Raw genomic sequence first — 223,689 nt, 5'->3', positions numbered from 1 at the left:
GTAAACCTTGGACCAACTTGAAAAGGTCAGACAAGGGAAGTGAAAGTAACCTAGTGAGGCAGGACATCAGAGTCACTGCATGTCGGGCTTAATGTGATACAGTATCCAGCCAGCTGTTCGAGACTAACAAGGGACACAGACAGTCCTCATTGTAAAAGTGCCTTTATGTGTCGGCTTATCATGCTCACGCTGGAGGAGAAAGAAGAAGCATTGATCACAGCAGCACAGAAATGTGTTTAAAGCCTTGCTGAAAGGAAGCGGAGCAACAGCTGACAGTTTACAAGTTTTTAACCTTTTAATCAGCTCAGAAGTTCTGAGGTGCTAAAATAAATTTTTGATTCATGATTTTAAGGGTCAGTAAAAAAACAGCCAGAATCAACAGATTGTGGAATATTTTATGTCTTTTTATATCAAACAATCAGAGGAAGTAATCCTAAATATACCTTCGTAGATATAGCCATGGTACACCACCACTCCCTACATAGCACCTTGCCTGTGTAGACAGCCAAAAATGACTGTAATGCTATTTTTCCAAAAAAAAAAAATTTGATGGATTTTTCTTTATAGTTCCTTTGTTCTTTCAGTTCTGAAATAATGTAACTATTATTGTAACTGTTATGAGGTATAAGGTAGTGGAACAACAGTCTATGTGTCAAGAAATGCTTTTATGCATCTCCTTACAGTACTGTTACAAATATGGACACTTATGTTAAATAATGAGATCAATGTTTTAACAGCTGATCATGTGGGCCAAAGCTCAAGCTTCAGGGGTTTTTTTATTACTCTTGTTTCTGCATGATGTCAGTGACAGCAGATACACCTATGGATGTGGCTCTGGCTGCGGCCACAGCAGCCCCGCCCACCTGCTGTTCAAACCTTCTGTTTACAAGGGGTAGCCAATCAGAAGAAAAGCTAGCTTGAAGGGCGAGGGAAAGGAGCTAAAACAGCTCATTTCAGACAGGGATTAATTTTGAATAATGGGAATATTTGTCATATAAATATTGACTAATTACATGAGTTCCAAGTAGTTGTGTATTATAACAATACCTACTGTGTCTTCATTAGTAACAACTTAGTCATAATTGTGCCTTTTACTGGATTATTTGTATGTAATAGTCACAAAACAGGTGATTACACATAGCATTACTAATAATTCATAACTATTTCCTACAAATTTACATATTACAGCCTACTCAAGTTTTATTTCTAAGTATTAAATCAGGTAGATAAATACATTTTTGTTAAAAAATAATAATAAAACATTATGTATAGCTACAAGGAAATCATTATATGCACAACTACTGCCAAGTACTGCAAAAATATGTTTACATTTGACAACATTTGATTCAATGATTAATTTGTAAGCTAATCCATAAGGTAAGGAAAGGCCGTTGCATGGAAACCATCCAAAGTGTAAATTCCTTCGCTGTTCCAAATGCAAACATCTGATTGTTTTTGCAAGCCACAGCATCTGTCCGGTCCTGTGTGCATGTGAACAATTTTATATCCAATGGCTACAACGAAGAAACTCATTAAAATATTCACACAAAAGGTTTTTTCCTCAAGTGTCTTTAGGAATTCAACTCCTGCAAGCTTCAAGCCTTTATCCGGAAAGCACTGTGACCATGAAGGTGCAGACAGACACTGCTTAGAATACAGACTCGTATTTCTTCTGCGCGTTATAATGAGCCACTTTTTCTGTATTCAGAATGCAACATGCATGTTGCACTTGAGTGGAAGGAACATGATGAATTTTATGAAGTTGTAAAAATGAAATTTACAACTAATTTTTCTACTTGTGGGCCAATATCTGCAGAATGACAGAGAAGCTGTCACACACTGAGATCAGGAAGTGTTTCCATCAGACTCTGACTTACACATTCATCTGGATGTATTAGCAGGTAACTTGTCCTGGTGCTGTATTATTATTACTTTTTTAAAAAAACTTGTTTACATCTAATAAAGAGGTTTTTTGTCACTTCTTGTATCATGCTTCAGTTATTTTTTGAAAATTACATATAGAATCATTTAGGAATGAATATGTTGTTTTGCATATAATACATCTGTATTATTTAATTTAGAGGGCTACTGCTTCTTAGGTCACTTTTTTGTTTTGTGGTCAGTGCAGCAGATTGTAAAGGCAAAGGCTGATAACAGGGGAGGGTGGGCAGTGGATGGCAATGACTCAGCAACAACCTTCTAGTCTGGACAGAATTCATGCATTCAAGCAGCAATGGGCTGTTTTTGGCGAAAATGTGGTGCTTTTGGGATTGTGTGGTCTGGTTGTGCCCTAAAGTGGCCCATGTGGTAAATGGTTAATATGGACCTGGTGCAACAAATAAAAAGACAAATATACGCCTATATTTAATTTATCAAAGGTAGACAGTTTATCATAAAACATATGTGGCCACTTATAGAAAAGCGGTGGCTCATCAAAGGTAGACAGTTTATCATAAAACATATGTGGCCACTTATAGAAAAGCGGTGGCTCAGTAAGCTTTGAGTAATCTGGATGGGACCCTGAAGTGGCCGTAGTCTAACACAGCAAATGTAGCCCACTACTGTGCACTGATTAATTAGGTTGTGAGTCTAATGTGGCCCACATTTGAAATAGTAAGTATGGCCCAAATATTGTTGTAAAGGATTGTGGCACTTTCCAGATGAAAACTGTCTGAAATGTGGCCTGAAAACATAATACTTGGTAATTTGTGTGAACATTAATGTTTATAGTGAGGGCCAGGTCTGCGCCATGTTCCTTCGTTATTAACATTTAATCTTTGTAAGTCATTTTAGAAAACGTTAAGCTAAGTTTATGCCAAATTCTTTGTCTTAATCTGTTACCTGGTGTCCTGTTTACGTATAGGGGTATGGTAAGGATCACATCCACCTCTTTTTTTTTTTTTTTTTAATCCAATTTTTTGCCTTTTTCTTTTTTTTTTAATCCTCTCAAGGCAGGCGTTGCCGATTTGCAACAGTTAAAAACTAACAACCTGATTACCCCACATACATATTTTATGAGTTTTTTTTACTCAGAAGTACCACTGCAGGACTCGGTTGTGCATTAGCAACAAAAAGTTTAATTTGAGCCTGAGAGGGTTAAGGGTATTTCCTTCTTTGGAATAAAATAAAGCTACAGATTATAATTCCAAAGGTACTGGAGGTTGATTAGCTTATGATCCTCTGAGGTTGGTTGTTTCCCCTTGGTCTCAAACTCGAGCTGTTCTCATACAAGGTGAATGTGTTAACCACTACACTGTGGAATATGATTTATTCCTATAAGAATAGAAATAAAGACTTAGTTTGCACAAAGCCTCTTAGAAACTTTAACTTTGCCCTCTCTGACTTTGTAAATACTTCATAGAAATACCTCTTTCCACCACTAGGTTGCAGCAGAGAGTTATGGTTTTTTGCTCTGGTCTTCCAGAACTAATTCTCCTGATCCTCTGCGTCTGACATCAAGTTTTCCACACTTTATTCCTATAAATCATTCATAATCAGCATTTTCACGAGCCGTCTTTACCGCAGAGCTGATGAATACTGCATTATCGTTGGAAAATGTCTAAAGCGCTTTTAGACTGACTCTCTTTCTATGAAAGTTTGATGAATGGGGATCTGTTCCACTAAAAGCCACTTCACAGGAAGTTACATCAGCGATGTCAGCAGTGACACTGCTTAATTAAACACAGTGATCAGTCGGTTAACAGCAACTTGGAAACAAACGATCCCCTGATGTTCATCCTAACGCTCAGGAAGAGAAGTCATGGCTGGAAATGTTAGGACACTGCAGGTAAGGACACATGCACACATTAGATGAGGGCAGCTTTAGGTTAAGAATGATTAAGTGCTTCAAACCTGTCGTCATTATTGATTCCTCTCCTTCTCAGCCTCTGTACTTTCAGTGGACCCAATCTAAAAGAACTTGAGCGTACTCACACCAAATTAGAACAATGACAGTAAAAGGCAGGATACTCACCAGTCCTCTGAAGCACATTGAGAAGGACTTGTGCCAGACCTCATAAACCTCCTTCACCCATCATTGAGCTCTCAAGTAATGTACCTTGTAATTGAGAGACTCAGTGACCACGGTACAATATTGTCTCACAGCTGAGAGACATCTTTTCTCATATTTAATCTCTTACCTTTTGTGCCTTTTATGTTCTCACGCTTTGCCAGTTACTCTAACCCTGAGAGACAGAGAGATTCAAAGTTCAGCTCTAAATTCAGAGCCTGAATCAGGTTTTCAGCATCCAAGTGATTGAGAAGGAGGGATTGCAATTTTAAAAAACAGAATAAGTTAACATATCATGTGTTTTACATAACATCAGGTGTCAATATGTAGGATTTTTGTGGCCATATGCTACATATCTGTGGTGGGGCGTGGTCTGCGGTGCCGTGCAGGTGTGTCCGCCTTCCCTGCACGGCACCGCAGACCACGCCCCACCACAGATACGGACACACCTGCACGGCATCCGTAATCACGCCCGCCGGGTTAAAACACGGGGACTCAGGTGTGTGGGGGTGTTGTTGTGGTGAGTGTGAATAAAAATGGCTCAAAATGATATTCCGTGGTCCCACCGTGCCTTATTCTCACCACAATATCATTTCATGGTATCATTGAAATCATTTTACATGATACACAATGATACAATGAGCTTGATAATTCAGAAGGTGGTTAGGAGTGATTAGGATGCCTCCAAACTGTGGTGTTCATTATGTTTTACCAGAAGAGAGCCCCGGGGCAGACACAGGACACGCTGGAGGGATGTTTCTTGGTTTGCTTGGAAACACCTTGGTATTCCCCCAGATGAGTTGGAGGAGGTGGTTGCTGCTCCCACCACCTGAACTTGAATAAGAAACAGGACATTTTCCATGACTGTTAAAATAAAGATTCAATTATTTGTAATATAATTGCAGCAGAGGCGTGGTCCCTGGCTCAGCTGTAGGGGAGGGGTAGTGCAGTGAGCCCAAGGGGTATGTCTCTGATATATAGCAAAGCCGGAGCCCAGAGAGTAGGAGTGTGTGCTGGAGATCAACTGGAAAGCTAGTGGACCGGGTGCCGAATCATATAAACGGCACGTGTGATAAACACTCCTCAAGCATGAACAACATACCAGTGTGTCGGCTCAGTCTTTACAGTACTAAACTTGTATTTCCCTGAGTCAAAGAGAGAAATGCAGAAAATCTGACCTTCAGCTGCTCAATGGATATAGTCACTCTTCTTATTACAAAGAAACTGTTCAAGTACAGGACATGCAATTTGTTGTATCACCAACCTCTAAGCTTCAGATCATGGACTGATACCCTAACATTTTGGTTTGCAGTTCTCATCTAAACATTGCACGTGCGTGTTTGCCAAACAAACAAACAAACAAACCCTTTTCTCTCATCGATTACCCCACAAATGTAGGCCAAGCTGAAGATTGAAAGTATCTCCTCAACCTCCCTGGACAGGAGATTAAGCAGATACAAACTGTTGTTTAGTTTTGTTTGCATTCTGATGCAAATTTTACTTGAGCTTCTGTGCAAATGCAAATAATGCAATAAAGAAATAGGTCAGATATATTTGGGATCAGTTCTTTATGTTCCTTTTGCAGATTGCCATATGGTACCAACTGTTTATTTACATTTGTAGCTGAATCCTTTATAAAAGTTTTTCTTTAGAGAACAGAATTGGTGTCAGTGGTGCAGTTATCCTCTCATTTCACAATCTGGGAAAATGACACACAGTGTTTGAAGACAAGAAGAAAAAAAGAGAAGCTCGGGTTCAGGATGGAGATGCTCATAACCTCCCACAGCATCAAGTCACCTTAAATCCAGTGTTGTGACAGCACCTGACATCCTTCTCTTAGAGACACTTTATCTGCGGGCTGCATGAGAGCAGCACTAGCTTCCATCATTGTCAGGACATGCACACACTTGTGCACACACTGTATACTGAAGGTCACCTGAAACAAAGTCTGGGGAGGACTTTATTTAAGAATGCATCCTGTTGGAGGATCCTTGTGTGTCAAGATGTGAATAATAAATCTTGTTATGTTAAAGCGAGTACAGTGTCAATAATGCAGTGGGAACACAGAATCTTATCTCGAGAGCAAGTTGCAACGGAAGAAAAGTCCTCCAGTCTGAACAACCTCAAAGCACAGATGTATTCCTTCTACATTTATTGAACCTGCAAGCTTCGGTTTCGCTCTCTTTTTAAATTTCAGAAAAATGCACACACTTCAGTTTGCATGTGTGTGTATGTTTGCAAGCACACCAGTGTGTAATCCATTGAGAATGCAGGTCTTTCAAGTTGAACACTGTGTAACCTGATTATAGACAAGGAGGTTAGGCCACAGTCATGACAGTAATATACTTACAGGGTTCTAAATGGAGCCTAACCAGCTCCCAGTGAAAAGAAGTGGAGCTGGTAAAAGCCATTAAAGCCTGTTTTCTACTGAGCCACTGAAGTCTAAGTTCACAAACACACTGCTGATGGAGCAATATGAGAACCATATGGCTTTCAAATTGACAACAATTGTCATATAAAGAGGTTGCAGCAACATGAGATCAGTGACAACGTGTTATGTGACCAGCAACAGGGACACTGTAGAAAGCCCGGCTTTTGTTACTCTAACATGTACTTGAATGCTGAGTGAGAAAATATTTAAGAAACCACTGGCCTAACCCAAGATAATTTTTAATAGTTGACTAAGATAACCTGAGTAGATATGAAATGATCATTGAATTTATTAAAGGGAAAAGTTATCCAATCCTATCTGGCCCTGTGTGAACAATTATATGCCCAACCCTAAACTTAATAACTTGTTGTGTAACCTTGGTAGCAAGAAGTGCAGTCAAGTTTTTGCAATAGCTGGCAAGGAGTCTTTCACATCACTGTGGAATGTGATGTGGGCCGACTCTTCTTTGCAGAATAATTTATTTCACACACACCGGAGGGTTTTTGAATGGCTTGATAATTAAGGTCATGTCAAATCATATCAATCACATCTCTAAGTACTGACTTTGGCCAGGCCAGTCCAAAACCATAATTTTGTTTTTCCTTTTTGACCCATTCAGACGTGGACTTAAAGGTGTGATCGTTGTCCTGCTGCATAACCCAAGTGGGTTTGAACTTCAGTGCACAAACTAGCTGGATATTTTCATTCAGGATTTTCTGGTAGAGAGCAGAATTCATGGTTCCTTATTTATGGCAAGTCATTCAGTTCCTGAAGCAGTAAAGCAGAGCCAGACCATTACACTACCACCACCATGTTTTACTGTTGGTATGCTGTTCATTATATGAAACGCTTTATGTCAGATGTAGTTCGACTTAAACATTCCAAAAATAAAACTTTTCCCCAGTCCACAGAATATTTTCCCAAAAGTCTTGGGGATCATCAGGGTGTGCTTCTGGTAAATGTGAGGGGAGCCTTTGTGTTCTTTTTGGTCAAAGGTGGGTTTTGCCTTGGAATAGTAGGTATTGGTTTGTGTGTGTGTGTGTGTGTGTGTGTGTGTGTGTGTGTGGGGGGGGGGGGGGTGTCCAGTAAACTTCAGTGTTGATGAAGCTTTCATCCTCCTCAGTGAGCACAGCACAGTCCAGGAACTGTAGCCTATTTTATTTGGTATCCTCCTTGAAGTTTACCAGAAACCCACACATACAGGAACCAGTACCCACTCCTTCACTCCCACCGCCATCTGGAACACAAACTTGGGATCATCGGGACTCTACAACACCAGACAGAGAATGTTCCCTTTAAGGAAAAATTGAAAAAATGAACACACAAGTAAAGAAAACTCTTTAACATGTGCTTTTCCCAACTGGGCCTTCATCAAATCACTAAAGGTGCACTGGAAAGAAGGTCAGACACCACCCAGGGAGAAACAGAATGACAAAGGGAACAACATTGCCATCTCTTATGTAGCAGGTTTATCAAAGAAACTCAGGTGAATGATATCCCAGTTCACTTCAGACCGAACCGCACCCTTAAACAAAAACTAGTTCATCCCAGGAACAAAATTTCCAAACACAAGCTGAGCAGCATAGCATATGCTACGCAGTGCATTGAGGAGTGCTCATACCTTTACACTGGAGAAACCAAACTCCACTCCACTCCATAAACACTCTTTTCTGTTGTCTTCTATGGGACAACGTCAACTTCCAACTTCAACAAACAAGCTGTACATCTGAACCTAAAGAACACAGTTCATTGATTTAAGGATGCCAATATTCACATTTTGGACCAAAAACACAGATGGTTTAAAGAAAGGGAAGTCCACTGTCCACTGCAGGACCCTCAATGAACAGAAGTGGTGGCTTAACTATACAAAGTATTAGCCACCTACCGTGCAGTCTTGAGGTCCCTTCCTGAGTGCTACCTCCCCTCTCAAACCTTTCCCTTAGGTGAGCTCAACCACCACCAGCCACCTTGAATCCCTGGTGATGGTAATGACCCGTGCCTTTTATCATACCTTGTCCAAACCCCCGCTAGGGTTTAAATATCTGGGCCTCTCTACCATTTGTTTTTAGAACTGAACAAGCCTCTTGGGTGTACGCTGAAACATCTTCGCAAACCTAAAGTAGTTTTTTTTTCCAAGCTCTAGAGACTACCACAACCTGGATGACTGAGGAACCTACACAGTCACTCTGATACACTCATTTCTGATCCTGTTCATCCTGATCATTCCTACTATTTACTGTCTGTGGTGAAGTAAGTCAATCCTAAATAAGAAAAATGATTCCTTGGTCATGGTTGTAAACTCTGATCAACTAGTTCATTTGACATTTGAATGCTGTTATACATGTATGAAGAAAATCTGTATGCTAAAAATTGATAACAAGTAAAAATCATTTTACATCTCTTTTGGACTTAGAGTAAACAGGTACTCCAGTAAGTATAGATAGATTTTAAAAAGCCTTTTCCCACCTCTGTGGCACTGACCTAGTTTCAGCTGTTGGTAATAAAACAGTCACCATCCACCTTTCTCTTGAGCCTCGGCTGTGAAACTATTAACGTTTGCTTGCCTGACCACAGCAGTCTTGGTGAAGAACATGAGGTGACAAGATCAGAAATATAAATAGGAGATAAAACACGAAGGCTCTGAACAGTAACAAAAAGAATCCTAAGCACAACTATAAAATAAAGTGTCTCCAACGTTGAAAAGCAACAAAAGGCTACCACACACAAACCAGTGCTACTGCAGCAGCGTGGATGGCCCTTAGCTTGGAGCTGTAAACCAGTGGCAGATCTAGAAAATTATACATGGGGGGCAAAAGAAGGGCAAGATGTCTAGGCAGGGTGGCACACACACCTCTTCAGTGAAGTATGTGTAAACAGAGTCAACAAAATATCCACAAAAACACAAAACTGGTTATTGTATCGCTGTCTCTTCTACAAAAACATGGAAAATTTTAGGTATAAATCAGACAAAAAAGTCACCATAAATACATACAGAAATAAATAAATACAGAACAAAAATACAGAAAAAGAGCTTAAAATACTGCACAGGACTGATTTCAGCCATCGTGTTTAGGCCCATTGTTCCTTCACTGGGCTGGTTTCAGTCATCATGCAATGTACTGTTTATAAGATCGGGGAAACCTACAGTCAGCTGAGACTGAAGAAGTCACTTGGATGAGTGATGAAACATTTCTCCCACAGAATGCTACATCCAGATGAACAGAATCAACTTTTGGAGGTTTAGGCTTAAGGTAACAGTTGATGTGCTGGGCAGCATAACGTCTCACAAAGACATCCAAATCTACTGCTTTGGTACGCTGCTTTTCTGTGCTAAGGATAGTTGGATTGCTCAGACGATCATCTCGCCATGGTTAAGCGGAGGTGATTTATTACAAGCTTTAAAGTATAAAAACAGCAAGCAATTAGTTTTTACAAGTATTTTAAGGACATAAAAGATGGGGGGTAGCTAAGGGGGCAAGGCTTTACAGTAGGAGGGCAGTTGTCCCCCCCCGCCCCTCTGTAGATACACCCCTGGTGCAAACTAGAAAACAGTGTACATTTTCTTACAGGAAAAGAAGCTTTCCACTCTACAGTTTTATGTAAATGAATTTACATAATTCATTACCGAACCGAAAACTCTACAGTTTTATGTAAATGAATTATAATTTACAGCCAGCTAGAATATTGTAATCTTGTAGGGTTAATTGAACTGAATACAAGACAAACTTGCTGTCTTAAAAACTCCAGAAAGTGCAAGTAAACACAAAAGGCACTCAGTCTAATGAAATCAAATGTAATTTGTCATTCTAACTTTGCTGGCCTGTAAAGCCGTATGTCACTGACAAGACAGCAACCTTATCTCAAATAAGGTCCCCTGTTTAAAAGATACCGAGAGGTGATATTATAGAAGAGGATGTGTTTTCAAATGGATACGTATTGTTTTCCAATAGAACTCCGGAGCAACAGAAATGATTGATCACGCCCATTCGGAATAGGAGAAAAGGATTTAGAATCAAAGATAAACAACAGACCGGGATTAGATTAATAGGACTGAAAATCGAAACCCATAGTGATGTGTTTTGGTGTGTTGAGGAGCAGATGTATATTAATTTGGATTCATCAATACACTGCCGATAAATAGAAAATAGGTTGGAAATAAACAGGAAAAAGAGGATATTGGCTAAATCTAAGAAGTACATAGTTACCAGTATGGCAAAACAGTGTCATGGATTATTGTTTGCGTCTTTAGGATTAATTTAAAAAGAGATTAAGGGACAAAATACTTCAACATACAGCCTTAAAATCAAATGAACAACTTTTTGAAAATTGCCCTCGCTCAACTGGTGAGGTCATTCAGTCTGCTACTTAACATACAGTATGTGAACTCTGTTGTCAGCCAGACCGAAGCCTGTTTGGCAGCAGTGAATATGAGGATACAGTGCTGTCACTGTTTCTGAGCTCCCTGAATTCTGCCATTCTTGCTTTTCACATACAAAATATATTGAATATTTTCTACGCTGCATCTTCTAGTTTTCATTCTCACCTCCACACTCACCTGAGTTTCTGTGTGAAACTCGGGTCTGTAATAATGTCTGTCAAATAATAATGTCTGTTATGAAGTTTTGGTGAAGATTAAGTATTCTAGTACTGATTTTAAGCACGACACACAGGCGTGTTAAAGTGAGCGTAAAACTTCCTGCTAAACTGTTGACAGTGTTTTCCATCTTTATGCATCAATCTGCTGTGCTCTGAGGTTACAATTAAAAAGATTAACTACTTAAAGCAATCCGCATGCTCTATCGGTTTTTAATTAGCCTACATCTTGCTAATTGTCTGATACGCATCACTGCATAGGTCCCTGATGAAATTGCTGTATTACCTGATACATATGGAATCAAGACAGAAGGATTTACATTCATCAAAATAGCATTTACCACTAGAGTGCAAAAATGCATAAATGAATCAACATATTAGCATTCGCACGTGTTAATTATGAACAGACACTTGGTCATTTTCATGAATTACCATATATTTTATATGGATGAACTCAAATGATGGTGTGTGTAGCATCAGATGTCATCTGTGGGCCAGATCGGACTGAGCAATGCTCAGCACTTATTGGCTAGTGACTCACATGAGTCACTCACATGAAAGGAATACCCTGCTTTATCTTCCTTCTCCACTCTAATCAGCCCTGTCACTGTTTGTTTAAACCGGTGCTTAAGAGTATGTTGGACTCGCTGCAGTCTTCTCCTGAATGATAGGTTTAGCCAGTCAGAAACAAACCCTCCATATTATTGTTGCTGGAGGAGTCAAAGAAGAAAGAGGAAGTAAGGAAATCACTGAGCTGTTTTATTTTCCACTTTTCTCCAAAGTTTTCTCCCTAAAGTGTCACTTTTTCAATGTATTACAATATCTCCTTCTTTTTACTCTGAGCTCATGTACGGATATGTGATAGAAATGGCCTGCATGACAGGTTATACAAATGAAAAGGTGCATGAAAAGCCAAGATGACGCCAAAGTGTGGCGTATCTGAGGATTTCTGTAACCGCAAACCTGTCTGAAACCCTACAACATGCTTCTCCCTGAAAATGTACACTGTCACGGATTCCCTGTGTGGCAGGCAGTGGTTGGACCCAAACACAAGACTCTGAGACAATGAATAAACTAAAGGAGGCAGCTTTTATTCGCTGTAAAAAAAAATACTCAAACACACAAGAAAACATAAACCTAACACTGGAAAGTGGAAACTAGGAATTGGGAGCAGACAAGGAGGAGCACAGGGAAACGCACAGCAACGTGGATGACGCGACAATGAGCAGAGGGGGGACTGAGGACTTAAATACACAGAGGATAACAAGAGAATGGGAAACAGGAAAGTACACAGCTGGAACTAATCAAACATAACATGATGGGAGGAAATGAAACTGGACCCAATGAACACAGGATGAGAGACTGTCAAAATAAAACAGGAAACACACTGAGACGCAGACACACGAGCTTGACACGGGAACTCAGTACACGAACACCGCAGATAAACGAACATGAAGACAAGGGTGAATAAAAGAGCAACATGGAACATGGCGGAGGCACAGTAACAGAAACCTAAAGTTTAGAAATTGCAAATATAACACAAGCAGAAAACAACTCAACTTTAAATATTACTGAAACCAGAATGAAACTGTCCAAATACAAAAACAATGGGCCACGGACCCAGGACCATGACAGACACAGCTCACAACTATTGTAATTGTTCAGTACCTCCTGTGCATTTCCAACTTTTTTTGTGAGGGAAGGCAGGGGCAAAGGCAAGCATAAACCAAGCTTTAGATTCATTACCAAAGTTCTACCTTTGATAGATTTTTAGGGGTTGTTTTGTAAAACTTTGAGAATTATCAGAGGCGGGATTGTATCTTATCCAGGTAACTTTTAAGGTTAACCCTGGTGTAGGAGCCATTCTTGGGTTAATACCTTATGTGGTCGCTAGAGGTCACCTTTTTCTGTTTTGATTATGTAAAGGTATTTAAGGTAGACGCACGTAAACGGCGTCGGGTGTGTCATTAATTGTAAGATGGCAAACAGTTTGTGACCGTTGCGCTGTTATGTGAAGTTGATATGGAATAAAGACCAAAAAGGACAAGATACATACTGCTGGATTTATTGGACTGTTTACTTAATGCGTGCATACCAGTGACATCGCGTCACCCCCGTTAACGACCACCTCAGTGGCTTCAAGCGTAGGCTTAGCCTCTATATTAGAGTCACAAACTTGCTTTTCTTTGGGGAAAGGTTTGTGCCAACTGCACCGCGGTGTTTTGGGAACAGGGCAAACAGGACAATTAAAGTCTGAGTGATCGATCGCCGCGGAGAGCTGAATGCCGTTTGGAAAAAGTTACCCTGGAGGGTTCGCGAGGTGCGGACAGCTGGACTATCGGTCTGTCAGCTGACAACGTGGAGTTCTTGGCGACTGTTCCGTGGATGTTGGAGAGGACTCAGAATTCTTCATCAGAATCAGTACGGCGCCCAACGCAAGGTATGAGTAGCGCTACTAATAAATGGCCATTTATAAAAGTGTGCACACTTATTTAAGAAGACGTAATTCCAATGCATTGGTGGTCAAACATAATAGCTCTGATTTATAAACAAACTTTCGCATGTCCGCATAAACCCTCAATACTTGGTAAATATTTGAGTTTTGGAACATTTGAACTATGGACACAAATAAAGCTGCTGACAGGCCCCGTGAGCCTGCTGCAGAATCAGCTGTACAAAGTAGCAACGCCAGCAAGGCTGGGACACATCCAGAAAAGGAGAAACGAGTGGTGAAATTGACTGCTAAGGCACTTGCAGAGAGACTGGACAGACTGCAACGTGATAGAAAAGCTAAATTAATTAAAGCTAATAATTTAAAAGAGAGTATAAGGGTCTCAATGGGAAAAAATGAAACTTCTATGGTTCAAGCATCGTTCAATGATTTTGTTGGTTTATGTAATGAAGCAAAAACAGTTCACGGTTCATTGATGTGTTTGTTACCAGATGATGAAAAAGAAAAGCATGAAACACGGTTTAAAGCAAAAACAATGCATTATGATGAGTTCACTTATGACGTGAAGGAATGGTTATCAGGTTGCGAACATTTCCCAGATAGCAAGGAAACATTGAACAGATGTTGATTTTCCATCTGAACCATCAGAATCGTCAGGGTTGAAATGTCAACACAAATCCAATGTTGAAACAACACTGAAATACTGATGAAACCGCTTACAGCTGCTACCACTTGGACTATTCCATAGCCCCCCCTCTCACAGTGGTACATCCCTTCAGGTAACCATTGTCTTGTACAGTAGAGCGGGACATTAGATTTACTCTCAGCGGAATTGACCGGAGAAGGCATCAGTTCATGCACTGCACTGGCCTGCACCACGATTAATATAAGGTAAGAATGAATTACTTTTGTTCTATTCGTTATTTCCACGGTTGCATTTGAATAACAGTAAAAAAACAAACAAACTTGTTAATGTAAAGTTTCGGACAAAATGTGGGAGCCCGAAATTGTGTCTACTTTCATCTTACAATCCGGCAACAAATAAATTGCACTGCGAACAAAGTCAACAAAGAAAACGTTTCATACTTTTCCGTTATATTCCCTTACAAAGCTAGCTTAACGCTTCGAGGGTTCCTTTGTTCTTGCCGTCGCCTCGTCGCTTGACCCAGACTTTCGCTCTGTAGTTGCTTTTTAGCATAGTACTACAAAAAATTGTAAATCTGTGATATATGATTGATAAACGTAAAGGTAACTGTATAAATGTGTTCAATGACTTTGTTACTTTTAATGATTGGAGAGCACCCGCTTCGATTCGCACTCAATTCAAACTTTACGTTGCACGCTCACCTAACTTTACGTTGCACGCTCACCTAACTTTACGATGCACGCTCACCTAACTTTACGATGCACGCTCACCTACCTTGCGTTTGCACCTTTTGTCCACACGTAAACTGCATTTTATTATTTATATATTAGTTTTTCGCCTCTCACTGCTTAAGCCATTAATCTTTCTGGAATTATTTTTTTAAACAGATGCGACCTCACAAAAGATATTAGCTATGCTGTCAGACCTGACGACAGCTGTTAACGAACTCCGTGAGGAGGTCAGAGCCATCCGCCATCCCTGCTGCAATGAATCGGTAGATGCTGGGGTATTGCCTCTGGATTTGCCCTTGCACAACATTGAGGAGCTAAACAATGCAGAGGCAGCTTTTCAATCATAAGAGGCAAATAAGGCAATGGTAAGTATATAAAGGTTATGTACACTTTGTAACTGTAAAGTGTAATAGCTGTCAGATGTGATTTAAATACATAACAACGGCCTGTTGATTAAACACACAAGCACTTGCATACACATTTAAGACATGAGACACGCTAATTCCATCTCTTAAAATGTGTTTATAGGTGAGACGCTTTGCCTTGATTGGAGGGACCACACTGGAGGTGCGAGTCCGTCGTGTAATGGCTTATGCCATTACAAACGAGCTGGCCTCGGTACTCAACTGGGCAGGGAAAAAAACCAAGGACCAGACAAAGCAAAAAATGGCATTTAAAGATACAGCGCTCTGCAAATGCATATATGGTGGTAAGTTTTACAGTTTTTTTGCTATATTACTTTGTCTTTCTTAATAACAAGACTTTCATGTCCAGTTAATCTGGAGATGGAGTCTTTGGTCTTTGGCTTGTTTAATCCTCGGGTTGTAGTTGTACAGCCCGAGGACCCCATGTTTATTTTGTTTTAAAGGATACACGGCACACCATGCTAAGACTTATCACTTTTTCCGCTCATAGCTCTTTGGGAATCAAATGCGGCAGTTTGCAGATTTACGCCTGGTGACTTTCATGTTTATCAGCCTAGGAGTTTACATACTTTCTCCCCGCTGACGACAGTTAACAAGAGCTTATTCATGTGCTCTAATTCACTTTTTTTGTTTGTGTGTGTGTATTTTTTTCCTAGATGGCCTGACGCAGCAGTTAGGGGCAAACTCTATGTCCGAGTTTGTCTTTGCACAAGCAGTGCAGAAATGGCTCCGATACGCCCCAGATTGTATGGGTATGGGTGGTGCAGGACGCACATCATGCATCCCCATCCCAGAGTAAAAAATTACAAACTTCTGTGAAACATATAAATGTAAATGGCAAACTGTCTTTTAATAAAGTATTTAGCAAACGAAACATGCCTATTGACCTTTTTTTGTTTATTTTTTTTCTCTGTTACATCACATGCAATGCTTTCTTATTTTAGGATATTAATATTGACATGATACATTGTGAGACATTTGTTGTTGTTTTTTTTTTATAAAGGGTGTCCAATTTGAGGAATAAGTACAATTATGTGTTTAGGTGGTTTAAGTATTGATGGAAACATGCAGTAGTTTAGTATTGGTTAAAATACCTATAAAGAAAGGTAGATTTCCAGTCATGATTTAACTGTTGTTTTAATAAAAAGCAACTGTGCGAAAGAGTTGGAAAATCAACACCATAGCTCAACATTGTTTCAATATCAGAATCTGACATTGTTTCAATGTCAGGTTTCAACATTGATTCAACATCAAAACCTGACGTTGTTTCAACATTAAAAAAGGGTGCAAGAGTGACGTTAGGTCAACGTCACACTTCAACGTTGATTCAATGATGTCGCCTGATATTGACTCAACGTTGTTTCAATGTTTCCTTGCTATCTGGGTTACATGTAAAGGGCAATTATGATGTTGATGATGGTGTTAAGCCAGAGGACAGTGTTTCAAATATTGTTGGTAAATCTTCAGTCACTAAAAGCTCATCTAGTGGTAAAGTGAGCACAACTTCTTCTGCCAAAATAAAAGCAAAAGCAGAAAAGGCAGCATTACTCGCTCGTATGGCAGTTCTAAAAGAGAAGCATGCCTTGGAGGAGCAAGAACTAAAGCTAAGGAGGAAACGTGAACAGCTTGAGCTGGAAGCGTTGCTTTCTGCCTCTTCTGCAAAGTTAGCTGTTTTCCAAGCTGCTGAAGTTCAAAGTATATCTAATATATCGTCCAATGCTATGAATTCATATTATGAAAGGGAAATCAGGAAAACAACTGCTTCAGCCGCAGTCAAGCCCAGTACACCAGTCAATGAAGATAAACCTGCAATGCAAGTAGTACAGACTGAAAGCAACATATCTGCAATGATCCTGCCAGGAACGGAAATGGAAAGTGAGCCACAAGCTCAAACGGTCATCACAACGCAATTTCACAATGTGGATCCTCCACCGCCCAGGCCGATTCCTACAGCGGGAGAAAGACAGTCGGAGGACATTTGTACCATTTTACAAAGACAAAATGAAATAACTGCAACCCTTGTTCAGCATCAGCGTTCATCCTCATTACCATCCAGGAAAATACCTATATTTGATGGGGATCCTCTTCAGTACATCTCTTTCATCAATGCGTTTGAACAAGGAGTGGAAGAAAAGGCCAATAACAGGGACTGCTTGTACTATTTGGAGCAGCTTACAACAGGACAGCCGAGAGAGCTGGTACGCAGTTGTCAACATATGGCTGCAGGACAAGGCTATATACAAGCAAAGCAACTGCTCAAAGAACACTTTGGAAATGAATATAAAATTGCAACTGCTTACATCGAAAAGGCATTATCTTGGCCTGCAATTAAAAATGAAGATGTGAAATCATTGCAAGCATATTCTCTTTTCTTACGTGGGAGTTGTAATGTCATGAAAACATTGCAACATATGCAGGAACTGGACATGCCAGTGAACATGAAAATCATTTTGTGCAAGTTGCCATATAAAATGAGAGAGAAATGGAGAGTCTTTGCATATGATGTATTGGAAACTTCTAAACATAGGGCTCGGTTTCAAGATTTGGTTGCATTTATTGAAAGGCAGGTAAAAATTCTTTCGGATCCTTTATTTGGGGACATTCAGAATGTAACATCAACAATCCCTGTCTCAAAGGTTGACAACAGACTGAAGTCACAACCAATCAAACAAATTAAAGGGAACAGCTTTGCTGCTACAGTCACACCCATGAACATAAATAAAACCTATAGCACGGAAAGGCTGATTACCACAACAAGCCATGACTTTACAGTAAAGCCATTTTGTGTCTGCTGTACTCAACGGCACACACTGGCGGAGTGTCAACAGTTTCAGCGGAAGAAGCACAGAGACAAAATGCTTTTTCTAAAGGAGAAAGGGCTGTGTTTTGGTTGCTTAGGTGCTGGGCACATAAGCAAGGACTGTGCTAACCGTTTGGTATGTAGGACATGTGGCAAAGGTCATCCCACTGTCCTCCATATTGATAACAATAGTGTAAGCCCTGAATGCTATGGAGAGCCCTCCTCTTCAAAGAATGTAACTCCTATGAAAACTTGTGGTCATACAGGGGCCGGAAGAGACAGCGGTTTGCTTTCCATTCTGCCAGTTCAAATAAAGTCTGTTAAAGGTAGTCATGTCATACAGACATATGCTTTTTTAGATCCTGGCAGTTCAGCTAGCTTCTGTTCAGAGCACCTCATGCAAAAGCTAAATCTTGTGGGCAAAAGAACTCACTTCCTGTTACAAACAATGGGTCAAGAAAAGGTCGTCTCTGCCCACTCACTTACTGGTCTTGAAGTTTCTGGTTTAGGCAGCAATGCCTTCTACGAACTTCCAGAAATCCTAACACAGGAAAGGATGCCTGTCACCATGAATAACTTTGTAAAGGAAGAAGATCTGATCAGGTGGCCATATCTGTCAAAGGTTCAAATTCCCCACATACTGGCTAATGTGGACCTGTTGATTGGATGCAACGCTCCCAAGTTATTGGAACCATGGGAGGTCATTCATAGCCAGGGGAATGGCCCATATGCTATAAGAACAGCATTGGGTTGGGTCATAAATGGGCCCATGGAAGATGGTAAAAGCAACTTGGACAGCGAGCACCTACCAACAGTTGTAAATAGGATATCTGTTTGTAAGCTGGAGGAAATGTTGAAAAGTCAATATAACTATGACTTTAATGAAAAGATTACAGAGGAAAGGGGTTTGTCAAGGGAAGACCTTAAGTTCATGAAGATTATGGAAAAATCTGCAACAATGGAAGATGGACACTACTGTTTGAAGTTACCTTTTAAAAAGGATAACATAAAGATGCCAAACAATTACTCCATAGTTAAACAAAGATTGCAAAGTCTACAACGAAAACTTCTCAACAACGAACAGTTGCATAAAGAATATAAAAACTTTATGGACGAGATGATAAGTAATGGATATGCAGAGCAAATACCCTCACAGCAGCTGTCTTGCGAAAATGGACGGAAGTGGTACATTCCTCATCATGCAGTTTACCATCCCAGAAAACGATCTATAAGAATCGTATTTGACTGTGGGGCATCATTCCAGGGGACATCATTAAACAAACAGCTCTTACAAGGTCCTAATCTCACAAGCACATTGCTTGGGGTTTTGCTTCGATTTCGACAGGATCCAGTCGCATTTATGGGTGACATAAAGGCAATGTTTTATCAAGTTAAAGTTGCCAAAGAGGACAGAGACTTTCTGCGTTTTTTGTGGTGGCCAGATGGAGATCTGAGCAAGGACATAATTGAGTTTCGCATGACTGTTCATCTGTTCGGTGCGGTATCTTCCCCGAGCTGCGCCAGTTTCGCTTTGAGAAAAACGGCTGAGGACAATAAAACTGAATTCCTAGACAAGGTATGTGGAACGCTGAAAGAGAACTTCTATGTGGACGACTGTTTAAAGAGTGTGGCCTCCACCTCAGATGCTGTTGAGTTGGTCAAAGATCTTTCAGCACTCTGTCAAAGGGGAGGATTTACACTGACCAAGTGGGTTAGTAACAACCGCACCCTGTTGCAAAGTATCTCAGAGGAGCAAAGGGCTAAAGACTTGAAAGAATTAAATCTTGACAGAGACAAACTTCCGGTAGAAAGAGCTCTGGGCTTGCAGTGGTGTGTGGAAACTGATACATTCAACTTCAAAATGGATGTTCCTCAAAAATCCTGTACTAGGCGTGGAATGTTATCAATATCAAGTTCTATTTACGATCCATTGGGATTTCTTGCACCAGTCCTGCTGCCTGCCAAAGGAATGCAGCAGGAGCTTTGCAAAAGGAAACTGGGATGGGATGAACCAATACCCCAAACCATGTTGCAAAAGTGGAAAGGTTGGCTCAGTGATTTGCAAATGCTTTCCCATTTCAAGGTTAAACGGTGTATACAACCAAGAGAGTTTGGACCTCTCTCACATGCACAGCTACACCATTTTTCAGATGCTGGTGAATCTGGATATGGAACTGTGTCATATCTGCGCATGCAAGACAACAGGAAATCCATCCACGTAGCATTTTTGATGGGCAAGGCAAGAGTAACACCTCTAAAACCAGTCACTATTCCACGTCTGGAACTAACAGCTGCTGTAGTTGCCGTCCGAGTGGATCTCATGTTAAGGGCTCAGTTGAGAATGAAACTCGAGCAATCTGTGTTTTGGACAGATAGTACATCTGTACTCAAATATATAATGAATGAGGATAAACGATTCCTTACCTTTGTGGCAAACAGAGTTTCATTCATTACAACTGCAACTAAACAATCACAATGGAGATATGTAAGCTCAAAGGAAAATCCAGCAGATGATGCTACAAGAGGGCTCAAGGCTGGGAACATTGTTCATAGCAGCCGCTGGATCGAAGGACCAAGCTTTCTGCAGAAGCCAGAAAGTGATTGGCCAACCAATCTAATGGAATGCTCCTTAAAACCAGAGGACCCTGAAATCAAAGTTGAGGCCACAGTAAATGTTACTCAAGTAAAAGACTTGCTTGATGCTACATGTCAATTGATGGTGTACTTCTCAGACTGGAGAAGACTCAAGGTTGCTGTTGCTTGGTTCCTTAGACTGAAGGCAATCCTTCGTTCAATGAGAAATAAGAAAAAAAGACCGCAACCTAACTCAGATAACCCAATTTATAAAGGTACTACAAAGGAGAAAGTAAAGAAAACACAACTGTATAGACTATCTTCAAAGGATCTTCTGGAAGCTGAGCTTGCAATTATTAGATTTTGCCAGCAACAAAGATTTGGAGAGGAGATTGCTGCGTTGTCAAGTGGGAAAGGTTCTGTGAGCAGACACAGCTCAATTTATAGATTAGATCCTTATCTTGACGATGAAGGCCTCTTAAGAGTTGGCGGGCGACTGACAAAGGGCTCCTTACCAGAAGAAATGAAGCATCCCCTTGTTCTTGCAAAAGATCAACATGCAGCAAGTCTCATCCTAAAGCACATTCATCAACAGCTTGGTCATAGCGGTCGTAACCACACCTTATCCACACTAAGGAAAAAATACTGGATCACAAAGGCCAACTCAGCTGTAAGGAAGGTTATCGCAGAATGTAATTTTTGCAGAAAATATTATGGAAAAGCCTTGGAACAAAAGATGGCAGATTTACCCAAAGAGAGAATTTTGCCAGATAACCCACCATTCACCAACGTCGGAGTTGATTACTTCGGACCTATTGAAGTGAAGAGAGGACGAGGTACAGCTAAACGTTATGGAGTTATTTTCACCTGTTTAGCCAGCCGAGCAGTGCACTTGGAAGTGGCTAGCTCTCTAAGCACAGATGCCTGCATTAATGCATTGCGTCGTTTTGTGAGTCGAAGAGGTCAAGTCGCTCACATCCAATCGGACAATGGAACCAACTTTGTTGGAGCAGACAGAGAGTTAAGGGAGGCTCTTGAATCGCTGAAACATACCCAAATAGCGGATGCTTTGCGACACATTGGAATAAGATGGAGTTTTAATCCGCCTGGAGCATCACATCATGGTGGAATTTGGGAACGGTTAATTCGTATGATCAGAAAGATTCTGAGATCCGTTCTTCAGCAACAACAGTTGGACGACGATGGATTAAATACGGTTCTATGTGAAATTGAAGCAATTTTAAATGACAGACCCATCACAAAGCTTTCTGATGATCCAAAAGACCTAGAGCCACTGACACCAAATCACATCCTTCTGATGAAAGGAAAACCATCTTTACCACCCGGACTATTTGACCCTCAGGATATGTATCTGAAGAGAAGATGGAAACAGGCTCAGTACATCTCAGATCTTTTTTGGAAACGATGGATAAGCGAATACCTGCCTTTGTTACAGGAGAGACAAAAATGGAACCAAAAGAAGAAGAATCTAAAACCTGGAGATATAGTCATTATAATGGATTCTTCTGCACCACGTGGTTCCTGGCCACTTGGGAGAGTTCTGGAAACCGTTCGTGACAAAAATGGACTCGTACGATCTGTACGGTTAAAAACAAAGACTAGTATTCTGGAAAGACCTGTAACTAAACTTTGCTTGTTACATGAGACTGTAATCTAAAAGTGTGTTTAAGTGCTCTTTACTTATGTTTATTTTTGTGAATGTATATGTCTAAGGTAGACTGTATTAGTGGCTCCTTATTTTCTTTGTGATTAAAATTGCCACGTCTGATAGCCATTGCAATTAGGGGCCGGGGTGTAGGAGCCATTCTTGGGTTAATACCTTATGTGGTCGCTAGAGGTCACCTTTTTCTGTTTTGATTATGTAAAGGTATTTAAGGTAGACGCACGTAAACGGCGTCGGGTGTGTCATTAATTGTAAGATGGCAAACAGTTTGTGACCGTTGCGCTGTTATGTGAAGTTGATATGGAATAAAGACCAAAAAGGACAAGATACATACTGCTGGATTTATTGGACTGTTTACTTAATGCGTGCATACCAGTGACATCGCGTCACCCCCGTTAACGACCACCTCAGTGGCTTCAAGCGTAGGCTTAGCCTCTATACCTGGTTTTCTTGTACCAGGGAAGATGGTTCAGTTCTTACCAGGGTGCACTGCCATCGTAACCATTGTGAAATCATCAGTTATGAAATCACTGCTCAGTGACCAATCAGAGCTCCTGAAAATAGCCTCGCCATCCCTGGGCTGCTTGGAATGCATTTTGTTGATTTCACTACCACTTTAACCACTTGAATCTACTCTTCCCAACCATCAGTTCAATGTCGAGCTTGGTATCATACGCACATCGGTCACTACATTATGCCAGCTCTCAATATTCATCAAATGACTCCTTCGCCATCTCCACGCCATCTACCCTTTAGTTCAGGATCTCCTGCTCTATTTTTACACTCCATTACAATCCTTTTGACAACCTGCCACACTCGAGGTCCAAGTCTATGTTTCTTCTTCGGATTCCTGCACTGCTCAGAGTTTAACTCTTCTACAATCAAATTCAGAATAAATCTTCATCTCTGCAACAGGAACCTTCACTCAGTCTCCAAAAAAATACCTTACCTTCTCTTTAAAATGAAGTAAAACTAACCTCATCCCTAAGCCCCATTAGCTCAACCTTACAAAATCCCAGCACCCCTCATCTTCAGACCCTCTGCTTATCACCTCTGCTTATCTATGATGCTACCAGGTCCTCACACATACTTCACATTCGCTGATTGTCAAGGTCATGGGTCGCTGGTCATTGCAAGCCTACCAATTATATATAACAATCTTCAAAACCTTTATAACACTCACTCATTACTGCTTCTATAGGATGCCTTCCTTTGGGATCTCCATGGTCCAGCAGACAATGCCGGTGCCAGCTAAGGCTTTCCCTTAATCCACAACCTCAGTTCATGCTTTTTCCACCTGCCAATGTGGTCCCAGTGAGTGAAAATCTTTTAAAACTTGATTTTGGGGTAAAGTCAGCAAATTTTGAAAAATTTTTAAAGAAAGATTTGCATACAATTCTGAACATAAAAGCTATGACCATTACATACAGAGAAGTTGCTTTTAAAGAGTGTAACATTTTCGTTTGGAGAATTATCCCACTTTTATTTGGTAGATATTTAAGTATCCATACAGCACTACATAAAGAAGATGTGCTCTACAGAGTCATGTGAACAGAGCTCTGTCTATGACAAACTCCCTCCAGTGTCTCAGCATCACTTCTGTTAGCAGTGTAGGAAGGCACTGCGTCGCACCATTAACTGGAATGTCAAATATCATATGTGAAGTGGAGTCTCTTCTCAGCAATATATGCAGTTGTCACCACCGGAGCATGGGATTAGCATTTCAGACACACAATTCCTCTACAGACATGCACGCGCATGCCAATGTCCACCAGAGTCAGTGGTTGTTGCTGACCTTGCCTGAGCACTGACAGGCAGGTTCTGTGGTGCGGCGCATTATTCACAGGGGTGAAACTGTCATAATTCACCCTTTCAGCTTGTCAAGCGAGGAGCTGAAGGGCAGGAAGCTTCGGTGCATATTTACAAGCTGGAATACACCATCTCATGCTTTGCCAAGACCTCCTGTAAACATTTGTGTCCCCTTTGTGTTGTTTTGCTACTTATTCCGCCTCCTTTACACAAAGGGGATAAAATGAGCAGCATTTGCCTTTGCAGCTTTGTTCTTTGTGGGTGTGAAATGTGTGATAAATCCTCCCCAGTCCAGCAATCCATCCCCATGACAATGATAATCAAAGATGCATTGAATCAAAGGACACCATACCTTCTCTACACACCCTCCATCTCTAGAACTTGGCTGTGATTTGGAAACTGTCAGCCTTTTTGTGTCTGCTCAGCTCTTTTTTTTTTTTGTGAGCGTGTCTCCGTGCTCCCACACCAGCCCTGGCATCAAATTTAACCAGGAGAAAGGGTGACTCATAGGGATGCCTCTCTCCTACAGGAGACCTTTGCAGCGATTACGGCACTGCACACCACACCATTGCAGCTAATTCACTCACTGAGGGGTGTCCTGTAAATCACAGTGGCCCCGTTGTTGCTGCTGTGGGGAGTGAGGCCACTGGTGGCAGCTCAAGGACCAGCTGACGGACTCGGCTGCTTGCTGTCTCCACACTCAGCAAAACACTACGACTGTCTTTATGGCTGGACTCTATACGTGGATAGATTGCCTGTCACAGAGGATCTCACTTTGGCATATAAGCTGGTGCTGCCAAAGCTCAGACTAACTGCCTGCTAAGCTCTAATGCAGCAGGGATAAGAAATACAGTCCTTCTTTTCAAACAAAGCCTCGGTGAAGACAACGACTGTGGAGTATTTGAAGTGTGTGTCTACTGATGCGACCGATACTGTGTTATAAATAAGAAGTATTATTATATTATCTTAACACCTAAAAGTTCAATTTACTCAAGTTTAAAAGGACAAATTTCTCTGCCATCACAAGCAAATCTGAGGAAATCAGATAGGTCTGTACCTGGATTCAAGGTATCATCTTTCTGCTAATCAATATACTGTGTTTACATATAATAAGACACCTGAGCATGGACACCTACATAAAAAAAGCCATGGCAAGCCATACTAGGGTTAGTAATTTCATTTCAAAACAAAATTCAGTCAGGACCACATATTGATCAAAAGATCAATACTTCCATCTGCAGACATTCACTGGCATGGCTCTGTTCTGGCACATCTCTATCCTTTCACAACAATGCGTGGAATCATATGGAGGAGAGAGCTCCACATCCTTTGTGTCCTTACATGGACAGCTACGAAAGATGGGAAGATCAGCAGGAAGACCCGAGCAAGAAAAGAAAGAAACTGATAAAGTCCGAAAAGGCACAGGAAGGAGATACTGGGGTGGATGTGGGTTACAAAGATGCTTGCAGATGCACAACAATTGTTTTTAGGCTGGAACTAAGGGATCGAGCCCAACTCCTGAAAAACAACCCCACACCATAATCCTCCTTTCAACAAACTTGGCACTTGGCACACTGCAGTCAGACAAGTACCGTTCTGCTGGAAACCAGCAAACTCAAACTCATACATCGGATTGTCCGACAGAAAACTGTGATTCGAGCACGTCTCAACTGCTCTAGAGTCCAGTGGCAGCATGTTTTACACCACTACATCCAACACCTTGCATTGTGCTTGGTGTTGTAAGGCTCAGATGCAGCTGCTCAGCCGTGGAAACCCATTCCATGAAGCTCTCTGTGCGCTGTTCTTGAGCTAATCTGAAGGCCACATAAAGTTTGGAGGTCTGTTGCACTTGACTCTGTTCAATATGCATCTCAGAATCCACCCTGCTCTGTGATTTTATGTGGTCTGCCACTTCTGAGTCACTTCCACTTTGTTATAAAAGCACTAACAGTTGACTGTGGAATATTTAGTTGTGAGGAAATTTCATAACTGGACTTGTTGTACAGCTTGCATTCTATCACAGTACCACCCTGGAATTCACTGATCTCCTGAGAGCGACTCGTTCTTTCACAAACGTTTGTAGAAGCAGCCTGCATGCAACATCAGAATTCAAAGATTTAGACAGGTGAGTAAATGCTTTTGGCAATATTGTGTATAAAAACGATATGAGCTGATGTGGGTTGGATTTCATCTGCTCATTTGCAGCTGAGCTGACTCTGAGGCCTGGTTGAACTAATGCCACACTCAGTTTCTGTCAAGTTCACAGGGAAGCAAAAGGAAAAGTAAGGGGATTTTTATCCGTGTGTGTGTGCACAAGATTAATGCCTTCTTTGTGATATTTTGGTCTAAATGAAGCGGTAGTCTTACTGAAACACAAAAATCTCTTTCTAGAAACAATGCCTCAGGCACTGTAGATAATCCACAGACCTCACTGTGAACTGTTTTCACTCTAGACGTAGTTGCACAAAAGAAACAGTCCCCCTGAAATCTTTACAGACATGATCACACTCGTGCTACAGTACTGCACAGCCACTGTTCAAGCTCAGCAGACCTACTTATTGCTTTCCATCATCCAATTCTGGGTAATGTGCACTTATGTGGTCACCTTGTACTTTACTCTTGTTCCACCAGAGCGAGAGACCAGAGTTTGGTGACCCAATGCATGCCACACTAGAACAAATCATGGTCACCTTTAGCCGGTGGCTCGTCTTGTGAGAGTTTGCGGTTCAGCCAGGTTTATGGCCCTCGCCCAAGTCACACCACAGGAAAGCCAGCTATTGAGCAGCAGGAGAAGTGTCATCGCTGAGGTTCCCTAACAAATTACACCCTTCACTTGTGGAGAAAGCTCAGCGAGCTCTTGGCGGGGAGCATGCTCTTGGCCGGGGTGAGGGGAAAACTGCTCTGAGAGTGCAAGAAACGCTCCTGAAAGCAAAGTGACACCTGTCTCATATTCAGTGGTGTCCCTCCTTTGAAAAAGAAGACAGATCACTCATTGTTGGTGTCCAAAATAGGAAAGACGTTCCGAACATACCGGAGGGACTAATATGGATAAACTGTGTCGTTCTGGGCAACACAGACAATGCTGCATTTTTATTCAGATTGTTCAGTTTTGTGCACTGGCCATATGTAAGTATACAGTTTCAGGAAGGGCAGTGAATAGAGCTGCTGCTGCATCTTTCTTTTTCTTTTGCATATTTATGCCAAGAAACTGTATGGTTCAAATTTCTGTCACTACTGATGTTGGATACAGTTTATGCATGTGTTCCCCTAAATGTAATTTCCTTAATCACTGTCTTCAAAGGAAGAGGGTGTAAAGAAAACCCTCTCCTGTCTGATCATTTCTTGATAACATTTACATTTACAATAATTGATTACGCAGCAGTGGAGAGTGGACTTTATCAAAGTAGATGTCTTTCTGAAAGCGCTGTAACTAAGTTTAAGAATATAATCCAGCCACTGTTATCATCGTCAATGCCCTGTACCAACACAGAGCAGAGCAGCTTTCTGAACGCTACCCCAACAGAGGTCGATTATCTTGTTAATAATTTCACCTCCTCACTACGTACGACTCTGGATACTGTAGCTCCAGTGAAAACTAAGGTCTCTAATCAGAAGTACCTGACCCCGTGGTATAATTCTCAAACACGTACCCTAAAGCAGATGACTCGTAATCTGGAGAGGAAATGGCGTGTCACAAATTTAGAGGATCATCATTTAGCCTGGAGAAATAGTTTGTTGCTTTATAAGAAAGCCCTCCGCAAAGCCAGAACAGCTTACTACTCATCACTGATTGAAGAAAATAAGAACAACCCCAGGTTTCTCTTCAGCACTGTAGCCAGGCTGACAAAAAGTCAGAGCTCTTTTGAGCCAACCATCCCTTTAACGTTAACTAGTGATGACTTCATGAACTTCTTCACAAATAAAATTTTTATCATTAGAGAAAAAATTACCAATAATCATCCCACAGATGTAATATTATCTACAGCTACTCTTAGTTCCATTGATGTTAAGTTAGACTCTTTTTCTCCAATCGATCTTTCTGAGTTAACTTCAATAATTACTTCCTCCAAACCATCAACGTGTCTTTTAGACCCCATTCCTACAAAACTGCTCAAAGAAGTCCTGCCATTGATTAATTCTTCGATCTTATATATGATCAACCTATCTCTAATAATCGGCTATGTACCACAGGCCTTCAAGGTGGCTGCAGTTAAACCTTTACTCAAAAAGCCATCTCTAGACCCAGCAGTCTTAGCTAATTATAGGCCAATCTCCAACCTTCCTTTCATATCAAAAATCCTTGAAAGAGTAGTTGTCAAACAGCTAACAGATCATCTGCAGAGGAATGGTTTATTTGAAGAGTTTCAGTCAGGTTTCAGAGTTCATCACAGCACAGAAACAGCTTTAGTGAAGGTTACAAATGATCTTCTTATGGCCTCTGACAGTGGACTCATCTCTGTGCTTGTCCTTCTTGACCTTAGTGCAGCATTCGATACTGTTGACCATAATATCCTATTAGAGCGATTAGAACATGCTGTGGGTATTACAGGTATTGCACTGCAGTGGTTTGTATCATATCTATCTAATAGACTCCAGTTTGTGCATGTAAATGGAGAGTCCTCTTCACACACTGAGGTTAATTATGGAGTTCCACAGGGTTCAGTGCTAGGACCAATTCTGTTTACATTATACATGCTTCCCCTAGGCAGCATCATTAGAAGACATAGCATACATTTTCACTGCTATGCAGATGACACCCAGCTCTATCTGTCCATGAAGCCAGATAACACACACCAATTAGTTAAACTGCAGGAATGTCTTAAAGACATAAAGACTTGGATGGCCACTAACTTTCTGCTTCTTAACTCAGATAAAACTGAGGTCATTGTACTCGGCGCTGAAAAGCTTAAAAATATGGTATCTAACCAGATTCTTACTCTGGATGGCATTACCTTGGCCTCCAGTAACACTGTGAGGAACCTTGGAGTCATTTTTGACCAGGATATGTCCTTCAACGCACATATTAAACAAATATGTAAGACTGCGTTCTTCCATTTGCGCAACATCTCTAAAATTAGAAATATCCTGTCTCAGAGTGACGCTGAAAAACTAGTTCATGCATTTATTACTTCCAGGCTGGACTACTGCAATTCATTATTATCAGGATGTCCAAAAAACTCACTGAAAAGCCTTCAGTTAATCCAAAATGCTGCAGCAAGAGTACTGACAGGGACTAGAAAGAGAGAGCATATTTCTCCTGTTTTGGCTTCCCTTCATTGGCTTCCTGTTAAATCCAGAATTGAATTCAAAATCCTGCTCCTCACATACAAGGTCTTAAATAATCAGGCCCCATCTTATCTTAATGACCTTGTAGTACCATATCACCCTATTAGAGCACTTCGCTCCCGCTCTGCAGGCCTACTTGTTGTTCCTAGAGTATTTAAAAGTAGAATAGGAGGGAGAGCCTTCAGTTTTCAGGCCCCTCTTCTGTGGAACCAGCTTCCAGTTTGGATTCGGGAGACAGACACTATCTCTACTTTTAAGATTAGGCTTAAAACTTTCCTTTTTGCTAAGGCATATAGTTAGGGCTGGACCAGGTGACCCTGAATCCTCCCTTAGTTATGCTGCAATAGATGTAGGCTGCCGGGGGATTCCCATGATGCATTGAGTTTTTCCTTTCCAGTCACCTTTCTCACTCACTATGTGTTAACAGACCTCTCTGTATTGAATCGTATCTGTTATTAATCTCTGTCTCTCTTCCACAGCATGTCTTTCATCCTGTCTTCCTTCTCTCACCCCAACCGGTCGCAGCAGATGGCCGCCCCTCCCTGAGCCTGGTTCTGCCGGAGGTTTCTTCCTGTTAAAAGGGAGTTTTTCCTTCCCACTGTCGCCAAAGTGCTTGCTCATAGGGGGTCATATGATTGTTGGGTTTTTCTCTGTATCTATGAAGCGCCTTGAGGCGACTTTTGTTGTGATTTGGCGCTATATAAATAAAATTGAATTGAATTGAATTGAAAGTGTGATTGAAACATGTTTCGATGAAGTAAGTTGAGCTCTTGGAATATTTTAATTCTTCACAATTTTCTCACTTTATTCCAACACTATTCAATAACTTTTACCACAATACTACTTGGTCACTTAAATACTTCATGTTGTCTTCATATTACATAATGTTCAACAAAATCTACAGGGGCCTATCCCAGATGTGATAGGGTAAGAGAGTACACCATGGACAGGTCACCAGTCTATCACAGGGCTATGCACTCACATGTATGGGCAATTTAGAATCACCAATTAATCTAGCCTTAATAACTGCATGACTTTTAACTGTGGGAAGAAACCAGAGTACCCAGAGAGGTTAAACCACAATAAACAGCAATAGCATCCTGTGGTTTGGAACAGGGGCGGATCAAGAAGGGTGCCATGGGGTGGCATGTGCCACCCTAAAATGATGTCTTGCCACCCCAAGTGCCACCCTAGTTTTGCATATGACAGTGTTGTTTATTAAAGTAAGATAGGATTAACATTTTGAGCCTAATTACAGTTAACAGTGAATATAAATTCTTAAACTGAATATATTGCATAGTGTTACCCCCCTCCACCATTAAGAAATGGTTCAGCCCATATGACAGAACGGCTTTATTTTTTGTTTTCAGTAGCAACCGATAGCTATGATTGTGCCAGAGCACATTTTGAACAATACCGTGGGAATTTCAGATTTCACACAGGTGGTTGGTTGTTACACTCTGGAAATGGAATGAAGGTGAGTGTTAACCCTCCGGGACACGCTGCACCTCCAAACCACATGACTGATTTAAACTGACATAGCAACAAGGATCAGCCACGCTGAGTCTTTCAGCCCATGTTGAAAATTTGGACTTCAAAGTATACACCAGTTCTTAAATCCAGAGTTATGGTAATATATATATCTATATCTATGTATAGAGAGAGAGATATTCTAAATACTATTGTCACAGGTTTTTTGTTTTGTTTTTGTTTTTGGGGGGGTTTTAAAAAAAAAAAAAAAAGCATTTTTAAAGGACAGTGTGAAAACAGTAAAGAAAAAAAATCCACCTCTTTCCTATTGGTTGAGAAATGTACCATGTGACCAATTTTAAACAAAAGTCAACACGTGGGATTTGGTTGTTTAGGAAGAGGGGAAAGTTTGGGAGTGACGGTACAGAGACAGAGCGAGCAAGTGAGAGAGAGAGTTTTGAGATGTGGGAGATTTGTGACGTTTAGCGTGAAGTGTGTAGTTAGTGTGTTGTGTTGTCGTGTGTAGTTAGTCTGTTGTGTAGTCATTCTTTTGCGTGTCAGTGAGGGCACTAATGAATGTCACAAAGGCAGATGTAAACATGTAAACATGTAAACACTGTTTCTAGGTGGTAAAGCGGAGTGATACACCTCCTGTTATCAGGCCTGCAGGGTTAATCGCTGTCGTGGTGTTCTCTGTCTTGTAGGGACAAACAATTTTTTTTAATACTGGTAAAAATTTGTGTAGGCATCTTATTGCGACACCTGATTGTTCTCTCATTTTAGTCATAGTAATATTTTTAAATGGTTGTACAAAGTTTAAAAAACGGCAGGTGTATTAGCTGCATTTTTAGATAATCAAAAGGAGTCAAAAATGTCCAGTAACCTCAGAGGGTTAACCCAACAAATCATGAACAATTAGGTTTAAATTTTTGTTCATCACAGTGCAGATTTCTGACATTTTGTGTAAATTTTAGCATGCAACAATTCGATTTTTTTTCTAACAAAAAAGTGTGAAACTTAAGTTGTGTTTGTAAAGCAACCACCCCATGTTGTGTAGCTTTCTGGATTTTATACTTATTGTGCTACATACGTATTTATTATACATGCTTAGCCCACTATGCAAGCTAGCCCACATAAAATCAAAATTCGCATGTTTTATGTAACTAACGTGTTTAATTATGTGGGCTACAGAAAACAATTAAGTTATAGATATGAAAAACATGTATACTTACTGCATTTGAATCATTTTAACTGTTGGTAACCACCTGCATATGTGTTTGGAGGGAAAAAAGGCTTTGATTTTGCGACTCCATTTGATTTCCTTGCCACCCTCATGCTACCCTAAGAAAATTTCTCTAGATCCGCTCCTGGTTTGGAATCTCGTGTGAGCTTGTGAATTTTGTGAGTCCAGGTAACTAACCACTCTTGCTAGATTGTATCATGTCATCTCAGTAAGAACAAATTAAGTTGTTGAATTTCATACAGATCCTACATGATTTAATTACGTCCACCATAGAAACACGAAATTATTTTGTCCAAATTACAACTTTTGTAAATGCAACAACCATCCAATTTCCTTTTTGAGTGCAGATGACACCACAATAATGTGATCCTTCACAGCAACAGAAGACAAAAGAAGACGAAACTGACCTCCACATGTAAACACTTTTAGCAGTGATGATGATCAGAGCCTGATATTGCCCAGTCACCAGGATCACCAGAATCACAGCCAGCAGACCCCAATCTGGCCCACTGGAAGGCTTGGAAAATGTGAAGGGAGAGATGAATTTTGAACTTTTAATTGTACTTTCACATGTTATATATTTTTTCCTATTGATAAAGACCTCCCCCGTACTACACTAAAGTAATAGATAAACATTTAAATGACAAAATGTTCCTGTTTTCCACTATCTTGTTTTATAAATACAGGATAGTCTGGGCAATGAGCTACCAAACCTTTTCTGTAATTGTATGCCTTTGTAAAATATAAAAACTGAGATGTAGTGTTGGAATTTCCCTTCTTTTTCTTATATTAAGACAGAGATTAAATGTGTAATTAAACATCTTTTAAACTGACAGAAAAGGAGAGTTTCACTGGTCTGGCCCGGGTAAGATCAAAGCGGGCTGTATGTAGCCCATGATGTAAAATGAGTTTGACATCCCTGTCCTATTTGCACTGATATGATATTTTTTAAAGGATATATTGCAGCAAAAAAAACCCCCAAAAAACTGTGAGTGTTTTTAATGTTGCGTCTTTCTTTCTCAGCCTCTTTTTTCCCCTATGTAAATTTCTGTTGAGAAACAATGGTCTCAGATAATGTTTCTCCCTTGCCGAAGCAAACATTGGCTATACATTCCCTTGCTTAACTGCTTTACAAATATAGTCTGTGCTTGGAAAGAGGCCTTAAATGTTCATATTGAGTTCTCTTTCCATTATGTTCTGCATAATGAAGTTGTTCATCTTTGGAGCTCTGGGGATTGAGGATGGCACCAGAGGACATCCTGCGTCCTATTGTTTCATAAAAATCTCTTTAAGAGGCCAGCACTGAGAAACGCTTATTAGTCTAATGAGAGTTACAAATACCTCTCTATTTTATTCTGTCCCATTTCACTCAAGCGGTCTGCAATTCACAGAATAACCATAGAGACAAAATGTTGCAGTATTTTCATGGTTGTTCCTAAATGTGAGCCTTATTTGTAAGATATGACACAGCCACCCCGCCTTCATCTGTCTAGTGGCCTTCCAGAATAAATGGTTAAGACTATGAATTCTTTGTCTCTCTGTATTTGCTCAACTGTGTGTCCCATACAATATTTAAAACATAATAAGATTGCCTAAGTAGGGGTCTACATTAGGACTCAGGATGAATGATCGTGCCTTTGTTTTGGAAACTCTCTCAACAAGACATGCTCTTCTCATGAAACAGGACATTCCCATTTTTTAATTTCATTTCCAGTTGATTAACATCAGCAACATGACTTGTTGTGCACAGCGTAATTGTGATGTAATCTGGGCAGGCTTTCTGTCGTGAATAACATGTTTTAATATTGATATAACTTAAGAAAACTAAACTATGTGTCAGCATGGTGCTGTGCTAGTTCATCATCTAACCATTGTTTTTAAATATGACGTGCTTAAACAATGTGCTGTTGCTAAATACTTTATAGTGATACAGAATTTTCACAGCCACTTTAAATTAGTGTAGAGTAACTAAGTGTACATTATACTCTAGGCTTAAGTGCTGAGGTTTTACTTGCTACCTTACTTGATTTCTTCCACCTTGACCAACTTTATTATAAAATACTTGAGCCATAATTCTCCAGGGTTTCTGAATGTCTTTCAAAGTTTTTCTTTGGACATTGGCTGGTTTTGAACTAACTCCAGTCCCTGTACCTGTATCTGTATCATTTTCAGAGGAGGTCTTTTTTTGTTGTTTTGTTTTGGTTTTTTTTGTTAAAACCAGAGATGGGCAGTGACACGTTACTTGTAATGCGTTACTGTAATCCAATTACTTTTTTCAAGTAACGAGTAAAGTAAGGGATTACTATTGCAAAAACAGTCATTCGATTACTGTTACTATCTTGTAGGAACGCTGCGTTACTGCGTTACTAAAACCGTGATTTTTTTGAGAGAATGTCTCATGACAGCGACGTAACCGAGTGCGACGTTCGTGACTACAGCTGTGTGCAGATCAACAATGGATCATATATCGAATGCGGGAGAGAGTATGAGCGTGCAGCGTTTAAAGCATGGAAGTACTGACCTTACTTTAAGTTTGATTCCATAAAAAGTGACAAAAACATTAGCGTCCGTTGTGCGTGGAAAAAAACCTTCTTTTTACAGCAAAAAACCCCCCCCCTAAACTTCCAAGCAAGCACCGAGTGTGCTACGACGTAATGGGAAATTCACAGAGAAACTCGCGGATTCTTCACTGACCGCTGCGGCACACCTGCACCAGGGCAAAGCTCCGCCTACCCCACTCCTGCTTTACAGGTGAAAATAGAGCAACAGGACCGCTAGTCTTTGATTTTATTTATTTTCTGCTGTGTTTTACTTGCATCTATTTGAAAGACTGAGTGTAAACACAAAAAACTATTTTATTTTATGTGCTGGAATGTGCAGAAAATAGGTTTAAATGTTAAACAAATTTCTTCCAGTCAGAGAATGTTGCATATAATTAATTTTTTTAAAAGATTAAAACTAATAAAACAAGTTTGAAAAAGAGACTTTTCCATTTGATTACATTTTGTATGATGGATTATGCCGAAAAAGTAGAATTGGGCTGAAAAATCTATTGCCTTATCACCTATTCAGGTTGTAAATCGTGTTTTTAAAAAGTAACTAAGTAACTAAGTAATTAATTACTTTTGAAAATAAGTAATCAGTAAAGTAACGGGTTTACTTTTTTGGGGAAGTAATCAGTAATTAGTTACTGATTACTTTTTTCAAGTAACTTGACCAACACTGGTTAAAACACTCAACAACAACAGTGACCTATGAATTATTCAAACATAAAAAGATACCTAACACAAGACATAAACCAACGTGTCTACACATAGCAGACAACTTAGCAGAAAACACTCTTTTAATTTTATGTTTACGCCCTCTGCTGTCACAAAATATAGAATTTGTTCCCATTTCTGTAGTTAAATCTACAAAATATGCCAAAGACAACAGTTTTACAGGCATAACGTAGCATTTTTGTGTTTTTGCACCAACAAGGTGATTCCCAAAGAGCTATTAGCTAAAAACTTGGCATATCTTGATATGGTGTGTAGTTTGTCCAGACAAGTTGTGGACAAAAGAAATATCAGGCCTAGCAAACTATATACAAATTGGATATACTTGTATATAGGTGAACTATAGTTCACTAATAAAGTGAACTTGGTGAACTTGGGTGCAGCAGGTGGTGGTGTTGCAGATCCTGCCTGTAAACGGTCTCAAATAAAAACAAAGAGATAAAGGACGACTGATGGCAGGGTAATTGTGGAGGATGAACTACTTAATTTCCTTGTGATAAAAATTAAAACTTCAAGTCAGGAAGAAATTGTGTTCTTGGCTATGAACACATTTGACTCTGAGGGGACTAAAGCCACCAAAAACGTTTTGTTTGGGCTCTGTCCTGCCTCACAGTGGAGCATTGGATATAAAGAATGCAAAAAGCTGTCAACAATATTAAACCCTGCCTCAAGGTGCTGAATGAATGTGGGGATAATATCCCTAGATTTGTCTCTTATCACCTGGATGATTTGCCGCCTCTTACGTACTCCAGTTTGGATGTTGTTTACTATGGTGAATGGACCAGCTGTGTACCGAGGTGGGTGCACTGAAACATGTAGTCACGGTTGATGTTTGAGAGCAAGTTGAGGCTGGCGCTGTGGAAGTCAACCCAAGTGTGACTGCTCTTAAGTGTTGGTCTGACTTCCTCTTCACGTGTTCCCCACAATGGATCAAAACTGTGAAGAAGGGCAGGCCTCACCTGAAGCTGGAGAAGGTTGTTTCAAGTTTATGTTGCGAACACTGGATGCAACAAGAGGCCTGGAATTGTATCTATCATTGGCGCTGGAGCTATGAGTACCATAAAAAGCTGTAAAAACTAAACTAGTAAGTGTGTTCCCAACTAAATTTGCCCTAAATTTGTAGATGCAGAAACACTTTATCATCTGTATCTTAAAGAGAAACTTAACAGAGATGCCACCTGTCAGAAAATTGAGCTCTTTCAAGGTTACTGCTGAATCTAATGAATCAAAAATTAATGCTATGATAAAGCCAGTTAGACTGGTTGTAGACTGGTGTATTGGTATACAATATACACAGAATAACAATAGATTTGTTATCCTTAAATGATTTATACTCCCTATTGAACTCCTGAAAATTAGGAATATCTTAGTAGGATGGCTCATATAAATGCCTTTATTTAAGATAAAAGTACTTATAATATATATGTTGTGGGTGGTTTTAATGCTCATCTTTCGCACAGCAATTCTCGGTCTGCTATCCACTTAATCTGTTTTGGGGAAGATAATGATCTTATTCTGTCAAGCAAAGAGTTACCGCTCCAAGACAGCTACACATATGTAAGTGAAGCTTGGCATGCTACATTATGGCTAAGCGTACAGTCGAGTTTTAATAGCTTACTTACAACTGGGCTCATCAGGCACTCTTCTTGGCTGCAGTGGTTATTATTATATTTACATGCTTCCAGCTCCCGTTTTTGCTCGATGACAACTTGTACCTTTCGACTCTCCTTTTTCTCCCACCTCGCGCTCACAGACACATAACGAGTATGGCAGTCCATTCTCCCTGCAGGACGGACTACACTGCCCATGAAGCTACATTCTGATTACTGCCTATTAGCTTAGCACAACAACAACAACAAAAAGGCCTCTCTCACCCAGGAAACACGCAGAGCGAGACTGTCACCTTGTAACCATGGCAACCGCAACGCTGCCGCCTGGAACAACAGAACGTAGCTGTCAAACAAAACCGAAACAGTCCTGACCCGCCACAATATGAAACAGGGAAGTACCGCCGTGTAATCCACAAAGTAACTGTATTCTAAGTACCACTTTTTTAAACAGTACCTGTAAGGGAATACAGTTACTCATATTTTGTATTTTAAATACGTAACGGCGGTACATGTATTCTGTTACTCCCCAACACTGAGTATGGGGTAGCTGTGTCAGACAATATACCTTTTACTTTTACTGTAAATGTGTTTACAGTAAAAGTAAAATTGCCAGCAACAATTGGAAATAACCATGTAACTAATAATGCTACCAGTGTAAAATGGTCAGAATTTAGTGACGATGGTGTATTGGCCTATTATAATAATACAGATAAATATTTAAACAACATTTATTTGCCTAAAGAAGCTATTTTGTGCAAAGGTGTCAAATGTAAGAATCTTGAGCATAAACATAAACTTTGTTCCATGTATGATGATATTGTGACTGCTTTGTATGAAAGTGGTAAACGATTTGATGTACAATGCAAGGATAATAAGAAACCTAATATCAGGCCTGGTTGGGAAGAACACGTAGCTATGTATCAGGATGAAGCGCATGTAGCTTATAAACTTTTGGGCTGGAAGACCTAAGAAAGGCCCAGAGTTTGAACAGCAAAGGCTTGCAAATGCCAGATATAAGTATACTGTTTTTACATCTAAAGGTGAGCAAGTTGTGAAAGCAGATTTGAAAATGGAGAATAATAATGTCACAGATTTTTGGAAAGTGGTAAAAATTCTTAATAATTGTTAAATAACTCTGCCGTGCACAGTTGAAGGTGTTTCTTGGACAGATAATATAGCAGCATTATGGAGACAGCATTACAGTACATTGTTCACTTGTATAAAAAGTGAACCATATGTGGATGATTCTGACATTGCTGATAAACCTCCAAGGATACACATGAGGTATATGAAACCATTCATAAATTATGGTTTGGATCACATTACTGCAGAACATCTAAAAAAAAAAAATGCTAGTTTAAGGCTAGCTCCTCTTTTAGTGCTCTGTTTCACTGGTTTTATCATCCATGTAATATTACCAGACTCGATGTTGTGTATTTTGCTTGTCCCAGTTATTAAGGACAAAGCTGGAAAAGTAAGCTGTCTGGATAATTATAAGCCAGTATTTCATCTAAGGTTCTAGAAAGAATCCTATTGGATAGAGTCAGTGTGTATATCTCTTCCCTGGGTAATCAGTTTGGCTTCAAGCGAAACATGGTACTGACATGTGTATATTGCACTTGAGGAAATGGTGAACTTGTATGGGGCAAAGATTCATCAGTCTTCATGTGTTTTATTGATGCTTCTGATCCAGTAAACCACAGGAAACTTTTTGTTAAATTAAAACGACAGTGACTTCCTGGGTACATTACTGGAATGCTCATCAGAAGATGCAGGTTAGATGGGAATGCAGTATTCCTGCCCCATTGGTGTTAGCAGTGGTGTCAGACAGGGTGGGATTTTGTCTCCAGGTTTATTTAATTTATATGTTGCAGATGACCTGGTGGTCTCAGTCCAAGTAGTGCTGGTTTCCAGCAGCTCCTTAATATATGCACTGAATATGGTGTGCAATGTGGTATAAATGAACAGTATCTTGAAGTCATGTCCTTAAGAAATGAGAAGAAAGTCCCAGGCAGACCTGACACAGGACCTGAGAGTCAACTGCTCCTTCAGTTCATTCAGTGTTCATCACAAATATATTGAGCTATGACAAATTACATAAGAACTGGACTGAAAATCAGTGACAATGATAAATCCATATTTTACTTACCATACTTACTTTTCTTTTTTACACAACAATGAATTTATGAATATAGAAGAGTACTATCAGTATTTTTTATTTGAAAAACATTTGATTGGCAAGATAATCATTTTTCAGTATGATAATGACCCCAAACAGACTGCAATGCAGTAAAATTATTCATTTTTGAACTGTTACCTTTTTACTCACAACTTAAGGGTGCATTGATCTGTTATTTGGATCTGATATCGACCCAGCACTGACCCAAAATCTGATACATTTCTTTTAAAAAAAACAACAACAAACAAAACAAAACTACCCCTTAATATCTAATCTATAAAAAAGGTCCATCTTTATTTTATTTTATTTTTTTTACTTCATGATCCACCAGCCTAAGAACTAACAAAGCACAGAGGAAGCTTTGCAGGAATTTCAAGCTTTCTACTCCATCAGCTTTTCCAGGTATACTTGGGGTAGTTTTTTTAGTGTTCAGAAAAGACTCTCACACAGCTGAAATGAAACTAAAGTAAAGAAGGTGAATGAGTGTGAATATCTTCTTTCTCTCATTTTGATTTCATTTATGTTGGTCCTGTTGTCAGGTGTTATTTTACTATGAGATACCAGTTCAGTACATTTATATCCTTGCACTGGGAGAAACACCCCTCAACCATGCTACAAGTGCTGACATTGCATAGTTTGTCCATCAGGGGGCACATACTCCACAAATACAACAACCAGACCATTAATGAGTAATTGATTTTGCGATGATACAAAAAAATAAGTTTGTCCTAGTAAGGACTCACAAATAACTACACATAACTAATGCTATAGAAATCTATTTGTTTTGTTTTGCCTTAATACATAAATAAATGATTCTCCGTCTCTTGCCGAGTGATGAATACAGCATATTAATCTAACACTGCAATAGAATCGTCACATCTGTGCTGGAAAAGGGTGCATCCCTAATTTAAGTATAACAAACAAATGCTAAAAAAAAATTGAGGTGAAGGATTGGACCATAATTTGCACAAATGTAGTATTATGCACGCTGCAGCTGTTTTTCAGTTTTACAGAGGTGAATCACAGGGAAGAAGAATCTAGTCCTCTAGCAAACTGGGGGTGTGCCATTGTTGGTGTGCCTTGTTTTACATACAGAACAGTAATTCTGCCCAGCGAAATTGTCAGACGGTCCCTAACTCGGGTAGGCAGAGTAGTTGATGCTGAATCGCCGAGCAGCAGCAGCAGCTCGCACTCAGTCCGTCGCTGCAGTCCAACAGAGCGACCGGTTATCAACATCCTCTCCGCGGAGCTGTAACGCTATGTGGGTCTGAGCTGACGGTCAGCGGTTCAGCCACGGCACGACACCACGGTGTTTCATTTGTGGACATGAGGACACCTGCTACAGCGACTCCTTTCAAAACGTGGACCGGGAATCCCGACAGGCATCGATTTTCGACGAGCATATGAGAAAGGTGGTGATGCAGCAGAGTGGCTTCCACACAAGAGACCGCCTCTGTCAATTCGCAGCCAGCCAGCCAGCTAGCTAGTGCTAGCCTTGTAGCCAAATAGCTAGCACCTGGGCAGGCTGAGGGTTTTAAAGCTCTGTCTTTACAACCTCCGGGATAGCTCAAATGTCAACGGGCCGAAACGCGTATGTCGGGCTATTTGTATTTATTGTGTGGGTTTCCCCCTGAGCGTTGACAGGAACTTTATTTTCCTCTTTTCTTTCCATTGCTAGCCAGTATTAGCCGGGTAAGATAGCGCATTTGCCTGTTAGCTAGCGTTTTGTATTGGCTAATCACCTCACACAGGCTGGCACTGTCACAGAATGAACTTGGTATTCTGCGTGGAGACGCAGCTCCATACCAACATGATGGAAAAGTACAGGAAAAACAGGGCTCTGTTAACACTGTCTAGCTCCAACCCCGCAGGCTTTAGTACGAATAGCAATGTTTGTCTTTAAAGGGGTACTTGCTTCATTTCCATCCATCCTTTACATTCGCACTTGGAGCAGCTGCTGAGCCGAATCAGACATTTGCCCCACGTCTTCTTTCCACATCTGCCGGCACGAGGGAATAAAACCTTTATCTTTTCCAGTATAGCCCACGGGTGTCTAATTGGTGGGTTGATATTCAGATGTAGTACAGCACAGAAAACAGGCATGCAATGTACTTAGAAATTGCGGCTTACTCCCTTTTTTTTGGCTAGAGTTTGGAACACAGCTGTGCATTGTGTGTTACTTTTGTGCTTTTTTATCATGATACATGTGTGGTAGCAAGAAATACACCACTGCAATAAGATAAAACTGTAGAAAGAAAGATGTGCTCACTCTGCAGTGGCACTAAAGCCAGTATGCGTAAAGGACAGTTGATCGAACAGATACTGCACAAACTCTTGATACCTTAAGCCTCTTGGAAAATCTATCATTTTTCTCATGGCCAAAGGATTAAGTCTTTTGTGTGTGTTTGTGGAAAGAGAAAGAGCGAGAGACATCCTGAGGTATTTATATTCCAGATGACATGTTGTTAAAATCACCATAGCAAGCCAAGAGGATTGTTTATTACTCTAATTTATCAGCTCTTGCTTGATATATGACATGCCATTTACTTGAGCTGTCACTTTGCTTTTGATTGTAATTCAGAGCTGTTTGGCTCAGTAGAAGCCTGTCAGGGAGAGTTCATGGTGAGAGGATACTAGTGGTTACAAAAGACATGCTGCCAAAGTGGAGAAATGACAACTGAAGGATAGACTATAAAGGACATCAACTCTTCTATCCTGCCAGTGCATAGAGAGCATTGACTATCTAAAAAAAAATGGTAAAAAATGAAGAAAGGAAAAGGCAAGGTTTTTCTACAGTGGTGTTTAGTCTGTTAAATACGCTCTCATTTGATTATTATTTTTTTCCCTAACTGAATGCCTCTGTGTACTTTTTTTCAGAACCATCATGGCCGTGTTCCTCCTGACAAGTCACCCTGTTACTGAGGGATCTCTGCCTTTTTTGGTTTCTGGACCTACCAAAGCAGGGATGAGATAATAAAGTTAACCAGTCGGTGCATGCCGCTACAGCAACCCGTGGCACCTGTGAAACCCACCTTACCCCATCCCTAGTAAAGTTAATTTCAAACGGTCAAAAGATGACAACGCCGGCTCTACTACCGCTGTCGGGCCGCAGGATACCCACTCTGTCGCCGGGTGCCTCCTCCTTCCCGCACCATAGGGCCACGTTGAGGCTCTCTGAGAAGTTCATCCTCCTCCTCATCCTCAGTGCCTTCATCACCTTATGCTTCGGGGCCTTCTTTTTTCTCCCAGACAATTCCAAGCACAAGCGTTTTGACCTGGGCTTGGAGGATGTGCTTATCCCTCATATTGACACACCCAAGGAGGGCAAGCATGCCTCAGGACAGGTGATCATACATGGACAGGGAGGACACGATGAGCACAGACACAGGTAAGGGCCCACAGTAGTGTTAAGTGTAGAAAAGAAAGAGCTAGCATGTCTTAATTTATATATATATATATATTTCTGTGTGTATTTGACAGTGAATAAGGAGATCAGAAACAACTGGTTTTCTTACATATTAGTAAGTACTTAGTTTATCTTTGGTTGATTACATAGCTTATGTCATTCAACCAGGTGTCTTGAAACATTTTTTTAAACAATCTGACGTCTCTGGGTGTGTGTTACTGTTTGCCAAGTGATACACGTCAGCACAAATGCTCCTTTCATTTTGTTCTGTATTCCTTTGCACAGCTGAGTGTGCTCTGTGCTCTCTCGCCCTTTGTTTCTCCACTAGGTCTAATGGTTTTAGTTCTTTAACAGCAGGCATTTTTATCACCTTGGCCTGAGTTTTGCTGTTTTGTCCCGCAGGCAGACATTGTTGAACTTGATGATCTAGAACACACAGGCTGTTTGAAAAGCCTTAGTGACTGCTTAAACAGGCTTGGAAATTAGTGTCAGCAGTGAGCTACATACTGGTCACTTTGGGCTTCAGTGTTGACATTTATCATTTGTTCTGGCCAGCTATCGTTCTGAGGCGCTTTCTCCCTCCTAAATCAGGGTCAGTGTTTGGTATCTCTAATAGTGTTGTGCCTTTTGGAATGCAGTGCTCTGCACAAGGTTCATGTGCACCTATCAAATGATAACTCGGGAACACTGACATAGAAACATTTACTTTTTTTAAATCAGTATTTAAATGATAGAAAAGAAACTAAACCTTGTATTTACCTAATTTGTACTGCTGTGTTCATTTCAGAGCAGTGTGAGTGCCTCTGCTGCATTCATTTCTAGTCACGCCAGGTTATCTCATAATTTCTCTCTGTCACCAGGCTGCAATCTGTGGGTTGCACTGTGTATGTGTACATATGAGGTGGGAAGGGTGGAGTAGAACGCGTAGTGCAACACCAGAAGTGAAGATGGAGTTAGTCAGGTTAATGACAAGTGTTCATCCAACTAAGATGGAAAAACACCATAGAACACTAAATGTGTGTAGATCTCATGGCAGGCGTGATCTCATGAGAGTACTAGCATTTCTTCTGCTGAGTTCCAGCTAAATTACCCAACAAGCACAGCTGTGATCCTCCTTTACTGAATAACATGCTAAAATGGACAGAAAACACAAGCTAGTGAAAATGCACATAGATTCATTTTTAACATGCTGTTTCAAAATTACACTACACCAAACAACTGTGTAACAGTTGTAGGCAGTTTTCACTGCACATGCTGCAACGGTGCAGTTTCACTGTTTCAATCAAAGTGGCTACACCGTGCGTATGAGTAGTGTGTAAGAAGTGGGAATATGCTATTCCCACTATATATATCTATTTAGCAATCACAAAATCAGACCAGTCTGAGGAATTGACACGAAAATCCAGTTAACATAGTGATAGTGACAGTTCCACAGTGCTGTGCTGTTTTCAAAAGCTAAAAACACAACAGAACCCATGAAATAAATCCTCAAGTCTTGTTTTCCTGTTAACTATCATAATCTTAAGTAGAACGTGCTCTTCAGGTGTATCTACTAAGAAGCTCTGCTACACACATGTTCCACAAACATTACTGTGCTTTCAGTGTAGCCAAAGAACTAATAGTAGTTATTGTCCTTCTATTGGAGTGGTCTTTCACTGGCATAACTCATTCACGTATGAATCATGTAGCACATGCATATTATTTTACAGCCATAAAATATTTATGACATGCATGAGTGCCAAAGGGCAGGTGAGAAGAACAATTTCATAGAAAAGGTCATCTGCACGCCGGTAACGGACGTCATTAGTTTATCTGAAATCTTGGCAGGGTGTTACCAAGCAGTTTCTCCCACAGTTTCAACGTTGCATTTTGCCTCCTTATTCTCTGTGGTGCCTGTTCATATTTTCATTCTGAAAGCCTTTCTTTCAATGCTGCCTGCTTGAAATAACGTAATTGCTGTTGTCCAACGACTCAGACAAACAGAACAGGCAGTGCTGGGCTCAAATGGTGCTGCATATTATCAAGTTTGTTTTTTTTTCTTTTTTAAATGAAAAGGTGGGAAACTTGAGTTATTCTTGCTTCGCCATAAGTGGCAGTCATGTTTTGCTTCAAATACTTCTACTCTACTTGTCACTGAGTTCTTCTCGACTCTACTCCTATATTTCATTTCTGGGCACTTCCAACACAAAAGGGTCCCCAGGATGTTCTTGGGGACTAATTTACGAGTCATTTGAACGAGACGGGAAAAAAATCAGACTAGTTAACTAGTGTAAAAGGCAGAAGACGCTGGGCGCAATCTAACAGACAAGGATAAACACTGACCTTAGAATAACTGTGTATGAATTTAGGAGTCATTTGAGACCATTAACGGATTCCTCATCGTTCAAATCTTGTTATGAATGTTGGTGAAATGTGTTGTACTTTGTGCCGTGTATAGCGCTGGGGCCACACAGTGTCAGATTAGTTTGATAAATGTTTGCTAGCCGCAGTAGCCCCTTTCATGGCAGGCTAGCATCCACACGTCTGTGCATAATGTGGTTACAAATTACTTGGACCACTCCAGTGTGGTTATATGCCAGTTTTCTCTCACACAGCCAACATACAAAAGTTCATTTTCTTCATCAATGTACTGCAGAGCTGTGGTGTTTCACGCATCTTCGTACTTTCAATCTGTTTGATTTCAAGTTCCCTCACAGAGAGCGAGGGGGTCTCAGGCATTTGTCAGGGCTGCAGCACTAGTTGGTCTCAGGTGGCGTTGTAACATCTTTGAACCAACAGGTAACTTAGTAAAACAACAATAATAGATTTAACAGACTAGTATTTCTGGTGCCTAATAGCAAGAGTAGCAGTGTTTAAATGTCTTGTTGACCGTGCACATGCCTAGTGTGAACGCAGTTAGTCTTGTGATCTGTGTCACTGTAAAGCTGGAACATGGGAGTTTTACATATAATTAAATGTGTGTTACATTTAGGCCTTTCCTAATTTGAACTAGTAGTTTGGATAGTTCAAATTTCATCACCTTGGAGTATGTTATATATATCAGTGTGTTTCAGTACGTTTTAGTAAATCATACTTTGAAATCTGATGTCTGCTTAAACACTTCCTCACTGGTGTGTCGATCTGGATGAATTTTAAATCAGCTGCGAGCGATTGGTTTTCCAGAGCTACAGAGGAACGTGACGTAGCATCAGACACACACAGCAGTATATTAACTGAGGTTATCGTCATGGGGGATAAACGTAGCTTCTGAGAAAGTCAGATAGAAAAAGAAACTTGACATTCGCAGGGAGAATTATAGCCTTCAAAAAATGGATTGATATGCATTACAAGGGCTTGGCAACATTGCTTTAAACTTCCATGCTGCAGGCTTGAAATAAATCCCATTTAACGTACTCTTCATGTTTTGGGCAAGCTGTTTAAATGAGATTCCAGTAGGTTCAGTGTGCAGTCACAGATGGCAGAAGGCATTTCTTCTTCTTCTTCTTAATGAACTGAATACTTTTTTTTATATTTCTTTATTTTTTATAGCCTTTTTCAGCTTTGTATTTAGATTCATGGATTTTTAATTGCTTAGTGAGCAACTCCTTGGAATTAATAACATGGCTGTGAGAGGGGGAAAAAAGCTACACAGTTATGAGCATCTTCACTGCCGTCCATTTTCAAGGATATACCAAGGACAGAAAAAATACGTAGCTTCACATTTGACGGAAATTAAGAGGAGTATATGAAATGTGATTAAAATACAGCCACTGAGATGTCACTGTGTTTTACAGAGGAAGAGTAATCGTAGCCTTAGAGATGTCTGGAAATTAGTTTTATGCAAATTCAAAGTCAGGAATATGTGCTCCGTGTATTTTAACCTTACACAAGCATTCATGTGAGGTGTTTTTATCCTCTCCACCCCTTCTTATAACAGCTTATTGAAATCTGTTCAGTTTGCTTGTTGGTATAGCTGCCTCAGCTGTTCTTAAAGTGGTTATTGTGTGCTCCAGAGGACTCGGGGTTCAAACAGCCTCAGGAAAATGAGGTGTGCTAGCATTTAAAGAGACCCGCAGGAACCCAAACACGCTCATAATAATTTCACCTTTGCTTTATTCGGCCGCAGAAACCCCCACAGAACCAGTTCTTTGTTTACGAGCTCAACCTGTTAATAGTCCTGTAAAGCTTATGAGAGAGAAAAGGTTATTAATCTATGCCAGTATCCAGCCATTGAATTTTTGGAGAAATGAAATGTAACGGGGAAGAGGTATGTGTAGCCTTGCTCACATGGTGCCGGACTGAACATCTTGTTGAGTGTTAGTTTTTGTAAACACCCAGGAGGAGTTGTGCTGCTTCCAGGGTTTCCCTTGGTTTCTGTGGGCTTATTCAAAAACAAGCTAACTTTTAGGCTATGTCCACACGTACCCGGGTATTTTTGAAAACGCAGATTTTTCTATGGGTTTGCACCTTTCGTCCACACGTAAACGGCGTTTTTTTTCACTGAAAACTGAGCTTTTTAAAAACTCCGGCCAGGGTGGAGATTTTTGAAAACTCCGTTTTTGCATTTACGTGTGGACGAGAAACACGGAGAAAACGCAGCGTCAAAGGTGTGCGCATTTTTTGACGTCACACTGTGCGCCACGTTATTGTTTCGGTGAAATGAATTTCTACAATACTATTACTGTTAATTGTACTCTCTGCAGTGTTTAAATGCTTACATATACACACACAGTTACTGTCCCTCCACACATACGACTCGGTTCTGCTTCTATGCCCCAGCTTTATTTACTTTTTCCCACCGAGGCTTCTAGGCTTCTGATTGGCCAACATTTCTGCACGGTTAGGAATATATCGCCACCTGTTGCTTTGGCATGTTCCTAGCAGCGTTTTCCTTCATTTCTGCCTTTACGTGTGGACGGATTATTTTTTAAAACGAAAACGGAAAATCTCCATTTTCAAAAATACCCGTGTACGTGTGGACGTAGCCTTAGTTTACTTGATGTTTTTCGCTTTCGTAGTTACATAGCATGACCAGTAGGAGGGTTTGCAGGTTAAATTGGTTTAACTGGACCCTTATGTGACTGATGAACTCTGACATGCCTGAGTTTATTGTAGAGACATAAGAAGAACTTGTTAAGCTTCTAACATTTTGAAAATAAAAACAGCCCATAATAAAATAACCCACTTAAGAGTTGAAAGTTGCCCTGTTGCTGTAAATACGTGTCACTGAATATAATGCAAGGCATTATTTTCTGGTCAAGCGTCTGTATTTTGGCTAGTATGATGCTTCAGTGATTATTTAGCATCTTTCAGCATAATTTTGAGTTTTCTACCTGAACAGTAGAGGGTGTTTCTCTGCTGAGGTTTTCAGAACAGCACTGAAATAGTTGGCTTTTAAAACTGAAGATATTTTAGATCTTCCACCTGTTATCTTATTAAAACTATGCTGAAGACAAGTAACAAGATGCTTAACAGACATTAAACAATGGAGTAGATTGGTGGAACATTCAAGGAAGTTCTTTGCATTTCTGTTCTGACTTATACCATGGCTGCTTATTATATTGGCTTATTATATTGATGCCATAATACCTGAGTATTAAATCTTTTGCTTTATGTGAAGATCCTTTTGGTAAATAGACATTTGAAATCAGAATGGATGTTTACAAGTTTAAGTCTTAGGCTTTGCTGTTTGAATGCTCGGATATAAAGCCCAGTTGAGCTCAACATACTGTGAGGCCAGTAATGATCCTGCCTCGGGTTTGTTCTGTTCTGGCTCAAACAACATAGGACTAGCCAGGTGCAGCACTGTAATCTGTAAAAGGGGCAAGAGGGCATGTTGGCAGAAGCAGTGACATTTTATCAGCTACAGTAGAAATGTAGAAGTCAGAGAAAAATGATCCTTATTCTAATCCTTTATGATCACATATACAGACATCCTGGTTGGTATTTAGTGTTGACTGGATGGATAGTGGTTTTAGGTATTACAGGACAAATTTAAAATGTGTTTGGACTTTAAAGAGGTGGCTGAATAACAAAGCAGACTGAAAATATTGCAGAAGGGATCAAGAAACTGTGATGACATTTTAGATGAAACAATTTATAATGAAAAATAATGAATTATCATTTTGCACCTTATTGTTTTGTTGTTGTTGTTGTTTAGTTATTATTATTATTACATATGATCAGTTTAAACCTTATTGGCCATCCCAATCCAAAGTTAAACAGTTTCGTCCACTCTGAAACAACAAATTTATTCATTTAGACTTGGTGTGAGTAATAATATGATTGTGCTGTCCTGGTTTGGACATGAACATTCATACTGGATACTTGCCAGGGTGTCCAGTGGGGTTTGACAGAAATGCCATCTGCCACCAATTTTAACCTCTATTTGTCTGTGGTCTTCTCCTTTTTAGTGAATCTACAGTAAACATTTATGAGGAAAAATGTTTATAATGTGTATCTATATTTTCTTAGAGCAACACATTTTCTTTCACCTGGACAAAAAGGCATCATTTTTATCTTATAATGAAGATTTGAATTCTGCCTGGTCCATCTAGGCCTCCTATAGTTTGGGAATTGCCGAAGTCAATACTGCAATATCCTGTCCTCTGAATGATTATTTGCCTTTATGGTCTGGTAAATATCAGATCATCTATCAGTAGCTCCTTCTGTGGTTCAGTGAACCTGCCTCGGCATCCACATGCATTTTGGCACCTTCCTGTCTTTTTCCATAAAGTGTTATATAAAAACTTATAAAAAGGGCTTGTGTCTGGAGGTATTAGGTGCACCATCTGTGTAGACTATTTCAATCTCCCTCTCCCACAGTGGAAAATGTCATTTCTTTACTAATCTCACATCATGAGTGTCGTATCCCCATGTCACCAAACACGGTTGCAAGAAAAAGTTTCTGTACACTTTGGAATTATTGGGTTTTAAGATTTGATTCCTCTTAAATTGTGATGTAATCTTCACCTTCAAGTCTCAAATATAGACAGATGCAGTCAGACTGAATTCATAACACACTAATAGGGTACACTTCAAAACACTGATTTAAATTATGTGACCTTTTTTTGTGAATTTAGTAACTCACAGAACACTTCTGGACCACTCCTTACAAAACTTACAAAACTTTATTATTAATATTACCAATTGAACAGCATTTTCAAACAATCGAAAAGCATTTAAATTGGGTTAATTGGTATATCCAAAACATGAATTTTTATTTTTCTCCAACCATACCATTATTGTTGATGTCATTTTGTGCTTTGGATCATTGTACATTGCACCAAAGCTTTCCAGTTTACCAAATTTTGGACTGCTGCTTTGATATTCTGCTTTAAAATGTCTTCATACAGTTATGACCTATTCATTTCTTTTTCTCAATGATTTTAAAATGTACTGGTCATGACATAGCAAATCACCCACAAACCATGATGCTCCCTTCACCATGCTTTAGAGTTGGGTAACTGGGTGGGTTGAGGCCATTTGATCAAATTCGGTCCAGAAAAGGCTGTAGCTTGTTTAATTTAGTTTATCTGAAAAGGTAGGTTTAATAAATAATTTTTACCTCAAAATCTGTAAATAATAAGGCTAAATGATGCTAAGAGGTTGGATGCCCATATTAACAAAAGGTATTGAGATTACATTTTTTGCTATAATTGGCAGGCCTATTGGCAAGGATATTAAAAAACAAACAAACAAACAAGAAAACAAACAAAACAAAAATTATTATTTACAAAATGCAGAAGAGTCTCTTAAATCTTTAATGTAAAGTATTTTTTTTTCATAGAGGACAGAAAACCAGTGGTTACAATGGCTGTAGAGATTCCTGCAGGTGTTTGGCTCTTCTTCACCTCATTTAAGAGGTCAAATTGTTCTCTTCCTGTGATCTTTGCAGGACTCCGACTCCTGAGGAGAGCAGTGTGCCTGCTGATTTTCCAAAGTTTGTCTTATTGTGGCTTTATAAACACCTCATTGGTGTCAACTGTCATTCATTCCCTGTCAGCTTCATCCTCTTTTGTTTTGTTTTATTTTTCTGTTTTGGACTACAATTTACAATGTTCCTTTTTCAGTTGACCTGAAGCTAGTGAATAATCCCTTAAGGACATCAGGAAAGAGTTTATTAAAGTCACAGAGCAAAGGGAGCTGATGGTCATTTTCCCATAAACTTCTATACTGGAAGTCTCTTTTGCAGCCAGCAGAAGTAAAATGTAAGGAATTTTCCTATTAGATTCTGGAGCTGGAAGCATTGTCTGTTCTTGTGCACTGTCTGAAATTATCAGGCTTTGTGAATAACCAAACTTTGTAGAAACAGGAGTACATGCCTTCAACCTCAGAATCCCCACTTGTATCACTGAACTTAACTTTCAGTGAAGTTGTACTTTCTGGAGTCGGGACTGTTTATTGATTAGATTAAATACTTTTATTATACAACTTCTTGGGTATCATTAGCCTAGTATAATTATTAGTATATTATAGGTACATAAACCTTTTCATGCAACTGAAGCTAAAAGCAAAGTTCAGAATGCTTTGTATTAGATGACTAAGTTTATTAAATTGTCTTTCAGTTTGGTGGTGAATGTTTTATTTAATATGTCATTACTTTTACAGTTAAAGTTGATGTGAAACCATTGTTATGTACACTCCCTGATGTTCTGTTAGTGTTATGCATCAGTTTCTGTTTCAATTCTTCAAATGAAATAGTACAACAATACAAGTACAACACAAGTAGTTTAATTGTGAACAGTGTGATGAGACAAGTGAGTTTATGATTCAGGCACACCTGTAAATAGCAGAAAATCTACAGGTACAACCTCTTTGTACTGCATCCCTCCAACAATGGATTTTAGTCATGTGACCACTAGTACCTTGGTTTTGCTACTTATTACGTTGCCAGTTATTGTTAGTGTTGTAGGGCCGTAGCTTTGCTTTTGCACTATGATAGGGCCATAAATCAACATAGCAGCGCAGCAGATCATATTTAAGGCCCAAGCCAACATAGGAGCACCTTTATTTATCACATTTAGTGTGATATCATTCCTGTGTCTTCATGCTTAATTTCCCTGTCAGCTGCAAAGTAAATCTAGGTAGTTTTATTTATTTATTTTTCTTTTGTTTGTGTGTATGTGTGTTTATGCCTGGTGATAATCAAGGCGTGCTTGTTTGTATTTGCAGGCCCACCTATCACATACTTGAGCACATACACTGTTAAAACTAGGGGCTGCAGTTTTGCAGAAGCTCGTGAAACCATCCGTACTGTTTAGTGGATTTAACAGGGGTGAAGCTATTTAATAGTGGCTTCTGTTGTTCAGAGCTAAAAGGAAAGCAAAGTACCTTGCCAAGACAAAATGGGTTTTTTACGCATCAGCAAACAATGTAGAACAGTTATAAAAGTTAGATCTAAAGCAAGTCGATGTTGCTTCATGTTTTGAAGCTAAAAATCGACCTATAATGGCCTTAAGCCTTTAACAACAGTGTAATTTTCCAATATTTTGATTGCTTTAAGAAGTCCAACAACCGTAGCTGAATGATAGTCAGAAATTCAGCTGCAAATGGCCCTGCTTGTTTTGCAAATAGATGAAAGAATTGATATTGTTTTGGTCTATCAGTTATATTAAAGCTGTTATATATGGTTAGAGCAGCTGCTAATTCTGCCTTCCTGTCTAAAATTATAGTTGTCAAAAAAAATGTTTCTCAGATACTATGTAAGCTGATGATAGCCACTTAAACATTAGAAATTACGTGATAGTCACAACCCCAGCCTTAAGGGGTCACAGGCTGTACTCCTAGTGCTATCTCAAGTCCAGATAATTGGAAGGTTTGTCAGGAAGTACATCTTTCTAATCTTTATTATTTTTTAAAGTCATTTGTTGGCCTCATGGTGGTGTGTGTCTCCCCCCCCCCGGTGTTGGTATTAAGCTTTAACCCTAGTATTATTTAGTATACTCTAAACCAGTATATTAGGGCGTGAGTACCCTCTTGCCACTAGCTAGCACATTAGCACAAGGGTTTTGCAAGACTGTTTTCTCAGTCTAAGTATGTTTGTGGTGTGTACTGCCTTTTTTAAAAGTAATGATCACTGCAGTAGCAGCTGCCTTGCAGCCAGTATATTTGATTTCCAGTAACTCCAACATGCTCTCAAATTCCAGCTTGCTAGATTCAACATTTTCGAATACATTGACAATGTTTAATTTCCCTTATATAAAACAACTGTTGGTACATATAAGATGAAATTAAAAATTAAAGTTACAATTAAATAACTGAATGTCTGAATTGTTTTACAGTATCAAATGCGCCTTCAAGCAAGTCAAGAAAATACTTTAAACCCATACACCCTTCTGCTTACAGGTTCTTGTTACTATTCCCCTTTAATGTCTTCACCCTGTTGCTTTCAGAATAGATTTCAAAACATGCAGAATACTTTATCAAATGTAAGTCCATCCTTGAGATCCATGTTGACGAATGCTGATTTGTCTGTTGTCCATAGATTTCATCTGCTAGTTGTATTAAGAAGTGAGTAGACTGCAGAAATTCAATGGATTTCCATCAAACATGACACTGTTGCTTTGGAAAAGGAAAACAGTCAGACCTGCTAAGTGTAAATTACATTTTCTGTCTTTGTTTCTTTTTTTAATTTTCCATTTTTCATATCATCGTAATGATATTTTGTTTGTAGACGACAGCTGCAGCCCTTCAGATTGACTGAAGTGTAAAGTCTGGGCGTCTGAAACAGAGATTTCAGACCTTGCTTCTGTATTGTTTGTTAAACCAGTTTTTCCATATAACCTTTTAGCAATACGTGCCAAAAACACGGCGTGTGGTTTCTTTGTGTAGTATCCCTTAAGTTAACAGGAGGAGCAAGTCAGTGAATACATGCATTTACTCACTGGCATAGGTTGAGTATTAAGAAATATGAAATAAATGGTTAGTCATATTAAAATGATTCCATCACGTATCACTCAATTGCAGTAACAAATGAGATGATTTTGCACTGTATTATTTGTTTTATCTGGTGTTCAAAATGACTGAATCCAGACAACTTTGAACCTTTTATGTATTTTGTAATATTTAATAGTAATTTCTGAATGGAAAAAACAAGGCATTTTTCTTGCTAAAGTGAGCTTTTGACTTAAGCCTCATATTGGCAAGAGTAAGTCATGCAAGGTGCATTTAAAAAAATGCACCTTTTAATAAATCAAAGCAGAGGAATTTATCAGGCAGAGTTCAGGAGAAGTAAGAAGTGTTTTAAGTTGGGGCTGAATGTCTCTTAGCTAACAGTAGACTGTTATACACCCCACATGGATGTTTATATGATTATTCTGTAATAACAGTACAGCATTAGCCTTTACGTGTTTGTGTGTGTCTCTGAATCACACACCAGGTAAAATTGATTTATAGTCTGACTGATACAGTCTAGTTGACTTACAAATGACAATTCTCTCTTCACCACCTCTGTAGTGGCATTTTCAATGGATTGCATTTATATAGTGCCTCAATTTTAGAACCTCAAAGCACTGTACAATCCCACTATTCATTCACTCTCACATTCACACACTGGTGGAGGCAAGCTACAGTTGTCAGAAGCGAGGCTGCCATATCTCGCTTCTGACAACTGACATCGGCCCCTCTGGCCATCACCAGTAGGTGGTAGGCCCAAGGACACAATGACCAAGACTGTCCGAGCCGGGGCTCGAACCGGCAACCTTCCGGTTACAAGACGAACTGCCAACTCTTTGAGCCACGATCGCCCCATTTTCAGCATTTAAGTGATACAGATAGTGTATAGGCTAGATTTTTTTCTCACAATGCACAAAGTCAACATGATAACAACGACATTTGATCACAAACAGGCAGTTCAACTGTTGATGGCTCTGTTCTAGATTTTTCCTGGAATAACTCCCAGACTGAATCTGAGAAATCACTGGAAATTAGCAGCAAGCCATCATCTTTGATACGTGTGTGCATCCAGTGTGACTGCATGGCTCCCCACATTAAGAACCGGGCTGCTTTACAAAGGGTGGATTAGGTGTCCTCTTAGAAAATCTCCTTATGGGAAGTACAGATCTGTGTGTGAGTGTACTTCTGGAGCTGGTTAGGTAAAAATGATAAATTTAATTATAAGCTTTTGGTTTTGAGTTTTGAATGTGTTTTTTTTTTTAAAAAAAATGGGGGGGAGGTTGATGCCTAAAGACAGACTGGCGATTATTGCTGTCATTAATTGCAGCTCAGCATCACAGTGGGGCAGTGGTTACTAGGGATGGGAATTGATGGGGTGGCTGTAGCAAGATACTAACCCCATGTTTGCCTACTGGTGGTGGTCAGAGGGCCCGGTGACGCCAGTGTCCGGCAGCCTCGCCTCTGTCAGTGCGCCCCAGGGCAGCTGTGGCTACAATGTAGCTTGCCATCGCCTGTGTGTGAATGGGTGAATGACTGAATGTAGTGTAAAGCGCTTTGGGGTCCTTAGGGACTAGAAAAGCGCTATACAAATGCAGGCCATTTACCATTTGATAAGAATTTATTTGGATTAAATTATCAATATCACTTATCAGTTCGATTTGGTATCGATTCTCACTGGCTCCGCTTTGAGAGTCATCGCTGAGTGAGGGAATCAAAGACATTACATACTGCTAATGGATTGCATGATGTGTGGTCAAATGTTTGTGCATGTTGGAGGTCTTCCCAGATATTTCTTTGATGTGATCAGTGTTAATTGCTCAAAATAATTCAAGAGCTGCATTACTTCATGGGTCAGTTCCCCATCAATGGTTATCAATTCAAGTTTGTTCTTAAATGCAACTCAACACCTCAAAGACTAAGGAACTGGTTGTGGACTTTGGGAGGTCCAGAGCAGGTCCACTGCCGGTTCAGATAGAGGGGGAGGAGGTGGAGGTGGTCAACAAGTACAAGTACCTCGGGCTGTGGGTGGACAACAAACTGGACTGGTCATGCAACACAGAGCACCTGTACAAAAAAGCCCAAAGCCGACTGTACTTCCTCAGGAGGCTGAGGTCTTTTAACATCTGCAGGAAGCTCCTGAGGATGTTTTACCAGTCGGTGGTTGCTGGAGTACTGTTCTATGCTGTGGTGTGCTGGGGGAGCAGCACAGCAAAGAAGGACTCATCCAGGCTGGAAAAACTGATCAGGAAGGCTGGCTCTGTGGTCGGCATGAAGCTGGACACTCTGGTGACAGTGGCAAAGAAAAGGACACTAAAGAAACTGCTGGACATTATGGACGATGCTGGGCATCCTCTGCACACGGCCATAAACAACCAGAAGAGTCTGTTCAGTGACAGGTTGCTTCTCCCAAAGACAAGAACCAACAGACTTAAAAACTCCTTTGTCCCACACGCCATCAAACTGTTTAACTCCTCTCTGGAGGGGAGAGGGAGGGGAAACAGGAGGACAAAGGAGGGGGGAACAACTAAGCTGTAGTGCCTCTCCACTTCACTGTGCAATACCTTTTGTGCAATACTTTTTGTTAATAATCAGCAGTGCAATAGACTCCATACTTGAAATGTGCAATTCACTTGTATTTTTATTTTTTATTTTTATTCCTATTTATTCTATTTATCCCCTTTGTATATTTTATCTATATATGTCTTTGTATTTATATATGTGTGTGTGTGTGTATATATATATATATAATATTCTTAACTCTGTAACTTCTGTCGTTGCTGTGCTTTTTGGAAAACAAATTTCCCAGAGGAACCTACCCGAGGGATTAATAAAGTTTTATCTAATCTAATCTAAATTACTGAGAACCTTCACAGACATATTCTTAAATTACATTATTCGTGTGTCTTTTAATGATTTATTATAATGATTTACAAGTCTTCTCACCCCCACCCCCCCTTTAAAAAAACAAAATAAAACAACATCAATAAAAAGTTTTATAGTGGCAGTCAGACGTTGTGTGATTTTCTTCTATAAAAACATGTCTTTGACTTTGATCAGCAATATCTTTAATGCAGTATTTATCACTGGGCAAGTATCACTGGTTCCAATAGCATCTTAATAATGCAGACACACTTTTCATTTCCCAACTTCTTAGCTGCGCTGATGTGTTTGTGGCCAGTGGACCTACATTTATGTCCTAACAGGGGAACTCTGCTACAGGTGCCGTCTTTCTTTTTGAATTAAAGGAGAGTTTGCAGTGACGAGTCAGATAGCTTCTAGGTTATCTGTTGCTGTGACATGAAAAGTTCTGCCTTCCTCCAGTAAACGTGGTACAAAAGCCTAAAATTTCCAGGCATCTGGGCAAAAGCTGGAGTGGCCATTTTAATGTTGTGGACATTATGTTGTAGTGATATAACTTAAACCTGTGCAGATTAAGATGTAATCTGACATATAGACTTCACATGGTTGGGGCTCATGAGTACAAGAATGGCCTATCAAGTACATTTGTGGACTTATTTTAGCCTTTAAAAAAAGAGAGAAGGAGAGGAGCGGCATCTGTTAATTTAATTGTGAATGTTTCTTGTCACCTTTATTATAAAAGTTCAATCAGTGCTCATAACCAGCCCTGCCCATCTCATGTTAATTTTCCTGCCAGTTAATTTTCCTTTTGGCCAAGTTGCTGTTGTAGCTGTCCATTCAGCTGCTTTCTCAGTGTCTCTTCACACTCTCACATATTCCCCCATTTTGGACTTAAACTGCTGACGGTAGTCCTCATTCCTCTCTGGAGAACTGTTGGGAGGAGCAGGATGGCCAGTCTTAAGGAGCACCCACATAGGAAGAGAGTAGCAGAAGTGTAACGATACCACAGAGTGTCAGTGAAATTTTATACCTGTAGTGATGACGCAAGCGATAATGGGGTGGGTGGGTACTGATGTAACTTTAAGGCTTTTTAATAATTCATTAAAGAAATCCTCCTGTTGTGAACACACACTAGTATGCTTCCTTTTCCCAAACACAGATAGAATCCAAGTTGTTGGGAAAGCTATAGTTAGTAGCTGTTGGTGTTTGTTTCTGGTTGTCAGTCTGTTGTGAATCCCCCTGAAATAATATTGTGTACCCACAAGATAAAGTCTTGATTGGTTACTGTATATTATGAGTCTAGACAGACCATAATATAAGCTACAACTTGACTAATGGGCAGGAGTATGCAACTGCAGGGAGGCATTTCTAGTTTATCCCTAATCTATACAGAAGTCATCGTTTTTGCACTGTCATTTCCCGAGACTCAGCAGAAGATCACAAACACTCATCAATCATGCATGCATACCTTCCTGAAAAGAAATTAGGAGTTTAGTAATTTATTATTTATTTTTCCTCCTGTAACATATCTCTGTTAAAAATTTAATTAATAGCTGTTGTTTTTTGTTGTTGTTTTAGTTCAAAAAACAGCTTGAGTTTTTCTTTGTTAAACAGTATGTTAAAAGTGTGGGTTTTCACTGCTGTGACGCAACAAACTGTAATGTGAACTCCTGACTTATAATTTCACCATGTGTGTGCGAAAGAGATGTAGAAATGTCTTCTTGCAGTATCATTTACTCTTTGAAGCCACTCTGTGATCGCTCGGAGGCAATGCAACCGAGGGAGACCTTTTCAGATTTCTGAAAGTTATTGCGGATGTTGAAAGGCGTAACGGGACAAAGCAAGCTGTTATGAATCACTGCTTTGAGTAAAATTACTTTTCAGGATGAGGTATCTCTACTATAAATACCAACCTGCATGGATAGCAGCTTGGTATTTGTCTAAAGTGATGACTTTTACACATTGTTATTGATGTGTAGCATGAATAATATAATTTAAAAACAAACTTGAATTGATATCCACTGATGGGGAACAGACCCAAGAAGTAATGCAGCTGTTGAGATGCATTGGTGTGCTGGTTGCTGTAGTTGCATGGTAACTTGTAAGTGAATGGAGGAAGTACTTTGGAATGAAAGGGGGACAAAATGTTAAAGTAGTGCTGAAAATGCGTAATTAAAATAAGAAAAAGTTAGATGAAGGTGTTGTCTTTGTTGCCAAGGAGTGCCAGTGGAGTGTGCCTAACTCTGTCTCACATTTATTGTCACTTTGGAGTGTGGCAGTGGTGACAAGCCCTCTTAAAAGACAAAAGAAAGACACTTGTTTGAATTGTTTTTCATGAGTGCAGCGCAGCAGGTTAGTAAAGGGAGAGGAGGGGAAAAAAAAAACCAAAATACGAAAGTACGTAAAGAGGGAGAATGAGGCCTTGTAGTCCTTGTAGTTGTGGCCATGTTTACTACAAAGCTTCACACCAAGTCTAATTCTTGCCAAACACTGGAGTGGCAGCCCTGTTCCACAATCCCTGTCAGTTTCAGCAATGCGATCAAAGTGGGATCACTTTACGCCAAATTAAGATTTGGCACTCAGGTTTCCAAAGGCTTGAATTTCAAAAAGACCGTTCTGAATTAAAATGTGATTTAAGGCCCTTTTTCCCCCCCAAAACCTGCAAAACTCAGCTTGCTGTATCAAAGCCGTACCAGCTTGATAATAATGTTCTGTGCCCTGTAACAGAGCTCCCAGATTTATGATCTGCCTCGGGATGGGGAATGTAATCTCTGCTCTGAAGGTGATTTCTGAGTCAGTGCAGATTTGCTGGAATACCTTGATCTTGTCCTAAATTTGGACAGAATCAGGAGCAATAAGGGAGCTTAGACCCATCCTTTTTTATTTTTAATTTCTATTTTTTTTAAACTAGCACAGCATCTTATAAGGGTTTGAAGTTGCATGGAAATTAGAAACATCTTTTTGTTTGTGCAGCGTGTATTTTTACAGCACGAAGAAGACCAAGGGAAAAATGGAGGCTGTAGCTGTTCCATAGCAGACCAATAATAAAATAAATTTAGCTCCCATTTTCTCTTACTGTAATGCTACTTTCAGATTGTCCTGATTTCATTTTATTATCATCTCTACCTTTTAGTGCACTGTAAACAGAATGACAGTAATGCAACACCATTTATCTGTTATTGTTGACAAAATTGCTGTTGTGCACCAGTTTTTACAGGAAAAATAAGAGTCCATGTTTTCAAAGGCTTGGTGATTGAACTTTGCATCACTTGCATCATCACACTTTTTCACACCAAAGAAGTCAGTGTCTCACAGGGCTCATGCAACCATTTGTAGTGTTTGCTTCCTGTGCAGCTGAGATGGAGACGGACACCTGTGTTTCATATAGCGATATGAGTCAGACAGACACGATGCAGGTCATCAAAGGTAGAGCTAGAGTGCCCAGGTGTTCACCTGATGCAGTTACTATCAAGAATACATCATAACTGTGCAGACATTTATGGGAGGGAGTTATGCAGAAATAAGACGACGAGAGAAAGGAGAATAAGAACATGCATTCAAGCAGATAAACTGCCATAGCACGAACGTAACTGAACACTAATTGATACAACACTTGACACGGGGGAGGAAAATGAGGAGGATGGAAAAAAGGCTAGGATAGTCAAAGATGGCTGATATGAGTAAGAGCAAGAGCAGCAGAAAGAGAATATGAATATATTTAAGGAAATAAAGGCTGTGTGCGTGTGTGTGTGTGTGTGTGTGCTCACATGTTTGCAGCTGAGAGATTGTAGCTATTGTTATATGGTTGTTAGGGCAGAGAGAGAATTTGAAGAGTAAGACAGGGAGAGGATGCTATTACAAACCCACAGTTAAGCTTAGGATAGCAGTTACATATACAGCCTACATTTGAGCCAAGTGGGTCATGGGAAAAAGCAGGACAAGTAAAGTGTGTATGTATGTTTATGTTGAAAGAAAACTGGGGAGAAACAAAAATACAGCTGCCGTACCACAAGCTCCCAACAGCTGTCTCTCAGGTAGAAGTATCATTTGAAGCTCACAGGCACTGTTCCCATGAGGACTCTGGTGTAGTAATACTTGAAAAGAAGTGTGTTCTCTATACTCTTGTGTCCAAGATGGACAAATGCTTTACTGGAGAAATGAAGAGATTCTTGACTTGAATTGCCCACACAAAGTGTTAACTTTGATCTAAGCCCACTGTTACTGTTTGTCCCGTGTAGGATGTGTTCAGTGGCAGGGATTCTGTCAAGCCTTTCCCTTGGATGGAGTAAAGCTTGGAAAACTACTTGCAGATTTATAAAAATGCAGGGTTAAAGAAGCTGAAGTAACTATTTGAAATTCCTTTGGTCCGGACTTCTCTTAGTGCTGCTAATTGGATGCACTTTTCTATTCAGGGTGCGTATCATGTGAAATGACTGCATATTATAAGATATGTGTTCTGAGTCGGTGTATCGCTTTAAGACTTTTTCTGCTTTTAAGTGAGCTCCTTGGTGAATGGCAAAAAAGGATTTAGGTCTATCCCTATACACCCAGAGCAGATATTTGTTGGGTTAATACAAAAGGGAAACTAGAGGTTATTTGTTTGACTTACCTGGAAGTTGGTTGAAGTGAAATATCAGAAACCCAGAAATGTAGTTACATATGGGAGGGATATGCATTTTTCTTTTTAAATGATTCAACATAGCTTCATATAATTTCTTCTTTTGAAACTTTCAGTCTGTAGATATGTGTGCACTTCTAGCTACCAGAGCATCTCAACATTTTTAAAAACATCCCTCCCCAAATCTCCTTTGATGAATAGATATGACTCTTAATATGTGCAGATGGCACTAACACCATTCTCTGTCTGTGCACACAGCAGACTGATGCAGATGAGTGACTAGCTTAGCTACTATTGTGGAATCTCTGATCTCTAGCAGCCAGCAGTTGATTTAGATTTTCCTTGGGTTGTCAGGTAGCTAACACCTATGTGAACAGAAGGGGGGCCTGTTAGATTGAATTGTTCATCAGAGGCCTTGGCTCTGGTGTCTTTGTGATCCTCTGGGAGCACATTAGTGCACGTATCTCAGTAAGGCCAACATTTTGACAGGACTGTATTAACTGTAGATGCATGAAAATACTTTTGGTAAACTAGGTTAACTTTTTGCAAAAAGGCCAGGAAGAATGGTCACTTATTGACTTTATAAAGATTATTTCAGAAGTATTTCTTTTATGCTTATAGCGATGGGTGACAAATTAAAAGGAAAAAACAGAACTATTGGTTTGGGTCAGCTTGACCCTTTAGAGGCACGTGTCCCTACAAATCAAAATAAAGTTGTTCTGAGTGATTACTGATTACTTTTTATGATTTGAAACATTTCTATCCTGATGGGTGTGGTCTATTCCAGAACGACAGTATACCCTATCTGTAGGGAATCTCACTTCCCTGCTTTCATTGCAACAGACTGGCGACCTGTCCAGGATGTACCCCACCTCTCGCCCTATGGCAGCTGAAATAGGCTCCAGCCCAGAGGCTATCCTGAATTTGATAAGTGGAAGAGGAGCGATGGAGGGATAGATGGCACGTCATATTCTTTTCTTTTCATGCTCTCTTATTTACAAGGGACTATGAAATCGTGATTAGCTCTGTGTTTGGTCTGGCAAAATGTGAGTGAGAACTCATTACTCATTGTCAGGTGACCTCTATAAGTCACATGATACGGAGACAAGGTCTCACAAGGTCTAAACCCGTGTTGGTAATGACACATGCGTCTTTTCCTTACTATGGCTTATATGATGTGGCACATGGTTAATAGTGGGTCAACGCCCACTTGGGTTTAAATTAGTGCTGTCAGCGTTAATCTCGTTAAAATTACGTTAACGCCATAACCGCATTAACGCGGCAAATCTCCATTAGCAAGGTAGTGCAGATCACCCCGTGCGTGGGGCTGCACGGCGCTAACGCGTTAACTCATTAGAGCGATCTGCACTACCTTGCTAATGGAGATTTGCCGCGTTAATGCGGTTATGGCGTTAACGTAATTTTAACGAGATTAACGCTGACAGCACTAATTTAAATAGCTTAAACTCTCCACCATTTGGTTTCAGAACTTAACAATTAGAGACTAAGGATGAGAGGTGAAACATCTTTAAAAAAATAAAGATGTTCAGTGGCCTCCTTTCCCAAGCTCCTTAGGCTACCATGACCTGGATGACAGAGAACCTACACAAAGACCTTGCCTAAAAGAAATCAGGCTAGGTTTCACAACAAGGAATAAAGGTGATCGTACCAAATGTTGAATTTCAAGAATGTTAGAATTCTAAAAACTCACAGATTTGCACAATACTGTACAGTCTCATTTAATTTTTTTTATTGTAATAAAAAAGACTCATTTGATTCTCTGATTAACACAGGTAAAATATGTCAGATTTCCATAGACCATATAGTAAAGTCAGGGAGCCCTAAGTGGAATCATGTATTGTTAGTGGAGTTGTGTGATATTGCAGTTGTGCACACTCAGTGCTTTCTTTAGTTGTTTTTTCTCTAGCAATACAGAACTAGGCTTTCCAGGCAGTTGAACTTCCTGTGTGCTTTATTTGATATCTAATGCAGTGCAATATTTTTTATCAGTGATGTGTGTGGCACTAAAGCTGGAGCCTTCAGTTTCTGCACAGTAATTACTGAAGAGTTATCTGTGCTGCAGTCTCACATGAAAGGGATGAACTGTAGGATGAACACGAGCTGACTTAGAGCAGGTCACGCTCGGTGAAAGAGGTCAAACTGTCTTCTCATAGAGAGTTTGACCTCTTTCACAATGTCACTTTCTGGCTCCAGTGACAGAGATTCATTTAACACCATTAAATGAATCTCTGTCACTGTAGCCAGCTAAGAGCATTTCAGTCTTGCTTTTAGCGTTCTTGTTTTTCAGCAAGTGGCACACATACTGTTTGCATATTTTGCAGTTGCTGTTTTTTTTTTTTTTTTTTGGGGGGGGGGGGGGGGGGGGTTATTACTTGAATACATATGATTTAACTAATTCACATTATCAATATACATGGCTAGGTGTGAGAGGGAAAAGTATCTGGGACTGTAAAGTCTAGTGTTGTGTGTGTGTGCTTTGCATTTTACAAAGGTGGCATAACTTCAGATGATAAAAATTATTCTTTTTTGGTTTTCCTAATCAGGAAAAGAGATTTCATTATAATTATTTTTATTGTTTTATTGCCCAGCCATAGCCATACATAATCTATTGCTCTGATAAGGTAAAATCTGACTTGATTATAAACCCCTGCAACTCTTAGTTGTCATCTTAAAAGCAGTCTTCATATTTATTTCTCCCCCTGCAGCTGCACAGACACTGTGCAGTCACTAATAGCCCAGCGGTCTTAGTCCCATGAATAAATGAGTCAATTAAGTAATTAAGTGTTGACTTGCTGTGTGTGTGTGTGTGTGTGTGTGTGTGTGTGTGTGTGTTACTATGGAAACATGGCTTGTAGCCTGTACTGCTTTCCCCAGAACCTTGTCTTTCCTCAGTTTAAAAAAAAAAAAAAAAACTTGTCCTAGATACCCCACCAGGCAGTTGGACAACTGCTGCTTCTCTTCAGTTGCCATGGAAAAGGATGCTGAGCAGCAGATTTCATGAAGCCACTGAAGATTAACTTTCAGTGACAGCAAGGAAGGTTGATGATATATGGAAGTGATTAGGCTGACATGAGCGCAACAGCTGATCAGGGAGGTGGGGCCTGCCTTCATTCATTCATATTTTAAGGCGTTGGGGTGAGAAACATGAGCAGATGAGTAAAACTATAGGCGAGGCACAGCACAGTCACTTGGGTACACAGTATCTTCAGTCCGTGCTTGTCTTTCTCAAGGTAATTGAGGTTATTGAGTCAGGCAGTTGTTGATTTGATCTTAATTGCATGTTTGACATTATATGAGACTCAAAGGGATTCACCGGTGATGCTAGAGTGAGTCTTGATAATGGCTCAGGAAGAGGAAAGAGTGGCGTGAGAGGAAATTTGGAGGAGGAGGAGGGGTATGCACAGGGAGGGAGAAGAGTTTGCAGGAGGCTTATGTCTGTGTTGGAGGAATTCAGCAGAAGTGGTGGTGTGCACTGGTCTGTAATTTTTGTGTTTGCAAACGCATGGAGCAGAATCTTACTCCAACAGATGTGGTGCCAGTTTAAACAGAGACTTATAGGAGGGAGATGTCTCATCAAAGAATGCTAAGTAAAAAATGTATGGGTAATGGCAAAGATGATGGTTGTCCTGCCCCAGGTTCACACTGAGCCCTCGGCCTCTGATCCATGTGTACATCTGAAGTTCACAACAGATTCTTCTGTGAGGTAATTTCTTACCTACTAGTTATAGTGAAGAAGTAAGTATGTGTGCTTAATTTTTTCTGGGCTTATTGTGTTGATAACATGAGTTAGCATGTAGTGCTGTGGTTGGAGTAGTCAGAGACTGATCATGCTGCACTGAAATCATAATGCTATGCAATTTTACATATGCGTAGTTGTAGAACATGCTAATGAACACTTTTGTCTTATTGTCTTATTTTTGTCTTATTGGACAAATAAAGAGAATCCAGCTGTACTTACAGAAAACTCCTTAACGCCATGCTTAAGCTTGTTGAAACTACAATGTCTAGTAGACGGAGTACAAAATGTGAAACTTACTGCACCTTAGCTTTATTTGACCTTGTTTTATGCAGAACAGAACAACTCGTTTAAAAAAACAAACAAAAAACATCTCATTGCAAAAGTTTTAAAAGAAGGAGGAACATATTAGGTCTGTCCTCATTTTGAGTGTTTAGAGCTGAGATCTACATAATTCTGCTCCTCGATGATACTGGTGATGAAACAGGGCTCAACTGAACTCTTTTCTCAGCAATATGTATGGACTGAATAAGTTTTCACCTGTTTCTGGTATCAGATCTGTTCTGAACCAAATTGAAATGCCTCTCAAACCTCAGTGAGGACCACACAGTCTGCGGCAATTTCTTTATTAGCATGATTTTCATAGTTATCCTGTGTGTTTAATGAGTTTACAGTAGTAGTAGTAGATGTGTAATATATTGCATGAAGTGGAAAATGCAAGTGCATGTAGCATTTGCATGTCCTCGACTACTTTGTCAGTTATGTTGATCGTTTTCATGAATGTTTGGATAGTGCTTTGCTGTGAATTGAGGAATGGCATTATCTTGACTCCTTTCATAACGGATGGCACACTGTATCTTCAGCTAAAGAAGGCAATAAAGGAGGCACTGAAGCACTTTTCCTTTTTATTTGGAGAATTTCTGGCCATTTGATACAAAAACTTGAAAAATGAAAACCCATATAAAAATGCTACCACAATCCTGAGAGAGGCAAACTTTTCTTTGTGTGCAGGAAAACCTTGTACTATTTACTATACTGTCATCCATTTGGCTGTACGTGCACTCAAAATCCAAATCCAAGAGTGCAGGCTCTGTAACACTTAGACCTAATCAAAGAGCCCAAAATAGAGGAAGCATACACCCACACAAATCACAGATAATATAGTGACACACAGGCAGGATTATAGTCTGTACAAGTACAATACATACATGAAATCCCTACAAAGCAAAAGCAGCACATTTGAAGCATCCCTAACGATGTGAACATTCACCTGCATTCACAGTAAATGCCATGTTGTTTCGAAATGTGTTTTCTATCAATTTAAGTCAAGACACGCTGAGTTGCAATAATGAATATTTATGAGTTGTTTCCAGGGCGATGTTGCATAACTTGGAGCTGTTTATTTTGGTCTCTGCTGGCCACACATCCAGCATCATGACAGACTTAGAAAATGGATGCACACTGTGCCATTTGAATTAGTATAAAACATTTTATTTTCTGTCACAGACTCTTATCTCGTTGCTTTCCTTCACACTTTGTTTGCTTGTTATTGTTCTACATATCTTTTGCACCTTTTTTCCCTCCTACCCACACAGTGGGATATACTGAACTGGCCAGGGTTTAACCAGACTGTTGTGCAGCTTTGGAAAGGTTGCACTTCCAGTCAAACATAAACAGGTTAAGTAGTGTAACGGGAAAAATGGGCAGTGATCAAACACAGCCTCTATCCAGCCTTGTCTTATAGCCCTGTTCTTTTTCCTATGTAATTTTTCACCTGCCTATTTTCTTAACTGTTTTTCCAATTAAGACTCCCTGGACAGGTCAGCAGTCCATCACAGGGTTAATACATTTGTTCTTTTTTTTTTGTTAGCTTTTTACTGCCTTTATTCCATGTCCATCTGATCTTTCAGCTTTGGCTCATTTTTTTTGTGTCCATAGATGTAGGCAGTCTATTCTCTTGCGTGCAGTGAGGCATGCAACTCGTATGTGCACATAGGTTCATCCATATTTGACGCAGTTTATTTGCACCTGGTAGCAGAGTCAAAAATTTGTTTAACATCTAGTTTAACAACCTGTGTATGCGCTGCTCTTGTTCATGTTTGTGCTGTTTTGATCTTTTAGCTTAGCCCCAGAAACAGGGAAGACGGGGATCCCTTTGTAGTGGAGTGAAACCTAACGCTGAGAACAATTAAAACTGTCAGCCATTGTCTGCACTTCTCATTAGGCATTGCATTCTGCACAGGAGGAGGAAAAAAGGCTGCTGGTGCTAGCACTGCTGACATTTGCTTCCTTAGCAGACTAATGTGACATTTGTGTGTGTGTCTGTGTGAGATTAATGCTTAGAAATAACCTAAGCTCATCCATGAAGCAACCCTACCACTTGTCAGTAGTTTTTTTTTCTTTTCTTTTTTTCTGTTTTTTTAAAATCTTTGGTATGGATGCAAAACAAGGAGCCAGCGTCTGGCTTCATGCAGTATGGCAGCTCTCATACAGGAGCAAAACCTAAACATTATTCTCTTTCCTTATATTGCTCTTGTGGGTCTGGACAGGCTTCCTCTCTTTGTGAAGTTAGCTCACGTTATATCATCACCTGTTATCAACCAGGTGTACAATAAAGACATCTGCTCTAATGCAGGCTGTTTCACACCTCACTCTGCTAACCATTTCTTTCTTTTCCTGATTAGCAGTAATTTTAGTCTCATGCTGAGAATGGATGTACACGCCAGCATGTAAACGTGCATGAAAAACACCTGAACAGAGGGAAAAATACCCAAGTCATGACCGGATATTGATAACAAATAAGAAACCACACAGGCTAAGAACTGGATGCTGAAACATTACAAGTTAATAAATAAGTAAATTAATGAGCACACGCAGGTCTACAAACAACAAAACTGCATATAGAACATTTAGGTTTTTATTTTTCTCTTGTTTGTGACCTATTTGTATTCATGGCCTAACTGCTGATATAGAAAACACTAAAAAGCATTCTACAAACACTTAAGAAAATTCTTTGGCATCATCTGTGCTAAACGCTGTTCACCAGGCTTTTAAGTAAAGTAACATTGTCATTGTGGAATAGCTGCAGCACTTTACAGGATTATTGATTTTATTTGAAATCAAACTTAATACATAGTGTAGTGTTGAAGGCTCAAGGTTTATTTTTTTTAATATGCATGTTTTCATGATAGGGAAACACACACATGGGCACACACACACATGGGCACGCACACACACCCCCAGTGAGTTGTTTTTCTCATCTTCTTAGAGATGTTGAACTGTAACTCTGGGGAGACTTGCAGCTGAGTCCACATGGAGCTCAGCAGGTTATCAGTTCCTCCCACATTTCCTGTGTTTGTCACACTGTAGGTTATTAATAAACAGTCACACGTGTTTGCAGTCAGATGAAGTGCAAGCAAGTTGCTTAAAGATTCCTCATTTATTGTGTGTGTGTGTGTGTGTGTGTGTGTGTGTGTGTGTGTGTGTGTGTTTTTTTTTTTTTTTTTTAAAGCATTTAGGACACTGACAACTAAAGCAGTGCATCAAGGAGTAATGAAAATATTAGAGTCAAGTGTCAAGGCAGTGAGTCTGTAGTGTGTGTCCTATGTGCAGATATATATATTTTTTAGTTTTGATTTCAAGATGGGTCAGATTCTCTTTCATATTTGATAAGTAGCATGTAATTTGGTAAAACAAAAATCAAATAATGTAGCATATAAAGGGAAAAAGCTGTTTTTAAGCTAGAATTTACTGTAATGAAATTTGTTATTTCAAATGTAAGAAATATACTTTTTTATTCATAAATGTAATGGTGAGCTGAACTGGTCATTCACTTTGTCTTCATTTGTCAGCAGCTCAAAGAGCTAACCTCTGCTGCGTATCAGCTGACATGCAGCTGAAATTATATTTGTGTAAACCCAGATGAGGGCAGGGAGAGATTCAGAGATTCTTTCAGTTTCTCCTTACTTCAGTGACCACAGAAGAACAGCAAAGTGTCGTCGGCCTCCTGTCACCTTTGCTTCAGCTCCCCGCTATGTTTGTTTTTCATTACTGAAGCACATCCTCGCGGGGTAGAGCCTTGTCAACACCCCTAGGGTTTGTACCGTCATGTGGAACCACAGATGATGTTTGTCATTCTGCCATTGCTGGTCTCCTCATTGTTTTGCTGCACACCTGTCCCATTTCCTGGAGCTGATGTAACTGTAGATTAATGGGGTTAGGTTTCTCCTGGGAAAATGATGTTTATTTGTGTTTTCATTATCATCTGAGTAAAATGGTTTCCTGCAGATGTTTGTTGCAGTGATCCTCAACCTGCTGACCTAAAGAAATTCAATAGTTTATTAAATATCAATGTAAAAAAGGTAAACAGTAAATATTTTAGTTTTATTTTCCAAAAATAATGAAATATCAACTTCCTAGAGGGTCAGAGTTTGTTTGTAATGCCCATGGGCAAGATACTAACCCCAAATTGCTCTCCGATGCATCCATCGGAGTATGAATGTGTGTGTGAATGTTACCTTAGAAAGCACTTAGAAAAATGTGCTTGTGCGAATGGGTGTGAATGGGTGAATGTAAAAGTTGTGTACAGTGCTTTGAGTGCTCAGAAAGAGTAGAAAAGCGCTATATAAGAACCAGTCCATTTACCATTTACCATCTTTAATTAATTTCAAGCACAAGTCCCTCTGTACACCTTTCTTCCCCAAATGTTTTTTGTGTGTGTGTTAGCTAGGGTTACAGTAACACTTCTAATTTCACTGTGGGGATGAGCAACCGACTTGTGAGGTCTAGTGGGAATCAAAGCAGAGCATAAAGAATTAAAGCTTGTCTTATTCCTTCCTCCTGTAGGGAAGAGGAGGAGAGCCTGCGGGATAAGATCCGTGCAGACCACGAGCGAGCACTGCAGGAGGCAAAGGAGAAGCTGCGAAAGTCACGTGAGGAGCTCAAGGCCGAGATTCAGACGGAGAAGAACAAAGTGATGGAGGACCTGAAAAAGAAGGACATAGGGCCCAAACCGTTGCCGCCGGTACCCATGCCTAAGGTGGTGGGCGTGAGCGACGGCGAGCCCCCAGAACCCGACGTCAAAGAGAAACGAGACAAGATAAGAGAGGTAACGTGATCAGTCTCTTCTTTCTTTTCTTGATTTGATTCATTTTAAATAAGAAGTCAGTCTCTGTTTCTCAACCCCCCACTGAGAGCAAAAACAAAAATGGCCCTCCCACACAGGAAAGGTGGAAAAAAAAATTAAAGTGCACATCAGTGATCTAGAAATTCAGATGAAAACAATTTCAAGCCCTTTTGCTTTGATATGGTTATGTTAATGCAGCAAGAAGAAAGAACTCGTTTTCATATTCGTAGCTTATTAGACTCAGCTGTTACATACAGTTAGTGTTTGTTTTCAGTTCTTTGGCAGCAGCGCTGCAAAACATTTGCACTTTTAATCACATATTTCCATTTTAAGCAAATACATCTTATCTTAGTTTTTGCTAAAGATTTTATTTGCAGGAAATGGAGATTTGTTGGTGTGTTGAGAAATGCAGGTGCCATTGTATGCGTTTGCCTGCATGGGACCTACAGTATAATACCACTTATGATATTATGTCTCCTTTCACTGTGGCAGCTTTGGTTAACATAATTAAATCAATGCCATTAAATCCCATGAAGCCCAGTCTTGCAGTAAAGTGCAGGATTGGTGTGTGGTGTATGTGCGGCCCAGTGAGTCCTCCTCTGTACTGTATATTTGAATACTTTTTCTGTTGCCTGTCTGCCTGAGCTCCAGCTTTTATTGAAAGCAACAGCGAGCCAGACGGACAGTGCATGTGCAGAATGCAGATGGTGCTATCTGGTCCCGCTCTCTATGCCAGGCCCAGCGTATCTCCCTCTCCGTGCTCCTCTTCCTTTCTCGCCCCCTGCAAGTTCTCCTGCATAATTGCCTCGTATCGTCTCCCATGAAACAGCACTTGGAATCAGAACACTCGTGGCGTATGGGAGCAGGGCCCATTCACTCCAAACCCGCCTTTGTCTGTAAAGGCCCCTTTTTGTTCCTTTCATAATTACCATTCAGAGAGAATGCCGAACACTCCCAAATGAGCAAGAAAGTAGCAGCTGTATGGGCTACGGCACAGTACACTCCCCTTTTCCTGATTGCCTTGTGATTCCAAGGAGAAAGTCTAATCACACTCTGCAAAACAACTGCGACTGCAAAGCTGGAGCTTTTTCTTTTTTCCTCTTTTAAATCCCGGCTAGAGGCAGCCATTTGGCCTGCATTTTGTTGCCATGAATTCAAGTCCAAAGGGATGTTTCAGCATCCATCTTCTTATCATTGTTCATTTTGTATGTGGACAGTCAGCAGGCTGTTACCACCCAGATTACATGACGTTATTTCAACTGCCTGACTTTTTTTCTGACAGTGTTTCTCCTGCATCAGTTTTGAAGTTATTTTGATTTGCTTCAAATTGACATCTGCGCTCAGTCCGTGGCTGCGAAGGATCACTGATTGCAAATGATTGTTTCCGGTTGTATAATCAGTTTGGATTGTTTGTTGGGTAAGAAGTTGTCTGGTGGTCTCAAAACTCAAGCAACCACTTGTAAGAAAATAAAAGTTTCTTGTTTTGTGGTTTAAATATACATTTGTTGAAAATGTTACGTAAAGCAGTTTCACCCCGGTTCTTTTTTATTCCTCAGGCCTCCAGAGACTACACCGGACTCAGTAGTCATTTCACAAAACCTTTATTCATCTTCAGTTACACATGCACCTTCTAAAGGGGAGATGTACAGGGCCGGTGTCCCTCTGCAGATCTTCACTTCTTTGTTTGTTACAACCAGTTTTATAGAAGCAACCCCATCGTAAAACCCACATGGTGTGTTGTAAATTCTGTGTTTGTGTATGTATGTGCGAGCACGTGAGTGCCTCTGTGTGTGTATGTGAGTGAGTGTGCGTGTGGTTGTGTGACTTCTTGTCGGTCATAAAAGTCCATCTCCCCTCATCCAAGCTACACCAAATTCCTCTGCAAAACATAGAAAACATATTACAAGCACTGAGACCCCCACTCTGCATTGGCCTCTTGTCATCTTACTTTTACAGCTAAGCATGTGGAGAGTCTCCTGCAAACCTACTTCTAAGTTATGATAGTTATTAGGGCAGGGCGATATGGCCAAAAATATTTATCACGATATATATTTGAAAATTTGCGATAACGATATAACTGACGATATAATTTCTGCGAAACAAAATACAACTCCACAACTTTACTAGCGCAAAAAAACCCCATCCATTTATTTTCACTTAAACAAGCAGCTGTTTTTTTTAATGTGCATTAAAGCTATATAAACATTTAACAGTGCAAATGCAAATTCCTTGCTGAAAGTTTAACCAAAGGGCATCTCCAGTAGAAATGGGCTGACATATCCTGAGCTTAACCATGTATAATAACCACTGAAGTTAAAAAGAGGTGCTTTGCTACATTAAACTGCAGTGTGCCAAATAAAAATGTCAAATATGTATTTTTTGGACCATAAGGTGCACGGGATTATAAGGCAACAAAACAGTCAGATAAATCAAACTTTCAACTCATCCTTCTTTCTTCCTCCACTTCTGTACCATTGTTTCATTAATGCTGTATTCTATCACAGCTGCTCTATTCTCATGTTGTTGCAGTATATTAATGACTAACCTCATATTGTGGATGGATTATCTCAGTTCTCCTGACTGAAGTTTGGTCCGTTTACAGCATCCTGCCATGTGGTTGCATTTGTCGCTAACCATCAGGAACCTTCACGTTAACTTTTATCGAGTGGAAAAGTGTTAGCGTTCATCCTTCAGCTTCACTGTTTACTCAACATAGCTGTGTCGCTAGCGATCACGTAGCACATCATTATACACCAGCTAGTAGGGCTGCTCGATTATGGCAAAAATGATAATCACGATTATTTTCACTGAAATTGAGATCTCGATTATTTGACGATATTTATTTAACAATAACAATGTGTTGAATAATGACTTTAAGATTGTCAAAAAATAATATAAAATACTGATAACAGTGCAAATGTTTGCTATATAAAAAAATAAATGAAAAATGCAAACATCTATTTTTTAGTGAACTTTGCAGTGTTGCTCTGTGGTGCAGCTAAAAAGGTTGGGGACCGCTGCTCTTAATTGTTGTGACACGTGTTTGAAATGCAGAGAGGTGCGCTCGATTTGCCACACGGAGCAGCGCGAGAGTAAAGCACGAGGGAGGGGCTAATAATCGGCTCAGTCATTTTTAATGATCGTTGAAAGCCCAGATCGTAATCGTAATTAAAATTCGATTAATTGAGCAGCCCTACCACTACCACCTAGCCCAACTTCAGTAACCCTACAAACGTCACTGTGGTGTAGCTTCCTGTCTTCATTTATGTTGGAAGTGATAGCAGAGCTGTACGTTTGATTTTTTTTCAGAAATCTCTCAGTCAGAACATGCTATATCATGCTTAGGTAACTAGCGAAACTAGTGAGCTAACTTCCTGCTAACTTCGAACTCCGTTAAATGTAATGAATTCTGTTTTTGTGGATGCCTGGATGTTAAACGTCATAGTTACACCTGGTAAAGCAGCAATGCTGATCGTTTTATTAAAGATGGAAGAATTTAGACAGTTTTTAACTCTCAGTGATGTTCGTTTGACTTCGGGACCTTAGAGGACAGAGTTTAGGACCCAGATTACTCCCAGATTTACGAGCACCTTAGTCCGACAAATACGGCAATAACAACGGCCCGCTTGCACAAAAAAATGTGCTGACGGACAAACACCAAACCAGTTAAGTTGCACCACTTTTACAAACTAATTCTGGTTTATCCGTATCCGTTTCACTCAATCTGCTTTCCCCATTCTCATTCTCTGTTACCGCCGTGCTTTTTTGGCACTGCGCATGCGCGCTTTACCCATATTCTATCGCAATATTTCATATTCTTATTGTTGCCTTATTGTTGTACATTGCCTGCATTGTACCGGTATTACCGTGAACGGTATAATATGGGCCAGTCCTAACAGTTATGAGCTTTTATTACATTCAGGGACAAGCATCAGCATCAACATCCCCCAACTGTAACTTCCTGTTTCCTTTCATGACAGGCAGACCTCCAATGTCAATAAATTCCTCTCCCTCTACACAATTACACACACTCTCAGGCCTACAGCTAAACCAAACTAAAACACACAGACAAATCCTTCCCCATTCCTCTGATCTACTGCTGGACCCTTTCATCTAAGCAAATGTAAGCACATTATATTCTAATAATGTTTTCTTTTACTCACAAAAACCAGCCAACACAAAATAGAACTCTGACATAAAACACTCGTCAATAAAACAACATACAATGTTTTTGCCTACTGTTTCAGTGTTTACACATTTAAAAGACTTGGAAACACTACAAGACACTGATAAAAGGATTAAAGAATGAGACAAAAGTTATAACTTAATAGTATTTTACCTATCCACCGGTTATCTGTCCACTTATAAAAGTAAACTAAATCATTTGCTGTATTTAAATGTACTTATAGGTTTCAGTGCTCTCCCTCTGCTCTATATTGACAGGCGACAGCTTTCCTAGATGGAACGTGCTCATTTTCAGTTTTTTGTTGTTTTTGGCTCTCCATAGCTGTTGCCACACTTAAATTCATCAGCAGGCGCTGTGTTATGGATTTGTGTTCTGTTAATTGCTGGTCTTGACAAAAATGTGAAGATTTAAGACAGACTAAAGCTGAAGGTTAATATTATTTGGTGCTTCATTGCACAGGAATACCAGATTATTAAAACCAAATCTAATAGATGAGAAAGAGTACTTTTTAAAAATGCAAATAAAGGATCTTTATAATTTCAATAAGCACTGCAATTTGGAAATAACATGGTGTTTACTGGTTAACGCTAAAAACTACAATTTTGAGCTTTTGCAGTCCAACTCAGGGTTTGGCAGTCAGAGATTTGGTCAGATCCAACGTCGTAATCTTTCTGCTTTTTTGACCGGTCATGCTGCTCAGGCTCTTTGTTGCTGCACAAATAGAAAAGAACTTGCTTTTATGACTTCCAAATGCATATTTCATTGACACCCCCCGTCTCCCCACCCCAGCATCCAGTAGCTCAGAGCTCTGTGCTCTTTAGCTATTCAGCTAATTATGTGACCCAGACATCAGCGGCCATTAAACCTGTGTCTGGAGATGGAAAGAAAAAGAAGTGAATGAATTTGACTGTTGCCGTCTATTCCTGTCACATCATGAGGTATTGTTGGCCCAGAGCTGTTGAAATAAGGTGGCTGGAGTTAATAGACTGTGGCTCAAAGGCACTATTCACTTAAAGGAGTACTAAAATTTGTACATTAATAATATTAAAAAACACTAGTGCCTCTAGACAGGTTATAGAATAGGATGTCATGAACACTTTAAAGCAAAAGGGTGAAAAACATGATTAGTTTCTTAATCTATAGTACTATAGATGAGAGACGGGCACAGATGTGAGTTCCAGTTGTTAAGTGATATTAACATGTTGTCACAGTGTCTATGTGCTGAGATGTTACTGTTAAAGAGTTGCTAACACAATGCTCAACATACACATGCTTACAGTATCTTACATTTAGGCCTGTAAGTATTTGGACAATGGATTTGATATCAAAAAATTAAAATGTGATTGAAGCGCACACATCCAGGCTTGAAGTCCAATGCAAAGCGTTTAGGAATTCTGCCCATTTTAATACAGGTTCTATATTCAGAAGCTCTAATTTAAGTTGACAATAGATTAAACATAAAAATGTTCAGTCAAAAATGCAGTATTTTTGGATCATCAGCATACAATGTACTGTCTGAGGGGCACAGAAGCGATTGGCGTCTTGGCTTAGCAGTCGCTCAAATGTGACTGCAGAGCAAAAGCAAACGATTACAGATTTGTGGCTGATATTGGAGGTAGCACCTGTGTGTGTTTCCCTACAGAGCTATGGACTGCGGCTGTAAAGCCCAGATAAATCAATGACCAAAGCAGCCCTCTTTAAGTGCTGTCTAAAAGGTGCCGCTATCCAGGTGCATCGGCCCATAAAGACACAGAAAAGGTTTCCGATGGAGATGTGAAAAATCTGCGATTGAACCCATGAGTGTCCTCTCCTCCATCTCTTGTGTCAAATCTTTCTTTCTCACAGGTGTCCTTCCCCAGTCGTGTTTTCGAAGCCCTAATAGTGTTTGGCAGATGGCCTCATATGTTGTCTGCACACCGGGTCTATACTGCAAGTGTGTGTGTTTGTAGCACAGTTGCCTCCGGGGTAGGGCACAGCTTAGCTTTCATCATTCTGTTTCACACTCTCTCTGGCTCTCCAAGTCTTCCCCTCCTCTTGCTCTTAGCCCTCATTCTCTCTTTCTATTTTGATCTTATCATTCTTTTCAATTATTTTTGTTTCCACCTCAGTCTCTTTCTTACTATTAAATCCTTCCCCTTAACTCTCAGCTCCTTTATTCAGCATTATTTAAAAGTCGCCTCGAAGGATTCTCCCTCATTGGTAGCTACAAGTCTTAATAAAATCACAAGGATTTCCATATTGATTTGCTGAACAACCGGCACTTCTCATCTTCAGACAACACTGTGTATTATTTGTATCTAACACAACAAGTAGGCTACAGGGAAAGTGAGAATCTACACAATATAAACAGGCTTTGTGTTATCTGTGTTTTACTTCCTTTAGAGCATGTATTGTGGCTGAGCTACAAGCGTTGTTTTTTGTTTGTTTGTTTGTTTTTTTCTTTGAGGCAATCATGTTTGGTTGTGTAAGGCTTAATGCTTTCTTGTAACCAGCCTTTTGCAGCACGAGGTTAAGTGGTGACATTTGACAATCCATGCCTTCAGGAGAAGGCAACAATATCCACACGATATGTGCGAGCAAATAATAAGGGCAGAAGAAAGGTTGTGAAAAACAGAACACTAATCCAGAGGGGAGAGTGTTGATCATTAAAGCCATTTGTCTTCTATAAATGAAACATAGTAAAACATAAAATCTAAATTCCCCAGTCGCAGAATCATCTCCTGTCAGGACAATGGAAGCAAGCGTCTGGAAAGCAGAGCTCATTAGCAAGAAACATCATTTATGTTATAATTCACAGCATAGATTATTTCAACAGCACAATGTTAGCACTGGAGGTGACCATCTTGGAATATAGACGAATGCTCCCAGGCTGGAATAATTAGAGCTTTTTCCCTGCTTTGTTATCTGGATGTTACTGCGATGAACCTTATTGGCAGTAAGTGTTAGAGGTCCAGGGCCATAGCGGAAGGCAACTCTAAACACACAGGTGGACATGCCTTTGAGAAATAGAAATGGAGGAAAGGTTCTGCCTATTTTGATTTTTTTTTTTATATTTAAGGCCAAAGATTCTGTCAAACTATTTCAGGGACATAGACATTTTGCATCTTTTCCTCTTTTGTTCCTGTGTCTTCCTTTTAGTCAATACTGTCCGTACTGCCTTGATTGTCATCTGCCTTTTCCTGATTTGCACCTGTAAGTAACATTACTCTGCTGCTGTCATTTCTTTAGGTTTTGTACAGAAATCATTCATTAATTTCATCTTTTTGGCTTAGATAGTTCTACGGAAGAGGATTAGGGCCACTGGGGGGTGGGGGGGGCATGTCTCAGCATTTTTCTGGAAAAGAAGAAAAAAAGACATGCCCACTTTTTTCTCCAGTGGCTCTAATCCTCTTCCATATATTTCTAATGTTTTATCCTGGAAAAAAGTCCTCCTTCCTATCTCATGTCTTCATAGTATTTGCTTACATAAAGTTCCTCAATCACATGAGAAGTTCAAGTTCGTAAACTTTGTCTGTTGTGCTTCATTTTGAAACACGCTAAAAGGTAATACCCTCAACACAATTTGTTTTAGTCTATTATTAAAAGTAAATTTAAAAAGGCTCTGAAATGTATGTCTGCACAATAGTGTCCTTCAGTTTAGTTTCACTCCATGTTTTCTGTTGGCAGTCCATGCTCCACCATGGGGCTCTATTCTCCACCAACAGGACCCTCTCCTAGTTTGAGGAACAGAGATCTGATGAGACAGCAGTATTTTATCACAGCTTGGTTTAGTCTTAAATATTAATACTGGTTGAACTGCTTTTCCGCCCCATTAGTAGGGAAAATGCTTTGTTTGCTCACAGTATGCTGTAATGTTTTTACATATTAATAAATACTAACCATGATAGGAGAGCTGTAATGGCGTATCAGTGTTAGATTACTCAAAGCATTTGAATATCATTACAAGTCACCATTGAAGTTTGGAAAAAGACAACTTTCTTTAATAGAGGTAGAAATCAGAGTAACTCGATGATGATCACTACACAGTGATTTTGTCGTACTCAGTACATTGCAGAACGGTCATCTATCATACATTAGAGTGTCTGTAAATTGGAATTGATTGTCTGTTACATTTAAAGCCCTTCATGACTTGGCTCCAGGTTGCCTATAGGAATTGCTATGTTGTCACACTTAGATCATCATTCTTTCTTCAGTAATTAAAAATATCATACAGGTATGTATGTATGTATACTGTACATGTACACAGAATAGTTTAGAGTACTGTACCTTACTGAAAAAATGAAGAGTAACCATGACGATCCCCTTGTTTTCTTCCTTCCAGCTCCGCTTGTCAGTATTGCTTTGCTCTAACTTGTACTTGTTCACTGTCCTGCTACCAGATGAGTGTGAAAAGAATAATTTTAAGTAGTAAGATAGTAAAGCTCAGAGAGTTTTTGTCAAGAAAGTGTACTTTTGAGATTTGTTCACATATAGAAAAGGAAAAAAATCTACTGCTGCACCACATCTATGTTGCTACTTCATAACTAAAGTTTCCACTCACCAGTAATAGTCTTTTATCACAAAGCAGTTGTAGCCTTAACCTACAGAGTAAACATTCAGATGTTGTCTCAACAGCTTTAAAGTTATTGGTCATGTTGTCATGTGCTCCGTCATCCTAAACTGGTTGAATAAAAATTAAGAGTGTGTGTTTTCCTCTTTCATTTGTTAATCTCACTTGTACTTGTTTTTGGTAAGTTCTGGTAAATTGTTTGTTCCCTCCTCTACCCTCCATTTGCCTATTGGATGGAGACCCAACAGTGCGTCCCAGTGCATTGCCTGAGCTCCTCGGACAGGAACCTGATAACTTACACTTAAAATCTAAACACAACCAGGCTTTTGCAGTTTGGGCTCCTCGGTTTTGGTCTGTTATTTACCTTACACAGGGTTTTTTGTTCTTTCTTTTGGGTTGCTAATCTGCTATATACAGTTTTGCTGAAGAAGGCTAAATGGAAGTGTAGGAGTAGCCAATGCTGGTAGTATATGTTCCGCGTTGCTGATTCATTAGCTGATACCTCTGGAAATATCTGATGGTAGAGCATGTCTGTAAGCCAAAACTAAGAGCTTAACTGCACTTTGCTGGAGAGCTGGTGTTGAATACCTTTATCGGGTGAAAGGCAGAGAGCGTCCTGATTGTTTTAAGTACAGGACAGGCATAATGAGCCTCAATTAGACCTCAGGTGATGGAGAGAGAGAGACATTGAAAGTGGCAGAGGACAGGCTCGACTTACAATGGTCATCTATCCCTTTGGGCTGCTGCCACAGTACAACAGCTCTATCTCTAATATTTTTTTCCTGTCATTTAAACAATAGAAAAGTCTAAATGACAGCAGTTTCATCTTTTCATCTCTTCCCTTCCAGTAAAATCACAGGGCTGACAGTGAAATCTGTTTTTCACTGTCAGTCATGTGATTTCCCCCCTCCTTATCTTGTCTGTTTACAAAATATCTGCCTGCCTTGTGTATGTGTGTAACTCGATTTGATCACTTGTCTTTGTGTGGATATCTTGTGCTTTTACGGATGAGCATCATACATCAAACTGTATTTTTCCCCTAAGAGTGAGCAAGAATGGCAAAAAAAACTTTTTTTTTGTACTTTCAGGAAACTGACGAAAGAGAGAAAGCTGCAATTGGACTGCAGTTTCTGTCTCAAAGTGCTTTCTCATGGGGGAATTATGTGGTTCTCCTCTATGTAAAAGATTGAATTAGGTTGGGATTCTTCAGGCCTTCTCCAAGCTTAGCAATCAGAGAAACATGAATGAAAAAATCAGACTGTTTTCCTTCAAGCTCCGGTGTCAGCTGTAATTAAGGCTATGTCCACAGGTACCCGGGTATTTTTGAAAACGCAGATTTTTCTATGCACTTGCACCTTTCGTCCACACGTAAACTGCGTTTTTGGTCACTGAAAATGGAGATTTTTAAAAACTCCGGCCAGGGTGGAGATTTTTGAAAACTCCGTTTTTGCATTTACGTGTGGACGAGAAACACGGAGAAAACAGAGAAAACGCAGCGTCAAAGGTGTGCGCATTTTTTTGACGTCACAGTGTGCGCCACGTTATTGTTTCGGTGAAATGAATTTCTACAATACTGTTACTGTTAATTGTACTCTCTGCAGTGTTTAAATGCTTACATATACACACACAGTTACTGTCCCTCCACACATATGACTCGGTTCTGCTTCTATGCCCCAGCTTTGTTTACTTTTTCCCACCGAGGCGTCTAGACTTCTGATTGGCCAACAATTCTGCACGGTTAGGAATATATCGCCACCTGTTGCTTTGGCATGTTCCTAGCAGCGTTATCCTTCATTTCTGCCTTTATGTTTGGACGGATTCTTTTTTAAAACGAAAACGGAAAATCTCTGTTTTCAAAAATACCCGTGTACGTGTGGACGTAGCCCAAGTGTGCACCTGAATCCAAACTACCACATCTATGTTGCTACTTCATAATTAAAGTTTCCACTCACCAGTAATTGTCTTTTATCGCAAAGCAATTGTAGTCTTATCTTGGCTTTGTTTACAATAATATTGACTTCATACTCTCTTGGGGATAGAAATAGCACTACAAGGTTGCTAGAACACATCAAACCTATAACATAAATTTACAGCAAGTGACATTTTATGGATTTTTTTCCCCAAGAAATATTAGATCTTTCTTACTGCTCAAGCAAAGGAAAGTATGTTTTTTTCCAAAACAATCTTTCTGCAGTGGATGCTTTATTTGATGAATATTTTATATAAATGTTGCACAAAAAGTAAGAAAATTTGTGTTTGGATAACTTCTGTGTTACTTCTGTAACAATGCTTCTTCTCCTTAATTGGTGCCACATTTGTAAGAAAAATGCATTTGTGGGGTAGTTAACAGATTATTCTGTCATTGACTCTTGTTTTGATTTTCTATATCCCAGGTGCTGACTATTAGGTGCCTGATTAGCGCCTGATTAGCAGCACCTGTGAGCATGAACCCTGCCACATTGACTGATCTTAATATGGCCCATAGGGCAACTTCAGCCCGGAGTTTTGCAAAACCAAGACATGCAGCATTATTTGGAGTGAGAGCTAGTATCATCTACAAATTGAAAGTCAAGTTCCATATAATGGAGGATGTACAATAAGTTGACAACATAAGAAAACAGTTTCCTCACTCTGTCTGCACTTAAGAAGTGTAGGTAGTCGCCTACAGAAATACTATCAAGGTTTGCAGGATGATATGGCTGATGGCTCTCTATCCAGAGAATCCAGAACAGACTGCACACAGCCAGGGCTACCAGGAGGCCTGGCATGACTTCCTGTTCACCGTCAGACCCAATTGCGCTTGTTTCAGCAACATGTGCACTGGAATCTGAACATGTGGAGGAACATTATGTTCAGTGATTTGTCCAAATTCTGCCTACAGCAGATGGCTCGTAAGAGTGGCTTAAACACAAGTATGGAGACAGCACAGAGAACGCCATGCTGTTTGCGGCACCATTAGGGTAACGGCTCGGTGGAGGCAGCATGATGGTGTGGAGCAGCATCTCAGTCATGGGAAAAATGAGGCCTGTCATCATTGGAGACAATCTCAATGCTGAGAGAGATCGGAATGAGATTCCACAAAGAGTGGCAGTCCCATATCTCCACAGTCTGGGGCCAAACTCTGTCCTTCAAGATGAAAACGCTTGCTTACACACAACAGGGTTTATCGGAGACTACCTCCAGAATTTGGGAGTGGAAAGGATGGAATGGCCTGCCTGCAGTCCTGACCTCAGCCCCATTGAACTCTTGTGGGATCAGCCGGATTGTTCTGTTCGTGCCAGCGTGACCAGAACAATCACATTGGCATACTTGTGACAAATGCCAGGCTGTTGTGGCTGTGGATGATTCTGGTTATTAAATAAATAAACTGTTAAATTGCCAATTGTTTTTTCAATCTTTAATCATTCAGTGCAGTAAATGGCACCAAACAAGAGCCAATAGCAGAATAAGCTGTTTGGCATCGAAAGAGAAGATTTGGCAAGTTTTTCTTGGGCACAACTCGCATACTCAACTCTGCTGCTCAACCTACAAATGCAAATGTGACACCATTTAAGGGGAAATGACAGGCTTTCCAGCACTACAACATTTATTGCCAAGGATTGTTACAGCAAAGAAATAGTCAATAAAACACAAATTTCCTTACTTTTTGTGCTAAGTTTAGTAGTTGCGCTTATCACAGCAGCTACAAAGCTCTCAGTAGACAGATAAAATACAGATTGAAAGCCATTATCCAAGTCATTGTTACAATACACTATGCAGATCATTATACATTCAAGGGCCTCGCTGCATTGGGTGTGCAGACATCTGCTTACATGGACAAAGCTCCAGAGTGCAAGTGATTACCTGAACTTTCATATTTATTCAGCAGTTCTGCTCTTTAAGAACACTTTGTAAGCACTGCATTTAAATGTGAACAGGATGATGATTCAACATTTCCAGTGCAAAGTGCATTCTTGCCCACAACACTAAACCAAAACAGAGCCCACTTTAAAAGACTTTCAGCCACCTGCTCCCAAAACCATCATGAGTAATGAATCACCAGGTTTCGAGTCACAAGGAAATGAAATTCTAAGTCGATACAAAAACACAAAGTAGAGCTATTAAAATGCTGTGAACTGGTATTGAATCATGAGCAACAAGTCCATGACTGACCTCTTCTGTGTGATGTACATTCAAGTTGATTAGTCTTGAGATACTGATTGCAGGCTTTTTATTCTTGCTAAAGACACTCTTAAATAAAGAGTGTGTTTTTTCACTGTATTTTCATACATTTATTCAGAGACTGAAGGCTACAGTTCGATGTCATGTATCCACCTGGAAAACTCTTTATGTCAGCAGCAATGTTCCCTCTAATTTTTCATGTGTCTGAGCGAACACTCAAACTCCCTGAGCGGTCCCTTGGACCACCGTGAGCAACAGCAGACGTGTGCACTGTGGTCACGCGAGCATCGAATCCATCCAAGTCACATGGTTTATTAAAATAATCAAATTACAGCATTTACACTTATGTTAGATTACTTTTAATTAACTGCTTTAGCCCACTTACAATGAAAATTTAAAAATTTTTTGTTCATGACCTGTGTAGTATGTTCACACTATTGGAAGTAAAAATAACATGAACTCCAATTTTGAAAACACAACTTTCTTTCTTTTTTCTTTTTTTTAAAATAAAGCTCTGACTTGTCTTGTGAGTCTGTGGTCTGGGAGAGAGTCTGTAACTCTGTCTGAATAAAATACAGTATATAAAGACCAATGTTGGGCAAAGAATTAGATAGCTACTTCTACAAAAAAGTAACTGAGTTTTGCAAACAACAAAGTTTTTTTTTTTTTTTCAACATTTCAAACTATTTACAGAACAATCAACTGTTTTGCATCAAATTTGATGCCACACAAATTATTTGTGCCACTCCAAAAAATCATTTCTGTCCACTATGAGATAAAGGAGAACAACAGCCTGATACCTGCAGGCCTGACAACAGGAGATGTATCACTCCTGTAACATTCAGCAGTCGCCTCATTGTTCTGACACACACAACAAAACTGACTACAGTACACACTAACTACACAAGATTTGCGCTAAACGTCGCAAATCTCTCACATCTCAGAGATGTTTTACTCCTAAAACTTCCCCCTTGATTGGTCGTACATTTTTACACCAATAGGAAAGGCTGGGTTTTTTTTGGCGTTGTTTTTGCTCACAGGTGTAGAGTGTTTTCGAGCGTTTTCCTTATAAAACGCCGTTTTTACTGTTTCTTCCCGCAGTAAATATAAACAACGATAGTATTCAGGAAGAAAACCAAACATTAAAAATATTTTTATCATAACTCTGGTCTTACGGCCTCGTAAGACCAGAGATTTAAAAACTGGTATAAAGTCCACACTTTTCCCGTCAATTGTTCCGTCTGTCCTGCTCACATCTCCAATGGTTGTACACGTTGTCATTATCATGGCTTCACTCCACATCAGCCACGCCGCTTTGCTAGCTAAAACACCGGTGTGGGCACATAAAGACGCTGTCATAGCCTGTCAACGACGTTGATTAGCTGCGTATATACGAATGTGAATCGCATCATTGGCTGGACTATGGGATAAGGTGGCATTGTTCTAATCCCATACGGGAGCAGCCAGTCACTCACTGACTAACACTGCAAAACAGAATTGTTAAAGTTTTAATTTTAATTTCAATTCAGGTTAGATTTTTTGGGGGGGTGCAACGCAGATTTTCTGTGCGCAGAGACCGTGCCAGCAGTGCACAATCGCACACGTGCGCAGCTTAGAGGGAACATTGGTCAGCAGTATGTAGTAAATATTTTGGATAAAACGAGCTGCATGTTCAAATAGTGAAAAATGTTTGCCTCCAAGTTTATCATAAATGGTCACAGTGTCAAGTTCACTTACAGTTCTTTTCCAAGTTTGATGCGGTAAAGCTTAGGCTTATTTAGCTTGTGTACTTGGTTGATTTAAAAAAAAATAATGCAAAAATGGTTAGATAATGTAAAAAGTCCTGATTTATTTGTCCAATATTTACTCTATTCTGCACTTAATACTTATGGTGAGTCATCCTCTCCCCTTTAAAATATCTCACTGGAAAATATAATCTTCTTGGTTCTCACTTCTAATCTTAGTCATTTTCTTCTAGTTCAGCTTTGATAAAAATTATCAGTATAAAATCCATAAGCATTGCAGCTTCTTTATGACTTGAAAATGTCAATATGATGCATTACCTTTGCAACTGTGAGTTATTTCATATGTTTAGTTATTTATAGGCCATTACTCATTGGTATTTCCATATGCAATTATTAGTCACAACATTAAAACTAGCTGCCTAATAATTTGTACTTTGTTATTATGTCTTTAAACTACAACTCGTGGACAAAGAACTTTTGTGGTTAACCTGGGGTGCCGGGCCTCTGTGATTTGGACTTTTCTAGTGTATTTTTTGGATGTTTCCTTAGATCCAGATGTTTGGAGTTTGGCAAGATCAGCACCATAATCTGTTCATGAAAAGCTTTTGGATTGTCGCTTGTTGTCTTGTTGAAGGAGGCTGCTGCTGTGAGAGGATGCCATTGTCTTCCTGGTGGACCTGGAAGCCTTACTCTCACTGATAGTCATTTAATTCACTATAATAGAGATAAGGCAAGAGTTTAGTAATCTCTACTTGTTGATAAATGCCTTTAATAACTTGCAATCACCATTTGGATTAATATATGGCTTCGAAGACATGCTCATTGTCTCCTGGAAACATGGTCCCCGTTGATTTTTGTCCAGAGATTGATAGGATTGTCGTCATGATGGGGGGAATTGTTTGATTTGGATGGAGGTTCCATACATAACACAGAGGGAACCATATTATGAGCCACCATCTCTTGAACTCTTGGCTTCAGAGCTGTTTGAAAACAGCCTATCTTGACTTTTTTACTGCCTCAATTTCATGGGGAATTTATTGCCACCCTCTGCTTAAGTGCCATGAATGTATTTACTGCAAGAGGCAATTCAGATGTCACACTCTTACCACCCTAATGCGTCTTCTGAAAGGACTTCCGTTAAGCCAGATAGGAGGCCTCCATGGGGTGAGTTGGAAGGAGATGAGAAAGATGAGGGCAGGCAGACGGGTGCTTTAAATCAGTCAGACTGACTCTGGAGGTCACTCTAAGCAGCACATAACTCTCCAGCTCCCCAAACTTCCAAAAGCTTGTCATTGTGTCCCACTTCTGTGTGAGCTGAGCTCATTTTTTTTTAAATAATTTATTTTGTATTATTTTTTTTAATATACATTATTTTTTCTCCAGTAATGGCCTTGGTTGCAGCCGCTGGCTAGAGAGAGATTTACGAATATTTCATTGCCCTGTGGTTGTCCATGACTGTACATTGTAATTGTGTTTGTGTGTATGAGACTGTGGCACATGAGCCATAAAGGGTGTCTGAATGATGGCTGCTGGTACTTTGGGTAAGAAATGGCCACGGGCACATTGTGCTTCTTGTGTAGGGCAGGCACAAACAGCCTACCAGGTTACCATTGTGAAGGTCATAGCTTTTAACACATGGTGTAGACCCATGAAGATGGAGCCAAACCTGCCTTTCTGACTAAGGCAGCTAATTTTCTTGATTTAGGGAGTTGGATTCTGTGAATAAAGAACATTTAAGAAGACATCGTGTCTTTGGGATAAATTTACAATTTTATGTCTATGTAAGAATACAGATTGGTTGCCGACTGTTTTCACACATTTCAGTCTTAATAATGCCCATTTACCATAAGATCAGGGTTTTATTTTGCATTCTTGACTCTGGAGCAGCATTAAATGCATTACATATTGAAAGATTCATACAAAGCTGCAGTAATTTATTACATACACTACCAGTCAAATGTTTGGACAGACTTTCTCATTTAATGGTTTATGGTTTATTTTTATGACTATTTACATTGCAGATTCTCACTGAAGGCATCAAAACTATGAATGAACACATACAGAATTATGTAGTAAAAAAAAGTGGGACAATTTCTCCAAACATGTTTTATATTTAAGATTCTTCAAAATAGCCTCCCTTTGCTTTGTTTACTGCTTTGCATATTCTCTTGATGACCTTCATGAGGTCGTCGCCTGAAATAGTTTTCAACAGTCTTGAAGGAGTTCCCAGGGATGCTGAGCACTTGTCGGCCCTTTTGCCTTTACCCTGTGGTCAATCTCATCCCAAACCATCTTGTTTAGGTCAGGTGACTGTGAAGGCCACTCTCCTTCTTGGTCAAATAGCCCTTACACAGTCTGGAGGTGTGTTTGGGGTCATTGTCGTATTGAAAAATAAATGATGGTCCAACTAAACGCAAACCGGATGGGATGGCATGTCGCTGCAGGATGCTGGGGTAGCCATGCTGTGGCAGTGTGCCTTCAATTTGTATAAATCCCCAACAGTGTCACTAGCAAAGCACCCCCACACCATCACACGTCCTCCTCCATGCTTCACGGTGGGAACCATGCATGTAGAGAGTATCCGTTCACCTTTTCTGCGTCCCACAAAGGCAGCTTGAACCAAAGATCTCAAATTTGGACTCATCAGACCAAAGCACAGGTCTTCCATCAGGTTTTCATCACATGTCCATTCCTCATGTTTCTTGGTCCAAACAAATCTCTTCTGCTTGTTGCTTTTCCTTAGTCGTGGTTTATTAGCAGCTGTTTGAACATAAAGGCCTGATTCGCACCAGTCTCCTCTGAACAGTTGATGTAGAGATGTGTCTTCTACTTGAACTCTGTGTGACATTTATCTGGGCTCTAATCTGAGGTGCTGGTAACTTGTGTTTTCTGAGTCTGGATGGATTCATTCTCAGCAGCAGAGGTGACTCCTGGTCTTTCTCATGTGAGCATTTCCATCCTAGCAGTTGATGGTTTTTGCGATTGTACTTGGGGACACATTCAAAGTTTTAGCAATTTTCCAGACTGACTGACCTTCAATTCCTAAAGTAACGATGGACTGTCGTTTCTCTTTACTTAGCTGATTGGTTTTTGCCATAATATGAAATCTAACATTCGTCAAAAAGGGCTGTCAGCGGTGCACCAACCTGACTTCTGCACAACACAGCTGATGCTCCCAACCCCAATAAAAAGGCAAGAAATAAGCTCTGACAAGGTACACCTGTGAAGTGAAACCATTTCAGGTGACTACATCATGAAGCTCACTGACAGAAGGCCAGGGGTTTGCAGCGCTGTCAACAAAGCAAAGGGTGGCTACTTTCAGGAATCTAAAACATAGGACATATTGGGAGTTATTTAGGATTTCTTTCTTTGCTACATTATTGCATATATCTTTCTTCTTATACTTGATGTCTTCAGTATGTATGTATCTACAATGTAGAAAGTAGTAAAAATAAAGAAAAACCATTAAATTAGAAGGTTTTGACTGGTAGGTGTATCTCACAGTGGAACATTTTCTCACCATTTGCTTTAACCTTTTAAATCCTTTTACACTTCGGACTGCTTTTTACATTTTTTTTCCTCAACCAAAATGGAAAGACAAATCTTTTTTGTGGGCTGGCCAAATAAATTCTTCAAATGAGAAATACCACTGCCTTTTCCATTGGACCCTGCACCGTGTGTGAGACTTCACTTTTTTACTTTCAAGCTCATCAGTTGATAAGGTGTGGGAGGAAAAGAGAGGTTTTTAATCTCTCTCTGGCTCTGACCTTAATAACACAGGGCCACTCTTGGGCTGTCAGTTCATTCCAGAGTGAGCTGGAGTGTATAATGTTGCATGATTAATACTTTTGCAGTTGCAGTATAGAAACTGGGAAGCATGAAAATAAGCAGAACACTGAAGAGGGCGATAATAAAAACCTTCAGTCACAGGTTTCCCGATCCTTAGGCCCAGAACACAACAAGACACGATTTTATTAAGTTGGTCTTCAGAAACTGAAACCATGTGTGAATGTGTTTCATTATGCAGTTGAAATGGGGACAGGCTGCCTTACTGAGACGAGTGTGCTGATTGATGATGATCCAGTTTATGACTAATGACTTTTTAATTTTTTAAAAATGGCCTGGATTTGGAAAAATAAGGAGTAATTGCCAGGAGATTGTTTCTAAAAATTCTCTATACTACAAGTGAGCGCTTCGATCACTGGCTAATGTAGCCATTCAGAAATAATGGTTACAAAACAAAAGATGGCTACGAACATAAAGACATATTCATATTCCTTGACAGTGCTGTCTTCCTATATTGGTATTCTGGATTGACGTGCCATATCTTGATACATGTCAAAGGATGCTGATACACCGAATATCAGTATTTCAAAAAATACATTTAAATAGTTGAATGAATACTATGAACAAGAGGGCTCATCCCATGCACAGTCATCCTGAGATGACGTTAGTTGAACAGACTAGCATGAAACCGGCTCGACTCAAAGAGCATCCAACACTGGGCACACTTAGCTTCAACGAGTTATCAGTTAATTGCTGCATTATCAGAAACAGATTGCACATAATTCCCAACTTGACCTCATTAGTTGCAGACTGTGACAAACATTTATGGCAGGTTTTGGTTGCAGTATTGGTATACTTGATAATGCCATTTTGTTGCAAAAAAAATAACCAAGTAAGATAACATTATCTCTTTATTTTATTGGATAAATGAAATTTTGACAGTCTAACTTTGAGGACATAATTTACAGCTTAAAAAGCTGATAAATTGCCATGTGTGTTGTTGCAATACTCAGCATATCGCCAAAATCGCAATAATAATTAATCGTGAGTGAAGACATTTTCTGATGAGCTGTTTCCAAACGCAAAACATTTTCCTCCTCGTTTCTAAACTCTGCTGCGCTCTCATTCCACTCTTGGAAAAAGAGATTTTTAATCTGTGAGATGTTTACTTGGACAGATAACGGATATAAATAAATAAAACGCTTATGTACTACCTCTTGCATCATCTTGCAGCTTTCAGTTTTCGGTCTTCAGCAGAAAAAACAATGCAACAACAAACACATCAGGCTGTTATACCTGGATAAATGCTATATTTTTCTGCATTTTCTGAAGTAGTTTGTTCTTCAGACCTGGCAGAACAAAAAAGCAGTAGGATGTTTACCAAGTCATGACAAGTACTAATGAGGCAGGATCTGGTAGACTTGCAGATAGTAAGATTCAGCCTAGACTCCAAATGAGAAAGCTACACATTTATACTTTTTTATTGGGGAAAAATCCTCTTATCTTGTAAGTAATGGTTTAAGCAAATTGCCATTGTCCAATAAAAAAACTTGTCCATTCGTTACAGTTCAAATTGAGGAGTTGGAGGGGGAAAAATGCAAAATAGCATAGAAGTGGGATTTTAAAACTAAAAATATATGCAAGATTATAGTATAAGTATAAGCAGCTGCCACAGAAAAGATGAATCATGTGAAATAACAGCATTGTGTTTCTACTGGTGCTTCTCTGAAGAGTTGAACAGGCTCCCCTTATCCTACACCACAAGCTGTTGGATGTCTCCACACTCCGAGGTGTAGTGATTCACAGTGGGTACTAACTGAAAAGAGAAGTAATCACCAGCAGCACTGACTAGAGGTAAAGACGTGTGTCACGGCACATTTTGTGGAGGAATCTTTGGTGCAGTGTGGGTGGGAACACGGTTTATTAACTTAAACATACCCTTTGTTGCACAGTTTATCATGGTGTCAGATGCTTTGTGTTCAGTTTGGCTTAAACACAAAACTTTTTCATGTTTTCCATTATGAAATTGGTATTTGTGATACTTGTAAGTTCTTATAAAGATGTCCATGAACAGATTAATTCCAGCAACACTTGAAGTGTGGAACAAGAACATGGATAATTTAACAGAATTTCCTGCTCCTTACTCTGAACTACATAGTACAACATAAAGCCTAATAATAATAATAATAATAATAATAATAATAATAATATCTATGGTGCTAATAGCCACCTTCTAGCATCCTGCAGTGCCCTTTCATAGGGATATTGATGAATACAGGTCACAGGAGTGTTCATTTTGGCTGCTAATTCCTCTCTGCAGCAAATTACTGAGGAGCTTTACTTCTGATTGTAGAGTGCATCAGCCACTGGGTCAGTGCAAGCCCATCCACCCCCTTCCCCCCAATCCTTTGCATGTGTCTCCCAAGATACTGTGATGGCAAGCGGTAGCTGTCAGAATCAATCACTGAATTTTGTAGCCTAATGTCCAATTAGTATTCCAAGGTCCTTTAAATAAGCAGTTTGTCAACATTGTCAAGCTCCCCGCACTGCAGCGTTTGTCCTTGGCATATGAGCCAATCAGAATTTGATGAAGCGTCCAATCAACACATATCAGAGGGAGTCAGCCAACGTTTAAGTGTCCATGTCCTGGTGCGTATTAATTTGATTTATAATCCTCGGTGCGTGAACGGAGTGCGTCATGGAAAGCCACGAAGCCAAGAACACAATGAAACTCCTGGCCCTTGTCTTTATTAGCTTGGCTGCATGCCTGCTCCAAGGAGAGAGAAAGTTGGAAGAGGATTTGGATGCTCATCTGCACATGGTGGCATAAAGAGGCAGGCTGTTGGACAGAGAGGGAAACTGGCGTAGCTTGGTGGCCGTAAAATGACAGGTCTATATTTTATGGGCCAGAGATGCACTTTGTCATTTTTGTAAATTTTGTAGCTTGTAGTTGGGGAAACCCCAGCTTTCAATTGGTATTGGGAAGAGCTCTACATCTTAGTCACTTTGTCAAAACTGAGATCATCATTAACCAGAAATGATGATGAGGTAACAGTCATGTAGACAGACTGCAACAGAGGGCAAGAAATCAGCAGATATCCATAAAAATGAGACTGTGATATACAATACACGGCCACATGGACAGGAAATGTGCCTTCTTTTTTCTGTTGTCATGTCACGATGCCACATGTGTAAGAGTTGCGAAGGGGAGGAGGTGTTTTGAAATGGATAGAGAGCAGCACTGATTCAATAAAAGCTGGCACTCTTTCCTCCCTTGGCTGTGTCATCTTCTCTGTTTGCCCTGGAGCGCCTCTTCACAGCATCAGCCTCCATGTCAGGGCTCATCTCCCAATCTCTTGCTCTTTTTATCCTCCTTCCCTCCCTGAGTCTCCTCTTTTCCAGCCTCTTTTCAAAGCTCATATGAAAAGTAGAGTCTTATTCTTCTCTGCTCAGTAGACCGATGTCTGTATGATTGGTTGAAAGGAAGTAATGCAATATAATGATATATATAGAGAGAAGACAAGGCTTTGCCATTGGGCCTGTGTGTAGAAAAACACTATTGTTTTGCATTGAATTGATTGGTGGATTTCACGTTCCTATGACAACTAACCCAGGCTAACAGCTGCTGTAAATAAACCAATGTAATGCTCAAATGCAAATTATATCAGTGCAACTTGAAATCATACCACCATGATGACTGTATGATTGTGTCCCTTTTGTTTTTTTTGTGACAGTGATGTCACATGTGTCAAAGGACTTTGCTTCTTCTAACATACTGGGTTTTTTTTGTTTGTTTTTTTTAGATGATGAAACATGCCTGGGACAGCTACAGACAGTACGGCTGGGGTCACAACGAGCTAAAGCCCATCGCCAAGAAAGGACATTCCACAAATATCTTTGGTAAGCCAGATACTGATGCCTTTACCCATCGGCAGTTTGCTCACATAGTCATAAGTCTCATTTGGATGCATGCGTGATGTGCACACACACACCATCTTCCTAACACTCAGACAAACACACACGGCTCGTTCTCTTGTGGACAAGGTCATGCGATAGTGCCTCCAGGAGGATGCATATCACATTAGGGGGAAAAAAAATGTTTGCAAACACGAGCATAGGATCGCTGAGAGGCTGCAACAAGAGGATGCACGTGACGAGCCAGAGAAATCTAAATGTATTTGAGATACTGCAGATATTTAACAAGTCTTTCTTTAGTGCATAGATCTGCACTTTGTTAGTGAGCAATAAACACTCAAATAATCTCACTGTTGGGCTAACACTCCAATGTGTCAGCCTTATCACAGTAGTTGTAGTGTTAGGTTTAAAATTAGACAGTGTAGCTGATAATGCTTGGTGAGAAATTCTTTTTTGTACAAGGAGAGACAATTGGGATTTGTTTATTGGTATGCACCTCTTTATCTGCCATCTATGATGATCACAATGATCCAGCCACTACACTCGTTGTAGTTGAACATTTTGTACATTTTCAAAACATTAACAACATTACCTGCTGTTCAAATTAAATATGTTTTACAGAAACGATTCATATAAAATGTTAAAATGACTGAATTATGGCTTAAACTATCGATCTCTATCTATATATCTATATGTTTGGAAGTCTGTGAAGTCTTTCTATTTTGGTCTCTGCCAGCACTTGTACAAATCTGGCTCTTCAGCAGCTAATGCTCCACTCTGCCTGTCTGCTGCTTGCTGTGTAGTCTGAAGTGTACAGAGGCTTTTTAGAAATTATTGACTGAGAAGGGCCGCCCACTAAGAACTGCGCCAATTAACCAAAACACTAAAGTTGCAGGCTAGACAGGCTATGCAGGGGGCTAAAACTCACTGCAAAGCTCTTTTGGGCAAATGGGAGCTGATAAATTTTGGCTGTGAATAGTCTGCAAGTTCATAACTATGCAAACTTTAAGTGCTCGTATTATGCTCAGTTGCAGATTTATCATTTTATTTTGGGATATGTTTGGATGCTTGTTCAGAATTTATTATTATTTTTTTTTTTACTTCTGTTGTCTGTTGCAATAGCTCTGCATATCCTGTACCAGAAATGCTCAGTTTTAGCTTCTGTCTCTTAAAAACCTCCCTAAAAGCACAGATTGCTTTGATTGGTCGGGTTGCCTGGCTAATTTGACCTGTTGGTTATACACTGTAAATCTATTAGTACGAGTGCAGCCCAGCTAACTGAGTCCTCAGTTCCCCGAGAGCTCAGAGAGCACAAAGGTTCTTGAGTTCATTCTTGTAACAAATACAATATTTATACCTGGCTTAGCTCGTGCCTGACGCATTTTAAAAAACAGAAGCTGCTGAAGTGAAGAAATAATAGTAGTTTTAAATAACCAGTGCCCAGTTAAGATGGAATTTTTGTCAGCAAGGCAGTCCAAATTTCTGATATAGAAAATGTTACTGGTATCTTTATGAACCAAAAGTTCTGAAAATAGTTCTCTTAATTGATAAATGGGCAAAATAATTGCGCTAGCAAAGTTGTTTTTCATACGTGCTCATATTTGATGTTGCTGTAAGGCATTTGTTCATTTGTCAATCCTTTGGAGCTATGAAGATCTCATATTATTACGTATAAAAATGGTCAGATCTTTATGTGAGTCAGATCATGGTGGATCCTGGAAAAGTAGTTTGTGTACTATGGGTGCTCCTGAGCTTTTTTGATGCAGTGTGTAATTCAGTGTTCTCTTCAGTGCTGAAAGCCACCCAAGCTCAGAGTCAGCAAATCAAACCCAAGCCTCTGCCATGCTTTAGAAATGAAATATGCTTCTGTTGCAGCCAGAATGTTAGAAATATACGTGTAGCATTTTCAGGCTTCTTGCATCTCTACAGTTTTGCTATGGCCACTTCAAACTGCCTGTGTGCTATTAGTTCAGACGTTGCATGTCCACAGTTGTCTTAGGTGGCCACATTCTGTCAGTAATCAATAGAGAAATCCAGGTTATTCCAAAGGGTTCCCAAGCTTTTTCTTGTACCTCCTTGTGTTGTTAGTCAATTGCATGTCTTCATCTGTGGTCTATGGCTTTCAGAGTTGATGAAGTAGGCACACAGCTATCCAGAGCTATCCAGCCCTCTGTCACAGCTTTGTAAAGAAGAGGCAATTAGCACATAACCTGCTAAACAATAGCTGGCTGGAATGACTGTGTAGGCTGCAGCCTTTGTGTCGTGTTTGATTCATTTGAATTACGAAAGTAAATGGTGAAAAGATAAGGAGAGCTATGGTTAATATCGATAGATGTGTTAGTAATAATCACTGCCAATAATGATTTAAGTCGTTGGATACTGTGAGCTTATACCTGTGAAAATGTGGCTTTGTGCTTGTTTATCTGTTTGAGTTGCCAGCTTGACTTGTGTGTTGATGCTAATGTTGCTGGATGTGTGCGTTTATGTGCGTGTGTGTGTGGTGTGAGGGTGCATGCTTATGAGGCGTTTGTGTCAAATTGGAACGTTCCGTCTGGCAAATTGGCCGGAGGCGCCTCTGTTATTTTATGAGCTGCTGCTAAATGTTAGATAGATGCTGCTTGTGTGTGTGCGCACTTCCATTTGTTAGTATTCATGTGTGTCTGACTGTTCATCTGCAGCATGTCCTTTTGTGTTTTATCATTGTGTCTGTCTGGGTGGTTTTCCCCTGCCGCCTTGTAATAGCTGACTCTGGATAGATGCCGTTATTATTCACTGGGAGGCCAATAAAATACAAGCAAGACACAAGGCAAAATCAAGCATTGCGCTCCTCACAAAACACACTTCCATTATTGATGAGGCGTATCCTGTCTTCTTACAGGCGGTATTGATTGTGTTTTGGTGTGATTTGGAAAGAGTGCAGAATGCAAAAAGAAAAAGCAGTATTTGAGAGATGCAGTGGACCTCCTGCTGTGTTAGCTATTACTGACATTGACTGCTTTTAACACGGGGGGGAAGTCTGGCTGACTGGATGAAAATAGTGCGAGTTATGGATTTAAACCACGTTCATATTTTGCTAGACCCTGATGCACTGCACGCTGGGATAAAAAGTATCCCTTTGCATTTCTTTAAACTTGAATTCTGAACCGAAGGGCAATGTGGAAAGATTTCTCATCTCCGACCAAGCGAGCGCGGCATCGTCCCGTGTCAGGCTAGAACTGAGAAGCGTTCTGTTCCCGACAAAAGCATTACATACACAACAGTTTGTATACAGCTTGCTTCTATGTATGCCCTCCATGCAGCTGTTAAAAAAGAAAATGCGTAAAGCTCTTTGTGCTCACTGCATGCCTTCCAGCTCAGCCTTAATCTGTCCTGAGAGAAGAGGGCTGGCCAGAATGGTAACAAGTGGACCAGGGCTCCCATTGTGCCTCAGATAACCTTGTCTCCTCTGCCTCGCGCTGATGCTGATGCATTTATTTTTCCACCCTATTCTGTTGAGATGAGCTGAGTTGATTTTTGACTTCAGATCCAAACACATCCTTTGTCTACACAGTTCAAGCCACTATAACTCATGACCTTTCTGTAAGACAAAAGTAGGAAATACACTGGATTTTTTTTAAAACTAGTATATGCCTGTGCCTAGTACTACTAAAACAGAACAAAACAGAATTAGAAATGATGATGAGGTAACAGTCATGTAGACAATTAATTTTTCTTCCGTCCTCGTGCTTTGCGTTTGCAGTGCAATCTTTTTCATTAGTTTTGACTCCAGTCTTGGCAGACGATGGAGGCGATACTGCTTCCATAGCTTCCTGTAGTGTATTGCAGTTACAAACATGCATTGACGTGGTATTAGTATACGACACATTGACAATGTAAATGTGTTGTTTGTTGTAGTCGACGTCATCGATGATGCCAACGAATTGTTGTAGCCCTACTTGCAGTAGAAATTAAGGAGTGTTGTTTCTTAGGGTTGCTACTTTCTATAGATTTAATTTGTGGCTTTTTGAAGTAATTTCAGCAGCTTTAGTCTCGTCTCGCGACACGCGAGGGAGTTCAGTGGTGAGTCTGAGGCCTGCCATCCATACTCTGTCTATTGGCTGTTATTGCTTTATTGGTTTTGCAGTCCAGCGATTTTCATCTAAACCTGCAAGTGGAGATTTGCTCATATCTCATCCCCATTGCTTTTTCCCAGCGGCAGTTTGACACGCTCACAGTAAATGATATTACAGACAGCCTCAGGCATGTTGTTGCTAGAGGCCTGTTAGGTTGGAGGCGATGGGGATGATGCAAAGCGGGGATGAGGCTTGGACACCTGGCTCCACTGTCAGCTCAGTACTGGAGAGAGCTGCCTCATTATTCATAGCATGCTTTTTCCATTACAAGATTACTTTGGTTGTTTGCCCACAGAGATGATCTGTCACTTTAAACTCCGTTTAACAACACATTCTCTGTTGTAATCTCAAAGCATTTGATGCTGTTTCTGTCTTTGTTTTGCTGCTTTTCTTAATGGCATTAAAGCTCGTAAATTACTGCATTCAACTAAAGCAAAAAGAATTATTACAGGATTTTCACTATACGAGTAATGTTTTTTGGTAGGGAGGTTAGAAGAAGTTGACATCTGATTATCTACAGGCCCTCTGTGTACCAGTAGGTTCTCTTTGGCTTCAGTCACTTTCAGAGTCCTGTAAAAATACCAGATCAAACCCTACTTTGATTTCAAGCTTTGCTAATGAGTAGACTCAGCCACGTAATCTTCTGTAGAGCTACTGGATTTTCATTCCTTCTCACATTATCTCTGCAGGGTTTGTGTGGATGATGTAACTTTACTTGACCCTGTTGCTTATATGCCTTTTATGTGATGGCTTCATGATCAGTAAGCAAAATGACATGGTTATGTGCAGATATTAAATAAGTAATATCTAGTGCCATAAACTGAGTTCTTGTACCAAAGTGTGCCTTGACTGTTTGGCTATGAGGTCAGTTCCTTGATCATTAATATGCAAATTGTCATGACCATTGATCAACCACCGATCAAAGCGCGTTGATCATTAATCAAAGATCATTGATCAGCAGCCATGAGTACTGTTTATAAGGTTGGAGAAGCCTGCAGTCAGCTGAAGAAGTCACTTTGGATGAGTGATGTAACGTTTCTCCCACTATAAACACTACGTCCAAATGAACTGAATACACCTTTTGGGGTATTCATGATATGTTGGAGCAGGGGTAGGCAACTCCAGGCCTCGAGTGCCGGTGTCCTGGAGGTTTTAGATGTGTCCATGATCCATCACAGCTGATTTAAAGGGCTAAATGACTCCTCAGCATTTCTTGAAGTTCTCCAGAGGCCTCGTAATGAACTAATCATTTGATTCAGGTGTGTTAACCCAGGGTGCGATCTAAAACCTGCAGGACACTGGCACTCGAGGCCTGGAGTTGCCTACCCCTGTGTTAGAGTATTTGTGCATGTCCATAAAGTCTCTGTATACAAACAAAAGCAATGCGATGCATCTTGTGCTGCTCTGGGTGTATTGTCAGCATTGATCGCAAGATATTGAATAACCCACAGAGCCTACTTCTAGTACTTCCTTAGTTATCTTTTTATGGATGCAGCATACTGTCAGCTGTAAGCTATTATCCAAAACTCCTCACTGCTGTTGCCTTTTTCATGAGGGTTGATTCCAGAAATCTTATGGCACTATTATCATAGTCTTAGTTTGGTGCTCGTAAGTGTAAAACAGTGTCAGCCAAACCCTTACTGTTCATAGGCAAGTCACCGAACATTTCACCTGACAGGGTGTCATTATCAATCACCTTCTACATTTTATTTGCAGACACATCTCATGTGTACAGGTTCTAATGAGACAAAATATCAGTTTTTCCTCCAAACAACCACAGTTTAACTAGGTTACCGGAAATTTGTTCACAGTCATGTGTTCTTCAAGTAGGAAAATTTACTTGACAGTGCCGAGAGTTTAGAACACAAGCTTTTTAAGAAAAAAATTATTCTGTTTGTTTGTAAAAGGAAACTCTCATTCATCTCATATTTTGGAAATAATGGGAAACTAATATTCTGTTGGTTAATACTTAGTAACTCAAGTGATTTTCCATGTTGGATGAGAAGCCATGCTGTTTAACTGAAGGCATTTCGCTCCCAAAGCTTGCACGTTGTACGCTTGGATGTGTTGATGACTGAGACGGTAAGAAAGAGTGGAGGGAGGGGGAAAGGTTTGCCTGATGATTGCTTCCTAATGATGGCCCAAAGACTCGAGACTGCTTTCTGCAGCAGAATAGGAAGCAGAGGAAGAGCGTGAAGCAGAGATCAGGGATTGTGGAGGGGAAGACAGAGAGAAATCCAGCTGATGCTTCACTAAGCTCCATGCCTCTTAGTTACTGTTGCCATGCTTGTCTGCACATTTCAGGTTCACAGTGGTAACGGTGGCAAATTTGCTCACTGAAATTCTTAGTGTTTCTGGAATCACAGGTTCATGATGTCAGGCTATAGTTACAGCAGTAACCATCACTATATTCCACAGAGTCACCTGCCAAATGGACTTGATTTGCCGAGTTGGAAGTAAATTATTAGTAAGTTATTGGATATATTGTAATCTGATAGCAGTGAAACATAACCATGAAAACAAATGGAAATGCTTAGATTAGTGGTTAAGGTTAAATGCAAAGTACAGTTGTTTTTTATGGCTTCTAAAAATGTATTATTAGTAATTGTAACCTCTTGACACCACTTCAGATCTGATCTGTACCTGCTAGAATTAATTGGTACTTCTATTTATGACTGAGCTTGTTACATAATTCCTACCCTGACAGGCTTTGGAACAGTTACAATGTGGAAAGAGAGTGAAGAGTAAGACCTGAATTCTGCTCCCAAACAAGGCATCAAATCTTCTTCAGAACATTAATGTGAGCCTAAACTTTCAGCAGGGCTGCCAGTGCCGAATTGGACAGCAGGAAACAGAAGGATTTGCCTGCTGCTGAGTCCAGCAGGAATGTGCATAAGCCTCTCAAACAGAGAAGAAAAAGGGGAAGGTTCTTAAACAAAACATTACCTTGTAGGTTTGTACCCACAGGCTTTGGCATTTTTATTGTCTGCCATCAATGTGAGCAGATGATGATCAAGGTTGTATAACTGCTGCTGAATAATTGGTTTAGGCACATTGGAACCAGTCGGGTTGTTACTTTTTGTTAAAGGGATCTGATTCAGTACAGTGCAGGGAGGTTTGGTGGCAGTGCAAAGCTGTGAAAAAGTTGTACTCGGTGGCCCAGTTGTTTTGATGTAAATTTGTTTCAGATAAATTAGTTGTATAGTTCTGTCTCCCAGCAAATCTCATGTGCATACCATTTAGATTTTGTAGGAGTTGCTGACCTTTTATTTAACTGAAATACTTCAGGAAATGTCACACTCCTCTTTTCTCCATTGCCCACACTTACACATCTTGGCCAACGTTTTCTTTTCATACACATGACTTTCCTCAGCTTTGTCGTTTTTTTTTTTGGTCTGTCAGTGACAAAGACCCACATTTGACATTATGCTTTGTGTTTTAAACAAAGGAGACTTTGACTTGCGAAACATAAATTGAGCTTTTGAAAGGCTAGATTGCAGTAACTTTGTACAAGAAAGGCTGCGATAATTGCCCTAGTAACCCGCTTAACGCCCATATATTCTCTTTTTACAGTTGAGCAGATGAATCATTTAGATGACCTTTTTAGTCATTAAGATTTAATAACATGGAGTGATGAAAAATACGCTTTGCAGATGTTTTTCTGGTTCCATTGTCCTTGTGGGAGATTATTACCTCTTGACAGGAAGATATTTTTTTTTAACTTGATTGCAGTGCTAAGGAACATTGTTCACATCTCACATCTCTTATTTTATTACCTTTTTAAATTATTTTTCACAAAGATTAGCACAGTCACCAAAAGAGCATAGACACCTATCTAAACTTTGTGCAACTTGCCTGTTGGATATGGAAAATGTAGTGTAGATCAAATTTGCTGAATCTGTTTTCTTCTTTCTTCTGAGTTAATATTCAGTTCTGAGTCGTGTTCTTTTAGACAGACCTGTGGTGTTCTGTCCATGACAGGCCAGGCCAAATTACAGAAAATAATACCAGCAGTTTTATTACAACTTTGTATTCAAACTAGGCTCTAGGGTGAAAAACAAACAGCCACAGTAGCCATGTGGGGATATATATGTGATATAGGGATTCACAGTACCCTATAATCCTAGCTCCGTCCGTAGTGCAGGAGAGTTGCACATATTGTCATATAATCACATAATGTTGGCCTATCTAATTCGATTGTGTCATCATTAGCTGAGCTGAAATCCTTTGACAACAGTGTCGCTTGTGTTTGCAAATGAAGAGCTGAATGGTCAAAGTTATTTGTTTAATTTTCTTTGCACACGGGGCGAGGGGATGCCAGCAAATACCTTTACACTCAGACCAGTGCCGACTGAGGCTCTTTGGCACCGAGCCTGGAAACAGGCATCCGAGCTGAGGTTTAGCCAGGGAGCTCATGTAGAGCTGAAAAGCCCAGTCTGACCAGTAACACTCTGAGGCAGAAAACAGAACACAGCAGATGTTTAATTCTGCTGCCAAATAAGTTGGTAACCAGTTACTCATCGCCAGCCAGGCTGGTCTGAATTGTCCTGGGGAGTTTGATTTGGCTTCATTAATTGCCACTGGGTATATTACAGGACAGGCTGCAGGGCCACAGAGGACCTGGACCTTCAGAACTGTGCAGGACGCTTTAACTGTGCTTGCTAAATTTGTTGGAGTGATTTGTTGGAACAAAGGTTCACTTTTAAGCAAAAGGCATCATGGTAATCTTGACTTTGGTGACGCCAGCTCATTTTATTTCACGTCTCCCAAAATTGCACCACATATATGTTAGAAATTAATTTTTCTGCTGGTAACAGCTGCAGCATTTTGTGAAGAAATGCCACTTATGATAGAGTTAGATAGTAGATTAAATCCCTGTGACACTAACTGAACTCGGCTACTTTGTTAAAGTCGAACTGGAGTATTTCCAGGTATCCTGAACACTCCAGAGAAAATACTGTTTCTTTAAATGGAGCAGGGTTGTCATGATACTTTCAAATTCAATACTGATACCCAGGAAAATGCTTGATATTCAACATCATTTTTGATACCACGGGAAAGATTTTGGCCCCATCCTGCAACAACAGACGTAGTGGCAACAAAAGGCATTTCCTGTAACTGTAAAATTGTTAATTTTACATAACTTTTTACTATAATTTCCAAATTATAAGTTAGATTTAAAACACTGGTATTTAAGATGAAGTTTAGAGGATTTATTCATTTTACGAATTAGAAAAGTTAAAGTTTCTGATTTTGTCTACGTCTGCCTGCAACCTCTCACTGTTCACACTGATCCACCTCATTCTGCAGCTCTGCTCTTCAGGCCTGAAACCGGCATAATCCTGCTGCTCTGCTCTGAATTTTACTCTTTATTTGCTCGGATTAGTTCTCCACACTCTAGACTCTCTATTCAGTTCACCTATAGTTCCCCCAGTGCTCTGTTTGCACAGCCTGCCTCGTTCTACATGTGGATGCAATCGGCACTTCCACAGCTTAATATTTCATGACCTGCAGCTCTCTAGCTGCAATGTTAATTAAAATAGATGGCTGATGTGTCCATCTATCTTAATGAGTTCCTGGAATAACAAGCACCTATAACACGTGTTATTTAAATTCAGCAGTGTGGAACACTAGACACATTTCCTGTTTGTTGTAGTAGTAGGAGTAGCTCTTCCTCAGAGTTTGCATTTAGAATTTTAAAAACTTTTTCCGACATTTTAATGTACCAGGCTTCAAGCAGCATGGTACGTTGTCAGCTTGTTCTGTTTGGATCAGCTCTTCTCTACTGAAGGGAGGAAGGGTCTCATAATTTGGCAAGAACCAGACCTTTATTTACTTTCTTGTAGGTCAGTAAACGCAGCATCATACAGAGATTTGTTTAATTCGGGAACGGCTCTTCTGGTAACACTTAAACCTCAGATTTCAGCTTCATCACACGTCCTCAAACACACTGCAACTTAAATCTGGGATCTCTGACTTCAGCTTTCGGAGGGCAGCCCTGGATGTTAGGGAGAAATAGTCTGTACAGGAGTAAGAAGAGTAGACTTGCAACTAGACCTGCATGTCCACAGAGTTGTGTAGAGGTCATGATAAGAAACACAAGGCACGACACGGAGACTTGAAACACAAATGCTTTGTATGTATCTCCACACATCACCTCTACACTTTCTTCCATTTTCATTCGATTCAGAGCCAAACCAAGCGAATTTATGCATCACACGCACAAACACACACACCTGAGCTCTCAATCATCTCCCACTCTCCCTGAGCCGACAGTTTACAAGACAGGGAGAATGGAGACTGAATAATGGCATCACGTTTTCGTGCCTCGTGTGAATTCATACCTCTGAAACCTGTCGTCTAATGAAACCGGCACGGAGCCGGGGACGGAGAGTGTGAGTGTTCGAGAGAGGGAGAGAGAGATAATGGAGGGGGAGAGGGAGAGAGAAGTGTGTGAAATTGTGATAGATGGAGAGAGCATGTTGAAGAGTGGGGGGTGGAGTTCAGTTGAAGTAGTGAGAAGCTGTGTGGTGTATCAAAGGGAAGGAAAGGGAGAGTACATGAATCTATGTTAAAAGAGCAGGAGAGCTGATGAGAGTGTGTTGGTTTGCAGCTGGCGAGGTCTGTGTGCACGAGGCAGTGACAATAATTTCCTGAATAAATAAACATCATCTCGGCCAATTTGTCTCTGATAAGCAGCCTCTGGCAACCCTAAAATCAACTCCTGGAAGCACCAATTCAACTTCATGTGATGCCTTTGGTGTTGTTTATATCAAGGCTGCAGAGCAGTCAGGTTGTGAAAACCCATGGCAACAGGACATGACAGAGATGATACAGGAAGATGCACGGTGACCGTTCGTGGGGAAAGATGTTGTTGAGTCAAATTAACAAAAATTGCATTTTTGAATGAGATATATATGTAAAAAAGCGTGAATGGATTGTCCGCGAATCTGGGTTCTGAATGGAGCGATCAAGGAAAGATTAGGAAGAACGCAGCAAGACAGTGATGAATGAGCACAAGCAGATGGTTCGGTATATGAGGGAGGGGCAGACGAAAAGATGGAGGCTGAGCTGGAGAGAGAAACTTTCCAGGTGTGATAACAAGGTTATTTCCAAAGATGAGAGCGAGCAGAATTTCTCAAGGTTAGAGAAACACACCCAGAAGAGTCCGGCGGATACGCATAAGTAATCTGCACATTTAAATTTTCTTTTGCTTTGAATTTGGAGTTGGGATTAGAAGATGGAGGGTGATTCATTTGATGAGGTTGTTGCTAGATTGGATTGGCCAAAGAAATGCTCCGCTGTCATTGGTTTTCATGTTCGCAAACGCTGACGAGGTTAAAAACCCAGAGAACACCTTCACTACTTGAGAAGTTGGAGTTTTTAAAAATGAATAAAGAAAAAAGCCTTTCGCTAAGAGCTTCTGCTCTACATACAGAAGGGCAGTTTGTCCCCAATCAGTTAATCCAGTCCAATCCTTTTGTTTATATGTTACCAATTCACAACAACAGTCACCTCAAGGTGCTTTATATTGTAAGGTAAAGACTCCAGTTCTTTGAAGTATTACTTGCAGGTTTTTTCATGAACATAAGGATTGAATAATCACTTACAGAGGATTTTAAGGGCTATTTTATTTCTATTTGGATCAATACCCAAATTGTTATCTTCAAATCCAAGACATTTTAACACAACATACGTTGTCTGGGATGTCTTCTGTTCAAGATGTTTGATAAACACCAAAACTCCTTTTGGTGTTAAAATCCTCTTTTCTGGACGATAGACAAGAGGTTTGATACCCTTTTGTTGTTTTAGAAGAAAACAGGTCCGTATATAAAATGTTAGTGTCACATTTCATTTGCGTCATAACACAACGTTGTTAATGATTGACAGAGCAGAGGTGTCATTGTTGTAAACACATAGGAAGCACTGCATTTAGGAGCTATTGCACAAAACCTTTAGAGGAGTATTCTGAGACGGTATCTTTGACAGGCCTCTGTCTTTGCGTCAGCAGTGTCACATTGCTATTGGAGCCTCAAGCGTACCTGTAGGTGATGGAAGTGACAGAAGGGAGGGAGATGGGGGTTGTGTGGTGCAGCAGAGGGGCTCTGCTCTACCAACGGTCGCGCCAATCTGTCAAGATCCGGCAGGCAGCCAGGGCATCTTGCTATCAGCTCCGCCCGCCTGACTGCAGTGTATTTTTAGAGTGATTTAGAGGTTCCTGTCTATGATGATAATAACACTGCAGCTCCTGCATGAAGCCAGACACTCTCCTTTTGAATGAATTCATAGATAAGAAGGGATGGCGAGCAGACTCAGGAATTCTAGCTGTTCACGCAGCTTCTGATATGAAATGGGGACGGATTTAAAGGGCAGTGCCACTGACTTTTACCTCTGAAATATGGTGGTAATGTATGCAAACTGAACTAAAGCAAACTGGAAGGCAATAGTAGAAAGGGTGTAGATGATCTGATGAAATAGTCATTTTGATGATATTTCCTATAATATCCTATAACTCCTTTTTTCCCTTTAATTTCTAAGGAGGGTTTTGATTTACATGAAGTTGAACCTTATAGGCATAAAGTCAGTTTTAATAACTTATAAGCAGTTCCCTGTTCCTGTAATGTCTTATTACCAGTCTCCTCCTTAGAATGGGAAAGGCAATGAAATGTGGCCATGTGTTTGAATTAGTCCTACTGTGACATGCTTTATATAAACACACATTAGCAAAGGAAAAACATTTTAAAATGTCACTGAATAACAGACAAACACACCGAGCTGCTCCTGTGGCTGCAAACTGATCATTTTTTATGGTTGCTACTAGGGCTGCCACGATTAGTCGACTAGTCACGATTACGTCAACTATCAAAATCGTCGACGACTGATTTAATAGTCGACACGTCGTTTGAAGCTTTGTAAGATCACAAAAGACGCAGGAATAAGTAGTAGGATTTAAGAGTGTAATAACGGACTGAGACAGAAGATGGCAGCACTGCATGTACAAGGATGCCAGCTGCCGTTAAACCCCGAAGAAGAAGAAGCTGTGTTCCAGAATTCATAGCGCAGTTTCCAGCAGTTTCCAACAATGGCGGCAGCTAGTTAGTTTTAATATTACTCTTATTATTCTTTCTGGGTCACAAAATAAACGTTTAACATATTTTCAGGAGAAAATGTAGCTGTGTAAACCTCAAAAATCTGCTCAGTTTATCAAGACACCACATATTTTCAAAAGCGCTCTGACGTTTTCGGAGACGTCTGTTACCCACTAGCTCGACAGTTAGCCGGGGGCAAGGCTCACTAGAGCCCGTGAGAACACCGGACTCCCGGCAAATCTTTTTCAAACCCACCGCCGTCTTTTGCTACTTAGGTTAAACATGATATATAAGTCACTTAGATAACTTAAAAATGTTATTGTTTGGCTTTTTTTAGTATTTTATTTGTTCCTGAGTAAATCGGTTTGGCTGAGATTAAAGTTAGTTTTTACACAGCTGAATAAACGTCAAGCAGACAGCTGATTATCAGAAGTGTGAGATGCTTGAGAATATACTCCGGTGTCCTGTTATATTTTAGATAGCAAGGAGTTTATTAAACTTCACTGAAACAATCTGCAAACTTCATTAAAATTTAATAAACTATCATCTTGTCTTTATTTTTAGTTAGCACATACCTTAAACACTTAAAGCTGTAAGCTAATGATAGTTATGTAAGAGCAGATGCTGCTGGTGCAGTAAGCTGTACGTTTTACGTCCAATGGATGATGATCTGATTAGTCGACTAATTGCAAAAATAATCATTGACTAGTGGACTATCAAAATAATCGTTTGTGGCAGCCCTAGTTGCTACCATTCGCCTTGGCTGAATGCTTTTGCCCATTGGTTGGCCACTCCATATCTTTCTGAAAATATTAATTCAACAGTTTTAAGTTCAGTTTTTTTATTTTCTTTCTTTTTTTATATATATTAGTAATGCACTGATTGCAGCTTGGCTTCTTGGTCTTTTTTTTTTTTTTTTTTTTTTAACTGTGTCTACTTTTTGCTGATTTCTATGATCTGAGGTCTGGTTAGCTTTAAAAGATCCATCTTGAACTGCGTGAGAGGGATTTTTTGTTTATCGGTTTGTTGTTCAGAATGTTTATGTGGTGGTGTGTCAATGTCACAAGCTATTGTTATGTTAGCTTGTGGCTGTGAATGCGCATCAGACTATTTATTTGAAGTATTATAAACATTTTAAATGTAACTGCTGTCTGGGTTGATGTAATTAAGTCCAATGATTTGATTTAAAGCTGTACATTTACAGCAGCAGCAAGCCTGTTCTGTATTCACAGTAAATTGAGCAAAAATGTAAGCATACTTTAAGTAATAAATTAATTATAAATATATTAAAGTTAAACACACTAATTTACAGTATAAGTAACGTAAGAGAGAGTACAGTGTGTAATTGTAGCTATATTTCAGTTAACGCCACACACTCAGTTTTTCTAAAAGCCACCAGACACACAAATTGTTTGTACTTTGGAAAAAGGAAAGCTACAAAGTTTGGTGCTATAAAGACAAACCCATTGAGTGAGCCTGAAGAACGATGCTAATGCCAAATGAGACGGTGGCTAATCAGAGAGAAAATTATCTTTACCATGTGATCAGTGAATGTCCTGTCAAAGACGTACACAGGCTTACACTCCAAAAACACAAAATAATCAGTAAAGCAAGTTTAAAGTGGATTGGATGAACTGTTGTCAACAGAGGCAAAGAACAGAAACACACATGCAGGCCTCTTGGACTGAGTAGTGCGATATGTGACGTGCTTATCCTCAGATTAGGGGTAAATCATCGTTGTTGGAGGGATAACACTGCACAGACTAAGTCTTTGTAGAAAATAGATCCAACTGTTATCTGCACTGAGTGGTTCAGTGCATCTCTTCAAAAAAGCAATGCACTGTGTACAGTTTGCAGCTTTTTCCATGCACACATCTTTGGGAGAGCCTGTGATGGATGTAAAACCAATGTCACTGTTAATTGCATAAATAAATATTCATATGAGCAATAACTGATGGAAGAATTTCAATTGTTTGATCTTGTGTGTTGTACAGGTAGTTCTCAACTGGGGGCAACCATCGTGGATGCAGTAGATACTCTGTACATCATGGGTCTGCACGAGGAGTTCAAGGATGGCCAGGAGTGGATTGAACAGAATCTGGACTTCAGTGTGGTGTGTACCCACCTTCCCTCTCTACACATAAAATACCCAAGAACACTTGGGTACAATTAAGCCTTCCATTAATATCTTAATGATGGTCTCCAGCTTGTCCACATAATGCTCTTAAGAATGTTCTGCTGTCATAAGAGATGACTTGCACTTAAATAAATGTCACCAGAGTGCTCATTGATCTGATGCATGCTTTCTTGACATGATTTTTCATCAGCCCATCAGCACTATTAGACCATAAATAATATGCAAACATTACTCAAAATCCCTGTGAATGTTGGCACTGAATTGTCACCAATTAATTTATCTAGATTGTATCACTCCAATGTTGCTGTTGGAAACTATTAGACTAGAGAATATTTTCAGTATTTATCCTCATATCGAGCATTATAGTAATAATGATTTCAAACATTGCTTCATTCAGGCTGTGTTTTGCAGTCACAATCGTGACTTTGTCCTCTATCCATTTTCTTCTCCCTTCCTCTCCTCACAGCCTTTTCTGTTAAGTGTTTCTCATTTCCATGTCTTGTCCATCAGTTCAGCAGCTCCCCTCATTTATTTCCTCTGCTTCAGTCTCCCATCACCAGCTTTTCTTTCCTTCCTTTCAGATGTCAATCACCTCTTTTTTTAATAATAATAATACTAATAATAATGGATTGCATTTATATAGCACTTTTCGGGGCCCTCAAAGCGCTTTACAATTCCACTATTCGTTCACTCTCACATTCACACACTGGTGGAGGCTACAGTTGTAGCCACAGCTGCCCTGGGGCAGACTGACAGAAGCGAGGCTGCCATATCGCGCCATCGGCCCCTCTGGCCATCACCAGTGGGCGGTAGGTGAAGTGTCTTGCCCAAGGACACAACGACCGAGACTGTGCTGCTTGCTAGGGCTGCAGCTGTTGATTATTTTAGTAATTAAGTAATGTATCAATAATTCCATCGATTAATCGAGTAATCGGATAAGAAATGCTGTTCTCTTATTAATGAACACACAGGTTTTTCAAAATGAACTACTCGTTGGTTTCCATTTTTAGAAATTGCAGTTTTTTAGAGCAAACAGCTGTCAAAAACAAAAAGAAAACAACTTAACCCTTTAAAATGGCACGTAAATACAATCAAATCACATTTTTTAAAGAAAATATTTTCTTAAATGCAAAAATATATAGATAATTTCAAATAGAGCCAAAGTCAAAATAAAATAAGATATACATGGAATCTAACCTAAGGCATATCAATTGACCTTCAGTGGTGATCACAGGAACAGTGCTGCTGTTTAGGACGCTAGAAACATGTTTTCTTTCTCAGTCTCGGTGATGGCGCCGCTGCCGCCGCTTTGCTCTTCACGGTGTGTAAACAGACTCTGGCTCCACGTTAAACTTTGACACCATCATCATCATCATCTCTGCTGTTGTGTTATCAGTGTGTTTGCCCTTAATGTCAAAGTTTTATTGTCACGTTGCTCCTGAATGCGTTTATATTGCAGGTGTGTTTTTGTTGCAAACGTGGCACCATAGTGACAGTGGCACGCTACAGAGCCATGTGTTAAAGGAAGCATCGAAGCCGAGAATTTGTGTTGAGAATTATTTTGTAATTGAAGTATTCAAATTATGCGATGAATTGTTGCAGCCCTTCTCCTCCTATATACTCCATTATTAGCATTTTCTGCTCTTAAGCTTGCTTCTTACAACTCGCCTCATTCACCCATTTACACACATTGACATAAACACTTTTTTCTATGCTTTCCTACCTAAGTGTTTACTATCTAACATTCGTACATAACCCCCGAAGTTGGAAAACAACTTGGGAGTTAGTATCTTGCTGAAGATATTTGGCATGCAGCCTGAAGCAGGAATTGACCAACCTTCTGATTAGTAGATGAGCTGCTCTACCTCCTGAGCCAAAGCAGCTCACTCATTCCCCATCTTTCACTACTCACTCGCTCCTCGGTGCATTCTCAGCCTTTAAAAGTGCCTCTGTATTTCTAAATAATGTGGATTTACATGTAGTCTTGTTTATTCTAATCAGTTTTCCCTAAATTCAATTCAGTTATTCTGTCCACATTCTGGCAATCCTCTTCTCTTTTTATTCCTGTCTTTATACCGGTACCAAACTCTGGTGCCCAAGCTTGTTAGTACCCCTACTGAGCCAATCACAGGACACCAAGCAGTTAGGTAGAGGGGATCTAACAGCCTGACACTTGGAGGGCTAATTAACCTCGGGACCACTGTGGTTCTGCAGAGAAAAGAGGAATGGAGAGAGTGAGAGGAGAAAGGCTTGGATTGCATGGAGGACATGGGTGAAATTGGGTTAGGAGAAATGCAACTGAGAGAGAAACTGAAACTGGTCAAGATCAGTCACAGTTTAGTTGAATGGAAGGAGGAAGATTAGGGGGGGGGAGCAAAATGGCTGCAATATGGGTAAAATAGATGGGCAAGGGAAGGAGGAAAAAATAAAGGTTAAGAAAAGAAAAGATGGGGAGAAAAGACAATTATACATAAAGATATAGTACTGACTCTGTACTAGTAAAAACAAATCAGTTTGGGGTTGCATCAGACCCGTATAAAACAAACTATTTCAAGCTCTATGGATAGGTGTTGGGTTGAGAGTCACTTGGCCTCACTTCTGCTAAATTAAATGACTGAACTGGGCCTGTTCACTGTGCTGTTGTTGCCTTTTGGACCATATTTAATGGAACTACATAGTACGAGTTATTTACAGTCCATGAGGGCAACTCGTTTATATAAAGCTTTTTTAAGAGAATTTAGAGACATTCATCAGCAGTTGACATGGCAGGTACGTGATAGAAGTATGAATGATTAAATACAGGCATCATGTCTATATGATCAGGCAGAAATACAGGAATAAGAAGGGTGGATATTTGTGAAGTGAAAAGGACAGAGGAAAAGAGAGATACAACGGAAGATTTTATAGTTTTTAACCCTGAGAAAACAGTAAAATACAGAAAGAGATGAAAATTGGCACAGTCATCTTACAATTGTCCCATTTGGGTTCATTAAATAAAAGTAGCAGTGTCTTCTCCAGCACAGTGATATCCAAAATACCCACTGGAGCAGCTAATGTAATAAAAGTTCTCTTAGCAGCATGAGTATGAGATTTGTGCCTTATGAAAAAGATGGAGAATTATTAAATGTAAAACAAATGCAATGACAGTGACATTGGAGATAAGAGCGTGAGGAAACAAAATTGCGAATATGCTCGTGTGAAGTAATAAAAATCAGGCAGGAGAGGAGAGCCCTCTGGTTACTTAGGAGGGAGAGGAGAGTGGAGATTAGAGGGAGGAGAAGAAGAGAGAGGATGAGATTTGAAGCTGCTGTTAACAAGTGAGAGGAGGAGGGAGGCGTGTCGCTGTGTTTTCATTAATAGCCTGGTTTGATGCTCTTACACCTGTGTGCATTAGGCAAGGGATTCAGGCATAAGCTTCCAGCTATACTATAACATTCAGGAAAGGTTTAGCTAGCTTAGGCTAAACCTTAGAAATATGGTCATGGCATTACTCTGGCTTTTGCATGGGCCTTTTACAAAACAGGTAATATCCCAGCTTGGCGTGAGCCATATTTTTCTTCCAGCCTGCAGTGGCCTGGCAGTGTAATTGGCAGCAAAAGTGTTATTAAACTTGGCCCTTGTGAATATCAAAGATTTGTTCAACCTAAAGAGAGCAGCTGTACCCAGCTTCCCCAGTCAGAGCACTGAGGCTGGAACCAGGCCATAGTCTGCATTTCCATTTGGGAGATTAAATACATCACTCTTAGTCGAGTTTAATCACTTTCCGGTGCATATAGGAGTGCAAGTTGCCCAATATTACATTGAGGTTAGCTGCTTCTGTGTGTGCACCATCATTGTACTATAGTACTACAAGTACTATAAGCTACTTGTAGACGTGTGCACATCCTTAAACCAGTATTTTATTGAGACACCTTTTGGTTTAATCTCGGCATTCAGTCTTCTTGGATAGGTGTGTGTGTACACAGTATTTATTGGCTTGGCAATATTTGGCCACTCTTCCTCGCAGAAGCACTCCAAATCAGCTAGAGGGGCGTCTTTTGTGCACAGTCCTGTGCAGGTCAGTCCACAGATTGTTCTGTTGGATTTAGGTCTGATCCAAATTACTGATTTGGATGTGTACTTTGTGTCATTGTCCTGTTGGATGGTATAAGTCCTCTTCATCTGCAGCATTCTGGCACTTTTGCTGTTTGATTGGTATTTGACTGGTATAATTTCATCCACTTAAGGAGGGGGTTATATGGGACTAAAGCCCCAGTTCCAGCTGAAGAAGAGCATCCTGAAAGTGTAAGAATGCCACCACCATGCGTGGGTATGGTGTTCTTTTTGGTTATGCAACAATTGTGGAATTGTGGCCAAAAAATTCAGTCTCACACATTTTCCTTCATGCTTTTAGGAGAATTTATGCTTACGTTTGTTTGTTTTGGGGGTTTGGGTTTTTTTGTTTTTGTTTTTTTGCAAATTGTACTTGGGTTTGGATGCTTTTCTTTGCCAGAAAGGCTTCCGTCTTGCAATCCTGGCCCATAGTCCAGACAAATGGAATATACATATTGAGATTGTTGTTACATAGTACACAACTGGTGCTTTCCAGAAATTCCTGCAGCTCCTTTAGTGTTACTCTAGATCCTCTGATAGGCTCCCGAGCTAGTTTTCACCTTGTCTTTTCATCAGTTTTTGGGGGACATCCAGTTCTTTGCGGTGTCAGTTTTTGATGACTGTCTTCACTGTGTTCCTGGTATATTCAGTGCAGTGGAAACTTTGGTACCTTTCTTCTCACTGATACCTTTCAACAGTGAAATCTCTTTGATGCTTTGTAAGCGGTCTGTGAACCAGAGCTTTTGATGCAGCAGGCAACTAAGTAAATGTCAGGAAGGTCCTGCTAGGACCGCTGAACTGTATTTGGGGTTAATCAGAGTCTCTTTAATTGATAGCAGGTGTGTACCCAAGAAGACAGAACGCTGTCTGCTGCTTCAACAGCGTATTAGTTTAAAGGTGTGCCGACTTACGCAAAAAGCTGATTGTTTAAAAAAAATCCACTGACAGATTTGTTTGTTGAAATAATTGAATTGCTTTGAAATCATTGTCAGTCAGTTATTGTGGTCTCATTTTTTTTAACCTCACTAAAACCTGGTATTTAAAGAGGTATGTGTACACCCTTTATAGCAACTGTACTAAGAATAGTTGCTATTCATCATTCCATAGCATTCATTAAAGTAGTTCCAGCAACTCCAAATTCATCCGAAGATGTTGTCTTCCATTTTTTCTTAGTTTAGTTTGATATGCGGGGGAGAAGAATTCAGTGCATCATGCAATAATACACAGGAACATGTGGCTGTGGCATCAAAACTAGTGGATGGTTCAGTTCTAACTGTAATCTTTAGTCTTTTAGAAATATGTAGAGTGTAATTTACCATTTTGTTTCTAAAGTTGAATGACCTGACATCTTTGTAGCATGTTGCCCCGTTCCTAGTACCCAGTTAGTTTAGTGAGCAATAAAGTCATTAGCCTAAACAATGAAAATAAGATCCAAGTTATCAAAAACTCCAGTTGAATTGTGCTGTAAGCTGTTTTGAAGTGGACTGCGAACCATACATGAGAAAATAACAAGTATTTTTGAAATATGTGATTGCAGAGTCGTGACATTATTTCCCTTGTCTTCATCTTGCATAAACATAGTAAATTGGTCTCTCTGTGTGTGTGTACACAGTATTTATTGCTTAAAAGTAACTGTGTGGTTCTTGTGTGCTTTTAGCAAATTTATGCACATTTTTATTGCATATGTTACACCTGCGCTCATCTACCTCTCAATTCAGCCACCCACTTGCCACCAACACATCCTCCAGCTCCAGCTTTACCACTAATGAATGATTAAATAGCTGCCATGTCAGTTTGAGCCAAGCAGTGAGTCATTGTTGGACTCTCTAGTGTCCTGGTTAGACCCCCGCATTGCAGCTTGCCCTGAGATGATGGATGTGTCGGCATGCAAACAGCATCTATGCTAGGCCCAAACATCCAGCAAACTAATAGACTTTGTTAACTAATGCATTAATAACCCCAATCAAAATGAGGATTTGGTCTGATCCCATGCAGCAAGGAGATTGAAATACTGATTAATTCTAGCTGTTGTTTGAGCCCAGTCTGATTTCCTGGATTCATTTGAGTTCTTTATTCAGATTTGTTTCCTAGTATATGATGTTTCTGGCAATAAGAAATGCAGAGACATGATTCACAGTCTTTGACAAGGTAGAAAAGGCCACTCTGCTGTTAAAATTTTTATACCATTGCTGAGCTTTTGTGGTCCTGCTCACTTTAAACTGTCATGTTTGGCATGATTAGACACATCTTCTCCCATCAGTTTCCTTCTTCTAGAAGCCTTTTTACTGGAGGTGAAAGCAGTGACTTACTGTGCTGGCTCCTCTCGTGTCATTTCTAATGACAGACGTTAATATTTTAGCTGAATTGTCTGAATGACATATTTTATCAAATTTGAAGGTCTGTCATCAGATTTGTTGGAATACTTCAGTGAAATCACACACTGTGAATGAAACAAACAAACAAACAAAAAGATGCATTCTCACCAGCTGTTGAGATTCCAGGTTTTAATATGAATATTCTTTTGTAATTTTTTTTTAAATTACATTGTAAAATTTTATTGTTGAGCTTTTAAAACATAATGTTTTCAAATATGTTGTTTCATGCAAGTATCTTACACCAGGGATGTTTTAACATCATATAAAGGTCTGGGAATAAACAGCATTAGGGTTGGGAGAGATGTTAAAATCGACAGTCTACAAATATACATTCATGGAGGTGTGAAACTTTTACCTGTGTGTCTCTTACCTTTTATTGTTAATATAATGATTAAAATCCAGCTAATACAGAACCTTTCAGAATCAGCTTTATTGACAAGTATGTGTGAACTGGGCTCCGGCTATTTCTTTGCTTTCAGTGTACAGAACAGAGTAGACGGCAGACAATACTGAGAACATGACACCAACATGTGTAGCATGTTTATGTTGCATTTGCAGTGCGTACAGGAGTGAGTGTTGTTAAGAGCGTTAAGATAGAAGATCATATAATGAAGTGACCCTGGTGTTCTGTTTAGTAGCTCCATGACAAAATAAATGATTTCAGTCCAACTGTTTATTCCTGTGCCGCTCTCAAGCCTCACTGCACAACCTGTGTAACTTCGGCTACGTCCACACGTACACAGGTAATTTTTTTAAAACTGAGATTTTCTTTTTTTGTTTGGAAAAAAAAAAATCCCGTCCACACGTAAAACCCCAAAAAGAAAGAAAACACTGCCAGGAACATGCCAAAGCAGAAGGTGGCGATATATTCCTGTCCGTGTAGAAATGTTGGCCAATCAGAAGTCTAGAAGCCTGGGTGGGAAAGAGTAAACAAAGATGGCGCGTAGAAGCAGCACTGAGTCCTATGTGTGGATGGACAGTAGCTGTGTGCGTCTATGTAAGCATTTAAACAGCAAGTCCGCCATTGTAGAAATTCATTTCACTGAAACAATAACCTGGCGCACAGTGTGACGTCAAACTGTAGAAACAGTCATTGGACACAGTCATTGGTCCACACGTAGACGCAAAAATTGAGTTTTTGAAAATCTCCACCCTGGCAGGAGTTTTTAAAAAATCTCCATTTTCAGTGACCGAAAACGCCGTTTACGTGTGGACGAAAGGTGCAAACACATAGAAAAATCTGCGTTTTCAAAAATACCCGGGTACGTGCGGATGTAGCCTCCCACTTCCCCCTCTGTGCTCACCTCAGGCTTTTTTGTTTTGTTTTGTTTTTTAAATCAGGGTTGTTTTGTCCCTGCTTTTCATTGGGCTCAGTGCTTCTAAACTGCAGCTGTAAATGGCTAACAAGTAAAGGCTGACTCATGCTGTAGACGGATGCCAGCCTTCAGCTGGATGAGAGCTTCCCAGTCGCCACCTTTCATCAGGTTTAACACAAACCTGCAGCTCGTCTTGCTTTTCAGTGTGTTTTGTGAAGTGCTGATTGTGTGCCGGTAAAAATGAAAACCTTTTTAGTTGGGCTTAGTCTGAAAACTTTGGGTGCAGAAAGAAAATATGTGCAAGTTGAAAATAGGTTTATGCAGGCAGTATTCAACACTTTTCCCTTCCAGCACTAATCCACACATGGGATCTGAGACAGGAAGCAACTCTGGTACTTTAAGACACATTCAAACAGCTTGAAAAATAAAAATTAACTCAACATTGAGTGTACGGCTGCTACATTCTCTCTCGCTCTCTCTCTCTCTTTTTTTTTTTTGCTTATACTCAAGTGAAAGCCTCAACAATGATAGGGCTTCACTATTTCAGGAGCAAATCAGACCTGTTATATCTGAGAGGCCAAAATCCACCCTGCTGCAAACAGCCCATAGATGAAGAGATACTATAGAGATTGTGGGGTTTACCTTCAAAAGATGCTCAGATTTTCAGACATGAACCACAGTATTGTACAGCTAGATGTATGCCTCTGTAGATAAGAAAAGCATTCTTTAGGGAAATGTGCCTGTGGGGGAAGGCATGCCAAGAAGGCTCACTGTTCCCTGTATAGCTCTATTGAAAAGACTTCCCAGCAGAAGCATTATCTGACAGGTTATGACAGCTCTTTGCACTGAAGGAAATGCAAGAAGCCGAGAGAGGCTCTTGAATGAATTAAGTGGACTAGATGAAGCTAGGCTGGCATCAGGGCCAGGTTTGCGCTAATGTGAGTACCGGTGCTGACCAGTGTTCAGGGCTGAGCATCACAACCAGTCTTTGAATGTTCTTGTTCACATGTGCTCCTGACTCCAGGTTAGAGTTACCTCATCAGGTTACAGAAGAGAGCGCTGTAAACTGTGAGTACTGTAATCAGTAAGGCTCAATCATAAATATTTGATGTATTTATTTGAACCATGCTGTGGCTGATCTTAACATGTTATAGCCACACAATGTTCCTGCACTCCTACGCTTCTTTCTCCTATTTGTTTACTGTAAACAGAGGTCTTTCAGCCTGCACTTTAAAAAATGTGTAGGCAGGGTTCTCTCATCTTTGGTATGTTTTCATTTCTAATGTGAAAATATCAGCGCAAGGTCATGTTGTAAATTGCAAGGAGCTCTCAGCATTTGAATGTACGGGACCCAAAGGCGTTCCAGGTGAATAACATTTCTGCATCACAGTCGCTGTGTCATCAACCATGTTGTCAGTCACAGTATTCCAATTTCCCAAACACGAGGAATGCTGTGGTTTGAAGAAGCTGCGAGGCCAGCAGTACAAGCATTGCACAGAGTGAAATCAGTCAAGTGTGTACATGAAAGTCTTAATTAGGTTCTCCGTTGGAGGCACATTAATTGGGATGAGCAGCCAACTAATTTGAATTGGCAAACAATAACCATGGTAACAACTTTAGACCCAAATAATGTGCGAAATCACCTAAACCACTTTGTGTATTCGTGGTGGCTTTAGTTCAGTGTTTAATCCTCAAGACGTCTTTTCTCTCCTGTCGCTCTCACACGTTCCACTTCATGTCTGCTGGCAGGTTACTGACTTGTTGCTCAGCGCTAATGATTCAAAGATTTTTGTTTCACCTGGACAGCTTTTACTGTCTGATCTGTCTGAAAGTACCTTTCCACTTTGCATCTTTTGCTGCATGACATGCAAATTAGCAATAACATTAAGAAGCCATTGATCTTAGTGTTTTGTTATACAGCACCACTGGGCTTCACCAAAGCCAGAAATTAATACTGTTCACAGTTATGTATCCAGTGTCACCAGAGAATAGAGCCAATAGGGGAGTGCTGTTTTGCCTGTTCTGTTTAGATCTTGGGTATTAGTGATTATTTTGTGCCATTTCCTGTAGCAAGCTGCTTTATTTAATGATTTTTGTGCTGTCTTAATTTTCCAGAATGCTGAGGTGTCAGTGTTTGAGGTCAACATTCGGTTCATAGGAGGATTGCTGGCTGCCTACTACCTCTCTGGACAGGAAGTAAGTACTTATTTGCTTGTGTGTGTTATATATGAGAGTGTAAGAATTTTTTAATGTTATTTTTTTTCTACATTGGACAGAAAATTGATGAAAAATAGATGTTAGTTCAAATCACCTGGGCTATAATCCTCAAAAATGATCTTCATGTCTGTGTTGTTTCATATTTCCTCTCCTCTCCTCTCCTCTCAAAGCCAACAGGCAAATTTTGCTTCTTGGTTTAAGGAGCTGGTGAACATTAAATCCAACCATCCATCTTTCTTTTTCTGTTCTTTCCCACCTCTTCTCTGTCCATCCAATCCGCTCCAACTTTCATGCCCAGCCGAGCAGTGCTCCCTCTATAATAGGAGCAAATACATCAAACTCGCTCAGCACAACCTCCACGACTACTGTGCTCCCAAGAATTTATATGGGCGGGGTGGGGGTTACTGCCGACCAACAGATCTCGAAAGAAATCAGTGCTTTTCTTAGCCTTTTCACTTCACCACAAATACAGCTCTGACACAGTTGCTAACTTTCAATATTGTGTCCTGTAAATCCTGATTTCCCTTCCTTTAGTCTTTGTTTCTTAAACCACAACTGTCACCCGGAAGATACAGAAATCAAGCTGTTTTGTGCGAGTAGACAGCCAGTGAAGTTCTCAAAATAAACCACGATGGGCTGAGTAGGCATTTTGCATTGATTATAGGGCCACACCTTTAGATGAAGGCTGCTGTGGTTCATCTAAAGGTGAAGGTTGTTTTTGTAAAGACAATGCTATTGTCTTGTCCTGTCACCAAAATTGTTTTCTTCGTACCTTTCATGTACATTAAGAAGTAGTCTGGAAAAAAAAATTCCGGTCTTTTAAGTGACATTTGTGAAAAATATGATCAGTTTAGTAGCAGACACCCCATTCACATTAACTTGATGCTAGTGGTCAAGACTTTAGTGGCATTGTCTTGCCATTTATGCTTTGCTCATTCTGGGAAACCATCAGCTTAGTCTGCTGTCCTAATGTCTAAAGAGCACATTTTTGCAGTGAAGCCATCTGGTCAGAGAATGTGTGTGGGGTGAGCCGGTCATTTAACTGCTAAGACGAAAGCTCAATCGGATGATAGCCAGTGGTTTTAAAATGCATTTCAATAACCGCAGTTATTCTTTTGCTCTTGATAAAGGCCTTGTACCTGCTATAGATTGCATATAAATGATAGATCAGAGGCAGGGTTGCTAATTTGTCAGCTAGTTAAATGTGTTTTTAGACTGTATGGCTTTAATAAACGTAATCATTAGCTGTACCATGTAGCAGAGACATCAGAACTATTGTTTGTACCAGGCTGTTAGCGAACTTTTTCATGCTGCAAAGTTGGGCTTTTGTATTATGGGAGGCTGTGTACATGGACTCACTTTTAGAGCTGGACTCAAGTAGCGATTTAAAAAGTGATGGCAGTTCCACATTGGCTTCATTTCAGACCTGGAGTCTTTCACTTGGTTGCTTGCATGTCGCCAAAGCTTCCTTACATAAGTTCAATAGATGAAGATAATATCACAGACGTAAGGCAGCAGTTTCACTGGTCTGTCCCACTAAGTTTAAAGTGGGCTGTGTGTGACATCCCTGCTGTAAGGGGAAGCTGTGGCTGAATTAAAAAGAGGGTAAATATAGACGTGAGTGTCTCAAAGTTCAAGTTTTGTATTTCTTTTTTAGTTGATAGAGTAGAAAGCAAAAGCATAAACTAACCATTTATTTACAATTAGATTTTGGTTAACAGCTGAGGAGAAATCCAAAACACTGATTTGAAAAGACCGTTAAACACCCTAAAAGTAACACGTTTGTTTTGTTGGGTAATTAAAGCCATGAAGAGAACAGATTAGTCATTTGCAATGTTTCAGAAGCAGATTAAAAAAAAAAAAAACAATCTTGTTCTGCCCACTCACTGAAAAATGCCCAACAAACTTTACTCAGTCACGCTGAGTGTCCAGAGGTTGTGGGTTGGATTTATGGAACCGATAAACATTGTGATAATTTACTGCGAATAACAACAGAAGCCCAAGTGGCTCACAAGCAAAACTTAATGCCACTCTTGTTCCCCACACTGCACTTCACCTCCTATTCCCTTGCTCAATTTCACTTCCCCCACCCAAATCAAACTCAGTCATTCATCAGAGCCCACTGGAGTGATAATAGAAGCAGTGGGAGGTGGAAAAAGAGGGAAATCGAGCATGGGAGGGCTTAGAGGAGAGACAGTGATGGAGGGAACAGAGGAGAGGGTGGAGAAACCTGTGCGATGGGAGAGTGAAGATGAGTGGAGGGTGTTTGGAGGTGATTGTTACAGATAAAGAGATGTGAGTGGGGAGTGAGGATGATGAATGGCTCTGGAGGGGAAAAAGCAAGTCAGATTCATTCTTCACTCTCACTGAACATGTCCTTGAGCAAGGCATTAGTATATCCTTGTAGCTGTATGTGTGTGGGACAGTCACAGATAGTGATGGATTGATTTAGAGTTAACGCAAGAAAACACATGGCTCCAAACAAATGCACAGAAACACTAATGCTCTGGTTTTGTATACATTTTGCTTGTGTTCTAATCTGAACCCACATGTAAAGATAAATAAGCATTAATTAAAGCCCAGAAGTACTCATCTTCCAGAGGTCGTTTACAGAGCTCACTGCCTCTATAATGGCTCTTTAACTATACAAAACTGAGTTATTTTCACTTAAAAAGAAAAGTTTTTTGTTTTAATTTCAACTTCAGTGAATACGCAAACATGGACGCTAGTACCTCAGTTGTTATTTTTCCCCTTTTTGATTATATTAAGAATATTTTTTTTACATACTGTATATTCCTGCACAGAATACAGCTTCACAACATATATATATTTACTAGGGGTGCAACAATACTCGTATCGATATTGAACCGTTCGATACAGTGCTTTCGGTTCGGTACGCATATGTATCGAACAATACAAATTTTTTAATTTATTTTATCAACTTCTGACGATGCTGTCTGTGTTGAGCGCTCAGTGGATCTGAGCTCGACAGTGCAGCCTAGGCGGAGTAGTCGAACGCAGATTCACTGAGTGCAGGGCAAGCTAGCTAGACAGAAGTTAAGCTCTCCTTGCAACATGGCAAATTGAACCTCCCCCACCCTCATTCAGATCTGGCGTTTGGAACTATTTTGGTTTTCATGTGAAGTATGACCCTGAAGGTAAGCCTGTCATGGACAAAAGTAAAACAGTATGTCGGATGTGCCACGCAATGCTCAATTACATTGGTGGGAACTAGTGCGTTAGCGCAGTTAGCTCGTTAACGTGTTGGCCGTCCAGCCCCACGCACGGGGCGATCCGCGGTAGCTCGTTAACGGAGATTTGCCGTGTTGTGGCGTTAACGTCATTTCAGATTAACGCTGACAGCACTAGTGGGAACACAACGAATATGACTGCACATTTACGCCAACATCATCCTAGTGCAAAGACAAGTGGAAGCAGACAAAAAACAACAAGCACGCATGCTACAAACTTTACCCGCGTCATTTAGACAGCCGTTAGCACATGATTCTCCTTATGGGGACCTGATATGTTTAATATGCTGCTGAGAGTATAGCCCAGAAGAAGCGTATAGTATAGCTTTTATTTTGGAAAGAGCCATTTCTCTGTAATAAACTCTTTTCCAAAGATGAGTGATTCCTCAATCAGATTTCTTTTTTTAATTACTTTGTTGTTTCATCAACATTAAATTTAAAAACTGTACTTTTGAGTTAAAATATATATTTATAATTTAAAAAAATTACAAATTAAAAAGGCATGAACATTTTTTTTTTGTATCGAAAAAATATCGAACCGTGACACCAAAGTACCGAACCGAACCGTGAATTTTGTGTATCGTTGCACCCCTAATATTTACTGTTATAGTTAATTCTATTTTTTTTATCTGTCTGTACACACTTTCATCTCGCTCATTGCAAATTTCAGACTTTAATATTACCACAGCTTCCAACACAGAATTTGAATACTCAAACTCTGTTTTCATATACGATACAATTCTTACTGGACGTTAAACCAGTGTTTGTTGTTCAGTTCCACATACTGTTTATAAATGATGGCTATAGCCACTGGGACATCATCTGGTTTGCGTCTTGTTGTTGAAGCTTTGAGCGTCTGCTGTTGCCATCTTAGCTTTTTGGAAACCTTGGTTTGGGGTGGCAGTGAGGATTATTATCACTTTGAACACCAGTGGGGACTGTAATTTACAAAAAAAACATTGAGTATGGCTGTAATAGCGATTAAGATCATGAGCGCTTTGGCTTTTTTGAGGACATAGATCAGGGCATCTAAGGAGTCTTTTTTTCCTGTTGACTTCTATACATTCAGACATTGTTTTGAAACCACAGCAGTCCCCCCGGCCATTAAAAAACAGATTTAAAGCATGCTCACTTTGGCTTTATTTTCAGACCAGTAAGGTATGAAGACTCGCAGCGTCAGGTTGAGTCTGCCTTGCATCACAGAATGGCAAGACTGGGCCATACAGGAAACGAGAGGGTAATGATATTAGAAACGCATGCTGCTGCTTGGGATAGCTGGCAAGAATGTAAGACATTGCTGAGCTGAATTTGGCTTTGTCGCGTTGCAGAAGCTTCCTGTCACATTGAGAGCTTTGAAGTTTCCTCAGAAGCCACCATGCTGGCTCTTTTTTCTTTGGGTAACCTCCATGTGCAAATTTCTAATCTCTAAATTTCCAAGAAGCTCAAGTAGAGAAAGCCAAAACAATACAAGCAATTTACAAAACAAACCCACCGATGTAATATGTGTGGAAGAGGACCAAGGGCAGCCTCGTCAGATAAGGTTTCCTAGTTATTGGTTGTATTTGTCAGTCTCCAACAGTGCAGTCCCAAAAGATATAAACACAGACAAGGTAACGAGAAAGACAAAAGGAGAATCTGAGAAAACACTCAGGAAGATTAAATAAAGGACAGAAAGCAAAACCAAAGTGATAAAAGCCAGCCAGGGAGAAACCGATAAAGACAGAAATGAAGGTGCAGCAGACAAATGTAGAAGAACAAAGAGCAGGAGGGTTGGAGATCAACATTCAGAAGGTGTTTGTCTGAGAGAGTGGAAACAGTGCAGCAGTGATGGATTGTGTTTACTCCTCGTCTGTCCCCAGCTTTATTCTTTTAGATTCTCCTTCTTTCTACTGCTTTTCTCTTATGTCCTCCAACCTTCTCCTCTCCTGTCTTTAGTCACTCTTTTTGTCCTACTCTACTCAACGCCTGTCTGCACTAGTCTCCACAATCTTTCGCTTCTCTCTTGTTTGTCTGTTCTTCTAAAGGAATTTGATATAAATTATATTTTGTGTACACTTTCGTTTAGAATTGGCTGCAATTAGAGCCATTTTCCATTAGTACCTGCTCAGGTTGGCTCGGTGCGGCCCGACACTCATTTTAGGGTTTTCTATTAGGTCATAGTACCTGGCACAAGGTACTTTTTTTAGTACCTACTCAACAGGATTTCCAAGCAATCCCAACGTCCCCGAGTCTGACTAACTGCCACCTTTGTTTTAGTGTTCATGTCGCATACAAATGATGTCAGTTTGGCTACATTGCTATAGTGAGTTAAACACATTCATCGGTACTCAATTGTAATGGAAAACGAGCCGTACTGCCTCACGTTGTGTCGAGCAGGTCTGAGTAGGTACTAATAGAAAAAGGGCTTTAGTGAGGCAACCTTGCTTGGGACTGTTGTGAACATGCTATCAGCATCCCTTGGTGACCATGGTATCTAAGGATGTTGCTGAGACTGGACACTGCCCCATCCTTATGTATCCAGCAATACCCCCAGCCCAGTGTAAAAACAATTGAATCAGCAGTTTTCACATAGACTCCTTTTATAGTTGGATATAAATTTGAAACATTTTCAGCTCAAGAAAGAGGAGAAAAATAAATTTTGGTGTTTTTGGTGGTTTTTACCCTTCAGCCATAAAAGGCTCGTGGGCTATAGTCATCACCCCACCAGGCAGGCAGTTTGGACACCCAAGTTTGTGAATGCAATAACTCGAGAAAGTAGGATTAAAATTGCTACCATAGGTGTTACCACTAAAATATCTTGGACAAATTTGAATCACAGTAAACTTTAAGTCGACCTCAAGGTCAAGATGTCTCTAATAAGAGGCTGAAGGGTGGCACTGGCGGCCGCCAGTATTTTTCAATACTGGAATTGTTGAAGGAATTGTTTGGGGGGAATAGATCAATTACTAAAATAATCTATGGCTGCAGCGCTGCTGACAGGTGGAGGACGGCTTCTTCCTCTGCTGTGTGAAGTTGCTAATAAATCTGCAAAGGCATCAGTTACTTTCACTGGCAAGTAGTTTGAAAATAAAATGCTCCAACACAAGAACAAAGACATGTCTGTATTCAAACACAATACTTTGTTCTGGAGTTATTTTTAAGTATGATATATTTATTTTTTTAGGTTTTTCTCAAACTTGCCTATTTCACTGGCAGTTTTACTGTACTGAAGAAAACAAACCACTGAAACATAGTATCTATACTCACACTAAAATGACAATTGCCTGGTATTATACCTGCCAAAAACACAGTGTCTGGTTGTTACAGTGGATATGTAAGGCTTTAGAGACTGTGTATGGCGCAACAGAGTGCTGACCTCTGCTGTCAGTTAAATAAACTGTGTAGTGTATGTGTTATAGTGGTATTGAAGCAGGTCAGTGGTTTTCTCTGCATTTATGCAAAGTTGTTTCCCATTGCTCCTGTAGTGAGTGTTGCAACAATTTCTTGCACCTGATTTAGCAAGGGGTACTTAACAGGCCAGTTCACCTTAAAATCAAATGTGTGTTTTCCCCTTTGGCCTGTAGTGATGTTTATTCCTCTGGATTTTCTTTGTGAGGGTGTAAATATACAGCCTGCAGGCCCAGTCCAACAAACAGTCCAGTGTGACCCACTGGATGGTGAAGTGTGAGAAGTCATTCATAGTTTAATAACATGCACTCCTCGTCCTGTCTCTAAGTGTAGTTCAGGAAAGGTTAAAATTATTAAATATGATCATCTGATCATTTTTACAAACACCCAAAGTAAAGGTAAAAATCTTTATTAAAACTGAGTATTCCCTGACTATAGTTGCAAGTTGCTCGTGGTTGCTAACAGACGCTAGGTGAAATTGATTGCTAAGCTCCAGTCATGTAGGTCTAGAGACCAGTCAGTGACCCCACTGGTCAGGCATTGTTAGGGAGTAAGTGGTTGCTGGGTGAAATGGGTCACAAAGATGTATCCAGTGGTGCACTGAGAGAAATCCTTGCAATTACATGCTCTCAAGTAGATTTCTGTGGTTGCCAGTCATTGTTTGAAAACACTTGCAGAGTACTCGCTAAGTGGTGGATGATATAGCCTCAAAACTACATTACGCTGTTTCAAGTGAGTAATTTCTGATGACTTAGAAAAACTGTTGCCCAGTGCATTCACATGTTTATTTTCTGGGGTTGCACATCACCAGCTGCTAGCATCTCCTTCATAGGCTGGTGTGTTTTGTTTTGTTTTTTGCTTTTGCCTTAAATGTTGAAACAAGTTTGTTGTTTCCACCTTATGCAGGAAGCGTTTCCTGCATCAAAAACTTTTAAAAGTAGAAGTTGCTACTGTAGTCTGCAGTAACGCACAATTTTCCCTTTGAAGGTGACCATTGTCTATTTCCTGTCGTAACCAGTTGCTAACTGTTCTCTATGCGATTGAGGCCTTAGCTAGCATCTTTTAGTTGGTGGGTGTAACTTAAGTGTGGTAGTAGAAAAAATAGATTTTAGAAAACTATTCATTTTTTTTATTTATGTGACTAAATCGCTCATGATGTCTGAAGACAGATATTTTTAGCTAAATGGCAAGCGTCTTTCAATTCTGTTATAGTTAAGAGAAGGCAGACATTTTTACAGCTGGTATCTCCTAGACGGGGCAATTTTTCCCAGCTGCTCCCTTATTCATCAGGGTTTGCCACAGTGTGTAGCTTCATATATATTTGATTTGGCAGATTTTTAGGTTGGATGCCCTTCCTGATGAATGCCCAAAGGGATTTATGCCTCCTCCCGGGATCGAACCAGAGATCCTTTGCTTGTTAGGCAAGATTAGATCAAAGATTTTATCGATGAAAGTGATATCTGCCATGAAGACTCCAATGCTCTTTACAACTGTACAAGTTCTGTCATGTCTTTGAGTTTCTTTAGGACTTTTTTAGCCCTCATAAAATTATGAAATAGTGGAGTTGTAGTTCTAGATTGCTTCTTTATGTTGCTAATCGTTTAACAGGTTGAAGCAGGGAAAGGACTTAGAAGTTAACTGCCTTTATTTGTGCCTTCAATAGGATATAATATCTTTGTTGTTGTAAAACAAATGTAAATGCAGTACTTTACTGTGTTTAAAAGGATGCAAATAATTTGCCCATGTGTCCTTCTTTATAAACCCATTAACCTTTCTAAATCTGTCCTCTTAAAGAAAACTATTTCCCTCTTACTTACTCTCTCTTGTCCCTTTGAAGCTGGGTAGCAAGAGTTTCAGTTAAATGAGCATACGTTACAAAAACCAACATGAAGTCATATGGAAGAAAAATGGGAATTAACAGGAAAGAGGTAAAGATGAGATGTTATTGAAAAGTGGAGGTGATATGGGTATAAAGTAATGTAGTGGGAGAGGGTGGAGGGAAAAGTCCAATGACAGGAATGATTTGAGCAAGGAACACCAGATTGCACAGCGAAGGGAGAAGGTCAGGGGGGAGCAAGCAAAGCACTGTAATGTAGAATAATGAGATGAGAGCATCCAAAAGAAAAGCTGAAGTCTCTGCAGGCATAAACGGCCATAACCACCCTGTGGACAAGCGAATGGGTGGAGGGAGGGGAAAGAGATAAAGAGATGGAGAATGACAGCAGTGGAACATGAAATGAAGCTGAGGGTGGTGGAGACAGAAGAGGGGCTGAGATAATGATGGTAAGGGCAGAAAAAGCAGGGAAGAGAAGAAGAAAATTGAAGAAGGGAAGAAGTTTAGGAAAGGAGAGATGGTTGGTTTTTGGGCAAAGGATAAATCTAACATACAGGCAAAAAGAAGGAAGAAGGCAGATGAGATCGAATGGAGAGAGATCACAAATGAAGAAGAAATGCTAGAATGGAGGCAGAAAGAAGATGGCAAGAAAAACAACAGGCAAAAGAAGTGTGGAGGGGACAGAAACTTAAATATGGATAGGAGACAAGTAACAAATGTGCCTACATACATGCTGTTTATTTTGTATCCGCAACCAAGACACATTAGTTTAAACCTAATAAGACGTCATCCCTGCAAGATTCCTCCTTCATCCAGTTTTTTCACATTTCTCCATCATTACCCCAGTCTTCACCTCTTTCCTGCTCACTCTCTGTTTGCACACTGATGTAGAGCTAAGCTGCTTCTTGTCCAGGCTCTGCAGACTCCAGTATTCATAGGCTGCCTGTTTGACCTCATTTAACCCATCAAACAAATTGGGGGCATCTCTCTCTCCGTGAATGGCTGCTGTTGCTGTGCTGCCCAGCAGGAGGGGAGTTGGTTACACAGGGGGTCAACTGGAGAGGGAGGGTTTGTTTCACTTTGTAGGACCGAGCTGCCCTGATCTTAGTACTTGGCACTAAGATGCACAAATGCAACAAATTTGAAATCAGGTGAGTCTAAGATTTTAAAAAAACACTCATTAACAACAACCTCCTTTCATTAATGTTGAATATTAGGCGTTGCAGATGATGTGGTAAAAATAGAAAAAGAGCTTATTAGGACAGCCACATTTAATATAATGAGGTTGTTGTGGTTTTGTCAATAACACATTAGTTATGCTTGGCGTTAAGAGACAAGGTATGGTACAACACCATGCTAACCTTGTACAACACAGTAGTAAATTTCAGATTTAGTTAAAAACAACTACACAATTACAAGTTCAGTGTGTTTTTGCACTTGCTGTTAGGAGTCACTTTTGCATCTGGCAAATTTTGATGAGTGCTGTTACTTTGTCTGGTTTTTAAATTGAGAGGAACATTGCTTTTAAATGTGATTTGAGTGCACTGTTCAAATGGTGACATACTGAATGAACAGTTTTGAGACTAATGGAGACGCACAGACTTACACAGAAGAATTGACCAGTACGTGTATGTATGTGTGCTGTAACCGTGAGATTTGGAAGTTTCATCTCCGTGTCAAACTGGGATAAATATGTTTACCAAACTAACTTGTAGACTTATAACGTGGTTTTAGCCTCGATGAGGTCACTCAGTCCCATTAGGTGTCAGTCAGGCAGGCCTAGAGCCTGGTTAGCGACCATTTGGATGGAAATGCATAGTCACAGTCAATGTTGTGAAATTGATCACAAATAGGTGTACAGCACTGCACTGAAAACTTGCTTGTGGTTACTTTAGGTTGGTAGGTTGCCGTGCTTGCCCGTAGTTTTATAGAAGACACCAACTTGACTGCAAACTGCTCATCAAGTGGTCATGAGACTGTGAAGTGCAATGCAAATCAGAAACAGAGAATTTTCACCTGAATGTAAAAGCTTCACTTTTGAAATGTGTTGGTTGCAGCTGCAAGGACATGTTCCACTTGACCAAATTTCATTACAGCTCAGAGAGTACAGTAGTGAGTGTTTGCAAACAAATCACCATGTCCCATGCAAACCACCGGCAACCACTGCAATTTGTTTGTGACCAAAGCAATTACAATGAGTTTTTTAGTGCAGCACACTCTTTGCAGGTGATTTCACCCAGCGTCAGCATCTTTTTACAACCTGAAGAGTCGCCCTCTGCTGGTCATTACAAGCAAAGCCAACTTTCAGGCACTTCTCACTAGCTTTACTTTTCAAACCAAGTAGCTGTAGCCATCTTTCATTTACAGACTTTGATCTATGACAGTTGTCATTATTATTGGACAGCACATGTATGGACATTATTGGGGCTCATAATGCACAAAATCACATAGAATACACATTTATATGATAAGAAATAGCAAAACACTGAAAAAGGGTTTGTTTAAAAAATGATTACAATATATATTTTCTGCAGATATACTGGATTCAAGTCAAGTAGCATCAATATTGACATTCGGTACCATAAGATAGCAGTGCATATCGAGGCCACCTCAGCTGTTTCTAGCAGCAGTTGTCTAGTTTCCCCCAAGAATCCTTTTCTCCGTTGCAGATTTTGCTGTGATGACATGCTCAGTAACTGGCTGCTGTTGTGCCAGCAGGCACGCACACTTTCAGGGGAGGGGAAGGGAAACCAAGATGGTGTAACAAACAGGAGAGAAATTTAAATTTGAATACAGTTTCACGCATTTCTCTCTGCAAACAAAACTTGCAAATCAGTGAAGGGGGGAAAAGCGCAACCTCAAACAGAGGAGGGGAGCTAGAAGGAGAACAAGGTTGGCCCAAATGAGATTAAACCAGAGAGCTGTGGAGACACGAGAGAAATGGGTGCAAAGAGGGGTGGAGGACAGAAAAAGAGTGAGAGATTTTGGTAGCAGAGATGACAAGCAGAAAGATGTGGGGAAATGGACCATGCTGTGAAGACAGGAAAAGAAAGAGGATAGAGGCTAAAAGAATTAAGTTAATGAGGGAAAGAAGAGAAGGATGTAGAATGGGGAAATGGGGGGGAAAGATATGTCTGTATGAATTAATAGTGAAGACTTGCAGGTGTACAGTTCATATGAAAGTTGTGCTTCAGTTTCACGAGATGCTTATCTGAAATTTTGCTTTATTTAACCATCACATAACCATAACATCCAGTTACAGCTATTTGTGGCTGTCTGACATTTTGATTTTCATTCAGTCGTTTCCTGTATAGGAAAAACAAGTCAGCTTTGTTCTATTTTTAGCTGTCCTCCAGGAAAATATGGCAACATTTGACAAAGACTTGCCTTTTGAGCTAAATACTAAATACAGTGGAGACTATTTAAATGCGTCAGGTGGGACGACACACCAGAACAAGACCCGATGAAGGCAGAGTAACTCATCAGTCATAGCTTCTTTTTAAAGGCATTAGTGCAGCATTTCAGTTAATGCTCAATGGAAAATGTGTCACATTTGACGGCAGTCTGTTTGATTCACTCCGATGGCAACAAATGAAGTTGTCACTGAGCCAGTTTGATGATGGCCTTTGAGTTTTTCTCCGCAGCAGCTCATCTTTGTGCCTTCTGCCTTTGATCCTGGCCCATTGGGTGCGAAACAATATAAGCAAATGGATCAAGTGATGGCAAAGTGGCAAGACAAAGTATGGAAATGACACTGTAACCGTATACACACACACGGGGTGGGGTGACTTAATCCTGTCTCTCCTGCTGGCCCCCAGGCCCCTTCTTACCAAGCAGGCACTTTCAGCACATTTCACAGTCTACCCCTTAATCCCTTTAGGAGGCTCCATTACATGTCAACTGTGGCCCACTGCTTACACCAGAGACCGTGTGCATCTTCTTGCATATAGCGAGTGTGTGTCTGTATGAGAAATGTTGATCTTATTAAGTCATTTAGGCAAGCGCTTAATTGTACAGTAGCTCTTTTCACAGAGTGACCTCTGGGGAACGAGTTGGTGCTTAATATAATTAATCATACCTGTACCTACTGAATGATACAAATTAGAGTTTTATTTTACTTTGTTATAATAGCATTAGTATTGTAAGTGATGTGTAGTTATTCTTTTACAGAAGGACCTAAATGAAGAGTTAATCTTCACAGGGCAGTTTGATCATTTATTTTTTGCAGTGGAATTTCTCATATATCACATTTAAGTGGGCAAGTATCACTGGTTCATATTTATGGGGAACATATAGGAAAGAGGAATGCAGAGAGACCCTGCTGTGATGTAGGGCAGTTACTTCAGAGGCAATGCTCATGTACCAGCTGCTACAACGTTGCATGGAGTGGAACATTTAGCTTTTTTCACTTGGCCTTATTGATATCGCCAGGAGGAGGACTGGGTCAAATGCCTGTCCTCCTGTGCTTTTCAGGCATTGCAGGGGTGATTTTCATCAGCAGGAGAATTGTTTGTGTAAGACTAGCTTCTCTGCCATCAGGAGCTTTCATTGCACTCATAGTAATGTGACAGATTGTCTCCTTCAAAATGCTTGGACACAAAGTTAAGGTCCTTCTTCATCAGATTAAAGACTTTTATGTTGAAAGAGCAAAGATTGTTCCACCAGCACAGACGTCTAACTTAGCGTTTTCCTTTGCAGTGGATAAAAAGTCTTGCAGGAATACTGCGCAAATATTAGCATCATTTTATTATTCTCAATGGATGGGCTACTGTCATCAATCTGAACTGCTTAACCACTTTATGGTCGGTGAATATAGCCTATGCCAGTGGTTATAGGGCGAGGGGCAGGGTTAGAGGTGGAGAGGTCGCCACATCCAATCCCACATCCACACTTATGGCCAGCTCAGAGTCACCAATTAACCTAACAAGCATGTCTCCAGGCTGTGTGGGGTAACCAGCTCCTATGGGGAGTACATGTAAATCCTGCCTCGGCCAAGTGGGAGGTTCCAGTTTTTTCTAATGGCTTAACTGTTGGTTCTAGATGTTATTCTGCCACCTGTCGATGACAGCTGCATTTTTTAAATTGGAAATATAAAAGTTAAAGCTATACGTTGTGTATTTGTTCATGGTTTTTGTGTATATATTTTTTCCTTTTTGTGCTTGTGCACACTGTGCTTCTGTATCATACTCTGACATCTCCTATCAGAGTGCTTTGCAGTGATGCTAGTCTCTTCCAGCTGCCTGCAGCTTACAACTGATATCCCCATGTGCAATAACTGGATCACTGACCGAGTTCAAGACGTGTTTGAGTGGTGGAAGCGGCTTTCCAAGTCCCTAGGATGTAACATAGATGCCCCATTTGGCAGGTAGTTTCATTCAAATGGGCATACAGGACCATTGCACACATGCTTAGCGCAGCTGGTCCCAGTAAGAATGAAACCTCTCGTCCCAGCAGCATTAATGTCTATCACGAGGACCACAAAACCAGCTGGTGTCCCCCTATAAACCTCCAGCCTTTCCTGCCATACTGTGAACCTGCTCTCTGTGAATTTGACCCACTGAAACAAACATTCACACATCCTCAGGGCACTACTAACCCAGCAAGTATTTTTAAGGATCCCCAGGATTTATTACCTAACTATGTAATGGCATCGCAGTCTCCACATTGTCCCATATCTTTGCTGTACAACAATGCCTTCTTACTTAGCAACTAACATACAGCAAAGGCTCATAGTGATATATCAGTGATAAGTTCAAATTAGCGTAGTGCCATTCCAGCTTTTTATTCAGGTACAAAATATATGTGCCAGACCTAAATTCACTGCCTGACCTTGGCGCTTTTCCCCCCTATAGATTGTGTGTTTCACATCTGCGTGTGTGCGTGTGTGTTCATTGGGTGAGTACATCCTTCAGTGATCGATTTTCGAGGCGTTCTGTAATGCATTTTAAAAGGCTGGACCCTAAAGCTGTCAGCCCTGGAGGGAGAATGACAGAAACAAGTTGGGAAACGCCAGAGACCACACTGTCTTGGTTCATCCTCCCCAAGGATTTTACCTCACAGCTCTCAATATCCTAATCTTGTCTCCTTGCTACAGTAAATATGATGTCAACACAATAGATACACATAGGCCTTCTGGGTACTCCGCTGCAGTGAGGACACAGGGTTCTCTTTTTGGTTTGTTGATGATGTAACAGTGGTACATTTCACAATTAAGCAATCATTTGGAGAATAGGACAGAATGTCAAAGTCGAGGTTGAATAACTTTCAGTAGACACGAAGAATACGAAATGAGGATGCGCTCTTGGAGCTACTTAGTGCCAAATCTCTCAGCGACCTGTTCGAGGGCAGTTTTAATGTTGAGGCTTTTTGTTCTGTTGTTCTGTTGAAGAGGACCTGTTATTATGCTCTCTGTACTGCACAAAGGTCTTGAGTCACATCTCATTGTCTTTTTTGTATTTTGCTAGGAAAATGGCAACTATGTGTGAATAAATGAGACATGCAAGCAAAAATGGAAATGCAGTATATAAGGCAGAAGCAAGTCTCCAAAAGTTGATTCTGTTCATCTGGACGTAGCATTTTGTAGGAGAAACGTTTCACGGATCACATTAACTCAGTGGACCGACACATCAAATTCACCAGGGAGGATATGAAAAGTGGCAGGTTAGCCTTCTTAGACTGTGAGATTTCCATAAGTAATGGGGGACATCTAAAAGCTAACGTGTACCGTAAACCTACACATATCTAAGGTTTGACTCTCATCATCCACTGGAGCACAAACTGGGTGTCATCAGGACGCTACAACACAGAGCGAACACCATCCCCACAGACACAGCGGCCAGGGAGGCAGAAGAACAGCACATCAAGAAGGCCCTGAGTAAATGTGGGTATCCCAGCTGGACTTTTGTCAAAGCTGGAAAGGCACCTAAAGAAAGCTCCAGACGATCCTGGAGAGAAGGACAACCGCTGCCCAAGCGAAAACCTGTAGTGATCCCATATGTGTCAGGAGTATCGGAGCAGTTGAGACACATTTTTTGTAAACACCGGGTCTCTGTGGCTTTCAAACCCCAAAACACGCTGCACCAAGAATTGGTCCACCCCAAGGATCGGGTCCCCTGACACAAACAGAGTAACATAGTGTACGCTGTTAAGTGCCAGGAGGATTGCCAGGATTTATACATCGGGGAAACCATACAACCTCTGGCGAAGCGGATGGCACAACACAGAAGAGCTCGTCAAGCCAGGACTCTGCAGTCTATTTACACCTACAGGCCAGTGGACACAGTGACAGGGAGGAACGCTGGTTTGAGTGCGGAGTCAAGGAGGCAATATACGAGGAGGAGGCCTAAGGGTACATCTGTGACCATCTTACAATGCTGTGATTGTAGCCATTCCCCAACTCTCTGTGAATGGTACTCATGGCCATTGATCAGTGGTCTTTGATCAGTAGGTTTTGGTCAGTGGTTGTTGATCAGTGGTCATGACAATTTGCATAATTAAGATTAAGGAACTGACCTCCAAGCCCATTGTTCCTTCAGTGGGCTGGTTTCAGTCATTATGCAAATGTACTGTTTATAAGATTGAAACCTGCAGTCAGCTGAGACTGAAGAAGTCGCTTGGATGAGTAACGAAATGTTTCTCCCACAAAACGCTACGTCCAGATGAACAGAATCAACTTTTTGGAGATTTACTTACCTGGCTGATTGAGCATGCATCAAGAAGTTTGGAAGTCATGCAGTATTTAGTATGATAATTTTTACTAACTCTGGGAGAACCTAAAGTTAAAAATATGAAGCTGGGAAAGAGCAAAACAGGCCCCATTTATGTAATCTGTTGGTACAACAACAACCTTTCGTATACTGTAAGTGATAAATAGATAATCAAGCTACACTTGTCATACTTTTCTACAAATTTAGTACCAAAAATGTCCACATGACTTTCACTAAATAATGCAGTCATTGACAAAGTTTGATTCAAATCAGGCTTAATTGCCTCAAAACAAGTAAAATGGCTCAAACATTACATGTATTAAGTGTAGCCATGCTTCAGTCAGGCAAATGTACGGATAGTTATTAAGCAGAAACACTACATCTGTCTCTCTTTGGTGCTGTCTGTTAGAAAAGTAAACCTATCTGGTTTCTGGCTGCTTTTCCTTAACGTTTTTTCCCCTGTAGCTCTGCATGTAAATGGAGGCAGTGGAGGGAAATGATTATCATAAAGAGTCCAATTTTATCTGTGAACGCGGCTGACTATTTCCCCGGTGGGTCGTTTGGCTCCTGTTCCTGCTTGATGGCATCAGCAGCAAGATTGCCAATAAAAGTTTGTCAAGGGCCTCGGTGCACCCAGCCGACAGGCCACGGATAGATGGAAAGGTTTATGACGGCTGAGTACATGCACAGCGCAACTTTCACAACCTGACAAAAAAAAAGTCAGTCGGGTGCAGAAGGTAAAGGCAAATCTCTCCATAGGAATTGCTAATATAGGCGTGCCATTATCACTGCGTGAAGAAACAGCTTTTCAGCTCCACATACGCCCACAGTTCTGTAAGTGATTCCCAGCAGTTAACCGGCTGTTTACACACCGTGCATGGTGAAACAACACCGCCATCATTTTCTGCTAGTGTCATAGGTTTCCTAAAGCGTACAGTGTACCTGCTTGAAATTATAGTTTTTTGAGGGTTTTAAAAATAAACCAGTATGTCTGTAAAATATTAATGTGTGTAGAAGAGGCATAGAATAGCAAAGTTGCCCTTAATAGTCTTTATTGTTGTGGAAGGTAAAATTCACATTTACAGTGTGCAACGTCTCTGAAGAAAGCTTTCAAACACACAGAACAAACATGGTTCAGTTGTACAGTTTCTCACTACCCTCTAAGTACTCAAGTTGCTACTTGTACTGTGAGACAATCTTAAATCTGCATACATTTATAAGTGTTGCTCAGCTGGGTCTCAGTTTATTTTGTCAGCCGTCCTCCTTTACTTTGTAGTGTGTGTGTGTGTGTGTGTGTGTGTGTGTGTTTGGTTTGAGATAATTCAGTCTGTTTGATAAAAATCCCACCAGTACTGGTTGGACAGCATCTGCCCTCAGATGAGATGTGATAGTCTTGTCCTGGGTGTGGTCCCGTCTATACCAGCCTACTTTTTCATCATTCTTTTTCTCTCTGCCTCTTTCATCCCTTCTCAGCCTTCTGAGTAAATTTTCTTCATTTCCTTTCATGCAATTCATATCTTGTTCATATGCAGGCCTATTTTGCATCGACTTGACGGCGTCATTCCCACTCTCCCTCCCCTTGTCTCTGTCTATTTGTTTCATGTTTAACTCCACAGTTTGACCTCCAAGTCTTCTGTACAGTGTCCCCCTGGCTGCTTAAGTATTCTGCAAACACCAGCATGTGTTATTGCTCCCTCTTACTTTGTGAGACAGCAGGAATTTACCATAGATCTGGTCTCTCTATAAAACTGTTCAGCCCTGACAGATTGTGTTGATGAATCAGCCTCCGTCTGCCCTGTGTTGAACCACTTCTCTCTGTGGCACTGCTGTCTACTAGTTATATAAAGGCCTCTTTGGGCATTTGTCCCACAACTGTCCTCCATGAGTGAAATACACATTGCAAAACTGGAAATTGAAAGTTTTTACAGGCCTGGCATTCTTGAACCATTTTCTTTTTACTGGCAACATGTTTGCCATTCACACTTTACTAAAATGCTGCAGTGAGATCAGATTTGAGTCGGTCCATATCAGCTCACCCAGACCTCCCAGTTTATGTCATGGATTCTGTTAAATATTGTGGAAACTTCTGTTAAGTTCATAGGATTTCTTTGTCTCGGTGCAAATACTCCATGAACTTTATTGATTTATTAATTCATTTATTGACTCTGTGATAATATTTTTTCCACCTCCTATAAGCACACATGTTCAATAATCATGTTTTTTTGATTAACTGTAATTGGCTTACTGTGCTCAGATCAGCCAATAAATGCGTACCAGTTCAATTTGAATGGACCAGTAGGTGGAAGCTCTACACCTGGAAGACAAGAGAAAAAGAACAGCAGCAGTGCCACTTATCATGGCATGTAACAGTGAATGATAGTTTTCGTACATGACTGTAATCATGCAGATGCTATTAGCCACCCTCCACAATGTACAATATGTGGTTTAAAAAAAAAAAAAGAACAAAGCACAACAGTTCATTTTTGTTATACAGCATTTTTAATGTAGCTTACCATAAGTAGTGGGCATATCAACTGAAAATATAATATTGTATTAAGTCCTTACATTTACTGTATCTTTTCAACTCAGACCATAAGCTCTACAATATTGTCCACTTTGTTTGTTTTCTTCTATATAAATTTAACCTGTGTCTCCTGACCCCTTCAAACGTGTCTTCCTTACACGCAGACAAGGTTTCGGCCATAGACTGTATAAGACATGGATGTAGGTAGCATGATCACTCACTGGTTTCTCAAGGCTCCGTTTGAAGCCTGGAGATGAGCGTTTCCACAGTCGCCATCTTGGCTGCAAAAAGCAGACATGATCAGTGTCGCCTCCAGTATTATTTCTTAGGGGTTCCCATATGGGGGGGCACTAAAAATATTGGGGTGGCACACCAAAAACAGAATTTTGTGTTTTATTATGCAGTTGTCAGATATAGGTTTTTTTAAAAAATATGGAAAAGAGAGAGACAAAGGAATTATAAGCCTAGTTAATTTCCTGCTATTAAAGTAGAAATGGGTACATATAAAAACCAAATAAGATTTTGAAGCAGTAATAACTAACAAGTTCATGTTCAACTCATTGTAGGGTGTCTTCTTCTCTTGTGTTAATTACCAACCACTGGGGGTTGGTAATAACTGTTATCGGCATGTGGTGGTTTTCAGATAGAATACAGGTTTTTAGGCACTTGTGCATTGGCTTAATTTTTTCAACCCAGAAGCTACATCCATGTTTAATGTTGCCTTACAAAAATGGTTGTTGGAAATCTTTTTTTAAAGTAGCTTAAAAATCAGGCAGGACACGAGATTGAACTTGTGCGCATAAAGCTGTGTACACCAAAACATGTCTGTCTTCCTAGTGTCAGTTATATGTGAACATACAACATGATGTAAAACTATTGCAAGGCAGATTAAATTTATTATGACTCTTATAATAAAATATATAAAGAGGCTACATTTGGCTCCTCCCTGCCACAGGAGGTCACCTCAGTGGGTTGCACCGCATGTTTGATTTAGCAGAGTTTTACACTGAATACCCTTACTGACGCAACCCCCAAAGAGGATTTGTAACTGTACTACTTTAATTGCATAAAAGAGAAAATTAGAGTAAAAAATAAATCACTTTCACTCATTACTTTGACTATTGAAAGGCCATAACATCATCATTCACTGGCATTCCTGCAACACAACACTACTTTCCCCCCACACTCCCACCACAACCACCCACCCGTTCTGCAGGTGTGCTTCTGTGCTCGCAGCTGGATCTGTGTACTTTAGATGACCATATTAAGAATATCCCATCTCACTGACATCAAACAGACATTACTTTACTGCTGCCTACAGAGTTACTTCCACATATTCTGGCCTTATTAAGTGAACCCAGTATTGAATATGAGACTCCAATGCTGCAACAGTAAGAAACAAAAGCCGTCTTCTTTCTGTTCTATTCAAATATAATGTAAAATATGTAGGATAGTTTATTAGAATGTCAACTGACCGCGGATGAAAGTAAACGCCTGCTGCTGGAAAAAGGTCTTTTCAGTAGATGCTGTCGTCTCAGTCGCTGCTGAGCTGAATCACAACATCCACAGTGGCATTTTCAGCTTTCAGCATTTGCTTGTATTCAGTTCAGCAGCAGAATAACCTTAGTTTCCTTTTATCTCTTTGATTGGCAAGCTGAGAAAAGAACAAGCGCTGCAGCGAGGGCTTCTGAGCCTTCATCTGTCAAACTAGCAGCAGAACTTGTGTAATCTCCAAACGAACACATGTCCATTTCTCTGCATCAGTCTGTAGAAATTAGACACCAGTCATGATAATAGAAATCTAGACTGTGTCCTATGCCCTGCAAGGTTTTCTCCCGAGACATATCGGTATTTCTCTCAAACTGCAGCACAGTTTGAAGGGAGGTTTTGCATATATTAAGATTTCTGTATTCTCCAAAAATCAGCTCAGCTCTGTAGCCGTCATTTAGCAATCATGTCTCTCCCAGGATCCACCATTCTGCATTTGTTTGGTTGTTGGCAGTTGTTTTATGCTTGTGTTTGTCAGGTTTTTGAGTCGAACATTTAGCCGGGCAAATGAATGAAGTGTATATGTTTAAAGTGAACCCTTTCTCTCACACTCTCTAGGTTTTCAAACTGAAGGCAGTCCAGCTAGCTGAGAAGCTGCTTCCTGCCTTCAACACCCCCACTGGTATCCCCTGGGCCATGGTCAACCTTAAGAGGTTTGTGACACTACCACTAAAAACCATCCCATCATCTGTTAGGTTCTCTTAAATGCTGAAATGAGTATGAAATAAATTCCACACGATCAGAAATGCCAGTTTTCTTTTGAGACTACACGAGATTTAACAGATTTTACCAGAATACTAATGAAGAGTTTATAGATATCAGTTTGCTTTACTTAACAACTACAGTTGTGGTTGGAAGTTTACATCCACTCACGAGCATGAATGTCATGGTCATTTTGGTGTTTTATTGATTACTTTGAAGTGTTCTTTTTCTAGGGCAGCATACATCTCCAATGACTTTAAAAAAAAAGAATAAAGCACATAAATTTGAATTTGTTTTGGATTATCTCTAATTGACTCAGTTACATACATATAACCTCACTAATATTTGGTTAAAAACCACTCTGGAAGTTGAATCTTGACCAAATAGCCATCAACAAGTTTGTGGCATAATTCTGTCGGGATATTTGACACTCTTCTTGGCAGAATGGGTGGAGTTCAATGGTTGGTGTCTTGGCACTGACCTGTCATTTAAGTGTAGTCCAAACATTTTTAATATGGTTGAGTTTGGGGCTTTAGAAACACCACTCCAGAAGCTTGATGGAGTAATTTCTAAACAACTACAGACACTGAGCATCAGTTCAAACAACTAAGTACGTGTTATGTCTGTGAAGGTTCTCAGTCATCCAGGTCATCGTAGTCAAAGGAGGTCACCATTTGACCTTAGAACTGAAGAAGCTTCTCGGATGAGAGGTGAAATGTCTTCAAGTAACTTAAAGAAGTCCAGACGCTTTTCTTTGCAAGCTCCTTTGACTAAGTACGTGTTACTTAGATGTGTCACCACTTTGTCTGAAAGAAGAGCCAGACTTTCACCCTCAGATCAGAGGAAATTAGTTAAGATGTTCAAGGAACAACCTAGAAGCCATGAAGACTCAAGCCTGTCATGACCTGAAACACCAACGTCATAGTTCAGAGGGAAGCCAGTTTATCACCTTCAGCTGAGAGGGTGTTCTGATAGGACAATAATCCCAAACAAGCATTAGCACGCACTGGTTCTGGAAGGGATAAAGCAGGCTAATAGTAAACTTCTCGCCTTCCCTATTGAGCACCCAATTGAACACTTAAAATCCAGGGAAACCGTTTAATTTAATCTTATGTTTTATTGATATCTTTTTCTCTTTGTAAGGTGACCTTGGGTTTTAGAAAGGTGCCCTCAAATAAAATGTATTATCATTATAATTATTATTATTATTATTAATTTCAACCTTGATAAATTGATAAATAACTCTCAATACATTACATTTCTGAAAGTAGCCACCCTTTGCTTTGTTGACAGCGTTGCAAACCCTTGGCCTTCTCTCAGTGAGCTTCATGATGTAGCCACCTGAAATGGTTTATACATAATGGTTAAACACTAGACTTTTTAGTCTCCCTGCCTCTCAGTTTAGGTCAGCTTTGCTGTGATTTATAGTTCCTTGCAGACAGAAGGTTTGACCAGCAGGTAGACGGTGCTCACAGCCAGAGCTGTGTGCCTATGTTAACTGTATTAGCAATATCCCCTGTGAGCGATATCATACAGATGTAAGAGTAGAAAAAAAGTCTGACACTGAGTATTTAGTGCAGTGTTTTATCGTACCAACATACACATTTTTAAGGTGCTGAAAGAGTTAATAAAAGATAGAAACACATTCACAGTTTTGCTGCTTGGACCTTACAAGCAAAATCATTGCTTTTAATGTATTTAAAAGTTGGCTTTGACTTTTTTTTTAGGTCTTCCAAACTCAGTAAGTGTGTGTGGGCCTGTGTGTGTGTGTGTGTGCGTCTCAATAAAGCCAAGTCCAAGTCTTGGGGGAAATTTTTGGAAGTTGTGCAAATTAGTTTTATAAAAAGCTGCAAAAAATCCAGAACCAGTGTTAAATTCAACTTTTAGAAACATGTAACCATCCTGTTTGTAATGTCGGTTCTAACAGTGGTCTGCTTGCCTGATGTATAATGTTACTCTAACATTCATCTCTTTCTGTTCTTGTTAGTGTTTCTATTCTCATTTTCTTTCCTCCTCCCTTTCATTTCTCCCATGCACAGAATGAGAAACTTTGTGCAGTTTTATGCCTCATGTGTACTCTCTCTCCTGTCCTAGCCTGCCCTCTCTATTATCAGTTTACATCTTCTTATTCAGCATGAAACAATGAAATCAAATTACATAATTGCTGGTCACTACATATTCAGTTATTATGTGTGTGTGTGTGCGTGTACACAGATCACCATCCCATAGCTACACAGTCACACGCACCACAAATACTCTTGGGAACAACTGTACACAGAGGAATTTAAACAAACCAGAAAAAACAATAAGTGACAAACCTGTTTATATAAGGTGCTTTACACACAAACACACAAGTCACAGCCTATTAATGTTGCATCCTGTCATGTAAAGCTGAAGCTTTCCCATCCACGTCCTGCGTCACATGACTGAGAAAAGAAGACTTCAGAGCACATCAACAGCCTGAAGCTCTGCTGTGTTTCCCTAGACCAAAAGATATTTAAATTGATTATATACCATATTAGCACATTTATATGGTTGTTATGAAGATGAAAAATTTAAAACATGCCATTAAAAAAGTTTACTTCTTTTGCATTCCTGTTAAATTTTTTATTAGGTTCCTATTAAACCTGACGCAAGTCCTTAAAAAAGGTCCGAAATACACCTGCATTTAAAAGACTTAAAATAGTATCAAACTTTCTTAAATTTAGTTTGCATGGTTTCTAATTTTAAGTAAAAGTGCAACATGACTGATTAACACTTTAGTTTAACAGTGACAAAATTAATTTAACCTTGTAGCTTTTAAATAGGTTGCAACGTAATAAAATTGAAAATCAAAATGTGTTTTTTCTGGCATGTTGTATCTTTAAACCCTTCTTTACTTCAGTGTAACCGCATCAGTAATTTCCATGAAGCATGTGTTCTTCCTGTCTTATGGAGTGCAGCTAGCGAGAGCTCCAAGGATGAGTGGAGTCATTTGCTAACGTTTATTGCAGCTGCTGGTATTATGCATGCCTTCACAGTCTGGTTGTGCTTGACTGTGTTTTTGCCTCAAGTAGTGAAATAAGTTGTTTTCACCTTTAGAAGAAACAGTTTTCTTACGTATTATGTTGGAGGTAGTTTAAGTAGCTTCCTTTTTAAATACTAAATCCTTAACAGAGGCTGAAATGTGGCTCTTGCTCTCACATGTTCCTGGGAGTTTCGTCTTGCGTGCACAGCGTGGAATTAAAATGTTTGGCATTTATCTGTGATATCACAACATGATACTTTTATATCATGTTTAATTTAATCTGGTGTTGCCATTGATGATATGATGTGCTGCAGTCCTGGTCAGGACAAATGTGTTTATTGTCTTTTTTCGCATTGTTAAAGGCAACAGTAGCGAAATGGTTAGCATATGTGTTGGTTATACAAATTCCTTGATAGATCCAAGATAAGAAACATTAGAGGAAACCATGATAATGATAAGAATTAAGGCCTGGCTAGCCTTGTTGGGCTCTGATAATGTGAATAAAGCAGATATCTGAAAATCCTTGCCATAAAAACTGACACGTAAATCCTTATTCAAACTGTCCATCCATCATTGGTTTAAGTTGAAACCCAATTAGCCTACACAGAAATATTGAGCCAATAAAAGTCTTTATCACTTATTTAACTTCCCGATATTTTTCTGTTTTTTGCCACCATGACCAAGTCTCAGTTCTTTGTGCTTGTTTGTTCTTGTTTTCTTCAGTGGGGTCGGCCGTAACTGGGGTTGGGCGTCAGCAGGCAGTAGTATCCTGGCTGAGTTTGGGACCCTCCACATGGAGTTTGTTCACCTCACCTACCTGACAGGAAACCCAGCCTACTATCAGAAGGTAATAGTATGAATGTACACTGTATGTCCTAATTTTCATGCTGGCGTCCTGATTTGTTATTTAACTGCGGATAACGGTCTAAAAACAGTTTTTTGAGAAAAAAAATATAGCCTTTTATCTTAAATAAGAGAAACCACATTCCAAATAGAAGTGCTGAAATATTTAGATTAAAAAGGAGAACATTTCCTGTTTGGATTAAAACCGACTGGTGTTCCCGTCAGGTGATGCACATCCGAAAGCTACTAGCCAAAATGGACCGACCCAACGGGCTCTACCCAAACTACCTGAACCCCCGGACGGGCCGCTGGGGCCAGCGTAAGTACATGTATTTGTGTTGACTTTATCGCATAGCTCCAGGGCTCTCATTAAAGCATTGTAGTTGTTAGCATTAATTTATGACGTTTTTGATGTTTTACTTTTTCATGATTAGACATTAGCTTAAATCCTGCATTTGCTGAACTGTTCATACATTTCAGAGTTCCATTTATTGGGGTGAAATGGCTTTTCCAGTGTTGTAATGAAGCATTTCTTTTAAGCATTAAATATGATTTAATGCTCGAGTTCCTGCATTGCTGCATTTGGGAAGTGTCGATGTTCTTGTGAGCTTGAAATGATCATGGAATCAGGAGAGCAATGAAGAGAATGAGAACAGATTATCACTAAGTGAAGGAAAGATGAAAAGCATAATGGATCTTGTTTAATGAGAACAAATTGAATGGAGTAGAAGAAAATGGAAGAAGGGGAATGTAGTATTCCCAGTATATCGATTACACTCGGCAGTCAGCCAGCAGAAATGAAGAACTCTTAAAGTAAAGTTAGGCATGCAGTGGCAAACTATTCTGTCTCTGAAAGCAGTCATTTCTTTAATTATATCTCTGCTGAAAAAATGATCTGCGGAGACAGCAAGCATTAGTCAGGGGTACGTCAAGTTTTGAATTATACATTGTAAAACACAAATAATAATAGAAACAATGATTGCTGTTGTATTGAGGCAATGTAAATGCTAACTCAAATGTGGGTTTGGACACAAAGTGAGTCACTGGACCGTTTTCTGTTGCTTTTTTTCTTTATATAAGCAAGCAGTAAGGAGAAGTGTTTTTTAGCTGGACAGAAGGCCAACAGAGTGTTGTATTAAATGAAACTATTGTATTGTTATAATCAGTAACTCTGCAGATTGTAAATGTAATGCTGGTTAAAAACACACACACACACACTCCTTTTCACATCTTAGTGAGGACATCTCATTGACATAACGCTTCCCCTAGCCATCAAAAATGAATGCTTAATCCTCAGCCTAAGCCTAACTCTAACCCAACTTTAACCCTGACACTAAAACAACATTTGGTCCCCACAAGTATAGTAGTGTGCAAATTTTCTGCCCTCACAAAGATGTCTAAACATATACACACTCACACACACACACAGCCCTGAATGTATGCACATTGACCCCTAACAGTACTTAGAGTATTTCAGTTTATTGTCCAATCTTTCATAGGGGCTACTAAATATTTCTTTTTGTTTATTTATCTGTTCATTCATTTTTTAAGCATGTCTTTCACATCAGAGACTTACATGCTAGTTGACAGATATATGGGTCTGGTGTTTGTTATCTAGAAATTCCAACAGAATATTAAAGCATTGTGGTTTTTAAAATATCCCCTTTCAGTGTGCACACTTTTTTTTATGGAGCACCATAGTATTTGCCTGAAGATCAGATATGACAATCTGCTTGGGGTTTGCTCTTTAGTTCAGTGAGAGGAAATGAAAAGATGAAATCTGTTTCAAATTGAATATATAGTGTTTGAGTTTTTTTGTCCTAGGTATAGTTGCCATGGTAAGAGAGTGCCATATTCAGCCTGTTCAGTTTTACAGCACCCAAAGTATGATGGAGAAACTGGAAAAAAAGAGAAACAGATGAGGTGATGGTCCCACTCTTAAGTCTCCATTTTATTTGTTGTACTTGACAAAACAAATGAAGAGCACTCAGGGACAGATAGATAAATGGAGAGGCTCATTAATGGATGGATAGGTGGCTTGGCAGTCAGACTGATGCACTTGTAAGTGCACAGACTATGAGCCAAAAGCAGGGAGAAATAAATGGTTTGAAGATGGAGGGTGGGCAGATTGATTGATGGATGAATGAATGCATTAACAGATGGATAGTCAACTGGCAAGCTGGAGGACTAGGCAGGTGATGATGGATGTTTTATGTTTGCTTCTGTGCATGCATGAGTCAGGAAATGAGCCTTTCTTTACCTTCCTTGAGTGTCTGCATCATGATTTTTATGGCCGGGCCACATTAATTTGCTGCTATTTGACCTTGTTGCCTTAGCAGTGTTATTGATTATAGGGAGTTATGTGAGAGCAGTGTAATTAATATGAAACTTCAGGTAGATCAAAGTGGTTTTGAGCAGCAACATCCTTGAATGGTGATTTTTTTTTTTTGTTGCAAAGTAATAATAATAATAGTAATAATAATGATGATGATGAAACATTTTATTTATAGGCGCTTTTAAGACCCTCAAGGTCACCTTACAATAGTACAAACAGCAGCAACAATACAATATAATAAAATATAGGAAAATAAAAATTTTTAAAAAGTGAGTGATTTCACTGTATTTTCACTTCAGTCATCATTTTCCATGAAGCTATATAATGTTGCTGTCCAGTCATCTATAGCAGGAATTTGAAACCTTTTGGGACTGAGGAGCACTTGCAGGAAAGAAAACTTTCCAACGACCTCCTCATAATCCTAACAGGGATTTAGCTGGCTGCGGCTTAGTGTCACTTCACAATGTAACTGAAATATTTTCATGTCTCACCTGATATATAGCTGGCTAATAAGCCACGCTATGTAACAGCAGGCTCAGCGAACCGTGAGGGGAAGTGAGCAAAGTCGTTATAACATGACATAATGTGTTACCATCATACCAGGGTTTCTATTGGCCCAGACAATGTGTAGGAGGGACTGATAGACAAACTAAGCATATTTTATTGGTCTAAGCAGTTTTCTAATTGTATCAATGCTAATCTACTTTCCCCCTGTGGGACAATTAAGTATTGAATTAATTAAATGCACTTTAAACTGCACAGTTCAGTTTTATGATTTATAGCATATTATTGGCGAGGTTTAGCTATGGCTCAGAAATTGATAAACACTAACTGTAGATAAATAAGTGGTTATCAGCAGTGGAATATTTATGAGTACCTGTAAGGAAATGCAGAGCCATCAGTCTCAGCTCAATCATCCAATAAAAGCCTCTCTCACACACAAACTCTTAAACATAATCGATCTTTAATGATCACTGTTACAATAAAATTACTGTCACTTTCAAACTTGGGAAGCAAACACTTATTGTTTATTAAATGTGTATTTATTGAGTTTTATCCAGTCTTCTGTTTTGGAGCGAGTGTGTAACTCTTTTTTTTTTTTTTTTTTTTTTTTTTTTAAACCTATTGAATTATGTTTAAGGTTAAATTAAAGTAAATTGCCATAAAGTTAAATATGGTTTTTCTTTGTGTGATTTAGAAGACCTGTAAGATAAACAGAACACGGAGACAGAAATTGTCAAATAGAGACGAGATACATTTGTTTAAATTCATTACGAGGATGAACTTTTCAGAACAGAGAGGCAGTGAGGCCGTCTCTCTCTTTAGTACCGTATCAGCAAACAAACCTAACAGAGACCACGAGTTAAAATCTGTGCAGCTGCAGGGTTTTCTTACCGTATTATCTTCTGTGACAAGTAGACAACCACTATTTGGAGGCTCTGTTATCTTCCTAAAAAGCTTAATTGGTTTGTACTTATTTCAGGGTGAAACTAAATGTAACAGACAGGATGAAAAACACCTTTCTTTTCTGTGATGGGGGTTTATTTGCAATAACTCTGTGTTTGAATTATGAATACTGCCAATGTTGGTATTGGATGAGACCGTTTGAAGATTGGAAGCGTGTGTTGACAGCGTGTGTTGACAGCATGTGCAGCGTTGCTTCGTGTATGTTAATGTGTAGGTGTGTAGACAGTAGTTAAGCCAGACTAATGAGGAATGAGTCTGAGCTCCCCTTTCTTAATGAGATCCAGCTGTGACTGACAGTGTTATTACCACACACTGTTCTGTCTTAGCGTAACACAGTGCTACCTTTCTACACACAGCACCCACTCCCTCTTTGGAACCTCGCAGTGACTCTTCTTTGCTCCTGTGTATACAGTCCCTGTCTTTCATCTCTAGATTTTCATGTATCAGAGTTAAATATAGCCCAAACAGAATAGTGTTTTACATAGGTTCAGTATCTACAGGCTGTACACACGGCTACAGGTAAAAGTTTATTATTCAGTCCTTACTCTTTTCTCCCAAAGGATGGTGTGTAGGCAAGAAACAACCTGAAGATTAAGAGAACTGCTTTTACACCTATAAAGATTTTTTTTTACCAACAGTATCGGTGTCTTTCTGCAGCTTGATAAAAGTTTTAAAACTCTTTTATTACTTACTTTGGCTGGCATTTTGCCAGACTACTCTTTATTCGGAGCTCTTTATAAATAGTTTTTTAAAAAGTTATTATTTATGCAGTGTACAGCAGCTTGGATAAAGCAGCTATGTTGACTGCTTCTGCACTTGTTGCCAGTTTTTTTTTTTTGCAACTTTTCTGGCTCGTGTACAAGAAAATAATGTTCCCGTTCTCATTGATGTCATCTTCAGTGACATCGAGTCACTGAAAGAAGCCCAATTATGTTTTGTAATTTTTTTTCCCCTTTCTCCTCCTTTCAATAAGACTAAATGTTGATAATCCAAATGGTTATTCATTGAATTTTTTAGGAAAACCGCCACCTCGATTTTGACTAATATATTCTTTATTTGATCGAAATAGTCTAGTCTATGAACAGGTTACTGTGTCACCTTAATGTCTCTTTTACGTGAAAATGTTTTACACACAATATAATGCTGGAAAACCTGTTTGGGATCCTCCAGTTGTGTAGCTCCAGCTCCATTGTTTCTGATGCTGTCACTACTGCTTAAAGAACTTGGAGCCGAGTGTATATCATGTGGTGTAAACTGTGGCGCCGAGTCCAACAATGTTCTAATGGAACATTGCAGACTAGTTTGTGAACTGCATTTCTTTGAAGTCCATAACGTGGCCACAATTTATCCATCATTTTCGATATAACTCGACCATTTTCTATATACAGTTCATGTACAATTACAAAGAATTCCAGGGTGTACTGTGGTGTAATTTAAATCTGGCTCACAATTATAGACACAACCTGACATAACAAATCGATATACTTTATTTCACCTTCTTAAAAACACAGAGGAGTCTCTCACGATGCTGAATGGGGGGTGTACCTCTGTGCTGCTTTGCAGGAGTAGCACGTGGAGTGGGTCAAAAACTCGCTCCGGTGGGAAGTTTGTGGTAAATCTGTTAAACTGTAACACAGGTGTCCTAAGGTGAGCTATGGAGGACAGAACCCTCTGGGGAGGAGAAGGGTAAACACTTGCTTGGTCTTGATTTTCAGACTGTGAGAGGTTTCTTCCTATTAAAAGGGAGTTTTTCCTTCCCACTCTTGCCGAGTGCTTGCTCAAAGAGGGGGCTATTTGATTGTTGGGGTTTTCTGTATTATTGTAGGGTCTGCCTGACAATATAAACCACCTTGAGGGGACTGTTATGATTTTAAAAACAATTTATTGAATTAAATTGAAATGGTAAAGAAGGTTTTAAAGGATGCTAAATTAAAGAGTGCACTAACAGCTTGCACGATAAGTGAGCACTCTGTGTTCAATAAAGTCATGAAAAGTACAACAGTTTACAGACAACAGTGTGTAATTGTGAAATAAATAATGATCAATCACTCTGTATGAGAAATTAGTACAGAAATGCTGGTGATCCTAAAGAGTTCCCACTTTTCATTTTACTGTATATGCAAAGACAGTTGTTTGATATATTGTTATTGCAGTTTTTAAAAACAATCTCTGCTGGTTCGGGTCCTTCACATAAAATCATTATACTGTCTCTTTTGATAAGATGCAAAGATGTGTTTTCCCAGCAGCCTGTGTCCTTGACCTCTGCTTTGAAACAGAACGTGTGTGAAGCTTTGTGAAGGCGTCTTTTTACACATGCGTCTTTGTCTGTGTGTTTGAAGCTGCCACCTCAGCAGACCCTGCCTTTGATTGGCAGGTGCTCTCTGCATGACCCAGATGCTTTGATTGACAGAAAATAATGGAGACAGGAGCTTAGGGAGTATATGTGGGTGGATGCTAAGTTAAAAGTGTGAGAGGTGACAGTAAAACAGAGTATGAGCAAAGAGTTGTAATAAAACTACCAAAACAGAAAAAGACTGATAGAGCTTGGCATGTTTTCATTTGTACAACCCTTTTCCAAGAAATTAAATTTCATAATAAATGTTATTTTTGTTTTTTTCCCTTGAAAGTAGATAAGTAAATGGTAATTTATTTGATACCATTCCTCAGATTCAAGGTCAAGTTTTCTGAAAATATAAAGTTATGGATTAACTTGCTTAATCTCTCCCCAGAACTGCTTGATTCAGCTGATTGTTGCGTTTGTAGCATGTCAAATATGTGTTACCAACAAGGAAATGGAAATGCATCTGATGAAGAAACTATGCAACATCACCAAAACCTGCAATCTGCAAATATTTAATATCGAATGATATATCAGTCGGGTTCTAATTACAGCTGATGAAAAGGTTTAATAATAATAATAATGGATTGGATTTATGTAGCGCTTTTCAAGGCACCCAATGTGCTTTACAATACCAATTCATTCACTCTTGCATTCACACACTGATGGACGCAGCTACAGTTGTAGCCACAGCTACCCTGGGGCAGACTGACAGAAGCGAGGCTGCCATATCGCACCATCGGCCCCTCTGGCCAACACCAGTAGGCGGTAGGGTAAAGTGTCTTGCCCAAGGACACAACGACCAGGACAGAGAGCCCGGGGATCGAACCAGCGACCTTCCGGTTACAGATATGCTTCCCAACCCCCTGAGCCACAGTCGCCCCATTTGGCTCATCATTCACCAAACCTCCGAACTGCTCAGCTTTTTATTTAGAGTCTTAAAAACAAAAAAATGTCAGAAAAACAATGGTTGCTCCTTGGACAGTGAGACAGATGTTTTCATGAAGATATCACATGTCAATTATCTCAAACGCACAAACAGTGAGTTAAATGGATTGATCTTTGGCACACACGGTATGTTTCTGGGTAGTGCCCAGTTTTGTTTGGGGGGTTTTTTTTCAGACAGCCTAACCCTCCAAATATCAAATTAATTCAAATAGTCACAAAATTAAAAAAGTGGAAAACGTCATAATTAGACAATAATTATTTAGTGATTAATAATTAACAGTGAAATAGCAGTTAATTGAGAAGTCCTATATTTGCAAAATCTGGCAATTTCCATCATTTGTCCACATAGTTTGTTAAAGCTATCAGTAGTTTAGGATTCATCAATAACCACATTTTTTAAAAAGGGGGTCTTTGCATTAAAAAAGAAAAGAGAGGACTTGTGTCAACCATCTCAAATGCCTCTTTTCTAAGCAAAATACCACAAATACATCGATCGTTTACTTTATCTGAGGTTCATTTTCCTAAAGGTCAGACATGCTGTTTGTTATGCCTCCAAACATGAACGCTAGAACATAAAGTGGACTTGCTTGTAATGTGAGTCCACTTTGTTTCCCCTGGCTCCAGTCTCCATTTTTCACCCTGTCATGTACGTTAGAGTGCCCAGACTCTTTGGGGGATCAGAGTAGTTGTCATCTAACCCTCCAAATGATCCTCCACGCTCTGACTACCTCACCGTGCTCATTTAGTTTAAGTACTTTCATAGACACAGGCTCTCAGCTGTTTGCTGTCATTTTTGTGTAAATACTGACTCAAGCACACACGTGTGAAATCCAGACAAAACCTCATGCGTCAGCCCACACTGGCCTCGGCAATGTCTTCAAGGTTGTTTGTGAGATTTGCGCACTCTTTGGGACTAAAGATGAATAATTCATTGCTTAGATTGCTTTTTCATCTTCCTTGTTCCCCGTCTTTTGTGCATCCTTCCATTTACCTGCGGGCATGTTAATCACATAAAGAAAAGAATCTCCTTGATGATGAGACAAAAAGCATCTGCTCAAATATCAGCTATGATTACACAGAGCTGAAGGATGAGGAATATTCTAGTTTTTCCCCGAGTGAAGGCAGAGCTGAATAAACATTTCATCTGTGCAAAAGTGGTTGAGGCACCAATTCATTTGCAGTATTATCATTCACAAAACCAAATGTAGAACAGGTCAGTATATATGGGATCATTTACAGTCATTCAAGCCCTGTGGGGTTTTTTAGTAATATTTTGTGGGTCAGTAAAATTGCCTCTGAAACTGACCAAAGTGCCATCAGAGTGGGCTCTGAGTGTTCTCAGGGGGTTATTTTCTTATTGTGATCCCAGACTGCCAGATTCTGGCATCCTATTTTCATTTTGTGGTGTCCTGCAAATTAGGGCAGACATGAAAGCTGTGTAAACTTTGACGAGGACGATTGGGGACACTGAAATGTGAGCGCACACATCAGTGAGAGGGTAAACAAAATGGGACGAGAGAGGAAGCACACTGCTGATATATTGTGGATGTAGAGAAGAAAAATGCCCAAGGTTTTGATAAAAAAAAAAAAAATGCTTTTGATGCCATATGCTACACTCTGCCAAGGACTTTGAGGCAAAGTCAAAAAATAAATAATTCACTTTGGCTTTCTCATTTGTTTGGCTCTTGCTGGTTTTCCTCTTTCGCTCACACGGTGACACTTGGAGCTTTCTTTGTGTGTCTCTCTCTGCAGATCACACGTCTGTTGGAGGACTCGGGGACAGTTTTTATGAGTACCTGCTGAAGGCTTGGCTCATGTCAGACAAGACTGACACAGAGGCTCGCAAGACCTACGATGACGCCATCGAGGTACAGCGTAGTGACTTATGCTGCAAAGTTAAAATACAGATTGTTTTCTTTTATGAAGAATCTTATACTGCATGCAGATGAGTCAGAGCTGTAACTGGAAATGTCAGCAGTTATTCTTTTTTAATAACCACAGAGTCCCCGCTGACCAGCTTCAGTATCCACCTTTGCAAAGGGAAGACATTGCTTTGTTTTCAAGTAAACTAGGAGTGGATTTAGTAGAAAGCAGATGTTAATGAAGCTGTCTACTCATCATTAAGAGTGTCAGAGACTGAGCAGAGCAGATGCTGCGGAGCAAAGGGTGAAGGATGTGGCTGGATTTCAAATGTGACCGTCACTGCTATGTTTAGTTTTCTTCTGTTTGACCGTCCACACCCTCAAGCAGTTGCCTTCAGTGTCAATGCACCATTCAAACGGTGTAACCTTTTTCTGTCCACATACCAGTATTAATGTTGTCATTCCTGTTTCCCACCTTATCTTGTTAAATACACTCATACACAGGCATGTTGTTACTGAAAACAAACTGCTATATTCTATTTTTCTGGGTCTTCATCTTCTCTGAAATGTTGAGAGCCTTTGCTGTTTCCACAATTGCACGCTCTCTCTTCCTGTAGGCCATCGAGCGCCACCTCGTACGCAAATCCAACGGTGGCCTAACATTCATTGGCGAGTGGAAGAATGGCCACTTGGAGAGGAAGATGGGCCACCTGGCCTGCTTCGCCGGAGGCATGTTTGCACTGGGCGCCGATGGCTCACCTGACGACAAGGCCGGACACTATTTGCAGCTAGGAGCTGAGATCGCGCACACCTGCCACGAATCCTATGACAGGACTGGTGAGGAAGCAGTGGAGTGCTGCATACACAAACACAATATACACAAACACAATATACACAAGCATCACCGTGACTGTTAAAGGGTCTTTTTTTTTTTTTTAATGACTTTCTAATATCCTAAACCAGGGGTGTCCAAACTTTTTTCACTGAGGGCCACATACATAAAAATATATAGGAGGGGCTGGGCCACTTACTAGAAATTAGGTATATAACCTTAACTTTAGTGTATTAAAGTTAGAAAAATCACTTACAAGTGGTCGAATATATTATATTGTTGAATATAATTAAAGACAAAACTGCCTTCATCACAGCTTTCCATAAATGGATCTTTATTGATTTATTCAGAAAAAGCTTTGGTAGCTCATTCTCAGAACAGCAGCCTCAGATTTCTTCTTAGACAGAAGATTTACAGCACAGAGAAAAAACAATAAAGGGTAAAATGGGACGGGTACATTTCAAGTTTGTTATTTAAGTTATTAGGCTTAGCAACACACCTATTAACGTTCGTTTGAAACCGTTATCAACATTAACAGACTGAACTGGACTTAATAACAGGAGTGCATATAATTTTAGTAAATTATTCTGGTGAGTATCAGCTGCGCTGGGTATGTAAATCGGGACATCCAGCTGCGGTGCTGATCACCACTCGTGCCAAAAATCCAGACAAATGTCACTTGATCAAGGAGCAAATCTGCATCAGATGAGATCAGCTGACTTTGCGTGTACGTGCGCTGTGCACAGCGGTGTGTACTCTGTGTGTTAACAAGAAAAGCGCATATAAGAAAGTGGTGCGCAAAAGCAGGGTAGTGACAGAATTGATGCGCATTACTGATATTTGAAGCATGTGTACCTGCACATTAACACACGGGTACTGTGGAATATATTTTTTACTCACCTAAAGCGCTCGTGCTCTCGTCCACTCCCTGCAAAAAAATAGCAGCTGTGCGGTGTCTGTGGCATCGGTGCTCTCATTGCATGCGATGGAGTAAAAATCAAAAGCACAGCTTTATCAGACAGTTGCAGTTTAATGTTGGCTGACGAGTCTTCAACAACTGGATTTCTGGACACCCTGACGTTGTTGAAGTCCTGCACTTTTTCTGGGCACATTATTTCGGTGACTAATGAGGCCGTGTTTTATGAGGTTTTCATCTGAAAAAGGCTTGCCATGTCTTGCGATGAGTTGGGCGACCTCATAGCTGGCTATTGGAGCCTTTTCCTGGACAATTTGAGCACGAAAAAAATACTGTTGCTGACCCCGCAGGAGAGCTACCCTTTGCTTTAATTTCTGCTCTCGCTCAGCACCAGTGTAGGAGGCCTGATGTTGGGTTTCATAATGACGTCGTACATTATACTCTTTCATAACTGCCATAATTTCAGTGCAGATCAAACAGACACACTTCAACTTGAATTTTTTTGAAGAAATATTCACTCTCCCACCATGTCTGAAATTTTCTGCATTCACATTCTACCTTTCGCTTCTTTGGTTCTGCCATGTTTGGTAACTTGGGGTAAATTTCTTCTGTGATTGTCCTTTTTGGTGGAGCAACTGCCTTGATCGACAGGAGCTCCCCCTGGTGTTAAAACTAAGAAGTGCAATACACTCAAGCAAAAGTTGAAGTGCGGGCCATATTCTATTCTATTTCTAAAGTTACTTGCGGGCCAATTAAAAATGGATCGCGGGCCGCAGTTGGCCCACGGGCCGGAGTTTGGACACCCCTGTCCTAAACATTTAATGTTGGTGTGGATCAGATGCTGACAGGTAGTGTTACATAGTCTTAACTATATACGTTAGGAAAATGTTGAATGGGTGTCGTTATCCTCTACAGTAGATGTCAGAGGACGCAGTCAGTTTCCCTCTTAGCACAGCCTGGTAGTGCTAGCATCACTGTCACTTGTCTCAAAGCTCCAGTTCTCCTGTAAACTCAGGCTAGCAGCATTAGCATTCGGGTCACCCACTGGAGCCAGTACTGTAGCTCGGAAAATCACCCACTCATGCTAGCAGATTGACAATTTCCATTTGACTTGATCCAATCGTTATTTATGGTTTAAGCAACTAATTTACAAATCGTTTAAAATATTTTACATACGTACTGTATTTTAATATCCAGTTACTAATATTTTATATGCACTGATACATTTTACACATAAAAAATAGATCTTATCACCAGGCCCTGAGATTGCCCATGCAGTAAATCCATCTATAAAATCCTCCCAGTGACTCAACCAACAATTAATTCTGCTTGTCCTAATTGGAAACTATGCAGTTAGTAAAGTACCTGTTTTTCAGCTCTTTTTTTTATTATTAATGCTTTATTTATTGCCATTTCCTGCAAGCATAAAAAATATACTATTTACTTGACAGAGAGGAGAGGAGGGATTACCATGGCAACAAATGAAGATGGAGAAAGAGACAAATAAAGAATAGAAAGGGAGAGAGTCAGAATTTGATAGCTGTGGTCAGGCTGTCTAAAGTTGGCCTGTTTCTTAATAAGCAGCCATTAATGGGAGCTATTAAATGTGTGCGTCAACACATACGTATGCATGTCAGTGTGTTTAATCCTTTCAGGGACAGTCCTGTCACTGTTTTGTCAGCCTCTGTAATTTTCCACTCAGGCTCTTAATGCCTATCACACTTCATTGGCAGAAAGCAGTGGTTGTAAAAAGAAGAAAAGCCTGTAAAATCAGTGGGTTGAGATGCTTTTTATTGCTTACACACACAGGCACTATTTCATATTAAGACAAGCATGGAGCAAAAGATAATCTTTATCTCCTCTCTGTTCTTTTCAACCATTAATTATTTGATCACTCTTTTCCTTCCTCTCTCTGTTCTATCACATCCTTGATTCATTCCACTATTTTCTGCCTTTTTCTTCTTGTCCCTTTTGCCTCTTTTTCTCTTCCAATTTTACCTTTACTCCCTTCTCTTCTACCTCCTGGCCTTTCCTTTACATTTCCCCTTTCTTTCTCTTTCTTAAGTGCTGAAGCTCGGCCCAGAGGCCTTCAAGTTCGACAGCGGCCTGGAGGCGGTGGCTGTTCGGCAGAATGAGAAGTACTACATCCTGCGGCCGGAGGTCATCGAGACCTACTGGTACATGTGGAGGTTCACCCATGACCCCAAGTACCGACAGTGGGGCTGGGAAGCAGTACAGGTAAAGAGATTAGACTTTGTATAAATCTTAGTCTTGATTATCATTTTGATTAGATTTTAATACCTGCAGACTTACTGGAGAGGATGTGCAACAAAATGTTTTTGCATTTTTAAATTGAGTCTTATCCTTGAAACAGGAATACAGTGAAAACGTGGAGTCCACATAGACACGCAAACGTGCAAACAATTAGAAACGCCGTCCCTCAGGATTCATGCACGTGTTATGAATTTGGGAAGAATCTTTTGTAGTGCACAGCTTGGTTCCTAATAAAAGACAACGGAAGACAAAATGAAACTTTTTTTTCTGTATCTGTTTAACTATACCAAATATTTATGCAGCTTTCTCTACCCGTTCTCATCTCAGGGGGACTAAATATTTTTGTTTTGTCAGTGTTTATTTTGCTCATGTCTCTGATAAGCACAAGGTGTCCTTTGGCACTGGTGCCTCGCAGCACTGTTCACAGCTCTGTTGGATGCAGACAATTAACGACCAACTTTTGAAAATTGCTTTCAAAGTTGGTTGAGTAACAGGTTTCCCAGCCAGAGGACAGCTTGTCTCGTCTTATTTGGAGCTGGAGCTGCTTTTCTTTTTCTTCTTGTTTTTCATTTGCTCATTCATTACTGTCACCTTGTTTTTCTAGTTTAGTTCTCACTAATTTGGTGTCCTGGTCAGTAAGATTAGACTCTATTCTAGGCTTACTGATGACTCAAGCACTTTATCTGTCTCACATCTCTGGCCAATTTAGAATCACCACTTAACTGATCATGGACTGTGGAAAGTTAAGCGGTGCTAACGACTGCACCACTGTGCCGTTTATCTTTACAGGAGCATTTTGGGTCATTTATATGACATCAGTCTAATCAAAACGTATTTCCGTGTCACTTCATTGACCTGCCATTGTCAGCCCTGTTTGTTGTGGAGACGGTGGTTACTGAACAGGCCGATCACAATAGCTGCTGCGTCGGCGCGATATGTAGTTACAGTTCAAGGGCGGTTACGTTGTAGGGTCTCAGATGGCTTGCAGTTGTGACATAGTTATGGTGTAGATTTCCCACTGAAGCAAAAATCCCCACTCAGGATGAGTGCTGTTACGCACAGTGCCATACTTAATGCTTTGCTAGCAACCATAAATTCTGGTGAAAGAAACTTGGTAAAAATAACTGGAAGTTACCAGAGAAGAGTCTTGTTTCTCCTTTCCTGGTGGGCTCGCCAATAATGACGTCATGTGAAAGCTAATTGATGAAAATGAAAATGGACAAGAAAAGGAGTAAGTGGGAAGATGCAAGTTTACCAGCAACCGGTGTGAGAAGAACCGTGAGTGTCAGTGGTTAAAGCAGGTGACTGCAAATACTCATGAAGCAAACGGTACTGTTTATCAAAAATGTTTCAAAGTTAGCTTTTAGTTAGGTTTGTTGAATTTTTTAATGTTATTAACCAGATCTTTAATCTCAACTAAATGCTCCATTTTTCTCCAACTGTCTAGCTGTTCATTATGAACTAACAGTACTCCCATTGCAGGGTTTTTTCTCCAGTTTTCTTTCTTTACTTAAATATTCTTTGCTTTGCGTCCATTAGAAAGTAAATAGCACATTGAAGCAGTAAACAGAGCTTGTTTTTTGCAGTAGAAACCATATTTAATATCGACTTTTGAGTCAGAAGGTCAGACTGTGCTTTACTATTAGTAGTAATTTGCCTCTCATCTAAAAGCAGGTGACCGACGGAATAAATGCGTCTTTTCAAACCATTGTCACCATGCCTGTGCTTTTAACAGAGCATCATCAGCAACCTATGGTAGACTGTTCTTTTAAGCTTTAAATATGTGAAATGAAAGCAATGCAGGTCTCAGCAAACTTCAAAGAGCACAATGAAGGGATTTAAATTGACATCTTGCAATTTTTGTACTGGTGGGATGTTTTGATGTGTTATTAGATCTTCTTCCTTTGGTGCTTCATTATGGAAATGGGAGAGAAATGAAAGTGTCTCTATACATTTCACCCCTCTGTTCCACTTCTTCTGACAGAGGATTAAAGAGTTCACCCGCTATATGGGACTCGGTGCGTCTTCTATGTATAAATCTCTATTGGCCTGCTTGTCATCTTCAGCTACTGCTTTTTTCCCTCTTTACTTTTCTCTTTTGTCCTGCCAATCTTCTTGTCACCTTTTCTTTGTTTTTCTGAGTGGGAGGAATTGTGTTCGAGCTCATGTTTCAGACAAATCTATTAGCAGGTGTGTTTATGAAGTGCGATTGTATTCGGTGTGACTGACACTAAAGAGCTGGTGCTGAAAGGCTCATTTTTGCCTCTCTTTTAATAATGCATATACACCCTGCAATGCTAATAAATATGACAGCTTATTTATGTCATACTGCCCTTGATCAAGAAGTTTTATTGATTCAAATATCCTGAAGTTTCAGTTAAGTTTTTGGTAACGGGTAAATAAACAGTTTAAACATTGTTTTTTTTCCATCCATCTTCATCCGCTTTATCCGAGGCCAGGTCGCGGGGGCAGCAGCCTAAGCAGAGAGGCCCAGACCTCCCTCTCCCCAGCCACCTCCTCCAGCTTATCCGGGGGAACACCAAGGCGTTCCCAGGCCAGCCGAGAGATATAACCTCTCCAGCGTGTCCTGGGTCTGTCCCGGGGCCTCCTCCCAGTGGGACATGCCCGGAACACCTCACCCAGGGGGCATCCTTGTCAGATGCCTGAACCACCTCAGCTGGCTCCTTTCGATGTGGAGCAGCAGCGGCTCTACTCTGAGCCCCTCCCGGATGGCTGAACTTCTCACCCTATCTCTAAGGGAGAGGCCAGCCACCCTTCGGAGGAAGCTCATTTCTGCCGCTTGTATCCGCGATCTCGTTCTTTCGGTCACTACCCACAGCTCATGGCCATAGGTGAGGGTAGGGACGTAGATCGACCGGTAAATTGAGAGCTTCGCTTTTACACTCTGCTCCTTCTTCACCACGACGGACTGGTGCAGCGTCCGCATTACTGAAGCTGCAGCCCCAATCCGTCTGTCGATCTCCGGCTCCCTTCTCCCATCACTCGCGAACAAGACCCCGAGATACTTGAACTCCTCCACTTGAGGCATTGTTTTTTTTAATTCGATTAATTGTTTTGATTCTGTCTTGTGGTTATGTCATATTTTAGATGAAAGGGGGGAAACTACAAACAAGCATGTAACAGCTTTCAGATATTGTGTAGCTTAAAAAGTAGTTGAGCTGAAGTGTTCCTTGCCAATGGCAGGCTGGCAATCAGTTGGGGTTAGATCTGGAAAACATCATCATCCTCATCAAACTGTGACGCCCTCAAACTCTGGAGAAGATCATTGTTGTCCTGGATGAGACCACTCCCACAAGATGGAAATGTATCATCTTAAGATAAAAGTGATCTCTCTGAACAAACTTGTGTTAATTTGCTGTGACCCTTCCCACTAAAGGGTTAAGTGAGTGTCAGACATTAAGTGGGGAGAAACAGAACAACTGGGGGAACAACATTATTGCTCCTAATATGGTTTGTCTGAGAAGTGCACAGACCTGACAGAAACCAGTTATTTCCAAGGACAAACTGTCCTAACTCAAGATGAGCTGTGCAAAATGTGCAGTGCAGTGGAGAATGCTCGAGCCTTTATGTAAGAAAGGCCACACAACCACTCCAAAAACACGTGCCCCAGTGCAGTAAAGCCAGGAAAGACTCAGCTGCACATCTACACTTAGGACATGAAGATACGCTTCACATTTTAAACCAAGAAGACCGATGCAGGAGACATCTTTGTCCAGTGTAAACGACCGTCAGTGAACAGTGTTGTGGTGACTTATGACACCAATTAGCAGCCACTATTGCCCAGTCTTGAGACTCCTTCCAAAGCAATTGAACCTCCCTTTACACTTTGACCCATGTGACCTTACTGACTGACACGATGACAGCATATGTCACTGGCTCTCAGGACTACCTCCAAGGTCACAACCCCACTTGGGATTAAAGACCTGGGATTGCCCATCAGCTGCCAGAACAGAAGAAGAGGTGAAACATCCTTTTAAATCTGAAAAAGAAGAAGAATCAAGTACTTAAGATTACGTGACCTGGATGATTGAGAACCTGCACGGATAAGTGGACATGCCCTACAGCAAAAGAGAGCTGCCATCCCCTTTCTTTGTGTAGTTGTCAAGGTTTCACATTTTCTCTGTATGTGAAACAAAATACTTTGACAGATTTAAGCTTAATCATGAATGGTGATGTTTAGCAAGTGTTTTTAAACCATGTGGGCTGAAGAAAGAGGTTGACTTTCTGCATGAAGTTTTTATGCTCCAAATTGCTCGTTTTTATACGGTGTTGTGTTTTATACATTGTTTTGGTTATCATATCTTTTGCCCTTAGAGGCATCAGAAGTGTAATGAACTCTAAATATTATACACAGGCATTAACTTAGGCAACCAGCGCACATAGTGAGAGAGTCCTCAGTTTCTTTTCTGTTTGCATACTGAAACTCTTCCACTCTGTGTCAGCGCCATTTGCTCAACCATACTTATCTGTTATTTCATGCTGCATGTTGATTGAGTATGTTAAATATGCACCTTCATAATAAACCTGAATCAATGCTTGTTAACAAAATACTGGAGTTTTCCGAACTACTTTCCACTCTCACTTTTCCTGTGTAAAAGCACCGCATACTTAACACCTATCTGGAGTTTTTATGTAGGGTGGTTTAAGAGCCATCTTTTATATCTAGTTTCTTTTTCATTTCGTGCTGTCATTTTAAGTTTCCGTTTCTTAGGCTACGTCCACACTAGCCCGGTCTGAAAACGCTCCGCATCCACATTATTGTTTCAGTCGTTTTCACAGAGTTGTGCGTCCACATTGAAGATTTGGCCTGCCTCATTCCTGTCTGCCCTTTATTTACTTTCCGGCCCTTTGAAACGTTGCGGCAAAATGTCGAGGAAAAGCAGTTTTTTAAATGGACTAACAATGAGGTGGAGTTGTTGCTGCGAGTAACACAAAAGTACAAAGTTGCAAAAGCGAGTGAGAGTTAAAGAATTTGAAGAAAAGCTACCTGAAGCATGTACAGACTGATATTAATCTTTAATAAGGCTGTTAAAATTGAGAGCAAACAAGACAACTGCTGTATAACGCGCTCTGCTATCTTAGTGTAATTGGTCACTTGACTGCATCACATGACTAAAATGTGTCATCGTTTTCAAAAAGTCTGCGTTTTCGCTGTCCACACTGCGACGCGAAAGCACCGTTTTCAAATGTATGCGCTTTCGAGAGCGTTTTCAAAATGCTGCGTTTTCCTTGAGCGAAAACACCGTCTCAGTGTGGACGGGAGGCCAAAACAGAGAGAAAACGATGCGTTTGCAAACGAAAACACACTAGTGTGGACGTAGCCTTAATATTTGCACGTTGCCTGTATTTAACCATGTCTATATCTTATTGCTTTTCTCACCTGTTTCTTTCTGACGTAACACCTCAGACTTTCTCCTTCCTCATTCACCTTACTCTGTTCTTGTATTGCTCTCTTAACCCCAGCAACCACTCTTCACAAACACCTGTGTTCTTCTCTGCTTGTTGCCTTAAAGTTCAGCTCCTCCTTTCCTCTTGCTCTCAGTCTCTCTCTCACATGCACACACATAGACACACACACACAGACACACACCCGTACCCCAGCTGCATCCATCTGGTACACCAAACCTGCCTCTGTTTGTCACGCTTCCTCTATTCACAGCAGCTATTAACATTGGCTGGCTTTTACATGTGTATGCGTGTGTGTTTGTGTGTGTGTGTGCATGCAGAGGTGAAGCCCAGCTGCTGTTATGTGCAGTGTGTCCTCACTTGGCTGTGGCAGGAACACTGCTCCGCCTTGCACTCCATTCCCTACAGGTAGACTTTTTATCGGATAATTTATATAGCACAGATGGTGCTGAGGTGCGTGGGTGGGTGTATGTGCGGGTGTGTGTGTGTGGGTGCGCGCGCATGTGTCTTTTATGTTTCTGGGTGCAGATACCCCTACCATTGTGTAAAATATGAAAGAAAATTTCCAGACTGAGTTTTAGCTCAAGTGTTTATGTGACTTGTGTTAAAATATGTCTTTTAAGTGCTTGGACCTAATCTATGATACACTCTGGTTGTTATTATCATGTTCGTGTGCCACACTGGCTGTTGCAGGGCACTGCAGTGCAGATCAGGAAGGGCAAACGTTTGCCGGACGCAGCAGCCTGTGAAAATCTGGAATTATGGTCCAAACTGACAGTGAAACGGTCACTCGAGGACAGGATAGAGAAACGTGTGTGTGTGTGTGTGTAGGTGAGAGAGGGAGACGGGGGCAAACTGAAAGACAAGGACAGATATCACACTTTGAATTCCATGCACTGTCTGTGTCAATAAGACATGAGCAGAAGCACCAATTTCCAGTGTCACAAATCAGTAGAGCGCGCAGGTAAGAATGGACTGTGTGTGTCGCCAGCTGGATGATTGCTGCATTTCTAATGAGCTATTTCTGGTTTGTGTGTGCAGGCAGGGGAAGCACCTGCTCGCAAATGAGCCAAAACTGTTTGTAGTAGGGAATCATCCAGTTAAGCTGTCTGGAAAAGCATTGTGATGTGTGGAATATGTGTTAGCCGCTGTTGTTTTGCGTCAATAGATGTGAATATTGAGAAGCAGGATTACAAAAGTGTGCTCTGTTTTCTAATCTGGATCCCTTTGTTCGATTAAAGGAATGAAAAGGAATTGACTTGCTGAGCGTGCTTGCTGAATCCACAAAAACAGGACTCATTAATAGCCCTGCGCTCAAGAGATTGATTTATAAATGCATAACTTGTGTAAGTTGAGCGTGATTAGAATGGAAATCAGAATCTGGCGACAGTTTAAACTCAAAGCGTTGAGTGACTCAGCTGTCTGTGTGAGTTGCAGTGCACAATGCTCAGATGTCAGATCATTTAATAGACCCGGTTCTCCTGCTGCTGTCGGCCCGGCTGCTCTCCGCGTTTGTTGTTTTGCGCTTGTTGAAACACTGACACATCACATCTTTCACGGTTGAAGAATCAGCGATAAACCCTCGAAAGTGAGCAAACGGGGGATTTACATCCCAACCACCTACGATTGTGTTGTCATTTTGTCCTGAAAGAACAGTGTGTCTCGAAAGGAATCGTGCACAGGCAAAAAAGAGAACAAAGACATTTTTACCCCCCAAAAAAACAAAAAATATCTCCAGTTGAAACAGTAAATCTGCCTTCAGTAGAAATGTGCAGATGAAGGTGAAAAGAGCCTGATTAGAAGATTGAAATTCCCCTGTGGGATGGCCACGGGCTTTACTTCACCTTAAGAAAGCGTTTACTTTGTCATTGCTCTCCAGCTCCCACGGGTGAAGGATAACGGGAGCCAAATGAGTGTGTACCTTCATTATGAAACTGCTTTGTAAAAACAAAACACAAAAGTTGAATGAAGTATAAAGAACAGAAAGGCAGCAGTTGTGGTAATCTGTTTTTTCCTCACATTTTGTGCAGCAGCTGCTTCCTGTATGTCACCGCAGGACACTCTCTAATCTGTCACACGCAAAGAAATTAATTACACCATGCTTTTTATAAGCATATTAAAATTGTACTCCCCTCCCCCCACCTTTCCTCCACTCTAATGCTTTCTCCTCATTTTGCTTTTCTGTCATGTAAACCTTCCCTCTACCATTTTCTCATTTCTGTTCACTTTTTTTTCTCTTTGTTCTGCCTTCATTTGTTTTCTGTCTTCTCAACTTCCTTGTTTCTGCTCTACACTTCATCCTACAACTTGCCTTCCATCTTTTTCTCATTCCTCTTCTGTTCCCCCTTCTACCTCTCATCCACCCCCCGTCTCCCCGTCTTCTCCAGGCCATTGACAAGTACTGCAGGGTGAGTGGAGGTTTCTCGGGGGTGAAGGACGTCTACTCATCCAATCCAACCTATGACGACGTGCAGCAGAGCTTCTTCCTGGCTGAGACACTCAAGTAAGTTTGTCTTAATGGATCGATCAATTGGCAGAAGCTATGAATAGTCAATATGCTTTTTAATTAATGATTCTTATGATTAATTCAGTGTGGGTGGATGGGAGCTGACTGAGGGGGTTTACCAGAGAAAAGTGTTTGCAGTTATTTTAAACTATCTGTTAAACAGAAGTGGAAGAAGTTAAAAGCAGTCAGTTTCTAACCTGATGTTTGTTTATTTATTAAAGTTTGTCCTAACAGAGCACTCATACATATTTATAGATTAAGTATTTGGTCATTGTAGAAACATGTGGTAAGTTTGAGGCAGAACTCAAAGTGTTAATTTTCAGTTGCATCAACAGTCTCAATCACATTGAGTGAAGCTCCTGCAAAGTTTGCAGCATTTGTACAAACTCTTGTATTTGTGTTGCCTCAGAAGTAGTTTGGTGCAGTGAACACCCACCAAACTGAATGCGAAAGGGGCTGAATGCAACCAGCACATCATCTGTTACTGCTGAATTTTCTATTTGCTCAGAACAAAAATGGTTGATTTTGTTCTCGTTAGTATTAGAAAATTATCAAATCACTACAGAGTCTGTATGGGTCATACTCATCATCATCAAGCCTGTAGACTCCCGGTGGAGCGTAGGGCCAACACCACGCCATCAGACTCTGTTCTGGATCGTTCTCTTCAGCTGGGTCTTACTAGGTTGTCAAAAATAGTTTAGTTAGGCATGGAACATTTTTGCAGTCTCCATCTTGACACTTTAAAACCAAATGTGAGAAAGAGAGGTCAATTATTCATTATTGACTGTGTGACCACATGCTCATTGGCTACCAACTTGTCAATAACAATTTGCTGGCCAATGAGCATACCGTTAATAATGCTTCTTACTGATACTTTTAGTGCATCTGAAAAGTATTTGCATCACTTGTTCCACATTTGTCATGTAACGTCCTTATTCCAAAATGGATTCAGTTCATTTTTCACCTCAAACTTCTACACAATATCCCATAATGACAGTGAAAAAAGTTTGCTTGAAATTCTTGCAAACCTTTGCCCAAAGTTTTATTGAACCACCTTTGGCACCAATTACAGCCTGAAGTCTTTTTGAGTATGATACACAAAGACAGGCTGTAATAAGCTTGACACACCTATGTTTTTTGGCCAGTTTTGGGGGGAGGGGGGGGGGGCTATTTTCTCCCAGTCTTCTTTGCAGAACCCATCAAGCTCCATCAGATTGCATGGGCAGCATCAATGCACAGCCATTTTTAATCCCCAAGAAGTTCAAGTCTGGGTTCTGGCTGGGCCACTCTGGGATATTCACCGAGTGCTCCTGATGCCACTCCTTTGTTATCTTGTCTGTGTGCTTACGGTCATTGTCCTGTTGGAAGATGAACCTTTGCCCCAGTCAGAGCGCTCTAGAGCAGGTTATCATCAAGGATTTGTTTGCACTCATCTTTCCCTCGACTTCAACTAATCTCTCAGTTCCTGCTGCTGAAAAACATCCCAGGATGATGCTGCCACCACCATGCTTCACTGTAGGGATGGTATTGGCCAGGTGATGGGCACTGATGAGCGTTTGATCTTTGTTTCCTCAGACCAAACGATTTTGTTTCTCGTGGTCTGAATCTTTCAAGTGACTTTTGGCAAACTCCAGGGGGGGCTGTCATGTGGCTTTTACTGAGGAGTGGCTTCTGTCTGGCCACTCTACCATGCAGGACTGATTGGTGTAGTCCCCAGAAATGACTGTCCTTCTGGAAGGTTCTCCTCACTTCACAGAAAAATGCTGGAGCTTTGTTAGAGAAACCATCAGGTTATTGGTCAGCTCCCTGACTAAGGCCCATCTACCCTGATGGCTCAGGTTAGTCAGGCAGCCAGCTCTAGGAAGAGTCCTGGTGCTTCTTCCACTTACAGATGATGGAGGCCGCTGTGCTCACTGGGACCTTTCTGTACCCTTCCTCAGATCTGTACCTCAATACAATCCTGTCTCAGAGGTCTACAGACAATTCCTTGGTTTGTGCTCTGATATGCACCTTTAGCTGTCGGACCTTATATAGACAGGTGTGTGCTTTTCCAAACAACGTCCACTCAACAGAATTTACCACAGGTGGACTCCAGTCAATTTGTAGAAACACCTGATACACCTGTGCTCAATTTTGAGTTTTGTTGCCAATTCTGTGAATACTCATGTAAATGTTATTTAATTGTTTTTTATTTTTAATACATTTAAAAGATATTCAAGCAAACTTTTTTTCATCTTCTCAATAATGGGGATTTGTGTAGAATTTTGAGGTGAAAAATGAATTTTGGCGTGAGGCTGTAACATGAGAAAATGTGCAGCAAGTGAGGCGCTGTGAATGCTTTCCAAATGCACTGCAGAGTGACCACTGAGGGCATGAACTCAACAGCAAAGTGTTTACAGAGGTCCAGGCAAACGGACACGTTCCCATAGACAGACGTCTTTTTGCAGCTACAGGTATTTATGCAGGTTAAAGGCACTAATTAGCTGGCTTCACTTTTCAGACTCAGAGGCTTCATCCGACTTATCCGACAAGAGAGACTCGCTTTTTTTGTTTGTTTGTTTTGCTCGTACACAAAGAACCAGTCATTTCACCAGGTTATTGTTGTGATTTCTTTTCTCTGGGGACAGTGAACAGGTATCAGGATATTTTTACAGCCATACAAATAAATAAAGTCAGCTAACGTGAAGGGAAGCTGCCATGGCTCTGTGGCACAGCGTGGTCACTGATGGATGAAGGGAGAAGAGGCTCTCACTGAAGGCTCGTACGCAGTGGGAGAACTGAATACTGATGTAGCTCTCTGGTTCCCTCTGCTGGCTGCTCTTTGAATGCCATCTCCTCCTGACAATGTTCAGTATTTATAACCTGATGTAATTCAGTTGTGAATTACAATTCATTCGGACAGCCTGACAGGCCAAAGAAAATCATAAAACAAAGCAAGCTCAGTTTTACTGCCGGTCCTGTCAGCTCTCGTGTTTACACGAAGCTATTTATCAGCTCTTCATTTGCAAGTATAACAGGTTTAAAATTAACACCCACAAAGCATCAGATGCCAATAAAATCCGTCTTTGGTATAGAAGTCGTTAAAGGTCGCACGCCACACTGTCTGCTAACTCTCTGAGAGGATGACATTTGAATGGCTCAGTGTTATGCAGACTTTGGTGTCTGTCTCTTCTCAATCTTTGTCTCTGCTGGCTTCAAGCCAGTCGCGTCAAAGCAATACAGCAGCTAAGTGTCAGCTAAGGCTGCTGATTGGCTGCCAGTCACGCTGATCGTCACACATATCCAGCGTCTGAGTTTATGTTAAGAATTTAGGAGCTAAAAAGTGAACAAGCAAGTTGAAATCTTTAAAAAAAATTAGATGAGAATTTAATTAATCTTAGATGTTAATGAAATTCAGAGCTTCTCATTCACGGTGTAAACTGTGTTTAGGACGAGTTCTCAGCCTCCTGCAGTAAACTCTTTATACTGCGTATAGAGTTGTTCTGTGTATTTATTCAGTTTTCTCCTGCAACATGTGGAGCAGTTTGTGCAGTTTGGGTGTGATAATCATAATAATTGTTTTGGTTTTGTGGCTGTTTTTTGTCTGACCATGACAACAGATGTGAATCAACAGCTGTAAAAACACTAAATTAAACAGAGATTTAGGATTTAAATTGTTGGTTTAAGCTGACACTTCCCACTTTGATATGATGAAGCTGTTGACATTATATTCACCTAACTCATTCCATTCTTTCTTCTTCCTCACCCCGTTACCCACCACACCTCACACGTCCTTCCCCTTACCCGCATCATCTCTCTCAGGTATCTGTACCTGCTGTTCTCCAGCGATGACCTGTTGCCCTTGGAGAACTGGGTTTTCAACACGGAGGCTCACCCACTGCCAGTCCTCCACCTGGGAAACATCACCCTGCCCGGCAGCGAGCCTGCTCAGCGGTAAACGGGCTGGCACTTTTTATGTGCACCACGGCACCAGGGGCCTGTTTGCCTGCCTACCCAGAAAAACCCACCCACGAACACCAGACAAACATACAATTCAGACTCTCGACTGATTTCTAACTGAGACCATCAACCGGGGGGGTGGGGAGAGACCACTACAGAGCGAGAGGACCTGTTACTTTACTCGCTCTACTTCTATGTTTTACTCTTTGACTCTGTCGATCTGTCTTCTCTGCTCGAATCTTAAGGATGGTGGGTGTGCTGCTCAGCCTCGTGTTTGGCTTGAATCGACTCTTTTTACTGAAGGACAGAGCTCCAAACCAGAGGCGTGATTAGCTTTTTTTTGTTATCACTTTTAGTCTTTATTTGAAGAAACTCCAATGCAGACTCAAGCTGACACACTGACAGCTGACTATGAAGGATTACAAAAACACTTTGACACTTAAACTGATGAAAGTGTCATGTTTTGTTTTGTTTTGTTTTGTTTCCAAGCAGACAGACTTCAGGACTTTACAGGGTCTGTTAACACAACCTTCTTTTTTCTTTCTTTTCCTTTTGGACAAATCAATATTGGGGACACAGGGTTGAATCACAGCCCTCAGCTTCTACCACCCAAATCCACTTCCTGTTTAACCTCCATCGGATGAACTTCAACCTGGAACTGCTAGCAGATGGGCACATCATCAAAGCGAGGGCAGTTTGTGGCAGTGGTCACTGCCTCCTCTGATCCTCGGTTTTCAGAAAAAATGGCCATCATAAGTGGAAGAGTAATTAGACAGGGACTACAGCAGGCCTCCCCTTTTCTCACCACTCCACATGTGTCCTGATCCTCTTCCATTTAGAGACACAGCCACAGCTTTCCCCTCCTTAAAAAAAACATTCTGCTGCTATAGGATTCGATGCTGCTTTTTCTTTTCTTTAAATCTCTGTCCTTCACATTTTCCCCCATCATCTCACAGCTTCTATAAACCTTTGTCTCATCTTATTTTCCAGCTTTTCATCAATCAGGCACATTATGTTCAGGCCCTTACGTTTTGTGATGGGGTAACCATGCTTTATGTATAAGAATGTTTGTTTTGTGGTTAATATGAAACCTGGTGAAAATCATTTATTTGCATTTTTAATGGGAAGACTATGAAGAAGAGGTTGGTAGAGGAGTGGCACTGAGAAGGGTGAATAAATTTAGAATACCTTATGGTCTCCTGCTGGCATCCTATATCTACACCCACCCCACCTCATAAGTCGGATGCAAATCTTTGCTTCAGTTTCATACTTAAAGCACATGTTTTGGTCGGACTCTTAAAAACATACATTTTTAAGGAATCAAACATGTTCCACTTGAGTTGTTACACTACATACACAATAAGCTATTCAGTTAATATTAGATCATAATACTTTCTGTATGTAGCTGCAATTGTGTTACTTTATCAGAGTTAAACTTGTAAGTGCTGCCTGAGGTCAGGGACAAGTCTGAAGTTCCAGTAAAGGGATGCGTTTGATTCCAGATGCACATCTTTTGCCCAGATTTCAGAGCCATTTTTCTCTGAGGTTTGAAAGTCACAGCAGGGCTCGTTCCGTACTCTGACTCGCGTCAAGATCTTGACCTTGTTTATGGAAGTTTGTGCAGCTCCGTTAGCAGCACAGCAGTGCCTCCAGTTATCACTCTTAACACAGCTCCTCGTGGTACATCTAATGCAGCGTGATGGATTTACTGCTCGGGTTGCTCAGATAATGTAATGCAGTCTGCAAAATAATAAAAAATAAATAAAATGGTATGTTGGGAAAAAAAGAATGATACAGTTCTCCCATGTGAATCTGACTAAAGGGTTTAAACGTTTGATGTGATCTGCTGCTTTTAAGGGCCGTTCTCTGACTCATTAAAAAGTCCCAAAGGGCAGCAGACATGTGAGCCAGCTTGTCTCATATCATAGCAATGTTAGTGCAAGCGATTATCCGACACGCAAGAACCAGATACCGCTCCTGCTTTGGTTCATTTGCGGAGCGTCTTAAAGACAACAGCAGTATTAAACATCACAGATTTGTTTAGATGCTTTAAAGCAGGGATGTCAAACTCATTTTACATTGTGGGCTGCATGTGGCCCACTGTGATCTTAAGTGGGCTGGACTCAGTCAGTGTAAAGGCGTTTACCTGCACATTTAATCCCAGAGATATCTTAATATAAGAAAGGACGTTCACTCACGAAAGTTTGTCATTGATCTACATGGTAAAAAGTGCAGCTGTAGTAAACGAAGGAAACCTAAGAAATGAACGACACAAAATTCTTTTACTGTAGACTCAAGTGAAAGAAAACATTCTGTCATTTAATTGTTTATCTATTACTTAATTACTTTGGTGTTGTATGAATGGCCATGTAGGAATGTCAGCAGGAAAAGGTGTGAAACTTGTGAAAATATAGTTAAAAGTCCAAAATGTATGTCTGCCATTTTCCAAAGCAGTCCAGCAGGCCAGACTGGAGTCTTTGTTGGTGTGATTCTGGTCCCTGGGCCTTATGTTTGACTCCCCTGCTCTAAGTCTTTACATAAACATCAGACATAACATACCAACAAGACAAGCCAAGCACCATACAGAAACAGGAAACACTGGCTAACACGTCATTTTGTGTTAGCCAGGAGCTCTTCATGTTTTGCATTTATGCTTTCGTCTTGTGTTTTGTAGTAGGTCAGTAGGTTTTGTAATTGCACACACATTATGGAGATTCTTACAGAAATCACCCTGAACTGCTGGGACACAAAGATAACAGCACAAAAAGAGCCACATTTATTAAATGCTGTGACAGCTTTGCGTATTCCTCTCTGTCCTCCTCTCGTCAAAATGTAAGAAACAAACATTTCCTTTTATGAAAGTAGGATTTGCAGACTAGATCTGCTGGTCGTCTGTCAGTAAAGCCATACTGTGTGATGCGGGACTGCTAACCAACAGCTCCTGCTGCTTTTACAGCACAAACACAGACGGATGTCGGCTGAAGGAGTCGATTAGCATCACTAACTCCAACACTGGGAGTGGAAGCAGACAACGGGGATTACATTAATGTGATGTCAGACAGTCGTAGCCGATCTTCTTCGTAACGCTGCTCATGTTTGATCGAAGAAAATTGTATTTGTTTGTTTTTGGACAAAATGTAACACAGAAGTAGAAATGTTGGTAACTTTTATTCTGGTTTATTTTATTTATGCAGCAAAATTTCAGCCATCGTGTTTTTTTTCCCCCTTTAAAATTTCAGAGAGGCTCTCAGAGCATTCCTGTGTTGATCAGGTCGTAGTCAGACTGTTTCATTCCTCCTGCGTTTTATTTCCTCTGTGTTATTTTCCTTCATTCAACAATCGTGTCCATTAAGAGTCCGTAGTTACAGCGCAGTCTCTGACGTCACACTGACATCATCACCGCCTACATGTCACGAGGAGGAAGCCCGAGTTGAAACCTGCACGGCCATCAAGTCGCTGGGAGCGGCGCTGATTTTGAAAACTGAGTGTTCTGTATTTGTATTTTTACTGAACTAAAAAACGAAAAAATGAAATGAAACTATCTGTAAATATGTTTAAAACTGAGACACAGATTCAATAAAGATGTTATGAAAAGTGATCGGAAACCAGGAGCACGTTTATTCTTTTGCTTTAACTTGATCATGTTGTCACGATACTTTAAGCACCAGTTGCCTTTAGAAAGTAAAAAACCGTCATGTGTATTTTTCACTTTGGTTAAACATAAAGGATATTTCATTAATGACCGTCTCTTTGTTGACCTCAGAATTTTGTTAGTCACCCCAGAAATGTAGCTGCTGGGGTGGAAGTTTAAAGGCCAGTTCAGTTTCTCCTGGCAGTCACTTTGATCTTCTGAGTTTTCCAAAAAGTTGAATTTGATCATTATTTAATAATAAATACCTACAAAGACAACACCATTGTTAGTGGTTGGAGGTGTGCTTGATTATAGATGCACAGATGAGTGTGTAATTCTGTAGGTGGAAACATTAAATATTTTGTTCAAAGTTTAGTGTCTATAACCAAGAACCCGTCACTGGGGGCCAGCTGCTCGACTCCAACTATGGCTCTTATAAAGCTAATAAGATGCTGAAGCATCAGTGTCATTAACGTGACCTAATCTACAGGGTGGGCCATTTATATGGATACATCGTAATAACATGGGAATGGTTGGTGATATTAAAGTCCTGTTTGTGGCACATTAGTATATGTGAGGGGGCAAACTCCTCAAGATGGGTGGTGACCATGGTGGCCATTTAGAAGTCGGCCATCTTGGATACAACTTTTGTTTTTTCAATAGGGAGAGGGCCATGTGACACATCAAACTTATTGGTAATGTCACAAGAAAAACAATGGTGTGCTTGGTTTCAACGTAACTTTGTTCTTTCATGAGTTATTTACAAGTTTCTCTTTGTTCACAGCCATTAACATGTCGAAGAGGTTAACACGTGAGGAGCGGATCGATCGGTTACGCAGTAACCGGGTCATTGCAGCAGATTTCAATGCAAGACACCCTACGAGGCCACCCATCTCCCATGCTACAGTTAGCAAACTGCTTGCTAAGGTTCGTGAAACTGGTTCAGTGTTGGATTTGCCAAAATGTGGACGCAAGAAAACTGTCACTAATGAAGAAACATCAGTGGCTGTCCTAGCTTCATTCAGCAAGAGCCCACAGCGTAGCACTCGCCGCATGTGACTGGAGAGTGGCATTAGTCGAACATCCCTTCGGCAGATATTAGCTACTCACAAATGGCAAAGAATAAAGTTACGTTGAAACCAAGCACACCGTTGTTTTTCTTGTGACATTACCAATAAGTTTGATGTGTCACATGGCCCTCTTCCTATTGAAAAAACCAAAGTTGTATCCAAGATGGCCAACTTCTAAATGGCCACCATGGTCATCACCCATCTTGAGGAGTTTGCCCCCTCACATATACTAATGTGCCACAAACAGGACTTTAATATCACCAACCATTCCCATGTTATTACGGTGTATCCATATAAATGGCCCACCCTGTACAGTAAATGTGTGTTCAAAGTGAAGAGTTGGCTTCCTTCACATGGTTCACTGTGGCAGCGTCCAAGCTGTCCCCTCATACACAGTGAGGGAAATAATTTTTTGATCCTCTGCTGAATTTGTAGGTTTGCTCACTGTTTAATGGAGACAGAATATCAGCCAGAAGTAATGCAGAAAAAAATTAGATGAACATGTGAAATGATCATCGGTTGTCCTCAGCCTGGAGCTCACGCCTCATGGTAAGTGATTGATAGATAGTACTCTGTGTGAGCCAGAATCCTGCCTGGGTTGGGATCAAATACTTATTTCACTCAGTGACATGCAAATCAAATTATATGTGATGTGTTCTTTCTAGATTTTTGTCTAACATTCAACAGAATGTTCAGATAAACTTGGGGATATTTGGAAGCCGACTAGAGCATCTACCGATCGAACCACCAACCTTCTGATTAGCAGATGATTTGCTTTACCCCCTGAACAACAGCCACCTGTGGCAGAGGTCAATGTTTTTAACCTGTTTTCAAGTAATACATTTCACTTTGAATATAGAGATATAGAAGTGTTTACATCATAGTCATTGGTTTGAGAGAAAGATGTTGCAAAAGCAAGCAGGTTACATTGTTCACTTATCAAGTAATAATGAGCCTTCATCATCCCCATATATCACAGCCATGTGTTCTCTGACTTTTCTTCTAGTGACGATGTGAAGCTCATATTTGTGGTTTGACTGAAATATCTCAACAGGGTATCCAACTCCAGGCCTCGAGAGCCGGTGTCCTGCAGGTCTTAGATGTGTCCTTGATCCAACACAGCTGTTCTAAATGGCAAACTGACCTCCTCAAGGGCTGTGTCCCAATTCAGGGTCTGCACGCTTGAAGTACGCACACTACGCGTACTACGCGTACTACATACGGTGCATACTATAAGTACGAGAAGTGTGGAAGTGATAGGCTTGTGAAATGGGACGGTCTAGCCTTCGTCGCGCTGTTCAGGTTGCCTAGCAACCATGATACTAACCGCGAGAAACGTCTCATACAGCATTGTGTGACATAAATGAAGGAGAAAAATGTTTTGTTGGTCATTCATTTTTGTCATGACATCACTTTGATTAGTTGAGTATCTGAGGCTGAGACCACAGGACTGTCAGATTAGAGAAAGAGAGAGAGAGACTGTAAAACCACGTTAACGCTGAATGCACAAACATCACTAATGTCACATAACTTTGCTGTTGGCCACATGTCGGCAATGTTCTTTGTTATTAAACATTCGCACATAAATAAGTGACATCGTATTCATTACTTACTTTTGACAGTTCACTCTTGGCCACTCCCTTCTGTCGTATGGCAAAATTATCCACGCCGCGCTATGAATTGTGGGATATATGGGACCACGAAGCATGCACCGGACCACGCTTGATATTTGGGGAAATCGACGGCGCATTTGAAGTACACTTCGAATCGGGACAGCCGTCGTCGCGTGGCGGTGACGTAATCACACTTAAAATGCGTACTTCAAGCATGCAGACCCTGAATTGTGACACAGCCAACATGTCTTGAAGTTCTCCAGAGGGCTGGTAATGAACTAATCATCTGATTCAGGTGTGTTGACCCAGGGTGAGATCTAAAACCTGCAGGACACCGGCCCTTGAGGCCTGGAGTTGGACACCCCTGAGGTTAATGAGCTCAGTCACTGGTTTCAGTTCATATTAAAGACAAAACTGTATGATGAATGATGAAGAGTCAGCAAGGATTATTCAGGATATGCTTACTGACTAAGGACTTGTCACTCGTCAGTAGTAGGCGGTGTGTTTGGGTTAACACTCAAATCTGGCCTTTTCTCTTCAAATCCAGAACAAAAAAGCTCAGCTCAGGACTTTAAAACCTTTGATTTTATTAACCAAACATCACAGTCACTGTCTCCATCTTTTATACTGTCTATATTTCAGATGTAGTATTAACTAATGGGACACATCAAGGCCCAGTATAAAGCTTTGGAAGGGTCATTTCTGTTCCTCTCACGTTGGTGATCCCTGAACTATTCTTTTGGCACCATCATCAGATCAAAATGTGAATGTAATCAATAGAAAGTCACCAGAAACCTGCAGACCGATGAGACTGTAGTCTCAGCTGCACTTGTTTAGCACGACCTCACGGTGACAAGCATCTTCTTTTTTTATAATAAGCTCACAATAAAATCAAAAACTGAAAATCAAATCAGTTGTGAAATGAGAAAATGAAATGGTTCACATGAAAAGTCGGGGCTAATGTTGTTTTTAAATGACCAGCAAATAGCAACAACACTCACTTCATCTTGCAAAACTATGAATCTGCTTTTGTAAGTCAAAAAAGGAAGTTGGTTCATACAGCACACAGTTCTTACTAACAGAGGATTACAATAAAAGCCCGTACCACAATGCTGAGACAGAAGATCCCTGCACTGCAGACCAAACATCAAAGTAGACTTCTTAGCTTTCAACATCCCAGAGCTTGTGTGCATGCTGAACGTGCACAGCAACTCAGACGTGCTTTTTTTTTGTTTGTTTTTTGTTTCTGTGGACAGAGTCGAGTATGCTTAATCACACTTACACATCAGAAAAACCACTCCCTGTTGATTGACTGTTACTCTGAATTTCCTTGGTACATTGATTCTGTTGCATATTGGCACAAGCCTGCATTCATCCACATGTTTGTCCTGGAAAGTCAAATTGATTTCATATTCACAAGAAACCAGCGGTTGGGAGTCTAAATGGCTGAATGGAAATTTCTTCCCTTGTTAAAACAAAGCCAAATACCATAGAAAAGTCAAGTGTAATGTCTTTATTCCAACGTGCATAACTTGGAGAAGAGTTTTGTTTGGGTTTTGAAACACCCTCTGTTTTGCTTGTGCAGAAAACTAAATCTTTCTATTGAGTTATTGATGGCGTGACATAACCGGCTGGCAAAAGTTTAAACTGTTTGGAGCTTTTGACAGAAAATTGAACACATCCAATTAGACATAAATGAACGTTCAAAGCAAAAGAGGGTGAGTGGACAATATTACAGGTTGTGCTTTCCTTAACACTGAATCTGCAGAATTGATCCAGATCTTATGGCTGCCACTCAGATTCCCGGTTGGGAGCCTTCCCGAGGAGGTAAAACTGACTATTTGACTGCAACCTTGGGTGGAAATGATACTTTGTGAGTGTTTCTGAGCTCAAGATAACACGGAGTAAAATGCTTCACATTACTTTTGGCTGTTGTTACATGTGGAACAATGACAGCACATACAAACTGTGCAGTCAGATGTGAAAGAGGAGCTCAAACGGTGCACAGGAAAGAAATATTTTTTAGAAGTTAGTGGTTTTTGTCATATTTCAGGCCGCCTTATAGAACAAAATAACTGGGTGTCCATCATCAATTGAGGGAGGCCTCTACTTGTGCAGCTTCCTGGGGCTAAAACCCAGAACCCATTCTAATGTTTGTCAACCGGCATCTTTATTGATACATATCAGATGTCAGAGATACAGGGGACGCCATCAAATGTCACCTTAGATATGTCTGTGAATATACATTAGCAGATAGTTTCTGACCAGACAAAATATTCTTACTGTGCCAAGAAATTGCACAACTAAGTGTCTTTTCTGCCATTAAATCTTGCAACACTTCAGATTGTTCCTTCTGTTAGGCAAAAATCTAAGTCATATCCAAAACCTTGTTATGACACATTTTTATTGATCTTAAAGTTAAGTTAATACTTAACTGTCTGAGCTGGTTACTGGCTTGAGCTTGACAGCTGACAGGATCATTACTGAGATCTGAACTTGTCAAAACTTGACTCAACAACATTTCCAAACATCTGTTGAATATATGTGGGTGTTTGGAAACAGGACGATCATCCCTGCTTGTTTGTTTTTTATTAAAATGTATTTTAGGGTCGACTTGTTCGACACTCGACGTGTAGGTGTTCAGTGATTCCTAGGTAAGGATCAATGGGACGGTCAGATATCTGAGTTGGGGAAGAAGACAGGTCTTCTCTGTTGTGTTTTGTTGGTTGTAAGCATAAACATGAAATGGGGTAGGGGGGTTTCATACAGTAAGTCATGTATATTTGTCAGCTGTGTGTCCTGTGGCCTGCATTCACAGACAAACCAATTAAATTAGTTTGGATTAAAGAAAAGTCAGTAAATTCAGGCGGCAGACTGAGGCTACGTCCAAACTAGCCCGGATAAATTTGAAAGCAGCATTTTTGTCTGAAAACGCTCCGCGTCCACACTATCATTTTCAGTCGTTCACAGTGAAACGGCCGAACGACCTGCCTCATTTCTGTCTGCCGTTTATTTACTTTCCGACTCTTTGAAACGTCGCTTTTTTAAATGGACTAATGGACTGCTGTAATGCCCTCCACTATCTTAGTTTAATTGGACACATGACTGCATCACATCTGCATCATTTTCAAAAAGGCTCCGGGTTTGCTGTCCACACTGCGACGTGAAAACTGTGTTTTCAAATGTATCTGCTTTGGAGAGTGTTTTCAAAACACTGCATTTTCCTTGACCGAAAACGCTGTCTCAGTGTGGTAAGACGGCCAGAACAAAGAGAAAAAGATGCGTTTTCAAATGAAAATCATCAGTGTGGCAACTTCCATGCATACTAGCAACCAAAGCATTAACATGTAGGTTTTTAGAGAAGCACCCTCTTTGTGTCTGACAGTGACTGCTAGCAGCTTCTAACAACCACTTGGGGAATACAGATTTTTCCCTAACGACTGTTAGCAGTGTGTCACCAACCAGTCTGCACTCCTGTGGGACTGAAGCATGATGAGATGAAGGAGAGTTCATAAAGACTCTGGGAAAGAGCACCCCTGTCCTCACATAATTGCTGTAAACTACAGTTTCCTCATTGGACTACAAAAAGTGCATCTTAAATTCTTTACCCAATGAGTTCTTGCCATGCTGTTTCATATAACTTGTATAAGTTTTAACCACCAAGGAGAAAAATGACTTTAGTGCCATCTTAATGTAGTGCCATCTCAATCATCCAGGAAAGTAAATCTCCAAAAGCTGATTCTGTTCATCTGGACGTAGCGTTTTGTGGGAGATCACTTGGATGAGTGACGAAACGTTTCTCCCACAAAACGCTACGTCCAGATGAACAGAATCAACTTTTGGAGACTTTAGCACCAGTGTTGCATTTTATTGCTCACAGCCTCAACAATGAAATAAATCCTTAACAAATGTTGCTCATCCTGCTGTCCACTCCTGTTTTTTCCCACTGAAGACATAATCCACTTTCAGCATCTCTGGCATCTAAGAATTAATGATTATCCTAAAAGCTGGAACACCCAAAATGAGGAAATAACCATTGCAAACCAAGTTACACACCCTTCACTTAACTTTGATCATTGATGAATCATATAGAGCTCAACCCACATTTCCAAATGTACTGCACTTCATGGCAGAATAGTTTAAAACATGTAAATGACCTGGTTCTTGTGTAGCACTTTTTTAGTCTATCCAAGTGCTCTATACAACATGCCTCATGCACCAGTCTCTATTTAACATCCACAGTCCAATAGCATGCAGACTGAAGCAGCCAGGCATCAAAACATCAATGTTCCAGTTAACCTGAGCTACAGTCACCTCAAGCTTACAGCCTCTGATATTCACAGGCTGTCACCAAGCCAACTGCTAACCAGGCCTGACCCTGCTTAGCTTCTGAGAGCACACAAGATTGGATCTATCAACTTACAATGTAGAATTTAACCACATTTAAATAGTTCTTTGTATGCCCTGGTATGGCTGTATACTCTGTAGACATATAAGCATATTTAGATGTTATGACTGACTCACATTAGAGCTGTTGATTGTAAGCAATCAGATTATAGGTGACTTCAAGTTTTGTTGAAGCACCTTTCTGTAGCAAAGAATCCACTGAGCTCTTATCGGGGCTGCAACTCAAAAACCTCAGTTAGGAGCCTTCCTGAGGAGGTAAAACTGACTATTTGACTGCAACCTTGGGTGGAAATGATGCATTGTGGGTGTTTTCAGAGCTCAAGGATACACAGAGTGCACAATGCATCACATTACTCATGCCTGTTGTTACACTTGCAACAGCACATATAAACCATGGAGTCAGATGTAAAAGAGGAGTGCAAACAGTGCACAGTAAACAGTTTGTTTGCATGCATTCGCTGACAGCTGCTTTTGACTGTGAGAACTTCGGATGTCCTTACTGTGCCAAGATATTTCACAAGTAAGTGTCTTTTTTCTGCCATGAAGTTTCGCAACACTTTAGATTGTTCCCTGTAACTCTTTTGTTGTTGTTGTTAAGCTAAATGTGCTTTCTTGTTATGAGCCCAAATCATGCCAAAACCATGTAACCACCAGAGCAGTTTGTAGCTTTGGCAGGTGGCATGTGAATCAACATTTAGGTCTGAACTTGTCAAAGCCTGACTCTACAATATTTTTACCCGTTGCATGTCTGCAGGTGTGTGGTAACAACCGGATGATCCACGCTTTGTTGTTCTTCGACTGTATGGCTGTATGTGTGGGTGTTCAGTGATTAACAGATAACGATTGATGGGACTGACAGTTTCTTTTTAAGTGAAGTTCAGATATTTTTAACTTAGAAAATCCCAAAGGTTGTCCACAAGCTGTGTGAATGGAAATCAGTAATCTCAGCACATTTACACATCTTTGATGAAGAATCCTTAAACATCGTATTGATCATTAATTAGGCTATTTTGCATCAGGTCAGTAACATGACTGGATGTTGGAGTCTGTGTCTACAAATTGTGCACAAATTTCTGGTTTCTGAATAAAAAAAAATGTAAAAAGACTTTGAATCTCTCGTCTGCACAGCATATAATATCAAAGGATTCTGAAACTGGAGAAATCTCTGCACAAAAGGACACGCTGAAAATCATTTGGACTGTGGGTGTGGGGAACTCCAGGTCTCAAGGGCCGGTGTCCTGCAGGTGTCCTTGATCCAACACAGCTGATCTAAATGGCTAAATCACCTCCTCAACATGCCTTGAAGTTCTCCAGAGGCCTAGTAATGAACCAATTTTGATTCAGGTGTGCTGACCCAGGGTGATATCTAAAACCTGTTCCCCCGTGTTAGACCCTGAAATCAGGCATGATTTTGTTGTGGAAAATGTTGCATGGGCACTTCCAGAAACCACAGTTTGCAGTGCCATCCAAAAATGCATGTCTATTATAGAAAGAGGTCATATGTGACTTCATCTTAAGGGACCACAGCTCATTTAAAATGGACTGAAGAACAGTGGAAAACTGTTCTGTGGTCAGATAAATCAAAATGTAAAAAGTCTTTTTTTAAAAACATGGACGCCACATCCTCTGAACTAAAGAAGAGAGGAAGCACTCAGTTCAAAAGCCTCCAACTCTGATGATATGGGGGTTCATCAGTATTGGCAGTATGCACATCTGGAAAGGAGCATCAGTGCTGTCATAGAGCTTTCATACATGCTCCCATCCAGATTTTTTGCATATTTCAACAAGGACGTGCATAACTGCATCTATAACAGTAGCATGACTTTGTAGTAGAAAAGTCTGGGTGCTGAACTCACCTGCAGTCCACAGTTTTCACCCAATTTATTTGGCACATCATGAAATGAGGACTATGACGAGGAGACACGGGACTGTTGAGCAGTTCTTGGAACAGTGTTCTTCTCCCTGAGGTCCAGCAGCAGGTCTCCTCAGATCCCAGACTTTTATGGCCTGAGTGAAGCTGATGCTACATAGTAGCAAACATGGCCCTGATCTGTTGCTGCCATTAAAATCTTTCTTAAAATAGTAATTTTTAATGCTGTAGTTCACAAAACTCCATTTTTTCATATAAATTTAAGATAAGAATCAGATCACTGTAGCAGCACATTTAAATAAATTCACCAGCAGGAAACAGGCACTGTACATATGACAAACAATGCAAACAGAGTGCAGGGAGTACTGTGTTAACTGGATGTGACACATGCAATAAAACAACACGGGCAAGTCAAGTCAAGATAGTGACGTAAACAAGCATGTAGTTAAGTGTTGCTGGTGGCATTTTGCTGTAATGGAAAATGAACAAACATGACTCACCGCTGCTATTTGCACAGTTTAACTTTCCCGTAGCTCCTCAGCTGGCAGTGTCACAACTGTGCTTTGCAAAAGAATTGTTTTGCTTTCTCACATTTACCTTTACGATACAGCTGTAAATTGTCCGAGCAATAACAGAAGAAAGGTTTTTTTAAACATGGTTTATGTGGACTGACTTGCTTTTGGAATCAGCACTCTTGAGAAACAACAGTTGTCAGTTCCCTTTTAGCTTTGAGCTCGGTGTCTAATTCAATGATGATTCTAATGCTCATCAAACCACATCTTTACTGATGTAAGTGTCAGAACCTGTCATCAGGGGTACAGAGGAGGCCATCTAATGTCTTTGTGGAGGAAGAAGTTGATGCTTAAATGTAAAAAGCTTTCTTTAGCCCTTTTATCGTCTAGCTAGCATTTACTACTTTTTGTTTAGCTAGCTCATGTTGAATTTTGACTTTGCTTCGGATGATAGTTCTGTTGTGGCTCTTCTTCAGTGTGCCTCTCTTGACTGACAGTCTGTTGTAGATTTTTGGTGTTCAGTATCAGTGGCTGCCACGCTCCCTTAAAGGTGAGGTGTTCTTTGTGTTAACGCTTTTAGTTTTTCCAAAAATGGCTGTAGCTTCTTGTTTCGCTTTATGAAAACATTGCGGTCTTAAATTTCGCTCTGAAGTCTCTTCCTTGTAGACGTTGTTTGTGCAGGAACTACACCGGAGCACACCACCATGTCAGCGCAGCGCTTGTTCGCTTTTCTGCCCGTGTGAGCATGAATCAACTTGGAAAAAAAAAAAACAACCCAAAAAGACTTTAAACTGGCAGCAAGTGAATCAATGTGTCATTCATATGTGGGAGGAGTGGTTGGTGAAAATGGGCCTCTGCCACTTTCATCCCATTAAAAACCAATAGTCCATCAGTCTTTGTCATTTACAGCACTGATGATCCAAACAAATATGCTTTTTTTTAGACGACTCGATGAAAACAGTGATGAGTGTAAAAAGTGCTAAAACAAAGATATGATTTATATCTGTCAGTGCGCCCCAGGGCAGCTGTGGCTACAACTGTAGCTGCCTCCACCAGTGTGTGAATGGATGGATGACTGGGTGTGTAAAGCGCCCTAGGGGGGACTAGTAAAAGCGCTATACAAATACAGGCAATTTACCATTTATACAAACATGCATGAGAACAGTTATCAGAGCATGATCTTTAAAAAAAAATTTATGTCACATGTTCAGACTGTTTTCTACTGAATGAGATGAGTAAAGTATAAAAGTCCTTTTGTGATTTTGTGGTGCCTCACAAAGTGACCCATTCTAATTAGGATTATTTTAAATAATTTATAACAATTTCAAGGTGGAAACCAGTTGATGAAGTGATTAGGGTGTTGATTTTATGGGGTTATTGCAGTGTGGCACATCTCAGTTCTGCCCTGTCATTCACTGTAGCATTGAAGCAGTGAAACACACCCAGATACTAATAATACCTACGCCCTGCTCCAGACAGGGCAGGCGGGAGTTCATTCAGTCAACTGTGAGCGAGCTGACGCCGAGTGTGTGAATGAGCAATGAAAGACATCATCAGTGGAGCTCTGACACAAGTATCAACCACAGAAATGAGTAAACAGAGAGCAGATCCTCTGTTTTAATCCACATATGAATGAGGATTAAAATGTGGACAGTGACGTTTATCTTGAAAAACAGGAGGGGAAGAAAAGAGTCACGTAAATCAGTGACATGGTCACTCCTCCTTAAAAGAAAAAACTGGATTTTTATCTTTAAGGACAAAAATATGAATCAGAATCAGGCATGTTTTACTCAGTGAGACTGATTTACAGGCTTGGGTCCAAACTTTAAATGCCTAGACGTCCGTCACTTCGTTCTCAACAATGTTGCTCAACAGCCTTCAGCATGTCAACACAATGCCACCAGAATGCAATCAACCTGCAGCCTGATTTCAGAAACACTCTGCAACTCACATTTAGTCCATTTAAATTGTCAGCGATTAGTTTTAGTGTGTCTAAAGCTACATACAGATTAGTACTACCATAAAAAGGGATGTAGTAAATGTTTTAGTGCAGGTGAGGGGACAATCACTACAGACTGAACTTACATTATCCAGGGATCACTGTCTCTGTCAAAAGTTAAACGTGGTTTCAGTGTTAGTAAAAACATGAGCTTACACAGCAACTGCATGAATAAGGAAGTAAAACAGAGTTTTAGCTTCAGGTGCAGCAGGAGATGAGGAGTCACAGAGAAACTCATCCGGTAGAAGGAAATCTGCCACTGAGATTGTTGGCTTCACAGAGGTAATCAGTTACATTTCTGGAACAGAAAACTGAAAGTTTCCCTCATCAGTGTGTCAGTGATCTCAGTTTTCACTAAACCAGGCCCAGGTTCCCAAGGCTTCAGTCTCCCTTGGCATTAAATCAGACAAGATAAAGTTAAGGTATAACTTGAACAGTCTTAAAAATGAGGAAATTATCAAACTTTAACACAAATTGTCATCAGTGTGTTAAGTGGCAAAGAAGAAGCTGTGCAGCCTGGGCATGAAGTGATAAATGGTGATCAAATTCTCTAAAAAATAGCCAACAATATCATTTGTTTTGGAAAAATTCAAAAGTGTGAGCAGTGTCATCAGCCAGCAAAGCACAACAGTGTTGTTGACCAGCTCAGACATCATGCAGTTTCTAAATGCCTCTGCTCGTTCTGGCAGTACGTCAACACAGAGACGTCTTCATGTCGCCAATTATCCCCACGGCCATCATCACACCACACAGTTCTACAGACACTACATAATACTTACTTGTCCAACTGTCCTTTACTTGTGCAAAAAATAAAATAAAACAAAATCAAATATAGTAGTTTTTCTCGTTTACAAATTAGAGGAGCAAAAATGCTGAAACCTATACAGACATCCTTTCACATCACTTTAAATGCAGATTTTCCTTCAGCTGTGTCTTCTTAGTAACACTTATTCTTCCAGCATTTGCAAATCATTGGATTCTTTTTTTATTTACATTTCATACATCTTATTGTTGAAACTGGGATTATAATTCATAAATTTATGCCTTTCTTTGGTCTCATTTGTTTTCTGTTTGCAGGAACGTGCAAAATGTTGTGTTCTTCTTATAAAACAGTCAGATTTATTGTGGTTAAATGACTTGTTTGGAATCGTAAGACAGGTCAAGGATTGTTTTCAGTAATTTCCAGCTGATGATGATTCTCTGGCCCTTCAGCCGTTAAGGAAACACTCAGCAACCACAAGTTCCTCTGATCAACTGCCTGATGTCTACTAAGCAGGAGGAGGCTATAAAAAGATTTCAGAGTGCAGCAATCACAGCTTGCAGTTTCTACTGACTGAGATGTCATTAAGGAATGGCAGCTAAAGGGAGAAGGCCAAGAAACTGCAGGTCTGCAGGGCAGGGAAGCAAAGCAAACACCCTTTATGACTGCACTTGAGCTACTTCAAGAGCATGGAGTGGTTTCACTGAACTAATATGGTCTTTGTGAAAAAGTAATAACGAGTAAAATCTTTCCTCACACAGAGAGTGGTGTCTAAGCTGCAGTCATTTTGAGAAAAAAGGCAAAGAAAAGAAGCCATCGAAATCAAAATCTAAAAGTATGTTTAAAGACAAAATTAGCAGCTTTGATGAAAACACCTCCCCAACTATGCTTTGGGTGGGTGGGGGCCAGTGGCACTGAAAACATTAAATATAATAAAAAATATATTAGTAAAATCCAGGAACAGACTTTAGTGTACTGTCAGCCAAGAGAGGAGAACTGAAAAGAGTCAAAACAAAGATATAAATAAAACCCTCAAAATCAATACAATGACTTAATTTAGTTTCTAATGAAAACAAGACAATAACGTAAAAGAAGTTCATGGATGACAAAAACAATGATGAAAAGTGACTGAGACTTTCATCGAGGATAAAAAAGAGATGAAAATGTTCTAGAAGACGAGATCCAATCAGAGTGAATGATGGGCCCACTTTTGCTGTCAGATAAGGCAGATAAGGGTTTTGCTGTCAGATTTAGGGTATTGCTAAAATAAGCAATACCCTGTTGTTGTAGGGTCTACCTTACAATATAAAGTGATTTGAGGCGGATGATGTTGTGATTTGGCGCTAGATAAATAAAATCGAATTGAACTGAAAATTGAAATAAATAAATAATAAAATATTAATAATTTAAAAAAATGCTAAATGCTAGATTCACAAACAATACTTGTCCATGTATTCCATCTTTTATATACAGACTTTGTGTAGTAATACTTTAGGTTGTGTGTGTGTGTGTGTGTGTGTGTGGATGCTGTTCAGAGTGTAGTTTCTTGTTATGTTGAGGGAAAGCTATCTGCAGCACTCTGACATGAAGCTTATGTTATGTTAGTACAACACGTACTGTAGTGTCACAATGTGACATTTCACACTTACAGCATCGGCCACAGTATTCAGACATCCATGTAGTCATGCCTTCATAGGAAATTCACTGCCATGAGTTATATTTCCTGTACATTTTTTCTTTTCTTTTCTTTTCTTTTCTTTTCTTTTCACATAAACAAGACTAGTTTGGGTCAATACCTTTCTAATCTGCGGGTTTATGTACAGACATGTCTGCAATTTATGTTGGACCTGCAGCAGCTTACAGTGAATGTCTTTAGTATGCTCCGGCAGTGAGATAATGCGGATGACAGAAGGGGAGACGTTGCTCATAATCCTGGATGAACTGAATGTAAGAAGAAAACAGAAAAGGAAGTCCGTGTCTGTGTGATGCTGAGTCAGGAGCACCTGTAAGAAGTCTGAATCAAATTGGCAACAGAAATAGGTCATGATCTCATTACTGGCAGGAAGATATTCTTCCAAAACAAGGCACCGACGGGACCTTTTGTATTTTCATTCATTAAAAATGTCATATGTTATTCATATGATGGAGTTCAGTGTTTGGCTTCATTTGGTTTGAAGTTCTTTGTTGCCTCTTATTACCTTTTTGGACTGTAATCCTCTTTTGTGTTTTTGTGTTTTAAGCAGAATTCTGTCCAGTGATGTAATAATTTGGGCCTTGTACTACAGCCATGGAAAAAAGAAAGTTTTCTAAGGATTCAGTCCTGAGATCTGGACTTTGACTGGGACATCACAGCACTTGGATTCTTTTCTTTTTGAGTCATTCAGTTGTAGATTTACTGTTGTGCTTGGAATCATTGCTCTGTTGCATGAACCGATTTCAGTCAAGTTTGAGCTATCAGACAGGTGGCCTCACATTGGAATATTTTGATATACAAATTAGTTAATGGTAAACTCAGTGACTTTTTTTTGTTGTTGTCCCGTTTGGATCTTTAGCCATCAGAATTGTTGTCTTAAGGCCAAGAAAGATGCCAAGCGGATTTATTTTACCAAGTGGATTATCATGGCCTTGCCATATTGGTCCATTTGATTGACCTTTATTATAATTATGTGTTTATTTTATTTTCGGTTGCTACAAACGGGACAAACACGACTGGGGGATAGGATAGGGAGAAAGAATGAAAGAAAGAGAGGGAGAGAAAGAAAACCAGAGGGGAGAAGAGATGGTGAGAAAGGGGGGAAGAAAGAAAGAAAAACAAACAAAACACCTGGATCACCTGTATGGAGAAAAAAAACAGAAGAGAAAACAAACAATAAAAGAGCAACATAATAAAAACAGCACCATCACAATAAACTAGCTAGCAGTAGATAACAGATACTAAATATTAAACGCTATTGTGCAGCACGCAAGATAGACAGCGAACAATGTGCTTTGAGGCAGCAGCCAAGAAAGGTGTAGTCCGCGTCTGTTAACACCCGTGTGCACACCTGTGTGGATCAGCACGCTTGTATTCCAAAGGTTTCTCCATGTAATGATCTGCTAGGGAGTGTGGGGAGCCATAGCCCCGTCCCCCAGGGCATGAAGCAGATAAGTGACTTTAAGGTGATCAGGTCCTATGTCCTCAGTCCTCCACCACCTTATGGCTCTGTGGGATGACGTTTTTGGATGTTTTTCTAGGCTGTATTGCCACATTCTTCTAGAGAGAGCAGGCTTCCTCCTGATAACCCTTCCAAATAAGCCATATTAGTTCAGTCTTATTCTATTTGCACAGTCATGAGCTTTTAACATGCTAACTGAGGCTAATCAGACCGGAAGGCTGGAAGATTCTGGGAAGATAGCGGCATTGTGTTAACACACTCCTGAATGCTGCACACCAGCCAACAGCCCAAACTTCTGCTTTTACAGATGTGCTCACACTGCTCGCAATTAATTCATTAAGTGCAGTTAATTAGCAACACCTAGCTGCTACTTACCCTCTTAATTCCTGTAGATGAGTAATGGTGCTCTTAGTTTACTTAGTTTTCTGCTTGGTTACTTAGTTTACTTAGTCATGTTTATGTAGTTTGACGATACTCAGCTGTCCATTTAGTGTATTTGCTTTAGCACTTGGTTATTTTTAGTCCCATATTTTCCAGGTACACGGAAAATAAACCTGCTTTTTCCCCGTAAAGAGTGTTGGACAGCCTCCAAAAATTTTAAACAGCATATAACAGATGGACACACCCACTGCTTTTGGGCTCTGCGTTTTGCACTCATCAAATCTAAAGTAGAAACTTCTTGGATGGTCACTACACAAAGAGTCATATTAATGCCATAAAATGCTCAAAAAGGACCAAACAACAGAAGCATGGCCAGGGTGTCGAGTGGCTTGAGTAAGCATCGCTGAGATCTACCAGACACCTAGCGGCTGATGCTGCCTGTATCAATAAAAACAACCCAATTCAATGTGATGAATTCATGAAATATTTACAAAGCCCAATACTGTTTTTTAAGCTGTTAAGGGAAGCACTTTAACAACCCATTTTTGGAGACAGCCTCAAGTGGCCATTGGAGGGACTGCATTCTTTGGCGTGGAGAGATTGAGCATCTATTCTGGGAACAGATCTCTGCCTCTGTCATCCAGACGGACTATTGTTCTAAGTGCTGCTAACACTGCATTGAGACCATTAAAAGTTCTCCTGCTTATCTTTTTGTCACGTGTCCTCTTTGCCAATTCATCCTGAGCCAGTCTCTCTGCTCTGCTGTTGTTTCAATATACAAATGTTCTCTTACACAGATGGGCTTTGGCCTCAGGAAAGTGATGTTACAACTCTGAAGAGAGTTCTTTGTCCTATAAAATGGACAAAAACAACTAAACTGCCCAAGATGTTTCTTAGCCGGCTCTAACATATTACATTTAACAGTCAATTTCTTTTGTGCTCAGACGCCAAGGATCATTCAGATGTCTTTCCACAGTTGTATCACTCTTAAAATATGTTTTATTTTTATTTTTTGCATGCAATAAATATCTGGAAGCGACTTTTTGGGGTAAAATAAATCAATTTCATGGCGATTAGGAAGAAAGGGACACTGTTTCTTTTCATCTGCAGAAAGACATCTGAGTGCAGCAAACATTCATGGAGAACATGTTGGCTTTAAGGTGAACACTGATCCTGTACTAATGGGCACATAGGGAGGGCAGAGGAAGCCCGGTGCGTTTATGGCCAGACTGAGTCATTCAGAAAAGGTTGGCGCATGTTTACGTCAGCGGACATCGTGGAACCTTTAATGGCACTCTCGTGTGACAGCTTGTTTGCTTGCACGGGTGCGCACAAAGGTACATGCAAATGAACTGTGTTGTGCCTCTGTGTGTTTAATGTGTTAATGGCCAATGCTGCTTAACCACCCATGGACTGGACACAGTGAGTCACCTCTCAGATGGCACAGCACCGAAGACTTGTGGGTAGGAGAAGGCACATATAAGTGACTTAGGTAGTCTAGTCAGAGAAAGTGCAGACCTCTGTCCCTTCAGAGATGTTCTATTCAAGTTTCCTATGTGTGCAGCTCCATTCATGCTGCATATTTTCATATTCAGGAGGCAGATGGCTTGGCATAAACAGCTGAAATAACAGGAGTGATGCTCAGATGTTTTGTTCTGTCAGCACAGGCCTTTGCATTTACAACAGAAACACACCAGCAAACACAAACTGCTTGGTGAGGAACGTCCAGAGGAGGGCTGTTTTTACAGTGCTCGAGTTATTTAGAAAAGCAAGCAAGATCTGAGAATCCAGAAATAATCACAAATAAATACCAAATGATTTTGACATTGGTTGAAATCCTGTTGTTTAAATTATTTAAACTGCAGCTCGAACTCTGTAATCATATATTATGAACCTTGGCTGCTCTGTAATAATACAGTGGAGGAAATAATTATTTGATCTTAAGCTCATGTTGTGTGGCAGTTTTGTTTTAATTGAGAGTTTTGATGTAAAGAGACAGAATATCAACCAAATATCCCCCCCCAAAAAAACCCATTGCACAAAAGTGAGGAATTGACTTGTATTTCATGGAGTGAAGTACGTGTTTGATTCCCAAGCCAAACATGGCTTAGTACTTGGTGGGAAAATCCTTGTTGGCAATCACAGCAGGAGGATATTTTTTGTAGTTGGTCACCAGCCTTGGGGACATTTTAATCCACTCCTCTTTACAGAAACTCCCTAAATCCTTTAGGTTTCTTGGCTGAAGCTTGGCAGCTCGAAGCTTCGGCTCCTTTCACAGATTTTCTATAGGACTGAAGTCTGGAGACTGACTAAACCACTCCATGACCTTCTCCATGTGCTTCTTCTTTAGGCACTCCTTTGTTGCCTTGATGATATGTTTTGGGTCATTTTCATACTGGAAGACCCATCTATGACCTTGTCCAAGGTGTTATTGTACATGACTCTGTCCATAGGCCACTCAAACAATCCAAAGCATAATGTTTCCGCCACCGTGCTTGACAAGTGTGGTGTTCTTTGGGTCATGTTAAGCATTTCATTTTTTTTGGAAAGGTCAAGTTGGCGGATCAAATTGATGCAAGAGAGCTGTTGATGCAAGTTGATGCAAAAGAGCTCGACTGTGGTTGCATCTGACTGCAGCACTTTCTCTCAAAGCTTCTCTGAGTCATTTAGATGTTGGCAAACAGGCCTGTACATGTGCCTTCTTGAGCAGGGGGACCTTGTGGGCACTCCAAGATTTCAGTCAGTTACAGTGTAATGTAATACCAATGGTGTTCTTGGTGACTGTGCTCCCAGTTGTGGCCTGATCCACCAAGTACCTCATGATCATCCTCACCCGGTGAGGCAAGATCTTGCATGGAGCTCCATTTAGTTGATATTCTGTCTCTACTATTCCCACCTGTTGTATACTGGGTGAAGCTCAGGATTCAACCACAAGGAACTGGGAGCTAACAAAACAAAGTCTGCTATTAAGTTCTAGAAGTAAAGAACCATATCTTAGTTCCCCCTTACCAGGTAAAGGAGTTAGAAATGTATTACTTTACATTCATTATTCGAGTACATGTTATTAAATTAACTCATAATATATAGTTATTTTTACAGTACTCCTCTGAGAAGGACAACTGTAATTAATCGCTGTTGATCTGGTTGAGAAATTACCTGGGTCCCAAACACACAGCTCATTCGGCCCCCTTAAGACCACTGAATATGCCATGTGGCCCATTTGTAGCTTAGAGATTAAAGTAACTCAATCTTCTAGATCTTACCTCGCCCAATAATAGCAGTACTACCTGTGCCCTCCTAAAACAAATGTAAACGATATGTTGGTGGACGTGCAAACCGGACGTGCAGAGAACATGAAACACGATGTACTCGGAACATTAACGCGTTTGTTTAATTTAAGCAGATGTTTCTGCCTGGTCTTTAAAACCCCAGTGTGTTAAATTTCAGCTGCACTAATCAATATTGTACATTAACAATGGATCAAGTGACTGTTTGTCATGAAAGCTCTTTAAATGTCCCCTTTTTCAGCATCGTTGGACAATAACATTCAACATTTTACAAAACCTGTTACGAAACAACTTATTGCTATCATGTTTGTTTTTCTATAAGTCCATAGAGTCTCACTTGTATGTTTATAGCCTGTCAAATTGCTTAAATCCTTTATAGAAGCATAAAGTTTATCACCGCAGTGAAACCAGTTTGTGTGCACTTTGAATCTTCAAGCTGTTAAAGCGAACAACACTGATCAGATCACATGACCACTGGATTCTAGGCAAGGTGAGAGATGACGCGTAGGAGTTCTTACAGGAAATCCAGCCTTGTTGATGTCTTTCACTGCGACCTGGTAATAACACAGAGCGTAGTCTATTTCCTGCATAGTCTTTGTGTCTTTGTGTTACAGAGTATCGGAGGAGTGTTTCTTCAGAGACACATAATGAGTAACTCAGCACGCTGTCATTTCTGCGTTGGTACTTTCCTGTCAGCAGCGGCTAACCACCTAGCTCATCTTCAGTCTTAGTGCCTAGTTATCTTTGTGTCGTCTGTATCCAGACTCCTACTGTCTGTCATTATAGATCCTCAAATTAAACAAAAACATTTCTGTAAACCTCCGGGTGGTTTTCATCTTCAAGTAGGTTGCCTGATGAGGCTGCTTGTCGGGGCCTGGAGCCTGGGGCTCGCTCGGGCCACTTCGGGGGTGGGGTGCCCTCGGCCCCTCGTCACTGCAACCCCCCCTGGCTTCTGCTCTGTGGCTGCTGAGTGACCCCTCATCTGGGACTCTCCTCAGCTCTTTCAGGGATAGTGGCGCAGCTGCCCCTCTGTTGGTCTTCCATGGTCTCTTGTGTTCTGAGGGCCTCTGAATGTCTGGAGTTTTGATCTCCTCCATACCTGCTTCATGCCCTGGTGGACGGGGCTGTGGCTCCCCACACCCTCTAGCAGATCATTACATGAAGGAACCTTTTAAAAACAAGCGCGTTCATGCTCACAGGTGTACACAAGGGTGCTCACACACACAAACTACACCCTTTTTGGCTCCTACCTCAAAGCACACTGTGCGCTGTCGATATTACGTGCTGCAGAATAATGTTTAATATTTAGTATTTACTGTTACATTCCCATATATCATCATGATGTTGTTTATTCTATTGCTCTCTTTTTCTTCTGCTTGCTTTCTTTTTTTCTTTCTCAACAGGTGATCCAGGTGATTGATATATGTATTTTTTGTCTGCTTATTTTGTTGGCTTTTGTTTTTTGCCCTTTATCACCGTCCCTCTTCTCCGCTGTTTTTCTTTCCCTCTTTCTTTCTCCCTTTTCTTTTCCTCATTCAAGTCTGTCCCGTATCTAGCAAGTGAAAATAAAAAATAAAATAAACAATAAAAGGTGAATCAAATAGACCATTACGGCAAGGCTGGGATGGTCCATTTGGTAAAGTAAATCCGTTGGGCATCTTTCTTTGTCTTTAGACAATAATTCTGGTGGCAAAAGAGCCAAACGGGACAGGCAAAAAAAAAAAAAGAAGGTTGCCTGATGAGGATTTGTGTTGTGTGCTTCCAACCTAGTACGACTAAGGTTAATGGACTTTTAAAGGACTCGGCAACATCTCTTCTAGGTCAGGATAATAACGAGCCTCATCGTGAACTACTTTGTTGTAAGAAATAGCCTCAGTGAAACCTGTCGGCACCATCTTCTGTAGACTATAATTGTGATTTTTATCTTTTGAATGAAAGGACTCTCTGCTCTTAAGATGTTCATTTTCACGCTTTAAGCATTATTGTTTTGAGCAGTGTGTTTCAGATTCAGGCATTTTTAAACCCCAGTCTACCTGCCTGACCCCATACAACCACCCTGGTTAAAGCCTGCCAGTCAGCCCTATACTGTGTAGTATAGTTGGCTGCTGAAAGTTTGCACAAGCCTTCATTAAAAAACATTTTTTGTATTAAATAAAAAGTAATTTTGTAGATGACAGTGACTGTGACTTTCCATTTACCAGATTCTTGTGCATCCTTCAAATCTAACCGGAGACCGTTCATTTACAGTATATGTAAATGTATATGTGGCAGTTTAATCCTGTCCAATTTCCCTGAAAGTGAGTGTGTTGATGTGACCTTTACCTTATCTTGTGACAGAACTGGAAAAAATTCCTACAGCCAGCTCATGCAGGCTTGAGGAAACATGAGACCAGTCAGGTTCAAGCTTTCATAGCAATATTTTAATCATCACAATTCTGGAGGTGTATTTCTTCAGGTGTGACACCAGCAGAGGCTACTTTTTATTTCTGTAAACTTTTCTGTGCTCTTCAGAATATAAATCATTATTTACAAAAATGCTTATCTATAAAAGCTAGTTTCTACAATCTAAGAAGCACAGACTGTACACAAAAGATGGGCATAACAAGTATGGCGCAGTAAGGACTCTTCACACTTGTGTGAATGTAAGAGAAACTCAATCACTGGTAACATCAGCTAAGCACTGTGCTAGTAATTGCTATATACATACCATCTATTTATAGTTATAAGAAACTGCAGTTTAAATTAAGATTACCTGATGTTCAGAGTCTTCAGTTCTTAAGCTTAAGGAAGAGTATGGTTGGTTGCATCCAGTCACACAACATTTGGTTTTCTTTCCTCATTGCTGAGAAGTAGCTGCAAGACAGGTATTTTATTAGTGTACTGACCAGACAAGTAGGCAAACAGATATACAAAGACATGCAAATAGTGCATTACAGACATTCTAGCAGCGGTCGTTTGTGTGCGAAAGAACAACTCTGTCAGGTGCGTTTCTGTGCCTTTTGTAACTCTGTAGACCCTTCACATGGATAAACAACTTGTATAATAGACCAAAGGATAGGAAAAATAATAGGGGCCCTTTATAGTCACATGGTGTGTGTTTTCTTTTTAGTACAGTCCTCTGAGAGAACGCCAGAAAGTCCGTTTTTAATGAAGTGCACAAGTTCACTTACATCCATTAACATTCTTCCCTCAATAGATGAACAAACATTTTGTTACAATACCATGAGGGATCACCTGAAAAAAACACTGGCAGTAGCTGGGCGATGAGCAGCTGTGTATGCATCCAAGCTATCGGCTCACTCATGTCAGCTAAGCTTTAAAGGTCAAAGTTCTGAACACACCCAGACTACTCACCAGCCACCTGAGGCCTTGTGGTGTCATCTGCAATCAAGCCTAGACAATTCTGCATGAAGTCAGGACCAAAACCACAGGCAGACACACTGTAGCAGATCTTTGACTGACACATAGATAACTGACATATACTATATATGCAAATCATTTGATAAGGAGTCCATTATTGTTGTATTTGTTTTTACTTTTTTCAAAGTTGAGAAAGAAACTGAAAATATAGCCTTATAACTATTTCTAAAGTATCCCAAAACAGTGTAAAGGTGCTTCAGTTACCAATAAAGCATATGATAAAATGTTATCTTACTGATTAACTGAAAAATTTCCGGGATCAGATTAATTTGAGTCTAAAACCCACAAATGGTAGCACTTTATAAGTGACTTCCCCCGGTGTACTTCCCCCTGAAATTAGATGGAATTTTAGTGTATTTTATTTGAAATTATAACTTAATTATATTTATTTACACATCCTTAGAGGTAGGTACACTAGAGTAAGGGGAATACATCAGGTTTTACAGGAAAAAAGAAATAGTTATACTGGAAGTAAGTTTAAATGCTTAGTAAGAAATCGTGATTTGTTAGGCAAGAAAATAATCCACTCCAAAATTGGACCTGTGCCCCAAAAAGTACAAGATATGGAAATATTGTTTGTTTTTCTGGAAAATTATCAGGAAATTAGCCATTAATTAAAATTACCTATGTAGTATTTAACATTGCATAGAGTCTAACTTTTGTCTCCTTTCCAGCACTATACACAGAAATCAGGCACTATTTGCGATTACTTTTCCACTACTACTTACAATGTAATTATTTCTTCTTTCCTGTGACATACAACTTCTTGTGACCTACTTAATATGACTTTTACAGTACTTGAAATTGCTAATGTAATAAATTGTATCTTCCTGTTAAATACCCAAAGTTGTTAAATATTTAGAATTACTCACTTTCACACTACTTAAAATTACATACAGGTTTTTTTTTCATGTAAAAACGCAAATTGTTATCTCCTTATTCTACTGCAACTACCTGTAAGTATGTGTAGGTAAATACATTGTAACTTTAAATAAAATAGAGTGAAATACATCCTTAGTTGCAAGTGGTATTATAAAGTGTTACCACCAAAATATTTAGTTATTTATTCTTTCATTTATTATTGTATTGAACATACTCTTATTACTATTTTATCCAAGTAGTGTGACTGTTTGTTTGTCTCTATATACCAGGTTCAGCCGTGCTTCCAATTTTTTTGTATGCTTGTGCTTACACAACAATAAGGGTCGTCTTATCTTATATAGTTAAATTCAAAGCCAAGTGATTCTGAGACATCATCTTGTGATCTGGAAAATTCATAGGGTTGTTTTTCAAACATTTTCATTTTTACAAACGCTGATAACCAACATTATAGCTGCAGCCTGTCAGTTTTACTGCCCAATTGCCCCAAAACAAGTTCCTCTTTCATCTATGTGATCTTTGTGATTACTTCATCACATATAAGGGGAAAGTAAACCCCCTCATCCTTATCAGCTTACAATCTTCCCTTTGTTCGCTTAAATGAAATATCATTTAAAACTGTATTAAAGTGAAATCTGAAAATGACATCAAAGTTTCTGTCATCACAAGTTAGAATTTTTTTTAAAAAAATCTTAAATGAGAAGCTAAGGCAGACAGAAGGAGGGAATCCCCTTGCTGATCAGCTAGTTTCCTATCAGTGTTCCTGATGCTGACTCACTGACGCTGGTGTGCAGCCTGGCTCCCTTAGGGGCTCCACGCTACCCACAATCCACAACCACGCAGCTGACACAGCTTAAACGTCACACTGCTGATCGGTGGTTTCATCTCACCTCCCGGTCTTATTGTCGTGGACAACACAGAGGAAAGGAAATGGTTGTTACTCATGAAACCGAATCTTAAGTCACCTATTCCCTGACTCATTCACTGATGTGTTTGTGTGTAAGGGTGAGCAATGTGGAAGGGGATTCGTTTTTGACACGAGGAAAATAAATCTCACATCAGTTTAGAACTTTTTTTTTTTATATATATAATGATGTTGAATGGGGATGTAATTAGTTTTGTATTCTGTACTTTTCACTTTGTTCAGTTTGCAATTTTCTCCCTTTTTTGTTATGGATTTTGCTGCAATTCCTTAATAAATTGCTTTATTTTTTGTCTTTAAGTCTGTTCATTTTTATGTGTTCTCATTCAGGATACAGTTGTCTTTTCAGTCCTCTCACAGCATCAGGGGATTCTGCAGTTTATTTCTAAAGAATCATTAACAATAATTCATGTTTAGATTGAGCGAAAAGCTTTCTTGTGGATACTTAGCATGAAATTCTTGTGTGGTTACACACCCACAGAAATCCATGAGGTAGGTTCAGCAGCTGGGGAAGATATCTACCAGACACTACATAGTCCGAGGAAATGTGTCGTGCCACGGCGGTGTATGTGTTTCAGTGGATAGTACTTTGTCTATATAAAATAGGCTTGTCTTCAGGGGGGTTAGTGGTTCGAATGCTGTCTTTTAAATGGTGGCTGTGTGTGTCTCCCAAGCATGGGTTATGTGGAGGCGTGTGCGTGACAGCCAACTTCATATCTCATAGTTTGGACTTTGAATGCTTACAGAAAAGCTCTTTGGAAGTGTATGTAACTGTGTGGGAGGGTATTCATTTTTGAAATCCCACATCAGTTTAGAACAGTTTTATGATGTTGAATGGGGATGTCTGTACTGTACTTTTGTATACTGTACTTTTCACTTTGTTCGGTTTGCAATTATTTCACTTTTTTTTTGTTATTGATTTTGCTGCAAATCCTTAATAAATTCAGACTCAATCAAAATCAGAGTACTTCTTAGTCCCTAAGGAAATTATTTAATTGTTTCATTTTGTTCTTTAAGTCTGTTCATTATTATGTGTTTTCATTCAGAATACATTGGTCTTTTCAATCCTGTCACTGCATCAGGGGGATTCTGCAGGTTCTTTCTAAAAAATCATTAACAATAATTCATCTTTGAAAGTAAGGGAAAACCTTTCTTGGGGATACTTAGCATGCAGATGTGGTGATTATCAATGTGGGTGTGATCTAAAGAGGATTTTTAAGTTTGTGTTCTAGTGAAATTCTAGTGAGGTTTCTTCCATTGAAATCTATGAGGTAGGTTCAGCAGCTGGGGAAAGTATCGACCATCATTGCTTCCTGTATAACTTCCTGTATTGCTGTTAACAGTTAGTAGAAGGCCAAGTATTTTGCCCACTTATCTATTAAACAACACACTTTTCTTCAAGACATACAGAAGATTAACTGTACTCAGCCACTGCAAATGACCACTGGTTACTGTTTGACAGATTTAGACATACATTTGTCCTGGTATAAGATGATCACACTAAGCCCATGAAATTTGTGAATTGATTGGTCACTAGTAATTGCAAAAAAAAAAAAAAAAAGAAGAAAAAACCAAATACCCTCTAATTCAGAACAAGATTAAGATTTTTCATTTAAGCATTTTTAAAGAGATTTAAGGACTTTGAGACTGCTTTTGTTTGACCTCTGATTTGTATTCTATTACTCAGATACAGGGGTATTTCCAGGATTATTAATTTATGAATTTATTGATTTAAGTGAAGAAGAAGAATAAGGCCGTGGGGTGTCCACAGGAACTCGGAATATCTAATGAGGAATAAATGGATTGTGAAAAACACATGGCACAATTTTCTTGTTTCAGTGGAGCCCTATGTCATCATAGAGGTGGTGTTACATGAAAAGTGACACTAAGAAGAGCTTAAAGATAGTTTTGTTTAAATGACTGTTTAGTGAAATTGATGAAATGAGTATTTAGGCCTTTTATTTAAGTAATAGAACAAGTGTTTTAAGCTCAAACAATACTTACAGCTGAAGGACATTTTAATTAGTTACACACTGATAGGTAGTTTTATAATATTAACAATAAAAAAAATAATAAGTCACTGGAGGCTTAAAGAGTATGGACTACAAAGTGCAATGATTGCACATAAAATACAGTGGAGTGGAAGTAGAAAGTTGTAAAAATAAAGTATAAGTACATTTACCTTGTACTTCAGCGACTACTTATCCATATTCTAGCTCATTCAATGGCTTTGAGAATAGCTGCATTCTTAGTACTTTAATCAAATGTCAGTGGTAATAATTACTATTTTTTAAACAAACAGTTAAGTACTAGCAATGCAATATTATGCACAGGATAAATATTTTGGGTCAGAATTACTGTGAACACACACACAAACACATAAATGCTAATAATTAACAGTAGCTATCGCTGATACATAGATGGTACTTTTAGCTTCCCTGTTTTAAATAAATATGTATCCAGAGTATATATGAATCTTTTTTGTTTTGAAGTAACACAAATTAGTAGATTTTATTATAACAGTCAAAATATCAGCAAATATCAGCAAAGTGAAATTAAATCAAATTATGAAATCTTTGCTTACCAACAGTTAAATGCTACTCTTAAACTAGACGCTCCTGGTTACTTGGCAACGCATAAACCTCATTGGCCAATCAGATACTTAGCAAAGGGCATTGATACAGTCTGACGCGACCATTCTAAGATTATGTGATCTGCAGACGATGAAAACTGAGGTTTGGAGTAAATATTTAAAGTTAGTATTTTATTTTAACTATCCTCGCTGTATTGCTCACATTGTACTTTCTAAGTGTAAACGGCACATTACATAGTCCGAGGAACTGTGTCGTGCCACGGCGGTGCATGTGTTTCGGAAAGGTCGTACTTCGGCTATATAAAAGAGGCGTGTCTTCAGTGGGTTTGGTGGTTCTAACGCTGTCTTTTAAACGGTGGCTGTGTCTTTCTCTCGGGCAGTGGATTATGTGGAGGCGTGTGCGTGACAGCAAACTTCACATCTCACATTTCGGGCTTTGAATGCTCACAGAACAGCCTTTTGGAAATGTATGTATCTTTTAAAACCCTCCTCGGTTTCTTACGCAAATCTGTGTTTTATTTTCGTAGTTGGGAAAAGTGGTGCGTTCGCTAAGTTTGAATTGCTAAATTTAAAGTTTGCTGTGCTGTAGCCACGATTCAAAAACGTGTCGCCGGTTGCGCTATTTTAATGTGAGACGTAGATACCTAAAAGTGTGTTGCTTGAGGCTATTCCAACTTTGCATAACCGCTGAATTCACAAAGGGTTTTATGGCCATATGGCTAAGTTAACCATAATACTATCTTGCTAGTGTAGTGATAAAGCATTCTTATCGTCAGTTTCAGAGCAGAGTTTGGTACGCGTTTTAAATGCTGTTAGCACTGAGCCTTATTTGCTGTACATAGAGTAAAACTTGATTTTGACCTCCGCACGGCTAAATTGACAAGTCAGCTGGAACAAATAACTGCTGTTTAAAATTTTGCCCAACGTGTGTCGCGGCGACTTTTGTCGTTCCACGTAGTGGGGAATAACTATTAGTAGTACTGGTTGTTTATTCGGAAGACCCCCAGCTTTACTGGACTTGAAGCTAGCTCGGTGTTTGTCTCTCAGCGATTCTGGAATAAAAGGCAGGCTTGCGCAGTGAGCTGTTCTAGAAACCTCATGGGCTCTGTCCTTTTACTGTGTGTAGCGTGCAGGTTGTCTCGTGCTCGCGTCCTCCTGTGCTCGTGCTGAACGCTCCTGTTGCTGCTCCTGTTTCACGGCAAGAAAATGGTTCTTGATTACATTTAACTGCCCCCCGCACCTCCTTTAGACACTCATTACTACAGCTAGACCAAATTTGGTAAAATTAAGAGAAAGTGATTTTGTTTCCTTTGAAGAATATTGGCTAATATTGTCACATGGTAGACTTTATTTGGTATGTGTCACACTTGAGGGCTGTCACTAACATTTTGTTTTTTCTGTCCTGCCTCCTTAGTCAATCTAAACTTTTTGAGAAGATGGATAACAAGGAGGAATCAAACAGTTGTCCCTTCAGCGTCTTGACTTGGGAGCAGGTGAGCCGGCTCAATGACGTTCTGACTGAGGTCGTGCCCGTTCATGGACGGGGGAACTTTCCTACTTTGGAGGTGCAGCTGAATGATATTGTGGCTCGGGTGCGCTCCCGCCTTGAGCTCAGCGGCATTAAGGTGAAGGACGTACGGCTTAATGGCTCCACAGCCAGCCACGTGCTGGTGCAAGATATTGGCTGGAGCTACAAGGACCTGGACGTCATCTTCAGGGTGGACTTGCCACACGAGGCTGAGTTCAAGCTCATCAAAGATGTTGTTCTCGGTACCCTGCTGGACTTTCTGCCTGAGGGTGTGAACAAAGAGAAAATTACACCGATGACCCTCAAAGAGGCCTACGTGCAGAAGCTAGTCAAAGTGAACACAGAGCAGGACCGCTGGAGCCTCATCTCCCTCTCCAACAATAATGGCCGTAACGTGGAGCTGAAGTTTGTGGACTCAATACGTCGGCAGTTTGAGTTCAGTGTGGACTCTTTTCAGATTGTGCTGGACTCCATGCTCTCCTTCTATGAGGTGGAGCAGGCACCCATGTCAGAGGCCTTTCACCCCACTGTTAGCGGGGAAAGCATGTATGGAGACTTCAACACTGCACTGAGCCACCTGCGAAACAAGCTCATTGCCACCAAGCGGCCTGAGGAGATCCGAGGCGGTGGCCTGCTGAAGTACTGCAACCTGCTGGTGAGGGACTTCCAGCCTGCCAGCGAGGAGGAATTCAAGGGCCTGGAGCGATATATGTGTTCACGCTTCTTCATTGACTTTCCTGACATAGGAGAGCAGCAGCGTAAGGTGGAATCCTACCTCCAGAGCCACTTTGTTGGCGAGGAGAAGAGCAAGTACGACTACCTCATGATTCTCCGGCGAGTGGTTAACGAGAGCACGGTGTGCCTCATGGGTCACGAGCGGCGGCAGACCCTCCACCTCATCTCGCTGATGGCCTTCAGAGTCCTGGCGGAGCAGAACGCGATCCCCGACGCGTCCTGCGTCACCTGCTATTACCAGCCAGCGCCTTATGTCCGGGACCACAACTTCAGCAACTACTATGTGGCCAACCAGAACATTCCAACATGGCTGCCGTGTAACTGACGAGACAAACGACTTGGGATGAGCAAGATGGCGTCGCTGCTGCTGCTTTTGAGAAGAGAAGGAATGAATTAAAAAAAAAAAATCCCATAAAAAAATGTTTGGCAATAAATAATTTGTTCCTCTCAAGGCACAATTATATTTAATTGGACGAGCGTTTTGCTTTTGTTTTCTCATTCCTTTACCGACAGAAGTGTCTAGGTCATTGAATAGAAAGTGATATTTTTAAGTGTTTCGATTTTGGGTTTTTTTGTTTTGTTTTTTTTTTTTCTCTCCTCATGTTTGGTTGTTTCACTGTTTATCAATCCCATTCTTAATGGAGTTGCATTTTGTGCCTTAACCTCCAGGTTTACCCCATCAGTAATTTAAGTATGGGCTGTGATTTGGAGAAAGGAAAGAGGAGCTAATGCCGTAGCCTTACATTTGGTTTTCATTTTTTTTTTAAAAAGAAAAAGGTTAGGGAAAAGTTGAAAAAAAAATGCATAAAATGTTGAAAAATAGTATTATTGTATTATTGGGGAAAGAGTAATAATGGGTGACTGCCAAAAAAAAGGGAGGGGGGGAAAGCTCATCACCGGTGTTAAAGTTTACTATGGAGGGGGAAAAGGTGGTACACTAATATCCTGTCAGAAATCAGCGGGAAGCGAGGAGTCGATTTGTTTTAATTCATTTTGACATGTAAATATTTCTGAGACATTTGTGCCAGCGGTGCCTGTGATTTGTAAATGATGCAAAAGAGAAAAAAAATAGAAGTATTTTTTTATTTTTCCACTGTGAATTTCAACATAGGATTGGCTCCCCTCCCTCCCCCCTTTACCTTGTTTCCTCAGCCTTGTACCTTTCAGTCGAGACTGGCTTCGAGTGGAACTCTCAGACAGCGTAGGCCTCAAATACATGACCTCACTACTTTCCCTGTCTTTTAAGTCCGAAAGCCTTGCCATTGACCTCCGCATGCCACGGCCCCTGGGTTATTGTGGGAGGCAAATGGACAGGACTGAGTCTGGTGGGGGGTTTAGAGAATGTGCTTGGCTGGGAGTCCCGGAGTGACAGGCTAGTTGTCTCTTCCCTTAAAAGGAGCAGCACATGGAGAGGCCCGAAGGGTTGTCCCTCACTGCTACTGCATGCTCGACAGCAGCCCTGAAATGGGAGCCACCTCTGACGCAGCTCGGTGCCTCTCCAATTACTCTTAGTCTATAATTATCATCCTTCTCTTTTTTTGTCCTGGGGTTAGCTACCTTTGAAGCAGGGAGCTGGAGCCTGGTTGTGTGATCTGCAGCAGCCCTACCACCTTACATATGTGGCAGTTGAATCACTTCCTGTCCTCCTCATCTGTTGCCTGATGGGACACGGAGCGTTTTGAACCCCTTTTGTGGTCATGGGGAGGGCAGACAACATGCCTGCTAGTGGGATACCATTCCCCCTTTCAGACCTGGAATTTCATCAGTGTGGAAGCTACGACCAAAACGGCAGCAGAGATGAAGTCGCCGCTCCAAACCTATGAATTTCTATTTGTAGCCAAGCCTAATATTAGCTGTTAATTTCTGAACACACTGATGACCTAAGCTGGGAGTATTTCTGGCCACCACTGCTCCTGTTGGTTTTCCTGACATCACAGCAGCCAAGTTTGAGAGGATTTCCTCATGAACTTGTTCCCCCAAATGCACTTAGTTTCTCAGAAGTTCGGCTCCCTGTATTGCTGCTGCTGCTGATCTCACTGTGGCTTGTGTTGGTGCGAGATAACCGCAGACTTCTTATCTGGTTGGCTCACAATGTCGGGGTTGATAGAACAATTGAGGGAGATCAGTTTGGTCTGGCTGCAGGTCACATTTGAGGGGCAGGTTGTGCTGTGTCAGCTTAGCTGCAGCGTGTTTTTGTTTTTTGTTTTTTAAACTTCTTTTAAGAACATGCTCTTGGACCAAAAGTCTGCTTTACAACCAGCAACTGCAGCACTCAAGTGCCTGTCACTCTGTGGAGAGTTGATCTTTTTAAAAGGTTTTTTTAATGGTGGTCATAAAGGGGGAAAGGTTAGCAAAAGTTTTCTTTCAGCCTGTGAAGCTTTGATATAAAACTGTCTGTATTAGATACAAGTTTATAAGGTGAATGCGCATATTTTTGGTTGAGGAGCAAAGTAATTTTGGTTTGACTTTAAAATTTGAGGGATTTTTTCCTATTAAGATCATTTTTCTTTAACATTAGTTTGTCCCAAACCTTATTATTTTCCCTTTTTTTTTTTTTTTTTTTTTTTTTTTTTCTTCATTCCCATGACAGCCACCTGAGCCCTCTTCATTTTAGTTTAGTTTTGTTTTGTTTTTGTTTGGTTTTTTTTGTTACAAGTTTGAGCCGTCACGTCGCTGTAGTTATGTTGACCTCTGTCTTGCCCAAATGCATTCTGTAATCTGACATTTTGAGATTTTTTTTATTTATATTTTTTTTCCCTTCCCCCAAACAGGTTGTATATTTACACCTTTCAACTGAATAATCTTCCCAGCATTTGCCTAGGACTGTATTCTCTAAAACAGCTGGGCTAATTCAGTTTGTCTGTTCCCCATCCGAAGCAAGAAATACTTAAAGTGCACTGATGAGCTGTACGGTGGCACAGTAGCTGGAGGTCACAGAGTAAAGACCCCCTCCCACACTGGTGGAACACTTTAAAGAGGCCTTGGTCAGTTGCTGTGAGAGCCGTGCTGGTCCTCAGGGACTGCATGTTTTTTGACGACTGTTTTGTCTCCTTCATATTTTGTTTTTCTTTTAAATTTCTGAGAGATCAAATTGGTTTAATCTGCCCTTGATCCTGAGCTCCCCCTCCTACCTCTCTTCATTTTTCATCTTTCCTTTGTTGTAATCCTGACTCTCCCTCTGCTCACCCTTACTACAGGCTCTTCCAAGATAAGGTGGAGGTAGGCTGCAGACTTCAGGTCGTTACACCCCAACAGCAGCTCTGCTTTTTATCTTTACACCCATTCGCTCCAAAATGTTATCGTTACTCAGAGGCTCTCCTAGGTTTGTGCCAAAGCTGTATTTTTAGTGGTGTTCTAACCCTGAGATGTCGTCTTTGAAAGCTCGGGGACAGAACTTTGACTCTGAGGCTAAAATCCTTTTTTCCTAGTGGATTATGGTCTTTGAAGTAATGATGAGGCTTGGAGTAACATGCAGAACCAGCTGCTGCTCACAGTTGGAGTTTGAAGCCTGCTGTGTGGTGAAAACCAGCCTGTTCTTAGGCTTTTTGTTGATGTCGCTCACCAACAGCCGTTAAGAGCGAGGTCAAAGAGACTGCGAGCAAATTTGCATTTTCCTAGAAAGTTGATAGCAGTCTGGAATACTAGTCCAGTGCCTTTTTTTTTTTTTTTTTTTTTTTTTCTCTCCCTCCGATCCTCCTTTGCCCCACCCTGCTTTCACATGTTTACGGTTATTGTGGCTTTCTCTGATGACTGTGCCCGAGCTTTTGCGGGGCTTGTCTAACCCTTTCCTTTACTGGGCTGACGTATGTCTGAACTCTCTGTGAATGGAAAGGGAATATTGTAGTTTGCATTTATTTTCTGCTGTAAACTTGCCAGTGTTTCTCTCACACCACCTTGAGTTGGCTCACATGTTTGGGCTGCTGTTAATTGGTACAGCATTTTTCTTTCCCCCCCCCCTTATGACACCTGTAGCTGTATCCTTTGCTAGAGGGGAGATGCAGATGAGATATTTAGTGGTTATGCTTGTATAAAGTGCAAGTCTTATGCCATAGGAATGTGATAGAAGCTGTCCTACAGTTTCTGTATGACGATGATTGATTTTGTTTGCAGCAGAAACAGATGTGTTTACGTTAACATGTGGAGGAGCGTGTGTTCGTTTGCGCGTGTGTGAAGTGATGCCTGTGGTAACACAAGTTGAATGGGGGGGAAAAAAAGAAGTGGGGAAGATATGAACTTTGTCGCACTATATATATATTTTTGGAAATAGTTAATGCAGAAGAGCTTTCTTGTCAGCTTCGTGATTGTGACTTTGATGGTTACAACCATTAAACTATTTCATTTTTTCAGCACTTTTACCTCACTTGAGTTTTTTTTTTCCTTTGAATGGAAATGTACATGTACATCAGGAAAATGTGTTTGAAGAAGAAATAATGAATAAAGAGTATTCAATGCAATATGTGCCTCATTTGTTTGTTGCTTGAAAGCTTGCATGTAAAACTGACAATGTTTTAGCATGACAGTCAAGTTATTTAGACTAAAGAAAATGGGAGTTTAGCAGAATTTTACTTAATGTGACTAAAATAAATTTTGGAAGCAAGACTAGAAGTGTGGAGAAATATGAGCTTGAGTTAATAACTTTGAACCGAGGCGGTCCTTTATTGTGAACCTGCTGTTGTGCTCTGTAAACTTTAAATTTCCTTTCTTTATACTGTAGCAATAAAGCATCACATCATGGGAGGATTATGGTCGAGTAAAATGACTCAGCAATACACATTATAGCAGCTAGAACAAATGTTCATGATGCTACGTTAGAGTTCACAGCAGGAATACCATAGAAAATATGACGGAGTTTCAAAATTTGACCTGAAACTGATATTTAAAGTGAAGTTTTAAGTACAAGCACAGTAAATGATCCTGAGTTTGTCATGTTACAGTAGAGATCATTACATGACCTAAATTTAAAAAAAAAAAAAAATGCAGAAAGTTGTTAAAAATTACAATTTCAAGTGATTCTGACATGGATAAAAGGATAAGCAGTACATAGGCTGTTCTCTTCAAATGACTTGAGCACATCTATACCTGTGGCGTGTTGCCAGCTTGTTCTGGTTGATTTTGTTCCTCTTTTAAGCCACCTGATCTGCTTTGTGTAGCCATAACTTTATCCTTCTATCAATTATTTATTTTGATTAAATCAGAGATGGGTTATTTCAGTATTCCAGTGTTAGCAACTTGAAGCCTTTTTTTCCTACTTAAAAAACAGAATGGTGGTGAAAGCACTTCTGATCATTTTGAGGCTCAACACCTGCTGCAGATCCACACTTTAGGTCTTTGTGATATTTGGGCCAGTTCTCCTCAGCAGATTATTAGATTAGACTTTGGGCTTGTGGTGACGGCAATGCCAGCTCAGTCCAGATTCTCTTAGAAGACGACATCCTGTAAAACAAGAAGGAACCACGTCCTGCTCAGTGGTGAACGGGCCACTGTCGAACATCTGATGCCATTGTGTTTGACCAATCCTCTGGTAACATCCATCTTCTCTTATAATTCCTAGAAGGTTCTTCCCTTGAACCTTTACCTGAACCACTGCCATCAATAACTACCATCTAGTGAAATGATTGCTGCCACCTTTACCTCGCTTTGTCAGGTAATTACAGAGATTAGAACCAGGTGCTAGATTAGCACCATCAACTGTTAAAGTATCTAAAGTGTTCTTAATTGGGATCAGTGTTTAATATATATATAAAAAAGTTTTTTTTAAATAAAAGTATGTCCTCACATGGGGACGTTGGATTTATTTTACAGGATGACACAATAAAGTTACAATTGTTTAACAAAGTTAAAAACATGTTATTGAGCAGAATGAAGCATAATCAGCAGAAATGTCGTAGTGTAGTGTCCCACCGTGAGGACGCAGGGTCTCAGGAGGATGTAAAGGAGATTTAGGAAGACGTAAGGTAGATCCTTTGTGAGTATTTGTTTGGGCACAGCAGTCCAACGTGCATTTGCAAAGTGGGATCTGCCTGTACTTTTAAACAGCGAGTGCTTGGGTCTGATTGCGTGCTGCTGGTAAGTTTTATTTATCATTAACTTTATTTAAAGTAAACATAAATCAGCACTTAACATATAATAATACTTGGTGTGGGGTTTTTTGATGTGTGTGTGGGGGGTGGGGGTGGGGGTACTTGGCAAACTGGTTATTCCAGTCAACTTTCCAGAGTTCCTCTGTGGGTTTAGGCTGTCTCAGCTGTTCTCTGATATTGAGATCAGGGCTCTGTGGGGACCGTGCCATCTGTCACAAGACTTTTTGTTCCCCTGCACAGTGAAGGTGCCTCTCTGACTCTGACATTATGTTTAGTCATGCTGCACAGATAATTATGAGAGACATCTGACACCTCCTTGATGAAAAAAATAATTAAAAAACGAAATACTCAAGCAGCGAAACAGTGTCCTAATTGCTTCCTCTTACTTAAAAAGGGATGTTTAATATCTGAATGCACTTAAAGAAAGTGGTACTGACGTATTTCTGATCTTGTACCGTTTGGATTTTATAGACTCCTTCATTTCAGCCCTGCGGGCGTCCTGACTGACTTTAACCAGAGATGTTTTTCCGTCTCCATCACTGAGGGAAGCGGTTTAGTGGGGAGATCCGTCAGCTCAGCATTCAGACCTTTAAATCCCTCCGTCGCTGATCTGAGTGCAGTGGAAAGCACTCCTCCCCCTGCCAGGGGTTTTATTGGGTAATAACAGCCTGGACGTTGCTTTTGAGACAGTGTGCTTTAGTGGAGGACTGAGCAGAATCGGTGCTTGAAGGGAACATGAAAAGGAAGCAGGTTTGCCATGTGTGTTTTGTCTGTTTCTCCTCTTTAGTCCTCTCCGCTATGCTCACACATCCTCTGGTGTAGCTTCACTATCTGCTGTTATTTTCCGCTCAGGCCAGACGCCCCCATCTGCCTGCCACCCCCAGCCCACACTCACCAACTGCCATTCATAAAAGCAGTGACTTATCTGTGGGCAGTGACTCACTGTGTGGACTTAGGTGACGCAGTTATCTGCCCTAACTAACCTCTTTTTCCATTCCCCCTCTGTCCTTTTGCTGATGCTGCTTTATAGGCCCTGTTAACCTTTAATTTTGATAATTCAGCTCGGACTTCTTTTCCTCCTCCACTGTGGTTTGTGGTTGCACGTGAATGAAGATCACGCTGGTAAACCCACACAGTCTTTCAGAGCGTCCTGTTATAAAGTCCAGTGTACTCATTTGAATTTAAAATAAAATACAGTTCACTAAGCCTGCATCAAGGTCTTGTTAACAGACTGCAGCTGTGGCATACAGCTGAAATCACACTTTTTTTCCCCAACTACAAGTTATTAATATCGCTTTGCAAAGCAGCACCTGCCCTGCACTCTGGCATGGATGAAATGTTTTATGCGCCGCACAAACCAAAGTTTGTTTTTTATGAAACTGGTTTTCAGAGTCGGTGCGTGCGATGTTTTCTCTTGTATGGTCAGACCCCTGATAGCAACAGTCCTTTTCCTGGCTGCTCTGGTGAACTCTGGCATGATCTATATGTTTGCTCCTGAAATGGAAAGCAGCTAATACTGAACTCATGCAAACTCATGCTGGTTCTGTTTGTTCTAGCCATGTCTTCACTTGACTTTTGCTCTGTTGCATGGATTTCCCCTCGCAGGAGCATCTCTCCATCAGATTCCATTCATTTGAGTGAGTTTGGTCTGTGTGAAGTTGCTGCCTCTGCCAAGGAAGTTATGCGTTTGGAAGGGTTTGCGTGCATGCGTGTCATTCTGTCTGTAAACACGACAGCATGAACAGTTTCGAATGAATTCTGATAAAACTTTGTAGGGGTTTAGGTCAGGTTAACAATCCATTCAAATGCGGCTTATATCTACCAAGGTCTTCAAGATCAACTTAATGATTTGTTGATCAATAATTGGCAAAACACATTATAACTTAGACACTGTGACTCCTACAAGTGTGGTGTGCAATGTCAGCAACTAGAAAGTACCATATGAGTTTAAAAAATATGTCACATTTGACCTCTGACCTCTTCTTTAAGGTCAGTAAATTAATCTAAAGGTCAAAGTCATGATAATGCCATATAGAGCTCTGTTTCTTACATTGTTTGTATTGACATCATATAGGTATATAAGGAATGATATATGGGGATTTTAAATATCTCATTACTTTGTACCTTTGACCTTCTTCAAGGTCAGATGTGACTTTTTTCTTTAAAACTTTGATTAAAATTCTGCTGCTTTTGTCTGTATTTCATTTAGGAAATGATTCTGGTATATGGGGATTTAAAATATCACATTATTGTCTGCATTCACTTTTACATTTCACATCTGCTTTTCTTTTAAGTTGACCCAATTATGCTTTATATCTTTAAAGTAAGAGAAAGAGAATTAGCTGCCTAGTTAGTTCAAATACATTCTGCAGTATAATATCATATAATATCATATAATCAAATAAAGTTATTCATGTCCAGGTATTTACTGATCAACATCTATTATCCATTACCTTGTCCTACATAATGTTTCTGTAATCAAAGCAGAACTGTATGCTACCCTTATCTGATTTTTACTGCACTACAAACTTCTTAAAGTACCTTTAAAAAGAGCAAAGAAGATGAATATTCAAAACACAGTACTGTTCCCTTAAAAGTAAATGCTGGTCAGAGAGTGAGTTGCCTCTGTGGAGGTGTGTGCTCTCTGATTCTTCTTGTTTTTCAACGTAAAGGGTGCTGTTGATGGTACTGACTTACTCACTACTATTCTCTCTACTGCCCTTTCAGAAGAGAAATGCACTGTTCTGGTTACTCTGGATCTTATGGAAATAAAGAAACACAAGTACTCTATCTTAAGAGTAAAGTAATTCTGTGAGTTAAGTGACTTGACTATTTGTTTGACTATTTGAGGGTTTGACTGTTGTACTCTTTTATATCGAAGTCATAATCCACCACAAACATGCTGAATGTTTCAGCCATGACTTGTTGAACTGTTCAGCCTGCTGAAAATGCCCGGTATGTGGCAATAAACCCGCCGCTTTCCCACATGTTTGAATATTATCATAATGTACTTGTTTTTATATAGCATCTTTGAAATAGTACTTACCACGTAAAGTGCTTTAGACTACATTAAAGATCCCTTCTAAAAACACTGCCGTAATTGAAGTTGAGTTGTTTATTTATGGGCTAGTTTTAGTTTGTGTGCCAACACACACATGCACTCCAACGTGGTCGACGTGCGCGCCATGTGTGAGTGAACACATGGTTGACATAATAAGCAGTCCAGCTGGCAGGGCTGTGTGGTGCAGAGTGCAAGCTAATGAATTTAGATCCAAACAATACAAACATTGTTTTGTGTTTTTATTCCTGTTTTATTATTTCTTTAGAAAGTCACCAATTAGTTTGGTGGTTATCTACAATAAAACTACAGAGCCATTGCTGTTTCCAGGACGTTTAAAGAATACTTGACTAATACACTGTGGAAAATACAGATGGTATCACATGAATAGTGGCACTAAGTATGAGTTAAAGCATTGAATAACTTTGTTTCTTCAGTCATATTTTTGGGGTGCCTGGTGCCACCTGATGCCCCCCTTGTGAACACACCTCGCATAAAACGAACGTTTAGGGTTTCTGAGATATATTAATAGTAATGATTCTATATTCATTCTGATTATCATTGTTATTATTATTATAATACAATCGATACGAAACTATTGCTCTAATTCCCATAAACAAATAGTAATGCAGATCAGCTCTGGAAAAACACGACCCTTTTCTTTTTAACTTTTTAATTTTATTTCTTCTTTTTGCGGAGCTGTCACCTTTTTCCTACTCGCAGCAGAGTGTCTGTTTCAGAAGCGGAAATGCACGGTGAGTTACAACTTCTCTCCACGAGGGAGTTCCAGGCCTACAAAAGAACCCACACAACCCCAGCCTTTGCCTCCACCCCTCCCCCGTACATGCAGCTACATCTCCACGTGCCCCCGCTACACACACTGACACAAAAACCCCCTCTGACTGTGTTTGGCCGGGCCAAACAATGCACAATTTCTGGAAAAATACTGATACAAGTAAGCTGGGAGAGGGAGAAAGAGACACAATGGAGAGTTACCACAGAGCAGGACAGAGAGGATGAGATCATGGTGGGTCACCCAGCTGCTACTGTTCTTCTTTCCAGTTTTTATTGTTTTACTACAGTCTGTTTTAGTCCAAGTTCTTACCACACCTATTGTATGCTTCATGTCAGCTTACCAAAGCATTAAAAAACCAGACTGGAGTATCCTTGTTATTTTAAGTAACTAAACTCAAAGGCTGAAAAAGGAATTGCCAACAACTGAAGTTCCTTGAATGTCCACTTGAGGCTAGCTCCAAAAGTAAGCCAGTCTCCACAGACTCCATAGATGTTAAATTTCCAAATCCTAACAGGAGGATGAATCGTCCTTCATTAAAAAAACGTAACTCAACATAGTGTTTACGTTATATTAAGGCTTAAAGTTTGCATATTTATGGGTGGGACCATGTGTGTTAGGCTTCAGTATTTTTTGCACAGTTGAAAATCATTAATAAACATTTGGTTGAATGCACAACTTTTCTCAGATTTTTATGAAGCATCTTCTTAGGGAACAAGGTGCAGACTGCTAGGAGGGGCCATGAATTTCACCAGCATAGCATGGGGATACAATAACTATATGCAGTTTGTAATATAGACATTTAGCAATCTTTAATTTATGGATAAAGTTCATCCTATACAGAACCCATATTGATAAGGCGGAAGTTTAGTTTTAGTATTCCTATCTGCAAGTTTTCCTCTTTCCAAAACCAAATAGTTCATCCAAGTAAATAAATTCTGTAGGGTATTGTGTGTCCTGCTGTACCACCTTTCTAATTCAGTTTTCCCAAGTTTGCATCCAGGGATTATGGTGAACATGTGTTTCCCTCTTCTCTTATTTTCTGTCTTCTATTATGACAGCATTGGAGAAGCCTGCAGGGCAAGATAATAAACTTACATTTCCTAAAATGTGCTTTGTTTCTCTTTCTGTCAAATGACATTTTTTATTTCCTCGGCCTTTAGGATTGCAAGAATCCAGGGACGGGAGGGAATAGGTGCGAAACCTGCTGCAGATACTTGGCCTTAGTTTGCCCTTATTGATTTGGTGTTAGGACAGAGGCCTGCAACTAGGCCTGTTTCTTAATTACCTCCATCCCTGAGGACGCTTCAGGGCCAAGTGTAGCAGTGGGTGACCAAGAGGCCTCTTGGTCACCTTGGTCTCTTCCTTGAGGAGAACAAGGAAGAGAAAAGGTAAAAGAGGGACAGAGAGAATAAACTTTTGGAGCTAATCAGAGAAGACATGAGGCTACAGAGAAAGGCAGAGAGAGCACAAGAGAGCAGGAAGAGAATGGAGACAATATGTCATAGTCTTGCTTCATGCTAATAAGCTAACTAGCGTTAGCTGGTCACTTAGCACTGCAGCTACTTGCGTAATAATGGTCACTAAATTCAATCTAGTTTTATTTATATAGCATCAAATAAAAATCTCAAGACACTTTATATTGTAAGGTACAGACACTACAATATTACAGAGAAAACCACAACAACCAGACGATCCCTATGAGCAAACACTTGGAGACTGTGGGGAGGAAAAACTCCCTTTTGATAGGATGAAACCTCTGGCAGAACCAGGCTCGGGGAGGGGCAGCCATCTGTTATGACCAGCTGTGGGTGAGGAAAGGAAGACAGGGCAAAAAACCCCACCTCAATATATTGAGCTAATTTGACAACTTCTGTTTCAAGAAACCAAAGTGCTGAAACCGAGAACAGGACCTTACAAAATTATGGTTAGCTTCTCGGCGCGTTCTCTTTTTCTGGAAGCATTCTACTAATTAATGTTTTTTTTCTGTCTTTTAACCCTCAGCCTTGAAAAATAGAAACATGGTTCTTGCTCAGTGCTGCTTTGCATGTTATTCATCCCTTTGCCTTCAGTTCACTCCGATCTTTCCATGAGTGTGCCTCCGTACTGTGTAGCCACATAAAATTCCTGAATTTGTAACTTAAACGCTGTCCAAACTTTCATTCATGATTCACAAAGCAGTCCTCCAGAACAGAAAGAGGTAGGAAAGTGACTGACATCACAGAGATGTGATAGAAGAAGAGAGTCTCACATGGCTAAGTGTGGTAGGTGATGTACTGTGGCATCTTATTCCAAATTTCAGACGTGGCAGATTTGGATGATTATGATGGCAGATGACCTTCATGATTGTTACAAATTACTAGAGGTTCTCAGGTTAATACTAGTTCTGAGCAAATAGGGCTTTTAACTCTGCTTAACTGCTTAAGGAAAGTACATTTTATTAGGTGGCTTTTCAGTTTGTGTTTAGTAATCTTGCAATTATTATTATTATTTTAGTTTTCTTGGTTTCATTTATTTATTGTGGAAAAAAGCGGCATTATTACTGTTTCTGTGAAGTCTAACTAAAACTGTTTGTGTTAACTGGTTACTAGAGAAACTTAGCTCTTCGATGGATCATGTACAGACGAAGCTTATCTATTATATTTTTTAATGGAGATTTATTAAAAGAATAAGATAAACTTTTTTTTTATCTGTCAAAGGTCAAAAGTGACATTTAGCTACTCTATCGCAAACAGCATTATTTACAGAAGAGGGTTTTTTTTGTTCTTTCACAACCCACCACTGTTTGACTGTGGGCAGAATAAAGTTAGCATGATTAGTCGTTACCAGAATCAACAGTGTCATCAATCATCAGACTGTAAGACAATTGTAAGATGACAGAAAGGACGTGGAGTAGTTCAGCAGGGTGCTTTGTTTAGAGTCTCTTGAACCGTCTAAATGTTTTACAGCTGCTTCCCGCACATGTGACACGTTTGTGGCACATCAGAGCTCGTTTGGTGGTAATTAATCCTAAAAATGTTTTCGCATCCCCTCTGTGCCTTCCTGTTTTCAGTGCTTGGTCCTTGGGGTCAGCGTGGATTAATTAATGCCTGGCTGACACGCTGTAGATCGCTCATCAGAAACCTCATCAGCATCCATGCAAAAGAGGCGCAAGTAATGAGCTGTGGAAGTGATAGCATCTGTTTTCTGGGATGATGATTTTGCTGATTGCTGTGTGTGTTTTGCTTGTTCGTGATGGATTTGAGTGCAGGAAAGACTTAATGTTGTCAAACCTGACTCCTCGTGTCTGCTTCTGCTGTGTCTCGTGTCTGCTTCTCCTGGCGTAGGATGAGCTGCTGTAATGTCAGGCGTGCTTTTGGCTTAGCAGGAACGGGCTCGTGTACTTAGATCGGTAAGCACAGCTGTTTCTGCCCACAACATCCATGGTATCCATTTATGCTTTTGGCAGCTTTGATCTATTCAGCGACTAATGACTTCATGATATTTAAATATACATGAAACAACACAAAGCGTCTGGAAGGCTTAGCTCTTCTGGGGGTATGAACAGCTGTTTTACAAAATATATCCCTTTACTGGATGTTTTTCACTTCATACTTTTAATTGGATTGGGTCATAGGATCATATTTCTTCTCAATGAACCATTCAAAAAATTCAATGTTCAGGGTAACTGCATTTGTTCTGCATATTCGCTTGTGTATTTATATATTTGTTGTGTTGTAAGCAATCAAGTCCTTGCAGAATCTTTCAAACCCTATAAAGTTACACTTTTATTGAGTGGATTTATCGAGAGTATGGTGTTGACCTTGTACAACCACATTAATTTCTACCATTTTCTAGAGGCGACTCTTTTAATCACTTTTTTATTAAGATCTTTTTCTTTCAGGTAGACACAGGCCTGGTTATGCAGTCCTATAGAATGTGTGAAGCAAATGAGTAGTAGTAGTGGCAGCTGTGTGTGATATTTTGACTAATTTCGACCACATTTATAGTGGTGTTTACGTATTGCTCAATATGGGGAGGTGGAGCAGCTTCTCTGCTGATCAGAAAGTTAGTGGTTCAAACCACTTTGGCGTTTGGACAGGCCGCTCCAGTCCAAGATATGTAGGAAAAGGAACCATATGCACCAGAGATCACACCATCTGTTGGTTTGGGAAGTACCAGATTAAGGTCTAAATGACCTCACTAACACTGATCTAGAGACCAGACAGTGACCATTTGGCAGCCGCTGATTGAAAGGGAAAAATGTAAATTCCATAACTGGTTGCAAGTGGTTGCTGACAGTTACTGTGAAATTCACTGATGCAGGTCTAAAGACAAATCACTGACCCCCTGGCAACCAATGGTTGCTAGGTAAATGTATATATTCCAACAGTTGGCAACTGGTTGTTGGGGATCGCTTGTTGTTGGAAGCAACAAAGAGGTTTAAAGTGCTGCAACGAAAACAACTTTGCAATTGTTTTGGTAGCTACTAGGTTGCCATGGTCACCAGCTGTTTGTGTGGAATATGCTGATTTCTCCTCAAACACTCGTCAGCTGCTCACCAACCAGTAGGGAAACTCGGATAAGTGGGATGCAAACCAGAAATGAAAACCATTTGCTTCCAAAGTAAAAGTTTTGCCTTCGGCATGTGTTGGCTGAACTGGTGAGACTGAACTTTTAGTTTGAAGGAGAGCCGTTTCCTGTGTGTCTCACTTTTTTAGGTTGTACTGCAGCTCAGAGAGGCTGGTGTGCTCAGGTGTCCAATGGGGGAAATGCAGTTTTTGGCACTTTGTTTTTGTTTTTTGCAGTTTTTAGTTCATTCTTGAGCCCCTGAGGCTGCAGCTCAGTGCGCACTATGATGATGATGATGATGATCAGATGGTTGTTTGGGAGGGATTCAGCTCTCAGTTTTGAAATGTAGATGTTTATTCTTGTTTTAGTTTATTTTATTATCAGGTGGAAGTATTTATGGTGTGAACCTGAACTCTTGACATCCTGTTTTAGTACAGAAAATATCATCATGCTTCAGTTTACACAGCTGTTGCTGAAAAAGTGACGTTATTGCTAAGGTGCCAGACCATTTTAATCCTTTTTTTAATCTGAAAAACAAAAACTATCTTTGGCTCAATCTCATGCTCAAGCTCACCTTAGAACAATTATCTCATGGTTTGTTGTTTCACTCCCAGTAGAGCAGACACATTAAGTACAGAGTGCACTTGCTCACATTGATTCTCTCTCAGCCAGATACTCACTGTAATTTTTTTTATTTAAACCCGACATTTATGGCAATTTAATGATGATCCAGGGTATAATCTGCTAAGATGAATGCAATGACTCTTAATGGAACAAAGCCTGCAGGCTAGCTCAAGCAGTTAACTCAAATTGCACATTTGCATTCATACATGACATGCCCTCCAGCTCTGGCTCTCCTCTGTCGGTGCTGTCATCACTCTGATCAACCTTAAACTCTTACTCTTACTGAAGGCTGTAAGAAGAAGTTATCCACCATCGGTGCTGCTCGTTTGGCTGGAATGGTGCTGAAAAGAAGCCCATCATGAACATTTAAATCTAATAATACTAGTAATATTAATGATAAAGTTATTCCTGTAAAGCCTGAAAGTTGAAATAATTGGCAGAATTTTTCACATTTTGTTTGGAACAAACATGCTTATTTAACCTTGTTGCAATTAAATAAAATGATATATGATATGATAAATCTGGTGTTACAAGGTTAAGTCGGCACATCAAAATACAGCATCACAGAGTTGCATTAACACTGTAACAAAACAGCCCCTCTAAGCACTACACATCCCAGTGTAACCAAGCATCCATGGCTGTTGTGTTTAATGTTGAAAGGGCTCTATAACATCCTATAGTTTCCTATAGTTTTTGAACAGTGGTGTCCAATATATCATCTATCTATCTATCTATCTATATATATCTATATATATCTATATATATCTATATATATCTATATATATATATATATATATATATATATATATATATATATCTCCATAGGTCCCTCATCCTATTCATGTAGCCCCTTCCGCCGGGGTTACTTGCGTAGTAGCATTCCAACAACGCCCTGTTTTCGTCTCTTGCCCACCGATGCCTTCTTGTTCCAGTAGCCCACTTCTCGTCAGGGTGCCCTGGTTCCTCAACACCTGACGCGGACCTTGTTGATCCGGGCGACGTCCGAGCCGGCATGCCTTCATATTTATCTGTCTCGCTCATGTCTGCGGTAGGCTCGCTTAGCATAGGGGGTCTAGGCCACTGACATAAAGACAAGAAAGCTCCTTACCATGCATGGAGGGTTTCACCCCAAGTCCAGCACCCTGAGGCTGTACGCTAAGCAGAAGGAAGGGGGTCGGGGACTGGTGAGTGTCAGCACCACAGTCCAGGATGAGACAACGAACATCCAAGAATACATCACGAAGATGGCCCCAACTGACAGCGTGCTCAGTGAATACCTCAGGCAGCAGAAACCCAAGAAAGAGGAGGGAGACGAGGAACCATCATGGAAGGACAGGCCCATGCACGGTATGTACCACCGGCAGATAGAGGAGGTGGCTGATATCCAGAAATCCTACCAGTGGCTGGACAAAGCTGGACTGAAAGACAGCACAGAGGCACTAATCATGGCAGCACAAGAACAAGCTCTGAGTACAAGATCCATAGAGGCTGGGGTCTATCACACCAGGCAAGACCCCAGGTGCAGGCTGTGTAAAGATGCCCCAGAGACAATCCAGCACATAACAGCAGGGTGCAAGATGCTAGCAGGCAAGGCATACATGGAACGCCATAACCAAGTGGCCGGCATAGTGTACAGGAACATCTGTGTCGAGTATAACCTGGAAGTCCCGAGGTCAAAATGGGAAATGCCCCCAAGGGTGGTGGAGAATGACCGAGCTAAGATCCTGTGGGACTTCCAGATACAGACGGACAAAATGGTGGTGGCTAACCAACCGGACATAGTGGTGGTAGACAAACATGAGAAGACGGCCGTAGTGATCGATGTAATGGTTCCGAATGACAGCAATATCAGGAAGAAGGAACACGAGAAGCTGGAGAAATACCAAGGGCTCAGAGAAGAGCTCAAGAGGATGTGGAGGGTGAAGGTATCGGTGGTCCCCGTGGTAATCGGAGCACTAGGTGCGGTGACTCCCAAGCTAGGCGAGTGGCTCCAGCAGATCTCGGGAATAACATCGGAGATCTCTGTCCAGAAGAGCGCAGTCCTGGGAACAGGTAAGATACTGCGCAGGACCCTCAAGCTCCCAGGCCTCTGGTAGAGGACCCGAGCTTGAAGGATAAACCGCCCGCAGGGGCGTGCTGGGTGTATATTAGGGGTGCAACGATACACAAAATTCACGGTTCGGTTCGATACTTTGGTGTCACGGTTCGATATTTTTTCGATACAAAAAAAAATGTTCATGCTTTTTTAATTTGTCATTTATTAAAATTATAAATATATATTTTAACTCAAAAGTACAGTTTTTAAATTTAATGTTGCTGAAACAACAAAGTAAGAAAAAAATAAATCTATCTGATCGAGAAATCACTCATCTTTGGAAAAGAGAGTTTATTACAGAGAAATGGCTCTTTCCAAAATAAAAGCTATACTATACGCTTCTTCTGGGCTATATTCTCAGCAGCATATTAACACATATCAGGTCCCCATAAGGAGAATCATGTGCTAACGGCTGTCTAAATGACTCAGGTAAAGTTTGTAGCATGCGTGCTTGTTGTTTTTGTCTGCTTCCACTTGTCTTTGCACTAGGATGATGTCGGAGTAAATCTGCAGTCATATTCGTTGTGTTCCCACTAGTGCTGTCAGCGTTATTCTGAAATGACGTTAACGCCACAACACGGCAAATCTCCGTTAACGAGCTACTGCGGATCGCCCCGTGCGTGGGGCTGGATGGCCAACACGTTAACGAACTAACTGCACTAACACACTAGTTCCCACCCATGTAATTTAGCATTGATGATGCGTCCGTCCATGATGCGCTTACCGTCAGGGTCATACGTCACACGAAAACCAAAACAGTTCCAAACGCCAGATCTGAATGAGGGTGGGGGAGGTTCAATTTGCCATGTTGCAACGAGCTTAACTTCTGTCTCGCTAGCTTGCCCTGCGCTCAGTGAATCTGTGTTCGACTACTCCGCCTAGGCTGCACTGTCGAGCGCAGATCCACTGAGCGCTCAACACAGACAGCACCGTCAGAAATTTTGTATTGTTTGATACATATGCATACCGAACCGAAAGCACTGTATCGAACCGTTCAATATCGATACGAGTATCGTTGCACCCCTAATAAATATACATATATATATATATATATATATATATGTATGTATGTATATATATTTGCAAGGTTTGCAGCTTTTGATCTGTATTGTAAGATCCAGTTCACCTGTGTAATCTCTTGCAGTGGTGCTCAACTAGAAATATTCTTCTTTGATTTCTTCTTTGCAAACTTCACGGACTTAAAATCCTCCCCCGGCTAATAATTATTTATCAGCCTGCAGGTCTATTAGCACTGTTAAACTCTCCATGTACGGTGGCTGTCTGGACTCTGGACCTGTGAAATAAACACATGAACATAAAAAAAACAAGTGTGAGAAGTTTGGCAGCTTGTGTAAACTGTCCATGATTCTTCAGGAATCATGCAAGCTGCGCAAACACCATGAACCACTGCCCCATCACGCAGAGCCCCTGAGGAGTGCCATATATAGGAGGACGTCAAGGTCCTGAGAAACAGGTGATGGAGGGGGGGAGCAACCTGTGGCTGAAACAGAAAAAGAGACAGAAGCTACAGAGCGTTCTCATGTACCTTTCCACGCACTGATGGTTTCTTTCCCAGAAATACAACCAACCCCTTCAGCACACACACGCCACCAGCACTCTATGTAAAATATAGCCCCGCAGATCTCGCAGCATCACAAGGCAGCTCTTTCAGTCAGTCATGTGTGGATTTACAGTGCATATATCTTACCAACAAATTAATTTCACATATCATATGTGAGCACTGCTTAACCCCCAACTTCCTCCACACCGCCCCCAAATGAATTCAAAAAGATACGTTTGCAGTGCCAGTTAATCCGTGTTGGAAGATAAATCCAACTAATAAAATCACCAGATGCGCACTTGCATTCTACATATTTTCAGCGTAGCGAGGAGAGTGCAGCATGAGGCCGGCTGTAAATCCTGAAGAACCTCAGACTGAATGTGCGTCCACGTGTGTGAGGTGATTCGGATCTTTCCTAGGAACCCTAATGCACGCTGACACACTGTTCTTATTAAAGCTTTGTGTTTTCAAGGCGTCTGTTCTTCTTCCAGCTTCAGTCTGTTTAACAGTATATTTCTAACTTTGCGCACAGACTTAAGACAGAAGAGCAGATGTGAACCAAGCCGATGACTGCCTTTAACGAGTGGTCAGAGGTTGTGTTTGAAACAAACGTCTAAAATTTCGTGTCAGTCAACTCCGAGAAGTGGATTTGAAAACCTACTAAATAAGCAGGGGTTAGTAGTAAAGTAGACCGCTGTACCTTCATGGGATGATAACTATTTACTTACCATACAATGTCAACTTTATTTATAAAACACCTAAAAAAACAGCCACAGCAGATATAAAGATATTGATATTGACAGATATTGTTCAAAAAGAGAGAAAGAAAGATTCAAAAGTAAAGCGGCGCCTTGTAACAGTAAAATCTTGACATTATTAGATGGTTAATGCACTGATGCACCAACTGAGTGTAACTGTTGTAGCTGGTCATGATTCGTTTTAACTACTGAGTAAACTTTCAAACAGTTCAGAGGAGACTTTGTAACAGCGAATGTGAAACACAGTGAGGAGAGAACGTTTATAAAAATGTGAAATGTAAAACTATGAAGTAACTGTTTGCAATTGTTGTCTGCTGTAAAAGAAAAAAAATCTTTTTGTAATATAAGTATATATCATAAAAAAATAAAAGCTAATACCTATGTGCAAGTAACTGCACCTAAGCACAGTACTTGAGTGACTGCATCCTTTCTACACTGGTGATGATAAACGTCTGGGCAACCGAGCAAAACATTTTCCCAAACTCTTATTTGGTTAAAGATCCAGATGCTTTGTGTCCTCTTGATTTCACAGCTGCATCTGCCGAGCGCAGGTTCAGTACCGGGCACACAGGAAACCTTGCGCGCCAGCTGCTGTTCACAGTTTCTGTCCGTCACTGATTAGTTGCTTGTTGCTAAACTTAAAACTGAACTGCAATGAAAGGCATGTTTCTCTGTTTGGGAGTTTCTTTTCATCTTTCCTCTGCTCGTTTGTGGTTGTCGACAGTTACATGTGAAAAACCACTGAAGTAAAACGACTGCCTTAACAAAGCTCGGATGTTTGTTTTTTCTTTCTTTCTTTCTTCTTCTGTTTTTTAAAAAGAAAAGCTAGGGTTGAAATAGAGCCTCTGTGTTTTTTGTGGACTGTAAACACACTTTTTTCCACCCTCCACAGCACAACATGGTTTATAATTCCTGTCATATGTTAGCAGGAGGAAGCTGAAACCGTTTTTCTCCCTGTGACCTATGTCTCAGTTAAGTCACAGTGACCATTCATGCAAACATAGGATATGAAGCAATGAAACTTAAGCCAGGGGTGTCAAACATAAGGCCCGGGGACCAGAATCGGCCTGACAAAGACTCCAATCCGGCTCATTGGACAACTTGGAGGGCAAAAACTTTGGACTTTTAATTGTATTTGTCACAGAACACAGAGTGTTCAGGTAACAGGACCCCAAAGGAGACTCAGCACACCGCAGCTCAGAACTATGTACACGTTTTTATTGAACTGAAGAATCTTTTAACAACGTTAAGGAAATGAAAAACTAAGGCTCATGCCATGGGGGGAAACGAGGAGCGTGGAGCCCAGGAGCACCGTAATCGGAACCATGGGGAAACTGCAACAGGAAGGGGAGACACAGTTAACAGCACGCAGATTGTCGAGAAATGAACAGCTAGACTTCATAAGTTGCCGAGGCTTACAGGTAGAGCAGGACTGTGGAGCTTGGAGGAGAGAGGTGCACATGAAGGGAATCCTAGGGAGGGAGGCAGTCAGGCAGGATGACAGGCAAGCCACAGGCGTCCACGCCGAATGCTGGTCACACTGGGAGGAGACTTACAGACTGGCGAGGAGAAGCCGTCAGAGCTGGCTGAAGTAGTCCTCCGGTGATTGCCTCAGATGAGACACAGGTGGTTTGGAGGCAGCCCAGCCCGAGGGTGTGGCCACCGCAGCCTCCCACGGCTCCCTGGATGCCGAGCCACGGCCGTGACAGTATTTTTAAGTTTAAAGTTTAAAGCAGCCTGGGATATCATGACTTAAGTGAGCAAAAACCACATGGACCAAAACTTAAGTACAGTTAAAGCATTTGGGAGGAGGGCTGTGAGAAATGTGTGACCAAAATAGAAGCAAAAACGGAGCAGTCAAGCTCCCGAAACACAACGTTTCGGGAGCTTGAAACGTTGGATAGCCGCCGTTCGGGATAGCCGCTGTTTTCCATCAAACTGCCTGACAAAAACACACCATTACCTTAAACTCCCCACCTCTGGAGATTGTAAATACTAGATTTCGCAATAACTTTTCAACCTGAATTACCCAAAATAAGTACAGCTTTTTGTTTTCAAGGGCTGAAATGAACAAACTGAGCCCAGTATGTGCAAATATATGGATTATTAGAATGCAATTTTTCTCAGTTTCAAGCCTGAAAGTGAGATGCACAAAGAGCACAGTCTGTAACTGTGTGACATGACATTTGGCACTTTTTCTGTACTGTAAGAACAGGCTGCATTCATTTATCAGAGAAATTATCACACCATAAACTGCGATTTTCTTGAACTGTTCGGTCGTTCAGCACGCAGCAGGACTCACTGTCTGCTAGATCAGTCACTTATGGGAAGAAGCAGAGCATCACCATTGTTCCTGCTACCAGTCTCAACTGTTTAAGCCCAATAAAACAACAAGGCTTGCTCCAATTAATGTTTTTGCAAACATAAAAATGTAATGTTTTCCATTTCAAACACGAGATACTCTTTCCTGATGTTACTGCAATAAAGACATATGACACAAATAATGAAATGTTCTTCTGAGGAAGGATGGATTCAAATGAAAACAGGACTTTAGAAGGGCACTTCTATGGCGCTGTCGTCTGCCAAAGTCAATGCTCAAACAACTTGAGCAAGTGATGAGGATCGGCACCAAAATGTCCTTCCCCAGCCGCCCCTGTTTCTCCTGCTCAGCGTCCGCTTGTCAGGGGAACAGCGTCTGTGCGCCTGTGCTCCTATAATTGCAGTTGTCATCTTTCAGATATGCAGATTATAATTTTAGAGGAATGTGTCCTTTAAATCATGTTTATGTTTTTTTTGTTGGCCATGACTTAAACAACTATTGAGGCTATTTAGAGCATGTCTGTGGCTCAGATCTTTTTTAAGATTCTCATGTTACAATCAACAAATGCTGGGTGTTCTGATCTGACATCCACACACAAATGTAGCGATTCATTGCTTTTTATATGAGAACATCTGTAACCTGAGAAACTTTAAAGTTGCTGACAACTCACATCTTTTTATTGGCATTCATTTTGAGTGGTGTTTTAAATGTGTTTCGATAATCTCTGAAAAGATTTTCAATTTTGAGAGAGCGTTAAAGCTAAAGAACCATCTGTTTCAGGAATGGAACAAGGAACGGACCCACCAAAGACTAGACCCGATCATAGCGTTGAATATAGACACATTTTTAGCCCAAGCTGTTTAATTCTATGCAATAGATTTTATAAATCACACAAACAACTGCAAACATGTAACACGCAAACTGAAGGTCTATAGACTGTATTGAAGTTAACATAACTTTATTTAATCTCACATTGGGTCCCAGACATTTACCTGTTACATGAGCACAGGGGTCAAAATGAAAATGTGAATTTGTGTATAATTGTACTATATACACTCAAATACATATAAGACACATCACTTTATGTTTTAAAGTTCACTGGGAATGGTAATATCCAGCACAAAAAAGCAGGATGCAAGATGCAAGCAGGCAGGGCATACAATAACCAAATGGCTGGCTTGGTAAATGGCCTGTATTTGTATAGTGCTTTTCTAGTCCCTAAGGACCCCAAAGCGCTTTACACATCCAGTCATCCACACACTGGTGATGGCAAGCTACATTGTAGCCACAGCCACCCTGGGCGCCGCTGCAACTGTGTATTTCTGGGAGGAAGCTGGAGTACCCAGGGATAACCCACGTAAACACGGGAAGAACATGCAAACTCCACACAGACTGTACTTCTGGTGAAAAGTACAGAGTATTTCACACAAACATACTAAATCGTAAAGTGAAAAAAAGTATGATTGTTATGGAGTAAAACGTACTATACTTCCCATTTAAATGTTGTAAAACTGAGGTATGAAGAAACATCAAATGGAAATGACCAAAATCAGTTTGGATAAAAATGCAAAGGAGAGACAGAATAAAATAAAAAATAAAAAATAAATAAATAAAATAAATATTAAAAAAAAGAAAATACATTCAGAAATAAAAAAAAATTGTGCATCTTGTTGTATTTGTAATTCATGTATTTGAAATTGGTTTTAAATGTGTTTTATTTTTTAAATTTTGACATTCTTTGTCTTCCATAATGCATGGGCTGCAATATGACAACATTAAGAAGACCCGTGACTTTGGGCCACAGACTGTTTACAGTGTGAACCTCTGTTTGAGAAGGTTGTGCTTGTTAGATGGAACAAGCTGTTATTCCCCCCTGAGAAACACGCAAGCTCTAAACAAAT

General features: G+C 40.3%; 3 protein-coding genes, 2 long non-coding RNA genes and 1 pseudogene across 7 annotated transcripts in view; 5 read left to right on the top strand and 1 right to left on the bottom strand.

The window, feature by feature from the left end:
* The window catches only part of trim45 (tripartite motif containing 45), a 22,857-nt gene extending 20,895 nt beyond the window's left edge, over positions 1–1,962 (top strand). Inside the window, exon 8 of the mRNA XM_006808149.3 lies at positions 1–1,962. This exon is cut by the window's left edge and continues 257 nt beyond it. The gene's annotated coding sequence lies outside the window, so the exon portion shown is untranslated.
* A 1,945-nt stretch (positions 1,963–3,907) lies between these two features.
* Positions 3,908–4,826, bottom strand: LOC102789959 (uncharacterized). The gene is made up of 3 exons (XR_437654.1): positions 4,722–4,826; positions 4,140–4,184; positions 3,908–4,057 (listed from the first exon to the last, which is right to left on the bottom strand). It is a non-coding gene; the product is annotated as an uncharacterized LOC102789959 (long non-coding RNA).
* A 9,338-nt stretch (positions 4,827–14,164) lies between these two features.
* On the top strand, positions 14,165–16,151 carry LOC148098143 (uncharacterized). The gene is made up of 4 exons (XR_015716592.1): positions 14,165–14,376; positions 15,019–15,227; positions 15,391–15,571; positions 15,944–16,151. It is a non-coding gene; the product is annotated as an uncharacterized LOC148098143 (long non-coding RNA).
* Positions 16,152–21,397: 5,246 nt separating this feature from the next.
* LOC148098142 (uncharacterized) lies at positions 21,398–36,504 on the top strand (annotated as a pseudogene).
* A 3,841-nt stretch (positions 36,505–40,345) lies between these two features.
* Positions 40,346–168,376, top strand: man1a2 (mannosidase, alpha, class 1A, member 2). Its single transcript, XM_006808150.2, has 14 exons — positions 40,346–40,632; positions 42,098–42,608; positions 69,581–69,842; positions 92,091–92,187; positions 107,398–107,516; positions 117,439–117,519; positions 138,349–138,443; positions 142,223–142,346; positions 142,568–142,661; positions 151,183–151,298; positions 151,910–152,129; positions 155,106–155,278; positions 163,129–163,244; positions 167,049–168,376. The coding sequence occupies exons 2-14, from the start codon at positions 42,295–42,297 to the stop codon at positions 167,182–167,184; spliced, it is 1,947 nt and encodes a 648-aa protein (XP_006808213.1). The 5' UTR covers positions 40,346–40,632; positions 42,098–42,294; the 3' UTR covers positions 167,185–168,376.
* Positions 168,377–197,762: 29,386 nt separating this feature from the next.
* tent5c (terminal nucleotidyltransferase 5C) lies at positions 197,763–204,396 on the top strand. Of its 3 annotated transcripts, XM_006808151.3 has the most exons (3): positions 197,780–197,847; positions 198,066–198,152; positions 199,100–204,396. In XM_006808151.3, the coding sequence occupies exons 1-3, from the start codon at positions 197,816–197,818 to the stop codon at positions 200,271–200,273; spliced, it is 1,293 nt and encodes a 430-aa protein (XP_006808214.1). In that variant the 5' UTR covers positions 197,780–197,815; the 3' UTR covers positions 200,274–204,396. The 3 variants fall into 3 exon arrangements, with proteins under 3 accessions (XP_006808216.1, XP_006808215.1, XP_006808214.1); XM_006808153.2 differs by lacking the exon at positions 198,066–198,152 and having other exon boundaries at positions 197,763–197,827; XM_006808152.2 differs by lacking the exon at positions 198,066–198,152 and having other exon boundaries at positions 197,779–197,847.
* Positions 204,397–223,689: the final 19,293 nt, after the last annotated feature.

Source organism: Neolamprologus brichardi, chromosome 16 (genome assembly GCF_056152115.1).
Source record: "Neolamprologus brichardi isolate AB-2024 chromosome 16, ASM5615211v1, whole genome shotgun sequence".
NCBI lineage: Eukaryota > Metazoa > Chordata > Actinopteri > Cichliformes > Cichlidae > Neolamprologus > Neolamprologus brichardi.
This window is presented reverse-complemented; position numbering and strand designations above follow the sequence as displayed.

Bases quoted from the DNA above. Each gene is read 5' to 3' on its own strand.
- man1a2 (XM_006808150.2), top strand. From the start codon at position 42,295: ATGACAACGCCGGCTCTACTACCGCTGTCGGGCCGCAGGATACCCACT. The intron at 92,188-107,397 runs GTAAGCCAGATA...TGTGTTGTACAG, and splicing joins ACATTCCACAAATATCTTTG to GTAGTTCTCAACTGGGGGCA. The intron at 151,299-151,909 runs GTACAGCGTAGT...CTCTTCCTGTAG, and splicing joins CCTACGATGACGCCATCGAG to GCCATCGAGCGCCACCTCGT.
- tent5c (XM_006808151.3), top strand. From the start codon at position 197,816: ATGAAAACTGAGGTTTGGAGTAAATATTTAAA. The intron at 197,848-198,065 runs GTTAGTATTTTA...TCTCTCGGGCAG, and splicing joins GTTTGGAGTAAATATTTAAA to TGGATTATGTGGAGGCGTGT. The intron at 198,153-199,099 runs GTATGTATCTTT...CTGCCTCCTTAG, and splicing joins CAGAACAGCCTTTTGGAAAT to TCAATCTAAACTTTTTGAGA.